The sequence below is a fragment of the Danio rerio genome, chromosome 2 (assembly GCF_052040795.2).
Source record: "Danio rerio strain M-AB ecotype USA chromosome 2, GRCz13ab, whole genome shotgun sequence".
NCBI lineage: Eukaryota > Metazoa > Chordata > Actinopteri > Cypriniformes > Danionidae > Danio > Danio rerio.
The window spans coordinates 12605511-12893868 of record NC_141022.1 but is presented as its reverse complement, the minus strand read 5'-3'; the positions used below and the strand labels follow the sequence as shown (position 1 = coordinate 12893868).

The 288358-nt window shown below is 37.6% G+C and overlaps 5 protein-coding genes and 3 long non-coding RNA genes across 22 annotated transcripts in view; 5 read left to right on the top strand and 3 right to left on the bottom strand.

Annotated features, from left to right (window-relative positions):
- gpr158b (G protein-coupled receptor 158b) overlaps window positions 1–71977 on the top strand; it is a 118318-nt gene extending 46341 nt beyond the window's left edge. Inside the window, exons 3-11 of the mRNA XM_087240504.1 lie at window positions 17276–17378; window positions 23165–23376; window positions 23603–23671; window positions 42235–42344; window positions 43354–43592; window positions 48932–49070; window positions 62794–62899; window positions 63007–63153; window positions 69454–71977. Of these exons, the coding sequence (XP_087096630.1) occupies window positions 17276–17378; window positions 23165–23376; window positions 23603–23671; window positions 42235–42344; window positions 43354–43592; window positions 48932–49070; window positions 62794–62899; window positions 63007–63153; window positions 69454–71193 (2865 nt within the window). The 3' untranslated portion in view covers window positions 71194–71977. The remainder of the gene's footprint in view (window positions 1–17275; window positions 17379–23164; window positions 23377–23602; window positions 23672–42234; window positions 42345–43353; window positions 43593–48931; window positions 49071–62793; window positions 62900–63006; window positions 63154–69453) is intronic.
- A 15625-nt stretch (window positions 71978–87602) lies between these two features.
- Window positions 87603–156861, top strand: kcnt2a (potassium channel, subfamily T, member 2a). The gene is given in 30 exon segments (XM_087240467.1): window positions 87603–88140; window positions 95046–95125; window positions 95398–95494; window positions 96784–96825; window positions 96915–96963; window positions 97131–97190; window positions 97353–97427; window positions 108166–108249; window positions 109498–109592; window positions 118958–119138; window positions 121072–121236; window positions 121429–121565; window positions 123845–123908; window positions 124165–124273; window positions 124377–124485; window positions 127867–128016; window positions 128127–128329; window positions 131979–132180; window positions 132798–132903; window positions 134949–135133; window positions 135235–135306; window positions 138794–138928; window positions 144505–144616; window positions 144724–144825; window positions 147319–147402; window positions 147821–147949; window positions 148034–148328; window positions 154200–154284; window positions 156543–156585; window positions 156587–156861. Coding segments are annotated over 30 exon segments (3396 nt in total). The 5' UTR covers window positions 87603–88060; the 3' UTR covers window positions 156653–156861.
- An 11270-nt stretch (window positions 156862–168131) lies between these two features.
- Window positions 168132–174103, top strand: LOC147846227 (uncharacterized). Its single transcript, XR_015478258.1, has 3 exons — window positions 168132–171171; window positions 172327–173419; window positions 173459–174103. It is a non-coding gene; the product is annotated as an uncharacterized LOC147846227 (long non-coding RNA).
- Window positions 173959–231660, bottom strand: cdc73 (cell division cycle 73, Paf1/RNA polymerase II complex component, homolog (S. cerevisiae)). Of its 6 annotated transcripts, NM_001291396.1 has the most exon segments (17): window positions 173959–174896; window positions 179040–179181; window positions 179262–179362; window positions 183612–183773; window positions 185876–185963; window positions 186167–186202; window positions 190718–190775; window positions 203276–203340; window positions 204821–204899; window positions 205603–205701; window positions 208522–208735; window positions 217392–217480; window positions 217581–217633; window positions 217795–217857; window positions 217953–218022; window positions 222378–222483; window positions 231507–231648. In NM_001291396.1, coding segments are annotated over 17 exon segments (1593 nt in total). In that variant the 5' UTR covers window positions 231638–231648; the 3' UTR covers window positions 173959–174859.
- Window positions 194170–198989, top strand: LOC101882239 (beta-1,3-galactosyltransferase 2). The gene is made up of 2 exons (XM_087240487.1): window positions 194170–194644; window positions 196621–198989. The coding sequence occupies exon 2, from the start codon at window positions 196679–196681 to the stop codon at window positions 197843–197845; it is 1167 nt and encodes a 388-aa protein (XP_087096613.1). The 5' UTR covers window positions 194170–194644; window positions 196621–196678; the 3' UTR covers window positions 197846–198989.
- Window positions 231661–232254: 594 nt separating the features above from the next.
- ro60 (Ro60, Y RNA binding protein) lies at window positions 232255–258466 on the bottom strand. Of its 3 annotated transcripts, XR_015477895.1 has the most exons (10): window positions 258143–258188; window positions 252223–252801; window positions 248599–248819; window positions 248189–248335; window positions 245021–245070; window positions 242447–242584; window positions 242222–242338; window positions 239277–239393; window positions 238733–238876; window positions 232255–233475 (listed from the first exon to the last, which is right to left on the bottom strand). XR_015477895.1 is itself a non-coding variant. In NM_001037397.2 (9 exon segments), coding segments are annotated over 8 exon segments (1605 nt in total). In that variant the 5' UTR covers window positions 252791–252801; window positions 258143–258466; the 3' UTR covers window positions 232255–233322.
- LOC141377818 (uncharacterized) lies at window positions 242184–260617 on the top strand. Of its 2 annotated transcripts, none has more exons than XR_015478264.1 (2): window positions 242184–242358; window positions 260136–260617. It is a non-coding gene; the product is annotated as an uncharacterized LOC141377818 (long non-coding RNA). The 2 variants fall into 2 exon arrangements; XR_015478263.1 differs by lacking the exon at window positions 242184–242358 and adding an exon at window positions 258213–258484.
- Window positions 260618–266955: 6338 nt separating this feature from the next.
- On the bottom strand, window positions 266956–272140 carry LOC147846226 (uncharacterized). Of its 7 annotated transcripts, XR_015477993.1 has the most exons (6): window positions 272077–272140; window positions 271133–271229; window positions 270433–270609; window positions 269351–270039; window positions 268741–268833; window positions 266956–267783 (listed from the first exon to the last, which is right to left on the bottom strand). It is a non-coding gene; the product is annotated as an uncharacterized LOC147846226 (long non-coding RNA). The 7 variants fall into 7 exon arrangements; XR_015477994.1 differs by having other exon boundaries at window positions 269351–270609; window positions 272031–272140; XR_015477995.1 differs by having other exon boundaries at window positions 268558–268833; window positions 269351–270609.
- Window positions 272141–288358: the final 16218 nt, after the last annotated feature.

Sequence of the window (288358 nt, the reverse complement as noted above, 5' to 3'; positions counted from 1 at the left end):
TTAAACACCGTACCAGAAATACCAATCCACTTATTGAGTCTATCCAGCAGTATCTTGTGACAGATGGTATCGAAAGGTGCAGTCAGATCTGAGAGAACAAAGATGCCACATGCCCCAGAGTCCGCAGCTAAAAGAAGCTTATAACTAGGCCCTCACGGAATCTGCACGCGCAGAATTCCGCAGATTTTTCACCCTGTTTATAACCCAGCATTTCCACTTACTTAGTGTCCGGCCTTGTCGATTGACAGAAAGAAAAATGTTCATGGTCAGTGCTATCCAGCTATTCCAGAGTATTTCTTACCCATCCTGTTTTCTCCAGTTTTCCATGTCTCTCTCATTTTTTAGTTTGATTCACAAAGTTTAAAGCAGATTGGTTAGTTCTACTTACATGAATTGCTGGTGGATTCGTGAAAACAAAAACTGCAAAAAAAACGTACCTCCTAGGATGTGTTTCGCGATCTCCAGAAATATATATAGTGGGATGTTTTTAGAATGAGCCTGGGTTGGGGAAAATGCACACTTTGTGTGTGTCTCTCCCATGTGCACATGCTTCTACTGGAAATTAAAACTTACAGCGCATTCGGAAAGTATTCATAGCTCTTCACTTTTTCCACATTTTTTTATGTTACAGCCTTATTCCAAAATGGATTAAATTCATTTATTTCCTCAAAATTCTACACACAATACCCCATAATGACAATGTGAACAAAATATTTTTTGAAATAGTTGCAAATTTGTTACAAATAAAAAACCTGAAAAATCACATGTATATGAGGATTCAAAGCCTTTGCTGTGAAGCTCTAAATTGAGCCACAGTTGACAGTGCATGTCAAAGCACAAACCAAGCATCAAGACAAAGGAATTGTATGTAGACCTCCGAGATAGGATTGTCTCGAGGCACAAGGCTGGGGAAGGTTACAGAAATTTTTTTGCTGGAAGTTCCAATGAGCACAGTGGCCTCCATCATCTGTAAGTGGAAGATGTTTGGGACCACTATGACTCTTCCTTGAGCTGGCCGGCCATCTAGACTGAATGATCAGGGGAGAAGGGCCTTAGTCAGGGAGGTGATCCATGGTGATGGTCAATTTGTCAGAGCTCCAGCGTTCTTCTGTGGAGAGAGAAACTTACAGAAGGACAATCATCTGTGCAGCAATCCACCAATCAGGCCTGTATGGTAGAGTGGCAAGACAGAAGCCACTCCCCACCTGGAATTTGCTAAAAGGCATCTGAAGGACTCTCAGACCATAAGAAACAAAATTCTCTGGTCTGATGAGGCTAAAATAGAACTCTTTAGAGTAAATGCCAGGTGTTTCTTAAGTTTGGGAAAAACCAGGCACCGATCATCACCAGGCTTATACCATCCCTACAGTGATGCATGGTGGTGGCAGCATCATGCTTTGGGGGTGTTTTTCAGCTGCAAGAACTGGAAGACTAGTCAGCATAGAGGAAAATATAAATGCAGCAATGTACAGACACATCCTGAATGAAAATCTGCTTCAGAGTGCTCTTGACCTTGACTGGGGCGACGGTTCATCTGGAGAGATCTGAAAATGGCTGTATACCATTGCTTCCCATCCAGCCTGATAGAGTACTGCAAAGAGGAATGGGTAAAAATTTCCAAAGACAGGTGTGCCAAGTCTGTGGCATCATATTCTTATTCATATATTGAATACGTATGTAAATGGGATTTTGACTTTTTTTTTTTTTTTATAAATTTGCAACAATTTTAAAAACACATTGTCATTATGGGATATTATGTGTAGAATTTTGAAAAAATAAATGAATTCAATCAATTTTGGAATAAGGCCGTAACATATAAAATGTGGAAAAAGTAAAGCACTATGAATACTTTTACGGATGTACTGTACATCGTAAACATATTGGTATTGCTTCCAAGGTGCGCGCTCAGCAGCCACATTTTAACAAACAATAGTGCTTCATACTGAAACTTCATACCGAATGTTTTTGACAATGGTGTCCGTTTAATAAATACAGATAATGATTTTATCACCCAGCCCTATTCTTAACATTCATTCTTGACTTAAAAACACTGTTGGTTGGGTTTAGGAAAGGAGGAGGGTGGATTCACAAAACCTCTCCAGAAATATATATGGGGTACGTTTTTATAAAGAGTCTCGAATAGAAAAACATAGTGTATACAAAGCAAGCAAATATTAACTCAACTTGAACATAAAAACTTTGAGCTAGGTAGAGGGACTTACCGACTACTGATTCTTCTCTTCTGACTCTTGGCTGCTTTACAGACCTGTATACTCCACATCCTTCTGTGTTTTACTGCATTCTTGAGGTCACTTATTCTCTGTCTGGATGATGTCTAGCCAACCTGTCCTTGAGCAGCTTATGTGTCCCTCTGACCAGTCCAGGCATGATAAATTTTCTCCATCGTTAATCAGCTTGCTTGACATGTCTAAAGAATGTTAATCACTAGTTGTAATTTTGGCATCAATCAACAAATCTTGATTATATCGGTTTAGGAGTTGCACATCTCATCAAAGGAGTATGCAGCAGCTTTCTAGAGGACCAAAGCTTGAATTATTTTATCAGAGATTTTTCATCGTCTAGCTTTCAGAGTGGAAATGGGGAACACATTTTGGGAATGGGGAGCATTTTGTGGAGATGTTAATAGCTTTGTTTGGTTAAACTGTATTTTATTGTATAATTCACGCTATTAACAATCCAACAATTAACAGTCGCTGGTTCGATCCTCGGCTCAGTTGGCTGTGTGGAGTTTGCATGATCTCCCTGCGTTCGAATGGGTTTCCTCCGGGTGCTCCGGTTTCCCCCACAGTCCAAAGACGTGGTACAGGTGAATTGGGTAGGCTAAATTGTTCGTAGTGTATGTATGTGTGTGTGTGAATGTGTGTGGAGGTTTCTCAGAGATGGGTTGCGGCTGGAAGGGCATCCGCTGCGTAAAAATGTGCTGGATAAAGTGGCGGTTCATTCCGCTGTGATACCCCAGATTAATAAATTATTCCACATTATATAAACTTGTGCAGTATTTGTGGGTATTTTAACATAGTTAATAATGTGTGTATTTGACAGTTCATCTGATCTTGTAAAGAGAGCTTTGTCTATACTCATTCAACACAACAGCAAACATTGGCTTTTTGTGTGCATGCTTTGTGTGTGTTTGAAATCTGTATATCAGGAGCTTTAACTTACAAAGCTTTAAAATAGGAATGAATTTTTGTTTTTTAGCTGAAAGAGAAAACTGAAAATAAAAGCTTAAAGATTTAAAGCACTACAGTCAGAGAAAATAGACTCCAGAGCAGGAGAGGAGCAGAGCAGGAAAGTGCAGAGATGGAGAACGAGACAGAACAAAGTTTACCAGCTATTTTGTCTCTTTCTTGACCATGTGACCAAAGCCCAAATGCTGAGACATTCAAACTGACCAATCAACCAGTGACCACATCGTAAAACCCCCCAAGTTTTTTTGGGGCTTCTCCACACAGTAACTTTCCTGGATGTTGGAAAGACAGCGAAGAAAGAGAACAAAACATTTTGTATATTGTCCACAGTCCAAAATTTTTGCTGCTGGTTACATCAAAATTGACATTTGGCATTGGCATGTGTGACAAAAGGTTTTTGCTAAAGCAGCCCAACCATGTATATTGATCCTGTGGAGCTCCCAGCGAATAGTTTTGGTTGAAACCTAAGAGTTGAGGTTTAACTTCTGCGGTGAGTTGGACTACTGTGATATTCTGCTTTCTGGATACAATCCAGGTAAGCACCTGGACATCCCTTTCAGACAGCTTCTTCGTGTGTCCACAGTTCCTCCTGTTGGATGGGGTTTGTCTTGGTTGTATGCTGACATAGCCTGGTGTGCATTGCATTATTTAAAGCAAAACTGCTCATTAAACCTTCACACTCTTCTGTTGGAATGCGCAATCAATAAAGACTGGCCACCAGCCTGGTCAAATTTAGCCATGAGCCATCCAACAATAAATTGGCCAGGGTTTCAGTTTTATTGTCTAACTCCTAAATATGTGTATGTATGAACTGCACATGCTCACCAGAAAAACATAGTCTAATTAAATGATCTACTTACCGAAAATTTCATTGTTGTATCTTTGTTCTTGCTGCTTGCAATAGCACTATGGTGCTGTCATGGCAACACTGGCAAATTAATGCCAGTTCACTTGATTTGTTCACTATCAATTAAATGTGGGTTTTAATTTAAGTAGTTTAATTACATTGAAATCAAAATGAAAAAAGTTTTTTAAAAGTTGAAATTGAAAAAGTCTTAAACCCGGCTCATCCTGTCATTTTTTTTTTAAATAATTCTATACACTAGTAGCTTGCCATACTGTACAAAAAAGATCTCAATGTCAGACTGTAAGATCTCAGTTGTTATGATTTCAGACTGAAAGATAACCAATAGATGCAAAACACAGACACATGCAAGAAAACTCTATTTGACATCATTTATCTGTGACATTTTCAATTACTCGCATTCTGAAATGATACAGCAAACATAAACAATTTGCACACTGCAGGAAAGTGGAAAACTTCATCAGTGGAAAACTGTAATAACAACAGCCAATCTGTTGGTAAATAGACCAACAATCACAGATTTGAGCATAGGAGGGATAATTTAGGATTTCGTGAAATAGTTTTACAAGACCAAATCATGACTGAAATCATACACTGTGAGCAGTGCTTTACAAACTTGCTTTATGATATTTATAAAATAACAAATAATTAAAGCAGTTTTGGTTTCGGTTTTCTGCCAAGTACATCTATTATTTTAAATTTCAGCCAAGTACTTTTATTTCATTCCTACTTTAAAATGCATTCATACGTTTTGTTGTTTTATGCTGAAGTAACTGGGGCATAAGCTGTAAAGACATCACTTTTGGTTTTAAAAAGTCAGTATGTTTTAACTTTCACCAAAAACAGGGACATTACATTTTTGTGTTGTAAAAAGAGTGTTTTTGAAAATCCTGCATTCTGTTTTATAAAGTCTCATCCCTTTCAGTTTTGATCCTGATTTATTGCTTACTATGCTTTATGAGTGTAACTGGCAGAATCATGTACGTGTAAGTTTCTAAGATGAGAATTACTTACAGTACGTGTTGATTAGTTAAATAATTCAAGAAGCTCTGCATGACTGTGCAATCTCAAATAAGACTGGCTGTTAAAAAAAACTGCAAAAGATGTGGCAAATGCCTATAATTTACATTTGTAACATCTCCTGCACCTCTATATTTAAGAAAATAACCCTGGCTAAAATGTTTTTCTTTTTTAAATAAGTTGTGATTTGAATCTAGAGTCAGGTCCATAAATATTAGCACATCGACACAATTGTTGACATTCTCACAATTCACAACATTTTTGGCTCTATACACCAACACAATGGATTTGAAATTAAAATAACTTGATGTGCTTTAACTGCAGAGTGTCAGCTTTAATTTGAGGATATTTACATCCAAATCGGGAACGGCGTAGGAATTACAACAGTTTGCATATGTGCCTCCCACTTGTTAAGGGACCAAAGGTAATTGGACAATTAGCTATTTAGCTGTTCCATGGTGTATGTGTGTTAGAGCCAACAATCAATAGAAGACTTCACCAAAGTGAATACAGAGGGTTTACCAAGATGTAAACCATTGGTGTGCCTCAAAAACAGGAAGGCCAGACTAGAGTTCTAAAAAAGCTTTCAAAGTGCTGGAACAACATCCTGTGGACAGATGAGACTAAGATCGACTTGTATCAGAATGATGGGAAGAGAAGAGTATAAAGAAGGTAAGAAACTGCTCATGATCCTAAGCAATGAAGCATGGTGGAAGTAGTGACCTGCTTGGGCATGTATGGCAGTCAATGGTGCCAGTTCTCTTGGATTTATAGATGACGTGACTGCTAACAAAATAAACAGAATGAATTCTGAAATGAAGATAAAATTCAAGCAATTTTATCTTTACTTCAGAATTCATCCTGCTGCTTTTGTTAGCAGTCACGTCATCAATGAATACAAAAGAACCAGTGACCAGAGCATCTTGCAAAAGCGACCAATGAGTTTTTGAACGGAAAGATGTGGAATGTTATGCAATCCCCTAACCTGAATCCGATTGAGCAATAATTTCTCTTCCTGAAAACAAAACTGAAGGGAAACTGAAGTGAACGCCTGGCAGAGCATCACCAGGGTTAAAACCCTGATGTCTATGCATTCCAGTTCTCAGGATGCAATTGACTGCAAAGGATTTAAAAGTGATAGTTTGATTTTATGATTATTATTCACATAAGCAAACTGTTGTAATTCCTACACCGTTCACCTGATTTTGATGCAACCCTCATATTAAAGCTAACAGTCTGCAGTTAAAGCACATCTTGTTAATTTCATGTCAAATCCATTGTGCTGGTGTATAGAGCCAAAAAAGTTAGAATTGTGTCAATGTCTTAATATTTATGGACTTGACTGTGTTTAATAATTAACAAATGAAGTAATCAGTTAATACTGTGGTCCCCAACCTTTTTATCACCGTTGAATAGTCAATGCTTGACAATTTTACCATGGCCCAGGGGAGTGGAAGGGATTGCTAGGCGACCATTAACTGTTTTGTCAGAGGATGATAAGCTGACAAAACATTGCTGCATCTCTTATAGAAGTTTTATTTATGGAGAAAATTATAAATCACTGGAGTGTTTGGGTGTTCTGTGTTTGTCTGAGTAATTAGTAATTTGTATGTAATTAGTCTGCTGAAAAGTATAAAAAGTTTGAAGCTGATTGGTCAGTTCTTGTCATGTGACTTGCAGTGCGTTCGTGACATTCTGAAAGACGTCTTCAACTGAGTTCGCCAGGAAAACGCTTGCACGTCTCTTCAAATATGTGCACGCAAGCGAACTTGGTATTTATTTATTTTTTGCTTTGATTAAACATAAATAAATCAAAATGAATAAGTAAATCAAGTACAAAACATTCAGCATTAAACCTAGAAGGTTCATATTACTGGTAAAGCAATAAAAAAGAAAAAGAAAGAAAGAAACAAAGAAACAAAGAAAATAAATGTATGAATGTCCAATGATAATGATAATGCACAGTAATAGAGTTTAAGTTCCTTTTGGAAATGTTCAAATGATGGGGGCTTTCCACTTACATCAGTGTATGTGATATTTAGCTAGTAGGAAAACAATATTCACAATATCTGTTATTGACTTGTCTAATCCATCAACATAACAATCTAACATTACTTCAGAATTTGCATGAAATAGGGCAGAAAATAATGAAGATGTGCGGTAAAGATGCATAATGTGAACAAGACTCCTGTCAGTTTCAGCAAAGTCTAAAGAATACACAAAACATTTCACTTGCATAGTTTTGAATGGGGAAAAGTGTAACGGTCAATAAGGCGAATTAAGCCCTGCCTACTAGTACAGGTGCAAAACATTGAACGCTATACTGAAGTTTCTTCGCAGGACCAGATGTGTGCTTTTGGTGGTCAACAAACACATTGGAATCTCAGCGAATGCTTGCTTCACAGACATAAAAAGTTTATCCAAAATAAAGCTTAAAATATGGATTGTTAAATGAACCAAGTGCACTTAAAAACAAAAGTTTTTTTGGTTTTGTCTGGTTTCATCTGTATGAAAAGAACGTGGGGTTCAGTCTGTCCTGTTAAACGCACATGACATGACAGCAGCAACTACTCAAATGTCCACAAACGTGTAAACAAAGAGAGGCTGTGATTTCTGGACGAGATTTGCCATCAAGGCCAAGTTGTGGATTAATTCAGAAGAGCAGCACAATCAGACGATTATTATCCAAAGGATGATAATGTGCAGAGCTGCCATAAATTAGGTTGGTGTCGTGATCCCCTTCCTTTCGAGTGCGCATGCGCATCAGCTTGCATGGGCAACCTGAAAAAATGTCAATAATGTTTGATTCGGACATTTTGAAATAAAACTTATGAGACGGCTGTTGTTTAATTATATTGGTGATTCCAAATATGTAATGTAATCGTAAGCTTGGCAAACAGTTTTGGAGAATTTGATGTTTTCTCATTCAGACAGAATGCCTAAGCATACAGCCCAAGAGGTGTTTTAAAAAATGGCCGCCGAGTGAAATGACTTGCCTTAAAGGGACTTTGGTTTTAGTGTACAGAAGTTGATCTTTTTCTCGTACAGACATGCTGGATTTACCTGATTTGTCAACAAATGGGTTGCGGATCCATTCCTTGGCAGTTCATGGGTCTTTCTTACTTATTTTGCTAACTTGTGGGTAAATTTTGGCACTGAATGACATGTAACTGAGAGAATAGGTCCCTTTTTTTCATGGGGATTTGGGTGGTTGTAGTGTCTTCGGTGAAAGGTATCTGAATAAAACAGCTGATGGGGTGGGAGACGGGTTGGAGTAATATAGGAATGTGGAATAAATATGGTTATGTGATTTCCTTCATGTTGTTATTAATCACTGAATGTTATTTAATGCTAAATTTCTTTTTTTTTTTTTTACAAAACTTTCTGTTCAGCACTATTATGTGGGTGTCTGTTGTTAATTGCTCATGCCAAAGCATCTTATGAGGTCAAGCTTATCCAGAAGGCCTATATTTTCCTGTGTTAAGGCCATTGTGTTCTTGATTCATTTCTGTGCTTTGGATCACTGTCCTTTTTCATCACCCAACTTCTGTTGAGCTACAGATGGCCTTCAATTCTCCAGCAAAACCGTAATAACAATTTATGCAGAAATAAAAATCCTATATTCAAATTGCGTCAGACCAAACAGCCTGAAGCCAATGGCATGTTTATAAAATGTTAATAATAGTAATCTTTCGAAACAAGTAGGCAATAGGTAGCTCCATCCAAAGCTGGGAATTTAAACTAAATAAAAAATGTAAATATCATAAATAATTTGTGAATAAAACCATTTACATTCCATGTTTAAGAGGACAAAACTGTAAATTCCTACGAAAAACTTGATTACCTGATCAATTAACAAATGAAAGTTACTACTTTTGTTACTGTTCTATCCTACATTTGTCTATAAATTTGTCTCAAAGCAAAATAATATGGTATTATAACAAACACTTATGTTATGTTTTAAAAAAAATAATAATAATAATTATAACTTAAAAAGTTCTGGGGTCATTAAATGAAAAAAAAGGTATGACATGCCAAAACTATATCCAATTAAAAAAAAAGACTGGATAGAAAATATCTACTAAAACTCTGAATGCCAGTGCTGGATAAACTGAAGGTACACAAACACACACACGCACACACATCCAAATATATCCTGACGCAGGCGTGTTTTGTTGACAGCGTACAGCAGGGAGGTTGAGCAACGCGTGTGACAGACTGATCTTTTAACTCTGCTGACACTTACACTCCTCACTCCTGAAATTTTTCAAGGATGTGTTCATGTTTTCAGATCGCCCACATTTGTCTGCGCTGCAATGTGGCAAGGCTTGTATTATTAAATCATATTCATAAACACTCTCAGTAAGCAAGTAACTAAAATAAAATTATATATCACCTTTCACAAACATGAAGTCACAAAATACTTTACAGTAAAAGAAAACATAGATCAAAACAGATACAAATACAAATATCACAAAAATGTATTACCAGCTCACCATACTGTTAATTAAAAGCTTGCCCAATTAGATGTGTCTTTAAACAATTTTTAATAAGTTTAGCAGCGCTCAAAGTTCTCAATGCTAGAAGGTGAGAGAGTTCCAGAGCCTTGGAGCCACAACACAGAAGGCATGGTCATCTTTTGTCTTGAGACGTGTTCTGGGAAAAGTTTAAAAGGTCTTAACCAGAAGACCTCAGAGACTGGCAGCAGTTGTATGTAATAGGTGCATATAATAGTTCTTTGATATATGAAATAACTAGAATTTTATAACAAACTCTAAAACTAATAGGAAATAACAAAGAACCTCAAGAATTGGAGAGGGTGCTCGCTGCAGAGTTGAATAAGCCCTCCTGTAAGCTGTTTTAATGCGTACACCAACCCCACCCCTAATCCTACCCCCAGTGACATCACTCGTAGAAGAAGTGCAAAAAAGGTGGAGCTCAAGCTTAAGCTCCCCCTCGCTGGAGCTCAGCTCTCCTCAAAGGGCTCTGCAGCGAGCACCACTTGAAGAATTGGGGGAAATATGTGTCCTTCTACTTGGAAAAATGGTTTTAAACAGCAGCAACAGACCGGTACTGTACATCAACCTCAATACTTTGCATCGTTGCACCGATCCGCCTGTCAATCTCACGTTTCATCCTTCCCTCACTCATGGAGAAAGCCTCAAGATACTTGAAAGCCTCGACCTGGCGACCTGGACTTTCCTTCAACCTGACAAATCACCTTTTTTCGGTGGAACACCATGGCCTCGGACTTGGAGTTGCTGATTCTCACACTCGGCAGCAAACCACCCTAGTGCATGTTGAAGGTTTACGAAGCCAACAGAACAATATCGTCTGCAAATTACACAGATGAAAACCTGTGGTCCCTGAACTGGACTGCTTTTGATCCATGGCTGCGCATAGAAATTCTGTTCTGACTTATTGCCAGCAATGCGAACCAACAGCCCTTAACAGAGCACCTCTGACCCCATACTCCTAGAGCACCTTCCACAGAATGCCACAAGTAACATGGTCGAATGCCTTTTCCAAGTCCTTGAAACACATGTGGACTGGTTGGGCATACTCCCATGAACCCTGGAGCACCTTGATGAGGGAATAGAGCTGGTTCAGTGTACCATGGCCTGGACGAAAACCGCATTGTTCCTCCGGAATCCTAGCTAGATCCTCCTCTCCAGTACCTTGGCATACACTTTCCCTGGAAGGCTGAGGAGTGTGATCCCCCTATAGCTGGAACACACCCTCCGGTCCCCTTTCTTAAAAATGGGAACCACCACTCCAGTTTCCTGGTCTAGATGTACTGTCCCTGACCTCTGTGTGATTTTATAGAGACAGAGAGTCAGCCAAGACCCCCGCTGCTTTGCCACTGCAATACTTATGGCAAACTACCTCAGTAACCTCAGCTTGGGTGATAGGGTCCACCCCTGCATCCCCAATCTCTGCTTCATCAATGAAAGACATGTAAGTGGGTTAAGGAGCTCCTCAAAGTATTCCTTCCACCATCCGACAACATCCCCAGTAGAGGTCAACAGTTCCTCACTTCTGCTGTAAACAGAAGTGTTTAAGTGTGGAACTGCTTTCCCCTCCAGAGGCACCAGACGGTTTGCCAGAATCTTTTTGGGGCTGACCGGTAGTCTTCCTCAATGGTCTCCCTGAACTCTTCCCAGGCCCAAGTTTTTGGTTCCGCAACTGCCCGGGCTGCAGCAAGATGGCCTTTCGGTACCCAATCAGTCCTACTAGCCAACCAAGCCCTGTAGAACTCCTTCTTCAGCTTGACGGGATTCCTTTCTTCAGGTGTCCACCACCAGGTTTGTGGATTGCCACCTCTACAGGCACCATAGACCTTATGGCCACAGCTCTTCATGGCCAAGTCAATATTAGTAATGAGAGTATTTACTTTTTATTAAAATAACGATTATTAATATTGTTTTTGACATTAGCAAAATGGACAGTATGTGACGGGAAGATGCAGACACTTTCCCAAGTTTGAAAAAAGGTATGCTTCATATTTATAAATGTATTTATTTTTAATAAACAAGTGAAATGATTGTTCATCCAAAAATGTATCATATACTCACCCTTAGGTTGTACAAACCATTCTGTACCACAGAAACTAAAACAGATTTGGAGCAAGAACAGCAAGAAGGTCGCTGGGTCGCTGGTTCAAGCCTCGGCTCAGTTGTTGTTTCTAGGTGGAGTTTGCATGTTCTCCCTGGGTTTGCGTAGGTTTCCTCCGGGAGCTTTGGTTTTCTCCACAGTCCAAAGAGAAGCAGTACAAGTGAATTGAGTAGGCTAAATTGTCCATAGTGTATGAGTTTGTATGTGAATGAGTGTGTGTGGATGTTTCCCAGAGATGGGTTGCGGCTGGAAGGGCATCCGCTGCGTAAAAACGTGCTGGATAACTTAGCGGTTCATTCCGCTGTGGTGACCCCAGATTAATAAAGGGACTAAGCCAACAAGAAAATGAATGAATGAATGATGAAAAATTACAGCAGTTGGCAATCCACATCCTCACTAAACATGTTGCTCAAGAACTGCTAGCAAATTTTAAAACGTCTGGAGATAATTATCTTTCAGAGAATCATTCCTCCATTAAGGCTTGTTCACTTGAATCCCATTTGCTAATCCAAAGGTGACAAAACAGTGACTAATTTACCAGAAATCAGCATCTGAGATCAGCATCCAGCTTGTGCTGAAAGCTTCACTTCATTATATTTCCTCAGGGGTTCATGGCACTTCCAGATTATTTATAGAGCCTTGTGAACTTGGCGTGACTTTTTCAGACCTAGTTCAAAGAAAAACTCTTTTGAGTACATCAGACTAGAATGTTCACATGAATGAGCACAAAATATTTGTTTTTGCAAAAGCTGTGTGAAATCTGCATGTGTTCTCACATTGTATTTGCATTTAACTTATACATATAAATATGATTATATGATTTCTTGTGTTATATAAAGATTCAGCAAAAGCATAATACTTGTAATTAGGGGTGTAATGGATCACGGTTGTTTAATGATCCATTTGGAGAGAGAGATCAATAGTATCTGGATGCAGCCTATATGATGCAAGCTGAGATTGCATCACTCTCGATGCGGTGGGGCAGTGAGTAGCACGGGGAAAAAAGAGCAAAATGCTCTTGCCAACACTGTACAACAGTTCATCAAACTAGGTTTGGCTCAGTCGGAAACACTGCTGAAAGCTTCTATCATCCAGGTATAGTTTCTGGAGGAGTTGATGAACTCAGAGCAGGTGCACCTCTAATGGGATCTAGTGGACTCAGACACGAGGCCAAACAATTATATCCGCTGTTTTTAGCCTTCCTAAAGTACATAAACACAGCTATTCTCTCTATGAAATCCATGTTAGCCATTTTAGCAATGAAGCTAGAGTCACCGAGCAGACAGAAACCTCCCCATGATGCAAATTCGTGTCAATTGTAAGGTGAATTTGACGCATGAATGAAGGAAATTTGATGCGCGAATGAAGCCAGTGAACTCATAATGTTCACGCATCTATTGTTCGCGTGTTCCACATCTGGTGTGAACAGAGCATAAAGTTTCAGCTCAAAAACCCATCAGATTATTTATTATATAATGTAGAATCTGCCCATTTTGGTGTGTGACTACAATGTAGCTCTTTTTGTAGCCTGTGGCTTTACATGCAAATGAGCTGGTTCTTCCCATCCACCTTTCCCATTTGCGTGTCTTATGGTGGCAAATCAATGCCAATATTAATCGAGCGCAGCGGTGATGTTTACGTGCGAGGAGAAGGGAACCGCGAGCAGATTACAGACCTACACACGAGGAAACTACAGCTCGCGCGCACACAGGGGATCTTTATGCGCGCATCATCTGTGCGCACGATGTACGCTTTTGCCAGCGAGGTCATGCCTACAGCGCGCGCGTGTGATCAGCTCTCTCCGCTTGCTTGCTGGTTCTTCTCTCTGCTCGCGTGAAACATTTTGGATTTTTGTCAGTCCTGGGGCGGGACTTGTTTTACTTGTTATCTCTAACGCTATAGACTACTCTACCTTTCCGGAAGTAAGCAAGCCGGGATTGGACACAGGTTATGATGATCTACATTTGATTTGTATGGTGTGGAAAGCTAGTTTCCCCGTTAAATAAAAAAATATATAGGATTTATATCTTATTATAATGTAAAAATGTGAAAATAATAGACTTACTTTCTCAGTAATAACAGGTGACGACTTACTTTCAATAATGAAATATTTCTTGTAATAATTAATCTCATAATAATGCCTATTCTTACCATCATGACCAAGTCATATAATGACATATCAAAATAGTGAGATATATTCTTGCTTTATTACTAGGGAGAGAAAGAGAGAGTGAGTTATACCATGTGGTAAAAGATCTCTCCATAAACAGAAATTGGGGAAAATATACATGGCTAATAATTCAGGACAAATAATTCAGACTTTAAATGTGTGTGTTTTTGAACCATTTGATGAAGTTTAGCACCTACATTTAAACTGAGCTCAAGCCAAACATGTTAAAATGTATACATTTTTTTTCTTTTTCTTAGACTCATCGGCCTTGGCTCATTTTCTATGAAGAACAAGTCAGAATAAATTGGATGGACAGTAGTATACAAAATAGGCTATACATGCATGAAGTGCATAAAGTAGAAAGGTTTATAGTAAATATATTGCCATTAGTCTGTTATTCCACTATAGTTGAAGTCAGAATTATTAGCCCGCCTGAATTATTAGCCCCCTGTTTATTTTATCCTAATTTATATTCAACAGAAAGAAGATTTTTTTTCAGCACATGTCTAAACATAATAGTTTTAATAACTCATTTCTAATAACTGATCTATTTTATCTTTGCCATGATGACAGTACATTATATGTTACTAGATATTATTCAAGACACTTTTATACAGCTTAAAGGAACATTTGAAGGCTTAACTTGGTTAATTAGGTTAACTGGTCAGGTTAGGATAATTAGGTTATTATTAGGTTAGTTATTGTATAATGCATGTCCTTCCAGTCGCAACCCATCTCTGGGAAACATCCACACACACATTCACACGCACACTCATACACTACGGACAATTTAGCCAACCCAATTCACATGTAGCGCATGTCTTTGGACTGTGGGGGAAATCGGAGCACCCGGAGGAAACCCACGTGAACAGAGGGAGAACATGCAAACTTCACACAGAAACGCCAACTGAGCCGAGGCGGCGACCCAGCGACCTTCTTGCTGTGAGGCAACAGCACTACCTACTGCACCACTGCTTCGCCCATTTTCTTGCTCTGTTAAACATAATTTGGGAAATTTTTAAAAACGAAAAAAAATTCAAAAGGGGGCTAATAATTCTGACTTCAACCGCATATGTGACCCTAAAGATGTGGGCATGTTGTATAGAAACTGGTATTTGTATGCCTCTGAAATGGAATGATGTAATGGATACATGCAGTGAGTAAAGCTAAACGAAGATTGTAGAAATTAAATTGTTGCTCCAATAGGTGGCGATAAACACCCATGTGAATGTCTGTGATTGTATTCTTCATGTTTGATTAGATTAATCATTTTTGATTGAAGTCTTTATTTGCAGGTTATTCAATTATTAACTGTAAATGAGATTGAAAAATATCAACCTAAAGTATTTATATATATAAACATCACCGCTGCGCTCGATTAATATTGGCATTGATTTGCTGCCATAGTGTCTGCTTTGCATGCGTTACGTCAGATAAACAGCACAGTGACAGAATCGGATGAAGCTGAAATACTGCTCATTAGTCAAAAATACCACGTAAGTTTATTTGATATATTTGTGGTGGAGTTTATTCGAGCCCTTCTGAAACAATGAGTCGTGGGTGATTATAGCGGCTAAGAATTACTTAACGTTTTACTGTTTTTATTACAAACATGCTCTGTTTAAAAAAAAAATAATAATCTTGTGAAAACTAATTCTTCAGACTCAGCTGATCACAGAGAGTAATTTTAATCTCAGTTCCTTTGCAAAAAAAAAAAAAAAAGTCTGTGGACATGTATACTGTACATTTTATTATGTAGACTTAGTGCCTGTCTATCAACTCGGTGGGCAGGGAAAACCGCAATCCTGCATCAAGTTGCGGAGAGCCACAAAATCCCTGGGGTTTGGAACATATTTAAAAGTCAGAACAATTTTAAAAAGACTTGCTGTGTTTCTATCACTCCAATATGACAGTATAGATCTGTCCAGACAAAATCGATTTCGCATCATAGGTGCCATTTAATGTTTGCAAGAGTTGATCCAATCTGTCTAAACATCATCTACTTTGTGCTGATTTGTCAGTTGGGCCAGTATTTTGCCCTCAAAGTAATTGTGTGCTTTAAAGCTGTCTAATAGTCATCCAAACATAGACATCCTGGCTAAATCAAGGCTGAATTTGGGCTGTCTTATGTGGAAGTCTAATAGATGTCTAACAATAGTTCAGAAATAAACTAGTCATCAAATATACAGATTAGACAGCCTTCACTTCTACTATAGTCCTCTATTCCCATCTTTTGATGTTTAGTGTTTTCTTAGACTATTGTTTAGACAGTAGATTTTCACTGACAGCCCAAATTTAGCCTTGCTTTTTAGCCAAAACGACCATATTTGAATGATTAGATGCCTTTTAAACAAAGAAATAATATTAATAAAATGCTTGCTGGGTTGTGACTTCTTGTGAATTTCTGTGTGACAGTAACCAAATGCTCATTAAATTTTTAGATCCAGACACTTTTTCAGCACTTTGTAAACACAGTTATACTAGCAATGATGTCAGTCTTACTGTATCAATTTGAGCTTGAATCTTCATTCTTCAAAAGTTCTTCAGATGTAGATTTGCTTTTACTGTGCAAACAAACAGCATAGTCTTGACATGTCGACAGCACAAACTAAACTCATCCAGCAGGCCTCAGATACAGCTACTGTATTTGAGGGTCAAAGACCTTTTTACCACAGGCTGGCATATGCAGATTTCTAACAAAAGGTTTGTGCAGGATGTAAAGCCTGAATTACTTATGACTCATTTCAGGCAGTTCAGATTTGGCTCTTTGTATTGAGAGAGATGTAATTGTGCACTTTGATCTTTGAAACTTTGCAGACTTTTTACATTTTTAAACAGCTTCATTGCACACTGCATGAAAGAATATATCTGACAATGCACAACAGCAGGGGTGCCCAAACTTTATCATATGAAGGGCCAAAAACCAAACTCACCAGTAGTGGGCTGAAGGAAAATATGCCAAACTTTATTAATGTTACCATTGGTGATTTCCTAATTGATTTAATATTTACAAAACAAATAGACAATATTGCTTTATATTAACTAATGCAGTACATGTTGAATTCATGTTTAAATTTTATAATGTACTTACTACAGCAAAATAAATAAATAAATAACAGAATGGAGTTACACTAGTCAAGCTGCACCTGTTTTATTGCCTTGATTTGCTTAAATTACAATCCCTGTTAAAGGAATTTGCCCCAACCCTCCCCATTATTCTCACTCTCTTCTCATGTGGGATAGTGGGCCAAATCAAAGGTTAACATGGGCCAACTTTGGCCCACAGGCCCTAGTTTGGACATCTCTGCTCAATAGTTTTTTTTTTTTTTTTTTTTTTGTATGTGTATGCTTACTTATGAAGCACAGTTCTTAAAGCTAAACCATTTTTTTTCTCAGTGTAATCCAATTGTGGGCCATGGATTTGTGCTGGACAAATACAAGTGCCAATGCAAGAGAGGTTTCTACCACCCAAGCCGGGTAGCACTCAACGGCTTCTCAAGTAAGTACAAATCTGACCTGAAAAAACTTTGGATTTATTACAGGATGTTTACAGGGTCTTAAGTCTGAGGGTGCTTTCACACCTGTGAATCGATTCAGTTGTTCCGAAACAGAGATTACATTTGTTACATTGTTGCTCCTTGCTCTTGGAGCGGTTCGCTTTCACACTGCAAAGTTTCTAATTGGACCAAAAGAGCTAAAACAAGTCACGTATGAGTAAACTCTCCTTACATTGGTCAGAGTGTCAGGGTTTATTTTGCAGCGTCCCGCTAAGCTGTCAGGAGAGGTGGTGGTTTGGTGGTGATTGACAGAGTGCACGCGTGGGACTTGTCTGAGGAGAGATGCGGTGGGGAGGGGTGAGAAGGGTGCGCGACGATACCTATTTGAGGACCAGGAGGGAGACGCAAGATTACTGGGAGATCATGACTCATTTGCGGGCATCCGGAGACTTGTGAAACTTCCCGCCCTACTCATAATTCTCTCTTCATATAGCCACCTCATTCAAGCGATCTCGGAGCGATTACTTTGGCGCGGATCAGAGCGCGATTGCCCTGTTCACATGCCAAACGAACCGTGCTAACTGGGCAAACGAGACACGTTCCGAAACAAAAGTGTAGGTGTGAAAGCAGCCTTAAAATATCTTCAAAACCCTTATAAAGTCTTAAATCTATTAAAATGTTGTGCTTTACATGTAGGTCCTAAATCATTTTAAACTGGTATTTATTTTCCTATGTCCATGTAAAGCTAACTAAAGCAGTTGTACAAAAACTTCATACTGTATATTGCAATTATATAAGGGATAATGTACACTCACTGGCCACTATATCTGGTGACTGTGGAGGCCATTTGATTACAGTGAGCTCATTGTCATATTTAAGAAACCAGTGTGAGATGTCATGGCTTGTTAACTTGATAGAAGTAGCCATCAGCAGATGGGTACACTGTGGTCATAAAGGGATGGACATAGTCAGCAACAATACTCAGGTAGGCTGAGACACGATGGGTATTGACACTATGCTCAATTGGTACTGATGGACCCAAAGTGTGCCTAGAAAATATCCCCTACACGAGGGGTCCCCAATCTCGGTCCTGGAGGGCCGGTGTCCCTGCAGGGTTTAGCCCCAACTTGCCTCAATTCACCTGCCTGGATGTTTTAATTATACCTAGTAAGACCTTGATTAGCTTGTTCGGGTGTGCTTAATTAGGGTTGGAGCTAAAATCTGCAGGACACCGGCCCTCCAGGAACAAGTTTGGTGACCTCTCTACACCATTACAACACCAGCAGCCTGATCCATTGATGCAAGGCAGGATAGATCCAAGCTTTCAAGTTGTTGATGCCAAATTCTGACCCGACCATCCAAATATCACAGTAGAAATCGAGATTCATCTGACCAGGCAACGTTTTTCCAGCCTGTACGAATTGTAGCCTCAGTTTCCTGAGTGGCACCCGGTGTGGTCTTGCCCATCCGCCTCAAGGTTCAACGTGTTGTGAATTCTGAGATGCTCTTCTCAATACCTTGGTTATAACGAGTGGTTATTTGAGTTACTGTTGCCCTTCTATCAACTGGAACTAGTTTGGCCATTCTCCTCTGACCTCTGGCATCAACAAGGCATTTGCGCTCACAGAACTGCCGCTCACTGAATATTTACTTTTTTTTTCAGATCATTCTCTGCAGCCTAGAGATGGTTGTGCATGAAAATCCCAGTAGATCAGCAGTTTCTGAAATACTCAGACCAGCCCGTCTGCCCCCAACAACCATGTTTAAAGTCACTTAAATCACCTTTTTTTTCTCCATCCTGAGGCTCGGTTTTTACTGCAGCAGATTGTCCTGATCACGTCTACATGCCTAAATGCATTGAGTTGCTGCCATGTAATTGGCTGATAAGAGATTTGCGTTAACAAGTAGTTGCACATGTGTACCTAATAAAGTGGCTGGTGAGAGTACATCCAGTTGATTATTATCACAGAATAAATCCTGACATCAATTGGAGGGATCTTGAATTCATTTTTTAATGGTTTATTTAGTTATAAAAATGTATGCTATCTCATATATTGCAAGTCTACTTCCCACATAATGAAATAGTGAGACTCAAAACTCATAGTTTAAATATGCTACTATCTTATTGAACACAAAGCATCTATGAAGAAAGCAGTTGAAGGAGCAGTTTCAAACACATAAAGATGTGGAGAGTTGTTGGGAACAATATTACTTTGTTGTTACACCATTTGCAAATAATCTATATAAAACTGAGCCATTGAAATGATGGTGAAACTCATGCTTTAAAATAAAGCAACATAAGCGAAAAGACAGGCAAATGTTGATTACATACACATTTAACTTATTTCATGTTTGATAATGCTTCCGTTATCAAATATTAATATTTTAAAACTGTTTTAAAATATTCTAACTGTTTGTAAATACAATCAGCGATTAGTGATTCTGTTGTGATGTCTTGCAGGGGCTACTAAATTGGTTCTGGCTGTTATAGCCTGTTATCTGCTCTTTATCATTGTCTTTGTTCTGTGCGTTATTAGATTACTATTGCGCTTTAATGTCTGTTTTTACTCATCTTTACTGCCTTAGGAGAGATCACTTCGGACGGAGCCAGATTAAAATGGTTCCTCCACTTTAATAGAAGCTAGTACAGGTCAGACATAGGGTTTTTCAACATGCAGAATCTACAAGTTATGGACCAACAAACCCCCCGAAAAAGATCTTGACGGTTCATCTAAATCAGGGATTCCCAAACTAGGGCCAGCGGATTTGGCTCACCATCCCATCTGAGAACAGAGGAATAATGATGCCATGATTTAGAGCTTGTCATTTCAAATCTAATGTAACCTTCTTTGTTTGTTTGTTTTATTGTTAAAGCTAAATGAAATAAGATGTTTCAATTAAATTATGTAAATTAATCAGATGTAGTTAAAATGTACATACCGTCACCTGACGCATAAAGGACAATTCAAGGCAAGGCAGATTCTGCTTGACTAGTGTATTCGTCATTGAACTCCAGTGTGTTATAAATATAATTGTTTGTGTTTTTATTACATTACGTTATCATTTTAAATGTTATACTGCATTAGTTAATATGACTTAAAGTAATGTTTTCTATTTACTTTTAAGTCTTATGAAATAAATTAGGAAATTACACATGGCAATTTTGATGTAATATACAGTAGCTTGGCATATTTACCTACCGTCCGCGGCTCTCAATGATACTTTGCTTTTGGCTCTTTATACGAAAAAGTTGGGCAACTCTGATCTAAACTGAAATACTTTTATAGGAAGTATTTTCTGTTTAAAGAAAAAATCCCAAAAGCATTAGAAAAGATACTCTCAAAAAATCTCAAAATAAGCTTAGATTTGCCAAGGTTTCAAGTAAGCAAGAATAAATCAATAAACACTTACAAAATATACTGTAAAAACATTTATTTAAATATGTTGTAATAACCAGTGTTGGGCACATTCCTTTAAGAGAGTAATATTTATAGATACTAGTTACTTCTCACAAATTGTAACTGAGTTAATAACTAAGTTACATAATTAAAAAGTAACTAATTACCAGGGAAAGGAAAAATCTAATTTGTCAAATAACTATAAAATAAATATGAAACATTATACACTAATCTACACTATTTAGTGTTGTTGTGGGACAATGTGAGAGACAACCTTTAAATCAACATATCATTGTAAATATTATCATTACTAATTACTATAGTTGCACAATAAAACACAGATGGTTTAGAACTTTAAGGGAAAAGTAGTGCTTATATTTTAACATAGGCTCAATCTAAAAAACGTAGCCTTATATACATTTCTGGAGATCATGATTTATGTAGCCAGAAGTACGCATGGCTGCATTTAGTCTTTAAATTGAACGCTACGGGGCGGTATGACACCAATTTTCGCACTTAACAGCTGACCGCTTACCTCAGTGTAAACGGCTTTCCCGCTGTTACCAGTTTGTCTAGTAGCTTGCCATGTACATTGGCAGATTTGAGGCGCAGAGAGGAGTTGACCACAAGGATGGGGTTCGAGTCTGGCAAAGAACGGTTCCAGAAAGCTGGTAAGCCAAAAATAGAAGCCAGAAAATAAAATAAACAAGTAAATAACAGGGTGAGACTGTGGTAAAATCTAAAAATGTGGTAAAGCGAACCAAAAAAAAAAAAGAAAAGCCCTCACTGGCACAGTGAGGGCTTTTGTTTTTTTTGGTTTGCTTTTATAAAACTCGGTTTAGGCTAGTGGGTGGGCATGTCAATCGGTGCTTTTGAAAACACTATTGGCTGGGTTTAGTTAGTCCAGTGGTTTCCAAAGTGGGGGTCGGGACCCCTCGGGGGGTTGCGGGACAATGACAGAGGGGTCGCTTGGTAATTTCCAAAACTCAAATTTATTTTATTAAACTATTACCATGTTTTAATACTTTAGCCATCACCTACAACATATTTGTTTTGTTGATCATTAAATTAAAAAAACAACATGCAAATAAAAAGCTATCAGTCTTTCGATTGTTTTGCAACCTCTGAGGTGATTATGTTTCATCAAAGAGACAGCACATTGATGTTATGGCACCAGGTTAAATTTTCTGATGGCACTTACCTACATTAAAAATAAATACAACCAATAACTGAACATGGAGGATGGTCTCTGAGTGGCGTTCTTCAAAATTAAATGATGAATAGACTTGGGCCTATTGGTATGTGTGCGCCATTGTGTGCAAGGTTTGTATATTTATAACCACCACCACAAACGGGATGTATTTTACACTCTCCAAAAATGTATATAGGGGTACTTTTTCAGAACTAACCTGGGTTGTTATATTTCCACTTTACAAAAGCTACCTTTGAACTTGTTGGAATTGCCATCGTTCTGACTCCTGGTCATTGGTCTGTGCAACTGTGAACACCCACACTACTCTGCCTCTGACTGGCAAACGATGAAAATGTATCTAAGCCAATCATCATGTTCTCAGTTACACCAAGTTCACAAACACTGCCCCAGCCCGAACAAACACGTACGCACGCACACGCACACACACACACACACACACACACCAGAAAAAGATTGCATGAAAACCACATCTACTATAGTGTTCTATAGTATCACTCATTTAATAGTCAGTAACGGCAATAAAGGTTGTAACAGGGGAACCAGTTATTCATTTGATTACTACTGAATAAAGTATTGCCGTAAGCAATGCCATTTTTAGCGCTGATATTCCCATCACTGATGGTAACCAATTAACATAACATTTTCTTGTACCATTGACAAAGCAATTATTTTAAAGCATGAATAAGGTTCATTTTTGAAAATATAATATAATATAATATTATAATATATATATATATATATATATATATATATATATATATATATATATATATATATATATATATATATATATATATATATATATATATATATATATATATATATATATATATATATATATATATATATATATATATATATATATATATATATATATATATATATTTATATATATATATATATATATATATATATATTTATATATATATATATATATATTTATATATATATATATATATACTGGGAACGTTTATCATTATTATTATTATTATTATTATTATTATTATTATTATTAGTGATTAATAAAAGTAAAGCATTATTGATATTAAGTACATAATGGTTTTAACTTATAATCAACTATTGTAATAATACTACAGATATCATCACAGCACTGTTTAAAATGTTAACACACAGCTGATATGATATGATAGTATTCATGTGATTCACCTGCTGTTAGAAACAGACCTTGGAACGTACACTGATGAATCATGGGAATTGTCTGGGAGGTGTTTGCCCTGTCGAGAAGGCTGTGAGTTCTGCCGGGACGACACACCATGTCTGGCTCATGAAGACACGGCTCTGCGTCTGGCCATGGTCTCCTTCCAGGGGTTCTGCATGCTCTTGGACTTTATCAGCATGGTGGTCGTCTACCATTTTCGACACAACAAGGTAGGAATGTTTACTGCCAGTTGTCTTGCCTGGAAAGACTCTTTACTCTGTTTTGCTTTTATTCTGCTAGAGTTACCTGAACCAAAGAACAACAAGAGCTTTGGTTCTGCTTGAGTGCATTTATTGACCTGAAGGGCAAATACTGCTTTAAAAAAATAAAAAAGTTTATATTTCAGCTTTTTTTCTTTTATTCCCACTCCCCCACCCTTTTCTCTCTCTCTTTTAGAGAATCAAAGCATCTGGTCTTATACTTCTTGAAGCAATTCTTTCAGGATCTGTACTTCTTTACTTCCCTGTAAGTTCCAACAAATGTTCTACTCCTCTATCTAAATGAACGAGTAAAATATGTCTGTCGTGAAATATGTCTGTCATGCTTGAAACCTATTTACTTGACCATTTTTGAATGCACATTATATACTAAATAATCTGATTGGTATTTTAAGCTGAAATCTTACAGACACATTCTGGAGTATATGAGATGAACTCAGAGCTTCCTTGTCCTCATAGACAGGAATGGTCTAAAGAGATGTTCAAAATTCAGAAAAGGAACCAAAACATCGTCAAAACATTGCATGTGAATTCAGTAATTCATACAAATTTCCAAGAATATTTTTGAGTAAAAAAAAATTTAAAAACTAATTTGTTTGCCTATTACAAAATGACAGATTTTTTTTTCTTTTGAATAGAAGTTTCCAAAGTGGAAATGCCAGCCATTATTTAAAAACTAAAGTATCATCCAGAAAAACAAGTTCTTAATACTTTGCAGAGCGAAATTCAGGTTAGGAAAAAAATATTTAGAATGAACACAAATTCAGCTTTTTTTCTTAGTTTAGAGAACTTAATTTACTAATAACTTTTCTTTAAACCCCTTATATTTTATTGTTAGTTCATGTTTAAAAACGGAAGGTCTTTTATTGGCATTAAAGGCAAATATGTCAGATTTGTTTTCTAAAAATATCCAAAAACCACTAGATCAGTGTTAGATTTTAATTTATACACTTACATTGTTCAAAAAGTTTGGAAGATTGTTTAAATCTAGAGAATAAGCAATTTTAACTGTGAAACAAACTGTGTTGTCATGCTAATGACAAGATGCACCCTTTATTTTGTAGAAAACAAGGAAACAAAGTCTTTTTTAATATGTTGTAGATTGCACGGAGCTGCATTATAACATAAGCCTAAAATGTATTTAGTATGATAATACAGTATTGCTTCTTCTCTACGTGATCGTGACCGGAAAAGTGGTGGTGGGCTGTGACATAATAAAAGCTTTGCTGCATTCTGGCTAAGTTACTCTCGTCTCTCATAAACAATTGTTTTAACAATCTTATAGCAACACAGAATTAATTTTAACAAAGAAATGCAGCCATATGTACTGTACCTCTAGGTACATAATTTGCACTCTCCAGAAATGTATACAGTAGTAAGTATCCATAGTGATGCTGGGTTGAGAATCCAAAGCAGATCAGCAATTCCACTTCTAAATGGCTAAAGAAAGACAAAGAAGACGTTGGAGTGGTCAAGTCAAAGTCCTTACCGGAATCCAAATGAGATGCTGTGGCATGACTTTAAAAAGGCAATTAATGCAAGAAAACCCTCCAATGTGCCTCAATTCAACAATTCTGCAAAGATGAGTGGGCCAAAATTCCTCGACAGTGCTATAACAGACTCAGTTGTTGCAGTTGTTGCCGCAAAGGGTGGCCCGACCAGTTATTAGTTTTAGGGGGCTTTTCTTTTTCACACAGGGCTGTCTAGTTTTGTATTTTGTTTTCTCTTAATAATAAAAGCATTAATTTCAAAACTGCATAATGTGTTTACTTGTGTTATCTTTGAATAATATTTAAATTAGTTTAATGATCTGAAACATTAAAGTATGACAAACATGCAAAAAAAAAAAAATTTTTCATACTTTTTCAACTATTTTTTTCTGATCGGACTTTGGAACAATTTTATTCATGAAACGTGTTTCTAAAATGTAACTCACTGTATGGAATCAATATCACATTAGCGATCACACTCACAGGCTTGTTCGGAAAAACGCTCTTGCTGTGTGATATTGTGTAACTACATTATGTCTTATGAGTAAAAAAATACAAATGGCTCACACAGGGTTATGTTTTACTTTTTATATTTTGAATAGGGTCGTTCTATCTAGCTATCACCAGTGATGGAAAGAGTACTGAAAAATCATACTTAAGTAAAACTATTACTTGCTTAAAAATATAGTGCAAGTAGAGTTAAAGTATCTGTTGTAAATATTACTCAAAGTATGTGTAAAAAGTAGACCTTTCAAAAGTACTTAAGAGTAGTGAGTATTATGCTGTAAAAAGCAGATGCATTTACATGTAATTTATGGATGTGTGTAAACGTAACATTCTGTAGTGCATTTAGTTATTGCCCAGCAGGCACACAACATCATAAGAGAAGTTTATTCATAAACTAATTTCAAGAGGAGCACGTGAATATGATTGAACACGGCTGGTTCTGAATTAACGTGCATGATCCACCAATTAGGACATTCCTAACCCATTATAAAGAGCCAGGGTTTTTTCACTACAGTCATCTTCGATTTGAAGAATCCCCCTTCCACCCCTACCTTTTCACCTTTCCCTCCATAGGGCAGCACGGTGGCCCAGTGACTAGCACTGTCGCCTCACAGCAAGAACGTCACCGGTTCTAGTCCTTTAACAGGCCGGTGGTTGTTTCTGTGTGTAGTTTGCATGTTCTTCCCGTGCTTGCGTGGGTTTTCCCCGGGTCCTCCGGTTTCCTCCCACATTCCAAAAACATGCACAACAAGTAAATTGATAAATCTAAATTTTGCAATACAGGTAACCTCATAATGTAGCATATCTTGTAATAGCATTCAATTTTTAGTCATCAGCTCTTATCAAGGTGGAGTTGTCGAGATCTACCTGAGCTCGAGGCTCCCCTCTCTTCCTCCAAACGGGAGGGAGCCCAGGGCTCAAGAACCTTCGAGCTCAGGGCTCTCTCCTGGGACAGCACGCCAAACTTGCTTATATTCAATCATCAGCCAAGTGTGAACTCTTGAAGTTAATATTAGGTTAGATTTAGGTTGTGATGTTGGGCGACCAAAATTCAATATCTAGCCAGCGTCTAAAGATATTACTTTGATGAGTAATAACGACGTCAAATGAAGCTGATATTTAGTTGATTTTAGGTTGTGTAGGAAAATTACCAAAATCCAACGTCGAGTCATCTTAAACCAACGTCATATTGACGTCAAATACTGACATTTATTTGCCAGGCATGGCAATCAAAATCCAACGTCTGATAGACGTCATAGTGGTAGTGGCACACAACGTCAATCTGTAACATCATTAGATCTTTATATTTGGTTGATTTTAGGTTGGACGTTGGAGATTGAGGTCGGCCTGACGTTGAGTTCAGACATCAACCTGATTTTCATTTTTTAAACAAAACGCAATGTCTCCACGACATTGAGGTACAACGTCAATCCAACATCATGTTGACGTCTTGTGCCTGCTGGGTGTTTAAGGCCATTTCGGTCATCATACAGTAAACATCTGTCATCTTCTCTTTAGTGACATGCATCTAAACAGTCTTGGCATCAATGCAAGATTTTAGACATCTTCTTGAACACTTTTAATGCTTCCAAACAGTTTGCTGTATTTATTAATCACCCATGTCTTGAGGTAGTTTAGTATGATGCAATTTATCTTCTATTTGATTAGACAGGAATCACAGGACGGATTTTTCTAATCCCAATAGAAGGAAAAAATAAAGTAGTGACTGCAGGTTAAATGAAAGTAGTTGAGTAAAAATACCGATACAGCACTAAAAATGTATTCAAGGGAAGGTTAAAGAACAATTTCTGAGAAAAACTACTCAATTACAGTAGTCTGAGAATTGTTTATTTGTTTCTTTACACTACTGGCTATCACACAGCCAGTGCATGTTTTTTCCTCACTTTTTTTATTATTATTATTTTTTTTTAAATAATGTCATTTCAGACGTCAATAAAACAAAAATTAACATATGGATGTAGATAAATACTGCTTGTCCACCACTGTAATTTTCAGGTTTCCCATTTCAGATCAGACCAAAATAAAGTTATGGTGAAACAGGACTGATAAGACCAGAGACAGATTTCATTTCATGCTAACTTTAAAGCATCAGATATCCAGAAGATGCTGTGAAGGTCCATTATATTTTGTTTTTGTTATTTTTTTGTTTTATCTTCAGTTGACTGTACATTTTGCTCCCAAGGCTTTTTATAATGCAATGGACTGCTTTTTTATTTGGTCCTGTGCCATGGCTGGTCTTATGCATTGCATAAGCCTGTTCAATGTTGAAAAAGCGACACTATTTTTATATCAGTATGAGTTCAATCTAGATTTTCCATTTAAAATGCAAATGATGGGCTTTTATTTTGTCACATTTCCATGTTCTGCTGTACCTTAACAGCCAAGTGAAACCCCATCAGAACATCTTTGCACTGTAGTAACTAGATTAATAGATACAGTTTTTGCAGAGAATAAAACTTTGATCAAAAGCTCTATATTTTATCACTCTTCATCTGAGAAATCTTGCATACATAAAACCTGAATCTTCCAAAACTGACTTCTGCTGCAATGAAGAATTCTGTGTTGTTATTTGATTAAAAGCAGGCACATTATGTGTTGTGCTTCTATATCTGGTATCGCTTTTCTCTGTTTTAAGCTAAGTGCACCTCCCAGACCATCTGTGATATTCAGCAGCCCCTGCATTTTTATGAGAGATAGAGGAAGGATGAACAGAATAAAATGGGAGGTTCTAAAAGAGGTTCCTAATAATTTTGCTGAATGCATTTTGCATGTTGTTGAGGATGCAGCAGATACCCTCAACCAAGGACTGGTTTACACCAAGTATTGAGATGCATTTTAGTCTATCTGAATTAAAGTGAAAAATATTTAAAGCAGGTGTACACAGGGTCTGTGTACAAATGTTTTGATCTTGTCCACTTTTGAGCACCTCCAGAGATAGTAGAATGCACTTTTAGTCTTTCACACTGTAGATATCATGTGCAGGACCGAATTACTCAATTGACATTAAGACCTAATCACAGTGTCTAATTACAATGAAAATAATGCAACTTGTTGGCAGATACTATTTACACTATCATTGCCCATTAGTTTTTGACAAACACCATTACCAAAGAGGCTCGTCGCTGTAACATGTTTTTAGTTTTTTTTTTTTTTGTGATTCATTATCAATCCAGTTCGAGTCCACCATTTACCTTAATTTAACTTTGTTTAATTCTGGGGAGTGACCAGATATCTGACCATTTTAATATCAAAGATAGAAAAGGAATTAGAGGTAACAAAATCTAAAAATAAGGACCTGACTTTATGATTGAATTTTTTTATCGGAGAAGCATGGATCCAATGACTCAATTCAGGCGTAGAAACTCAAGACTCTTAAAGGGGAAACATAACAAGAACATCAGGCGATTGTGAACACTGTCATGTCTATAAATGTATATTGCCACATACGTGCTCGTGGGTGTTTAAAAAAATAATATTTATCTAGCATGTATAAACAGCATCTATTTCAAAAAGCCTATATTGCTATTTTCCACCTGGTGTAAAAGCATAGTTTCCCTTCGGTTGGGGAACTTCAGTGCTATTAAGTGGATTTGCTCTTTGTGAAAATCCACGAAATGAGAGGATTCGGTTCAGAAGCCGCTTGTCTGAAAGAGTATTGAACGGGCCAATGAATGCAATGAATTGGCAGCGTAAGCTTGCACATGTGTGCTTCATTGCCAATTATCCCAGCATATAATCACACCTGGAGCGAGCAAACGCCATCCTTTTCGCTTCAGAGACTTTCTGATCGAGTCGATGAGGGTTCCTCCTGCTGTGACTAGCGATTCTGAGCGAACGAGAGCATTCTCCCGGTCCAGAGTGTGTACACGCATCGACAGACGGTCGAGCTGGGTTTCTCCCTTGCCTGGCGTTCTTTGGGTCCGGTCCTCCAGAGCGGTGCGTATAAAGTTGCAACTTCACAGAAAGAGTAACACAGTCGTGCAGCACGTCCTTTTCAGGACGGCGCTCCGACTGTGCTTTTCTGGATGCGGTGGTTTCCTGTCCTCGGATGATAGGCACGGGCACTGCGTTGCATCCCTGGGGGGTCCAGCATGTTAATGCGCTGCTCGCGGGCGGTTCATGTCGTCATTGCGATGCCATGACTGTTGTGCAGTAAAGATCGCGGCTAGCCTTTGCAGAAGGGCGAACCACCCCAGTTGTCCCCTGCTCTGCAGCAGGCACTCGGGCAGATCTGAGGGTTTCAGCGAGAGATAATCTGTCGCCCACGGGCCCGCAGACCTCCCGCTCCTCTAAGCGCTCCATCCAAGCTTCGGGCGGGGGAAGCGATCCGTCTAACAGATGGTAGCCCTTACGCCCGATGACACCGGAGACCAGACGTCCCCCGCGGCATCGGAGGGTGGGCTTTCATTGTCCGATGATGATCCAGACCCGCTCGCCCCCTCCGGGCAAGTGAGCGCTGTCACTACGGATCCTGAAACGGACATGTTATCCGTGCTTTCCCGGGCTGCTCCCGGGACCGACTAGAGGGGAGTTCCCTTCTTCCCGGAGGTGCACAGTAGGCTCACGCGATCTTGAACACTTTTTTTTGCTCGTGCTGCGTGTCCCTCCACCCTCACCACTCTTGACGGTGGAACAGCCAGGGGGTATGTGAAGATTCCTCAGGTTGAGTTCGCGATGGCGGTCAATCCGGCGGGGTCCGCCTCGTCTCCCATCCAAAGCCTGTAAGTTATCTGCCTCCCTCGGAGCTAGAGCTTACATCGCTGCGGGCCAGGCTGCTTCTGCCTTGCATGCGATAGCCACCTACCAGCGCTACCAAGCGCAGGAGCTGGCTGAGCTGCACGAGGGTGGGTCCAACCCAGGCTTACGAGCTGCGCACCGCCGCTGACTTAGCTATTTGGACTACTGAGTCCGCTGCGTGCGCATTGGGGACGACGATGTCCACATTAGTGATCCAGGAGCGCCACCCCTGGCTGATAAGTCGACAAAGTCCGCTTTCTTGACTTCCCCATATCCCAAGCCATGTTCGGCGACACCGTCTGTGAATTCACCCAGGAATTCAAGGCGGTGAGAGAGCAGTCCGTAGCCGGCTCCGCCCGCCGTGCCATTTATACCTGCTCCACGCCGAAGGCGCCCGCCTACGAGAGCTGCTCCACCCCCGCACACGCCTCTGGCGAAGCGAGCGTGTCGGGCATCTCGGAAGCAGGCAGCCCCCCTGCCCAGAACGCCGCTAAGTCCGGCAACGGACCACGAAGCGTCCCTGGGACAGGCCATCTGGAGAAGAGGGAACTTGCTCTTTCCCCTCTGGAGGGCGGGGCCTCATTTCCAACGGCACTTTTTACTGCCATGAAAACATCATGAAAGAGCACTTTTCCACTTCCCCGGATGTGACAGCCCGAAATCTGCCAGTCTGGGACGCTATGCTTTCTAGCTTGCAGATTCGGTGCGTTTCACCAGTGGCTCACGAGCGCTGGGAGGACGGTCTCCTTTCTCCCACCCCTTGAGCCTTCCCTCCGGAGCTCGGGTGCGGAGTGAGAGAAAATATCTCACCTCCAGCTTTTCCGTGGGACCCGCCCACTTCCCGGATCAGCACACCCACTCCGCGCTGCCCCACTGCTGGTACGTCAGCGATTGTAGCGATGAGTCCATTAGCGAGAGTTCTGCCTGCCTGATTAGCGCGGGCCAGCTCTTCGCGGTGGCTCATACGCACAATCAGACTCGGCTATGCGATTCAGTTCGCGAAACGGCCCCCCAAGTCACGGGTGTGTATTCCCCAGGGTCAGCCCCCTGTCCGCCCCTGTCTTGCGAGAGGAGATTGCTGTCCTCTTGGCGAAGGATGCAATCGAGCCGCTCCCTCCAGCCGAGATGGAGAGCGGGTTTTACATCCCACACTTCATCGTGCCCAAAAAGAGTGGTGGGTCACGACCAATCCTAGATCTGCGCGTTTTGAACCGCTGTCTGCACAAGTTGCCGTTTAGAATGCTCACGTAGAAGCGCATCCTCCGGTGCGTTCGTCCTCTGGGTTGGTCTGCAGCATTAGACCTGATGGACGCGTATTTCCATGTCTCCACTCTTCCTCGCCACCTACAGTTTCTGTGGTTTGCGTTTGAAGGTCGAGCTTGGCAACACAAAGCCCTCGCCTTCGGGCTCTCTCTGTCTCCGCGGGTCCTCACCAAGCCCGCGGAGGGTGCCTTAGTGCCCCTTCGGCTCACGGGCTTCTGCGTACTCAATTTTCTTGAGGACTGGCTGATTTTTGCCCTCTCTCGGAGCAATTGATTATGCACAGAGACAAAGTGCTCCGGCACTTCCACCTGTTGGGGTTTCAGGTCAACCGAGAAAAGAGCAAACTCGCCCCCGTGCAGAGGATCTCTTCTTTCAGGCTGGAGCTGGACTCGGTCACCATGGCAGCGCACCTCTCCGGAGAGCGTGCTCAGCTGATGCTGTACTGTCTGAGAGAGCTCGACAGTAAAATAGTGGTCCCACTGAAACTATTTTAGAGGCTCCTGGGGCAGAATAATCCGCAGCCGCTTCACGCCGCTCGGATTATTCTATATGAGACCACTTCAGCACTGGCTTCACGATCGAGTCCCCAGATGCGCATGGCACGCGCGTGCACACCGAGTCTCTGTTACTGCGCTGTGTCGCCGCACCCTCAGCCCTTGGAGCGACCCCTCATTCCTACAGGGCTGGGTGTCTCTAGGACAGGCGTCCAGTCTTGTTGTCGTTTCAACAGACGCTTCCAACATGGGCTGGGGGGCTGTGCGTTGCGGGCATGCGGCTGCGGACCTATGGAAAGGTACCCAGTTGCATTGGCATATCGCCTGGAGCTGTTGGCAGTGTTCCTCGCTCTCATCATTTTTTTCCGGTGCTGGAGCAGCAACACATGCTGGTCAGGACGGACAGTACGGCGGCGGCGTATATCAGCCGTATGGGGGCTTTCCCTGACCGAGTGCTCTCGGCACGGATGCACTGGCTTACAGCTGGCCTCGGGGCATGCGCAAATACGCGTTTCCCCCAGTGAGCCTGCTCACGCAGTTACTGTGCAAGGTCAGGGAGGACAAGGAACAGGTTGCTGGTTGCGCCCCTCTGGCTTAACCGGACCTGGATATCAGAGCTCTCCCTCGCGATAGCCCTCCCCTGGCAGTTCCCTTCGACAGAGCACCTACTCTCTCAGGGACAGGGCACCATCTGGCACCCTCGCCGATCTTTGAAGGTCCTTAGACGCGAGGAAGACTTAGGTAACCTCAGATTGCGGTGGCTATTACCGTCACTCGGGCTAGAGCCCCCTCCCCGAGCGCGCCTATGCCCTGAAGTGGAGTCTATTCACTGAATGGTGCGTCTCTCGCAGAGAAGACCCCCGTAATTTGCCAGATCAGCGTTGTGCTTTTTTTACGCCGAGAGAAGCTGGAGAGCAGGCTGTCGCCCTCCACACTCAAGGTTACGTGGCTGCCATCTCCGCTCTCATGACACGGTGGCTGGCAGCACCGTGGGAACGCATAACCTCATCATCTGGTTCCTCAGGGGCGCTAAGCGAATTAATCCACACCGCCCCCTCTCATGCCCTCTTAGGATCTCGCCCTCGCTACACAAGCCGCGTCAGATCCCTTCGATCCTCGACTCAGTATCTTTCTGTCCCTAAAGACAGCTCTGCTGGTCGCGTTGATATCGATTAGAGGGTCGGGGACCCGGAGGCATTTTTCGGTCAGTGACTCATGCCTGTAAACGCTTACTAGAATTTACCATCAGACATTAAAAAAATGTCTATGTTCCTTTTTCTCGAGTGTATGTAAACTTATAGTTTCAACTATATATATATATATATATATATATATATATATATATATATATATATATATATATATATATATATATATATATATATATGCAGCACAGTTTGGCTATTGAAATCAATGGGTTGGGCACCACGTGTAGAAAACCCCACAGTTACTCAAATAGTTTCATAAATAAAATAAAAAATAAATAAAAAAAGAATAACAGAATGTATGATTTGATCAAGTAAACCAAAATCAATATATTAATAAATGGGAAAATCAATGCATATTATGGCACCTGCCAAATTTGACCATGTGATTTCAGGGATATGAATTAAACTGAATTAAACCTAATTAATTAAAACTAAAACCATGAATGTAAAGGGATCAAATTAACATTACGCACTTGATAAATCACACCACTTTCAAACTACACATCCTGAGAATGTTTTGATTTAGTAAGAGTTTGATGCTGGACACACAACTCGACTGTGAGTGTCATACGCTGACTAAATATTGTAGCTTTAACATGCTCAAAAGCCCTATTATATAAACAAAACACAACAAAGGAGATGAGCTGCCATATATGCCCTGCCCTGTCTTACTGTTTTATTGAAAATCACATCAGCACACCTAATAATCTTCTTAATTGCATAGTCAACAAATGAAAACCTTTTGAAAGTCTTGAATTTTTTTTCAATCTCTCCTTTTCAGCCACCTGCCCTTGTTTTGTTATTTGATTGCCATGTTTCACAATACCATATTGTTCCTTTTTTGTTGAATGTGTTAAATCCTGTTTGGTTTCATGGCATATTTACTGTAAAAAAATGCTGGGTTCTACGTAATTCCTTAATGTTGTCCTAACACAAACCAATTAAGTTAACCTAATTGTTTTTTTTTTTTTTTTTTTTTTTTACAAATTTAAATGGATTAAACAAAAAACAATTCAGTTGTCCCAAAAAAAAATCTCAAGAATTGTGTTAATTTAGCTCATGGGTTGTTTGAACAAGTTGAAAAATCTTTTTTTGTGTGTGTGGTAAAGTTAAATACGTATCAAAATATCTTTCGTTTTCACTTTTAGTTTCAGCTAGAAGCAATGACAGGCGTTGGTGATCAAATATGTGGATGCACTCAGATGCTCCGTGGCTGCGTACAGTATATGGGTGACGTGCTCTGCCTTATGCTGCTGTTCTGCGCAGCACTATGCATTATTAATGAGTCCATCAAGTTCTAGCGCAACTTGTTAAAAATAAATCTTCTGATTAATTAATGGCAGAGTGTTGGTGGGAAAAGGGGCCACCTATTTGTCTCTGCTCTGATGTTACAAACACGTCGTTTCATTTCAGTTGCTGTCCTTGACTTCCTGCCCTACAATGCTATTGGAACCAATTTTACAGTAAAAATATACAATACACAAAAAACTATTTTTGAATACATTGATTTGTTCTGTAAAATATTTGTTCTGTAAAAACATTCAAGGTACAAAATTATTAAGTATTTCCCAGAGAGGGGTTTGCAGCTGGGAGGGCATCTACTGCGTAAAACATGTGCTGGATAAGTTGGCGGTTCATTCTGCTGTGGCGACCCTGGATTAATAAAGGGACTAAGCCGACAAGAAAATGAATAAATGAAATTATTAAGTACTTGAGTTATTTATTTTTTTAATAAAGGGTAATCAAAATACAGTTACATCTGAACAGTATTTTAGATTGCCAAAGTGATTACATTGAATTTTAACCTTAATTTATTTAATTAATATTTACTGCAATTTTCAATTAATGTAAGCAGCATTTTATGATTCTTAGACTCTGCAAAAACATCCCAAAGTACAGTTCTCCATAATGTAGTTTACAAACCACTTGAAGAAAATAGAATAAAGTTATCTTTGCTGCAGGTGTGCAGAGTTAGAGTAAATTGATATGCGTATTATTCATGAAATATTTATTAAATCCAAGGTTAAATCCTGGCCCAAACTCCACGCCTAAACCCAACCATCATTGGAGGATGAGCAAATCATGCAAAATTTTACGAATGAGATATCACATATTCATTCATATAATGCTGCAGTCACACTAGAGTTTAAGTATGTTAAAATTTGACGCAGCAAAAAGGAGCGGGATTAAACAAAGTGATTAGCGAGAGAGAATGGTCCATGTTTTAAATGTCATGTTTTAATCTTCGATCAGTCTCACTCAGTCACATGATGCGATTTCACTGGTCAGTTTACCAAGCGTGTGCATATGAATGGAAGTCTATGGGCGAAAAGTGCCGTGTGACCCCGGCTTTAGCCATTAAATCAAAAAGTTACAAAATGTCATGAGATAGCTTTGAGGGTTCCCACTCTTAAAGCTACTGTTTGAAAATTCTTTCTATTCCATGCGTGTTCAATAGAAAGGTCAGGAGAAGGTTTTCTTCAATGCCAAAAATAGTAACAATTTAATCGATACAAATGAATTGTTCGATTCACAGAATTCTGTTATCCTTAATGCAATGCAAAAGTTACATTCAGGAGGTGCGCAACAATTTTCATTTGCTGACTTCAACTTATGTAGGCAGCTGATATTAACAAGTGGAGTTTAATGAAATTCGTCACTTGTCAATTATTATCCAGTTCTCCATTGGCCACACCACAGACTAAGGGCCCTATCATACACCTGGCGCAGTGTGGCGCAAGGCGTGGCGCAATAGTCTTTTGGTAGTTTCAGCTTGGCGCAAGAGTCGTTTTGAGGCGTTGCGCTACACTGTTTAAATAGCAAATGCATTAGCGCTTATTTGTGCGCCCATAGGCGTTCTGGTCTAAAAAGGAAGGCGTTCTGAGGCGGACCGCTGGCGCGTTGCTATTTCGAGAAACTATAATAGATTTTTTATTAGACTAAAACTTACCCGGTCTAAACTCCGGCGCAGAGTTGCGCCTCGTTTACGCACTGCTTAATACGCACAAGAGAGCAATAGACAAATATCTTTACATATGAAAAAATGTAAATATTAAGGATATATATATAGGGTATAATAAGAATAGATATAGAATATAAATATAAAGGATTAAAATATTACAAAACATATTATTTTCTAGCCTACATAAATATGAAAAACCACTGCTTTTATGTCTTCTTCATCTCGGGAGGCTTTTTCAGTTCATTCATTACAATTTGCTTTTATATAATATTATTATTATTAGCAGTATTATTTATTATATCCATATTTATATTTGTTTTAATAAAAACAAGCTTAGATTTGCCCACCTGTCAGGTTTTAGACCATATGGGGCACAGCATGTGTTTTAGGATATAACTCAGGTTTTTGTGCACATTTTGTTATTATTATTCATCTATTTGTTTGCTGGAAATTAGAACTGAATTTAGAAATAGTTTTGAAACGAATATTTGCGCTTAACAAACAAAAGTATTTATTTATAGGCTAATTGATGTCTGTGCGTAAAGGTTTCCTTATCCAAGAGCGAAAGTGAAAGGGATCCATTATCTCTCATTCTCACACAGTAGATGCTCTGTTTAACAGTTTTCTGTTAAAAAAACTGTTAACTGTTAACTGTTTGCTTGTGAAATGCTCATTTTTTTCCTCTTAGACTTACTTTGCGTCCTGTAAATAGCGAATGTGCTCATGGCGCGATGCAGCTGACTCTTAAAGTGAATGGGAGATGAGACTCTAATTGGTTTATTCTCAAAACACACCTGTAACTCATTAAGAAAATAAACTCAACCCTTTTAGACCATGCGCCGCGGCGCAAGGCAGATTTCCCGTCCTTAAATTAGCAAAAACGCATCCTGACACGCCCTGAAAGCATTTGCGCCCTGCGTTTTGCGCTCTGCGCATGGGCCGTCAAAATAGAGCCCATAATGTCACCGACTCAGTCCCAGTCATTCCCCTTGCTGGCCAGCAGAGGTTATCATCACCGGACTATTAACTTTACATCATCCTCCCAGACACTGATTGCAACACACCTGCTGCACATTACACTGATCACCCGCACACACACATATAAGCAGCCCAAACACTCACACCAGTGCGAAGTCTTGTTCTGCCTTGCTGACATTTCTGAGCGTATCTTATCCTTGCCTGATCTCCTTGTTACAACCCGGACTGTCCCTTGACCATGCCTTGCCTGCCACTTGCCTCGAACCCTGTATTGTATATCCACCTTGATCCACGCCGCCTGCCTCTGACCCATGCCTGCTATTACGATCCTTGAATGCCAGCCGCCAGCCTATCGACCTTCTACTATACTGTGTTTGATGCGAGTTCGCACACTAGTGCATACTGTGTGCTTGTTATTAAACTGTGTTTTATAAATATACTGCAAATGGATCCCTCTGTTTCAGACTCTCCGTTACACATAAGTCCTCTTTTTTTAGAATACAATCTACAATAAAAGCATAGAACTTCATGTGTTCTGTGTTCAGTTTTAACACCTTTCTTCAGACAGGAAGTTTCTGCAGTGCTGAATTTACTTTTAGACCAGCATTTATCTACTAATTAGCAAAAATGCTAATTAGCACAGCATACCACACACAACAGTAGACGTTCAGTTAATATATGACCCTTGAAATGACCAATAAGTAATTGTTTGATGAAAAGAAAAAAAGACAAAAATAATTAAACATGTTCCTAACATTACAGTCAACCATACTTTTTCCCCCATAGACTTCCATACATAAGAACGCAAACGCGGCAGACCGGAAACCAAGCTCAAGCGGCAAGTGTCGCTGTTCTCTACGTTGCAAAGTTCAAGTTTAATAAACTCTGACCTGTCAAATTGCATCATGTGACTGAGACCAACTGAAGATCAAAATGATTCCTCTGAACACAAATGTTAAATATATACCATTCGCTTGTTTTTTTTTTTTTTTTATGTCTGATGATTTTGATTAATCCAGCCCCTTTTCACAGTGTCATGTGATGAAATTTAGCAATAAAAGGAGAGTTTCATTACGTGCAGCAACCCAAATAGAGATGCAGGGAAGATGGATGGCGATTTGGAGAGCAGCGATTCAGAGAGCAGCGTATACAGCTGATCTGAGACGTGTAAAAAAGTGCAGGATTTCTCTCCACCAGATTTTCCTCAGTCACATTATTTAGTTGATGATAGTCCACTGCCTTATCATTTTTAACCTTTCAACACAAACATGCCCTGAATGCAGGAGAAAGTAAAGATATTCCTGACAAGGCGAATATTAAAGTCTCGCAATAGTAGTTATTATTCCAACTGTATTTGTTGAAATAATCAAATAACTAATAAATAAACCATTGTGCCTGCCACAAATACTGCACTGCTCTGAAAAATTGGACTGTTGTAATCTTAGTTAACTCTGTTGTAATATTAGCATGCTACATCTGTTGTGAAAACATCGGTCTGGCACCCCACTTCAACACTTTGGGTTCAGACGACGGATGTAACTAATGTTTAAAAAAAACACCAATAAAAGCATTTTCAGTAATAGTGTAGTGATACTACTGTAAACTATACTTACTTCAGTCATTTCACTAAGTAATGTCTTTAAAAACTGAAAGAGTACTGCTGACGATACTAACTAACTTTGCCGTCTGGAGAAACATAAACAAAGTACACTACACTGATCACACACTTACCAAATCCGTAGAGACAGGACAATCAACACAAATTGTAACTGCATCTTTTTTAAAAGAAGATGAGTTGTGAATCCGGTTTTTACCATTTCCAGTTGCGAAAAGCTCTCGGGTAAAAAAGCTTCGTTAAAAATATATTTTTGTTGCATGTTAGCAGACCACTGTAATCCACACGTGTGGGTCCACACGCCAGCTGTGTTTTCATTGCAGGGAATTGGAAACATAACCTTTGTTGTGGCATATTTATACTGTAAATGCAACACTGACGTCTACAACAATTATTCTTCTACTTGTTTGAATTACAGTTGGCAACACAAAATGCCATCTCTTTAAACACTGTAACAAGTAAAAAAAAAAAAAAAAAAGAGCCTTTGAAGCTATATTATGAAAATTAATGAAGTTGCATCTCATTCACAATAGAATGTGCCAATTGGTTCGAACCAAGTCTTTTTCGTGAATTAATGCTGAATACTCAATAACGTCACTTTGTACCGACCGGTACAGACAACCAGTTTCCACGCTGGAATTTACACAGAGATCTCATTGTTGTGAAGTAGCTTCAACATTTATTTTCAAACCAGGAGAATGAATTTTCTCAAAACAACGCAAAAATCCTAGCACCAAACTCCAACCCTAAACCTATCTTTGAATAGAAGTCTATGAAGCGAAAAGTTACAAATTGTCATGACAGCGTTGAAGGTTTCCACTCTTAAAGCCGCGGCCACACTGCACTTTTTGCCCCATAGACTTCCATTCATACTCACCAAAATGCTACAGATCTGAAACACAAGCCCTTTTCACAGTGCCAAGCGACAGAATTTTGCATGCTCAAACTCTAGTGTGACTGCGACATTAGCCAACTAACAAATCTGCTGATTTATGTCTGACTTTGACTATTGAAAAAGCTGAATACATTACAGTTCATTTAATAAATCGTCCAGCAAGTATTGATAGTGTGCGGAATAGCTTTCTTTTCACACACTTTGACATGAATAATAAATCCAAAATAGCATTTTAACTGGTAAATATTTCTGTACATCTTAAACAAGCATTTAAAGCAGAGCTAGAACATCCGACAGCAAAGATGTTTTTCCTACTTTTTTTTCAGCGTTGGAGTCGTTTCTTGTGTGGACATTTCGCTAAATGTAAGAGTAATGCGAACTGACTTATTTCTATCCAGCTTTTAACCGCCCTAATGAGCGTGAAAGGCATGTGTTGGTGTATTTTTCAGAGAGGAGAAGTTCTGCTAATTGAGTCTTCTTCCTCATGGTGAGAAGCTCTTTGATTATACTGAAGGGGCCGCTTTGCTGTTTGCATATTTAAAAGGACGACTGTGGATTGGAAAGCTGCACTGGTGAATCTCCTAGGGGAGACGAGAACAGATGCATCTTTCCATCAGTCGGCGGCGATATTTATTTAATTCTGCTGCTTTACATAAGACAGGCACTGAACAAAAGGGACACCAGGCTTAGCAGATAATGAGGAATTCAGGGAGCACTTCACAGGCTCTGAAGGATAAAGAACAAGCATTAAACCATGACAATCTGGAGGGCTCGTATTTATGCTTCATTCACAAGATATTATAACATGAATATATTTGTGAGGTAAAGAGGGGTTTTAAGAATTAGAATTGAGGTTTGCCAGCAATTAACTAATAGTGGGAAAACACATCAAAGTTTGAGATATTTTACACTATTGTAACGACGGGGAATGACACACACAACTGGAGGTTTGGGTCCAATATGCAGGTTTATTCGTTGTCATGCAAGCAGTGGTCAATACAGGTACAAACAGGTATGTGTAGGTAATCCAGAATCATAAACAGTAAACAGGCGATAGGTCTAGAGGCAGGCGGCAGGCAGGGAGAACTGGATAAACAAGACTGGGTCAAAACACGGGAAAAGAAGACAAGGTAAACGGGTTGTAATGTCATAACAGGATAAACAAGACTCGGCAGAGTGAAAGGGTGATTGTGTGGCTTAAGTAGTGTCTGCAATCAGTCTTTGACAATCCTCAGGTGGTGCGAGTAATCAGTCTAGATGAGAAGACATGTGTGAGTGTGACCGGAGTGCATGTCTGAATATGTAGTCCATAAAAGGCAGAAGTGTAGTCCATGGTTGTGGTTAGTGAGAACCAGCAATCAATAGAGTAAGATCGCTGGTTCTCGTGACAACTATATCTGTGTAAAACTCATGAAAACATGTCCAGCTTGTTCAGAATTTGGAAATAATAGTACTGTATGAAATATTTGTATTTTTTTATTGTAATGGCAGTATAACAGGTAGTATCTTGATGCAAGGTGTTATAATTGAAAGAACACCTTTTGTTAATTGTTCATTTAAAGAGCCCATATTAACGAGTCTTAAGTCGTGCCACCCTGACGTTGGTACAAAACTCAAGCCTCACCCATTTGTTGCGCGCACAAACTCTGGAAAATTTAAACTCCCGGCCCGCCACAAACACTGTAGCAAAAAAAAAACTGTAGCAGACCCTAATCGAATTAAGTCGTATAGACGATGTGCTCTGTAGTGTGTGTAAAAGTTACTGTAGTGTTATTTTCCCTACCCAAAGATAAGGCTGTGAAGAGAGCAAAAATACCTCAGCATTACAGCCCAAGCGCTGTCCTGTGTTTTCATTATTTTTCTGATGAGTGCTTTAGCAAGCTTACAGCGAGCTTGTGACCTTAGTTGGCTAATGAGGGTTTTGGAAAATGCACCCCAGTGCTGTATTTTCCCTTCTGTATTACAATGACATGATCTGGCAACAAATTACAGTACAAACAGCAGCAACAACAACAAAAAAAAAATAGTTTACATTAGAACAGCCCTCTAGAGTACATTGTTATATTGACAACAAAACAGCAAGTCATTTGACTGTCTTTTTTGTACACAATAACACAAGGACTTGTCATTCTGACAGCAGTGACACATTCATTGACACAGAAATGTCGTTTTAAGAGATAAACTATAGGGATTTTGAGCAAGATACTGGCTTTTGCAGGTAATCCATGGAATTTAGCTATTTGTACGTGTCGTTTTGAGAAATGCGCTTACTGTTTTGCAAATTTCAATTCTGATCTGAGAAATGTACCAAAGAGTCTGAGAGGAACTTTAAATGTTTTTGAATTGAAATAACACCTTTTGTACACATTATGTTATAAAAATGAGAATTTGAAATGGAATTATGCATTTACAAATAATAATCTTAATATTTCTAAAATATGTTACTTTTTTCTGTTTTTACTCCTTAATTTTGAATGAAATGTGTTATTATTTTAACATGTATCATGAGATGAACTATTGATGAGCCACCAACCCTGTTTTATGAAAAGCATCAGTGATATTCTAATGTGTTTCTGTGTACTTAATAATATATAAAGAAGAAATTATAACTTCATTTTTATGTTTATATTGTCTTATCAGGTAATGATACAGTATTTGAATCCAAGTGTATTCCGGTGTATTCTCCTGAGATGGGTCCGTTTGCTTGGATTTGCCATTGTCTATGGAACAGTGATTCTCAAACTTTACAGGTAAGAATATTGCTGCTTTCACTGTAAAAAAGAAAAGAATGATCACAGATACTGGTTGGAACTATTTTATATAAAAATTAAAAGTCAGCTTACGCTGACAAATTAAGTATTTGGATTAAATATAAAGTTAACAAGTACATATGACTTTTAAGAAAAATGTGGCTGTAAATAATGTAGCACCAAAATTGGTTCATTGGCTTGTAATTATAAGGGAACCACTTTAAGTGTTTCATCCCGGCAGGCACATGACGTTAACATGACGTCATATTGACGTTGTACCCCAATGTCATGGGGACATTGGATTTTGTTCAGAAATGGTTAGACGCTGGCTAGACATTGACTTTTGGTCACCTGACGTCATGACCTATATCTAACCTAATATTAACATTTTATGCTGATGTGTGCCTGCTGGGATAGCACCTAAATGCGTTGAACAGTGAAACTGAAATACCTGGTTTTAGACCACAGTAATTCATTAGTATGCAGGACCTCGTTTTGTGGCCAATACAGCATCAATTTGTCTTGGGAATGAAAGATACAAGTCCTGAACAGTGGCTAGAGGGATGTTGAGCCACTATTTTTGCAGAAACACCAAAAACACCCAAAGTGCCTCAATAATATTTAGTTCTAGTGACTGTGCAGGCCATGGAAGATGTTCAACTTCACTTTCACATTCATTAAACCACTCTGTCAGCAGTCTTGCTGTATGTATTGCTGCATTATCATCCTAATACACAGCACCGCATTCAGGATATAATGTTTAAACCATTGGGTGCACAAGGTCCTCCAGAATGGTTCAGTAGTCCTTAGCAGTAAACTACTTATGGACATCTAATATAAACTGTGGCTGAGAAATTATCGTAATGACAATAATACAGTTACTGTATTTTGGATGAACAAATACATTAGCAATAGATTTCTTTCAATACATTTACAAAACAATTTCTTTGTATATGGTCATATATCTGACTTCTATATTTGTGTCTTGTCTTTCCATCACACACCAAAGGGTTTTAAAGGTGTTTCTGTCACGGACGGCCCAGCGAATCCCCTACATGACCAGCTGGAGGGTTCTGCGTCTGCTTGCTGTGATTTTGCTGGTGGTCATGTGGTTCCTGGCGGCGTGGACCTCTGCCGTATGTCAGAACCACAACACACGTCATGCCCTCATTGACATCGGTGTCACTCCAGAGGGCCTGCAGTTCAGCATGTGCCTACTGGACAGCTGGGACTACATGATGGCTGCGGGTCAGTTCTTATTATTGGTTTTATTCTGCTTGAACCAGCATCAGAGAGCAAAATACATCTACAGTAGAAGGTCAAAATGTATAAATGGATCAGTGTCACTACATGAGTAGTCTAATGTTTTGTCTATACAGTCCAACTACTGTTTAAATTACATTGTTAGTCAGCTACTTCAATATATTTAAAATAGTCTCTTTTTACTCACTGAGGATGATTAAAGTGTAGTGAAAACAGAAATATTGTAAAATAGTTTAATAGTATTAATTTAACTCAATGTGTTGCATTTTAAAATGAAATCTAAATTTGTAGCCTGATTTCAACCAGAAATAATTATTATTTTTAAGAAATTGTTCTTAAATGCTGATTTTCTAATCAATAATTTTTTATTTTTTATTTCACATGTTAAGTTTTTAGTTACTATACTCTTAAAATCATTCCACATAAATCCTCGAATTTTGTACATAATTATGCGCAGAAATAAAACTGTTTGCAGATTCTGTCTGGCCCTGGCAATGAGTTATAATTGGTTATTAATTATTGATATTAGTTCTTGTTATTGTCAATGATAAGAACAATTTCTTCAACTAATTTTTTTCGCTATAATATTAAGCGGACAGTTTTACGAACAGTTTTTTTTTTCTTGATCAGAAATGTAACTGTGAACAGGGGTAATGATGATAAAAATGTTGCTTTGTGTCACATTATAAAGTATATTTTTAAAATTTAAAAAGAATAAATTGTTTTATTTAAGGAGCAATTTAAAAACAGAGATTCTAAATAGTGGTGCAAGTGTAGGACAGCAATGTTTATTGTGCTCTGTTATTTCATTACTCTAGAATGAGAGTGTAGTTTCCAGCCATAGTGGCCTATAAAAGCAACTTTTTACTTCCTGTAGCTTAATGTCATAATGCACAATATAACTACAGAATAGACAAGCTTTAAATATGAAAATTATTGAAACTCTTAAGATGCTGATATGTTAATGGTGTAATCTGATTCAGTGATCTATGCTAAGCTAAGCTCAGGGGCGAACTTAACCAACAAGCAAGGTAAGCAGCCGCTTAGAGCCCTGGGAAATAAGGGGGCCCCAACCTTTGTCAAGGAGCCTATATTAATCATATACTGTATATTTTTTATAAATTTACCATCATTTGTTGTAAATCGGTATAGTGTGCAAATTATACATTGACTAATGGGGGGTCAACTTATTTTCAGTAGTAGTTACGTAATGCATGCTTGTAGTCTCATTGTACAGAAAATATGCATTTAACTGCTAATACACATAAATAATAGATCAATAATGAAAAGAAAATGATCATTATACTGTATTTTTCTCACAAAGCATGCTTGGTCTTTATCTTCAAAGACTTGCTTTCTAGCAGCCTGAAACAAAAGGGAAAATGAGGCAAGAATATAGGACTCTCAGGGTTATGGAAGCAACTTTGACAGAAGAGATGTGGGAAAAATAATCTGATCATCTGAGTGTGTCCAGACAGCCTTTAAGGCATGAGGGTGTGAGACGTGGCCAGTGATGCAGAGACAGTTCTCTCTGACAGCTCCACTACCTTCTGCTTACAACAGGAAGCACAGAGGGAACCAGAGACGGCCATTAAAACTCTCTCACACTAAGACATTCTCTCTTTTATCATCATCAGTGTGCTAAATTTGAGTAGAAGAATGACAAAGGGAGAGGATATTTTGGCGAAACAGACATGGAAAACTTGTGGCTAATTTGTTCCTTCAGCACACAGCTAGGGCAGTTAAGGGATCTGTTTAGAAATTTAAGAAAAGAAATGTAAAAGAAATAAAATTAATATAATAATAAAAATAAGTTCATTCACCCTCTTTTTTCAAACCCTTTGTTTACATTGTGTGGATTGGCAACATGTTTGTAGTGAAACCAAAGAAGATGTTTTCTTAATTTGAGTGGTGTTAGTGAGACCAGCAGGGGGCGCTCAACCTGTAGTCTGTGTGGGTACTAATGCCCCAGTAGATGGGGACTCTGTACTATTCAGTGATCGCCGCTAACTGATGACACGTTAAACCGAGGTCCTGACTCTCTGTGGTCTTTAAAAACCCCTGGAGGGGTTTAACCCCAGGCATCCTGGCCAAATTTGCCCACTGGCCTCCATCATGGCATCCTAACCATCCCCATATCATAATTGGCTTCATCTCTCTGGACCAATCCCTATTCTACCACTAGCATTTTCCCTTACCCTTGTCCCAATTCTCTTTAGCTTGAAGGCGTAGGGTTAAGGGGATGGGCTAGATCTTGAAACTGAGGTTTTTCAGCACCACACTTGACACCAGTGGTTAAGAAAATTTCCCAGAACACACTAGCTACAACGGCAGCATTGGCTGCACACAGAAGTCAGGAGATGCAAAAATTAGTATTTTATGTTATTATTAAACAACAACAAACCAGCATATGTTTTAATACATCCATATAACGTTGGTGTTTTACCATCATGCTTAAAAAAAACCCCGCTAAAATAAAAACCGCTAAATTTAGCTACCTATAACCCACAATAGTAACTCCTGTATAGCAGTCCCACAACATTCTGTAACTAGATGACACTCAAATCCCCTGTCAGAAAAGTCTAGTGCAGGGGTCTCAAACTCGCGGCCCACGGGCCATTTGCGGCCCTCAGTGCAATATTTTGTGGCCCGCGTCGACCGCTTTACACTGACAGAATCAGCGGAGCGGGGAGATTCTATCCGTACACAGCGCGCTTGTCACTCAATGCGCGTTGTCGCGCGCGTTCTGATCAGCTGTGTTGTCGCGCGCGTACTCAAGAGCGGTGTTATCGCGCGCCTACTGAAGGGCGGGACCGAGGGTGTGTCGCGTCGCGGGCGCACTTTTGATCATTTTGGAAGGGCACTTTCTATGCAAGACTAAAAAGGGCATGTGCTCTACACAGGTCGAGCCCTATGTGTGCACGTGCCTGCTATGCATCTTATATATATTATCAGCCTGATCTCACGAGAAAACGTAAGTATTTTACGTTTTGCCAGTTTAGTGGCTAATTCGTACGAATTCGTACGAGTTCAGTCGTACGAAATGGTACGATTTTAAAAAGGAGGCGTGGCACCTGACCACACCCCTAACCCCAACCGTCATTGGGGGATAAGCAAATCGTACTAAATTGTACGAATTAGATCGTACGAATTCATACGAATTAGCCACTAAATGAAAAAGTTAAGAATTGCCGTGAGATTGTGTTGATATTATAGGTAGATACAGACTGGTACAGACTGATGTGACTGGAGTGGGGTGGGGGTGTTTTATTTATACATATATATGCCTTTTTTTTAGGTGAGGGAATGGAAGTTTTGAGTGAGTTCCCCCACTTTTTTCCCTAGGACTTCAATAAGTCAAAGTACAGGTCTAGACTTCATGATGATCATCTTCAAGCCATACTGAGGGTCTCAACTGCTTCCGCTCTAAAGCCAAATGTGGTTCAGATTTGTGAGAAGAAGCGCTGTCAAGTCTCTGGCAGCAAGGAGTAGGCAAAAGATGCCATGTTCAGAAGAACTGTTCATAATCTTCACTCAATGTTCTATTAATGTTCAGGACACTTCATGTTCAGAAGAAATAACTAAAACTGTTAATAATGACATTTGAGGACTTTTTTTTGTGAAATCCCTTATGCGGCCCAGCCTCACCCAGACTTTGCCTCCTGCCGCCCCCAGGTAAATTGAGTTTGAGACCCCTGGTCTAGTGGCTTGGAATGAGCTTTTTTACAGTGTCTGCTATAATGGTAATGCTGTTTTTGTGTGTTTACATAGATGAATACGGCCACGGTGTAAATACACAACAGTTACGATCTTATTGCCACATTATATCAATATGATAACATGATATAAGCCTTCAGTGACTTAGAAAACTGGAAAAACTACAGCAGTTGCCGCAGTTGATCTCATATGTAGCAAGAAATCGCAATGACATATGATGATGTGTGCAGGTAGTGCTGTCCCATTTCTTAAGGGTAATTTTTTTTTTCTTACGGAGAAAGCCCTTCCCCTTTACACTGTATTCAAGAGCCAAGGGAAAAGAGAGGGGAAAGGGGTAGGGGTACAAAAATAGAATTAAGATTGGGCCTCTGTCTCCTCCTCTGGCGCAATATGGCTGCTGTCAAGTCATCCAGCAGGATGCTGCACACTGGTGGTGGATGAGGAGATTCCCTCCAAAATTGTGTAAAGCACTTTGAGTATCCTGAAAATCGCTGTACAAATGCAAAGAATTATAATTATTATAATTATTATTATTAATTTGCTGATGTTTTTTCAATTTGCATGTGTTTAGCATGTTAAGCTCTTTTGTTTATATGTCTGTTAGATGTCTATTAGATTTACTTTGATAATACTTTTGATAATAATTTAGGGCTGCACAGTGGCACAGTAGATAGCACCATCACCTCACAGCAAGAAGGTCGCTGCTTCGAGCCTCAGCTGGGCCAGTAGGCATTTTTGTGTGAAGTTTGCATGTTCGCGTGTGTTAACTCCGGGTGTTCTGGTTTCCCCCACAAGTTCAAAAGCATGTGGTATAGGTGAATTGGGTAAGCTAAATTGTCCTTAGTGTATGAGTGTGAATGAGTGTGTATGGATGCTGGATGCTAGATAAGTTGGCGGTTCATTCCACTGTAGCGACAGCAGATTAATAAAGGGACTAAGCCGAAAAAGAAAATGAATGAATGAGTGAATGAATACTTTAAGGTAAATTAATTAATACTTTAATTTTGTAATTACAATAAATTACTATGTAACTGTCCCCAAACATAATCCACATTTAAACCCCAACCATATAGTAAACAATATAGTGTATAATGATTTGATATTACTCAGTGAACAGTAATATATAACATATAACAAGAATGAGACACTTAACAGAATAAACACCAACACTTTGTGTACTTAATGTTAAGTATAATGTCTTAAGTGTGTCATTCCTGTTATATGTGAAGTGCCACCATGTCAGAATGGATTACCCCAAGGGAATTGATAAATCTTTAACCTAAACTAACTAATCTAAATTTATAGTTAGACTGTAACTGAATCACCTTAAAGTGTAAACGACTTTTTTTAAACACACAAAAAATGCTTGCCGGGTGGGGACTTTGCAGTCGGAAATGTAATGTTATTGCTACCTCAAACATTGCTTTGGAGATGTTCATGCACCGTCGACTCTGTGTTACTTTGAGTGATGCGGCAGAGAGGAGAGGGAGGGAAAACAGCCTTTCAGGCCGTGTGAAATCACATCTTTTCAGCTGGCATTCCCAGACTTGACACACTAAATAATTAGTGACAGCACTGTTCTGTGTCTCCTTGTGTTCCTGCTCTAGCGGAGTTCCTGTTCCTGCTGTGGGGTGTCTATTTGTGCTACGCTGTAAGGACTGTGCCCTCCGCTTTCCACGAGCCTCGCTACTTGGCAGTGGCCATTTATAACGAACTCCTCATCTCTGCGATATTTCACATCATTAGGTGAGCATTAGCTGCATTAGTTATCAGTAGCAACAGCAGGAATATGATTAAGATGATTTATATATGTGCTTTATATGTTTATTCATGAGATGGCTGCTTTTTAAGTGGAGTGCAATACCATACTTGGGGAATAACATGAGATTTGAAATGCAAATGTAAGACAAACTGCTTTTTTTTTTTTAGTTTAGACTTGTGCAAGAAGGTATGTAATACCTGGAGAAAACTACACAACCTGTATCCATAGTTTTAAGATTACATCTAACAATTCTGACTTTTAGTTCTATTAATTCTGTTTTCCCACCCTGGATTAAAAGTTTAATATTTTTATTTACTTTTTTTTTGTTGTTTTTCCAATTGAAAGGTAATATCTTGTCAGAAGAATAAAAAAGTAAAAAACTTACAGCTCCCATAAAAATAGTAAGTCCATTTAAAAAAAGAAAGACATCATGTTGCTTGGAGATACTAATAAAACGAATGTGGATTACAAAATTAGAAAAATCTAGCATGTTTGAAAAAAATGTTTACTTGTTCAAAATTCTTATTTAAAATAAGCTGAAACAACACAATTCATAAGATTTGATTCGGACAACTTTTTTGTGTTCAATCCACATACATTTGTAAAAAGTGTTAAATTAACTTCGTTGATTTATGTTGGGATGACATGAATGAATTGTTTGGAACCCTGCATTTTTTACAGTGAATATAGATATATACAAATATGCCTAATTAGCAGCTGTGGGGTGGTTTATGAACACCTGAGAGAAATTTGACTGTATTTCTGAGCTCTCTGGAACTACAGGTATATGCATGTGTGATCTGCATCATATTGTACATGCATATGTAATAATTTTTTTGTGTGTGTGCAAAAACATGTCAGAAATGTATATTAAGTAATTAGATATAATCCATTATTCATGTTATTTAAATCCTGACCCCTACCTGAAAAATTATAATAAAATTATTTATAATAAACACAATTCAATTGTAAATAAAAAAACAAGCAAATAAAAAATAAAATGAAAATAAGGACATAAGAAAATTATTTGCAAAAAGGCAGATTATATTTCTTTTGTTCTTTTGTGAGTCGAACAGACAAGCTTTTAGTCTTTGGCTGCGTCTGAAACTGCATGCCTCCATACTATACAGTAGGCTAAAATCAGTATGCGAGCTGAGAAGTATGTCCGAATTCATAGAATTCGAAAATCAGTATGCGAGAAGTACCCGGATGACTTACTACTTCCGGCGAGATTCTGGAGTGCACATCCAATCCATGCTGCGCTATCCCATGATTATCCACAAGCAAATTCATGAATGGGGGTGAAGCAACGCAACTGATGCAGTTAGGTCACGTGACCATGACAAAATGGCGGATGTAGTACGTCCGAATTCCATTCTGCTCACATTCATAGTGTATAGAACATACTTTTCTAATGGCCGAGTAGTACGTTTTAATTCAAATGCAGCACCCACTGAGTTGTAGGCAGTTTCAGACGCAGCCTTAGAGACTGTCCTGGTTACGTACTGTATGTAACTCATGTTCTTCGAATAGGGAATGCGGAGACGTGTGTCTTGTAAAGACTTTTGGGAGTTCGCCAGATGACCAATCACTCTGAAGAGTAAGAAAACCAAAGCCAAATGAATCGGCAGAGCTCAGCTCTACAGGTGTCAGCAATTAGTCATTAACAGAGTATATCAGCTGGCAGCTGAGAAGCAAGCATTTAGATTTTTGCCAGCTGAAGAGCCAATCATTAAGCTAACAGCTGGACACACGTTTCCATTCCCTATTCAGGAAACGTGGGTTATGTGCGTAACCAGGACATTCCACTTCATGGGAACTTTAACATTCATTCATCATTTTCTTATCGGCTTAGTCCCTTTATTAATCCGGGGTCGCCACAGCGGAATGAACCATTAACTTATCCAGCAAGTTTTTACGCAGCGAATGCCCTTCCAGCCGCAACCCATCTCTGGGAGACATCCACACACACTCAAACACTATGGACCATTTAGCCAACTCAATTCACCTGTACCGCATGTCTTTGGACTGTGGGGGAAACCGGAGCACCGGGAGGAAACCAACGCGAAAGCAGGGAGAACATGCAAACTCCACACAGAAATGCCAACTGAGCCGAGGCTCGAACCAGCGACTCAGCAACCTTCTTGCTTTGAGGCGACCTAAACTACCTACTGCGGAACTTTAACATGTGTCTTGTAAAGACATACAGTATGGGAGTGTATATGCAAAACGCAACAGCAGCTAAGCCCGACATGGCCTTGTTGTGAAGTTTGCCAAGCATAGTGTGAGCCCACAAGCATCACCAACAGCGCAACCTTCCAACACACCCTAGGCCCTTTAATTACCATTACATGGGAATAATTAGAAGAAATTAGTTCAGGGGTCATAAATGCGCTTTTACTTAGGTAATATAGTCTAGAATATTTCGAAATACAACAGTACATTGGGAAAGTGTGCCAGTTCTGGAAGGGGTAGGGTGCTAGGGAGGCCACCTGCTACCCAAGAGGGAAGACTTGATGGCAGAACAGAAAAAGTGCACGTATCTCTGGGTCAGGGAACATGGCGCAGTAAGGGTTTTTGACACTGAGCTTAGTTTTTTTTTCCTGGTTGACCTGGATTACCCAGTAATCAGGAGGAAACAGCTGCACTCGAAGATTATAACCTGGTGACTGGTGTTGCCCAGTCTGCTGCTGTACAGAATCGGTTAAGAGGCGCCTTGTACGCATGCTGAAAAAGAGGCACCGCTCTTTTAAGTGTGCTCTCTCTCCTGGGGGACACGACTTGCCCTGGCACAGTGAAGCGAGGGCAATGGCATAAACTATTAAGAGCACCATCCTCCACTTTGATACGGCACTTCCCTTTTGCCGATCATGACAGAAAAGAGCTGCTTACAGATGTATGCTCTGCGCGTGGACACATTAAGCACAGCAATGAAAGGCTTGGTCTGCCTCCCTCGCTACCTGTTAATTAAATGAGCAGTAGGACCCTCCTGATCATACCAACAACCTTCATGGACAGAAAACTTATAGATACTGAATCGAGTGGCTTAACGGACCTCACCATAGTCCCTGGGGCTAGAGGGATCCCAAAAGGGCAAGAGAGAGTTACTCATCTCGAGTCTTGCACCTCTGAGGAACCGGCTGATCAGATTTTGCTTTCCTAGTGTGCTACCATCCTCTGCCTCACAGAGAGTGGGGATGGCAGCACACCAAGCACACCTTCAGTGTGAGGGGTCACAGCTGGCCCTCCAGATATCCTGAAGGAAAAAAACACAACACTAATCTTTGATGTCCACTTTGTGGCCATCATGCTCCCTAGAGCACGGGTGGCCTTGAAGATCATGAGAGCCTAGTTGACCACTGCAGGAATACTGCTTTCTTGACGAAATCAGCTTGGCAGAGGTACTCTTCTGTCTCTAGTATGAGGCTCTGAAGCAAAAATTTAAATGCTTGCTTTTCAGCCATTGGCTGATATACTTTGCTAATGACTGATTGCTGACACCTGTGGAGCTGAGTAATTGGTCGTCTGGCGAACTCCAATATGTTTTTACTGGACACACGTCGAACTTCACATAAAGGAGAATTAGAGGTTCCTATAGTTAAATCAAGGACCCAGGTCCGATAAAATAGATAAGATCTGTTCTTTATAACGGCAACGCAGTGGCGCAGTAGGTAGTGCTGTCGTCTCACAGCAAGAAGGTTGGTGGTTCGAACATTGGCTCAGTTGCTGTTTCTGTGTGGAGTTTCTCCCTGCGTTCGCGTGGGTTTCCTCTGGGTGCTCTGGTTTCCCCCACAGTCCAAAGATATGTGGTATAGGTAAATTGAGTAGGCTAAATTGTCTGTAGTGTATGAGTGTGTGTGTGTGTGTGTGTGTGTGTGTGTGTGTGTGTGTGTGTGTGTGTGTGTGTGTTTGTGTGGATGATTCCCAGAGATGGGTTGCGGCAGGAAGGGCATCCACTGCGTAAAAAAAACATGCTGGATAAGTTGGTGGTTCAATCTGCAGTGGTGACCCCGGATTAATAAAGGGACTAAGCCAACCAGAAAACGAATGAATGAATGAATGAATGTTCTTCATAACTGTGGAGAAAGCCTCAAGTGGGCTTATGACATTCTGACCTTTAAAACATTATGTTGGGAGAAGATTTAAATCCCAGATTTTTACAAACATAGGCTGCACGATGTTGCATGTTAATCCTTTCAAGATGGTGGATGCATCAATATATCTGAAGCAGTTAAATGGGCATCTACAGGTACTTATACACATCTGTCAGTATCCATTATACAATAGAAGCACTGAAAAAAATGACATAAAAATATCTCAGTTACAAATGTATACCCTTGTTCCCTGAAGGAGAAAGCAGAGATGTTATGCTATGCGATGAATCAGGGTTCCACTTAGAATAAGCAGTAATTTTATGTCATTTTTATAAAAAAGGACATTGAAAATTGATGAGTTGAATCTGAATAGTCACTCCTCCATATAAAGGCATTTATGTGGCTTCACATGGAGGAACCAAGCCGCAGCCCAGCAATCAGCTGGCAGTTTAGAGTTGTGGTTGTAGGGATGTTATTTTAGTTCATTTAGATTAAGGTTCATCTTATTATGACATATGATAAACTCTGTCAATTTAAGGAATTTTCATTTCAACAATCTTTAATTTCTATTAATTATCACAGCACCAATCTGTGGTCACTTGTTTCAAAAAGGAGGTAGGATTCATTTGAATCTCACTCTTCCCTTAAATGAGACAGGGCCAAAAACATTGATATTAATGCAAATATTTGAGACTGAAAAAGATCACTGCAGTTTTGGTGATACAATCAAATCTCACTACTAAACCAGCAATATCTTGGAATTGGTGTCTCATTTTTTTCCACGGTTGTATGTGATTTTCCTAATCCTAATAATCCTTTAAATCTGACTGCTGAAAATATACAGACTGGCTCTGAATTTCAGGCAGCTAGCACTGACTCATCCAAAATGAAATGCAAGGAAAAAATCCATTAGCCTACTACTGCAGCATAGTACTAACTGTTATGGAAAGCTGTTTTTCAGAATAATACGGTTGCATTTGATCAAAAAATGACTACCACACAACTAATCAAACATACAAATGAACAGATAAATCAGAAAAGTGGGATAAGGTTCTGCGAGTGTACTGGATCTTACACAACTCAGCCATCTAAAATCAGAAGCAAACTATATAATCAGCCTAATCTTGCAGCAAATCATCCTAGTAATTCAATAAGCAATTGTATGTCTATAATGAGGTTAAAAAATAACTAAGCTTGTGTTGATTAATTTAACAGGAATTTTATCTTTTGTTTAAATGCTGGTGATCCCTGTCCTTTCCTACTTCTGTTATTTCAGTTAAGGTGCTGAAGTGATTCAATACAGCGTGTCATCTCGTTCCTTCAAGAGTGTCCAAATGTCAGTTACTACACCCACAAGAAGCAGACTAGCTGAATGACAGTATAATACCCACATCTTATGAAACTCCAACCCACATCCACTTATATTTACCACAGCAGTCTAAAGAAAGTTCTTATAAGAATGTTCTGGGCATTTAAAACATTGACCACAAACTCTACAGTGAGTATTCATCACATAATGTAATGATTTCTCGAAAACTAGAAGTTCATAATTTAAACTCTTCTCTATCTTTAGAATAAAATTAATCAGGCCAGCAAACCAGACATTTTAAAAGCAGAAATGTGGAGATTTCATTTTTGTTAAAGCACTTGCATTAATTATTCAGTTATAAACCTGTTCAGTATTAGAACTGTGAACTTAAGTCTGTCTTTTTTGGGGTGGAAATATTTTTCTAGGTGAAAAAAACTGGTTGTGCTATTGCTAATAGGACTGTCACAATAACATTAACCAACTTATGCTCATTGGGAATACATGCCCTGGGCTATGTTTTTGTGAACCGCATTGTTTCTGCAATGCCTGCAAATCTCAAATACTTGAATGGGCTACATTTTCTTAAACATGCAATTTACATATAGGTTCTTCTCGAGCATGTCCACAAGAACCCAGCTGACTTGTTATGCATAATATATAATCTTGCGATTGACTGATCCACACACCCCCTTCCCTAAACCCAAACAATTGTGTTTTTCAAATGCGAAAGAGAAGAGAAAAGAACATTGTGGCTGCATACTTTTATCAAAATTTCGCATTGCTGTTTTTTTAAAAAAAAATTTTTTACCTGTTTTCTATACTGTCCTCCACTAAACTCAAATCTGCTTTGCTCCAAGTACTAAGTGCAATACTGTACGAGGTAAGCTACCAAGCACACTGACCACTCTGGAAAAGACTTCCATACATAAGCGGGCAAGGCGAATACATTCGATTATGGATCACAGATGCGTTTAAGTAGTTTTTGTGGCATTTATTTAGTGGCGAACGAACAACTACATGAATCCCTTGTCCATCAATAAAATGTCCCTGTAAAAGTTTCACAAAGTAGTTCAGAGGCCAAGGGGGCCACAATTTAACCACATAAAATAAGATGGGCTACAAATTTGAGTTTGCATAATAAACCTTTATTTAACATAATTTCAACAGTTTTACTGACTTTATTTGTATACAGTATATATGTTGAAAGTGTGATTTTTGAGCTGCTATTTAAAAAAAAAAAGATAAAATCCGTTGTAAAATTAACATCAATCAGGCATAAATTTTACACATAATATGCTACAAATTGTGTGTGTGTGTGTTAAAAGAGCACTTATTATACATTAAAAAGGGTCCTATTTCGATTATATGGGTCTCCAACAACATACATACATACATGATATGCAATGCAAGTTCAAAAAACACTTTCATGGTCTTATACTATGAATACATTTGTACCAAATATCCCAGCGACTCCTATATGAATCTCTTCCCAAACCCCCTCCTTAGCGCAAAGCTAATCTGCGCTGATTGGACCTATGACAGCCTGTTGTGATTGGTCGACAGCGTTCAGCGCGAGACACTAAAATGCCCAGCGTGGTTTGTCAAGTCCCCAACATTGGTATAGGATCCAATTGCAGTGGACGCCCGAAACACGCTTCATAGAAAACTTACTCAACAGTGTTATTCAGACACCTTACCACCAAAAGCAGTGTAGTTAAACACCAGTATATTGCTCCATTCTTAAATATGATACTCATTCAGTATTAATTTACACAGCAGCAAAAGCTAAACTATTCTTAACCTTGACCGCCGCACATGTGTTGGAACAACTGACGGTGGCCATAGCAACGACAAACGGCAGTGTAATGCGAGCACACAAATGCATTTAAATCCGTTAACTAATCAGCACGTGCCAGGTTTTCAATGTGGCATTTGACGTGATAAGAGAATATAAAGAGTTAACCTGATACAGTACAAGTGGTTACAAGTAACAAAACACAATTAAGTACATCATTTGCAAGCTAAAGAAAACAAGGATACAGCCATTTACTTTCACCTATGAAATGTGTCACGGGCCAGGTCTGATTTCATTAATTATCTTTCATTTTGGAGCTTTTCTCCCTTCTTAGTTGTAGATCACTTTTATTTGCAATCATTGCTGTGACACCTCTTGCATGAAGTGTTATATGTTCTCAGGGCTTATGTGTACTCTACTTTGCCCAACAATCACATCCCCAGTCAGGGGGTTGTAGCGCTCACCAGTGCTCCTCCTCAGTGTGCAGCGGACTACTTTGTGCCTAATAAACTGGCCTTATTTTGCATGCACCCCTGGTGTATTGTCTGTCCATTCGTTCCACAAGTCTCATACATCAGTAGTCTTTTCTGATCCTTCCTTTAACAAATGAATGAATCGCCCATTATAAGAATGTAGATTGCTTTCCCTCACACTTGCAATAATATCCAGGTAAGCACAGCGTGTTTATGACTCATGATGACTTCAGGATCTGTTTGTATTTGCTGTTGTGTTAGTGCGCGGGGCCGCAGGTTTAAATTTTTCGGGGTTTATGTGCGCAACAATTGGGCGGGGCTTATTTTCTGTAGCCATGTCACGTCAAAACGGCTAAAGACTCATTATGAAGACAATTCATTTAAACCACTATGAGTCGACTCTTTTATAGATAAATCAATAGTTTTAAAAACTGTCCACTTTCAGGTTTAAGCCTTAGCTGGATATTTCACTTTACTTAGAGCTGTGTTACACACTACATAGGAGGTCATTTTCAAAAATCCACATTAGGGGCTCTTTAATACATTTTTAATGAATTAACATTCTGAGTTTTATCTTGAAGAAGGGAACCTATTTTAGCCCCTTTTCAGGATTTAAGATAAGTCTTTTGTGTCTCCAGAAGTTTCAGCTCAAAATACCCATCATATTATTTATTATACCTTATTAAATCTGGAAAAAATTGAGCTGTTAGAACAATGTAGCTGTTTTTGTAGCCTGTGCCTTTAATGCAAATGAGCTGGTTCTCCGCGCTCACCGTTAAAGTGTCTTCTTTTATAATTGTACTGACACTATGTGGCTGTGGTGCTGAATTACGTAGCGATTTTACTGTGACAAACATGTGGACACATGTTGTTTTTATGACAAACATGCATTTAAAAACGTTTTAAACTTGGATATGATTATATGCGTTACTACAAACACATGTTAATATGCATCTGTCAATCAATTCAGTGGGCGGGGAAATTGCACTCCTATAGCAGGTTGCTTTGGGCCTCAAAATAGAAAGTTTTTCAATCCTATTTTAGTAAGAGGAAATTAAAAAAAGAGATATGTTATGTCTCTATAACTTCAATATGACTGTGGACACGTTATACCTAAACACAGTTCTGCTAAAACAGCTTATAAAAGGTGATTTTCATCATAGGCGCCCTTTGAGACTACTTTTACAAAAGATATCACATCTGTTTTTGGTATTTTTGTGCAAGTTGTCTGCTTTCATCATTTCAGTCTCTGACACTGAATTAAAAATTTGACAGGGTTTGTTTAACCTGAATTATGTAACCATGCCCTCCTAAAAACGACTTCAACTTGTCTGGGCCCCAATTAAAATGTAAAACTCAGGTCATCAGCAGAACTTTGCACTGAAGTTGTAAGAAGAAGGTGAAGACAGCTGGCCTAAGCTAAACGACAAGCATCATGAAGACGCCACTGATAAGCCACTTGAGAGAAGGTTCATGAAATATGCCTGCTGCAGACAGCTCATGCAGAAAACTAAGGCTTAAAATAAACCCATTCCCCCTGTTCATGCCTCACTTACAGTCTGCCTTCTTTCAGACCACTCTGTAGCTGCCTAATTTCACTCTCTTTGGCCACAGAATTCTTACCATTAATTTTTGTAGTGAACTAAAAAGAGGAGCCATTAATATATGAACACTGTAAAAAAAATCTGTAGAATTTACGGTAAAAAAACAGCAGCTGTGGTTATTATTATTTTACCATAAAAAAATAACCATAAAACAAATGTAACATTTTCAAGATATTTACTTAATTTAGAGTGTTAATACACCAATGTTTTGAAGTACAAACATTCACAAGTCATATCATTTGTTACACAGACCATAATCATATGGTTATGAGAATGTCAGAATCACACACAGCTTTTCCCACAAGCAGAGAAAGATATTAATATAGAAGACACAGTGTCATTTACACAACTACAAAACACCAGCATGGTAACAGACATACAATTTACTGTAAGTAATAAAATAAACATTATTTAGCAACAATAGATGTAATGAAACTCCAATGTACTTGTATATAAACAATAATCTTTTCGAAAAGCATAAAAAGAGAAGAGTCATGCAGGGAATTCTGGGACAGTCAATTTATGGTTATTCATCATATACCCTGACACAAGTATTGTCACCCATCCAAGTTTTAGAAATATCAAACAATAACTTGACTTCTAGTTGATCATTTGGTATCAGAGGTGGCTTATAAGAAAAGCAAAAGCCTCTTGATTGTACTTATTTTGCCAAAATAAAATATGATTATGTCTTGATTTTGAATTATTTCATTAGGACAGTAAGGTCTGACTTTGCTTAGACAAAAGTCTTGTCACTTAACAAAAGTAATTTATAGTATAGAATATAAAGTCATGGTGCAGTGGAAAAATAATTAATATTGTGAATGACTCCCTTGAGCTTGGAGGACTGCATCCATACATCTTTCCATTGACTCGAATAACTTATTAATAAAGTCATCTGGAATGGCAAAGAAAGCAATTTTGCAGGACTCCCGGAGTTCATAAGACTCTTTGGATTCATCTTCAATGCCTCCTCCTTCATCTTACCCCAGACATGCTCAATAATCTTCATGTCTGGTGAGTGGGCTGACCAACCCTGGAGCACCTTGACCTTCTTTGCTTTCAGGAACTTTGATGTGGAGAGTGGAGCTTGAGAGAAGCTCTATCCTGCCGCAGAATTTGCCCTCTTCTGTGGTTTGTAATGTAATGAGCAGCACAAATGTCTTGATACCTCAGTATGTTGATGCTGCCATCCACTCTGCAGATCTCTTGCACACCCCCATACTGAATGTAAGCCCAAATCATGATTTTTCCTTCACCAAACTTCACTGATTTCTGTGAGAATCTTGGGTACATGTGGGTTCCAATAGGTATTTTGCAGTATTTGTGATGATTAGGATGCAGTTCAACAGATGATTCATTGGAAAAATCTACCTTCTTTTACAAATGATATACTTGAAGTCAAGTTATTATTTGCTGCTCTTACAATTGGGATCAACGACAGGACTTTTGTCAGGTAGTGCATAAAAAGGAAACTTACTGTTAACCCCTTTAGACCCTGTGTCCATTGGAATGGACATCACATGACATCCCATGTTTTTTTCACTTTCGAAGCATTTCACCAAATTTTAATTCCACAGTCCCTGAGAGTGGACAATTTTCATCCAATCAAATGGCAGTAAGGCTCTGCATGACATAATTTGAAATAAAAATAAAAATCCACTAAACTAAAAAGCAGCATGGCAGCACTTCATTCCAAACACAGAAGTAAGCCCCATTTACATGGTTTTATTCAGATGTATTGATAAAGTTACAAATCGATTGTAGAATTGCAAGCTTTAGATCAGAATTTTTTTAAAGTGAGGTTACAGTTTCGTTTTGTGCTTAAATCATGGGAAATTCATTTGGAAATTTATAATGCTAAGCATAATTTCTAATAAATAGCCCTCCATTGAGTTCTTAACTGATAGGTCTTGACCAAAAACAATTGTTCATATGCTGTGATCAAAGTGTCAGAATCAATCTATTTATGGCATAACCCTCATATATCCAATTAATTAGCATCAAGCATTTACAGTAGCACTTTCATTGTATATTACAATAGTTGCAATAACAAATGTCTGACTTGAAGTTTCCCAGGTACACTTGATTTCCAATGGTGGAAAGAGCACTAAAAATCATGCTTAGGTTAAATTACATTACTTGCTAAAAAGTGTTACTAAATAGAGTAAAATGATCTGTTCTTTATTCTACTCATAGTATGAGTAAAAAGTAGCCCTTCTAAAAGTGATTTAGAGTAGTATTATCTCCTGCAACTTAAAAATGCAAAATACATTAGAGCCATTTTGTTTTAAGGGTGTTGCTAAGTGTAAATTAAAATATATAAACCTCGTAGTGTATACATTTAAAATGTGATATTAGAAGACGAGTTTACATTGGATTAAAATCTGTGTAATTTAAAAAGCAAAAATCTAACTGTGATAATATGTTATTGTGTTTGAACCCTGACTAACAAGCTACAAGTGTCCAGCAACTGGTGTTGCAAACCAAGCTTGTTCAGTATAGAAATAGAATGCATACTATTTGTGCTGACGTAACGTTCGGTAGCACATTTAGCTTAGGGGTGCTTTTACACCTAGACTTTCATTTCGGAATCTGTCTCATTTACCCAGTTAGCGCGGTTCGTTTGGCATATGTGAATCCACCAATCGCACTCAGATCCTCGCCAAAACAATCGCTCCGAGATTGCTTGAATGAGGTGGTCTGGGCTCGATTGAAACGACCTCCGGAGCGAATCAATTGTAGTGATAAAGCGATACGATCCGAGCCCGGTTATATCACAGTGTTTAATGGATATGTAATAGGCATACGGCTATATGAAGAGAGAATTATGAGTAGGGCGAGAGGTCATACCAGACATCCCAAGTCTCCCAGAAGTTTCGGGAGTCTCCCGCAAATGCACGGAGACACCAGGATGCCCGCAAACGAGTGATAATTTCCCAGAAATTGCGCGTCTACCTCCCGGTCCTCAAATACGTTGTGTACCTTTCTCACCTCTTCCCACCACATCCCTCCTCACCCCTTCCCACCGCATCCCTCCTCGCTCTTCAGACACGTTGCGTGCACCTTGTCAAACACCACCAAACCACCCCCACCCCCACCCCCGGACTCAAATAAACGAAGCAAAATAAACCATGAAACTCTGACCAATGTGAGGAGAGTTTACTCACAAGTGACTTGTTTTAGCTCTTTTGGTTCTTTTAGAAACTTTCCAGTGTGAAAGCGAATCGCACAAAGAGCAAAGAAAAACAATGTAACTATTTTAATCCCTGTTTCGGAACAACTGAATCGATTAACAGGTGTGAAAGCACCCTAAGTCAAGTTGGTGATTTCAGTCATTAAAATAAAATCTCTAAAATTCACAGTAAAACAAAACAGCAGCTGTAAAGGCTAGCATTTAGCACTTAAATATGTGATAGGATCATAAAATGAATTTTTATATGTTCCGGTAAATTACTGTATATTTGTCCTACACCAATGGTTTGAAGTACATAACCAATAATCCCTAATGGCAGCTGTGGTTCCTGCTATTTTACCATAAATATCATGGTACAAACCTTAAAAGAACTTTCTAATACTTATGTTAAACTACTGTACCAAAATAGTAACTACAACTGTTTACATTTTACCGACCCCTCTTCTTAACCGCTCTCCCTTCCTGTCCATTGTTCAAGTTAACTTTTTCTTCCGCGACTTCTCAACCCTCTTTACTTTCGCAGTACACCACCAAAAGCCCTAATCCCTCTCCACCCCACCCACTTTTAATGCTTCTACAGTTTGTTTATTTGCTGCATTCATAAAGCCTCTGTTTTGAGGTTGGTCTGTGATGCCATGTTTCTATGTGCGATTGACTGAATGGGAACTAAAGGACTAATTATTTTACTAGCCAATCACTGCAGACAAAAAATAAAGTTGTGAATGCAGGCTGAAAATTATTAACACAGTAAAAATATGGAGACATAACTAAAATGAATGAAAGTTAAAGTAAAAGTACACATTTTTAAAACTACTTAATCATAACAGGAAATACTATGATGGGATTTTTGTGGTATTTACTATAATATGAAATACTGTGAGGTGTTCCCTTGCTCTGTTAAACAGCATTTTTAACAGGGCAAGGACTGTTGGCAATTTGTCAATATATCATTTTCTTCATTTTGTTTATTTTATTTACTCATTTTCATATCACTTTTTTGACTGCACATTATTCTGTCATGTTTCATTATTTAGAGACAAACCAAATTGTTGTTTGTTGTGTTTTTATATTCAAGAATTTATAATCTAGATTAAACTTTTTGGGATCACATTGACTGTTCTTCTACTTTTATACCTAAGAGAGTGTTTATACATTTGAATGGCTTTATGGGCATTAAAACAGTAAACATTTAGTAAAGCTTTTGATATATTTAATTAGCTCTGGTCTCATCTACAGGTTCTCTCTTGGCACTGGGCTTCATCCAGACTGGATGCTAATGTTATTTTTCGTCCATACACACCTGACAGTGACCGTTACTCTGGGATTGCTTCTCATTCCAAAGGTTATTATCATTGTTCTTACATCTATAGTTGTCTACAAACAGCTTATATTGCTGCTTTGTTTACTTTTTTGAGAAATGTTCACATTTTGCTTCATCCTTCACTGCAGTTCTTGTTCACTGGGACTCATGCACGGGAGGATATAGCCACAGAGGCTTATGAAGATGAGCTGGATATGGGTCACTCGGGTTCCTGTCTGAACAGCAGCATAACGTCGGCCTGGAGTGAGCACAGTCTGGATCCTGAGGACATAAGGGTAAGCTCAAAGAATAAGTATCATTATTGTAATAATATTTTTCTCCATGAAACTATTGTGGCACAAAGTGGTCCAGTGAGTAGCGCTGTCACCTCACAGCAAAAAAATTTCAGGTTTGAGTCCCGGCTGGGTCAGTTGGCATTTCTGTGTGGAGTTTGCATGTTCTCCCCATGTTCGTGTGGGTTCCCTCCCAAAGACATGCACCATAAGTGAATTGGGTAGGCTAAATTGTTTCGTAGTCTATGTGCATATATCCTGGTCTTCCAGGTTAGGGGTTGAGCATTGGGCTAACGCCCCACCTCATAAAAATTTGAGGTTACAAAACACCAACATGGTGCGGCTAAATTTCAACTTCGATATAAGCAGGCCTGGGACTAAGTAAGTATGAAACTATTGTGGAGTTTTAGTAAAATTCAAGATAACGCTTCTTTATTATGCATACAAGAGTATGGCAAACACACCAAAAGCAGTGCTTATTTGAACTTTGAGCCTTATCAACTATTGAACTGTAACCTATTTCAACTCTGACCAAAATAAAAGAAATGCAGCCAACAGTCTTAAACGTATATGGATGTAAATGTGAACCAGAAACAATGGAATACATTTTTAACAATGGTAGTGAGAATGCAATTGGTTTTATGTGTGGTTAACATGATTTAAATACTATGCAAGGACAATTAAAATGGTTTATTTTCATTGTAATTCTAACTCCAAGTCCTAATACACTTTAAATATTGAATCTGTTTGCTTAAGATTTTTTTTTTTTTTTTCAGATATTACTTTTTTAGTTAATGAACATGAATCTGCATTCTAAAACTCCAGCTACTTTTAAATGAGCATAATTGAAATATAAAATATATTGGCAAATGTGCACTCCTCACAATTACATCTTTTAAACTCATATTTTTAGTAGGACGCTTTACAATATTATATTTGTTCACATAAAGTGTGTTGTAAGCCTGCTTTTGAGTGAAGATCTCGGCCGTTAGATCGCGCACTGGGGGCGGGCTGCAGTACAAGTCATAAAGCCCGCCACCATTGTGTTAATGAAGGAGACTTGAGCCCAAATAAAAAAAATTATCACACTTGCAATAAAATGTCCAGAAAAAGGGTTTTGGTCAATTAAAGCACAGGTTATCGTGCTGATTTCAGTGCAGATCTTCATTTTTGTAAACAGTATGGGCTCTATTTTGACGGTCCATGCGCAGAGCGCAAAATGCAGGGCGCAAACGCTTTCAGGGTGTGTCAGAACGCATTTTTGCTACCTTAAGGACAGGAAAATCCGCTTTTGGTCTAAAAGGGTTGAGTTTATTTTCTTAATGTGTTATAGGTGTGTTTTGAGAATAAACCAATCAGAGTCTCATCTTCCATTACCTATAAGAGACAGCTGCGTCGCGCCATAAGCGCATTTGCTATTAACATTACGTAAAGTAAGTTCACTTTCACTTTTGCTCTCGTGGATAGGGAAACCTTACCGCACAGACATCAATTAGCCTCTAAATAATTAATTTCGTTTGTTAAGCGCAAAGATTTGTTTCAAAACTATTTCTAAATTCAGTTCTAATTTCCAGCAAACGAATAAATGATTAATTATAACAAAGTTTGGTCAAAATACTGAGTTATTTCCAAATACACCTGCTATGCCCCATATGGTCTAAAACCTGACAAGTGGACAAATCTAAGCTTGTTTTTAATAAAAACAAATATAAATATGGATATAATAAATAATACTGCTAATAATAATAACATTATACAAAAGCAAATTGAATGAACTGAAAAAGCCTCCCGAGATGAAGAAAGTATGAAGGCAGTGGTTTTTGAATTCATCTAGGCTAGAAATTAATATGTTTTGTAATATTTGAATCATTTATATTTATTTCCTATATATATATCCTTAATATATTATATCTTTTTCATATGTAAAGATATTTGCGTATTGCATCTTGTTTTTAGTGTGTAAGCCAGGCGCACTTTGCGCCAGACAATAGACCGACTTTGTTCTGGTCTAAAGAACAGACTATTTACAGTTTCTCAAAATAGCAACACACCAAAACACGCCTGCTTTTTTAGACCAGAACGCCTATGGGCGCACATTTGAGCTATTTAAACAGCGTGGCGCAATGCCTCAAAATGACCCTTGCGCCAAGTTTAAAGTAGTAAAAGACTATTGCGCTGCGCCTTGCGCTACATTGCGCCGGGTGTATGATAGGGCCCTATGTTTTTAGCCAGTAATTTATTGCTTGGAGTGTCATCGTGCTTGACAGTTATGATTGACAGATTCTCAAAGCAGACGTCGAAAGCTTCGGGAGGAGATTGAAGTGGTATTATTCAATTTCTGTGTTATTTTACCATAATAAAATGAGTTCAGCAGTAAACTATACTTTCTGACATTCAGGATCTGGTGGAACACTGTTTATTTGGTAAGGACAGGGCTTTAACGGTCTTTGTTAGTTTGCTGATACATATATTCAGTTTTATATTCGCACATCTGTTCATTTAGCAGTCTCTATATTGTTTACCATGTTACTTTGATTAATCGATCAGAATTAACATGCAAGTATGACTTCTAAATAACATTAACACAATCTAATTCACTGTGAACAATGTCATACTTTGATAGTCATGTGCAGCTAATATGATTTCCCTATTTAGAATTTGCAAAGAATACTTTTCTGAAAATATATTATTAAGGAGAACGTCTGAATATTCAAATATAAAACCAACTACCTCTATTGTATATTTTGGGTCCTGTTGATTGCTAATTTAAAATGAAAACCTTTCTAAAAATGTATGTGCTGTTTACTTGTTATTGTTCATATTTTACACGTGTTATTTCTACGCCTTTTAATATAACAACCAACAACCCTGTTATAAGAGAAATATTTTATTTTTTTGGGCTCATATTAGTCTAACTCAGGCTGGAGTGTATGAATGATTGTTTATTTCTGCAGTCTAACATGCTTTTATTATATTATAACAGCTTACATCACACAGTTTTTAAATCATATATCATTACGTGTTTTAAATGTAAGTGCTTATATTTATATTAGCAGGCCTTCGCGGTCAAGTGGGAAGTTCAGGGGGTCTGGTTGATTTGATGTACAAGGGTTGGTTTGAAAGCAACTCCTTCTCTGGCTCCATCAGGCAGTTTTTCTGCGCATGCCCAGCCTCCAATTTCAGCAGTCTTTTGCAACAGTTTGTGCCTGTCACGAGGCATTTAATGGGAAAAGTAGCTTTCGCGTCATCCATATCTTATACAGTTATCATTATATTAGTCAGTACTGAAGCCAAATCTAGAGCTTAACTAACAAAATAACTTGATTACATTCCAAAAACTATTACACCTAAATTTATATGTTATAATAAAATATTAAATACTAATTTAAAAATCAGGAGAATTTTTTTTTTTGAAAATTTAGTTGGAATATTGTTTGAATAGGTTGTAATTTGTTTTTGGAATATTTTGCTTGAATTTAATTGTATTATCTTTCAATTTCTAAAAATGTTTGGTGACTAAAATATTAATTTTAATAAATATATCGGTTTATTATCTGTTTTGTTTGAATGCACCAAAATACATTGCCTATATTTACTATGAAATGGATACAAATATTCATTTTCAAAATGGGTTGTATTTAATTATGCTGAGCACTGTAACTACAGATGTAATGGTATGACATTTTCATATTACAATTATAGTGACCAAAATTATCACTGTTATGAATATTATCACACTTTTGTTACAATTATCTAGAAAAAAAAAAAGTATCGCACACTCTTAAGGCCATCGACAAAATATTGTATCTAAAAATGAACAAGCAACAAATTAAATTTGCAGATTTATGCAGTTTTATGACAAACAAAATGAATAGATCTCTGCATTTTATATGAGATTTTTTATGCTTTTTATTATTTCAATGCCATTGTTAGTTGTGTGTTTTATTGGTAGATTTGTCTTATTTATTGTATTGTTTGTTTATGCTGCACTTGTAAAGCTAACTCAAAAGTGATTCACATTTACATTGTTTTTCACTAAACTGCACGAGGTCTGTTTTTTAAAGCCTACAACGTTGTGCGATTTAACAAAAAAAAAAATAGATTGCCAATTTTTTTTAGACTGATACTACAAATTTCACTAAATACTCTTAATAGTGTGCACATATTTTAAATAAAAGAATATCAATGATTTTAAGTGTATGTACAAATAAATATTCATTAACTGTTAACATGCATTAACTGTAAACAGCCTTTCTCAATTAGATCATTGCTTTGTTAAAGGAGTTACCATGAGTTTTCAAAATCACAATGATCATTAACAGTTTTAATATTGAAAATGGAAACAGTCCGAAAATGTACCATGGTTTCCTTTTAAACTGGTAATTGTGAAAAGAAAACTTGTAACCTATTAGGTTCCCATTAGGTTCTTTCTTTCTTATAAAGCAATGCAAAAAAGAACCAATGAGGTTGTGGCGAAGGGGCGAAGCCGAGATCTGCAGGAACAAGACGAGGCTGGCGCTTGAGTGAGAACAAAAAGTACCTAGGCGCACACTGGCCTCGAGTCCCGCAAATGAGCTCTGGATTATAAGATGAGGAATGACGACAGGAGGAGGATGAGAGAGGTCCAAGCCTGCACATGTGTGCGAATATAATAATTTTAAACTGCCTCCTGGTCGTCGGGAAGGAGGAGGAAGAGATCTGATGAAATTTAAATAATTTATTAAAGACAAAAACAAACAAAAAGACGAACTGAAAACAAATACAACATAAATGTAAAAAAATATGTTTAATAATATAAATAATTAAACATAATCCAGAGCTCCTCCGCTGGACTCGTTTCGTGCCTATGCCACTTGGCTCCACCCCCTCACTATCCTCTATTCCCAGATTTAGAGTTGCGGAAGAGTTTTGAGTGAATAGGCCTCAGTGAAAACACAAACAATTATCAGATTTCATAATATTTCTAAATATCTTTATTTGTATTATAGGGATTAATGAAAGTCTTATGTTTTTAGAAAGACATAATGTTGAGTGCCAAAATGATGATGATTTGCATTAAACTAATCATTTAGTAACCTTTGTCCTGGAGTAGGGTCTGTCTGTGGACTGCAAGACAGGGGGATAACATGAAAAGACCTTAGGGGGATAACTTGTAGTACATTAGAGGTGTAACTTGAACTTATGGAGACATGTCAAAACTATGTTGTCGGCAAGATCAATCATTAGTGTCCACAATTACTCCACACCTGAACTCAACCATTACAGTTATTAATGTCTACACCAACCTCAACACTAAAGCCAACCATCATTGTTATTAAGGTCTACACCATCCCCAGACCTAAACTCAACCATCATTCTGTAGTTATTGTCTACACCTTCTCCAACCCTAAACCCAACCATCGCAGTTATTAACGTCTTAACCTATCACAGCCCTAAATCCAACCATCTTAGTTATTAATGTCTACACCTAGCTCAACCCTAAACATAACCATCACAGTTAATAACGTCTACACCTATCACAGCCCTAAATCCAATCATCATAGTTATTAATGTCTACACCCATCTCAACCCTAAACCCAGCCATCACAGTTATTAATGTCTACACTTATCACAGCCCTAAATCCAACCATCATAATTAACAATTTCTACGCCTACCTCAACCCAATCATCACAGTTATTGACGTCTACACCTACTCCACACCTAAACCCAACTATCAAAGCTATTAACGTCTATACCCACCACCAATGTCTACACCTTCCCCAAACCTAAACCCAACCATCACAGTTATTAACGGACAGGCGCAAGTTGCGGAGACTTTCATACTTGACACGCTCGCCATTGTACTGTTATTTGCAACCACAGGGATCAACGAAGAGGAGGCAAACTGTAATGACAAAAGGGATGAAGAAGTCAGCGAGTGGAGGTGCATGGTTGAGTCACTAAATGAATGAATATAATAATATATCAATTGAATTGGTTGTGAATAAATTTGGGGAAAATCCATGAAAACATTTGATGAAAATATTCTCCCAAGTATTTCTGCCATCTTGCCAACAATATCTCGCATGGTTTAATGGAATCTCGATAACTGCAAGTTCCACCTCTAACTTACTACAAGTTACCTCCTTTCATCTTGCACCTCTGTCTTGCAGTCCACAGACAGATACACTTGTGGTTATGGGAATCCCCATGCTTTACATTTTGAATATCTCTTTATTATTATTATTATTATTATTACATCAGCAAAGAATAGGATGAAAACCATGACTGTGTAATCTGTGTGTGCTATTTGCCTTTGTCAGGAGGAGCTGAAGAAGCTCTATTCCCAACTGGAGATCTATAAAAGAAAGAAGATGCTGGCCAATAATCCTCACTTACAGAAAAAACGCAGTTCCAAGAGGGGGCTTGGCCGGACACTTATGCGGCGTATCACAGAAATACCTGAAACTGTGAGTCGCCAGTATAGCCGGGAAGATAGAGATGGCAGTGACCATGGGAGTAACAGAAGCACACTAAGGAGAAACCCCTTTGATCCATCTCACTCTGGGAAGTCAAGGGAAGAATCTCTGAAGAGCAAGATGTTCTCACTCAAGAGATCTCACAGCTACGATCATACACACGACCAAGGTGGACAAACCAATGGGGTGCCTGGAGACAAAATGGAGAATTCCACAACTGAGGCATCTCTGCTTGACACCTTGATGGGGCGGAGGTCCAACAAGAAGAACCCTGAGGTACCAAAGGTGGAGTTAGCTGAATCTACGGAGTCAGTGCCGTTAGTATGCAAATCTGCCAGTGCGCATAACCTAGCGGCAGAAAAAAAGCCTGTACATCTTCGTACCTCAATGTTGCAGAAGTCACTGTCTGTCATTGCTAGTGCCAGAGAAAAGACGTTAGGCATTGCAGGGAAGACTCACAGTGTGGAGGATGCCAATAAGAAGGGCCTCAAAGCAAGGGAAGGCACAGCGCTTTCAGAGGTTGATGAATCCCCTGAGTGTTTACCAAAAATGATCATCAGCCAATCGGTTGAGTACACCAAAACACCTAGTAAGATGGGCATCATGAAGCAGCAGGTGAGCGGCAGTCAGCCCTCCATTTGTTCAGAACCAGGGAAGAGCAAGGAGCTGTACGACCTCTCTGAGGTCTGCCCTTGGGAAGTGGAGGATTTACCAACTCCATCAGAAGGCAAGTCTCAGAAACATGTTTCCATTGCCCCCAACGAAACCACTACAATCCACGGCAGCAGTGCAAAAAGTGGACATAAGTCTCAACACAAACAAAAAGGCTTGGGCCAATCTCCGTCAAACCGCCGTCGCTCCAGAGATAAGACTGGGGAAAGGGATGAAGGGAGGAAACCCAAATCCCCTCTCAATCTCACTACTCACAAAGATGCAAGTGCATGGAACTTTGAAGATTCATCACTCCAAGCTATGGACAATGCGGGACTGTCCCCTGAGAGAATCAGTCGCAAGAAAAGTGTCACCCCAACAGACGGAAAGCCCAAGATTTTCCTCTCAGATATCTCCAAGTCCACAGGAAGCCTTTTGCAGCCTCCAGCTCTTATGGTGGATATCTGCCCTTGGGATTTTGATCCCCCCCTGTCCCCCAACCAAGACAAAACATCCAGCCCCATACATCATTCAAAGAGAAGAGATTCTTCCTCCAAAAGAAAAGGATTGTCTTCTAAAGAGAAAGCGATGAAGGATAAAGATGATGAAAAACGAAGCTCTAAAATTAAGGAGCGGAGAAGCTCCTCAAGCAGAACCTCCGAGAAACGACGTACAAGCCAATCATCAGAGGGTGATCAAGCTGCCATGGTGGCATCCAGCAGAAGGAGGAGCTCGACTAGAGACACCGCTTTCAGCAGCAGTAAGCGTACTGAAGTTTGCCCCTGGGAGACAGAGGCACTATCAAGTGTTACCTCACATGATAAAGATACTCCATCAACTGAAAACCACACAACCCAAACACCACCCACTTACCTCAACATGGCTGACGTTTGTCCATGGGACTATGATGAGAAGTCAGGAAAAAGTGCATGACACTACACTCACGATGTTAGACCTTTTTAGCAAGGTTTATGAGATGGCAGATTCCATATTTAAAAGTTAAGACCCGTTCACACCAAGAACGTTAACTCTAATGATAATCAAATTAAGTGCACACTACGGTTATATTGTCTGCTGCTTAAATACTCAAAGTCCTTAAAAGTGAAATCTGATTGGCTGTCAATGTTTTCATCATTCTGCAGCTGAAATGTTTTTTTCTGAAAGTGATTGCAGTTATATAAATCCTCTGTGTCAATATTGTTCAGACTGTGGTGTGACTTTGTTATTCTCATAGAACTAGATCAGTCTGTTGTTATAGTTATTCTACTTGGTGTAAGCGGGCCTTTATCCCTATGTTTATGCCTGTTAACTTCTTTTATGTGTCATCTTTCATTTTATTTGTTCATTGCTTTTTGATAATTCAGTGGCTCTCCTAATGGCACATTTTTATTAGGATGTTGAAACAACAGTTCCATAGTGAATTAGAATACCAACAATCTTTTTGATGATTGTTTTTGTCACTAAGAACCAGAAACTTCAAAAGGAAAATAAATAAATACATTTATTAGAAAAAAATAATAATGAAGTAATTAAAATACCACAGTGGGATTTCAGTTTAATCAATTTTAAAAATAGTTTTTAGGGTTATGCTCAATTGGAGAAAGTGGGGTAAGATGAGACACATCCTGTTTCTACGGAACTGCATCAGTTTTTATGCAGTGTGTATTTTAAAGACACAGTTTTGCTGTTTGTAATGGATTAAAGCCTGTGATCCTATAATCAATTTTGTGAATAATTCTCAGGGCAGGTTTATCACAAACATTTTGAAAATAGAAGCCAACATTTAAAAAGAATAGAAGTGGTTCTGTAACTGATTTATGAACAACTTTGATATCTTCTGGGCCTAGTTTAAAAATAATAATAATAATAATAATAATCTGGATCAAATTGGTCCAGGTTTGGAAATCACATGTTTTGCTATCCAGGATTAACTGATTAATACTTTTTATGACCGTTTTAAAAGAAAATTAGGTGGGATAACTGTGATCCAATTACCAAATTTCAGGATTAGTAAATACTGTTTATCAGAGCCAGTCCCATGCAGAGACTATCCAAGGGGCATGTGTAGGATAAAACTTTTTATTAACTGGGGTTGGGGGTTAAGGATGGGTGGTTGGGGGGTATCGTGAACTGAAGAGCAGAGGTGGGTTTTGCCACACGCTAACTGAAGAGCGGAGGGGGGATTGTCACGTACTGAAGAGCGGGTTGGGGGGAAGGGGCTCTCGGGGTTGTCGCGGGGGCAATTCAGATCATTTTTGAAGGGCACTTGCTATTCAAGACTAAAAAGGCCATGTGCACTGCACAGGTTGAGCCCTATGTGTGCACGTGCCTGATCTGAGCTTTGAATGGAACCAACAGTGTAGCCTGCTGGCTTAACAAAGAACAATAGGTAGGCAAAATACCAGTGGCCACAAACAGCCATTGTTTGTTTTAATGTCAAGAAGCAGAAACACTGCAATTAATAAATTTTTGACATGTTTTAGTTTGTTTTAATACAATACTGCTTCGATATCTCAATACTGATTGTTTACCATATCTCATTAGATCTGATATGCTTCATATAGACTTCAAATATAAAGGACTGTATATAACATACGTAACCATAACGTTTGTGATCATTCACTTAAAGAGCCCCTATTATGGGTTTTTGAAAATGACCTTCCATGCAGTGTGTAACACCGCTCTTAGTGAAGTGAAATATCCAGCTAAGGCTTAAATCTGAAAGTGCACCATGTTTAAAACTATTGATTCATCTATAAAATAGTTGACTCAAAGTGAATGAATCGCCACGGAAACAAGGTTTTAGCCGTGCCGGCGTGACGTCAATATGGAACTCAAGCCCCGTCTATCTACTGTGCGCGCAGACCTGGAAAAACTGGAACCCCCGGCCCACGCTCACAAACACTGTAGAAAGAAAAAGAGGAAGACAAAAACTATAGCAGATTCTGGTTGAATAATATCACGAAGACGCTGTGCTCTGAGGTGTGAGGGAAAGTTAATGTTATTTTCCCTACCGGTCAGTGGTAGAAGTTTATTTTTGCAAACATACCTCAGCATTATAGCCTCAGCCTTGTTTTTACAGCCTTGAAATTACAGGTGTTTTCTGGTAGAAATAACAAAACAGGAGGATGGCGGGAGATGGCTTTGAAATATGGGTGACTTACCTGCGAACAGGAGTGTTCGTAAGTATGCTCACACATATACTCTGCAATCTGACAACTTCAGAATTGTTGCTAAGCCGTGGTGGGCATTTCACTCTGTCTCACGCTGAACGCAGTCAACCAGTCACAACAGACTGGGTCATCGGACCAATCAGCACAGATTAACATCGCGCAAAAGAAAGATTTGGGAACTAATAAATCTTTGAACAAATTATATGGGAGTCTTTGGGAAAATTAGGTAAAATTAAATGCATCTTATAAGACCATGAAAGTGTTTTTTAACCTTTCATGCATACCAGCCTGTTCTTGGAGACCCCTAAAACCAAAATATGACCCTTTTAAATGCATAATAGGGTCTCTTAAAAAAAATAATATATATATATATATATATATATATATATATATATATATATATATATATATATATATATATATATATATATATATATATATATATATAATTGGATTATTTATTTTATTTTTTTTAAATCACAACTGAATCAACCCTTCTGATGAGTGTTTTTTTTTTTTTTTTTATCAAATTGATTCCAATCTGAGTTCAAAGTTTTTGAATAAAAGGCAGGTTTGATCCAAATCAAATGTAAGATTGGATTACATGGCAAGACCTCTGTTACTTTTGAAACTTTTGATCCAATTTGTGATGCAAAATCTCACTGCATTACTTTTGAAAAACTAGGCCCTGTACATTGTACATTTTAGTAAATTAGATGAAAACTATCTAATTAAATCGTTTATTTATTTATTTTAATTTAATTTGTTTTTGTAATTTGTTTTTTTTCAAGAGTGGTCATGGGAAAAAACTGGGGCAAGCTCAACATGAAAAATACAATTCAAAAACTGAATGGTATAAAGGTTTTCCTACAACAGCATTAAAATTGGCTCATCTTACCTCATGCCTTGGTTTTCTGTCTTAAACTAATAAAATACAAAAAAACTTTAATAAATTACATGTATTCACCTAGTGCCCAATTGAAATGAGAATGGTCAACAGTATTAAGAAATTATTTTTAAAAACATACAGTATATACCATATCGCTCATAAAATAGCAGTTTACTATATTATATACCAAACATGTTTCATTCAACATATTCACATTTTTTTTTTTTTATTTATGTATGTATTTATTCAATTGTTTATTTATATATTTATTTTGGGGGGGTTGGGAGTGGTATATTATGGGCTATTTTTCACATGCATGGGTTTAGACATGGTCTAAAACAGAGGTGTCCAAACTCGTTCCTAGAGGGCCGGTGTCCTGCTAAGATTAGCTCCAACTTTCTTCAACACAAGACCAAGACCAAGTTTGGACACCCCTGGTCTGAAATGTTTCAAACATTCCTTTTTGTCAAAAATATACAATGAATGGCAAAGACCAGACAACTGTACACCAGCAGAATGCAGTTTTATTCAGTTGTTTCCTTATTTTCTGTGAAACATTGCCATCTGTAATTGCATGAATGCAAGTACAACCAAGCTACTGTTTTAATCTATGTTGAATATTGACAGAACTGCTTTTTAAAGCATTCGTTTGATCACTGCATGGACACACTTATCTGTTGCATTGTTGTTGGTACAGGATTGTTTCCCCCATTTTTACAGAATCCTTCTTGACTGCTGTTCTGTTGTGATTCGTATCAGTATCTTCTGTCTTCTGCCACCCTATTGGTGATTGTTGCATCAATGTATACAAAGTCACATTGGCTCTTGCATGACAGTAAGTAAATCTGTCCTTCTACTGCACATTACAATCTTTATCAGCAGGAGTGTTGTGAATCTATTGAATATCTAAATGCAAAAAAATAAATAAATACATTCCTAACTTCAGTTTTATGCGGTTGTTCTTTTCAATGACAATCCACTCCAGGAACATTTCTATTGTAAATATATATTGTGTGTTTATTTGTGATAGCATGTACATACAATACTTCCTGCAATAAATATACCGTGTTCTCATTTTACTGGTCTGCTTTATGACTCTAATCATATGCTCATATGATGAATGTTTGTCTTCTAAATCCATCTAAAACATTTGTGGGGTTTTCTCCACTCAATATTCACTAATAAAGTCAACATTAAAGGCGAGGAAAGGCAAGGAAAGTTTACTTATGTAGCATATTTCATACACAATAGTAATTTGATGTGCTTTACATAAACAACAATATAAGAAACAAGAAAACAATATGATCAAAATAATTAAAAACAGATTAAAATGTGTTAAAAACGGGTTTTAAAGGAATGAATAAGAAAAGAAAGACATAATACCGCAATCTTTTAGACGTAGCACAGTGCTCATTCAAAAGGCACAGCTAACCAGATGTGTTTTAAATCTTGTTTTGAATGTGCCTAATGTTGGAGCTGCAGCAAATTAAGCTAATAAAATTATTAATATTAGTAATTAATAAAAACAAGTTATTATTTAATTATGAATATTTGGGTTGACTTCATTGTTAATGCTAGCTAAACTAAAATTACATTAAATTGAACTGCTCGCTTGTTGTAGCTTACAGAAATCATCAAAGAAAACTAAGTTACCTTGTTTTTAAAGGGGTGGTCCATTAGGACATTCTATTTTAAAGGGCACATAGGTTACCCCTTTTTTCATATTTATTAAAAATCTTTTGTGTACCCAGAATGTGTCTGTAAAGTTTCAGCTCAAAACACCCATCAGAGTATTTATTATAGCTGTTTGAAATGTCTGCATTATAGCTGGGAAAAGGTTGTTGCTGTTTTTTTGCACTGGGCCTTTAAGGTGAGTCATCCCCGCCCAGCGATCCCACGTGCCTGTCAGCAGCATGCCTCAACACGCCTTCGGCTGCCTCAGGAAGCAGATCTCACGTAACGTTTGTGAGAAATACTACAGTAAGAACTTTACCAAACAGTATTTGATGCATTTTTTGTGGAGTTGCAACTATGAGTTCACGCAGACACACACACATAGCACAGACACATAGCAAGACACACACGCACATACATAGCGTAGACACGCAGGCAGACACACACACAAACACACACACATAGCACAGACAAGTAGCGCAGACACACATGCACATACATAGCGTAGACACGCAGGCAGACACACACACACAAACACACACATATAGCACAGACAAGTAGCGCAGACACACACGCACATACATAGCGTAGACACGCAGGCAGACACACACACACACACACAAACACACACTCATAGCACAGACAAGTAGCGCAGACACACACGCACATACATATCGTAGACACGCAGACAGACACACACACATAGCGCAAACACACACACACAGAGACAGTGAGAGAGACACGAGGCTGTGCTGATGAAGTGAATCTGAAGTGAATGGCCACCATTTTTATGTTGTTAAATTTGAAAAAAAAAGGATTGTGTGTTTATTTCACCCCAATATGACAGTATATACACTATACTTACACACGTCTGTCCAAACAGCTTGAAAAGTAGATTTTTCACCATAGGTGCCCTTTAAAGTTTAGTTGATGTGTAATGTAGCTGTGTGAACATAAACAACATCTCTGAATTTAAAAAGTTCTAAGTTCAATGCAAAGGGAGACCTTGGTTTTTACAGAGTTAGCTTAGCAAAGCCTACAATGAACAAATGTTGGGGTCTATAAAAAATACTTCCGCCCCCTGTGAGATCACAAAGGTTTGTTTACTGCGCACACAAACTGCGCAGCTAAGGGCCGTGGCCAGAGGCGCTGTAACGTTATAGCAGAGATGGAGCTAAAAATGCGTCCAAACACTGCTGTTTCCACAGAGATTCGTTTGTTTATGTATTTGGGCTTCCAAAGGACACGACACAAAGACAGAAGTGCTTACAGTTCAATATTAATTAAATTCCAGAGAATTATAAAATACATAGCAAGCATGATTTGACAAAACAGCTTCCAGAATCTCTCCCAGTTCAGTGCTGGATTTGGCTAAAATCTCCTCAAAGCAGAAGCTGTGAACTACAACCTGTAAGTGTTTTTATTTGTTAAAATTGATCATGACGTGTTCAGTGTCTAGCGTTAACGGTATGCTGTAGCAACGATGTAAACTATGGGAAATGCTGCTTTGCGGGCAAATGATTTAGCTACAAATTTATATTCTTCAGTCAAACTGCTGTAAACACATACACACACACACACACACACACTCCACCAGCATGTTTGTGTCTCTTATGTGTTCTCTATAGGTAGCTTTTCCATGTGTTTCACATCTCAGATAATGAAGTCGCAAAAGATATGTGGATGATTCATATTACTTACACCTGCATATTCCGGATAAATGTGAAAGGCGTTGTGTAAAAATCAAAAATCAAAATCAAATCTTAAAAATCAAAAACAAATCTTAATGGTAAAAGACTAGTTTCCAACAAATGACACCAATAGTACAATGAAGTAGATCCACCTAGTATGTTTATTTGGATTAAAACATTTGAATCAAAACAATCTGCAGTTGCTTACCTATAATTTAATTATAATAAAAACACACACATTATTATGTTTTTATTAACACCACAAATAGGTTGTAAATGAAAATGATAAAAAAGTTAATGTCTTCTTATGTTCAATTTATGAGAACACATTAGTGATTAGTTGCTTACCAGTTCACAAAAACTGCTGAAGTCCCAATACACTCAATATTTCATGAAATCTGCAGAAGAAGGCTATGCAAAACCTACATGAAATCCTCGTTTACAACAGTAGGGTGTTAAAAAAACAGCTGAGTCTATTTTTTTCTTCTTCAGATAAATAGCAATGCTGTCTCCCTGTGGCCGAACACTTACACTACGTGTCATCACTGAGAAAGAAAAACGCAGTTAGAACACTAGTAACCTACCTTAACATAAATACTTTTTAAATACAAGATATAATGTACTGTATAACTAAATTATTTTATGGCAGATGAAGTGAACAAATAATAATTTGAGACTTACAAACGAAAAACTTGCAATAAAAATAAAATAATTGTGAAGAACTGATAGGTAGTCATTGATTTATCCTTTTTCTTTTCTTATCTTATCTTTTAAATAAAAATCTGAATCCATTTGAGGAGGTATCATGAACAATTATCAGATTTGTGATCAGCTTCATGATAACAAAATCATAATATGAATTGATTTTAGAATAATTAGAAAAAACAAACAAAGTCATGAGCCTCTATTTTATAATGACTTAATTTCAAAAGTTAATTATACAACTCCAAGTGATTTCTCAATTGACTTTCACTTGTATTTCATTGTAGACAATATAGCAAACATTATTTTATGTGTTTCTTGTTATTATTTTCATAAATAAACACAAATCATGAATTTGGTTCTAGTTACACTAGAACCAAAAACAAATCTGGAACAGTAAAATATATGTATCACTTTGTAATGTTGCAATTCCTTTTCACAACACTTAAAAGACGTTTAGGGACTGAAGACACCAAGTGATAAAGTGTTTTATCTGCAATTTTGTCCCATTCTTCCTGCAAACAAGTCTTAAAGTGGGCAACAATATGGTAGTCATTGTTGTCATATTTTGCAGTTCAAAATGCTCCACACATTCTCTATTGGAGACAGGTCGGGACTGCAGGCAGGTCAGTCAAGTACCTGTATCCTCTTCCTCCATAGCCAGGACTTTGTAATATGTGTAGAATATGTTTTGCATTGTCTTGTTGAATTCTGCATGGTTGTCCCTGGAAAAGAAGGCAGCATAATTTGCCTTATAATACCTATGTACTATTCAGCATTAATGCAAGTTACTTTTGAAAGGGCACTGGAACAACACCATACCATGACAGACCCTGGTTTTTGTACATGTTGCTGGTAACAGAAAATCTTTTCATCTTTGGTCCGGAAGACACAGTGTCCATTTCTCCCAAAAAAATACCTAATATACTAATTTAACTGACCACAGTACATACAGTTCCATTATGTGATGGCCCATCCCAGATGCCTCCGAGCCCAGAGAAGATGACTGCACTTCTGGACACTGTTAACATAGGGCTTCCTTTTGGCACAGAACAGTTTTAATTGGCATTTGTGGATGTAACTACGTATTGTGGTACTTGACAAAGGTTTGCCAAAGTAGACTTAAGCCCCTGTGGTGATATTGCTTTTAGATGAATTATGATTCTTGATGCAGTGCTGTCTGAGGTATCGAAGGTCATGGTAGTTCAGCATAGCCCTGCGCCCTTGTTCTTTACACACTTAACTTCCTCCTGATTCCTTGAATCTTTTAACTATGTTGTGCAGTTGAGGGAGCTCCTTGTTCATCACAGCCCTCCTTGTACACTGTGCTTAATTAATTCTGGACAATTGATTATTTCTAGAATATAAAAACCAAATGTAGGCAGTAAATCCATCTCATACCTGGCACCAAATCTCTGGAACAGCCTTCCAAGCACAGTTTGGGAAAAAGAGAGAGACACTCAGTTTAAAACTAGACTAAAGACACATTCTTCATACACTGCTTAAATAATTTACAATCCAAGCTCATTCTGCAAACGTAGCCCTGTGGACGTTTCTGGAGACCACAAAATACATCCCGGGAGGTACTTACGTGTGCGGTTTTTATTTTCGCGAATCCGCGAGAGGCTGATGTGCATGCTTTTTTGTATTTCTGCTCCGCCAATGAAAACGACGAGCTAACCAGACAAACTGGTTGCGGCGGGAAAACCCTCCACACGGAGGTGAGCTGTCAGCCGGCGAGCACGAAGAGGAGTGGTGTCACACCGCCCTGTAGAGTTCGCTTGAAAAAATGAAATGCAGCCATACGTACCTCCGGCCACGTAAATCGCAGTCTCCAGAAACATCCGCGGCGCGACGTTTTTAGAATGAGGTTGGGTTGATAACTTAAGTTAGTTTGTCAGATTTTGGATCCTGCATCATCTGTTATTGATACACCAGGCTCTCCCCATCACCAGCAATCCCAATCACCTGAATTCTAACACACACACACACACACACATACACACACCTGATCATTATTCCCCAACCAGCACATCATGTACAAGGACACCACACTTCCACTCTCTCTTTGTCTGGTCTCCAATACTAATAAGGATCTTGTGTGTGATACACTCTTACTTTGCTCTCTACTCTAGCAATCCCCAACTTCCTTTGTCTGTTCCTGTGTGTGTTCTACATACCTGTCTCCCCATCTGCAAACCAGCTCCTAAAAATCTTTTATACTGTATCTATTCTACCCTGTTAACCTCTATACTGGTAATCAAGAGACTTTATGTTATCCTACTGTAACAAAGGTTCTTTGGGTGGGAAGAAGAAGACAGGGTCGGCGTTGAGGTAAGTAACAGATTTTTTATTTTGAGTCATAACTGTAAAGGACAGCTCCCACTATGTGGCCGTCGTTCAGCTCTCTCTCCCGACTGTTCCTCCCGTTCTCCTTAAGACGGGTGTCTCTCCGGTCCAATCACTAGAATAAACAGGTGTTGCTTATTATTTCGGATTGGCCTGCTGATTAGCCGCCAGGCTCTGAGCATGCTCTCCCCCTTTATTGGGTATTCGATCATGCTTACCTCTCCACACCTACCTTCAAGAAATCATCTATATCAGGGGTGTCAAAATCAGTTCCTAAAGGATCACAGCCCTGAGTTATGCTCCAGTCCCACTTCAACACACTTATCTGTGGTTATCAAACAAGACTAAAGGACTGAATTAGTTTGATCAGGTGTGTTTAATGAAGGTTGGAACTAAACTGTGCAGAGTTTGACAACCCTGCTCTATATCTATCCCAGGCTCATTCTGAAAACGTAGTTCCATGGTCGTTTCCGTGCAATGCATCCTGGGAGGTATCTATTTTTGCAGTTTTAGGTTTGCACATCTGCTAGAGGCCGCTGTGTGCACTTTTTCGTATCTCAAATGCCTCTCACGAGTTCTGTTTGCACCCGCTCTGTTCTTGCGTAAACCCACCAGAGGCTGATGTCGACCGACTGAATGACTGAATGATTGACTGGGCGACCGGCCTATCGACTGACCCTGTCTCCTCCTTCCCTAAACTTAACCAATTTTACTAATTAACCCACCCACTCACTTACTTCCCCTAAGCCCAATAGACGGTTTACAAATGTCGTCTGGGAAAAAAAAGCCCTTGTCTGTTTTTTTAACACGTTTTCGGATTTTACCACCTTCTTGCCCTGTTGGTCACTCGTTAATTTTATTTTTTGGATTCTGTTTTTGTCGAACCTGGTCATTGTCACCTTTGTCAACTCCTCTCTGCAAGCTAACTGGACAAGCTGGTTGCGGAGGGAAAGCCCTCCACACGGAGGTAAGCGCTCAGCCGGTAAGCTCCAAAAGGAGCGGAGTCATACCACCCGTAGCGTTTGCTTGAAAAACATGAAATGCAGCCCTAGGTACCTCCAGTTACATAATTCGCGGTCTCCAGAAATGTCTTCTCTGCGAGCTAACTGGACAAGCTGGTTGCAGCGGGAAAGCTCTCCACACGGAGGTAAGCGGTCAGCCGGTAAGCGCCAAAAAGAGCGGAGACATACCGCCACGTAGCGTTCACGTGAAAAAAATGAAATGCAGCCCTAAGTACCTCCAGCTATATAATTTGCAGTCTCCAGAAATGTCCGCGGGACTACATTTTCAGAATGAGCCTGTGTTGTCTATATCATCTCGCTTTATTTGCCTTTTTACAAATTTGCAATAAACCTGCTTGTTTGACACTTATCCCTGTCTGAGTCTTTTTCCTGCCTAGCACCATGTCTATTATCATCAACTCTTAGAAATTGTACTAAATCTGGGTCATACTTTTAAAGAGCAGAGTGCTGCAAGCTGAGGGAGGAGTGAGCATGGCTGGCAAAGCAGGGGGAAAAGAGGGAAGCGAACAATTGTTGTCAGTTGGCTCACAAAATGAGACACAAAATCTTAGGAGACATGATTTTATAATTTACAAAGATGCAGAAGGTGATCTGCCACAAAGCTAACCACTTAGCATAGTATCTTTGGATGGTGGGGAGGGACTGTGTTTCAAAGCCACACCTCCTGAAATTGTGAACGCGCACAGCGACACGACAGACAACCCACTAGTTCATGTAATTTACCAGTTAGAAATGTAGTTAGTGTTTGGCCGGCGGCATGCAGGAATTTCACTTTTTACTAAGCCACACTTACGTGCTATTTTTGAGCGAATATTCAGAGTAGCATGGTTAACAGTATAGGAAGGCTGTCATTGTTCAAAAATGAATCAATGTGAATATAAAAGCAACTTCTGCTCAGTAAAGCAGGCTAGAGGAATAGCGCTATTTACTAATGTTTTGTTGTTAAACATTATTGATGCTGTAAAAAGACCTTGACACTGACACTGAAAATAGTTTCATCAATCTTTCGCTGGGAGATTTCAGTGGCTGAACAACACGCCTGTGCATATAACCCATTCATAACAACACAATTAGCTTTGCATGACTAAAATATTACATTACCTGTTTAACAAAAATACTTCAGCCATGGTGTCATCCTTCCTCTAGCATGCAAAAGTAACTACAAATATTGATTCAGGATTTGAAAAAGTTTCAGTTCAGCATTTGATTTTACAGCAACTGTGACTGTCTCGTGTGCACATCGCACAGTGCTCATGCAGACAGGAATGCTCTAATGGCAGATATGCGTAAACAGAGATGCGCATAAACAATTTGTTGACAGACAGTTTGGGCTACTTATCAGAATTATTGTAGATGTCGGTCCAACTGCATTTAATTGGATGAACACTTTTTAGTTTTATGCCTTACTCAGAATATAAAAATGCATACAAACACATTTAGATCATTTACTTTAATTATTACTATTGGAATGTGAAGAGACTTTTAACCAGCACAACAAAACATGTTTCTGAAGACAATCACCTACTGCAGCTTTAAAATGCAAAGAAATAAACAGTAATTCAATGCCCTGCTACATTTGTTATTCGTAATTTAATATACACATAACCACAATTTGTTATATCATCATAGATATAATTGTGTTTATATAAACACTATACGAGTAGGACTTCTCTCCTCGTAAATCCCCAGTTCTGAATGCAGAAACGGTGGATAGCACTGCAGTAAGTCTCTTGCCGTGTCTATTTCGACCATTTGTCCTGCTGGTATTCTGGAGAATTTTAAACATATGGTGAACACATCAGCATGGGTAAAGGCAATGTGTCTTAATGGTAACAAACTCAACTAATAAAAGACAAAGTCCGCCATTCTCCAATTCTTATACAGTTCTCTCGACAAAAATGTTTGCTGCAAACCAACAACTTTGCTGTATCAGCCCTGACAGACATTTAACTCACTATAAGAAACTTTTCAAATACATGTCAATCACCAATCAGAATTAGTTAGCATTTAGGTGGAATGTAACTTAGGGTGCTTTCACAACTGTGAATTGATTCATTTATTCCGAAACAGGGATTCAAATTGTTACACAGTTGTACTTTGTTGGTGATGCGGTTCACTTTCACACGGCAAAGTTTCAAAAGTTTCTTAACCAAAATAGTTAAAACAAGTCACATGAGAGTAAACTCTCCTCATATTGGTTAGTTTCCGAATTTATTTTACAGAGTCCTGCTCAGCTGTCATGCTTCCTTATTTTAATTTATGACGATGAGCAATAAGACATTTCAAGCCAAAATCTGCTCTCTAATTTTGAATGGTGACACTCTCAGATGTCGTCCCTAAATATAGAGCAGAGGTAAGACTTTCTCATACACAGCAGTTGGCTCATGCATAATATGCTTTACATTATAGAGAGAAATAACAGATAAACTACTGCAGTTCGGTCAATTTTCCTAAAAGATAAACAGCTCTTGTTAATAGTTCAGCATATTTTTACTGGTAGGAATGACATCCCACCCTACTCATCATTCTCTCTTCATATAGCCGTATATTTCAATTACATATCAATAATACACTGTGATATAGGCAAGCTTGGATTGTATTGCTTTCTCACTACAATCGATCTGCTCTAGAGTTTGTTTCAATCAAGCCGAGACCACCTTATTCAGGCGACCTCGGAGCGATTGTTTTGGCATGGATCCAAGAGTGATTGCTGAATTCACATATGCATAAAGCACAACTGCATTAACTGGGCAAACGAGACAGGTTCCTGAACAAAAGTCTAGATGTGAAAGCACCCTTAAATTAAACAAATGGACCATCAAAATAAACTGTGACCAAAACATGCAACAAACCGACACGACACGTGCCATGCATGAACACGGTCTCACCCAGTTATTGGGTCTCATAGCTTGGCAGGCCTGCCTTCCCTTTGGAAAGCACGTGCTCTTATGAATAATTAAGAAGCAGGGTCTTCTCATAGGATAAGAAAACTCTGCTATGAATAATAATAAGAAACTGACGCATCATCACTCCACTAGCAGATTTGCACTACGTCACCAATTTTGATTCCACCCAAAAATTTATTTTAAACCCTAAAGTCGAAATTAGTAGTCAAAAACCTAAAATTATATTGGTTTCCCCACAGTTAAAGCTGACAGGTGCTAACATTGTCTTAACTGATGTTCAACACACACAAATCTGTTAAAATTATTTTAAAAAGTACTCCAGGGTGTCCTGAACCTTTAAAAGTGCCTGTAAAAAATGACATGAGTCCATATTTGTATCTTAAAATTAGATTTGTTTATTAATTGTTTATTTTAGAGTGTAGATCCCATATGTTATTTTATATTTTGTTGTTGTTGTTTTTTTACTATTTTCCCCAATGCAATACTGTATATATAACCTATAGATTATTCTTTCATTCATTCATTTTCTTTTCAGCTTTGTTCCTTCATTATTCAGAGGTCACCACAGCGGAAACAAACCACCATTTTATCCAGCACATGTTCTACACAGCAGATGCCTTTCCAGCCGCAACCCCAAATTGGGAAACACCCACACACTCTTGCACACTCACATACACTACGGCCAATTTAGTTTATTAAATTCACCTTTAGAGCATGTCTTTGGATTGTAGGGAGGAAAGGTTTTCCCGGAGGAATTGCCAACTGACCCAGCTGGGGCTTGAACCAGCGACCTTCTTGCTGTGAGGCGATTGTGCTATACCCACTGCACCACCGTGCTACCCCACATAGATTAATTGAATGAAAATATTAGCAATTGATACTTTCAGTATCATCTTTGGTTGAAATGACACAAACCTGTTTATATTAAATAAGCCTGCTCCCAAAAAGGTTTCAGCTATCAGACCTGTTACTATGACAACAACACTTGAATTGATTTTCAACGAATCCTGGATTGTCAAATCATTAATGTTAAAAAATTTGAAACTGCTTCAGTCCAGTTGATGTTCCGTTTAGTTCATGTAAATGTTACTGCTGAAAGCCAAAATACTAAACACTGAACAGCAACTCCACCAATGCACAGCTCCACAAGTCCCAAACCAAGCAAGCCAGTGGCGACAGTGACAAGGAACAAAGTAACAATTTTATAGTCTACGTTAAAGAGCTACTTGTTCCTACCCTTTAATTATAGTTTAAATTATGTAATCTGATTTAAACTCATCGGCCACTTTATGTCCAACTTGCTCATTAATGCAAATTTCTAATCAGCAAATTACTTGGCAGCACACCTCAATGCATTTAGGCATTTAGACATAGTCAAGATGATTCGCTGCAGTTGAAACTGAGCGTTAGAATAGGAAACAAAAGTTTTAAGTGACTTTGAAAATGGCATGGTTGTTGGTACCAGACGGGCTGGTCTGAGTATTTCAGAAACTGCTGATCTACTGGGATTTTTACGCAAAACCATCTCTAGGATACAGAGAATGGCCTGAAAAAGAGAAAATATCTAGTGAGGTGGTGGTGTATGGGATATTTTCTTGGCACACTTTTGACCCATTAGCCTACCTGAGTATTGTTGCTGACCATGTTCATCCATTTATGATCAGTGTACCCATCATCTGATGACTACTTTCAGCAGGTTAAGGCACCATGTCATAAAGCGTAAATCATCTCAGACTGGTTTCTTGAACATGACAATGAGTTCAATGATGTCTGAGAAAGTTCTGGAGAAAAAAAAAAGGGGTCCAACCCGGTACTTGTAAGGTGTACCTAATAAAGTGGCCGGTGAGTGTATGTATAGTTAAATAACATTATTCATACTTTTCTTTCTTTTTTTTTTTTTAAACCTGATTATATTAATGTTACCATGAATAACATTTTTATTATCAATAAACTATTGGTAGCCTGTGCATTACCACTTTAAAAGACCAATTCATTTATCAAAATATGCTGGAAAGCAGATAGTCCTATTATCCTAATTTAGACAGATTTACAAAAGCTAATTTGTTCACTTATTTACTAATATAAAATAAGGTACATTTTATTAGTAAATTGGCAAGGGGATTAGCTTTTTCAGAAACACTAGTTGACACAAAAAAAATGTTGCCACAGATCCTTGCATCTCTTTTACAGCATCATCTCTGGTGTAGCAGGTGTATAGAACTTCTTCAAAAAGTTACTACAGCTGTCATCTATGTCCTGCCATGCACAACGTTTTGAGTAATTTCTTTTACATATAGCCTAATTGTAACACCCTGTTACAACCAACTCTGTTTCGAGTTTTCCTCAATCAGGCTAGAAGTCACTGTGTTTTTTACATCATTTAAAATGGTTTCATATTTTAGCCTAGAAGAGGGTAATCACAACAATATAAGATTTTACATACATACAAGATTTACATACATGTTTTTTTTTTTATTTAAAAAATATAGACTGTTATAAAAAATCATTTTAGGCTGCAAAAATGGTTTCTCCTGTGTTTCTCATCTTGCTTGATTATTTCACTTGTGCTTAATTAAGATACATTAATAGATACAAGATAAATAATATTTTAAAGTGTTATTTTATTGTTGAAGTGTAAAACTCTGGTGAAAACAGGTGATTTTGACACCTAAAAGGAGGTTGAAAAATATGAAAAAAATATAATAGAAAGGTAGTACATTTTTTAAAAGTAGGCTTTATTGTTAGTTTGACAAAGAAAGAGGATATTGACCAAAAGTATATATGTATTTGGATATATGATCAAAGGACATAAAAGTGCCCGTAGTTAAAGAATTACCCAGCTACTTTTTAAAATAAATTGGATTTAAATGAATTGTGTGAAATCTGCCTTTAAAGCACGTATTACAACTAACCCTCTGTCTGTTACAACTTGCCCCGCAATAGTTAAGCCGTCAATAGGTAGGCTAGGTATATTTAGTTTTTTTATACAGTACATATTTCATTTCCCGCAAAGAAAAAAACTAAAAACAAGTGCTTGTCTTGTTGTATTTCACAGAGAATCATATTTTCGTTTGTACAAATTTAAATGAATTTTTTTTAAGTAAAACATAAAGAAAAGCAATTGGTTGATACTTCAATATCTGTAACTGTTGAAGTTAAAGGCGAAATGTGCACGTGTGAGAAGGCGCTGATGAGGCAAACCGCTGACATTCAACTCATTACCGTCTGTCACTCAATCACCAGTAATGGGAGGGATTCAGGGAAACCATTGTCATATTTATATGCTACCGAACGCTGAAATATAGGGGACTTCTGCAATAAAAGTAAGATACAGAAACCGTAGCCTGTATCGGAGTTGTAAGAAGTAGATTTTTTTGCGCTTTAGAGGAACACCATGGATGATAATGAAGCGACACGCTTCCCTCTTAAACACAGATTCAAAGATTTATTACTTCGTGAACAAAACGACCCCAAGTAAGTGCTGAAATTCATATCTGTTTAGCTCAAAAAATAAATGTTCACAGTTTCTGATGTTTTGGTATCTTTATCAAGTTGTTGACTAAATAAATATTGCACGTTTAGTGTCAGTTAATATTTTAGTCATGCTGCAAAATGATTAAATCGATCTTTTTTTGTTTGTTTGTTTGTTTGTTTGTTTCAAGCTTAATTAGCCTACTAGTAGACTCTCGTTTGAATTTAACAGAATTTGTTATATTTATATATTAGTATATTTATATATTATATATTAGTTATTATTAATAAATAATTATTGCACATGTATTATATTCTTTCTTTTTAAAAGTCGAAGATTGTTTGTTTCTAAAATTATGTTCATTATAATAAAAAGTGAATTATAATAAAAAATATTTACTAGCACATTGTCGTTCGAATTTTAACAGCAGAATTATTGCACATGTATTACATTCTCTTTAAAAGTCGTAGCTTACATCATGTAGTTTGTTTCTGAAAATATGTTTAATAAAACATATAAAGGTAAGAAAAAAACACTTTCTGCATTATCAGAAAAAGCTAAAACATTCCTAACAATAATTTATAATGACTTTAATTTAGAAAAATAATCAATAAAATGTTTCAGTTTAATAATAAATTAAAAAAATAATTCATAGTCACTTCTGCCATGATCTCTTTGTTCTGTTTCCTCATATTAGTCTTGCACTAATTTTTCGTTTCCTCAGTTTTTTTGACTGATTTTGTTTAAGTTGGTGTGTGTTTCTCAGTGTTTTGATTGTTTTTTTTTTTTATACTTACTAAGGTCTTTATATTGCATTCATTAATGATCATCTCCCAGTGTTCTTGGCAATGTACCAAGACAATTACAGTCAAGCCTTTAAAATTAAAGCAGCAGTCCAGTAATAAAAAAAGACAACATTCAAAAACTTTCAATCGAGTTTTCAATTCACTTAGATTTGTTTTAAGATGTCCTCACAAAACTCATCATTGCATGGTGTATGGTGACTATTTTGGTACATTGTCAAGAACACACCACAATTATTATTAATAATGAATGCAATATAAAGCCCTTAGTAAAGTATAAAAAGCAGTTAAACACTATCAGGGAAAACTATAAGAGAATATCAGTGATATCTCTTTCATTTTAAATGTGTTTATTTTAATAGTCTTTCTTTGGTTTTTGTTCTATTTATGTCCTCTTATTCTCTTTGACATATGCAGCAGCAATATTTATAGAATAATAACAGAAATTGAAAAATAACCACATGTCATTTCAATATAAATCTCCATTTGACTTGAATAACCTCCCCTCTTCACTTAGATCAATTAAGTCCTACTAAGTCCACTTTAAGATTAATGGATGTCCTTTTTGCTTACAATTTATTTACCTACTTGCATTTCAATGTTTTGTGTGTTAATGATTCTGTTTTTCTATTAAGCCGTAGACTGTGGGGGGTGATTCAAGCGAGCTGCTTGTTTGTCTATTGTGTAGTTTTATTGTGGTTTTTATGTGTTGTGCTTTGTTTTTATTTACGTATGGCTTATTACTAGAAAATGAGATGGTTCATCTTAAGAGGCTGTCCTATTTAATAATAAATTCAAATCCAGCGGTTACAACAAATAGATAATAAGAAGAAATGCAGGTTATTTGGCATAATTTACAAACATTTACAGTTGATCATTGTCTAGCATTAATGGCATTGTATGCACAACAATTAAGACCATGCTAAGCAACAAAGACTGGCTGTTTAAGATGTTTATGTGAGCAGAATACCATTGTAGAAATCAGCAAACTCTAACTAATCTCCACACTAAAGAAGCTCCTCAGCTCTGCTACAGGGCTCAGATCCATGAATTTCAATGAAGCTAAGAGGCTGAGCAAATTGGTTTGAGTGAGGTCACAGTCACTCAGATCTCATGAGCCTCTCCCTACAGCAAGATGAATCCCCAGTGAGAACCAGCATTTATTGTCTGTTGTGAGTGGGTTGGTCTTCTTCTGGGGCTAGTGGAGGAGGAGCTTCCCGATGATATTATTGTTGGCTTCCATTTAGAGATGCCCACTGAAAGGATTAGGACAGGGGTGCTCAACCCTGCTACTGGAGATCTACCTTCCTGCAGATTTCAGTTGCAACTCATATCGATCACACATGTCTGTATTATCAAATGCTGTTCAGGTCCTAATTAATTAGTTTAAGTGTGTTTGATTAGGGCCGGATCTGAACTTTGTAGGAAGGTAGATCTCCAGAAGCAGGGTTGGGCACCCTTCATTAGGGCATTGTTGGGTTGTCAAAACTATTGAGTTTGGCACCAGTAGCTACTTATATTTTAATAAATGTCCATTTCCCGCTAACATTTGAGTGCTGTTGAGTGTACTGAAACACTGCTGATTGGCCATTGTGTTCACATGCTCAACAGAAATTACTGTGATTGGAAATGATGGTCATCGGTTCACCACTCTAAACCAAGTGCAAACACAAATGCATGGATACTGGATTGTTTCAAAGCCAAGACAGATTAGCTGATCTATATCTTTGAAATGCTTCAGAGTCCATTTATGTATTTATGTTTGTACTTTTGAAGAAAGGTGAAGAGTGCTGAACCCTTGACCATCATGGCCAATCACTTCTGTGGAGCATGTGAACACAATGGCCAATTAGTGGTGTTCAACAGTGAGTAGCTCAACAGTGCTCTAATGTTAGAAGCAAATGTTCCAAAATTCATTAGAATTCAGTAAAATTCCAGAACCGATTGGTCAACCCAGGCTCATTCTGAAAACGTACCCCTATATACATTTCTGGAGAGAGCAAAATACGTCCCAGGAAAAATTTCTCTCGCGAGTTTTATTCACCCATGCTGTTCTCATCTATATCCACCAGAGGCCGCTGTTGACTAACTACTTGACCAACCGACTGATCCCCCACCCTCCCTCTTCCCTAAACCCAACCAATATAATTTTGAAAAGCACCTATTGACCCGCCGACCACTTTGCCTATACCCAACCGTCTTTTGAAATACAATCCAGAAAAACAAAAGCCCCCTGATTTTTACCACATTTTCAGATTTTACCACATTCACACCCTGTTATTTACTTGTTTATTTTATTTTTTGGCCTTTGTCTTTTTCTTACCTGCTTTCTAAGCCGTTCTTCACCGCACTCGAATCCCATCGTCGCGGTCAACTCCGCTCTGCATCATAAATCTGCCAACATATGCGTCAAGCTACTGGACAAACATAACAGCAGGAAAGCCGTCCATATGGATGTAAGTGGTCAGCTGGTAACGGTGTCATACCGCCCTGTAGCATTCATTTTCTGGCTACATACTGTAATTGGCAGTCTCCAAAAATGTATATAGGGCTATGTCTTCAGAATGAGCCTATGCTGCAATTGGTACTGAACTCGATACTTTTGACAACCTAGTGTGTCTCATCCTGGACTTGATCTTTAAACAGTGCCCTAATCAGTGGCTATTCACAAATGTTTTTTATCAGTGTGTCTGAAAGATGTTTATTTTTGTATCCACGGCATGACATGACTGTTTATTATCAACATCACAGACACTTGGCTGGTTCTGGTCCAATCGAAGCACATGTCCCTGCTTCTCAGTTATTTAGAACAGTTGTGATTAAAGGTCAATCTCCTTAAAAGTTCACTTTTGGCGATGAATCTCATTTTGGGGCGCATTCATCAATAAAATCCCAAGGCTTGGTCCTGAGGCTGCTTGCCAAAGTGGTGCTCCTCTGCCTCTCAAATTTCCAGGACTTGGTACCTGTGATAGGTCAACCGTAGTCTGCGCTACATCAAGCTTTTGGCCCCTTGAATGTCAACAGATCTCAACCAGTCAGGAGTGAGCCTGAAGATAGTTTCCTGAAATAATTAATTATGACAAATGTTTTTGATTATTGCTGAGGCACTGCATTTGATAGCAGCTCAGTGTTAGCTTCCTGGACAGATTAGGAATTATACTGACACATAAACTGCCTGAAGATGATGGTAGTTTTTTGGAATTCAGAACCTTCTTGCTTTACTTAATGTGATGGGTCACCATGTCCTGGTTGGAATAGACATCAGGATAGTAGTATTGGTAGCCTATTAGGAAGTTGGACCCCCTGGTAATCGAAAAGTTGCAGGTTTGATTTCCAGTCCCAACAGGAATTGAAGATGGATGGAGTGAATGAGCAACACTCTCTCCATCTTCGATGTATCGATCTAACCCCTAATTGCTTCTTGGATGCTGGAAACAATAGCCGCGTTTCCTCTATTGCGCCTAAAGAGAGTGAGCCAATGCCAGTCTTGTTTCCACTGTCACTTTTGGAGCCTGATCAGGTCAAAGGGCTTCCTCGGGGCCAGCGACCGGCCTTTTTCGGCCCGCCAAATACGTTGGGTCAAAGAGGGCCAGCTGGGGCTACAGGGCAGAGTGAAAGGAGTGCGACTTTGCCCGAGTCTGGGAAAGATGGCATGCCATCATTACACTAGTTTTCCAAATGCACAGGAATACATGCGGCTTACAAATAAAGAAATAAGAAAAGAAAACATATAGCTAGTCAGTTTAAGATAGGATGTTAAATAAAAGACCTTTTAGGCTAGGGGTCTTTTGCTAATGATTGCCCTTATGTTTCCCTTTTAAATGTAAGGCTGTTGCATAAAATAATAAAGTTTTAATTTATAAGTGACATTTCTTTATTGCATACTCCTTGATGTTTCAATAACACATAATAATCTTTACACCAAAAAGACACAGCAGCCAGTAAAAGTTGTCGAGAGTTTTCGTCAAGTTTAAAAGGTATGTTTGTGCATGATACACGATTAGATGCCTGTGTGAGAGTGTGTGAAACCGATTATCCTAACCTATAAAATAGCCTAACCTATAATGAAATCATTTAAAGAATTACAAATATCGGATATAATAAAAACACATTAAATGAATAAACCAATATAAAACAAACAAAAGCTAGTTATAAAAATTTATACAATACATAAATTATCCCATTTAAAGTCATAATAAACTTTCATTTTACAAAGGCTCTATGTCCTTACACAAATGTTTATGTTTTTATATGCAAAACATGTACGATTTAAAAATGAAATTTTAAATGTAGAACTTTATTAGTGAATAGCTGCTGAGCACAACGAGATATAGGCTATATTTTATTACTTGCACTTATGTGCTGAAACACTTAACAGCACTTTCCTTTACTTAAAATCACAGAATAATATCCAACATCCTTAAATTATTCTCTTAAATAAAAGGGAATTACCTATTAAGTGTCATATGTTTTAGGTCTCTCCGCAGCATTTGGGTTAAATGTTTGATGACGTCTATCAAAATACATTGGTTCGCTTCCTCTGCTGGGTTCCTCTGTTAGTGGTGACCAGATGCACAATGCCAAATGTTGGTGGCGAGTAAGCAAATATAATGAATGGAAATACATACGCCTGTGCATATAGACATATAATGTAATGCAGTACAGTAACGTGTCATTTGTTTGTTTCGGTTGTCTTCATTTTAATCGTTATGTGATGGTGTGCTTTATCTGCCTGATTCCCGCTGAACTGGGTGCGTTGTGTGTGTGAGACGTTTGATTCGGGGGACATTTTGTGGGCGATGTTTGCCTGACCGACAGTAAAAACGCAAAATAATTTTGGCCTTACTACTCAACCTCCCAGGCGATTGGCCTGGCCTGGCCTGATGAAAGCCCTGGCTCGCACTGGGCCGACAGTGGAAATGCGGCTAATAGCTGCCCACTGCTCTGGGTGTATGCTCACTGTGTCCTCAAAAAAAAAAAAAAAAGTGTGGGTACACTTGGATGGGTTAATGAAGTATGGGTAAAACCATACTTGACAAGGCTCACTTCACTTTTATTACTGTAGTGAGGCATCTTCTAGTATAGGCATAGCCCAACCTTCCCTATTGTGAGAGCTGAACTTATGACTGGACATGTTGACCTGGAGCAGAGTGTCTCTAAGAGAGTGGAAACTAGACCCCAAGACTAAATGATTTTTGGTATATTCATTGGCATTTTCCAGTGTTTTTTCCAGGAAAAATGCTACAGTGGCCCAAGTCCACCGTATGCCATTTCTATTGTAACCACACTCCTTCAGGATATGAGACAAATCAGAAAGTACAGATGCTCAGTTGTTTTACTTGTCCTGCTCTGTCAGAACCAATCCAGATTCCTAGAGTTGGTACAACTTATGTTAGCATCTCCATAACAGATTCCTCCTAGGAAGTACTCTCCTTCTAAATCCGAGTACTGAGACCACTCAATGTGAATCTGCATGCATTCCACAATATAAACAACATTGCAGAGGCCAGACTATCTTATTCTGTATTTGACTGCTTTACATATTTTATTTATTATTGTACAATCATTTCAGTTACTAAATATACAGTATATTTTACAAATAAAATCATTTTCTAACAAAAAGAAACAGTTGACACGGTGACACAGTGGGTAGCACGATTGCCTCACAGCAACTGGTTTGAGCCCTGGCTGGATCAGTTGGAATTTCTGTGTGAAATTTGCATGTTCTCCATGTTCACATGGGTTTTCTCTGGGTGCTCTGGTGTCCCCCACATTCCAAAGATATGTGGTATATAGGTGAATTTAATAAGCTAAATTGGCTGTAGTGTATGTGTCTGAATGAGTGTATGGATGTCTCCCAGTGTTGGGTTGCGGCTGAAAGGGCATCCGCAGCATAAAACATATGCTGGATAAGTTGGTGGTTCATTTCGCTGTGGCAACCCCTAATTAATAAAGGGACTAAGCCGAAAATAAAATGAATGAACAAATAGAACATGTGCATCAGGTTTTAATCACCTTTTAACCACCTTAAGGTTTTAACAAGAGTAATAGTAGTTTAATAATTATTCAATAGCTAATTGTCATCCATTTGCGTTGCTGCATAGGTTTCAGGTTGAATTCCTTGTCAAAGAAAGTAGTTTCAAAGAACGTCTCCAGTGGTACTTGATCAAAAACCAACGATCAAGTAAGTTTTTATTAATATTACATTTCTTTTCCTGAAAACTTCTCAAATGTTGAATCAATAAATTTTATGAAAATGACTTTTAAGGACATTGTCTGGTTCCAAAAACATTCTACACTAGTTTAACATTTAAGTTATTTGAAGTATTTTTAGTTCATAATAGAAAATGTGTTTTGTTGAAATATTTATTCATAATAAAATTTCAAAATGTCTTGGAAAGTTATGTCTGATAAAACTGTCTTAAATGATTCCTAAACACTATTTGTACTCCTCAGGTCTCAGTGTGAGAGTGTTTTATCTGTCACTCAAGGTGTTGAGCTGTATTTTGTATGTATCCAGAGTGCTGACCGACTGTAAACATCAGACACAATGGTAGATATATTTTGAATTGTTTGATGGACAGACATTTTCTTAGGAAGGGTCATAAGCACATGTGATTGTTCCCATCAGATTTTTTTTGTCGTCAGTTAATACATTCACTTTGGGTATTTAATAAGCTTTAAAGAAAGAAAATGGAAAAAGTTGAGAATCTTCACTAAATAATGAATTCACTGTTCTTTCTCTAATTTCTTATCTTCCATTTTCTACAACTACCTACAGTATAACATACTTTTATGGTGGCTTGAGAAAGCCAACATACTGTTAGACTACATAAACATATTATTCTTTCGTCTTCTTCTTCTTCTGAGACTAATGTCTAAAAGCATCTCCTCCTAGACCGTTCATACTACAACCCCTAAACTAACACTAAACCTCCTAACTGCTCTGACTCGGGTTGCTATATCTTTTCCAACTAATCCAACTTACGGTTTTCCGAAAACTGACTGTCATACTGATCACTGATTACCTTTTAACTTACTAGCCACACCCTAGCAACCACTTACGGAACCTTAGCAATTGTCTTATAGACTTCCATTGTAAAAAACTGTCATTGACTTTACATTGGACATACTAATAACATACCAATTCATACTAGTAATATACTAATCAACACTAGAAACATACTAACATACCAGTCCATACTAGAATATTAATCCATACTAGCGACATACTAATTCATACTATAAACATACTGGTAGCATACTAATTCATACTAAATTCATGCTAATTTATTCTAGAAACATGTTAGCGACATGCTAATTCATATTAGAACCATGCTAACAACATGCCAATTTATCCTATAAACATGCTAGCAACATGCTAATTCATACCAGAACTATTGTAATTTATGTTAGCAACTGCCTAGCAACCACTCAGAACACCTTAGCAACCGCCTAGCAACCCCTTAGCAACCCCTCAGAACACCTTACCAAACATGCCAATCCATTCCAGAAACCTACAAACCTTATATGTAGTTATCGATCTATGCTGTTTCAAACCTCTTAAAAATGACGTTAATTATTTAATTTTTAAAGCTACTTCAAAGATTCAGACTAGGATTTCTCAAGCCACTATAAAGTTTGTCTACTAACTTTACTCTTCTAGTTTATATATATTGTTTTGTGTGGTATAAAACTAGAAACAACAGTATTGTTTCATTATGGACAAGTAACTTTTGATTCATGTTTACAAAGTTTTTCCTTTCAGTTTACATAATGCTATGGAAATTACTGCTCCATAATGAAATTTGCTTCAAAATAAAACATGTTCTCTTCTCTTAGCTCAAGCCATCACGGTAACTATACCCTGCTTGAAATCGACTGGTGTGTATTCCAAGAAATTCATTGTGAAATTGCTTTTATTTACTTATTTATTTATTTGCAGCTTTTTAATAATCCTTTATTGTTACCAGGGCTCCGGTTATTTGGGTTGATCGAAATGAAATACTTTGGGCTGTACAGGTATTCTTATAAATCTTGCTTAACATCCAAAATCTTTTTGGTTTGTCTGTCACTGCAGTGTTTTTAAATGATTTTGTGAAAAGTTTGCATCATAAAACTGATGTAAGGATATTTAATATTATTTGTATTAATGAATGAATGTATTATGACAGAGCTATTTGTTTTAGGTGTCTGTTGCTGTCATTTGTTTATTCATGAGAATCCTACTGACATATCTACGATACAGGGTATGAATTGTATTATTGCTGTGTCTATAATGTCAGCCTCTAATGTCAGAAGCATTATCTAAGCAATGACCCTGAAAAAGACAATCTAATTGTAGATTTTATATGGAACCATTTATAATATTTGTGCTAATTTGTTTGTTTGTGGTTTCTTTGGTGATCTAGGGTAACATATTGCAGCAGGTACTTCAAATGGCATTTATCTTGGAATTGATTGACACCGTGCCTTTTGTAATTGGAGTAAGTATACTGTATATAATCAGAAAACAAACACTAATAAAGCTAACAATAATATTCTAGTCATGTTGACATTGCCACATCTGAGCAAAATTGTTAAATACATAAGAATGCAGGGATAAGATTTTACAATAAGGTACCATTAGTTCAGTTAGCGATTAACTACATCCTGGAGGTTGTTATCCCAGAATAAAGCCCAACAGGATTACTGACAATCTGATGCTAATCATTCTAATAATTGGATGCAAGTATATAGATTTAAATGTATTCAATGACAGTCAATATGTTTCAAAGTTTTTGGTTGAGCCTGTGTCATTTAGTGGTTGCTATCGCAGAATAACATACCTTGGAATGTCCAGACTCACCAATCAGAATCGAGTAATCCAGACAGCATGTAATAATGATAGTTAATGTATTTACTAACCTGAACAAATAATGAAAAATCCATCTATTACAGTATTTATGCATCTTTTTTTAACATCAATCAATGAAAATAAAGTTGTTTGTTGTTAGTTCTTGTGGAAACACTTGAAGGATGTGTTCATAACACTGTCATGACACCAAAATGAAGATTTCATGCATGCTTATGATAACGTTCGAGGTTACTAAAGTAACCCTTCGTTCCCCGAGGAGGGGAACGGAAGCACTATAAGTGGATTTGATTGTAAAATCCACGCATTGGGAGGTTCGGTTCAGAAGCTACTCGTCTGAAAGAGTATAGAACGGGCCAATTAAGAATGAATTGGCAGCGCAAGCCTGCGCAGGTGAGCGGCATAAGCAATCAACTGAGTATATAAGCTCACCTGGCGCCAGCAGACGCTATCCTTTTTAAGCTGAAGAGACTTTCAACAGCTAAGGGACAGTCATTATGGCGACGGAGTATAGTGCTTCCGTTCCCCTCCTCGGGGAACGAAGGGTTACTTTAGTAACCTCGAACGTTCCCCTTCGGGGGGAACTTCAGCACTATAAGTGGATTTGATTGTAAAATCCACGCATTGGGAGCCCATTGAAAGCGCCATAATGACTGCACCTTACCAACACCCCCGATGAGGAGATAGTCAAGCAAGCGTGACGCACCCACATCATGGGGGGCGCGGTCCTCCAACGTGTCCCTGGCCCTAATTTATCCTACTTCAACAGAAGTTTTACGGATTTATATATATTTTTTTTGGGAGTCGTGAGCATCTAGATAATTCTAGGAAAATACGACAGTACGTTGGGAAGCGTGCAATCCCGATAGGGAGGACGCTGCGGAGGCCATCCGTTACCCAAGGGGGGATAGATGGCAGAATTTACATATGGACTAGCCCTAAAAAGGGGGAGTACGCATATCAAAAGAGTGGTTAGCGGGGAGGGAAGACACGGGTCCGCCCAGGGGGGGACTTAACCGTGGCTGAATAAGCATATGGGATCGCCTAGTGGGGACCACGCATAGCAGGCACCTTTACCCAAAACGCGGGCTGACCAGCGGGCAGACCTACAACGTAGTGGGCCAGCAAGTGACTCCTCCGCTGAGTCAGTGCTGGGGGCCACGGAGGAATCTGCAGGGCTCACCTGACGGGGAACTTTACTGACAGATAAAAAGGCGCACGTATCTCCGTGTTAGGGAAAATGGCGCAGCAAGCGTGTTTCAACACCCTACCGAATTGTTTCCTCAATCACCAAGGGTTACCTAATACCCTTGAGGAAACCGGCTCCACTCGCAGATTGTAAAACCTTGCAAATGTGTTGGGTGTCACCCAGCCCGCAGCTCTACAGATGTCTGTTAGAGGGGCGCCGCGTGCGTGCGCTCAAGAGGATGCGAAGCTCCGAGTGGAGTGCGCACGCGCTCTCGGGGGACGCGGCTCATCTCGGCTCTGATAGTGAAAGAAGGCATCCACAATCTAGTGGGAACTTATTTCGGTACGGCACTTCCCTGCTGCCGACCGCTATAACAGACGAAGAGCTGCTCAGATGATCTAAACTCTGAGTGCGGTCCGGATAATACGCAAAACGCGAACTGGACAATAAATAAGGGCTGGGTCTGCCTCCTCCGAGGGCAGCGCTTGCAGGCTCACTACCTCGTATTAAAACGGAGTGGTAGGAACCTTGGGCACATATCGCGGGCGGGGTCTCATACGTGAGAGAAGCCAGCCCAATTACAGGCACGAGTCACTGACCGAAAAATGCCTCCGGGTCCCCGACCCTCTGATCGATATCAACGCGACCAGCAGAGCTGTCTTCAGGGACAGAATATACTGAGTCGAGGATCGAAGGGATCTGACGCGGCTTGTGTAGCGAGGGCGAGATCCTAAGAGGGCATGAGAGGGGGCGGGGTGGATTAATTCGCTTAACGCCCCTGAGGAACCGGATGATGAGGTTATGCGTTCCCACGGTGCTGCCAGCCACCGCGTTATGAGAGCGGAGATGGCAGCCACGTAACCTTGAGTGTGGAGGGCGACAGCCTGCTCTCCAGCTTCTCTCGGCGTAAAGAAAGCACAACGCTGATCTGGCAAATTACGGGGGTCTTCTCAGCGAGAGACACACCATTCAGTGAATAGACTTCACGTCAGGGCATAGGCGCGCTCGGGGAGGGGGCTCTAGCCCGAGTGACGGTATTAGCCACCGCAATCGGAGGTTACCTAAGTCTTCCTCGCGTCTAAAAATCTCCAAAGATCGGCGAGGGTGCCAGGTGGTGCCCTGTCCCTGAGAGAGTAGGTGCTCTCTCGAAGGGACTGCCAGGGGAGGGCTATCGCGAGGGAGAGCTCTGACATCCAGGTCCGGTTGAGCCAGAGGGGCGCAACCAGCAACCTGTTCCTCGTCCTCCCTGACCATGCACAGTAACTGCGCGAGCAGGCTCACTGGGGGAAACGCGTATTGCGCGTGCCCCGAGGCCAGCTGTAAGCCAGTGCATCCGTGCCGAGAGCGCTCGGTCAGGGAAAGAACAACTGGCAATGAGCGATCTCGGGGGAAGCAACAGATCGATCTGGGCTTCCCCGAATCGCGCCCATATCAGCTGAACAGACTCGGGGTGGAGTCTCCATGCTCCAGGACGCAAGGCTGCCGTGAGAGCGCATCGGCTGCACGGTTGAGCTTGCCTGAATATGAATGGCGTGCAGCGATTTCAGCCGCGGATGACTCCAGAGGAGCAGACGGCGGGCGAGCTGAGACATGCGGCGAGAGCGCATACCCCCTATACGGCTGATATACGCCACCGCCGCCGTACTGTCCGTCCTGACCAGCACGTGTTGCCGCTCCAGCACCGGAAAAAAACGGTGGAGAGCGAGGAACACTGCCAACAGCTCCAGGCGATATGCCAATGCAACTGGGTACCTTTCCACAGGTCCGCAGCCGCATGCCCGCAACGCACAGCCCCCCAGCCCGTGTTGGAAGCGTCTGCTGAAACGACAACAAGACTGGACGCCTGTTCTAGAGACACCCAGGCCTGTAGGAACGAGGGGTCGCTCCAAGGGCTGAGGGCGCGGCGACACAGCGCAGTAACAGAGACTCGGTGTGCGCGCGCGTGCCATGCGCGTCTGGGGACTCGATCGTGAAGCCAGTGCTGAAGTGGTCTCATATAGAATAATCCGAGCGGCATGAAGCGGCTGCGGATGCCATATGCCCCAGGAGCCTCTGAAATAGTTTCAGTGGGACCACTATTTTACTGTCGAGCTCTCTCAGACAGTACAGCATCAGCTGAGCGCACTCTCCGGAGAGGCGCGCTGCCATGGTGACCGAGTCCAGCTCCAGCCCGAGAGAAGAGATCCTCTGCACGGGGGCGAGTTTGCTCTTTTCTCGGTTGACCTGAAACCCCCACAGGTGGAAGTGCCAGAGCACTTTGTCTCTGTGCATAATCAACTCTGTGCATAATCAAAGAGAGGGCAAATTCAGCCAGTCGTAAAGAAATTGAGTATGCAGATGCCCGCGAGCCGAAGGGGCGCTGAGGCACCCTCCGCGGGCTTGGTGAGGACCCGCGGAGACAGAGAGAGCCCGAAGGGGAGGGCTTTGTATTGCCAAGCTCGACCTTCAAACGCAAACCGCAGAAACTGTCGGTGGCGAGGAAGAGTGGAGACATGGAAATACGCGTCCATCAGGTCTAATGCTGCAGACCAACCCAGAGGACGAACGCACCGGAGGATGCGCTTCTGCGTTAGCATTCTGAACGGCAGCTTGTGCAGGCAGCGGTTCAAAACGCGCAGATCTAGGATTGGCCGTAACCCACCGCTCTTTTTGGGCACGATGAAGCGTGGGCTGTAAAACCCGCTCTCCATCTCGGCTGGAGGGAGCGGCTCGATTGCATCCTTCGCCAGGAGGACAGCAATCTCCTCTCGCAAGACAGGGGCGGACAGGGGGCTGACCCTGGTGAATACACACCCGTGACTTGGGGGGCCGTTTCGCGAACTGAATCGCATAGCCGAGTCTGATTGTGCGTATGAGCCACCGCGAAGAGCTGGCCCGCGCTAACCAGGCAGGCAGAGCTCTCGCTAATGGACTCATCGCTACAATCGCTGACGTACCAGCAGTGGGGCAGCGCGGAGTGGGTGTGCTGATCCGGGAAGCTCGCGGGTCCCACGGAAAAGCTGGAGGTGAGATATTTGCTCTCACTCCAAACCCGAGCTCCGGAGGGGAGGCTCGAGGGGTGGGAGAAAGGAGACCGTCCTCCCAGCGCTCGTGAGCCACTGGCGAAATGCACCGAATCTGCAAGCTAGAAAGCATAGCGTCCCAGACTGGCAGATTTCGGGCTGTCACATCTGGGGAAGTGAAAAGTGCCCTTTCATAATGTTTTCATGGCAGTAAAAAGTGCCGTTGGAAATGGGGCCCCGCCCTCCAGCGGGGAAAGAGCAAGTTCCCTCTTCTCCAGATGGCCTGTCCCAGGGGCGCTTCGCGGTCCGTTGCCAGACTTAGCGGCGTTCTGGGCAGGGGGGCTGCCTGCTTCCGAGGTGCCCGACGCGCTCGCTTCGCCGAAGGCGTGTGCGGGGGCGGAGCAGCTCTCGTAGGCGGGCGCCTTCGGCGAGGAGCAGGTATGAATGGCACGGCGGGCGGAGCGGGCTACGGACCGCCGATAAGACATCACCCACCAACTGCTCTCTCACCGCCTTGAATTCCTGGGTGAATTCACAGACAGTGTCGCCGAACCTGGCTGGGGATATGGGGAAGTCAAGAAAGCAGACTTTGTCGACTTTGCGCATATCAGCCAGGGGTGGCGCTCCTGGACCACTAATGTGGACATCGTCCTCCCCAACGCACACGCAGCGGATTCAGTAGTCCGAAGAGCTAAGTCGGCGGCGGTGCGAAGCTCGTAAGCCTGGGTTGGACCCACCCTCGTGCAGCTCGGCCAGCGCCTGCGCTTGGTAGCGCTGGTAGGTGGCTATCGCATGCAAGGCGGAAGCAGCCTGGCCCGCAGCTATATAAGCTCTAGCTCCGAGGGAGGTAGATAACTTACAGGCTTTGGATGGGAGACGAGGCGAACCCGCCAAGAAGAGGCGCCGCGCGGATTTACCGCCATCGCGCACTCAACCTGAGGAATCGCCACATACCCCCTGGCTGTTTCACCGTCAAGAGTGGTTAGGGTGGAGGAACACGCAGCACGAGCAGAAAAAAGTGCTTTACAAGACCGCGTGAGCCTACTGTGCACCTCCGGGAAGAAGGGAACGCCCCTCTAGTCGGTCCGGCCGCGGAGCTGGGGGATAAACCATCTCCAACCCACGGCCGAAGCAGCCCGGGAAAGCACGGCTAACATGTCCGTTTCAGGATCCGTAGTGACAGCGCTCACCAGCCCGAAGGGGGCGAGCGGGTCTGGATCATTATCGGACAATGAAAGCCCACCCTCCAATGCCGCGGTGGACATCTGGTCTCCGGTGTCATCGGGCGTAAGGGCTACCATCTGTTAGACGGATCGCTTCCCCCGCCCGAAGCTTGGATGGAGCGCTTAGAGGAGCGGGAGGTCCGCGGGCCCGTGGGCGACGGATTATCTCTCGCTGAAACCCTCAGATCTGCCCGAGTGCCCGCTGCAGAGCAGGGGACAACTGGGGTGGTTCGCCCTTTTGCAAAGGCTAACCGCGATCTTGCGCAACAGTCATGGCATCGCAATGACGACATGAACTGCCCGCGAGCAGCGCATTAACATGCTGGACCCCCAGACATGTAACGCAGTGCCCGCGCCCATCATCCGAGGACAGGAAACCACCGCATCCAGAAACGCACAGTCGGAGCGCCGTCCTGATAAGGACGTGCTGCACGACTGTGTTGCTCTTTCTGTGAAGTTTGCAACTTTATACGCACCGCTCTGGAGGACCGGACCCAAAGAACGCCAGGCAAGGGAGAAACCCAGCTCGACCGTCTGCCACTGCGTGTACACACTCTGGACCGGGAGAATGCTCTCGTTCGCTCAGAATCGCTGGTCACAGCAGGAGGAACCCTCATCGACTCGATCAGAAAGTCTCTGAAGCGAAAAGGATAGCGTCTGCTGGCGCCAGGTGAGCTTATATACTCAGTTGATTGCTTATGCCGCTCACCTGCGCAGGCTTGCGCTGCCAATTCATTCTTAATTGGCCCGTTCTATACTCTTTCAGACGAGTAGCTTCTGAACCGAACCTCCCAATGCGTGGATTTTACAATCAAATCCACTTATAGTGCTGAAGTTCCCCCCGAAGGGGAACTTAAGTTGCCATAAGTCTAGAAGTGTCATTAGCTCAGGTTTGTCATTTTAAATGCAAAGATCGCATTGTTTGAGAAATTTAAATTGTCATTGTAGTGGATATTAAGAATATTAATAAAATTTATGACATAATTATAATAAGCTCATGATAGTCCTATTTATGACAAATTCATGACAAGTTATGTTGTATTGATAATGTCAGTGTCATGACAAAGACAAAGACAAGTTATGGTGTATTTGTTTATGTCAAGTTGTCATGATAAAGACTTCTTAACCAATATCATCTTTGCATTTAAAGTGACGTAAAAAGCATGCCTAGACTGCAAAAGATATGGACGTAGTATTTGTGACATCACCCATATATTTCTGAAGAGGACAAATGAAGCAACAAGTAGGCGTGGCCAACCGTCACTATTTGGTTCACGTGTCATCGCACCGAACAGAGGTTATCAAAAAAGGGCAAAGAGGCAGAACATCAGTGGAGCTACAGATACCTGCTAGCATTTTGCTTAGACAGGCTTTTCTTTGGGAGAAACGCCTAATACTTCATTACCTATGACTTATAGACTTAATATAACTTAATACAAACAAAACGTATGAGTTTCAAAAATTCACCCTCCTCTAAGTTGTCATGAAGGATACACTAAAACCATCTTTTGTACCAGGCTGTAAACATGTTTTTATCAGCTGTAAAATTGGCAAATTTAGCATTGCAGTCGATGAACATCTGGGGCCCTATCATACACCCGGTGCAATGTGGCGCTATGCACGACACAATAGTTGTGTGCTAGTTCCAGCTTGGCGCATGATTCTTTTTGACATTTTGTTGACGTTGTGTTTAAATAGCATATGCATTTGCGCTCATATGTGTGCCCATAGGCATTCTGATTCAAAAAGGAAGAAGCATTGCTGGCGCGTTGCTATTTTGAGAAACTAAAATAGATGTTTCAATAGACTAGAACAAAGCGGTCTAAAGTCTAGTGCAGAGCACATTAGTTGTGCGCCTTGCTTACACACTGCTTAACACACACAAAATGTACAGCAATACATCTTTACATATGAAAAAGAATTAAAATATTATGGATATAATAAGGATATAACAAGGATATAAATATAAAAGATTAAAATATTGCAAAACATATTATTTTCTAGCCTACATAAATATAAAAACCATACTTTATGCCTTTTTCATCTCGGGTTTTTTTTTTTAGTTTATCCGTGACAATTTGCTTTTGTATAATGTTATTCTTATTAGCAGTATTATTTATTACATGCATATTCATATTTGTTTTATTAAAAACAAGAATAGATTTGCCCAACTGTTAGGTTTCAGACCATATGGGGCACAGCATGTTTTAGGATATAACTCAGTTTTTTGAACACACTTCATTATTATTGTTTATTTATTCGTTTGCTGGAAATTAGAAATGAATTTAGAAATAGCTTTGAAACAAATTTTTGCACTTAACAAGCTAAATTAATTATTTAAAGGCTAACTGATGTCTGTGCTTTCAAGGTTTCCCTATCCATGAGAGTGAAAGTGAAAGTAGATAATGATGAGGCCTTATCTCTCATTCTCGCGCTGCAGATGCTCTGTTTAGCTGTTTTCTTGCTAGTGAAACGCTCAGTTTGTCCACTTACAAAGTCTGTTATGTAAATAGCAAATGCGCTTATGGCGTGACGCAACTGACTCTTATAAGGAATGAGAGATGAGACTCTGATTGGTTTATTCTCAAAACACACCTATAACTCATTAAGAAAATAAGCTCAACCCTTTTAGACCATGCGCCACGGCGCAAAGCGGATTTTTTTTGTCCTTGTTTTAGCAAAAGTGGATTCTGACAAGCCCTTAATGCATTTGAGCCCAGCGCTTTGCACTTTGCGCATGGATCGTCAAAATAGAGACCCTGGAGTTCCTGGAGCCAGCCCTCAAAGGCGAGTCGATGAATTGCAGTTTCAGTTACTTCCGTAATGGCTTGTTGCCACTTGGTGTCATATCATGATTATAAAAGTTTCATGGCAGTCTAATGAGCAGCCCCTTTAAGTAAAGTGTTATTCTTCTGCACTTGAAGTGCATTAACTAATGTTGTTGCTCTCTGCAATACTTACTTGTCTTTGATTGGTCAATCATGACTTTGCAAAGTATGTAATCCCCGGAAAATAACCACCAAAACTAATAATGCAGCTCAACTGGGTAATAAAAATAATCTTCACTGTTTGTGAGTATATTCATATACAGTACATTTTTATGTATACACATATACATGTGCTTTGCATAGGGCTGCTGGTAACCCTGTCTGGCTTTATTCTGCAAGAACAATATCTAAATGTACATCCTCTCTTACTTAACAAGGATTTTAATAATGCATTAGTAAATGTTGAAGTATGATTAATAAATGATGGACAAATTATTAATTAGTAGACACAATAACAAGTTCATTATTATCTTAATCTGCTCATGTTAAAGAGATAGTTACCCAACATGTTGTCTCAATATACTCACTCTATGGTAGTCATACAGGTTTTCAGTTTTCTTCAAAATGTCTTTTGTGTTCAACAGACCAAAAAAACTTCTACATTTATTAAATATTTTGGTAATTTTTGTGTAAACTGTCCGGTTAATTACATATGTAGGTTGCATTACTTGTACTACACCTTACACCTAGGGATTTTTCAGTGCTTTAACAAATAACTTACTACCCTCTACTCAAAAAAGGTCTTAATTATTTGACTTTAAAAGGTGTGGTTTTCAAAAGTATATCATTTTTGCAGTATACAATCAAACAAATCTCAAGACTAACTCTGATGAAGGGACTTGAGCCATCTAGACACCACCAAAATATCATTCATATTTGTTTTGACTTGGGTCAATAACTAATCACCAGTAATACAGCATAGAAATGACTTAGCAACCAGCCAGAATACCATACTTGGTTACCACTATGAACACCTACAAAGAACAACCTCATAGCACCACCCTGAACACCCTAGCAACAGAAATACTCCTTGCGGTTGCTATTCTGTTGCAGAATAATGTGTTTGCCATGTAAACATTTGTAGTCAAGACAGATTTCTCTTTATTATTCTGTGAGCTTGTCACAAATCAAAGGGTAATCATGCGCCTTTGGATGTCATTGGATGTTAAATGGTCCTTGAGGCATGTTTTTAAGGATTGCTTAAAATTATATCGCTGGACTTTTAAGGACATCTGGTAAATTTAAGTTTTTTGGAAATTATTGTTCTATTATACAGTACATTGGAGCTAGTGTATTGATGGTAGGATGCTAAACAAAGAAATAAAGATCAGCAAAAAAAAAAAATACTGGATTTTTTTACAGTGATGAAAAAACAGTATCACTCGATTGAATGGGCGTTATCAGTGGTTTTCAGCTGATATATATGGGCCAGTAGTGGACTATTGCGTCTACTGTTAGGCTCAGAAGGTTGTTATCATCTATCCACATGGTAAATCAGCTATACTAATAGAGAAGGCTCCAGATCCAGATCTGTTTTGCAATTAAAAATGCAATTAATAATTATTATTAACTTCCGACTATAGATCAGATGATCTATAGCTGATTAACCATGTTGATGGATGATAGCAGCCTTCTGAGTCTACCAGTAGGCGCAGATGGCCCCTACTGGTCCCTATATCAGCTGATAACTATTGATTACAGCCTTTCAATCGAGTGACAACATTTAAATCATCTGCCTAGCAATCATATAGTATTTCCTGTGCATTCACTCTCTGAAATTACATGTTGTAATACCAGTTTAATAAAATATTCAAGCTAAAACAGTCATCTTATGCGTTGGCCTTTAAAACATTTTGCACTTTAGAAAGTGTTGAGTTGCAGTATGAAATGTACAGTGTGTTTTTATAGCAAACTTATTTCTAAAATAATGGAACATTTGATTTGAATGTATGGTAATTACTTGTGTTCTCTGCATTTATACAATTAGTTTAGCATTTTTAGTAGCAATAATAATAAATAAGCAGAATTTGTGAATTGTGTAACATTTTCCTACATATGAAATATCTACATGGGTGGAATATTTTGGTTTTTCATGAGGGAATAATATATGTCTTCTTTGTTGTAACAGATTTTTTATCAATCCTTCCGGAAGCTCTTCGTTCCTGTTTTTCTGAACTGCTGGCTGGCAAAACGTGCTTTGGAAAGCACGGTTGTGAGTATATTTTGGAAAAAGTATATACATCACAGTTTCCTCTAGGATTTTTTCGCGCTGTGGCGGCAGGCCATTTACACAGATCTTCTAACTTTGTATGGCGTTATTTCAATGACAAATGGAGTGGGGCAGTATTACAATTTGAGATCGCATTTATGTAATATGAGCATGCAAATCTCTTTGCTTGCGTGCCGATTTCCTCTGTTGGTCTGTTGGGGCTCTTCCAATATACACTGCTCAAGCGCAGATTTTCTTGTGCGCTCTCAAATAAATGCTGCTGAAGTGCAATTTCGTGCATTTATGTAGCGAGTCTGTCTCCAATATTTATTAGATTTGCTAGGAATATTAATGAATGCCTCCAATAGACCTAAAGATCGGCATTAATGCATCCTGAAGTAAAGTGAAACGACTATAAACTCCAGCAAGATAAAGTCATTACATGCAGAACCACAGACCTTTATCTATAAATGAAGTATAATTAAGGGAACTGTGTTCTTAACTGAAAGCTAGTTGTGTTTGCTGGCCTCATCCATCATGCACCTGTCAGTCAGACAGCATGTCACCTTAAGGGGTTAAACAAATAACGCACAGCACTGCTATGATTACAGAAATGTTTGCGCTGTTATAATTAAATTATCTATTAATACGTTTTGGTTTGATTATAACCCGCTATAAAACAAAACAACACAACTAAATGTTTTGAATGAGAAGCTGTAATGTAGCCGTGGTGGGATGAATTTTGGTGTGGCGCCCCACCATAGAAGAATAAATGTTGTGGAAACCATGCATCATTTATAATGTACTGTAAGTATACTCAGTTGGCATTTCAGTGTGAAGTTTGCATGTTCTCCCCTTGTTCATGTGGGTTTCCTCTGGGTGCTTCAATTCCCCCCTCAGTTCAAAGACATGCGCTATAAATAAATTAAGTAAAACGAAAATTGTCTGTAGTGTAGGATTGTGTGTGTGAATGTGAGAGTGTATGGGTGTATCTCAGTACTGGGTTGTGACTGGAAGGACATCTGCTGCGTAAAACATATGCTGGAATATTCGACAGTTCATTCCACTGTGGCAACCTCTGATAAATAAGGGACTAAGCCGAAAACAAACTGAATGAATAAATTAACATTTTTAAGGTTATTTGTTAAAGTTTTAAGGTTACACCTGTTCATCTCACAGCCATAACATTTACACCATGTAATGATATCATAATGTAATGTAATGACATCATCTTTTTTCTATGGCTCCCAGAATGATCTTCATCGAGCTATTCACCGGACACAGTCAGCCATGTTCAATCAGGTCCTCATGCTCATCTCCACCATTGTCTGCCTCATTTTCACTTTGTGAGTCGGAAAAGAAACACTCTCTTACACACACAAACACACACACATTGGTATTGGTGGTTTGCAGGAAATCTACTTAGGCATAACGTATTTATACTGTAAAAAAACATTTATTACAGTCAAGTCTAAAATTTTTCATGCGCCTGGCAAATTCTGACTTAAAATTACTTGTATTCATCCAGCAAGTTGACAGTCTTCTCCCAAAAGATAATAAGACAATGTACAAAAGGCATCAGTGTGGATTAAATAAAGTAAAACAAACAAAGTCAGAATTGGCTAGAGGTATAAATCATTTGAGGCTTGACTATAAATGGCCCTATACCCAACCCATTTCCCTAACGTCAACCCGCACAGAAGTTTTAAATGTCAATTACCCCCTTTAAGTATAATTTTGGGCATTTTGGGGCGGGGGGGGAGGTTGGGGGGATGGGTAAAAATAAGACAAACGATGAAATGCATCTATCTGCTTTCTGGCTGAAACACCGCCAGATGATGTGGGCTGAGGGCCTGTTCAATTAAAATAACATTTCCTACTGAAAAGTAAAGTAATGGCCGCCAATTCACAAACAGCAATTTTATTCACTTCATATGAAAAATGGTGAAAAGTTTGTTTAATTGTGAATTCAATTTTTTAAAACTTTTTTTTCATTTATATTAAAATGGAATCACAAAAATGGCTAATTAACTGTACATCAGGGTGCCTAAGCTCGGTCCTGGAGGGCCAGTGTCCTGCAAAGTTTAGTTCCAACAACAATCAAACACACCTGGGCTAGCTAATCAAGCTCTTACTAGGCTTTCTTTCTTTCTTTCTACATGGAAACAACCATGTAGGTGTGTTAAGGCATACTGTTGCTAAAATCTGCAGAACACCGGCCCTTCAGGACCGAGTTTGGACACCCCTGCTGTACAGTTCATACAGTAGTTAGTTTAGTAAATAGTTTTTTTTTTTTTTTTGCTAAATATAAAAGTTCTTTTAAATGTTAAATATATAAAATATGCTTTAAATATTTTATATACTTTTTATATATGATTATTTAAATAGCCTTCTTTTTAAAATGCAGTTTATTTTCCAAGAATGCTAGGACCCCATAACTGAAATTGCTTAGGGCCCACAAATCACTAAGTTCACCCCTGTTCTGGAGAGAGCGAAATATGTTGCCAGAGGCACGTATGGCTGCATTTTGTCTTTAAAGGAGAAATTAAGCACTCAGTCAAGTTTACATTAGTTTGTAAATCGATTTCCACTTTAATGGAAATATATATAACAAGCTCAATTAATATAACCATGTAAAAAAATGGCATGTTTTAGTATAAGTTTTAGAACTAGGGTGCCGCCATCTTGGAATGTCACTGTGTCTGACGTCATGGGCTTGGTTTCATTCCCTCAGCTGAACAGATACAGTGGAAGTAAAGGACTGAACACAGGGACTGTAAAGCCTAATTTAACCCAATGCGTGAAGTTGTGGACATGGAGCTGGTGCAAATACAAGCATTATATGTGTGTCTAATATAAAAATGTATATATTTCTTCTATTTTTCTTTTACCCTTTTAAATTACACATAATTTGATGCACTTTGGTCCACTTTTTATATTATGCTGCCTTACTGCCTGTATGGGTTTCGACTGGTACTGTCGTAATGTGGGTGGGTACTTTCACTTTTCACTACTACAGATGCTCACCTCTTTCTGTGTTCAAACAAAACTAAGATCAGCATGGTTTTTCAAATGGCAGGTTTATACGTCCTTCATAAATGTTGAGAGATCGAATTGATCAACTTGATAAGAGAATGTTTTGACATAATCCACAAAGTTATGACTTAAAGCGTGAAGTCTAATCATTTTAATCATTGCATTAGTCTGAATGTAAATCACTTGGCAGCTTTGGAGCAGAGTGAGAGATTGGACCAAAGAACATCAAATGAAAGATATTAACAAAAAAATATATATATATATACAACTTAAGACATAACCTGAATGCTTGTATTTGGTGTATTTACACCAGCTCTGTGATGCACATCCACAACTTCATGCATTGGGTTAAATTAGGCTGTCCAGTCTCTGTGTTCAGTCCGTTACTACCATGGTTAACACTCATACAGGCAGTCAGACAGTGTAATGTGGACCAAAGCACATCAAATGATCTGTAGTTAAAAGGGAAAAAGATAAAATAATTAAATATAACAATTTTTATATTAGACACACATCTGATACTTCACGTCCACAACTTCACGTATTGGATTAAATTAGGCTTTACAGTCTCCGTGTTCAGTCCTTTACAACCACTGTATCTGTTCAGCTAAGGAACAGAGCCAACCCCATGATATCAGACACATTGACATTCCAAGATTGTCACGGTTGGCAAGGAGGACCCAAACGCAGAATTGAAAGGAGAACACAAAGGTTTATTTACAGGAGGTAAACAGGGCAATGCAGAAAGACAATTGTGCAGGGTGATGGCAGGAGAACAGGCTTGTGAGGGGAGGAGACTCAGGACTTTAGGATAATACAGAGGGGAGTGTCTTAAAGGGGTAATAAAGGCTGGTTAGGAAAGGGGAATTCCAAACTTCAGGCCAAGCAGTCAATCGGTAGCTAGCCGAACCTCTGGTTTGGGACAGAGGTGGCCAACAGATGGATCATCAAGGAAAGGGGATCCACAACCAGTGAAGAACTAACAAAAGACTAGGGCTAGACTGGGGCTAAGGACTGGGGCTAGACTGGGGCTAAGAATCACAAAAATGGCAAAATGAAAACTTGAAATTAGTCTTGAGCTGCAAACAGAAATAAAATTGAAAATGACAGCAACCTTGCTGAAAGAGGAAAAAATAAATTAATAAACCGAATCAAAAGGATAAATTAATTCAAGATAAAGATCAAAAAGACTTGTACTAGACTAGGACTAGACAAAAGAAACAAAACTAGACCTAAACTAAACCTTTATCATGCACTAAACAAGATAAGCTAGACATGCACACGAAAGATAGTATGACAAACCGGCAAAGACAAGTGGAAAATGAACTCAATATAAAGGGAGTAGAGAGCAGGAGGAACAGGTGAACATAATTAGACAAACAAGGACTAAACAAGGGGGCGAGGCATAGAAAAACATGGCCAACACAACAAAAGAGCAACCATGTGCTGATACACAAAACAAACGAAAAGACTTTAAACACAGGCAGGAGTGACAGGGCTGTAAGGACTGGATCCTGACAAAGATGGCGGCACCCTAGATCTAAAATCTGTAATAAAACATGCCGTTTTCTTCATAATGGTTACATTAATCGAGTTTATTGTATATATTTTCATAACTTGACTGAGTGCTTCATTTCCCCTTTAGCCAAATACTACGGGGCGGTATGATACCACTTAAGGCTTCTGTATCTTTTCGCACTCCCGGTGACCACTTACCTCCATGTGGATGACTTTTCTGCTGTCACCAGTTTGCCCAATTGCTTGCCACATTAGTCGGGGGGCTAAAGACGCAGTGCGAAGTTGACGGTGGCAATCGAGGGTGAGAATATAGTAAGATCTTAAAATCTAGTAAAAATCAAGAAAATCTACTCTTTTTTTTTTTTTTGGATTGCTAATGAAAACACTGTCGCTTGGGTTTAGGGAAGGGCTGGGGGCTCGTTAATTTGAGCTTTCGAAAATACTGTTGGTTGTTTTGGGGGAAGGCAGTGAGCGTGTTAATCTGTGCTTTTGAAAACACTATTAGTTGGGTTTGGGAAAGGGGGTCTGTCAGACAGTCGATCAGTCAGTCAGTCAGTCAGTCTACATCGGCCTCAGGTGAATTTATGCTAGAATACCAGGGGCGAATGACACTTGTGAGAAATTTGAGATCTGAAAAAGACTATATAGCTGCCTGTGGCGGATTCACAAAAAGAAAACTGCAAACAAACATACGTCCTGGAACGCATTTTGATCTCTCCAGAAATGTACACGCGATGCATATCTAAAATGGTTGCAACATACACTTATGTGTTACATAAACAAGTGCACACACATAAACAGACACAATAGACAGTCTACATTCAACCACAAACTGCCTTTCTAAGAGGATTTCTCAAGATAAATGTGCTGTGGTCTTCATCATGTTTTGTCTGTTTGCTTTCATTTGACTGAGACCAAGCCATTAGCTGTGCAGCCCGTCAAGGGTCAAAAACAGATTGAATTGCAGCTCATTTTTTTGTGGTTTCTGCTTTTACATGGAGAAGCACTTAGTTGCCACAGGCAGGCTTGTCTTTCTGTGTCCACATCCTTATTAATCCCTGGTGAATTGCAAAGCTAATTGTACAAAACCCTAGCAAATTGCACACCGCGGAGTGGACCTAATTTTCTGAACAATAAAGGCTAAAATGCACCACATCTAAACATATTTTAGATTTCAAACAGATTTCATAATTCTTGATTGGTGTGATAAAATTTAGTTATTAATAAATACTAAGAAAACAGAAGAGATTGTATTTGGCCCAAATTGTAGAGGTGACCAATGTCAAGTGGTTGTACATGACCATCTTACGCCTGTTTCACACCGCAAGCGTCAGCGGCGCGTGAGCAGAGCGTGAGCAGCGCGTATGTCGAGCAGTAGCAGCACGCAGGCGTTTGCCTTTCACACCAGCTGCGTCTGCAGCGCGCAGCTCTTCGGCAGCTGCTGCTGAGATCAACCTATCTCTGTCTATTCTATCTAGTTACCCCTCTATATACAAATACACTTTTTAAACTTTTCATCTGTACCAAGGCCCCTCCTATGCTGTTTCATTAACCTGCAAATGTTTATTTAACAAATTTTATAGATCAAATAGTACTGTATGCTTCTAAAGCTAACTTATATGAGAATTGTCTACAGTCAGAAGACAATCGCCTGTGATATCATGTCATTTGTTTTTTGATTATCAGGTTGCTGTAGACCTAGTTATAATCATATTTATACAATATAGTTATAATGATATTTATACATGATCAAACTAGTGTTAATTTCACCGCTTCAGTGATGTCCAGCGGCAGAATAACAGCTCGTTAATTCATGCTCGTGCAGATGATGAGACGGACAAAAGTAATTAATGCATGTCATTCTTTTACTTATTTTCGTGTTGTCAGATTCACAGTGCAAACAGCTCCCGGTAGGAATAACTCGAGTGAACATAAAACAAAGCCGATTAAAACTTTCTTCCTCTGCTTAGCTGCACAGAACACAGCGAGCTCACATCATCCAGCATGCGTGTCGCACTACACTACCCACAATACACTTCGCTATGGACTACAAATCCCGTAAATATTCTATTTCCCCTCTCCTGCAACACTAGTGTGCAACTTAAGCAAAACTGATAGTAAAATTGTTTTACATTCGGTTTTGTAGTTTGGGCCTAAATAAATGTTTGTTGCCGTTTTTAATCGTTTTAAGTTCATTTGAATGACTATATATAAACCATTTGACATTATTAACGCATTTATTGGGTAAAATTGCTACTTTTTACTGTCATTCAATGTGTTTTGGTCATTATCAATGCACTGTCACTTTAATTGAGCGTGAGCAGCGCGTCAAAAATAGACCCAGCGCCGAAACTATCGCTGCACTGCTGCTTCGGCGACGCTCACGCCTCGCTCTGACGCGCTGCTGCTGCGTGCGGTATGAAAGCTCTAATCTGTTAACATGGACGCCGAAAACACACGCGCTGCTCACGCTCTGCTCACGCGCCGCTGACGCTTGCGGTGTGAAACAGGCGTTAGTATTTATTTACCCCCTTTTTTGTAAGATTTATTTTTGGATTGTTTTGCCTTCGTTATGACAGAATACAAACTCCGGAAACCAGAAGTTTATTGGTGCTACATGTTGGCTTACTACCCATGATGCTATTGGCACCCATAGCACATTGTTGTTAAAGCAAAAAGCAAATTAAACTTGCTTAGAACATAGAATAGCATTCTAGCTACTGTGATAAAAAGTCTATAAATTATTCACCATCTGCAGCCTTCTCTCATACGATATACACTCACTTTATTAGGTACAGCAAATTTTCAATCACATGGCAGCAACCTTATGCATTTAGGCATGTACACATGGACAAGACGATCTGCTGCCATTCAATCCGAGCATCAGAATGGGGAAAAAAGGTGACTTAAATGACTTTAACCGTGGCATGGTTGTTGGTGCCAGACGAGCTGGTCTGAGTATTTCAGAAACTGCTGATCTACTGGGATTTTCATGCACATCCATCTCTAGGGTTTACAAAGAATGGTCCAAAAAAGAGAAAATATCCAGAGAGCGGCAGTTCTGTGGGCACAAATGCTTTGTTGAGACCAGAGGTCAGAGGAGAATGGCCAGACTGGTTCAAGCTGATTGAAAGGCAACTGTAACTCAAACAACCACTCTTTACAATCGATGTATGTAGAAGAGCATTTCTGAAATCACAACACGTCAAACCTTGAGGCAGGTGGGCAGCAGAAGACCACACCAGGTGCCACTCCTGTCAGCTAAGAACAGGAAAACTGAGGCTACACAGGCTTTTAATTCACAAGCTTGCCAAAATTGAACAGTAGAAGATTGTAAAAATGTTGCCTGTCCTGATGAGTCTCGATTTCTGCTGCAACATTCTGATGGAGGGTCAGAATTTGGCATCATCAACATGAAAGCCTGGATCCATTCTGCCTAGTATCAATGGTTCAGGCTGTTTGTGGTAGTGTAATGGTGTGGGGGATATTTTCTTGGCTACTTCCAACAGGACAACGCTCCATGTCATAAAGCGCAAATCATCCCAGACTGGTTTCTTGAACATGACAAGGAGTTCACTGTACTCAAATGGCCTCCATAGTTACCACATCCTAATCCAATAGAGCACATTTTGGGATGTGGTGGAACAGGAGATTTGCATCATGGATGTGCAGCCGACAAATCTGCTGCAACCGTGTGATGCTAACATGGGGCAAAATCTTTGAGGAATATTTCCAGTACTTTGTTGAATCAATGCCATGAAGGATTAAGGCAGTTCTGAAGACAAAAGGGAGTCCAACTTGGTATTAGTAAGGTGTACCTAGTAAAGTGACCGGTGAGTGCAGCTGTATATAGTATGTTAACAGATGTAACGTAATGACAGAACGACAAATGGCGGCCTGCCCATATTTCTCATGAAAACCTACCAATACCACTCCAATAATAAAACTTTATTACAAGCTTAGCATTGTGAATTGGTAAGGAGGTAGTTTTGAACAATGGATAGTTATGTAGTTGCTCAATATTTCATTTTGGGTCATTTTTAACCAAAAAATTACAGACTGCAGCTTTAATATGCCTTCATAATGTCTAATGATAAGTTCCCAGTGATGGGTTGCAGCTGGAAGAGCATCCACTGTGTAAAATATGTGCTGGATAAGTTAATGGTTCACTCCGCTGTGGCGACCCATGATTAATAAAGGGACTAATATGAAAATGAATGAATGACTGTCTGATAAAACATTTTCCTTGCCCTCTGTTTTCTGATTATGTGCTTGCTGACATGAATGTGGGACAATAACCTTTCACTCACATGAGTTTGACTAATGGCTTACCATCCAATTACATTTTAACAAATAAAATTAAGTCCACCCCATATTTTTACTTGAAAACTACAGCAGTGAATACTTAATTTCATACTGAAATAAGCAGCAACATAGTTAAATGTTCTAATTGAAAACATTAAAGTAAAGATCCATAGTGGTTCATGTTCAATGTTAATGTAATGATTTGTTTGTGTTTCAGGTATGTATAAAATTAGGGAGAATTACAGTAGCCACTTAAAATCACCAAAATGCACCATATGGTTTAACAGTCATTTGGAAATAAAGCAAAGTAAATATGACATGATAACTGTATGTTATCTACCGTAGACCTCAGCAACATTATCTTTCTTTTGTTGGCAACATATTGAGGTTTGATTCTCTTTTATCGCTGGACTAAAGTTGTATAGTAATTGCAATATGGTTAAGTGTTCAGTCATTAGAAATCTTCAGACAGCCCTATATGACGCCTTACACTCCCTGTAAGTGCATCTCAAAGCTTTTAGAGAAGAAACTGTTTCACAAACTGTCTGCTTATAGTATATGTGTCATTTGGAGGGTTAATGCAGACAGAGTGATTAGGTCTTTTCTGTCATTTCCCGATCCTATCAATTCATGACCACATGAGTCAATGTGTGATGTTTTACTTGAAAATGGAGATTGCATATTGTAAATCTCTTCATAAGGTAGCTGCTCAAAAATATATGTTCATCATATGTATCATATTTAACTCACTCAAACAATTGTTTTCATGATAAAACAAACTAAGTTGCCAAAACAAGTGACAACAGGTGAAAAATGTTACATTTGTTGTAAACTATATACATTTTTTACAATATTCATATGGAATTGTGAATAAACATTTACTTTAGTGACCCTTCTATATACTATACTATATACTATATATTTTACTATATACTACATGACACAGACTCATTCTGAAAATGTAGCCTTATATACATTTCTATAGATCACAAATTATGTGGCCAGAAGTACATATGGCTGCATTTGGTCTTTAAAACATACGCTATGGGGTGGTATGACGCCGTTCCTTTTCCTGCTTGCCAACTGACCGCAAACCTCCGCAAGGACAGCTTTCCCACTTTTACGTTTGTGCAGTAGCTCGCCATGAACATCGGCGGACTTGAGATGCAGAGAGGAATTGACTGTAATGACAGGGTTTGAGTCCGGTGAAAAAGGGGTCCAGAAGGCAGGTTTAACAAAAACAGAAGCCAAAAAGTAAAATAAACAAGTAAATAACAGAGTGAAAATGTGGTAAAATCTAAAAAAAAATAAATCTGGGCTTTTCTTTTTCTGGATCGTTTTTTAAAACTGTAGGTTGGGTTTAGGGAAGTGTGTGGGCGGGTCATTTGGTGTTTTTGAAAACAGTATAGCCTATAGGTTGGGTTTAGAGAAGGCGGAGGATGGGTCAGTCAGTCGACAGCAGCCCTTTGGAGGTTTTACATGAGAACAGTACGCCTGAATGGCACTTACAAGAGAAATTTGAGATCTCAAAAAGCATACACACGGGCCTCTGGTGGATTTGTGAAAACAAAAACTTGAAAATAAAACATATTTTACGCTCTCCAGAAATGTATATAGTGGTACATTTTCAGAATGAGCATGGGTTGACAATAATATATAAAAAATAATTTTAAAATGAAATAAAAAATACACAAACGTTTAGCAATGAAAATGAAATAAATAGAGCCCAATTTCTGCATAGGAGAAGCATTTTAAGTCTTTTGCATATTGTATATGGCATCACTGTTCTGCAAAACTACCATGGACTTCTTTGTGATGTTTGCTTTTGTTGCATTTGTTTCTAACTCTCCAGCATTTGTGGTGTTGAGCACTTGCAGCGAGCCGGAACAAAACTCACAGTTTTTGACTCTTTCTACTTCTGCATCGTGACCTTTTCTACAGTGGGGTTTGGAGATGTTGTTCCTGATATTTGGCCATCCAAGTTGCTGGTGGTTATTATGATACTTGTCACTTTAATGGTCCTGCCAATCCAGGTAAGCCTGCTTTTGAGAATACCGAGTATGCAGTTAATAATGCAAGGTCCCACTTTATATTAATGATGCTATATAGTGCATTGATTTTTGATATCTACATAGTAGGTATGTGGCTTGGGTAGGTTAAAAAATGTATATGGTCATTCATAAATAGAGGAGTTACCCCTTGAATTATCTTCATAAAGACCATATTTGGAATGGTTATGATTAATAATGAGCTCAGCTCTGTCACTCCTGCAGCTCAGTCCCTGCTCTCTATCTCACTCAAAAGCAAACATAATGATGTATTTTTAAATAAACTGTGAAAAAAAATCATTACGTTTGTCAAAATCTTTAAACAAACTGAGCAAAATATATACTGTCAACAAAAGGGACAGACTAACAAATATTTTACAATGTAATTGATATCAATCTCTGAATAAACAGGTGATGTTGAATAGAGTGCATCGCTGTTCTTTGACTCAATCAAATTCACATTAAGTGATATGACCTGATGCATAAACATGCATTGAACATATTCAGCAGTCAATATGTGGTTGTTGCCTCACTGAAAACATGTTGCACATTTCACAATAAAAGAGCAAAAGGTTCAACTTAACAGACCATATGCCTCTTCGAGGTGTTGCTGAATAAATTTTTAATCTGTAAATCCTGCATTTTGCATTATGACGAGCTATAATCAGATGGCTGGCGGAGAACTACATGTCTGTACATGTCTGTCACGTCTGAGTCACTTAGCAATGCATAGAAAACAATTGGCAAACACAAGGTGTGGTTGAATCACAAGGTGTGGGTTAATTTATTGGCCTCCCTGCATCTTCGGTTTTTCCAAAATAAGAGTATGACATATATGGTAAGTTTAATAATAGCTAAACTTAAAAATAAGGTAACAGGTCTTTGTTTTAGGTTTAGGTAGGTAGTGCTGTCGCCTCACAGCAAGAAGGTAGCTGGTCGAACCTCGGCTCGGCTCAGTTGGCGTTTCTGTGTGGAGTTTGCATGTTCTCCCTGCATTCGCGTGGGTTTCCTCCGAGTGCTTTGGTTTCCCCCACAGTCCAAAGACATGCGGTACAGGTGAATTGGGTAGGCTAAATTGTCCGTAGTGTATGAGTGTGTGTATGAATGAGTGTGTGGATGTTTCCCAGAGATGGGTTGCGACTGGAAGGGCATCCGCTGTTTAAAAACGTACTGGATAAGTTGGCGGTTCATTCCGCTGTGGCGATCCCGAATTAATAAAGCCGACAAGACAATGAATGTAGACCTAACAGTCTGTGTTTTGTTCGGACAGGTCTGATTTTTTTAAAGGGGTTTTACATTAAATCTTATACTATATATACTATACGCCTTAGAGTATCCATATTATTATTATATGCCACCATTAAGTGAAGTTTAATTAATTTTAAATTAATGATTTGGTTTAATGTACTTTACACACATGTACATGTTTTTACATTGTACTTTTAAAATTATTTAAAAAATGATTTGCATGAAATTGCATATATTAATCATTTTTTTCATTGTATTTATAATTATACTACTGACCCATCCCTTACACCTTATCCCACATTTATACCACCAAACCTGTCCCTAACCTTACCTGTATCCCAACTTAATAGCACAATACAATATGAACACAATAACACATTGTATCTATGTTTTTATTTAAGAACCTGGTAGTTAAGGCCACTTAGTAGAGAGTAGGACTCTAATCAGAGCTACCTACTTTAAAAGTTTTTAAAACATATTGAAATGGTGGTTTCAAATTGCACCATAATTTTTACATAAATTGTACCACCAATGTTGCAATAATACAATTAAAAATTCCCATGGTCCAATTAGGGAGAGTAATGTACAGTAGCGGCTGTGGCAATATCATAAAAAATATTAGTTAATTTTGTGTAATGCATTGATGTGTCTTTGTGGTTTAATGCACTAGTTTGAGGAGTTGGCTTATCTGTGGATGGAGCGGCAGAAGTCTGGAGGATATTACAGCAGACAGAGAGCAGAAACAGAGAAACACGTGGTGTTGTGTGTCAGTTCAATCAAAATTGACCTGCTGATGGATTTCCTAAATGAGTTTTATGCCCACCCTAAACTTGAGGTAATTAACACATACGTTTATATTCAATGCATTCTTATTTTACTTCGCTGTTACTGTGACTTCATTTACCATTATTATAGGACTTTATTTGCATATGCACTTTAATGACAGCTGTATTTATTCACCTCAGCAGCAGTTAGCTCTGCAGTGTATTTAGATTATTTATTTCCACTTGATGTTGGTGTCTTTTAGGAGCACTATGTCATCATCCTTTGCCCAACTGAGCTGGATGCAGCAGTCAGAAGTGTGCTGCGGATCCCAATGTGGTCACATAGAGTCATATATCTGCAGGGCTCTGCCCTCAAAGACCAAGACTTGGTCAGAGCAAAGTGAGTTCAAAGAGACTTAAGACACTATCTTCTGCTAAGATTACTGCATTGTGGTTTCTCCCATGTATAGTAAATATAGTTATTTTTGGGTTAGCATACAGTAAAGCTCATGAGGCCTGGTCATAACTCCTTTAATTCCAAAAAATGTCCACTGTTTTCTCTGACCAAATACATTTGAAAAAGCCCACAGTAAGCAGGAAAACTGGTAACACATATGAGGGATTCACGCTTAAGTATTATAGGAGAATCTCAGTCTGTGCAAGCATAGTTAGATAATTGCTTATCATTTTGTTGCAAAAGTATTTAAAGAGTTGTCAAAGAAAAAAAATCACATTTTACAATGCATAATAACAAGAATCGAAGTCTTTCATCAACTACAATTATAAAATGATTAAGGAAATCCAGAGAAATCTTTGTCAGGCAAGAAGTTAAAGCAGGAACCTCAACTGTATGTTCAACCTTTGAGCTCTTACTTGACTTCTAATCAAAATAAACAGCCTGCTGCTGCATCAAGAAATCAACTTAAAATTTTGTTACTCAAGGAGAAAGCTAAACGTCAGCTCTTTCCACAGGGTAGAGCCAATCTCAAAAGACATTGCAAATGAGTAGAGAAGTTGGACTGAGAATGTAATGTCTAAAAAGATCTTTTATACATTCATGAGCAACAGATACAAAAAAAACAAACATGTTTCATGGTTCAGGGATCAGCAAAGTGGTTTGAGTGACTAGAAGAAGTCACTCAATATATTGGAAGAGTATACAGACAATTACTGCCATAAATATGACATTGTTCATGGGAAATGTACAGTTCTTAGATCAAGTCCCATTCTACTTGTGCCACAAACAACACAGACTAATTTGGAAATATAAAAAAAAAAATTAATTGTTTGGGAATTAAAGGTACTAGTTGTTAAAGATTGTAATGAAAACAAAAGTTCATTTGACACTGTGTTAAACATGCTTCTGTTCCAACACATTTAGGGAGTGTTGCAGCAGTCAAATAAAACAAATGTTTATACAATTACCAAAATATATTTTATTTGGTCTGTGAAAACAATGATTTTTTTATTTTTATTTTTTTGGAATTTAGAAAATTAAACAAAGTTGTCATTGATTGTTTTGCATTTTATAAGAAATGCTAACTCTCTTGTAATAGGAGATGTACAAATGGTCATATCTCGAAAGGATAGTTCACCCAAAATTGAAATGGTCATCTGAAATATAGGTGATATATATAAATATAGTTTTTTTTTACAACATTCCAGCTGACACTGTGGTCCTTGGTGATTCATATAATGAAAGTCAATAGCTACTGGCACTTCAAGAGTCAAACTGAATGAATAAATAAATTTAAACCACATTTAAAGAAGTTTTAAACAAGTAATGCAAATGGGATAAGGAAATTGCAAGAAAACAAATATACACACGTACGTACATACATACAGGAGTTGGACAATAAAACTGAAATGCCTCATTTTAGATCCCAATAATTAATCAGTATGGTGTAGGGACTCTTTTTACAGCCAATGCAGCATCATTTTGTCGTGGGAATGACAGATAAAAAGTTTGGGTTGTACACTTGTTTGGGGCTTCACACTGTAACTCACTCGAATGTGGGAAAGACAGTGAAGGAGGACTCAATAGAAAATGAAACATGTTTCACATTGTCCACAGCCCAAGATTTTTGCTGCTGGCAACTTTGACACTGATGTTTGGCATTGGCACAAATGACCAAAGGATTGGCTGGACATCTGTTTCAGACCGCTGCCTCTTGCATCCACAGTTACTTCTGTTAGATGTGGTTCGTCGATCTTGGTAGTAGGCTGACATTACCCTAGATACCGTGGCTCTTGATCCATCAAATAGACTTGCTTTCTTGGTCACAGATGCGTCAGCAAGATGCGCACCAACAATTTGTTCCCTTTTGAACTGTGATATGTCACCCATAATGTTATGTGCATTGCAATATTACTCTGCTAATTAAACCTTCACTCTCTGCTCTTACTGGTGGAATGTGTATTCAGTGAAGATTGGCCACCAGGCTGGTCAGATTTAGCCATCATACTTTTAACACTAAATTGACCAATGTTTTAGTTTTATTGTCCAACCCCTGTACATACATACATACATACATACATACATACATACATACATACATACATAACATACATAACATACATACATACATACATATATACATACATACATACATACATACATGCACACACAAACATACTTAATTTAAGATATATTGTCTAAAATAATATGTTTCTTTACAGACTGGATTATGCTGAGGCTTGTTTCATTCTGACTTGTCGCTGTGTGGCTGACCGCAATGCAGCAGTATGTATTCTTGAGATTTGTAATCAATTTTAAATCATTAAAGGTGCAACTCAGCTCCTGGGGACCTACTGTGCTGCCTTGTTTACTTACAATTTGCTTCAGCACATCTGCATATTTTCAAGATTTTTAGGTGTTCCTGAAAAACTTGATTAACTGTAAAGATCTGTTAAGCTGTTGGGTTCTCTTAGAAAAAAATTTCCTGAGTTATGTTTGTGTAATGTTCATTAATATTCCAGCTTTATTTATTTATTTTCAGGATTATCAGACCATCCTGCGTGCTTGGGCAGTGAAGGATTTTGCTCCAGGCTGTACTCTTTTTGTTCAGATTCTCAAACCAGAAAACAAATTTCATGTGAAATTTGCAGGTACTGTTAAATCTGTCTTTAATTCCATACTGTCTCAAATAGTGTATACATTCATAGAAACAACTTTGTTAATACAAAGTTATACTGTGATGTCTACTTTCAGATCATATTGTTTGTGAGGAAGAGTTTAAATTTGCCATGCTGGCCATGAACTGCATCTGTCCTGCAACATCTACATTCATCACCCTTCTGGTGCACACCTCACAAGGCCTGTGGGTACACCAGCCTGATCACATATCGTCTTGCTTACATATGCAATTTAGAAGGAAACAAAATTAAAGTAGAAATTTAGAAGGAGATTATGTCATAATATGGCCTGCATTTGTGGATTATGTTCCTTTATTTGCATGCATGCAGGGTCACTTGCACAATACGATATATATGAGCAGCTATTGCCCAAATTTCATCTGGTGATTTTGCGTTGTCGGCATAGAGGCATAACAACACAATGTCCCTTTCAGTCAGTCACTGCAAGTTACGTTATAACATGACTAACACTTGGCATCCCTATGGAAAGCATCACAACTACCACATAACACATTTGGTGTGATATTGCCAAGCTACTATAAGCAGCACCAAAGGCATAACCATCAATTTTTCTCAGTGTCCCTGGAATTTTAAAGGTAGTTGTGATGAGATCACCTAGCTAAGCTAAGGCTAGTTATTTTGAATATGACAGTGCATTGGGAAATCAGTCCAGTTCAGTTCTAAAGGAGAAGAATGCTGTTGAGCCACATACTACCCATAAAGGAGATACAGCATAGCCCATACTGTAAGGGCCCTAATGACAAGCATTACATATGGATAAGATGGTTAGCTATGATGGTTAGTTATGTGTAGTAATTAGTAAATGTTGGTGGACTTAGTGGGCATACAGTTTAATTTAAAGGTAATCCAACACCTAACTTCTTCGTTAGGTGCTGGGGTCTTGGAGGAACTCTCTAGAGTTCACTGGCTGGGGAACTTAATAGCAGAGTGCAATAAGTGCAAGCATGGCACAGCAAGAGGTGACACTGAAGGAATTTTCTTTCGATAACCTGGTGTTACCCAGCAAGCAGGAAGGATCCAGTTTCACTTTGAGATTGTCATATCTTACTAATCTTTTAGGTGTTGCCTAGCCTATGACTGTTAGAAAGGTACCTCAAACTAATGTATAAAAAGAGGCAACTCTCGTTGGTGAATGAGCTCTCATCCTCAGGCACAGCTCACTTTGCGACTGGTATGCAGAGGTGATGGGATCCACTATCCAGTATGGGCCAACCTCTGTTTAGAGACAGCATTCCCTTCCTCCGCTCCAAATCAGACCGAGAGCCCAGAAATGTAAAGTTCTGTGTATGCGGTCAACATTAATGCAAAAAAAGTGAACAGGACACAGCAGTGCTAAGGCTGGGCCTTCCTTCTTCCAATTCAGCCTCCCCTCCAACACACTCTGAAGAAGAAATAGCGCAACAGGAATCTGGCAAGTTTGAGGGTCTTCTCTAAGATAAGAGCACCACTTAACAAACTGATTGCACTTCAGGGTGTACTGTAGGGGCCTGCAGAGAGAGATCTTGCTTGAGTTATAGCATCAACTTAACCCGGGTTCATTGTGGAAATGTAGTCCCGCGGACGATTCTGGAGACCGCGGAATACGTCCCGGCGGGTACATACGGCTGCAGTTTTTGTTTTTGCGAATCTGTAAGAGGTCGCTGTTGTGCGCTTTTTCCCGTCTCAGGGTGCTTTCACATCTGTAGTTCGCTTCATTTGGTCCGGACCAAGGGTAATAAATTATACATTGTTGCATCTTCTGCCGTCTTTGGGTCATTTTCACACCATACTAATTGCTTTGGTCCGAACCAGTTATAACGAACCAAAATGCAGTCATCTTACAAAATCCACATCTCTCATTGGCCAGATGTTGTTGAACATATTTCCTAAACTGCTTATTGATTGGTCAGAGTACATGTGAGGGAAAATGCCAGTGAACTCCTGCAGGTAAACAAAACCTTTTACTCTGGAGGGACGACTGCGCTGGCTGATTGTATCTCTGCTTTAGATAAACTATACATTACGAAAATGAAGCGCGACCGCGGCTGGAAAACAATGTTTAATGCATCGCTCGTCACTTCAGGAGGAGACGTGAATTAATTTTGCTAAACTGCGACATGGTCATCTTGCGGAAATATTACCAACGATCCATCAGGTAATGTTTTCCCCTCTCTCTCTCTGTTGGTAAAGCGCTGTCAACAAATATTTTCCTCCGTATCCCATAATGCACAGCGTATCGGCCTACGGCAACTGAACTAGTCCAAAACGTGCAGTACTTTTTGCGGTTGGACCTGTTTTAGTACGAATCATATTCTCATCACAAACGAACCACTCCAGGGTTCGTTTGAAAGCGTACCGAGACCACCTCTTCAAGCAGGTCTCGGTACGTTTATTTGGTCTGCTTTTGGTGCGTACTCGAGTACGATTGCTGCATTCTCGCCTGCCCAAACGAACCTCACCAAAAGGGGAAACGAACTCTAGTGCGATTCAATCGAACTTAATAAGGCAGGTGTGAAAGCCCCCTCAGACGCCTCTCGTGAGTGTGGTTCGCGCCCGCGCTGTTCTCGTGTGAACCTGCCGGAGGCCGCTGTCCGACTGACCGGATGATTGACTGCGCGACCGGCCAATTGGCCGACCCGCCCTCCTCCTTCCCTGAACCCAACCAATGTTACCGATCGTCCCGCCCGCCCGCCCTGCAGCGGCGAAGCCTTACACAAGGAGGTAAGCGGTTGGTCGGCCGGCCGGCAAGCGCGAAAGGAAACAGCGTCACACCGCCCCTCAGCGTTCGCTTGAAAAAAATAAGTGCGGCCGTACGTACCTCCCGGGACGTATTCCGCTGTCTCCAGAAACGTCCGTGGGACTACGTTTTCAGAATGAGCTTGGGTTGCATCAACTACTACTGAAATAGATCACTTAATTTTTCTGTATCCAGTTGAAACACAGGTGCCAGATAGTACCTGTCCCTGAAATGGTCTTAGTTAAATTTGTAATGAGAAGGTCTGGGTGAGCTTAGTGGCACAACCAGCAAGCCATGTTCTTTGTCCTGCCTGACTTGCACAGTGTCTGTTGCTTCATTTGTGTTCTTGTTTGTCAACCTGCAGGATTCCCTGTTGGTAAACCTGTCTCCTTTTATTGATAGATGCTCTTTGTTTGTCTATATCAGAGGTCACCAAGCTCGCTCCTGGAGGTCCGGTGCCCTGCAGGGTTTAGCTCCAACTTTCCTCAACACACTTGTCTGGGTGTATTAAGTATACCTAGTACGAACTTGATTAGCTTGTTCTGGTGTGTTTGATTATGGTTGGGGCGAAATCTGCAGGACACCGGCCCTCCAGGAACAAGTTTGGTGACCCCTGGTCTACATGTTCAGATAGAGCCAGTGGTCTTCACAGCACCCTTTCAGATTAGTCTAGGAATGCTGTAAGTAATCTAGTGGATTCCCAATGCGGTCACAATAGAACAGCTTCTTTCTTTTCTTCATACGTACATATGTAACTGAAACCTTCACCTAAAACAGAAAATCATAATTAAATTGGATGTTATAAATGATGTACGTGTATCTTTTGCAGAGAGGGCCAGCACTCTCCTGAGGACTGGCACAGAATTTATGGCAAATGCTCAGGAAATGAAGTGTACAGTATAGTTCTGAACAAAAGCATCTTCTTTTCTGAGTATGAAGGAAACAACTTTGCTTATGCATCATTTAATGCATATAATAAGTGAGTATCTATATTTATTAAGAAATACTTTTGATATCATAGGATAGTAAAAATTACAAAGGACACTTCTCAGATGTATAAGTTGTGTAATTTTGTATCTATTATTTTAGGTATGGCATCTGTCTCATTGGAGTCTGTCCTGAGGACACTAAGAGCATTCTGCTGAATCCTGGTGCTCAGTATACCATGAATGCCATGGACACGTGCTTCTATATCAGTCTCACCAAGGAGGAAAACTCCTATGTTAAGCAGAGAGAGTGTAGAAACGACAGCAAGACTCAACCGCCAATGAGGAGTGCCATTACAAGACCAGGTCAGACAAATGTTTTGCATTAGAAAGAAAAAAAACTGTACATTTCTTCAAGTTCAAGTTTATTTATTCATAGAGCACATTTAAAAGCAGTCACAAGACTGACCAAAGTGCTGTACATAAGACAAGGTAAAAATAAAAAGATTTCTTCACATGGCAATATTAAAAAATATAAATCATTTTGAAAGTCTCTTCTACTCACTAAGGCTGTAATTATTTGATCAAAAATAACATAAAACAGTAATATTGTCCAATGTGACAATATTTTTATAGTTTTGTTGTATAGTTTTGTGGAAGGTGGGACCATAAAACTAATGACTACCCAATAAACACATTGTACACATACACGTTGTAGCGATGTCTGTACAAGGTTGCATTTTTTTCAAAGCCGACGTTGCCACTTATGTACTCGCTACATTGTCACAACGTAGAAATGTAAGACGTGAGAAGGCTGTAGCAATGTTGTTGTGTAACATTTAGCAACCGTGAGACGACGTTCTAACTACATGTATTAATGTTTTTGTTTTTTTTTCTTGGCAGTTTATTAATACTGCCTACAATACAAGATAAGCAGTAATAATTTCCCATTATTGCTAAATATTAAATATTGTTCATTCATTTTTCTTTTTTTAATTTAACAACTGCACGTGTAAGCTTTGAAGTGTAAAAATCGCCACACAAATTATTATAATTAAACTTTTTTAATATATATTTCACAACATTTAATACATACAGTATACATCTAATTATAAGCAAACAATATAAATTTAGATAGTTTAGATTATATTAAATAATTAACTATATATAATTAAACTTAAAGGGTAGGCTATATTAAAATTTCAATTGAGAGGGTAAACATACAAGAAAAGTAAACAAGAAAGCATTAAAACATAAATATATAAATAAATAAAATGCAGACATTACATTGAAGAGAGCGCAGCTGAAGACCAGGGGTAGTTGTTAGTACAGAGAAAGCAGTCAGAGAAAGAAATGCAACAGAGAATCCAGTTCAGAGATGGATCCACAGCAGCCACAAGTGAAAATAGGCAGTGAACAAAAAGGACTACACAAATGACCACTGATGGCTTATTTAGCAAGAAGAAATAAAGCAATGCTAATGTCTCCTCCGTTGTTGTTATGTGAAACATTGAACGATCTGTTAAAATTTAAACTGATTCATTGATGAGGAGTAAATGTTGTACAGTGGTCATCCATGCCACCTATAAGCACAACCTAAAGCAATGGGTTGACGCAGTTAAAATAGCAACATTATGACACTGTTGTGACAACCTTCAGCAAAAACGTAGATCCTCAACCTTTTTACAAGGTTGGTACAATGTTGTAGGAAGGTCGTTACATTGAGGCAACGTTGTGTGTTTGTTGGGTACCTAATAACTAACTAAAGTCTTTATTTTATTTTAGTTTCTAATTTTATTCATTAAAATATTAAGTGAAGATCATGTTCCATGAAGATTCTTTGTAAATTGTCTTTTGTAAATACATTAAAACTCATTTTTTGTATTAGTAATGTTTTGCTAAGCAATTAATTTAGACAAATCTAAAGGTAATTTTCTCAGTATTCAGATTTTTAGGAACCCTCAGATTCCAAATTTCTAAAAATTGTATCTCAGCCAAAAATGGTCCCATCCAAACAAATTATTCACCAATGCAAAGCTTCAGCTTTCGTGCGATAAATAAATCTCAATTTAGAAACACTGACACTGGTATTGTGGTCCAAGGTATCAATTATCAAAGCCATTTAAAATGGCTATTTTCAGTTTTGTTGTATTTTAAAATGAAATACTTTTTTCTGTGCTGGCAAAGCTAATTTTGTGGCTTTCGGGTGTAAAGAAAATCCTATTATGTATCATTGTTGTTTTTATTTTATTTTATTATTTGACTTATGATACATTTATATGCTATCTAACAAAGTGATGTCATCTGTCGCAGTTGTTAGAGCAACAAATAATAATTTGTGGCTAATACAAGTGGCAGAAGGTAGATTTTCTGATAAATCATCAAGATTCTAACGGATATCAGCCAAGTTTGGTAAAGTAAAAATCACGATATGGGGTTACATTCAGTATGACGCTGTCTGAAAAATCAGCAGAGTGAATAGCAACATCAACTGCCTGACGTATCAAGTCATTTGTGCTGGCCATTACATTACAAACCACAGGAGAGGGAAAATTCTTCAGAAGGATAACGCTGCTGAAAGTAAATAAGAGGTCAAGGTGCTCCAGGATTGGCCATCCCAGTCACCAGACATAAACTTTATTGAGCATGTCTGGGGTAAGATGGAGGAGGCATTGAAGATTAATACAAAGAATCATGATGAACTCTGGGAGTCCTGCAAAAATGCTTTCTTTGCCATTCCAGATGACTTCATAAATTAGTTATTTGAATCATTGCAGAGATGTATGAATTCAGTTGTCCAAGCTCATGAGAGTCATTAACTATATTAATTATTTTTTCACTGCACCATGACTTTATATTCAATACTGTACATTGTTTCTGTTGAGTGACAAGATGTTTGTCTAAGCAAAGTCAGACCTTACTGTCCTAATGAAATAATTAAAAATTAAGGCATGATCATATTTTATTTTGGTAAAATAAGCGTAATCTAGAGGCCTTTGCCCTGTATATAAACCACTTCCGATACCAAATGATCAACTAGAAGTCAAGTTATTTTTTGTTATTCCTAAAACTTGGATAGGCAACAAGACTGTTGTCAGGTAGTGTATACAGTGAATATTTAATTACACTCCTCATCCAAATATCAAGTATTCACATATTGCAATAGTCGATATTAACAGAGGGGTCAACCAGTGACTTGCTATGTGGACATGTTTGAGTGGACATCATTCTTGAAATTATGTCCTCATTTACTGGCTCATTCAACAGGACAGGACAATGTTGCAGTTCACAATACTTTCCGACAAAGACTTTACAGGAGAATAATGTTGCTTTTTTGGACTGTCTGGTTGCATCAAGTATGTTGAAAGAAATGTTTGAAGTGATAAACAAGGGCAGTGGGGCTACTCACTAGTGAGTCTATGTTTTGATTCTCAGGTCTGTTGAATTTTTCTCAGAAGCTTATGGTTGAGCGGCGTGGTGGCTCACAACAATAAGGTCTCTGGTTTAAGTCCCAGCTGGACCAGGAGGCATTTCTATGTTTGCATGTTTTTCTTTCCTATACATAGGGTGCCTTCTCTTTTTTGACACTTGCTCCAGAATCTTCTTTTGTCATTTTAAAGCAGTACTTACAACCTAGTTTTGATGCACCAGTGCAAAATATGAATACAAGAGTTCCCCTGGACTTTTGATCCGGAGTGTAATTTAAAAGTGTTTACTTTTACTTATAATACAGTATATGTATATGTATTCTTGCTGTAAAAAGGGTGTATGTTTTATTAAAAACAAAAATATAAAATATTCTGAAGGTATGAAAAAGGCTGGTTCCCTTTTTAATTGTTTTTTTTTTTAATCGAAAACACTTTGTTTTAAAAGATATGTTATAAAGAAAGTAAATGACATTTACAAAATGACAAACATCAACCTAATATTTGCATCTGCAAATGTATACATGATTAAGATACAATGTAATGTAATATTTTCTGTGATTTTCATCCATTTTTTGTATTTCTTAAAGGGACCATGGCCATAGATATACAGGAAATAAGCATTCCATCCACTTTAGGCCCATCGCTCTCAACTGGAGCTAATACATCTGAGAGAAGACAACCAATCATTATTCCTGTTCTAGAACTGCCTGATTCACCTTCTTTTCAGGCTAGCAAGCTACTGAGTGGTCAGTCAAAGAGTCACATAAATGGAGAAGAAAGCAATGATGGGTAATATAACCTCTCAGATATCTTTTAGATATCTGCTCCTGAAAGATGTTTAATTCACTGCAATATGTGTGTGTGTGTGTGTGTGTGTGTGTGTGTGTGTGTGTGTGTGTGTGTGTGTGTGTGTGTGTGTGTGTGTGCGTGCGTGCGTGCGTGCGTGCGTGTGTGTATGTATACATTCATATATTCTAACATAGATTTTTTTTGTCTGTCTTGTTTCTGGTACAAATATAATACAATTTGTAAATGAAGAAGCTTTTTTAGACAAGCAAAACACTCAGTCTTGTTTTAAGAAATACTATGTAAAAAATAAGTGAGGTTTCCTTAAAACAAGATAGCTAATCTGCAATGCCTGGGGTAAGCCAAATTATCCTGTCAAAAGGAAAAAATCAATTAATTTTACTACCCCATTGGAAAGTAATTTTGGCATATTATTTCTTAAAATAAGGCAATATTTTCTGCTTGTAAAATAATCCTTCTTGATTTAATATTTGGACTAGAAAAAATACAAGAAATACCTTTTTTTTTGCACTGTAGAAGTTATTAGTCAAGAACTGAATTACATCAAGCAAGATTAGGAATATGATTTCCTGAACTCTTCTTTTTTTGCTTGTTTTCAGCTACTTTATAGGATATCCTCCAAATTTACCCTACATTGGAAGCTCGACAATCCTTTGCCATTTACGAAAAAAGAAAATGCCCACATGTTGTATGCATCTGGAAAAGGTAACAGATAATATATACAGTTGAAGTCAGAATTATTAGCCCAATTTCTGTTTAACAGAGAGAAGATTTTTATTCAACACATTTCTAACCATAGTAGTCGCAAACTTAAGATTGATGTCCCTACTCTGTACTACCAAGCTTGGCGATACAGTGACTGTACTAAAAAGCTGAGGACCGGGGGGTATTTGGTTCTAATCAAATCTAAAATGATCTAAAATTATGTTTTTTTATACATAGAGCACATTACCTTCGAAAAATCGGTTTACTAAATAAACTTCTGCTTTTATTAAACAAGAACATATTAAAATATAAATACATTTTAACAATGAAAATATTTCTCTTAAGAGTTTTTTTTTAATTAAAGTCTTTCTTTTGAACTCACAGCAGCACTCCTATTTACAATGATTATAATAAATCTTGAGCACAACATCAGCATTTTAGAATGTTTTCTTTTTAAAATATAATAAAATAGAAATAAGTATAAAACAAAACTAAGACAGTGGGCCCTATCATACACCCGGCACAAGGCATTATGCAATTGTTGTTTGCTAGTTTCAGCTCATTTTCAAGAGCCATTTTGATGTTTTCCACCACTCTGTTTAAATAGCAAATGCATTTATGCTCATATGTGCGCTTATAGACGTTGTGATTTATAAAAGAGGTGTGGTAAGGCGCATTGCTGGCGCGTTGATATTTTGAGGAACTAACATAGGCTGCACAATAGATAAGCTAAGAGAAGGTCTACAGTCCAGCCCAGAGCGCGTTAGTTGTGCACCTCTCTTAAACTTTGCTTAATACACACAGGATGTACAGCAACACGCAAATATCTTTACAAATGAAAAAGAATTGAAAGATTAAAATATTACAAAAATTATTATTTTTTAGCCTACATAAATAGAAAAATCATGCTTTTATGCCTTCTCCATCTCGGGGGGCTCTTCAGTTTATTCATGACAATTAGTTTTTGTATAATATTATTATCATTAGTAGTAGTATTTATTATTTGCATGTTTATATTTGTATTATTGAAAACAAGCTTAGATTTGTCCACCAGTCAGGTTTTAGACCATATGGGGCATTGCATGTGTATTTGGATATAACTCAGTTTTTTAAATCTTTGAGCTTAGCAATCTAAATTAATTATGTAGGCTAACGGATGTCTGTGTGTACAACTCTGTTTCCTTATCCACAAGAGTGAAAGTAAAAGTAAAGAATGAGGAGGCTCATTCTCGGTTTAACTGTTTTCTTGCTGGTGAAGCGCTCAGTTTTTACACTTACAAAGTCCACCATGTAAATAGCAAATGCGTCATGGCGTGACGCAACTGACTCTCACAAGGGATTGGGATATGCAACTTTGATTGGTTTATTCTCAAAAAACACCTATAACTCATTAAAAGAATAAGCTCAACCCTATTTTTAAATAGTAAAAGTGGATTCTGACATGGCCTTAATGCTTTTTCACCCTGCACTTTGGACATTGTGCCTGGATCGTCAAAATAGAGCCCATAGTGTGCTGTGTTTCGTTAAAACAGGTTTTTAAGAATCTTCAATTTTATGTTTCATTTACATTTAGTCATTTGGCAGATGCTTTTGCTCAAAACAACTTAGAGAATGAGGAGACATTCAGCGATTCAAGAAGAAGCAATACATGCGAGAGGCGCTTATTATACAAAGAAACTGTTAGTGCTCAGATAATTAGGTGCAAAAGTAAGGGGGAGGTTTTTTTTTAATGAAGATAAGAGTAAAGAGTCTTTCTACAGGTGGTTTGTCAAGCCCACTCACCTGTGTGAAGCACACTTTATAAATATTGAGGATTTTTGTCTGTTGCAAATGTGCAAAACCAGTGCATGTGTCAGTTAAATTATTAGAGAGATGAAAAAGTGTGTTTTATACAGGTGGTTTGTCAAGCCCACTCACCTGTGTGAGCCACACTCACTTTGAGGTTTTACAGGTTTTCAGGTGATAGAGGAAGAGATTTTTAGTTTTTAGTTGTTTTAGTAATTGTTTGAATGTTAATGAGACTAATCTTCTTCTTGTAATGTCAGTTTTTGTCCAAGACCTGCAACCACAAAGACGATGAAGATGCAAAAGTGTATAGTTTGAAGAGTAAGCTGGTCATTGTCTCTGTTGAGACAGCAGGAAACAGCCTGTACAACTTCATCCTCCCATTACGAGCCTCGTACAGACCACAGAATGAACTGTGGCCCATTGTGCTGCTCTTGGAGCATGTGTAAACATCATTTTTACACAACTCTTCTTCACTTTCTACTGTTTTGTAGTCATGAAGTGTGCTACAATGTCATGTTTCTGTGTGGTTTCTTTGTCTTTTAGACCGGATGAAGAATTTCTTGAGACGATCAGTTGGTTTCCAATGATTTACTACTTGCTTGGATCAATCGACAGGCAAGAGACGTTATTATGAAACATTATCATGTTTGCTTGTATCCTGGCCTCGAATAATCAATTTGCAGTTGGTCCTCCGGAAGGAGATAAGCCTGCTGCTGTGCACCGAGAGTCACCTTACTGAGATCAAAGCTCAAAGAACGAGTCTTACTGTAAAATCAGGGAACAAATAAGCAACTTTGATTAAAACAAGAATAAGAACACACTGCAAATAAATACTTTTCTTGATTCTAGTTATCTAAAAAATCTTAAATCAAAAAGAATTTTCGTGACAAGCAAAAAAAAATAATATTAATAATAATATAATAATAGTCAGAATTAACATAAATATAACATTTGAGTTTTTCCATAAAATGAGCAAAGTACTGTAGTCTGTCAATAAATAAAGCATAAATAATCATATTTCAAAGTGAAAACTGTAACATCTGTTGTAGTGCCCTCATGTGGATACTTGAGGGGTCAGTATATCCTTTGGTCATTGGATTTTCATTGTAGAAACCGATATTGAAATATATATATATATATATATATATATATATATATATATATATATATATATATATATATATATATATATATATATATATATATATTGTATTTGGGGTGAAGACGCAGTCTTAAAGCTCATTATCAACCATGGCAAAATTTTTGTAATGCTGAAGATTTTGGAAGGCATTGGGATGCTTATGATGGTATTTTAGAAGCATGCTAAATGCCTTTTGGATTAAATGAATAATGTTTATTTGGATATTAAACCATAACACGGAGAGATGACTTGTTGAAATGTGTGCAGTGATTGCAAACTATTGTCCAATGTTACTGCCACTCCAGAATTCTATTCAATTCCATTCAGCTTTATTTGTATAGCGCTTTTACAATGTAGATTGTGTCAAAGCAGCTTCACATAAATGGTCATAGTAACTGGAACAGTGTAGTTCAGTTTTTAGTGTTTAAGTTCAGTTCAGTTCAGTTTAGCTCAGTTCAGTGTGATTTAATCATTACTGAGAGTTCAAACACTGAAGAGCAAATTCATCGATGCGTTGCTCTACCAATCCTGAACCATGCGAGCCAGTGGCGACAGCGGAGAGGGAAAAAAAACTTCACCTGATGGGAGTGAAGAAAAAAAACCTTCAGAGAACCAGACTCAGTTGGGCACGACCATTTTAATTTCTCTGCTGGCCAAAAGTCTTGTGCAGAGCTTCAGTCGCCGTGGTGGAGGCTGGAAGATGGCCTCAGCGAAGACTCGTCTGTCCCTGGAGCGTCGCTGGAATCAGACACATGTTCTCCACTCTCCACGTCCATCAGCGCAGCAGCAGCTCAGGATATGGCCTGGTCCCGGATATGGAGTCCTTGGGATCATGTCGTCACTGTTCTTGGATCCAATCAGTGACTCTGCATAATCTGAAGACCTCGGGATGAGGATCCCTAGGTGAAAATAGAGAATAAAGAGAATAATTAGCGTAGCTGCTGTTCATAGTGTAAATAAGCAAGATGCAAAAGCCTGTGTGGAACCCGCTAGGTGATGCATTGAGTGTATGCTTTACTAAACAGAAAGGTCTTTAATCTAGTTTTGAACTGGGAGAGTGTGTCTGAGCCTCGGACGTTATCAGGAAGGCTATTCCAGAGTGTAGGAGCCATGAAAGAGAAGGCTCAACCTCCTTTACTTGATTTTGTTATTTTAGGTACTACCAGAAGCCCTAAATTTTGAGATCTTAAAGAGCAAGTTGGATTGTAGCGAGACAGAAGGTTGGTTAGATAAACAGGAGCTCGATTATTTAGAGCTTTATAGGTGAGAAGTAATATTTTAAATTCAATACGAAACTTAACAGGCAGCCAGTGTAAGGAGGATAAAATTGGGGTGATATGATCATATTTTCTAGACCTGGTCAGAACTCTGGCTGCTGCATTTTGTACTAATTGAAGTTTGTTAATAGAGGATGCTGGGCAGCCAGCAAATAGAGCATTACAGTAATCCAGCCTCGAAGTCATAAAAGCATGGACTAGCTTTTCTGCATCTGAGATGGATAGCATATTTTGTATTTTAGCAATATTTCTCAGATGAAAGAAGGCAGTTTTTGTGACATGGGATATATGGTTTTCAAAAGTTAGATTGCTGTCTAATATGACACGCAGATCTTTTATAGTAGAGCTAACGCTAACTTTGTATCCCTCTAATTGTAGATTGAGTTGCGAGATCTGCTGTGTGCAAGATTTAGGCCCAGTAAGTAATAATTCTGTTTTGTCGGAGTTTAAGAGAAGAAAATTGTCGGTCATCCAGTCTTTAATGTCTTTGATACACTCAGTTAGTTTAGACAGTTCAGACGTCTCGTCAGGTTTTAGAAGTGGAAGTGATTTTAACAATCAATGTTTTTTTTTTCTTCAGAAAACTTCAGTAAAGCAAACCAAATATATTTTGGTTTGCGATTGATCTGAGCATATTTTGTCAAATATGTTGTTCCATTTAAAATGCTGCTATGTAAAAAAAAAAAAATTATAAAAAAAAATGATTATTTATATATAAATACACAGTTGAAGTCAGATTTATTAGCCCCTCCTGTTTATTTTTTTCCCCAATTTGTGCTTAACGGAGAGAAGATTTTCTAAAAACATTTCTAAACATAGTAGTTTTAAAAAACAATTTCTAATAACTGATTTGTTTTATCTCTCATGATGACAGTAAATAATATTTTGCTAGATATTTTTCAAGACACTTTTATACAGCTTAAAGTGACATTTAAAAGCTTATCTAGTTTAATTAGGTTAACCAGGCAGGATAGGGTAATTAGGCAAGCTATTGTATAACGATGGTTTGTTCTGTAGGCTATCGAAAAAAATATATAGCTTAAAGTGGCTAATAATATTGACCTTAAAATGGTGTTTAAAAATTTTTAAAATGCTTTTATTTTAGCCGAAATAAAACAAATAAGACTTTCTCCAGATTAAAAAATATCATCAGACATACTGTGAAAATTGACTTGCTCTGTTAAACATTATTTGGGAAATATTTCTAAAAGGAAAAAAAAATTAAAAGGGGGCTAATAATTCTGACTTAAACTGTATACATGTATATATACTGTATAAAGTAGGCTAGCCTGTATGTGGCAGTATTATCATTGTGAATGAGTCGTCCTACCAGGTGTTGGAATATGTAAAAAAAAAAAACAAGCCTTTATTTTAGAATTTCACCATGAAAAAGAAAAACGCCTCGTATTTCAATATTCATCTTTTAATTTGAAAACAAAAATCCAAAATGTATTTTTCAATGTTTCTGTAATGAAAATCCAATGACCAAAAGATACACCAACCCTGATCAGTACAATAATTCAGAAGATAATTAAGTATCTTAATCAAGAGTTTATGCACTCAGCACCTCATAGCATCAGTATTATCTCACTAGGGATTGGTAACAGAGCTTATATCTATAAAAACACACCATCACTGTAGTGCTTAATTATGCATCCAACATATTCTCTGCCTTTCCTTACAGCCTGGATGACCTGTTGCGTTGTGGCGTTTCTTTTGCTGCCAGCATGGTGGTTGTGGATAAGGAAAGCACCATGACTGCTAAGGAGGACTACATGGCGGATGCAAAAACCATAGTTAATGTTCAGACTCTGTTCAGGTGAGAGATCTTGAGATTCTCAAGGAGGTTCATTACTTACATCAGGCCTTTTATTGTTACTCAGACACTTTATGCCATGTTCAGACTGTGCGATATTGTAGTTGCAAGGGTGGTTGTACGGTGAACTCCTTTGAACTCCTAAATTCTTGTCGGCTCAAAAACCTGTTAGAGTATTTGTTGCTTACACACGGAGGTATCAAGACATTTGTGCTGCCCATTACATTACAAACCACAGGAGAGGGCAAATTCCTCAGCAGGAGAGCGCTCCTCCTCATACTTTAGTCTGTACATCAAAGTTCCTGAAAGCAAAAATGGGTTAAGGTGCTTTAGTTTTAGATTGGCCAACCCTGTCACCAGATATGAGCATTATTAAGTCTTGTGTAAGATGAAGAAGAAGGCATTAAAGATTCAATTCACCTTTATTTTTATAGCTTTTTTACAATGTAGATTGTGTCAAAGCAGCTTCACATAGAAGATTATAGTGAATTGAAAATGTCTGTTCAGTTTTCAGAGTTTAAGTTCAGTTCAATTTAGCTCAGTTCAGTGTGGTTTAACATTCCCTGCTGAGAGTCCAAACACTGAAGAGCAAATCCATCGATGCGCAGCAAATCCACCGAACCATGCAAGCCAGTGGGACAGCGCCGAGGAAAAAACTTCACCAATTGACGAATATGAAGGAAAAAAAACCTAGAGAGAAACCAGGCTTGATTGGGCACAACTATTTGTCCTCTGGCCAAATGTCTTGTGCAGGAGGCTGGAAAACGCTGGACATCAATGAATGTGCGTCAAGCACATTTATGCGTCATACCATTATGTGTATGCTTTACTAAAAACATAGGTCTTTAATCTAGTTTTGAACTGTGAGAGTGTGTCTGAGCCTCAGACATTATCAGGAAGGCTATTCCAGAGTTTAGGAGCCATAAATGAGAAGGCTCAATGCCCTTTACTCGACTTTGCTGTTTGAGGAGATGAATCCAAAGAATAAACTCTGGGGGTCCTGCAGAAACATTTTCTTTGTCATTCCAGATGACTTTACTAAGTTATTTGAGTCGTTGCAGAGATATGGGGATGCAGTCGTCCAAGCTCATGGGAGTCATACACAATATTCATTCTTTTTCCACTGCACCATGACTTTATATTCTATACTGTACATTATTTCTGTTAATTAACAAGACTTTTGTCTAAGCAAAGTCAGACCTTACTGTCCTAATTAAATGATTAAAAATCAAGGCATGATCATATTTTATTTTGGTAAAATAAGCGTAATCTAGAGGCCTTTATCTTTCATCTAAGCCACATTTGATACCAAATGATCAATGTTATAATTGTTCAAGTTTTTATTTGTTGTTCCTAAAACTTGACAACAAGACTTTTGTCAAGTATATACGTACAGGTGCATCTCAAATTAGAATGTCATTGAAAATGTCATTAATTCAAATCAAAAAGTGAAACTCATTTATTATATAGAGATTTATTACACACAGATTGATACATTTCATGTCATTATTCATTCATTCATTCATTTATTTTCTTGTCGGCTTAGTCCTTTTATTAATCCGGGGTCGCCACAGTGGAACGAACCACCAACTTATCCAGCAAGTTTTTCCGCAGCGGATGCCCTTCCAGCCGCAACCCATCTCTGGGAAATCATGTCATTATTTTCAATTTCTTCTTCAGCTAACGAAACCTTAAAATCCAGTATTTCTGAAAATTTAAATATTACTTATGGCTAGGGCCAGACAACATCTGCAGATGTATTTTGCTATTTTATTTTTGAAACATCTGCAGATTTATGCCGAATGATTTTACGAATACTATAACCTAAAAAATAAAATAAAATAAATAAATAAATAAATAATATTTTCATATTAGTCAATAATTTCACTTAAATTAATTTGAAAACTGAATAAATATTAATTTTAACACATTTACACAATTAAATAAATAAACTCAGTGGTTGGCTAAAAATCTGTGGAACTGCTGAGGTGTTATAAAGCCAGGTTGCTCTGAGAGTGGCCTTCAATGAGTGTTGCCAGATTAGGGGGTTTTGAATTTGAGTGTGCTGGTGAAAATTGGCATAAATTGGTTTTGAAACGTAAATTATATATGTAACTAATTTAACAAAACATAACTCTGTGCTCCTACTTCATTCAGTTAGTAGTGACCAGTGCATGGTGAAAACCGCTTGGGCCCATCCCCAAGAGGAGGTGAAGGAAAGTTGTATCAAAATCTGATGCTCCGTACAAATCTGACTCCCCTTCGCGTGCACGAGCATCAAGCAGCAACTGTAGTTAAACTCACAACGATTAATCACTTATCGATCATCTTTTCTAACAACTGACAGCAAGAACAAGCAAAGAAGCGCTGTCTGATTGACAAGCAGCACCTAATTATGTTCAAAAGAATTTTAAACATCAAATGGTACGAATTCATATCCCATTTCAAAGCAAAACATACACTTATAGGTATTCAAAAATCTATACAGCAAGTGTGTGGGTAAAGGGGGGGGGGGTAGTGTTTCAATGTGATCGGGTTAAGTTGTAGTTTTGTGACTGCTGGTGTTGGTTACAAAAATATGTGACTGTTAAAATAACTAGGTTAATTTCGATTTAAATAAATATTTTGGGTGTTTTTTGAGAGTTTGGGCGGGTTTTGGACAGTTTTTGGGCTGGAAAAAGTCATCTGGCAACACGGCCTTCATCCCTTCTGCATCATTGTGTCCTGCTGGAAAAATGTCCTGGTAGATGGCTGCAATGGACCAACGCCAGCAGATAAAATGCCTCCCCAAACCACCCCTGACTGGAAACTTTACAATGGAGCAACTTGGATTCTGAGCCTCTCCTCTCTTCCTCAAGACTCTTAGACCTTGATTTCAATATGAATTTCTAAATATACTTTCATCTGAAAAGAGGACTTTGGCCCACTGAGAACAGTCCAGTCCTTTTTGTCCTCAGCCCAGATAAGACATCTGACATTGACTCATGTCTCCCTCTGCTGACCAGCTTTATTGAGATCCTGATTTGATTTTTCAGTAGGAATTGGTACCGGCCAACACTGCCAATTGTACTAATACCTGGTTTAAGGCCCATGGTATGCCTGTGCTTAATTGGCCAGCAAACTTGCCCGACCTAAAACTCATAGAGAATCTATAGGGTATTAAGGGAATGATGTAAGATGTACCCAACACTGCAGAAGAACTATATGCCATTCTCAGATCAATCAGGGCTTCGTAAAACCTAAATAAATACCTAATCACAATATGCCATGTCACATTGCTAAGGTATTTAATGCAAAAGCATAGCCTAGACCAAATATTGAGTGCTTTACATGTTCATAGTGTTCAGTACTCTTACATTTCTGTTAAAAACCATTTTTATTGGCCATAAGTAGCCCCACACGAAATGTGTGGGAGCACAGAAATCAGCAGATTTTAGCCCATAGCGGTGCCGGAGTGGGACTCTTTTTTTCAGCCCTGGAGTTTCAAGCCTTAGACCGGCCCACCTCAGTTCACCACTGACTATATTAAAATAAGGTCATTTCCAAATTACACTATCAAGTCTTTTTTTGAGAAAACAGCTGTTTTAGAACTTCAAATGTTCAACAACCCTTACAGTATTATATGTCTTAACAATAAAAATGAAAAAAAATAATACTACTCAAACGAGGACCGAACCTGGGTTGGCGGCATCATAAACAATCGTGCTAACCACTGTACCACAACAACTGAAAATTGAAAGGTGACTTGTCTAGTTATATTATTAACCTGCAGGCTGCATCTTGCTCACGAGGCTAAAAAGAGATAAAAAAAGAGCAGAGCTGTGGTAAAATAATGAATAAGAAGGCTGTGGTCAAGTAAATAAATAAATAATTTTTAAAAAGTGTGACTGCTAAGAGCAACAGATTCTGGAGCTAGGTACACCGGCCCTCGCGACCAAAAAACGGACCAGCCCACCGGGAATTCTCCCGGTCCTCCCGATTAGCCAATCCGGGCCTGGCCCATAGAATATATTTATTTACTTGTGAAAATTTATAGTTATTCATTCATTCATTCATTTTCTTTTCAACTTAGTCCCTTTATTAATCTGGGGTCACCACAGCAGAATGAACTGCCAACTTAAGCTGCGATCACACTGGGCTTTTCTCCCCATAGACTTCTATTCATATGCACGCAAATGGGTCAGACCGGAAACGCAGGGTCCATAAGTCAAGCAAGGCAAAATCGCATCACTTGACTGCGTGAGACCAACCGAGGTTAAAAACATGACCTCTCTGCACAGAAATTTAAAACATGGAGCAATCGCTCGCTTTTTAAATGCCTACTAATCTTGTTTATTCCCGCTACTTTTCACAGCGCCACATGACAGAATTTCACATTATCAAACTCTACTGTGACCGCAGCATTATCCAGCATATGTTTTATGCAGCAGATGCCCTCACTGGGCCCTCATTTACCCATTGTAACACCTGAGTTCACTACAGGGAGGCACAGGATCACAGGATTATCAAAACACATAGATATATTGATAATAATTACATGGATGAACACGGGAAGAACATAGTGTAAAAGCAGACATCAACAGAGAGAATACCAGACAAGGACTGAATAAAACTAAGGGGTATAAATACACAGGATGGTCACATGTCAAAAACAAACACTGAAGGAGGACAGGATGTGACAACCATCACTGGGAAAAAATATATTTAATCAGTTTTTAAATTAATTTCAGTAATAGTGTTGACTAATATGAAAGTTTTTATTTAATTTATTCACAATACAGTTTGTAAAGTAACATTTTCTGTCTTTTAGTAGATATATTACATGAGACTTGCTTTGTTCAGAAGGTCATTCGCAGTCATTGAATAATTGCTTAGTATAATTTTTATTTTACATTCTTCAGGTGATACAAATCACAGATGTTTCAGCACAATGCCTGGATTTTGAAGATGTATTGATATAAATTATGAGATAATTTTATTATAAATTATTTTTTTTATGTTTCGGACTGTCGTAATTTCATTGCATTGATGTAGACATGAATAAGTGAATGATGATAACTGATATGTTATTTTCATGTGAAATAATGTTTTTGAAGGTGAAGGTAAATATTTCTTGTGTGGTTAATTATGGTATATGGAAATGAAAATGAGATGTTGCGATACTTACAAAATAAGTCCACATAAATCTGCAGAGTTTTTACAGAATTCTGCACAGAAATAGCAAAAAATCTCCACAGATTCTGTCTGGCCCTAGCCATAAGTAATATTCACATTTAAGATACTGAATTGTAGAGTCTTATCTACTGTAATCCAAAATCATCAAAATGAAAGCAATTAAACACTTGAAATATATCATTCTGTGTGCAGTAAGTCTGTATATGAGTTTCACTTTTAGAATTGAATTAATGAAATTTAATTAACTTTTCGATGACATTCTAATTGATTAAAATAATTTTTCCTTAAATTCTTGTCATTTGAGCAACTTTCCTAGCACCAAGCTCTGGAAGGGCATGACCATTTATATTTGATTTTATGGTGAACTTATTGAAAAAGTTGTTTGTCTGTCTTTGTGATTGCAGGTTGTTCTCTGGTCTGAACATCATCACTGAGTTAACTCACTCTGCTAACATGAGATTCATGCAGTTCAGCACAAAGGACTGTCATTCCCTGGCATTCTCCAAACTAGCAAAGGTGAGAAAACATTCATTTTTCCCTTCTCTTTTTTTAGTGATCCTATATTTAGAGTCTTTTTTTTTTTTCAAATCTTTGTCTTCTTTTTCTTCTTCTTCATGGAACAGAAAGAAAGAGAAAAAGGCTCAAACCTGTCCTTCATATTTCACCTTCCGTTTGCTGCTGGTAGGGTTTTCAGCATCAGCATGCTAGACACACTCCTCTACCAGGTAACACACTGCATATACACACATTAAGGCCCCGTTTACACTAATGCGTTTTTGTTTTAAAACGCATACGTTTTGCTACGGTTACGCCATCTGTCCACACTACACCGGAGTTTTCGAGCGCCGAAAACGGAGAGTTTTGAAAACACTGGAGAGGCTGTTTTCATTCTGAAATGCTGCAGCTCCGTCTCAGTATGGATGAGGAAAAACGGAGACATCTGAAAACGGAGGCGGGACTGCTGAGATTCACTACCTGATTGGGGCTTTTGTGTCATTGCGTATCCTTCCCTTATTTGTCAAGCCCCGATCACAAGACTATAACACATGGCTTTAACGCTACCGGACGCTACACTACAGTACTGTAAACAACGACATGGACACAGAAATGGGATCATTGTTTGCACTATTGTCTGTTTTAGGCGCCATTGTGCAGTTATTCATTTGTTGCGTTTAGTAACAACTCGACCTCGTTGTCTGTTCACAAAAATACCTCTCTTGCTTTTTTGCAATCGCGTTCATTGCTCAACTGACGTTTGTTGACTAACAATAACCAAATGCCGAGCGAGACGCATGCTTTCTGTTTATACTAGAACGTGCATGCCCAGAGTGCGCGAATGGTCATGTGATATACGTTTTTGGTGGCGTAGTGTGGACAGAGAGATATGTTCAGCGACGCTAGGTGAAACGCTAGTGTGGACGCGGATCGTTTTTGATCTAAAACGCAGTTTAAAACTAAAACGCACTGGTGTAAACGGGGCCTAAATGTGCTGCCTGTCAATCTCAGGTCATTTCCAAATGAGAGGCTTCTAATGTCCACTAGATGGCAACATAAAAAAGGATAGTATCTTATTTAGTAAACTGTACAACAGGGATGCTTAACCCTGTTCCTGGAGATCTATCTTCCTGCATAGTTTAGCTCCAGCCCTGATCCAACACACCTGAAACTAATTAATTAGGACCTGAACAGTACTTAATAATTACAGGCAGGTGGGTTTGATATGGGTTGCAACCAGTAGTGTAAATTACCAAATTACAAACAATCAATGTACTGTAATTGAGTAGTTTTTTTTCTCAGAAATTGTACTTTATTGTACATTTTTAGTGCTGTATCAGGGTGTCTGCGGGGTCTTAAAAAGTATTAAGTGAAGTTTTTAAACTAATTTCAAGAGGAGCACGTGATATAATTGACTGCAGCTGGCCACCTATCTACACTCATTAGTTAGCCAATCAGATCTGTCCTAACTCACTATAAGTGGCCTAGCTAGATAAACCCCCCATCCACCCCCTTTTCTCCTATACAAAAAAGGGGAGCTCTCGAGAACCACCTGATCTCGTACTCCCCTCACATGCTCTATGGACCTGGCGGGAGCCCTGGGCTCAACTATCTTCGAGCTCAGGGTTCTCTCCCGGGACAGCATGCCAAACCTGCTTACAGTTGTCAAGCAATATCTAAGTGTGAACTCTTGAAAAGTTGATAAATCAATGTAGAGAAATTTAAAGGTTTATAAAGTATTTAAAAGTCTTATATGCAATGTATTTTTGTATGCTAAAGTTTGCCTGAATTAAATCTGTGAACATCAGGATGCTGTGTAGTTTATGAAATCAATGAATCCTACTAGATTTGACATCATACTGCTTTGTTTACGGCAGTAACCGAGGCAACACCGTTATTTCTGCAGTTCTACCCTGCTGAATAATCCAGCTTAAACCAGCCTAGGCTGGTTGGCTGGTTTTGGATGGTCGACCAGGCTGGTTTTAGAGGGGTTTTGGCCACTTCCAGGCTGGTTTCCAGCCATTTCCAGCCTGGTCTTAGCTGGTCAGGCTGGGAGATGACCAGCTAAAACCAGCTTGATCAGCCTAGCCAAGCTGGGAGTCCAGCCAAAACCAGCTATATCCAGCTTAAACCAGGCTGGTCAAGCTGGTTTTAGCTGGATTTGGCTGGTCATTTTCCAGCCTGACCAGCTAAGACCAGGCTGGGAATGGCTGGAAACCAGCCTGGAAGTGGCCAAAACCCCTCTAAAACAAGCCTGGTCGACCAGCTAAAACTAGCCAACCAGCCTAGGCTGGTTTAAGCTGGATTTTTCAGCAGGGATAGGCGCCAACCTACTGAATTAGCTTAATTTAATAGATTTTTATTCAATCTATGAATAATGTTTTAGTTTTGGATTTGTTTCTTACATTAATAATTAGTGAATAAGTTTAAATCTCGCCAGTGTTTCTGTTGAAACCTAAAGTGGTTTTAAGGCCTTAAAATGTATGGAAAGATTTTTTTTTTAAAGTATTGAATTTCATGCTCTGTATTCATTGCAATGCACTTGTGATTAAATTAACAAAAACACATCTTAATACCAGGGGTAAATAAGGCCTCATTAGTTGCCTGACATTGGTATAAAAAGGTCTAACTAACTCTGAGTGTGTGTTTGTTTGTGACTTCATATTCCTCCTTCCAAATTTGCTCATAATTGTTCTAAAAAACTTGGTTTTCTGTTGTTGCAGTCTTTTGTTAAAGATTATATGATAACAATCACCAGGCTCCTGCTGGGGTTGGAAACTACACCACAGTCTGGTTTCCTGTGTGCTGTAAGACTTTTAGAACATTACTCTTTAATAATACCCAGCAAACTATTTTCTTTAATAGACTTCTAATAAACATCTAAATGTAGACAGCTTGGCTAAAACAAGGTTAAACTTGGGCAGTCAGTGAAAATCTAATAGACATCTAAGAGTAGTCCCAAAATAGTTGTCAAATTGATAGATTAAAGAGACTTTATATGTGTAGTCATTCATTTCTGGTTATCTGAAGACTACTGTAGTCTAGTTTTGGCCTATTTTTAGACGTTTTTCAGCCTAAGTTTGGCCCTTGTTTTAGCATAGATAACTATGTTTAGATGTCTATTAGACATCTTTTAAAAACAAAAAATGCTTGCTGGGTAGCTTTATGTTAATGATTTTATTTTATGTTTTTTCAGTGGTCTTAAAATCTGAAATTACGTTTCAGATGAGCATCACCGAGGAGGACCTATGCATTGAGACATATGGCAGGCTGTACCAAAGGCTTTCCTCCACTGTAGGAGATATTCCCATCGGCATCTACAGGACCAAGTCTCAAACAGTTGAATCCCCTGAGGTAGCATTGTCCATCTGAGATTGCTTTAACAACAGTTTTGTAAGTGTTCTGTGGATAAAGAGGCTATGTTTTTCTTTCATCAAGACTCCACAATTCCAAATGTCAGACAAGGCATCTGTGTTTGATGAGGGCGGAGACCTAGATGAGCAACATCAGAATCTTCAATGCGAAATACCAGACAGTCAATTGCAGACACAGTCTCTGCGTCGGAGAAGCATGCAGTGGGCTTCCAGTCTCCTTGGGCCATGGCACACTGAGCGTGAGGCAGACAGATTGAGTCAGCATCGGGGTGTCCTGCTTTCATGCTCTGAGAGACTGGAGGTCACAGAGCTGGTCAAGAAACGCATGAAAAACCTGGGCCTATCCACTCTGGGATTTGGTAAGATTCAAGTCAAATCATGTTCAGTACGAACTAGGAAGACTCTAAGAATTGTCTGAAATTAATTTATTTATCAATTATTTTATTTGATTTTAAGAACTCTAGAACCAGGCTTGACTGTTAATATTTGTTATATTAATATTTGTTATATTGTATTAGTTTGGGGACTTCAAAAAACATATTTAAGTTAATGAGATAATTATGCACCTTCACCACGCACACACCCTGTGCAGCAACAGGGCATGGCCAGAGGCGCTGTAATTTTATAGCAGAGAAAGCTAAAATGTAGTTAAATGCTGCTAATTCCACAGAGCTTCTTCTGTTTCTGTATGTGGGCTTCCAAAGCACCTGACACAGTGAGAGAAGTGCTTAAAATTTAATTTAATTATGTTCCAGAGAATTATAAAAAAATATAGATAGCTAGCATTTAACAAAGGACAGCTTGAAGAATCTCTCCCAATTCAGCGCTGGATTTGGCTAAAAACTCCTCTAACCAACGAAGCTGTGGATTGTGAGCCACAACCAGCAAGTGCTTTTATTTGTTAAAATTGACCCTTTGCTATGCCCCGCCCTCCTTAGTTACTGTTGCCATGCCTGTCAAGCTTTCGTGCCTGGCACGGCTTTTGCAATGTGTTAGCGCTGGTGTCAGACATTGACAGGAATATAATATCATTTTCGGCAAACAAGTGAGATATCCGAGAAAGACAGATGAAAAAGGACTGCAGTATGCATTACAGGGGTATATTCACAACATAATAGGCAACCGATTAGAGAATAATTTTACCAAAATTGAAGCTAGCTTAACCTCATACGCTGATCATTCAACAGCTTAGCGCATAAACAACAGGAAAGGTGACATTTACAAATAATCTAATAACAAATTAAACCGTGATTTCTCCATTTTTAACCAATTTGCTTGATAGACTAATTGTTGTGCAATGAAATATAGCGTTACTAACTGACAAGAAAACACAAATGGACAGTGCTTCTACATCATTCATTCATAGAAAGAGCAGTCAGAAAGGGGAAATTGATGGATTTGTGTCGAATAGCATCATTGACCATAACAATGTACAGTAAGTTACCTGTTACTGTCAGTATGTTTCTGTGCTCTTTATACATGACTAAAAAACAGCTGCGGGTAAAGTATATTGATCGCAAGTGCTCAGTTTGTGATCACATATCTGTTTTGTTCTCTTGATTTGTAATTTCAAATATTCGTAGCTTGAAATAAAATGGAAATATGAAGTTCAGTAAAGTTTGCTACAGATTTGCAGATTCGTATTTGCCCGATCAATAACTCATGTCATTATGACCTATTCGCTAATAGTATGACTAACGTTAGTCATGGCAAAGGCTTAAACAGAGCAGTGCTCATAATATCAAGCAAAAAAAAAAAAAAAAGAAACAGACAGCTTTCAAAACATAACCTGCATTGTATTATTGAAGCACAGTTTACATCTGTTTAGGGTTAGAGGTGTGTGAGTTATTGCCGTCAGTCACTGAATTTGTCAGGAATATCAAAACAAAACCAACTTAACTCCGCTCCTTTAGCGCCCCTTACAGAGCTTGATCCACGCTGGCATTTCTCCTCTTGGGTTTTTGGTTTTAAAAAAGAAAAAAAAATTCCACCATCCCATCCAAACTTTTAGGATACCAGGTGTCAGATTTGCACAATCCATAAGCACAATGCTATGGCCTGTTTCCCTCACTCGAAAGCTTGACAGAGCCCTTCTGCGTAGCTACGGTTGCTAAGCCTCGATTGGTGGGTGGCTGTTTTTGGGTGTGGCTTAGCGAAGGGTCAATTGGTCAACTACATCCACAGTTTCTAGCGATAATGGTATGTTGTAGTGAAGACATAAACACAGAATGCTGTGTAAACAATGTAAACAATGGGAAATGCTGTTTGGCACCTCTAACAATTTGGCTACAAATTCATGTTTATTAGTAATGTAATGTTTAGTAATGTTTATTTATTAGTCATGTTTATTAGTTTATTAGAAACACCTTTAAGCGCACACAATCTTCCGCAATACTGCAGTGTCTCTCTATGAGGCTGCTTTCCCTGTGTTTTACATATCAAATAATAAACTCGCAAAAGATATGAGAATGTTTCATATTACTTACACATGCTCATTCGGAATATGTGTGAAAGACACGTCAGATTTTTTTAGAGAGAGCAGGAGTGAGGTTCAGCTGTTTTTCCTCTACTAAAAAGTTCATTTTGAAAGTTCATGGATAACAAAAATAGCCCAACTAGTATTAAAATTAACTTTGTTATGGGCTGGTTTTGCTTTTAACTTTTTATTGGTATTATTTTCTTTCAAGAAGGATTAAGATTCAAAATAAAAGTTACTTGTAGTGAAACATGACTTTACGTTAGATTGTACGTTTTTTCACACAGCGAATTGTTTGCATTCATTGAAAGCCTTCTTTGATGGATTGTTTTCACAATTTATGATGGCACAGCAGTCAAAATGGGACGAATAAGCTCATGTATGGAACAAATTCTGGACTTTTTAACAGGTCTTTCGAACCACCCGAACCACCCGAACCCTTCTTGGCTACAGACCTGTCTAACGATGTTATTCTGTTAAAGTGGTGGTCCACAGTGTATTTTTAAGGCTTGGTTGTGTTTATAAGATTCAGAGCAGTGTGTGCTCATGCTTCATTTATAGAAAATCATGTTATTTTTTGATATATCTTACTTTGATTATAAACAGCTACTCAGCTATCATGAAAAGGCCTGTCATATTTCCTAGATCCGCTGAAAGGTCTGCCCTCAAGAGGCTCTGATTTTTCAGCTAATATAATGTGCTGTGATTTGTGGATTGGCTCCATGTCACCACATCATGCCACTACAAGCTTGCCTGTTTTAGTAAAGAGGTTCAACAAACTCAGAGTTTAAACTTGAACTATGAGTTGACTTACTGATAGATTAAAAACTCAGCGTTTTAGGTTTCAGAATAGCTTTGAGTTGGCTCAATCAACTTTGAGTAGACCAACTCAGAATTAAGTGCACACACTGTGACTATAAAAAGGCATTATCAATGGAGCGCAGGTATTTAGAGTGACCATGGCAACATCTGAAAAAAGAGATCATCATTTCTTTTTCCAGCTAAACTTGATGTGCTCATGCAAAGTTATAGCAAATATGATCATATATTTAAAAAACCAACACCACTGCATTAGTGAAACAGAGACAGCGTGGGAAAACATAGCTGCTCAAGTTGTGTAATTTTACATTTAAAGTATTTAAATATTTAAGTGTAGTAAAAAAGTAATATACTGTTTAACATTATACATTTTTTACACACGTTCCCACTTTTATACACGTTGATCATTTTTAATAGATTTAAAAGTGCACTTGTCTGTCTCTATTTTTGATCAAGTGATAGGTTATGACATTTAAAATGTACGCAGTATTAAAAAATTGTTTTAGGACGAATAATAATCCCATTAATCGAGTAACAGGACATGTCCCTGTCGAAGGTCAGTACATTTAAGCTAATTTATTTATTAAAAAAAGGACAAGCTATTCTGGTACGTGACTTGGTTCTTTGTGTGACAGACATGTAGGCAATAGCTATGTTTCCAGCCAAAAATATTATTTACATTCATGTTTAAAACTGGAATAAAGCATAAATGATGTGCGAATAAAGCAGCGTTTCCATCCAACGAGTCAAAGAGAACAAAATCGTCACTTCCTAATTAACTGGCACCAAATATCTAAAGCAAAAACAGAATTTACTGCGGTAGAAGAAGCTACGTCAATCTTTTCTTTATTTAATAAATGTACTTGACAATGTTAACACACAATGAACACGTGGGGGCATTTGAAGCCAAGAGACACGGAGGAATTAATAATAGACAATAATACTGAAACGGCTAAGGCATTTTAGAATGACCGAAACAACATTTCCGATGTTCTGCAGTGTGCTCAGCCTGCTGGTTTGTTTATTCACACACATTTTCATCATCCTCTCTTATAACAAACCTTTTTTTAATGCACATACTGTAATTTGTTCAGCAAAAGTGTTTACATCATAGTTTATGCGCATCTTTTCTTATCGAATATAAAGTTTATCCTACTCATTTATGCGCATGTTTTTTATGCTAATTTTCAAAAGTTATGTGCATCATGACGTTTCAATCAATCGTTTTTATGCGCATTTCCAAAATGAGCATTAAAATAGGTGGGTGGAAACGTAAGGCTATGGCGCGAAATTGTAACGAAGAGACTGACACGGAGGGATCCATTTTGCAGTAATTGATAGACAGTTCAATCACAAACATACAACACGCACTAAAGTGCGAACTTACATCAACAGCATTCAATATTGGTCGTGGGGCTGGCGGCTGACAGACACAGGGTGATATAACAAGCATGGATCAGTGGCAGGCGGCGTGGTTCAGAGTCCGTATAACAAGCGTGGGTCGTGGGCAGGCAGAAGGCAACTCAGAGTCAGAAACAGTCCGGGGTTATGCACAGGAGATCAGGCAGGGAATAACGCTCAGAAATGTTGGCCGTGGCTGAACAAGACAAGCAATGAACTGGTGTTTAAGTGTGGCTTATATAGGGAGAGTGGGTCATTAACAGGATTCAGTTCAGGTGTGTGCACAATCAGTTTAGGTGGATGATGTAATGCTTAGAAGTCCGGGGATAGCGGCCTCTGCTGCTCTGCTGGCTAGCGAGGGGAATGACTGGGACCGAGTCGGTGACAGAAATACCACTTCGTCTTTAAAAAAAGAGGAAGAGACTGGCAGAAACTGAGTTTAGAGAATGAAAGCTGCTATTGACGATAACTGACTCAGAGTTAAATTTACCTCTTTTTCAGAAACAGGCTTGACTTACCTGCTATCTCCAGTTTGACAAACCTGCCGTTTTGAAACGGAAAACCCAGAGTTTCTCTCATTTTAGGGTTACAGTAATGTGAGTTTTCACTTAACCTCCTTACTAAAACGGACCCACTGTCAGTCAGCGCAGCTGTTTGCAGCGTTAGCTGCTTGTATCATACAAAAATAATAATAAACTACAAGCCGGCTCTCTAAAATAAAATCTGACAACTGCCTTTTACTTATATTCAGAATAAGCATGTGTAAGTAATATGAAATGTTCACATTTCTTTTGCGAGTTTGTGGAACGTAGGGAAAAAAGCTACATAGAGAGACACTGGACACACTGCAGAAGATTGTGTGTGTTTACAGGGGTTTGAATGAAAAATATGAATTCGTAGCTAAATTGTTAGCAAGACCAAACAGCATTTCCCATTGTTTACATGCTTTTTTATGTCCTCGCTAGAACATACTGTTAACACTTGAAACTATGCATGTAATAGATCAATTTTAACAAATAAAATACTTGCAGGTTGTGTCTCAATCCACAGCTTTGTCAGTTGGAGAAGTTTTTTAGCCGAATCCAGCACTGAACTGGGAGAAATTCTGGAATCTATCCTTTGACAAATGGGAGCAATATTTTTTTTTATTTTTTTTATTTTCTGGAACCAAATTAAAATTAAACTGTAAACACTTCTCTCTTCGTGTTGTGTCCTTTGGAAGTCAAAATACAGAAACAGAAGATGCTCTGTGGAAAGCAGCGTTTGGATGCCATTTTAGCTTTCTCTGCTATAACATTACAGCACCTCTGGCCACGCACCCTTGTGATCTCACTAGCCCTGATGTATTTTTTTGTAGTCCCCAAGCTTCGTTTGCTGCAGGCTTTGCTAAGCCAACTCAAAAGCAGATGTCTCCCTTTGCATTGAACTTTGAGCGCATTACATCCAGAGATGCTGTTTATGTTCAAACAGCTGCTTTACACATCAACTAAAGTGTAAAATATGACACCGCTTTAACATTTGTCTGTCAATCTAGATGAACAGACCAATATCAAGAACAGCCACGCTTACATCTTAATCAACCCATCTTCTGATACAAAACTGGAGCTCAATGACATTGTGTAAGTAAAGCTCAGTTTATTTTACCTCATTGGGAAGTTACATCAAAATCTACCTATGTGTAATGGTTACTCTTAACACTATACAGTGTATGCAGAAAGTATTTACAGTGCTTCACTCCACATTTTATGTCACAGCCTTATTCCAAAATAGGGGATACGCAGAAGGTTTTAATTTTCAGTGATTCAGTTTAAGTGTTTCCGTTGAACTCAATTTTAAAATTTACTGTGCGCAATATAAAATGTTGTTCTTCATTTAAAAAAAGAAACAACCTTGCCTGTACTTTTTGATATGTATTTGTTTACTATTAATTTACACTTTTTAACTGCGTAATAGGAGCTTGATCTCTGCTCTGACAAATTATGATGTTGAAAATGTAACTAAAGTTTAACAAAGGGCTTTTATCGATATTTGTAGTAGTTTGATATGATGTTTTGTCAAAGTGAAAATATACAGTCTATACTCAAGAATCTACAAAAACAGAAGTAGTACAGTCAGCTTAATAAGTTTCTGTACTGTATTGTATTTGACCAACCTAGAAAATATTTTAATGCTTTACCCAGTGGCATTGCGAGGGGGGGGGGGGGGGGGGCTTTGGGGGCTTAAGGCCCTGATATATTATCAAAAGCCCAAGATCTTTTGGAATATGTTGCACTTAAATAAAAATAAGTTGTAGAACATTTTTTTGTTATCTAAGTACTTAAAATTACCACATACATCACAGGCATTCCATCTAACGCAGTGTTTGTGTCGGGTAATTAAGTTAAATTAGTCACCTGTTCAGCAGTACCTGTTTCTACCAGCAGGTGGGAGTGGCACTGTTGTCACATGATGTTAGAAAATTCCACCACTGCACTGCCATTTATTTATTCATTCATTATTTTAAGGGGCTGGAGCTGATGAGGTAATAATGCAACTGTTTCGGGAAACTAAATAGTTCTAACTACTGATGAAACTTAAGATTTGTTTTCACAGTATAAAATGTGTGTAGTTTTGGTGAATTAAAATAAATGTAATCCATAAAATGTGCATCATATGAATGTAAATACATGCGAATTAGTCAGAAAAACGTCAATTGTACTAGCTTTCTAGATATGATATAGATTGACACATTTATCTAGATATGATAAAGCCAGTCACATCTGTTTCTGTAATAGGTAAATCACAGTGAGTTCATGCATCTAGCATATTATTTTATAGCTATTCTACTGTAACATGCTGTCAGTTAGCATCAGATTAAAAATTGACTTTCTTAAGAAAATACCTAAGATGGCTGGAAGAACACATACAAACCATTTATTGTCACAGTCGTGTAAATCGGTTAATGCCTTTTTATGTTTATTCAGATCTTATTTTTATTCAACTACAGCAATTGCTGGATGCCTTTAGCCATATTAGAGATTTCCTGAAATGTTCAACTACTTTTGTGAGGCGTATAACAGACATTACATGCATTTAAAGTGCTACAATGCCAATATCACCCTGTTTTGAGGAAAACTGAAAAAAAAATCCCTCTAGAGAAATTTGAAGTAAACATATTTCTAGCATATAGATCTTTATTATTATTATTATTTTTACTATTTTTGATACAATTTTTATATTATCAAAAATAGTAGCCTATTAAACATCAATATTTTGCAAAGTATTGAATTTAGAAATTCTAGTACCTTGACAACACTACACTTCTTTGGGGCAAAGCCCCTTATCCCTTTTGAACCTAGCAACGCTTCTGGCTTTATCATCATCTTTATAATCAATCAATTCTTAATATCTTTTACTCAATGGTTCCAGGAAAAATCCTTACATCCATAGAATGTAAAAATGTCTTATTTTTTATTATTTATATTATAACTTTTCACTTCATCAATGAACGCCAATTAACAAGTTGACCCTTGGATTTAAAATTAATGTCATGGAAAATCATATCTAACTCTGACAGACTTGTTCGTTGGTGTTTGTGTTTGTGTTTGTCTGTAATGTGAGTTGGCCTTTAAGTTTCTTTGGGAAACCGAAAAAAAAAAAAAAAAAAGAGCGGGTATAATAGTTTCTTCTATGGCATTCAATGTGAAATCCCAGTTCTCCCTGCTAACTATTTTTAAGAGTGTTGTCTTAAACTATTAAAAATGTCGACAAAAGTCACTTTGTTAAACTTTTCAACATCACCTTTTTAGCTAAATAAAACTAAACAAATGCAAAACACTCAGTCAATCACACATTTTGGGAATACATTTTTTTACACCTTCTTTTTTGTTCGTTTCAGGTACATAATCCGTAAAGATACTCTATCTTCCAAGCTGGACAATAACTGACAGCGCTAAGAACAGCAAGAGAAGCAGGTCACAAACGAAAGAGGAACACAAAGCTGGATAGTCATCTCTAAACAAACACCTTGCTCTGCTTACAATAATGCATGTCTCAATCATATACATTTATATCATTATTCATGCCTCATGCTCAACTTGACAAAGACTTTGGCTCAGAGTTCTCTGTCCAATCCTGACTCAGTTTAGCCTCAGAATTTCGGCAAGACTCATGTTAACATTTGGCAGAGAGAACTAAAATAAAGAATAGTGCATGGATCTACATCTTCTCATTTCCCACCACCTTGAATAGATGAAGCATATTGACAATGTAGTCAGCTTATAAAAACACAAAGGACCTTTTTTTGATGAGAATAATTAAAACACTGAGTGTGTCAACAATCATTTCATTAAAATAACATTTCAACCCCAAAATAAAAAAACTGTCATTATTTTCTTGCCTACTCTGAAATAATTTGAAGAGCATTGTAGAATCTAATTTATTTTGTCCATAAACCAGTGTTTGTCCCCTTGATTTTTTTTGCATACTTGTTACACTTGAATGTTTCAGATCATCAAACAAATTTAAAAATGAGTCAAAGATAACAGTAAACACGTTGTGTTGTTTTCAATAAAGTTTTTTTATAATTAAGGAAAAACAAACTTCAAAACTGCATAGCACCATGTGAAAAAGTGTTTGCTTCTAAACCTAAGAACTTGTTGGACCACCCTTTGCAGCAACAAACGCAATCAAGTGATTTTGATATCTTGCAGCGAATCTATTACAGCAATGTAGATGAATTTTGGCCCACTCATCTTTGTAGAATTGTTAGATTTCAGCCACATTGGAGGATTTTTTGAGCATGAACTGCCTTTTTAAGGTCAAGCCTCAATATTTCAATTGGATTTAGGTCAGGACTTTGACTCTTTGGCCACTCTAAAGTCTTTATTTTGTTTTTCTACAACCGATCATATATAGACTTGCTGGCGTGCTTTGGATGATTGTCCTGTTGCTGAACCCAAGTTCACTTCAGCTTGAGGTTACTAACAAATGGCTGGATATTCTTTTCATTTTGATACACATGATATTTTAGTACATCGCAAAATTCATGGTTTCATTTATCACAGCATCTTCTTCAAGATCCAGAAGCACCAAAACAGCCCCAGACCATCACACTACTACCAACACGTTTTACTGTTGGTATGATAATCTTATTTATGATATTTTTTATTATATGGAAAAATTATATCTGGCTGTTTTGGTGCTCAGTGTTCTGTAGCATTCTAGAAGCATAAAAGTTGGCACTAATCCTCTCAGCAGTATTGGCTGTGTGTTGGGAGTCTTCTGATATCTAATTTAATAGTCCAACTAAATCAGACTATAGATAAAAGGAAGACTGAATGATTTTCGCGAAGAACTGACGGAACAGCTCCTGTGTACAAATTGTAAAATACATCATCAGGGAACATTATGTCTTTGAGTCAGGAGAGCAGATTCTTGTATCTTTAGTTTCTCCTCCTTTGAAGCAAAGTTTGAGGTGCTGTTTGTTGCTAAATGTAGACTGTGGAATGAACATATAATAGTGGCAACTTTGCATTAAAAATGATTATTGTGAAACCACATTATAAGCAATTATGAGAGTACACTACCTGACAAAAGTCTTGTCATCGATCCCAGTTGCAAGAGCAACAAATAATAACGTGAATTCTAGTCAAGTGGCAGAAAGTAAATTTTTTCCATGAATATTCCATGAATATATCCCAATCATCACAAATACTGCACAAGACCTACTGGAACCCGCATGAACCCAAGATTCTCATAGAAATCAGTCAATTATGGTGAAGAATAAATCATGGTTTGGGGTTACATTCAGTATTGGGGCGTGTGAGAAATCTGCAGGGTGCATGGCAACATCAACAGCCTGAGGTATCAATAGATTTGGGTTGCCCATTACATTACAAACCACAGGAGAGAGCAAAATATTCAGCAGTATAGGGATCCTTCTCATACTTCAGCCGCCACATCAAAAAAGGTTAAGGTGCTCCATGATTGGCCAGCCCAGTCACCAGACATGAACATTATTGAGCATTTCTGGGGTAAGTTGAAGAAAGAGGCCTTGAAGATGAATCCAAAGAACCTTGATGAACTATGGGAATCCTGCATGAACGCTTTTTTTTTTTGTCATTTCAGATGACTTTATTAATAAGTTATTGAGTCATGTAGACATGTATGGATGCAGTCCTCCTATGAACTCGGAAGACCATGAGAACACATCCTGTGAGAAATAAAATGCTGCAATTGTAACCCCACCGGTCCTACACCACCCAACCCGTCCCGAGCTGGGATCAAACCGGCAACCTTTCGCATGGGAGTCGGTTGCTCTAACGAGGCTAAAGTCCATGGCCTCTAGACTCTGTCGCTAGAGCACCTTTAGAGGTCAGAGGAGTGAGGTTTACCTGCACAGCACACAGTAGCTGGCCTCCGTTACATATTCTTCCTGATGGGCACATGACCTTCTTGTGTTTTTAATAGAAAAATATGTACACATTACAGCATTCATACAGTGATTTATTATTTTCCCCTTTTCACAATATATACTATGCATGCACAGACCTTACAAATATACATTGCACAATATAAACAAAATAGATTTTAATACAAATTTCAACTAATAAACATCCTTAATGTGTTTATGCCTTTGTTTAGATTTTCATGATAGTGTTTACTTTTACAGTCTCATTTAAGGAAACTCCTGGGGTAAATAAGTTTTACCTCTGAACTTTAAAAATAAATCTGTATTAAATGCAACACTTCCCACCTCCAATCTCAATGACTTCTGGGACTTCTAGAGTAAGTACTGTGCTCAAGTCTTCATTGATGTGTCCTCGATACCAAGAACACATCTGTGAACATTCACGCATCCTCCATTCTTGAGTTTTGGAACTGAACTTTGGCAGCTGATGATGACGTTTCACGAGAACACGTGGACACAAGATCGCTGAAGAACACATATTGAGAAACAGCCTAGGTATAAGTGAAACTTCCAGCAAGGCACGTAGAGGCAAGTTAAAGCTAAACTCTGCAGGGACACTGGCCCTCCAGGACTGAGATTGGGGACCGTGATTTGATGATCTTGTAGTGTTCAGTAATAACTGGGACTTATGGATTTGTCCAAAGGACAGGCTGACAGCAAATTTGGATAACCATGACTTTGATTGGGCTGCAATATATTAGTTGGCAAACTGATGTGAAATAGGGGCACCAGCCCAACAGGACTGAGGTTGGTGATCCCCATGATTTAGATCATCTTGTAGCAGACATGGGCCGGTATAAGATTCTGACAGTATGATATCCTTGGATAAAAACATCACGGTTTCACCGTATTGTGATTACTGCTCTAAAATATATTATTTTTAAATGTCTGGGTAAAAAAACTAAAACTTTTTTCCCCTTTGAAAACAATATATTCTTTTTTTTTTTTTTTTTTTTAAGATTTGTGAAACCTTGGAGCAGTAAACACGTCAGGCTATATAATTCAAATATACCATTGACTTCTGCTGTCTTCATTAGTTTTAAAAACACAGATTTCATTACAATTTAAAACATCATCTTTGGATATCTTTTCTGCTAGAGAGATACAAAAAAAAAAAAGTAAATAAAAAATCTTACACATACTTTAGAAGCGGTTTTACAGAAAATTTTGGCGGTTTTAAAACCTTGACTTTTCCAAACTGTGGTATACCTTGAAAACGGTTCTCATCCCATGCCTATCTTGTAGTGTCCAGTAGGAACATGTACTTGCATTTAAAGGGCCATGACACCCCCCACTTTCGGTTAAAGTCTACTTCAGAATTTTTCAAAAGATGCCTGATTAATGGGCGTGGAGCTCCGCGAGCATCGGGCAGGAGTGGGCGTGGCCAGCAGGGGAGAAGGGGAGCAAACAATTGTTGTTGACAGTTAGCTCACAAAATGAGACACAATCCCTGAGGAGACGCATGAGTTTATAGTTTACAACGTTAAAATGCAAAGAAATAAACCGTAATTTAATGCCCTGCTACATTTGTTATTTGTAATTTCCTATACACATAACCACAATTTATATCATTATAAAGATAAGTGTGTTCATGTAAACACTATAAATGAGGATTCTCCCTCGACCCCCGGGTCTATTATAGATCTGAATGGAGACTCAGTGCAGCAGGTCTCCTGACCTGTCTATTTTAACCATTAGCCCTGCTGGTAATACAGAGGATTTGGGCAAACACAGCAGCACGGCGATGTGTCTGAATGTGAACGAACTCCTGATAAAAGTCAACGTCCGCCATTCTTCAATTCTCGGGTTGCTCTCCCGACAAAAATGCTTGCAGCACACACACACAGCTTTGCTGTATGATCGGCCCTGACAAGATCGCGGGGATAAAACATGCAACAAACCCTGTGGATCATGGAAACAAACACATACGAGCCTTCATGAACGGCTACTGCGTTCCGTTGGTCTGTGTCTCACAGCCTTCAGAATGCACGTGGTCTCATGAATAATTAAGCAGCCGGCTGTTCTTATAGGATAAAAAAAAACTCCGCTATGAATAATAATGAGAAACCGACGCGTCATCATTGCACTTGCAGTACTGCGCTACGTCGCCGATTTTGATCCCTCCCCAAAAATCATTTTAAACCCGGAAGCTGAAATTAGCTGAAATTAGCTGACAAAAGCTCAAAATTATCTAGTTTTCCCCACAATTAAAGCTGACAGGTGCTAACATTGTCTTAACTGATGCTCAACACTGTAAGGTCCACCCAGTTTGGTCCAATGACGGTATCCACTGGTGGATGAAGGTTCACTGCATGTTCGGTCTTTCCAGTGCACAATGTTGATTTATATTAAACTTAACTCATATCTGACTCCAATTTTAGTATGAGGTGGTTTAGAATATTAATATATTTATCCTCGTTTTATCTGACTCCAATTATAAAACATTGAGAAGATTATTTTGTTTCCTTTCACATTATTTTAGATTATGATTGAATATTCTTTCGATTTGTTATTATACCTTATTCTCATTTACTCAGATTCCGATAGCATCTCGAGTCTTGCACCGGCCGGGTATACAATCTCTTAATACAAGCTTGTCAGTCTTGGTCATTAAACAGAGGCGATTAACCACTCTCCTAAAAAGGCAGAACCCTACTTACTCAATTTAGGAGATTTTTTATGTGGTCCCCATAGATCTGTTATCTACTAATTCAAGACAAAGTATTTTAATAATAATCGCGCAGGATTATACTATTGTAGATGAAGGCCTAAATATCCACATTTAAAGTAGTTTCAACAATATTTTGTTGTTCTAAATAGTTGGCCTTTTACAGTCCAAGTATACATGAATAAATGCCAATTTGTTAGTCGGATCTCTACCAACATTGTATAGCGTGCCACGCTGCTCCGTCTAACATGTTTTAGTCCGTTACTAACCTGTACAGTGGCTTGTAGTGCTATGGACAACAACATTTATCAGTGATAATAACACGAGGTTTGAATAATTCAAAACATAATTTATTATTAGTCAGGTAAATGTATTATGCCAATTCAATCAGTCAATTCATAAACGATCAACACAAAACATCAAATTATCAAAGATAAATCCAAGATGAAAAAGATGCATTCCTGACTTTGAAATATACATAATGTGTAAATTTTACATAACATGGAGCCTAAGCTCCATGTTATGGGCTGATCTGGGTAGGCAGAATCGCGCTGAGTTTTTCTCAACCCTTACCTTAAATAATCCAAGAATTCCCTCAAGGAAGGGGGTGCGTGTGTAAAAAGTCACACCCCTCACAGTGGTTCAAAAGATGCCTGAGAGAATGAGACCATTGTACCAATCGCACTGAGACATTTCAAATGATATCAAACATGATGGTTAAAGTCAGTTTGGTTAATTCTAGAACAGAGTTTCAGCATAGTCAGATGCAAATGCAGCAGGAACTGGTTTTTCACGCATTCCCCCCTGGTTGGTTGTGAAGTCCATTGGCCCTGTCTTCAGCTCATGTTTTGAATTGTCAAAGACATCAAGAATATTTGTAATATTTCAATTCTTACAACACAAACAAATCTGTTAAAATAAAATAAAAAGTTCTCCAGGGTGTCCTGAACCTTTAATGTGGATACATGGTCCAAAGGACAGAATAGCCGCGTTTCCACTATTGACAGCAAATTTGGCTAAATGCTTTGCTTGGGCTGTAAAATGATTAGGTATAGTGATGCTGGACCAATCAATACTCAATTTTAGGGTTTTCAAGATAGGCCTGCAAAGAAAGAAAAGCTGATGTATTTTTTTAAGCTTGAGTTACCCTTCCTTTATTATATTGGGTTTTTACATGATGATATTTTGAAAGCCAATACAACATTTGCTCTTTTGACAATGTTCTTCTGCTGTTTTTGATGAGAATATTAACACTTGAGGGCGACATGGTGGCTCAGTGGTCTTCACAGCAAAAAGGTTGCTGGTTTGAGCCTCAGCTGGGCGAGTCAGCATTTCTGTGTTCGTGTAGGTTTCCTCCGGTTGCTAACGTTAACTAACATGAATAAATACAGTAGTAAATGTATTGTTCATTGTTTGTTCATGTTAGTAAATGCATTACTTAACATTAACTAATGAACCTTATTGTAAAGTGTGACCCCCACTTGTTTTGGGACATGATGTACTGTACTGCTGATCAATGTTGAGGACATCCTCAACTGCCAATTTTAGACAATGATTTACACTGTAGTTAGCAAACAAGTATGGGAGTCTTGCACAGAGTTGTATAGCGAACCAAATGTTTAACAGAAGCTCATTTTAAAAACGTACCCCTACTACATACATTCCTGGAGTACATCCAATATAAAATACGTCCTAGGAGCTACATTTTTGTTTGTTCAGGCAAATAAGCCAGAGGCCGCTGTGTATGCTTTTTCAGATCTCAAATTTCCCTCACGAATGCCATTGGCGCCTGCTGTTCACACGTAAATCCAATTGACGCCACTGTTAACTGACCAACTGAACGCCACAAAACCAATAGTATTTTAAAAAGCACAAATTGACCCATTCTGGCTACATAATTTGTGATCTCCAGAAACCTATATAGGGTTATGTTTTCAAAATGACCCTATGCTGCCAATGTTCCATCATAAACAAGGAGCAAGACTGTTGTGTACACTATGATTTTATATAAAATTCACTTGAATGTGTGATATGACTAAAAGTGCTCGTAAAAGATTATTTTCTCAATTCAAATAAGTAGTGGCTCGATCCCAGAAACAGTATTTCATGTCAACAATTCATCATAACAAGCGGATAGAATACTCAAGACATGATTTTGAATGGTGAAAAGTCTAATGGTCAATATGATGAATGAAGCCCCGCCTTCTAATAAAGGAGCCATTCATCGATCACTATAGACTGATGATTCTCTGGGGGAGGGGCTTAGACCAGACTTGTGATTCTGCAGATTTTGTGATTCGAACATTTAGAAATGAAACTAAAACTCGTTGTTTAATCTTATTTTGGATTCCCTAATATGAAATTTAATCTTAAGCTTGGCAAGCAATTTTGTAGAATCTGATGTTTCTCCTTTCAAACAGAATGTCTGAGCATACTGCTTGAGAGGCATTTCAAAGATGGCCGCCGAGTGAAATGACTTGCCTTTAACAGACATTGGATATGGTCAATGATATCAGCACGCTTTGTTAAAATCTGAACAGAGCTTTTGGAACACTTGGCAAGATGTTTCAGCTTCAACCCTTTGCATGGCCTGTAGTTACCCATTCGCTTCATAACAGAATGTCACGTTTGTAATCTCTGTTACCTTTAATTGGGAATTTAATCTTTGAGTTTCTTTATTTTCAAGCACAGTGATTGTTGGTGTTTAACCTTACCTTCAACCAGTAGCAATTAAACACTCTCTCCCCTCATTTGGCTGTCTCAGTTCCTTCTCTTTCTGGAAAGCGAGTGATGAAATGTTACAACATCTTTTGCAATCAAGCTTTTGGTCTTTGAGAATCAGTCAGGCGTTCAGGGAGCAAAATTACAAATACTAATCCCTTGATCAACAGTTTGGCCACTCATGGTTACTTAAGGTATTGCAGCATGATCGTCATCACCTGAGGCAATACCGTAGAAATGTTAATATCAGCTGCAGCGGCTGCTACAGCAGAGAGCAGGCATTACTTTATCTGGTTAAATTCTGACAAACCTTTTAATCCCCTTTTGATGGCAGTCACATGCAATCACTTTGTGATCACAGGGTATTCGTAGTAAAAAAGATACTGTAGGTGGCTTGCACTTTATGCATGTGATTTGACAAGATGATATGTAAAGAATACTTAAAGTGGGCACGCATCCCTCATTTCTGACCAAGAATTTAAACAGAACCACTGCTTTCTGATTAGAACATCCAAAAAATAATCTGAATAATCAAAATAAGCTCAAACTCACAAGAGTACATACCTACTTTCACCTATGGCCATGACCGAAAGGACAAGATCTCGGATACAAGTTTCCTTCGAAGGGCAGGGCGCACTCTTAGATAGAGTGAGGAGCTCTGTCACCCAGGTAGGGGTGGGAGTAGAGCTGCTCCTCCTCCACATCGAAAGAAATCAGCTGAGGTAGCTTGGGCATCTTTTTTTGCATGTCTCCTGGACGCCTACCTAGGGAGTTGTTCTAAACATGTCCTATTGGAAGAAGGCCTTGGGGAAGACCAAGGGCATGCTAGAGGTACTGAGGCCCAATACCAATTTTATTTTTGTACCCCTACCCCTTTCCCTTGGCCCTTACAACTGTGTGTTAAGGGGAAAGGTTTCAAAATGTACCCCTAAGAATTGGGACAGCACTACAGCACCTGTACACGTCATCATATGTCATCGTGATCTCTTGCTTCACTGAAATCAGATGATCGCGACAGCTGTAGTTACTCCAGTTGTGTTATTTTTTGGTATTTATCTTCAGGAAATCACTGAAGACATATTATATTATTATAATGATATAATGTGGTAATAAGATCGTAACTGTACCGTGTATTTACACAGTGGCCATATTCATCTGTGTAAACACACCAAAAACAAAGTTAACAATATAGCGGACACTGTAAAAAGCTTGTTCCCAGTCATTAGACATTACTGACAGGGGATTTGAGTGTCTTTGAATGTGAGAATGTTGTGGGATTGCTGTACAGGAGTTATTATTAGGGATTATAGATCGCCAAATTTATCGTTTTTTTTTTTTTTTTTTTTAAGCATGATGGTAAAACATGAACGTGGTTATGAATATATTAAAACATGTTTTTTGTTGTAAAAATTTGTAATAATGACAAAAGGTACTAATTTGTGGATTTCCTTACTTTTGGGTTCAGCAATGCTGCCGTTGTGGCTGGTGAATTCTGTGAAATTTTCTTACCCTTTGAGTGTGGTCCTGAAAAATCTTTGTTCGGATGTTTATTCAACCCTTCCCCTTAGCCCTACACCTTGAAGCAAAAGGGAATTGGGACACCCCTACCCCTTGTCATGCACATGCAAAACCAGGGGTAGGAGTAAGGGGAAGGGCTAATGGGTAGAATTGGGATTGGGCCGAAGTCTCTGACCTGGAAACGTCTCGGGATCCCCCCAGAGGAGCTGGAGTAAGTGTCTGGGGAGAGGGAAGTCTGGAGATCTCTTCTGAGACTGCTGCCCCCGCGACCCAACCCCGGATACGCAGACATAAAGAAGAGCTAAACTTAAATTCAATTTATTGTGTGCTTATGTGCTATTATTCATCACTGGTTAAAGAATGACTTTACAAAACAGCTGGTACCTACATTGAGGTAGCCATTGGCCGCACCATCTTGATCATACAATTGGATGTCTAACTTTTTGACCCACATTTAATAAAGGAAACAGAAGTGTTTAACTTATTGGGACTAAAAACTATTTGTGCAAAAAGAATTCTGCAGATGATCTGTGCTGCATGGATGACTGTTCACAGTTGAGGTGATGCTAAAAAGTTCCAGGTACCATACAGTGTAAACTTTAAAGTGTGTTCTCCATTTTTGTTAAATAATGGAGTTTTGGGTCCTTGTCATTTGACTTGCTTTGTTGGGTTCAGTAAAGCTGCACTACAGTAAATCACATCCTTTAATCATGACATTTGCCTCGACCGAACTGGAGATAAACCTGAATTGAAAGCACCTAATGAACAGAATTTGTTTTATACTGATAAATTTTTATACCAAATTTTCAATTATTTTAACTTTAGAGCTGCTTTTGGCACTGTTACATTGTATTTTTCTTCTGAGTACTTATTTGTAATTTTAAAGAGGAGCAGGGTAATTGACAAGAGAGGTATGCTTCTTGTAAGCTGCTTTTGTGCAGTACCAAGAGTCAACCACTTCAAAAGCATCCTGATAGGGCAAAAGCCAGGGTTGATGCTGGTCAGTAACTGAACACCTGGGAGTTAGAGAACAGATTCATTGACTGTGTAATTGCCATAGACCAGTGGTGAGCAAACCTTTTAGACCAGAGGGCCACATTAAGTTTTGCAAACCAAGTGAAGGGCCACAGGTCAAATTCCTTAAAAAAATACTTATTTATAGTGCAGTATGCATGGAATATGTAATATCGGACAGAAACATGTCACATTAACACAAAACAGATTTTTTTTTTATATTATTAAGTCAAATTTACATTAATTTTAATTTGCATTTATATTTATTTATCAATCATCATAAAACAAAATAATACCTTATAAAATATAATTATAATAATAATGTAACATTTTTTACAGTAGAGAATAGAAAAGATAGTTTGATAGAAAAATTCTCATATTAACACATTAAAAATAATTCTTAAAGTTAACTATTCAGTCAAATTTATAATAATCTAATTTGCACTGCTTTTAGAATATATAGATCAGTCATCATAAAACTTGATAAAAACCACAAATCTTTGACTTTATAAAGCGGATGTATGCACGGAAAATATATCCTATGACAAAAATTAACACATTTAACCAGTAATTATTATATAATTTGAGTCAAATGTACTACAATCTTATTTGAGCTTTTATAAATATGCTCATATCAATCATAAAACTATGAGATAAAACAAAAGAAGAATCTTAGTCTTTGTTATTCCAAGTCATGTTATTATGAATGTGTTAATGTGAACAATGAGCCTGGTCCCCTCTCTTCACTAGAGTGTCAAAGTCAGGAGTCTGCTACGGCAAAAACGCAAGGCGCAGCAGGCAGTTAAAACGCGAGGCACACAGGGCGCATAAGCAGCGCGCAAAACCCTTGCAGCCATTAGTAAACCATTCAAAACAGGTGCCTCTTAACGCATAAAGCACGTTCAGTGTGATCGGCCCCTTAGGTTGTAGTCTTTAAAAACAGCAATACTTTCTTGGGATATTAGACCTACTGCTTTCTGTCAGATATTGGTGAAGAAGTATTTTGTTGTCCATTCTTCCCTCCACACACGACATTCAGAGTCTCTTTTTTTTTTGTTCCTCATTATTTCAGTCATTAATGGTCAAGTGCAGTTTAATATCCGAGAGTGTGTTCTAATTCTACTGTTTGCGCTAACTGTACTGCCATCACATGGCGTTCACTTGTAATTGCATCATTAATTTACTAATTCTGAACCAAACCGTTGAGAAGGGTCTGGGTTTGTTCAAATGCGCATGAGTGGCTAAGATTGCATCTATATAAATGCGCATGCGTGGTCGAGATTGCATTGTTCTGAGACTGCATCATGTCTGCATCCAGCATTTTAAAAACTCCCTCGGGGACTGGATGAAAGTGTTCAGCGGGCCGCATATGGCCTGCGGTCCATAGTTTGCCCACCTCTGCCATAGACCAACAGTAGCTAAGAGGCATTTAGCAGCCAAAATGAGCTCTCCTAAACTGCTGAGGCAAACCCAACATAATATCCTTTTGCCCAAATTAGGTGCAATTCAATTCATGTTTATTTCTGTAGCACTTTCACAATGTAGATTGTGTCAAAGCAGCTTAACATAGAAGTTTTAGTCAATTGAAACTGTCAGTCCAGTTTTCAGAGTTGAAAGTCAGTTTAGTTCAGTTCAGTTCAGTGTGGTTTATTTTTCACTGCTAAAAGTTTAAACACTGAAGAGCAAATCCATCGATGACCACAAGTCTCAAGTAAAGCAAGCCAGTTCACAACATTCCAGTTCCTTATTTGATTTCATTCAAAAGTATATTGGGGTCCAGTATAGTGCCAGAAATAAAAAAGGGTAAAAAGCACTATTCTGCAATGATACAAACTGAGTACTGACAAAGTGCAACCCTGCAGTTTTGGCCAAATTTTCCCCAAAACCTCTACCTATTATTACCCACCTCCAGATAACCATCATAAAATTCTATTTACACAATAATGGACAATTTTTACAAGATTGTTATGACTAATGGTCATCAGCATTTAAACCCTTGAAACACTTTAATATTTTGATTAAAAAAAAACATGTACATATGTAATTATAAAGCTATACTTTGTATTATATCATCTTTGCAGTAAATTACATAAAAAGAGGGGTCTTTCTAACGTATGGGTGGAACAGTAAATTTGACATTGTTTTCTCTTTCGGTTGTCCCACACAATTGTTACTTTTTTATTTTTGTAAAAGTCTTGATAACACTATTGTGGAGTTTTTTTATATTTAAACATAATAATACAACAATTTACATGTTGTACTCTCCTATTCGATGCGTTCAAAGTTTACCCAACTATGACTATGGAGACAGATTAGACTCAATAATAACTCTGAAAACTGAAACTGAAAAAAAAAAATAAGATCCTCTAAATATCTTTTTTTTTCAGTTTCATTCAGTTTCTAATGACACTATCACGTCTTTTTCAAGAAAACAGCTGCTTTAGAACTTCATATGTTCAACAACCATAGTTTTATGTCTTAACAATAAAAATGGAAAAAAATAAAAAATCAATTTAGGTGAGGTTTGAACACGGGTCTAAGGGCATGGTAACCCAACGTGCTGACCACTGGACCACAATAGCGCTGCAATACTGGCAGGGCCGGATTGATACTTATGATTACCCTGCAGGATACATGTTGCTCATGGGGCTGCGAAACAATAAATAAGAAAAGCTGAGCTGTGGCAAAATAATGGATAAAAAGAGTGAGGATATGGTCAAATAAATACATTTTTAAAAAGTGCGACTGCTGCTTTCTCTGTTCGCCATGCTGGAGAGAAACAGTCTGCACAAAAGAAGCGCAGAGTTGGTTTTATTGAATACAGCTCTCATCTGATTGGCTGAAAGGTACGAGTAGTCCTGACTCTGGCAGCAAAGTCTCAAAAATACACACACACGTATCCAGGGAGAGTCGTACATGAAAGAAGATTTGCACATTCTCATTCAGGATGAACTCGCAAGTTTTAAACATTCAAAACTTTTTGTACATTCTTATACATTTGCAAGTGGTGTTTTGCATTTGTGAAACGTATTTAATGAAAATGTATTTTTTTTTGTGCACGTGAAAATTTTGTGAATATAAATAAATATTTTACGCACGTGAATTTGATTTTATGCACGTGAATTTGGCTACGCATGTGTACATCATGTCTTCTGCGTGAATTTCTTTTGAGACTAATCTGATTCCATATGACAACTTCTGCTGCACTGGGACCCATAAAAGAGGAAGGGGAAGGGGTAGATAGCCCTTCGAAATGAGATTTTTTTAGGACCACACTCAAAACCAAGGGGTTAGAAATTTTTCAAGAATACACCAGCCACAAAAGCAGGATAGCTGCACCCGGAAGTAAGGAGATCCACAAATTAGTATTTGTCATTTATATGAATTTTTACAACGAACAAGCACATGTTTTAATATATTCATAACCACACACGTTTTATCATCATGCTTTAGAAACAAAAAAAAAACAACTATAAAAATTACCGCAAAATTGTCATCTATAATCCTTAATAATAACTCATGTATAGCAGTCCCACAACATTCTGAAGCTGGAATCCCTTGTCAGAAAAGTCTAGTGGCTGAGAATGAGCTTTTTACAGTGTCTGCTATAATGTTAATGTTGTTTTTGATGTGTTTACATAGATGAATATGGCCATTGTGTAAATAAACAGTACAGCTACGATGTTATTGCCACATTATATCATTATGATAACATAATATACGCCTTCAGTGACTTCTTGAGGATAAATACCCAAAAATAAAGCAACTGGAATAACTACAGCAGCCGCCATCGTCTGATCTCATAAAAAGCAAGAGATTGCGATGACGTGTGCAGGTGTTGTAGTGCTGTCCCATTTCATAGGGCTAAAGTTTGAAGGCCTTCCCCTTCACACTCCATTTAAAGGGCCAAGGGGAAGGGGTAAAAAAAAATAGAATAAAATAGTTTTTTTTTTGGTTTAAACACTTAAGTGAATAAAACATTGAGAAAGTAAGAACAACTTTACAATTAGGCATGGCTTGAATGCTAAATATTTTATACATTTAAAGTACATGTGTTCTGTGACAAATTTAAGACATTGAACAGTCACTGTATTCTTCTGCTGCTGTAGCTCTTCTACTTCAAGGTTTGACCAAGCGGCAACCTCCCGCTCTCTCAGGAAGCCAATACGGAAGTAACTAAAACTGCAATTCTTCCGAAATTCCGCTAGTCTTAGCCGCTCCTGGCTCCAAAACAGAGCAAATTTCAATTGAGCCCACTGTTAGAATGGCCAACTTTACAGCAGAAAAAAAGGTGTTTACAGCCTGGTACAAAAAAAGATTTTGGTTAATACAGCTAATATTACCCTTCATGACAACTGTGAGGGGGGTGAATTTTTTTATAACTCATCCATTTCCTTTATATTAAGTTTGCATAATTAAGGGCGTGGCCACTTGAGTGACAGCTAGGTCTCGTTGTTCGCCGTCACGTCACCTCAGCTGAATCCGGCAGATTAGCCAGTGAACTTGGCATATTTATCGTATTTCTGTGTTGTTTTATGTGGCTTTACACAGTCGACTGCCTTTTGGACTTGTTTCCTGCAATTATTTGATGGAATGTCATGCTGAATGCACTTAATTGTGCTCACAAACCATTCACGTGGCCTCCGTTTCCCATGTGAGTAAAGTTATAGACTTATATACCATCTCTATACATGTATGTTTTATTTAAGATCATTTATCGTTTATATTTATATTTAGAGCTGTAATGCACTCCAGAATCTGTCAGATTGATTAGCTGTAGGCTCTAGAACAGTCATCTGAAGCGTTGTCATACAGTGTTATGCTGGATTTCATTAATAGTCTTACATTAACTAATACAGACTATATCTGAGCTGTTTGGATGTAATTCGCGTTTTCCTCCTCTTGAGAAACATCATAAGAACAATGTTTAGTGGCTCAATGTATTACAGCAGTGTTTTTAAAAGACTAAACACTTTATTGATATAGTGTACAACCAAGCACAAGTGGTCAGAATACAAACGAGTCACAAGTGATAAAGTATTAAGCGTTCTCCCAAAGTAAACCAGGTGTCTGAACCAGGTCCAAGCAAAATGCAGCATGCGTCTGTAGCTCCGCTCACTCTCCGCCTCTTTGCCCATGTTTGGTATCCCGCCGTGGGTGTGATGACGCGCGAACAAAATGGCGACGGTTGGCCGCGCCTACTTGTGGCTTCTTTTGCGCTCTGTAGAAACCTATGGGTGACGTCACGGATACTACGTCCATATATTTTACAGTCTATGGGTTTGACAGGTTGTGTGTTCAGAGTTTTAATTTATTTAAGTTACTAGCCCCTTACACACAAAAAGACCTTTCCGGAAAATTACCGGCAATTTTCCGCAAAGGTCTGTATGTGTGAACAGGACTTTTTTGAAAATACCGATAAATGTTATGGCAACTTTGCAGAAAGAGAAGTTGTAACCTTACTGGTAATTTGCCGGAATGCTGCCATGTGTGAACGCAGAAGGAAGATTGTTAGAAAGAGCAAGTTCAGGTCTCGAACGCGCTGACGTGAGACGTCTACTTTAGCCAATTAGAACACTCAAGACGCATTCACATCCACGTGGTTCATGAAAATCAAAGCCTTTTAATCTTTTTCCACACACATTTAGCTGCAAGATGTTAGTCAGATAACACTTCTGTTCCTTCTTAATGCCAACTGTGTAATAAAGTTATCGATAAAATGCTAACGAAAAGCCGTTGTTTGTTTACCTTTAAGCTCTGACGTGTGTGCACGTAAAGCAGTGCTAAGCACCAGCATACACACATATTATGTACATCTCGACATGTGAAAGTGTTCCTTCATATGTTTTCATCGAAGTTGCAATAATTGTACATCCACAGAGTTTGTAATGTAGTCAAATGTTTACAATTACAAGCACAGCCGTTTAGAGGTCATTTCTGGTTAATAATGTCAGAATTTACCAGTATTGTAAAATGGATGTGTGAATGTCTTTTCCGGAAAAAATCTGTAACGTCCTTAAATTTAGCGGTAAAGTCGTTCCAGAAATTTTCTGGATATTAACCGGTGTCACTGTGTGAAAGGGGCTACTGTCATCTTTCTATACACCAAAACAAGATTTGGCATTTTCCTCTAAATTCCTATAAATCCTATTGATAATTGTGTGAGTAAAAAAAAAAAAAAAAAAAAAAAAAAAAGTGATAGATCAGCAGTTTGACAATCACATTTCTTCTTCCTTCTTAAGGCTGATTTATACTTTTGCGTCAAACACCGGCGTACGCTACGGCGCTGACGCATAGCCCTTTGCCGTGGCCATCGCCGTCACTGACGTGCACCTCTCAAAAAATGTAACTACACGTCGCAACGACGCGTAGCGTAAGCTCTGTGATTGGTCGGCTTAGTAGCACTGACGAGTCTGGGCAGGACCGAGAGCAGTGCGAATGGTGCGACGCCGCGCGAGCGATTGTTTACAAGTGTGGAGTACCGTGAAGGAGCTCCGGATGGAAAGTTTTGTTTTGTGTTTACCTCATAGTTAAAGTTGTTGCACGTCCGCCGGTTCCTGCCTCAAAATGAGCGAGTTTGAGCCACTTGTACATCCCGGAATTGTTCAGGAAATGCAAAAAAGTAGCGAAGAAACTCGACACAGAGGAATATTTACACCTCACTGCCAACTAGCGTTTCGGAAGTGTTAATGCAGACCAACGGAGACAGCGCGCAGAAGTATAAATGCACAGCCACTCGCGTTGCCTGCGCCGTGGGTTACGCCGGTCACCTGTCGCAGAAGTATAAATCAGGCTTTACTGTGTAAATGTGTACCCAATAAAGTGGTGAGGAGCGCATTTTTGGTAGAGTTCAATTTTTTTGCACATTATATCCATTTTAGATTGCAAGTACTGTATACATCACTATTTATACTTTTTTGTAATTTTTTAATAATCCACATTGAACAGAAATGTTTAAAAACAAACATTACTTTCAAACGCATTTATACAAAAAAACAGCCATTCAAAAAAAAAAAAAATGTAAAAAAGAAAAGAAATTGTACCCTTGTGAATATTTGACTTTGCCTTGTGGATGTAAATGCAGTGTCCATTAAACAAAACAGCAATTAGATGCAAGCGGTACTTGAATTTTTGGGTAAAACTTGAACAAAATTTCCAATACTGCGGAATTACAGAAAATATCCACCATGAACAATCTAAAATACAGATTTATTCGTAACCAAAGCACTGTGGATATTTACGTCTGTGGTCCTGTTTGCTTTTAAATTCACTTTATCCTTAACCCAGAGGCATAATCTGATATATTTATCTTTTGCATTTGTGCAGTAAAGGTTAATGCACTACTCTACACTTCATAGAACAGAAGGCAGAAAAAAAATTATAAAAGAGAAAGAAATAAACAATTTATCATTACAAGAGCTCTTAGCAGTCATTTTATTCAGATCATCGAGTCACCATTTTTAACGGTTCTCAGTTTAACTTTTTTTTTTTTAGCTTGAGCTGGATAACAAAAAAAACAAAAACTTCTGAAACTGCCTTGATTACCAACTGCTTTACAATTGAAAAATACATATCTACTCAGAAAACATGACAAGAACCAACCCAAAGTTCCCCTCTCCCACCCTGACCTGCTCATCTACAGTGGAGGAAGAGACTACAAATCATACTGGTGTCAGCAGAAGGAGAAGCGTACTGAAATCTCAAGTGCTTTCAGGGGGGGTTTGAGAGGAATGGGGGGTCTAGCAGTCCATCGTGACACGTCTTTGGAGGGAGGGAACATCTCGACGGCCTCGATGTGTTGATGGGTGTACGGCCAGCGCTCTCAGAACCTCAGGTGGGACTTGTGTTTGACCATGTATCTGTAGGAGAGATGATTAAGTTGTTTATAAAGATTACAAGTCTCCAGGATTAAAGGGTCACGAAACACTAAAACACATTTTTTGAGATGTTGACAATCATGTCCCACATTGCAAAAAACAGTATTTCGACATCGAAAAAAAAGTTAAAACTGGTCTTTGCGCTATTTTAAGCAAATTCTTTCCTCCGGCTTAAAAAGAGATTTTGAAGCTACATTACGTCGATGAGATCATTGTGCAAATTCCAGCGTGGAGACTGGCTGTCTGTACCGGCCAGTACAATGTGACGTCTTTGTGTTTTCAGCATTAATTCATAAGAAAAACTTCGAACACCATTCAGCGCTCTCTATTATGAATGAGATGCAACTTTATGAATATGCATGATATAGTTTTGAAGGCTCTTTTTACCTGTTACAGAGTTCAGAGAGACGCTACGTTGTGTTGCCAATCGTAATTCAAACAAATGGAAGACGACGAATTGTTTGGAGACATGGGTTATCAGTGTTGTGTTTATACAGGTGCCGCAATAGAGGTTTTTGTTTCTATTAACCCACAATGAGTAAGATTGGGTATTGTTTGGGGTTATTTCAATACCGGTGCTAAATCGATACTTTTAAAATGGTACTGGTGCCAAAAAGGTGCCTGAACCGACACTTTTGAGCCACAAAATTATGGTGGATCACTATAGAAAAATCTTTTATTTGACAAAATCTTTAAAAATAATAATTTTAATAGTACAATATAATTAAAGTTTAAAGTAAACATCAATTCATATTTTATATATTTGAATTACATTAATATATTTTCTTTGATCATTTGTTGATTAGCATGAATTTAAAATTTGCATTATGAAATTACATTAGCTTACTACTAACGTGTGGAAAGGCTGTCATCAAATACTGAACTCCTTTTTTCTATGGTTGGGGATTGTGATGTTTAAGTGGTAATCAATAATCTAATGATTTGGCCTTATCTGAAGACAATAATATGATTAAGGTTTTTACATGAGTTGCTTTTTGAATGTTCCTTTCATCATCCAGTCTTATATGTTATTGTAAATGGATCGATTAATATCATTGTGTCACTACGCTATCCATGTTTCCTCCAGAGTTTCATGTAATTTCAGGTGTTTCATTTTTTAATTTTTCGACTTTAACTGCAGTTTCACTTTCATTCAAGAACATTTCATTCATGCCCCCTTGACAAATTCAGGTGTTTGATGTGATCATTAAGTACGGACTGGTGGAAAAATGCTCTTTTAAAGGAATTTGATACCGCACGTTGAATGGAAAGAAAAAACTTTCGCATTTTGCGACGCATGTGTCTGAGGTCCTTTAAGGTGATAAAAAAATAATAATAATAATAAAATCACTGTTTACATGGTAGTCTAGACTCTTAATCAGAGTATTGTCTTAATCATTATAAAAATCGGAGCACTGGTGTCCATGTACATACTCATTGAAAGTGCCAGATGACAATCCATTCCTCTGCCTTTAAGTAGATTACATGAGCCCTTAAATGTGTCATTAGGTTTGACATCTGCTTCACCTTGCCGTGTCAGAATCCTTGCTTGTAAAAAACACTTTAGAACGCTTAGTTTAAGCAAATTTGATGTACGAGATCATACGTGTTAATCTCAAGAGTCGCTCTAGCTCAGTGAATGCGCTGTACTGCGTGCGTCCATTCCCTTAGCAACAAGAACAAATGCCTGACATCGCCTGTGCGTATTCCTCAGAGTTAAATGTTTAGAGATGGTGTGACAAAACGTACCTTTGTGTGCCTTTGATGCACCCCTTGATGCTTCTTACGTCCTTGTCACAGCACCAGTGGCACCAAAATTAGGCACCAAAATTCATATGCATATTGGGTTCGGTACATACCGGTTACAAAGGTACCAGTGCCTTAATGGCATCGGGTTTCGGTACACAACCCTAACGATGAGAGTACAGTTCTCGTCTGGACCCACATGTGTGAATTACAGTGGTCTGCTAACACGCAAGAGCTTTTCGAATCAGGAAAATGGTGAAATCCGCATTCGTCTCTCGTCTCCTTTAAAAAAAATAAATAAAAAAAAGACGCGGCTCTGGTTTGTGTTGATTGTCCTTGTCTCTACAAGTTTGGCAAGTGTGTGATCAGTGTTCTTTGTTAAAGGCCGGCCAAACACCAAAACACATTATTTGATATGTTAACAATCATATGTGTGTCCCATGCTAATAAAAACACTATTAGGACACACATATTTCACAAAAAAAGTAAAAATGTGTTGTTTTTGTGTTATTTTGAGTAAATTTGTTTTTCCAGTTTGAAACAAATTTTTGAAGCTACGGCACAGCGATTAGATCCTTGCATGTATTCCAGAATGTAGAATGGCTATCTGTTCTGGCCAGTACAACATGACGCGTTTGAGTGTGCAGCATTCATTCATGAGAAAGACTTGATTCAAACCAATCGGCGTGCTCTACGGTGTATGAGGTACAACTTCCCTAAAATGCATGATAGTTTCGAAGACAGTCATGAATACATGTTTTTACTTGTTACAGTGTTCAGATGGCAGAGAGACGCCACAAGTGGAAAAACAGTCGTCAGTGTTGCGTTTATAAATGTGCTGCAACAAAGGTTTTGTTTTCATTTCCCCTCATGAAAGCGCAGCTGGACTCACGTGTGGATTACAATGCATGCGACAGAAATATGTTTGTAAGAAACATTTTTACCCAAGAGCTTTTCGTATCTGAAAATGGTGAAATCCAGAGTTGCCACTCATCTTCGTGTTGATTATCCTGTCTCTACAGATTTGGTAAGTGTATGATCAGTGTTCTTTTTTTACTGTTTGTTTATTCAGAGGCAAAGTTAGTTAGTCTACAGTACTCTTACAGTATTTAAAAAATTACCATTTAGTTATTAAGTTTACAACACATTATTTTCACTACATATTATAGATGAAATATGCACTCCCTGAGTGTAATCATGTAAACACCTTAATCAAACTATTACCGTTGTGTAGAATTTTCGCTGAAATTTGTGACAAAATACACTACACAATAAGCTTTCTGATGCTACCTACCGAGTGCATCTAAGTTACCGAGAAATGAGTTTTTTTTTCTCTCATACAACATGCGGTATCAAATATTACATTAAAACTACACTCTTCCAGCAGTTTCTTTGCATGCAATATCGCGTTTGTCATGGGGCATGCATGATTTGTTCCTGAATGAAAGTGAACATGCCAAACTGCAGTTATGGTCCACAAATTAATAATTTAGCAAATAATTTAATTACTGATGTCCATGTAAATGCGGTCACTATCTTTCTCCCCTGCGCCTGTGTGTTTGTTTTGGCTCTGTGAAAATGGCCCTTTAATAATTAAGGAAACCGTTTAGTAGAGGGAGTAATTCTCATTATAACTAGTAGCTTATTACATGCCTGCCTATAATAAAAGGGGACCTATTATTTAGCTCCTTTTTACAAAATGTAAAAAAAAACAAATAACAAAAAAAAGCCTCTGATATCCCAGTGTGTACATGAAGTTTCAGAATACCCAAACATTTTTTTTATAACTCTTTGCAACTGCCCTTTAAGGATTCGATCCAAATTGTGCTGTTTTGTTGACTGTTGCTTTAAATGCAAATAGGACTGTGCCTTAAGATTATTCTAGATTACACAGAATGACACCCCTAATATAGTTCAACATCCCTAATCCTACGAAATACCTAAACCCAACTACTCCCTAAGTATTAACAAGCAGCCAATTAGAAATTTGAGGTCAAATTCATAGTTAATGGCTTGTTATTAGTGAGAATTGTACATTAAAACAGTGTGACCATGATGAAACAGGTCAGCTACATTCTTTCACATTTCACAACTACTAAATCACTGCAGCTTGACAAACCACATTTTCCAAAGAGACATAACAGGTGGAGTGCATCTGCTTTTATTTGAAATGAATGCCATTCCTTTTCTAAGAATGGGTGTGTGTGTGCGTGTGATATCTATCATCTACGAAAAAATCATTTATTAGTATTAATGATTTGTAAGATATCATTACATTGAGATATCTGTTGGCAGGCAGAAAAATACACCAAAATTTGTTTATTGTTATGGAAGCGCTAAAATTTCAAAACAAAAAAACATTTCACATTTCATCCTGACCTGTCGAGTGTTTCCCAGAAGCGCAGGAAGACGGGCCGGTCCAAGTGTCGTTTGTGGTGGCTCAGCTCCAGCACAGTCACGTCCCACTTCTGCACGTTTGGGTCCATCCGTGCCTCATCGTACTTCAGGTGAAAGGCTCGAACTAAAAACGCATAAACATGGCATGAAGCTCACTATATCCTCTGTATAATCTTTGTTGTGTAAAGTTCAGACCAAACTCACTTTTGGCAAATATGTCCACTGGGGATCCATCGGGCAGTAGCCACGGCCAGCCCTTGAACTGCCAGGCAGGACCCTGAACGAAGACCGCCACAACACGATCCCTGTGTACAAACAACAACAGTCTTAAACTGACTGATTGTGGCCTGTGCTCGTATGTACCATTAACCCTTAAAGACTGAAACAGCCGCCTGTGGCTAAAAATAAGTACTGTTCTTAAATGTTTAATAACTTTTAATCCGCTGATCCGATCAGTACAGTTTAAAGACTGGCATAAAGAAGAGAGCTTTCCATCGCTGTAAAACATTACATTGACAGACCTTCGGAGGCTCCGGAATCAGTGTGGTTACGTCATCACATTTTGACACCTCTGATTTCACAAAGGAACGCTCGGACAAACCAGAAATGATGCATTGATACATTGTCCCTCCTCCATGCCCAGATTGGTTCAAACTCGCTCTCTCTCAACCAATAAGCATAGGTTTCGCTTTGTGGACCAGCAATCAGCTATTAGAACAACCCGGAATGAGAAATAGGCTGTACATTTACGCACGGCTAAATAAAACGCAAAAAAAAAAAAAAAAAAAAGAAAAAGTTTTGCATGAAATAATACTCATACTAAGTACTTTTGCATGCACAACAGCACTAAAACATGACAAAACAGCGACACAGCAAAGACGAAGTGATGGTCTTGCTGTTTTCAAAGGACGCAAATGGCAGTGCGACTGTTTGTCTGCAACGCAAAAGTTGAGAGACAGCAGGGTCAACACCATATTCATGCTGGCACATAAAACCTAAGGATGGTCCATATTGAATCTAGTTTAGTTATGTAACTATTTGTAGTATAGTCAATATTTATATAAATTTTTTTACTGAGGATTTGCACCATGTTTATTTGGACTTTGACTCATTATTTCTTGTTTTCTTATTTTTTATTTGTTCATTGTAAGTGGTGTTGTTTATGGGTACTGAAAATATATTATTTGGAAAAAGTCAAACTTGCTTCAGTGTTCTGTTATTTTGTAACAATCTTTCTGTTTTTAGTTCATTTCCAGAACTTTTGGGCAAATACATTGTCAGTAAATAAATGCACTGAAAAAAGCCTTAGAATAACATTGTAATAAATTGCTATAACTTGCTCAAGGAAAGGTGGATGTAGACAAAATTTATTTTGGAAGTATAAAACATCATAGCGTGTATTTCTAAAAGAAAGAAAAAAAAACTTCACGAGGTTTTGTTTGTAATAACTAGAAAATGCCACTTTTTTAAAAACTATTTAAAAAAAATATTTTCTGTCTGTTCATATGTTTTTGGACCAAAAAATGTTTTAGACTGAACCTTTAAATGATACAGATTGAAGCTTCAGGTTCTCCTGTTTAAAATAATATATAACACTTGAGGCTGACTGCTAAAATAACAATAAAACTGCTTTTAAAAAATAATAATAATATAGGCCCATTAGGTGCCCACAAAATACGTCTAGGTCTTTAAGGGTTAAACAGATTTAAAGAGATAGTTCTCCCATAACTTGTTTCAAACCTGTTTGAGTTTTTTTCTTTTGTTAAACACAAAAGATGATGTTTAGAAAAATTCCAATAACCTGTAACCAACTATTGACTTCCATAGTATTTGTTTTTGCTTTTTGGACCACTTGAGATAGTGAAAACAGCGAGTTATTTTTCATTTGAGTGAACTATCCCTTTAAACTGTCCATTGCACAACAGTCAACTTAAAAAAAAAAAAAAAGACCTATAATTACTGATTTTGAGCATATTTATTTATACATTTTATAAATATCTTTATTTAACTCCTGGAGGGCCACAGCTCTGAAGAGTTTAGCTCCAACCACCTCCAACACCTGCTTAATAGTCTCCAGTAGTTTTGGAGTGTTTCTCAATCACATTCCAAGAGGACCATCAACACTTTTGGATGTCGCCTTTGTCTGTCACACCCATTACAGGTCTTTTTATCTCTGCTGATAAGTTTAGAAAGACCCCCTTAAAGAGAAAACCCTATAATTACTAATTTTGAGCATATTAATTTATTAATTTCAATGCCAAAAAATAACACAACTGAAATCACTCTGGCAGTCGCAATCATCTGATCTCATATTGAAGCAAGAAATCGCGAGGACATATGATGATGTGTGCAGGTGGTGTAGTGCTGTCCCAATACTTATGGGTAAATTTTGAAGCCCTTCCTCTTAAGCCTTGGTTGTAAGGGCCATGGGGATGGAGTAGGGGTAGGGGTACAAAAATAGAATTGGGATTGGGCCTTAAAGTGAACAATATGGACGAGTATAATTTGGCCCTTAAACCTCAGGATCTCATTAGTCTGTACTAATACACAGTTAGTAGTTGTGCCTCTGCACTGTTGTGAAAAAAAAAACAGTTCCTTGGTTCCATACATCAAAGTCAGAAATTCTAGAGCAGTGGGGTGCCCAAACTTTTTATATGAAGGACCAAAAACCAAATATCACTGAGAGCCATGGGCAGAAGGTATTTATACCAAGCTATGTTACATTAAAGTTGCCATGGGTAATTTCCTTATTTATTTCTTAATATTTCAAAATAAATAGAAAACGGTACTAGTTTTTCACAATTTTTTTATGACAACTTGTATTAACTAATGCAGTTTAACATTTAAAATGATAACTTATTGCAATAAAAACAAACAATCACATTTATAACTCAGTGGAGTTCAATGCTGAATACACTGGTCAAGCAGAATCTGCCTTTGACTTGATTTGCACAAGTCTCAGCAAAGCATTGTTGGGTGACGATATATACATTTAGCCAAAATCTGATTAATTTACACCGTTTAATTTAAAAAGATAGCTTTTAACAATAAAGCAAACAAACAAAGGGTTCAATTAAATTTGAATTGACAATCTGGAAAGTAGGTAGTGCTGTCACCTCACAGCAAAAAAGTCACTGGCTTGCGGCCATCCAAGAATCAAATTTGAGACAAATGTTGTAAAGTAAAAACAAACACTGGAGAGCTGACTTACAGTAAAAACTAACATTGTACTCAAAACAAGGCAAAACAGGATTTGTTATGATAAGTGATAAATGCGTGATCTAGAGCTGCACAATTAATCGAAAAAAATTTCGATCTCGATTAGACTCCTAGACAATCTTAATTCAGCATTTCTACGATTTTGTTAATCATATTTTCAAGTTCAGGAGAGAAGCAAAGGAGGCTGCAAAAGTCTTTTCATTGTTTCCCGCACATTGCTCAGCAACATGGACACCTCTAAATGATGTTAAAATAGTCAAAAACAGTATTTATAAAGTATAATTCACCTAAAATTGTCATTTTTGTCTACATATTATGCTGTTTTCGTGGCCGGGAAATCACGTGACGTAGCTGCTGACTGTGCGGACGCGCACCCTACTTAATGATATACGCGGATACCTCTACTTTAGTGAACAGAACCTGCATATGCTGTGCGTAACAGGTAATACAGTTGTAAATAATATACAGTTTGTGGCACAGAGTGATTGTTTGAGAGCCGCGCGTGAAGTATGAACAGCACTTAGCAGTGAAAATGAAACTGAAAGCGTGCACTTCATTTAAATAATCATCTCGCATTTTAGAGTTATGATTGCAACAAGTATTTGATATGTTTTTTTCCTTTCATAGTGAACAGAGTTGTGCATGAAAATAAATGTTTAACAGTGTCAGTGTAACTACTCAAGCCTATATAATGTTGATTTTACCATAGAATAAAATGGTCTAATAATGTTGTCAATGACAAATTGCAAGCATAAATCTCAAACATAATTCAAACATCAGAATTATTATAAGTAGAATAGAATTATTTATAGAAGCCAGTAGGCCTACACATAATATTAATATTGTTGTTTTACCATATGTTTGAGAAAAAACAAATCTCATATTAAGCTTTATTTTACATCTACAAAATGGTGGGAAAATTGTAATCTTTTTTAAGCAAAAAAAAAAAAAAAAAAAAAAAAAAAAAAAAAAAAAATCGCAGTTCCCATTTTAGCCAGAATCGTGCAGTTCTAGAGTGCTGAATTGCAGAGCTTAAGCAAACAGAATCATTGTGATCAGATGCTATCTTAACTGTGGTTCTTTCACTGCGGTCTTATTTTTATTGTGTATTTTTGTTGTTTGGCGCATATTATCATATTCATCTAAGCAGATTAGGCTGTGTGGGGATGTTCAATGACAGGATTCTGCTCTAAAATAAACTTTTTTTACACCCAAACAAAGGACAAAAAAAAAGAACAGTGCCATGAGTACTGATGAACAATGTCTAAAAAAGGATCCATTAAATTAGTTGATACATGTATGTGAAATTAGTAAGTAAAAAAAAGATGGACGCACCAGTCCTGCGGGGCCAGTTTGAGTGGCTGGTCGATCACTCTGTAGGGTACAGTGACGCTGAGCATGGCACCGCCAGGTTGGACCTGATCTTTACGTCTCTGCAGAAGAACTTCGTTGTCCCTCTGAATGCCCTGCTTCTTCTTTTCCTCTGATGTGACAAACCTCCAGAAAAAACACTTTCATGAGTTCTCGAAAACACATTGTAGTAACTGCATGCAAGAATGTCAACAGAACTAACAGTTTTGTGGCAGGTGTAAAATGACCACTCAGCCCTGTGGTCCAGTTCTATTTCTAGTACTGCAACTTTGAAAATATGTACAAAACCCTCTAGTTTACATACCACACAGATACAGTTTGACATCAACACGTTGTATGCAATTTGATGCATTTATACAACATTGTTTCACACTCCACTGCTTACAAATTGTATTTTTTTATTAGATTAATGATGATCCTAGGAAATCTTAAATGATCTACTGATGCTGTAGACACTCCAGCAATTTTGTTACTAAAACCTGGACTAAATGTGGCATTCTAAGCACTTGCATTGACTTGGTTCCAGAGGACTGTAGTTTTCTTTTATTCTTCTTAGTAATCTGCAGTGCCTCTGCTGTAATCTTGTGTTCTGACTATTGGCTCATTTCAACTGACTAGTAAAGTCCAGTATGCATTTATGTCCATTTCCACTGTCAAAGGTACCAAAATAATGAACTGTACTGCACTTACTTGGTACATATTTAGTACTAAAGGCTAGAGGCTAGAGTCGCTGCTGAGAATCGTCATTAGTGTATGCAAACAGAGTTTAGCAGTGAATGGACAGCTCTGTCTTGTTCTACCAAAATAACCCTAAATCCGAGTGCATGGCTGTCATTTAGTAATTCAGTTAGGTCACAAAACAAAACAGCCTATCGCCTTATTTATTGATCACCATTTAATATTAGTATCAATTGTTGGATTTCATCTCTTTTACAAAAAATAAGGCTTTAAACTTTAAATGATGCACACATGACGAATGATATCCGTGATAAATTTTACGTTTTTTCCCCAACCCTGTATCCATTAATCTTTATCATTGTGTAGGACATGCCTTGCATAAATTGTTTACTTTAAACTTCACTACCATCTGATTCTTTGCTGAATTGCCAATCAGAGCACTGTCTTTAGCTGACACCAATTCTACATGCTGAATCGGGCCAATAAGCTCCGGGATTACCCGACAAGAGGCAACGTGTGGAACACACAAACTAGTCTGATCAACCGTGGGAGTCCCAGTCCTAAGATGCATTCTTTCACGTTCAAAAATATATATACATTTTTTCATTTATTTGTTGTGTTTGGCATGATATGTTGCTATTTTAAAACCAGCCGAACTCAAATTTTGTGCCACATTGTTTAAACAGAAAAAAAATTTGCGCCACTTTGTGGACTCATGGGTATGTCTATCTAGAAAGACGGTGTGTTAAGGCTCATTGTAGGCGTGTTGCTATTTTGAGAAACTGAAATAGACCACGCCCTTGATCAACTGAAAGTTGGTCTAAAGTCCAGTGCAGAGCGCGTTAGTTGTGTGCCTAAGCATTCAAATGTTTAAACATTACTTAATACACACAGAATGTACAGTTACACAACACACATCTTTACATCTGTAAAAAACTAAAGGATTAAAATGTTACAAAAATTATCATCTTTTACATAAATATAAAAACCACTACCTCTATGTCTCATCCTGGGGGGAAGTGTGTTTGAATACTTCATCATACCATTATACCTTTGAAATTAGAACTGAATTTAGAAATAGTTCAAATAACAAATCTTTACGCTTAAACAAAATGAAATATGTTGAAATATGTAGGCTAATAATGCACTCAGTGGAGTGCATACAACACTGTTTCAATGAAAGTAAAGGAGTAAAGTAAAGAGAAAAAGTAAAGTAAAGCAAAGAGAAAGTAAAGAGGCTGAATAGAGGAGGCTCGTTCTTTATGGTTATGCAGATGGTCTGTTTAACCGTTTTCTCACTAATGAAGCATTACGTTTTGCCTCTTACAAAGTCTTAACTCAGATTGGTTTAAGGCACGTTATGCTCAAAACACACCCAGATATTTTTTTATCCCTAAACTTGCAAAAGTGGATTCGGACATGCCCTTAATGTGTTTGTGCCATGCTTTTTAGACTTTGCGTCTAAATTGTTAAAATAGAGCTCTTGATGTCCTTTAACAGAATTTTTTGTTATTTCTCGGATAAATCAAGTACTTCTTGCAAGTACTTACTTGAGGTCCTGTAAGAGATCCTTGGCATTGAGCATTGTGATTAAAGATGTTGTAGCTGCAGGGATGATGATAATGGGAGTTCTTGAACCTGAAAACCAACAACAGTACTAGAAACTTAGAATTCCTAATTTGTACATTCACTAGAGAACTTTTAAATATAAAATATATTATTATTTAATATATATTATTTAAAACAGTCACTCTTTAAATTACTTTAACTGTCATTATTTAAAACGGTAAAAACATGGTCAACCATTTGGTAGAGGAGCAGTCAAAGGGTTAAAGACAAACCTTTCTTTTGGTTTGGTGGGGGTCTTGCTTGAGAGACTAAAGAAAAAAAAAGACAAAAAAAAATATTAACATTGTATTCATGGCCAACTCTTACATAAACCTGCAGCAATTATGAACAACAGTAGCAATAACATTAATAGAAATAGGTTTAATAAGCAATGCACAAAGCTGATCTCAAGAATCAGGATATGGACATAATCAAGAAGTTCTATGTACACATTAATAATAATAATAATAATAATAATAATAATAATAATAATAATAATAAAAACTCCTCCTTTTTACTTTTATCTGCCATCACAGTATCTGAGGTGTTGGTTGTATACTGTGCTGCTATGAGTCACATCTTGACTTGAACTAGATTGACAGATTTCCTGATCTCCAATCTTACCTCTATTTTGCTGCAATTATTCTGCTCATTGCACATATAAAATGTACAAATTGTATAGCTATATTGTGTATCTGTATATCTGTAAGAGTTTAATTGTATAAAATATGGTCACATTCAAAATTGTAATCACAAAGCATTTATATGACTACTACATCTTTTCTCATACACAGATATATATGCAGTTAGTTTACTCACAACTCTGTATATATTAAATTGATTTTGAACATCCCGAGGTTTAACAATGAGACTTGTGTGATTTGTAATGAGACATTTTAACAGGTTTTTTTTTTCAACTCTGTATCCATTAACATTTAATCACTGTGTGTAGAATAGTCCTTGCAAAACAGACCGTGGGAACATTGCATCCTGCATGTCAGCAAATTCTTATGTTGGGGGATTGATGTTCAGATTATTTTCTAGTGGTGTATTTAAGCACTAAAAAAAAAAAAAGATTAAGGTCAAATGTGTCATTTCCCGCATCTACACTGAAGAAGATTGACAAACCTTAAAACTGGTTTTGTGCTCAATCACTAACACAAACATCAACAAAGGATGAGAGAAACAAAAGTAATCAACGCGTGCCCTTCTTTTACTTATTTTCGTGTTGTCAGGTTCACAGTGCAAACAGCTCTCGGGTGGAATAACTTGAGTGAACATAAAACAAAGCCGAATAAAACTTTCTTCCTCTGCTACACTACACACAATACACTTTGCTATGGACTACAACTCCAGTAAATAGCAAGTCTTAAAGCGGCTGCTTCTATTTCCCTTCTCCTGCAACACTAATGTGCAACTTAAGCAAAACTGATACTAAAATTGTTTTACATTTGGTTTTGTAATTTGGGCCTATATAAATGCTTGTTGCAGTTATTAATCATTTAAGTTAATTTGATTGACTATAGACCTTTTTCATGGCTGCTGCTTGGAGGGCGCCATAGCGACCAGCGTCTTCCAGTAAAATGCTAAAAACTTCCGTTTACAGCTTGTGCAACTGGTATTTTGCGCTCCGAAAATGGGTTTTAATAACGTTTTTAATGGATAACAGAGTGTTTTTGTGACACACCACTTAGAAATGTGTCTGCTAAAGCCGTTATAATCTGTCACATGTGGTCAAAGCGCGTCAGAAATACGAAAAAAACGTCCCCTAGTTCACGTGTCTGCCGTCAGAAATACAGTGTCTGTTTGCGTTCCCGGCCTGTCAGCTGTTAGCTTAGTGGCTCTTTAACACACACACACAGAGAGACAGAGAGACAGAGAGAGAGAGAGAGAGAGACAGAGACAGAGAGAGAGAGAGAGAGAGAGAGAGAGAGAGAGAGAGAGAGAGAGAGAGAGAGAGAGAGAGAGAGAGAGAGAGAGAGAGAGAGAGAGAGAGGGAGAAAAAAACAGAGTACTGGCATGAAACTTAACAGGTATGAAAGTCGTGCAATTTACAAAAATGACCAATAAAAGTCTGTTATTGATACTCTGCTGGCTGATTTGCTGTTCATTCTAATCGCGAGTCGTTTGTGTTTTCTTTTGTGTGTTGTTTTTACCACTGTTTGTGTTTTTCGGTCATTTTGAAATGACACTAGCCTATATTTTCACTTTGTCACAGTTATTAAATCAGTGTGTCAGTGGCACAGATACAGGCTACGTGTGTGTGTGTCAAACATTTTGGCGATTTACATTTGTTTGGGCTGATTATATATTTGAAATAAAGAGAAAATGTTAACGTTAGCGATGACAAGGCTTCATTTAAACTGCAGAAGATGCCGTCTGACAACGAGGGGAAAAAGCCTCGCAGCAGCTGTTTTCCATCCTATTAGATTGCATTTCTTTAAATGATCAGTCCAGGAGATGGTGCTGATGGACAACAGTATTAGTTCAAAGAGGATAAAAGCAGGTAAAATAGATTAAAACTCGTTTCAAAGCTGTCCAAATGTGACTGTTTACACGCATCAGCTGCCGACCGGAAGTTCTTTGCATTCTCCTTGCGCATACACGCAAAGCATAATGGGTAATTTTGCGTTCCAAAAAAAAGGTCTATATATAAAATCACTTGACATTATTAACGCATTTATTGGGTAAAATTGCTACTTTTTACTTTCATACAATGTGTTTTGGTCATTATCAATGCACGGTCACTTTAATTGAGCGTGAGCAAAGAAAAGAAAGTGAGAAAACGCCAGCGTCTTTCAAATCTGCGGTGTGAGGACATTTTGGTTTTGCCGGTAAGTATAATGCCAATAAAAGAAAAAAACGGTGAACAAAAAATAATTGTGTGCAAGCATTGTTTTACACGTATAAACAATGCCTACACATCTGCAGCGCCATCACCCAGCAATATCACTGTCTGAAGGCAGGATAGCAGAGAAGGTAGAAAAGTCCTCCAAATAGCAACAATCCCTCGCTGAATCTTTCAAGCAAACATACCCAACAGTGCGGGTGTTTATTCCTAAAGGTTTGCAGCCGTTTTCGGTGATGGGAGATGTGGGCATTTGTCCTTTTTGTCAATTAAGATGGTTTATTTATGTTTACTTAAAGATAAATTGGCCATTTCAAATAAACATATTTGTACTTATCAACTTCACATGTATGTCTTTTTTTTTTCAAAGTGTAGGATTGTATGTGTCCCCCAGTTTGTACATGGGCTACCAGCAGCTGTGAGATTTCAGAGTTAATTTTTTTTTTTTATAAAATACACTAGGAACTAGTGTACTTTTCTTGGCTTTTAAGTAAAACAAAATAAGTATTGCAATAAAAATATTCCTATCCCTCAGTTTTTTTTCTCACACCCATTTTTCCCCACTATCGCGTCCCTTACTGGTATCCATGGAAGCGAATTTGTAACATCATATATTGTATTTTAAAATGATCTGCCATACACTTTTGCAAGTTTTCGAACATAAGAATGTTTAAGTTTTTTTTTTTTTTTTTTGCCTCATGGGTTTTTACATCGTCCTAACAAGAACAATAATTTGACATTACATTAAATATAATATTTGGGCAACATCAAATTTTGAGTGAGACTGGACTTCATGGCAATGTGCAACACAAAGGACCTGATGTGGGAAACACTTAATGTAATGTATAAATGTTAATATCTAATGGAAATCAAATAAGCAATTATAAGTGTTGGTAAAATAAAACTGGACCAGAGTGATTAATATGGCAGTACTATTAATATATGGCCCAATCAGGCAAGATTGTAAAGATGGTAAAGATTTTTAAATCAAATCCCAAAATTTCCTTTGGCTTCCACCTGCTGTCCCGAGCATCTTTTATAGACGCCATCCTTTCGCCCAATCCCAGTTCTATTTTTGCAACCCTACCCCATGGCCCTTAAAATGGAGTGTGAAAGGGAAGATTTACCCCAAAGAAATGGGACAGCACTACAGCACCTGCACACGTCATTGCGATTACTTGCTTCATCGAGATCGATGACGGTGACTGCTGTAGTCAAATCACTGAAGGCGTATATTATGTAATCATAACGATCTAATGTAGCAATAAGATTGCAACTGTACTGTGCATTTACACTGTGGCCATATTCATGTAAACTGCATTAACATTATACCAGACACTGTAAAAGACTAGACTTTCTGACAGGGTATTCAAGTGACAGAATGTTGTAGAACTGCTATACAGGAGTTAATATTAGGGATTATAGATAGCAAAATTTATTTATTTATTTTATTTTTTTAAGCATGACGGTAAAAAACAAACAAGGCTATGAATGTATTAAAAGACATGCTTGTTTGTTGTAAAAGTTCGTAATAATGACAGTAAATACTGATTTGTGCATCTCCTGACTTCCGTGTGCAGCCATGCAGTCAGTGTAGATGGTGTATTCTGGAAAATTCTTACCCCTTAGTTGAGTGTGTTCCTGAAAAATGTTCATTTCGAGGGCTATCTAGCCCTTCCCCTTAGCCCTACGCCTTTAAGCTAAAGAGAATTCGGACACCCCTACGGTAAGGGGTAGAATTGGAATTGCACCTTATTGCTAAGCCTTGCACAATAAATTCATACACTTTCTTGGACTTTTATCCATGTTTCTGTATTTTCAAAAACTATCTAGGGTCATTATTTATTTATTTATTTTACTGTTTTACAGACTTAAGGATTTTGTGGAAAAATAATGTTATGGTTGTCAACCAAGTAGAAGATTTATTTTCTTTTACCTGGTCTGGGAACAGGCTGCATAGCTGGTGTTTGGGCTTTTCTAGCAGATGCTCCTTCCTACACACAGAGAGAAAAAGAGAAATACTTTTATTCCGAAATTGACACTTAAAACATAACAGTTATATAATCTTTGCACAAACATTTTCAAATGATAAAACCAACTCTCAATCGCTATCAACAATACTACACTCTTAAAAATTTCCAAAAGCTTGATTGTCAATAAAAAAAGTGTAAATGGATTGTTAATTTATGAAAAATTTAGCTTAAAATGTTTGATCCTTAAATTATGAAATCGGTTTTCCGTGAAATCTGTTAGGAAAATTTTACTATTCCAAAAGCAAAATTTAACAAGAGATTTATTTTTCTTGGACGAGCAAAAAGAAAAATTCTCCCTATTTTAAAACCTATTGTTTTAATAGAGCAAACAGCACCCCCAGTCTTTTACACCCACAGAACAAATGCATCAATGTTTCGGTTTGAGTACAAAATGGACAATTTATTCCTTGATTGGAATTAAAATGGGCAACATGTTTATTAACAGCTATAATGATGGTCTCTTTGCTCGAACCATTGTACATCCAGCATATCTAGTGTCTATATCTTTTATATCTAGGGTCTCATCCGACCCTTAAGACCTCTCCCTGACGCCTCGCAGGTTACTTGCATATTCATAGCAGCTTTGGGTTGCTTAAATTAGATAAAATACATGAGAAACCATGACAATGAGAATAAATGGGCATGAGAACATTGCCAGAGGAACAGTGATGTTCCTAGCATCACAGTTGTCAGGTTAAATTAATAGATCAGTAAAGATATCACGAGAGCAAAACTCCTTCCCTCTCTCTCATTGAGCAATTGAGCTGCTGTGAGGCTGTCCGGAGCTGCCGTCAATAGTTGTAGATCAGAAAAATATTTGAAGGCCTTGCATGTACTTCGAACTTTTAAAATTTTTTGTCGAAGATATAGCAAGTTTAATAAAACCTGGATGGAAATTCTAGATAAAGAAAAAAAAGCTATTTTTCTATTAATAATATACCTTTATGTAATATACTTATTGCAATAAACAGTGGTCTATATGCCTGATTCCTTTAAGTAAAGAACTAATATGTATGTTATTCTAGGGCTGCAAGATTAATTAAAAAAAAGATCACGAGTCGACCCCTCACATGATCTTAATCCAGCATCTTTATGATTCAGCCAAGTATATTATCAAGGTCAGGAAAATCGAAGGCAATCGCACAAGTCTTCACATTGTTTTACATGCATTGCTCACCTCCAAATAGTGTTGGATACTGTATTTATAAAGTAGAATTTACCCCGAAATTTATTTTCTGTGTTAATGTTATTCGTGGCTGACAAGCGAGCGGTTTGTTAACTACTGAGAGGATGAGTGCACAGAACATGCATAGACTGTGAATAACAGGTTATAAAGTTGTAAATAACATTCAGTTTGTTGCAAAACCATTGTTGGAGAGATGCGCAGGAAGTATGATTTGCATGTATGTTTTTTTTTTTAATCCGTGCATGGCAGTCATGACTGGAACCGCACTTGGCAGTAAAAGTAAAACCAAAAGCATCATTCAAATGATCATATCGCATTTTACAGGTACGATTATGACAACCATTGGGTATGTTCTTGCTTTCATAGTAAACGCAAAGTGTTGTGCACGAGAATAAATGTTTAACAGTGTCAGTATAAACTACTCTAGCCTATATAAAGTTGAATATAATGCAAGAGAGAATCTGATAATGACAAAAGTCTTTTTGAGCAAAAAAAAAATTTTAACTGGTCAAATAATGTTGTCAGTGACAGATTGCAAGCATATGTCCCAACCGCAGTAATTCAACTTTAGAATTATCAATAGTTGCATTCTGATGTCATTACGGTGAATTAACAAACAGGACAAATTTAAAGTCTGTTCAAGTCCACCGTTCCAAGTCTATACAAAATTTAGCATTTTACCCAACAGTACACCTACACATAAGCCTAATATCTTTGTTTTTGTTTTACCATAGGTTTGAGAATAACAATAATAATAGCCTACTCACATTAACCTTTATCTACAGAATCGTAAGAAAATCATGATCATGATTTTAAGCAAAATAAATTGTGATTCTTATTTTAGCCAGAATCGTGCTGCCCTAGGATCTTCTTATCATCAAATTTGTGCTCCAAACTTTTTCTTGATTAAAACATGTTGAATTCTTCTTCTGTCATCTGCAACATTTCTAAGTTGCATTGTTGGTAATTTCTCTTACCATTTTTAAAAATCTTTATCATCAACTTTTTTTCTGTAAAGTTGCTTCTGACCAGGACATGTTCACACCAAAATGGTTTGAGGAATTATATGAAACATCTCTAATTCATTCTAGGTAAAGAGAGATCTCCATCTAACACCATACTTGTAGGGAAAATGTGCATTATAAAGCTTGAAGCATCAGAATCTGTGATCAGTATCGGCCGATCACCATGACAAGGAATCAGTACTCCGTATCAGCTGGAAGAATCCTAATCGAAGCATCCCAACCCTTTTAATTTCTTCATATCCTCATAAGCTCTACTAAGGATTACTTTCACACACTGCACTGAGAAGAGTCAAAGGTGTAAGTTGTTGCAGCTACACAGGTCAAACTGCCGAAGTCATCACTGGGCTGCTTTGTCAAGAAGAACAGCAAGATGTTACAAGTGTATATACCTGCCCCAAAATAGGCCCAGTTTGAATATATAGCATTTGAGGCTAGCGAGACAGTATTGTTTGAACATGTGCACAATACAAGCTCTTTTGTCACACCCCCTTCTACTTTGAAATAGGAGATCCTATTCTAATATTGAGCTTCAAACTTGACAGGCGTGTCTAAGAAGAGCTGATATAATCAGCTTTTAATAGATACAACAACTCGCAATGTCATCACACTTCGAAGAAATATTTCCCAAAGTACTTCTCTGAAATAGTTGCACTACATCTTTTGATCTGACACACCAAAACATATTTGGGTCTCGTTTCTCGTCATGCAAGCTCACAGACAAGTCAAAATAGGCCGTTTTGAAGAAAACAACCTAAGCGAAACTGTGCATTTATTTACAATTTTGTACCCACTGGGGGGTGTCCTTGATTTTTGAACACAATTTTACAAATCTGAATCACTCAGCCAGTCAGCAATAGTAAAAAAAAAATAAATAACAATAATAATAATGCAAAGAGACACAAAACAGATAAAATAAACCGGTTTAAAAATTTCCAACGATTTTGCAGGTTTACAATCATTTCAGAAATCTTCTGGGAAATGTGTGCCTGCAGTTCAACATCACAATTAAAAGACATGTTGTGAGCACAGAGCATAAGGGAAGATGCTTGCTGAAACGGGTCACACAGAGGAATGGGTGTGTGATGCAGGATGTCAGCAGAGCAACGTGTTCGCATATCTTCACCTCCCTTCCCCCAGCTTCTTTTCTTCTAACGATCAGAACAGCACGGCAGCAGAAAAGGACAAAGCTCCACACAGAATTAAACCGCTGCATGGCAAGAGGAAAGACATTCTGCAAGAAATAGAGCTGGACCACTCTCTGAACAATAAGTCAGCCCTGAAATGTTTTTGCGTTGTGCATCGTTATCATGTCTGAGTCATTTTTCGACATGGGAGAGGCAGTTAGAGGTCTAAGAAACTGAAATTACGAATACAGAAACACCAAAAGGAATGGCAAATTACTGAATTGCTTAAAACATTACGCGCGACATCTGCAGAAAGGCTAGCTGCTAAGCAGACGGATATAAAGCAGAGGAGTGGCAAATCATTGGAGAAGAAAGATGTTGGAATGGCAGGAGCTAGCTCCAATGGTTTAGTGATAAAGCAGCACAAAGCATGCATCTACAAAGAGACTGCTGGAGCAGACGATGAGCAACAGTTTTATTCAGACCAAGCGAAAGGTACGTCAAATATTACATTTCCATCGAATACTGATCTAATGCAACTGATTCTTACTAGGAAATCCGGAAATTCAACATGCACACACACGAAAGCATTCATATATGAAAGCAGTCGTTCTGACGTGTGTCCAACACAATAGATATTAAAATACAAATTTGACTCTTCAACACTGTTGCTATTTTTACAGCTCTCATTAAAGGGACAGTTCACCAATATGTAAATGATAATTTCATAACATAGTAAATGTAAAAATAAAAAGTAAGACTATTTTCAATGAATGAAATAACCCATTTAACATCTCATGTGATCGAATTACATGTTGTTTGATAAGAAATTATCATTTACTGGTAAAAGAATAAAATAGTATTTATGCTAAATAAAATAGGAATAAAATAGGAATAATAACTATTTCCCAGCCACCAACAGATTTTTCATAATCTGTGTATCCAAAAAACAAACTAAGCAAGTGCTACAATAATGTTTATGCGCATGCAAGTTAACGCAATCGCACATTTAACATCATATAAATATTTCAACAATATTTATAACATCATATTACACATTAAAACAAAAATATATGTATAGAGTCACTTATGACTATATAGAGTCACTTGTATAGAGTCACTTATGACTATATGTAAAAAGTAGGCATATGAATATTGGTATGAAATCAAGTCATCTTTATTTTTATAGTGATTTTACAATGTAGATTATGTCAGAGCAGCTTTACATAAAGTTAACATACAGTACATACAGTTAAAGTGAAAACAATTAGCCCCCCTGAATTATTAGCCCCATGTGTATTTTTCCACTTATTTGTTTAAATGGAGAGATTTATTTCCAACACATTTCTAAACATAAGAATTTTAATAACTCATATCTAATAACGGATTAATTTTATCTTTGCCATGACAGCACATAATTTTTGACCGGATCATTTTCAGGACACTTCTATACAGTTGAAGACTTAACTAGGTTAATTAGTTTAACTAGGGATAGGGTAAGTAGGCAAGTCATTGTGTAATGATTTTTTGTTCTGTAAACAATCAGAAAAATATAGCTTAAAGGGGCTAATAATTTTGTCCTTGAAATGGTGTTTAAAAATTTTTAAAACTGCTTTTATTTTAGCCCAAATAAAACAAATAAGACTTTCTTCAGAAGAAAAATACTATTAGACATACTGTGAAAATTTCCTTGCACTGTGTTCAGAACTTTAGGGTTTCAAAAGTATTCACTACTCCCTACTAACCTGAACACAGGAAATCTTTACTTCACTTAAGAACATTGATTCAAAAATTTGCACAATGCCAACTTGTGTGGCAAATTTGCACAATGCCACAGCTTTTATAATTTTCTGGGTTCACACCAAAAGCAAAATTAAGTATTTGTGCAAGTCGATGCAAATACATAATTACTGGCAAATGTATATTAGGTGGTGCATATACATCTTTTTTAATTTGGTGGAAACTAAAGAGTGTCACATACAGCAAACATTTAAACCCAACTCCTCTTCTGAACCACTGTTTATCTGTGTATTGATATTCAGAGCCAGCAAGCAATGGACTTTTAAAATAATGAGCTTGAGAATGATGAGGATCTATCATGGAAAAGTTTAAAAAAGAAAGTGAACACCAGAAGATGTGGGCAAACACTCATACACCAGTTACCAGATGGGAATTTGATGCCTTGTTCAAGGGTCTCACCTCTGTCGTGGTATTGGGGTAAAAGGGTGGAATAGCAAGCTGATTATTCACTAACTCCACCCACAATCTCTTCCGGGGCCAATGCTAAAACCTGCGAACTTTAGATCACTCTCTAACCGCTATATCAAGACTGCTCCACCAAACATTAGTCACTTGACTAGGCTTTACAGCTGCCAAAAGTGAAGTACACCAAGCTTTGTTTAATAAATCAACGCATTTAAAACACACTAAAAATATTTTGCAGTAAATAAGTTTATTTTCTTTTTTGGCAGGACCTTACATATCTGGACTTCCAAAGAGGTAAACAAATCAAATCAGAAATCCAAAGTAATGAGGCGATGGAAGCGGCGGCACAGATACTGCAGTCTTGCTCTTTTCCTCATGGTCCTAGTATTTGTAGGAGGCCTGATTATGCAGGGTCACTGGTGGTCCGGTCAAACAAACCAAGAAAAGCTTGCATCTCAAGGGCCCCAAACTATGAAAGTCTTCAACTACACCATGATGAACCAAAACAAATTGAGAGAGCCTGAAGAGTCTAGCACACCACTAATATCAAGTGAAAATGTCATTTCAGCTTTGGATAAAAGTTTTATGCAGGACTTTAAAAACTCAAACATCAGTTCAAGTGGAGAGATGAGAGCAGAGAGGATACTTAAAGATGAGCCTTACAAGTACATCCACAATGAGCCAAATGCTTGTCTGCTGCGGGCTCCTTTCTTAGTGCTTTTGATCGCTGTTGAGCCCAAGAAATCAGACGCCAGGGATGCTATCAGGAAAACCTGGGGCAATGAAAGTTTGGCTGGGGAATTAGGTGTAATCCGTCTGTTCCTCATAGGGGTCAACAAAGACACCCAGAGCAATGGAGGAAAACTACAGCTTTCGATAGAAGATGAAAGCCGACAACATCATGACATCATCCAGCAAGATTACAGGGATTCTTACAAAAACCTTACCTTAAAGACTCTAATGGGAATGTACTGGATCACAAAGTATTGTCCAGAGGCCATGTACGTCATGAAGACTGACAGCGATATGTTTGTCAACACTGAATACCTCATACATCAAATCTTGAAACCCAACGGACAAGAACGGAAGTATTTTACAGGATATCTAATGATGGACTTCTCCCCAAACCGCAACATTCGCAGCAAGTGGTATATGCCACCTGAACTGTACCCGGATAGGCGATACCCCAACTTTTGCTCTGGGACAGGGTATGTCTTTTCAGGTGATATGGCTCAGAGAATATATGTGGCCTCCCTGAGCATACCCAGGTTGCATTTAGAAGACGTTTATGTGGGCATCTGTCTGGCTAAATTAGGAATAAAGCCAGTACCTCAAACAAACAAAAAGGTGTTCAATCACTGGCGAGTGTCCTACTCCAGCTGCAAATACAGCAACCTGGTCACCTCGCATGGGTTTCACCCCAATGAGCTAATCCAGTATTGGAAGCATCTCCAGAACAATAAGCACAATCCTTGCCAGAGAAAAGGGTAGAAGGTTCAAACTGATTCAGTCTTCTTTTTGATGACTACTTTTTTGCCTAATAGAAAAAACTAAAGGGGTTCTTTTAGGAGTTGTAGGGTGCTTTCACACTAGCACTTTTGGTCTGCAGCCAGATTCACTTGAAATCCAAGTACGGTACGTTTAGCTAGTGTGAACGTGTCTTCTGAACTTGGGTGCGCACCTGTGAACCGTACCAGAGTCTGCCTGAAAGAGATGGTCTGGGGAACGGTTCGTGCAAACTCTGGTACATTTCACTTTTGATATGAATACAATCGTACTAATTAACGTAACTGAATCGCCAACTGTACAACACACTTTAGTCTTTATATCGTTCAGTTGTTTGTGCATGTTTGTGTACCCCCTACCTTTGTGATAAGCGAGACTGACCCAGTGCAAACAGCAATAATGTCTGCTTGTCACCACCAAAAACGACTTTTGCTGACATAGCTGTGATATTCTGAATGTTTTATAGGTTTTTACAGCAGATAGATGAGAGTAGCTCTCTGTATTTTGGTTCTGGTAACAAAAGCAAAAGAATCAGTAAAAGTAGAATGATATGTGGACCTCTCCATTTTGTTGCTTTGCTTTCGTGGCAGTCACGTAGCAACAGCTGTACACGAAACATCAGCTTAATGACGCAAGCGTACTGGGGACAATCGAACTCAGGCAAGTGCACCAAGTGTGAAAGCACCTTTACACACCAAACTCCAAAGAGCGTAAATCTTTATACCAGTTAGCATGTTTTCTGAACTCACTCAAACACCTTGAATTTTGTCCAGAATTATCTTTCGGGAATGTATGTGTCATAAGATTGTGATCGGTTCCCCAATTGTTTGAACAAAGAAAAAAAAGTAAACTTGTGTTATTTATGTTGGTTTGACATGATCTTGTGTTTTTTTGACAGTTCTTGAGAGAGAACTTAATGTAATACTCAAATGAGAATTAAAGATATGCACATGCTTTGTTTGTCATTGCAAGATTAATCACCAACCTTGTCTGAAAAAGGGGGTGGCAAGAAGCTTTAACTATTTTCATTTTAAAAAGACAGAAACCTTGAGCTTCTGCTTCCAAATGAAATGGTGCATTTGCCACACTGTATAATAAAGTATGAATGGTTTGAAGAGGTTAAACTTTACACACATTAGGGATGCTCAAAATAATCTATTAACTGTGTGTTTGTAACCGATTAATGGTATCAGTTAAACGATTAAAAAAATATTATTTATTTTTAGAGTTCGGCTGCATAAGAGGCCAATCGAATGCGCTTTTTTGTGTTAAGAGGGGAATCGTTTGAATGGTTCACTAAGGGCTGCAAGTGTTTTGCGTGCAGCTCATCCCAGAGCAGCAGTGTTTGTGTTGTCAAGACAACTACAGAGGACTTTTAAGAAACGTGGTTTCTGCTACATCCATTCTCCCATGGTGGGGCGCCACACCAAAATGCATCCTGCCACGGCTACATTACAGCTCCTCATTCAAAACATTCAGTTATTGTTGTTGTTGTTTTTAAAAGCGGGTTATAAGTGCACCAAAAAGTTAATTAAAACACCGCAAACTTTTCTGTAATCGTAGTAGTCCTGTGCACTATTGATTTAACCCTTTCAGGTTACATGCTGACTTACTGACTGAAAAACAAGTGCAAGATGCATGAAGCCAGCAAACACGACGTAGCAGTTAGGATGAACACAGTTTCTATAATTTTAATTTATTTATAGATAAAAGTCTATGGTTCTGCATACAATGACTATTTTGCTTAAGTTTATAGCCGTTTCACTTCAGGACGCATCAACGCTGCTCTGTAGGTCTATTGGAGACTATTGGAGAATATTGGATAAATATGCCTAGCAAATCTAATAAATGTTGGAGACACTCACTACATAAACGCACTAAATTGCACTTCAGCAGTGTTTATTTGAGAGAGCACAAGACCATCTGTGCTTGAGCAGCGTATATTTGAGGGCGTGCAAGAGGTTTTGGCATGAGCAGATTTGCATACTTTGTGCATGAAAAGATTTGCATGCTCGTATAACATAAATGCGATCTGGACTTGTAATACTGGGCTCACAACATTTCTCTATTTGTCATTGAAATAACGCTATAGGTACTTGGTAGATTTGTGCAAAAGGTCTGCCACCATAGCTGGAAAAAAATCCTAGAGGAACCACTGAAGATGGAGGAGAGACTAGTGCTCGCTATTTCAAGTTATTCAGAGCTGTATGACTTTGAAAGTCTTGAACATCACAATATTATACATAACATAGACAGCAACACTCTTGCACAATTAATACCCTGCTTATTCAGTCGTTTCCTAGTGACATAAAAAAAATAAAAAAAAAAAGAGCACCGCGCTTCTTTTTTTCGTCAACAAAAAGGGCATTGTGGTGCACCTAACTTTTTTGGAACGGAAAAGTGTGTTTGCTGTGATCGGCCCCTTAATGTGCAACTGCAACACACATTTGTTAACTCGCGACATGATAACGTATAACCACACATGCCTACAGACATATTTGCCAAAGAAGCAAAATGAAGAATATTGCTGTTTGATCAACTTGACAAGTTGATGCCAAACCAGCGCTGATGCTGATAGCCTCCTGGATCTGCGTCTTAATCAACAAATAGGCTTTACCTTTCATTTTGCATTATATAAAGCATGTATGCAAATTAATGCAATATCATGTTTAAGCAACAAAACTGTTTACAAAGAAGTCAACATATGCGCGCGTTGTCATAGTCTTTTCATCAAGCAGCACGCGCACTTGAACCGCAAGTGAGAGAGGAAACCATATATCGAGACATAATCTCTAAAATAATGATTTCAATTAAAATGTAAAAAGGTTTTGTGATAAAATAATAACAGCGGAGCATTAAATAAATGCATATTTTCCATGGAGAAAGCAAAACTTTGTTAAAACAACAAACTGAAGCGCGAGTCTTCCATGACATGACTGTATCACTTCCTTTCTTTCTCTTTTCTTTTAGCTCTTACTTTTTTTCTCTATGATACCAAGCTTTGCCCTCTAAACAAGGACCAGACGTCATCCATGATAAAAGTATTTACTCAGATTGCTGAACTTAATCAACCACAATTTTACTTATTTAATTTATGACATCGTCGCAACATGAGTACTGTATGTTTTACAAAATCTAAATGTGGCAGAGTGAACGCATCTTTGAAAAAACACTGTTTGCATTAAAGCATCAATGTCGTTTTGATTTAGATTTATCTATAATGCCTGATAAAATACCAATGGAGAGCTCAGCACAGAGCTAGCACTGGACTCATTACAGCCGTTACCAGGGAAACAACTATTTCTGATGTTATATAATTTCCCAGGGGGAAATACCACCGCATAATTCACAGTATAATTCTGTGGGAAACACTGCATACTCAAACCAAACTAACAAACTTGGCAAGTCCTAAAGTATAAAAACAGGTAAAATATTTTTTTTAGTCTAAAAACAAAGCAAACAAAAAAATCTTTTGCGGATTTTAATTGGTTAATATTAGCTTTTCGTCAAAGTATGAATATCAGCAAATTTGCCACCAATATGAACATAAAAAAACGCATTTAACAGAACATAACACAGACAAAATACTTGAAATGGTGTAATTACGTAGTTGCTTAGCAACCAGATAACCTGTTATTCAGTCAGTAAGGAGAGCTTTTTTTTTTTTTGCTAATCATTTTGTTACTGTAAAACTAAACAATGGGTTTCCAGGAGGTTTCTATTCAAAGACTTTTGTGTGATATATTAGCCACCTCCCATCAGCTCCACATTTGTTTATGCACAGAAATTTTTAATTTGAATCCGGCTGCATGGGCGCTTTCAGTGAGCATCATTAGCTAGGTTTTCATTAACCTATTTTACCTTTTACACGCATTAAAAAAAATAAAATAAACAAATAAAATTAAAGAAAAACGGTTGATGGTAACGCCAAGATGTGCGTAAATTTTGAAAATGCGCATAAACAATGTATTTGCATAACGGAGTAAGATAAACCTTATTCAATACGAAAAGATGCGCATAAACTAATGAATGCACATTACAAAAAGGTCATGCGATTTTGTTGTAAGAGATCATGTGATGATGAAAATGTGTGTGAATTGACAAACCAGCCTGCTGAAAAATCCAGCTTAAACCAGCCTAGGCTGGTTGGCTGGTTTTAGCTGAGTTTCCAGCCATTTCCAGCCTGGTCTTAGCTGGTCAGGCTGGGAGATGTCCAGCTAAAACCAGCTTGACCAGCCTAGCCAAGTTTGGAGTCCAGCCAAAACCAGCTATGTCCAGCTTAAACCAGGCTGGTCAAGCTGGTTTTAGCTGGATTTGGCTAGTCAGCTAGGACCAGGCTGGAAATGGCTGGAAACCGGCCTGGAAGTGGCCAAAACCCCTCTAAAACCAGGCTGGTGCAGCTGTCGTGCAGCTGTGGGTTTGCCTATTTATTTAATCAACTATGCCATTTTGTGTTCATCAAAAAGTTTAAAAAAATTTAATAAATGCATATGAAATAGCGCTTTAAAAGTGACATCGCGTCTTCAGTTTCGTACTCAGGTGCACTTTGCACTCAAACTCCAAGGGCGCCATGCCAAAGCCCAACCAAACCACGCTTTGGCACAACCGGGTCAGGGCCAGCCAACGGAACTGCACCTGGGCCTGATTCAGAGCATTCACACTTGTCAAACAAAACAGGAAAAACCCCAGGTCATATTTTGGATAGCCTAGTGTGAGTGCACCCTACAGCCGCCTTTCCACTGCACACGGCATTCAGACATGACTGTCGGAATACGCTTCCTTTTGGCAGTTGCACAGAATTTTCAGTTTTGTTGTGCACCATGGGAGAAAAGCTGATTCTCGCGGTGTTCGAAATAAAAAAAAAAAGTGCAAATGAAAGAGCCTTTATTTTCCGTGAATTCATCCTGGTAGAATGAATGAACAAATGAATGAATACTAGAAACGTATAGACCCTAAAGATTATAGAAGGACTGTGGTGACAATATTAAATAAACAATATTTTTTATTACTCATTTATGAAAAGAAATGTTTCTTTTAATATAGATTTTTTTAATTTAAAAAAATAACAGAAAAAAAAAACAATTTATCATTTCTCGCGCAGGAACCTGCTTGGACAACACTGGAATACATCACATCCAGTTGGCCGGTCACATAAGTCGCAGGAGTTCAAATGTTTCATGGATTGGCAGCTCGAATCGGATCTGAATTTTTCCGCATACAGAGATAATCGGAACTCCAGGCAACTCCCGAACTACTAAATAAATGACTTCCGGTCTGTCGCTTGTCGTGTGCAGTGAAAAGGCAGCTTAAGTTAGTCAATGAGCCAATTAGTTTCTTCCTCAAAAAATGAAATCCCCCTGCTGTCTGCATCTATAGGATGGTTACTTGAAAAACAAATCCAACTCATGAACTTACCGTCACCGACTTCAGCGTCATACCGTGATAGGTTCCCATAGTGTCAATTTTAAAACCCTCCGTTTCTGTAAAATATAAAATAAAATAAAAATTCATAATAAAGAACCACATAATTACTCTAGTAAGCCTCACTTCTGTGTTTTGAGGCCTCAGTGAGGCAAACAGATTATGATACACTTAGAGGTGCATAAGACGATAACCATTTTTAAGATATACCGTGGTTTGGAAAAGTCAAGGTTTTAAAACAGTCAAAAATTTGCTGTACTGTTACTAAGATATCTGTACGTTCTTTAATACTTTTTTTCTAGCAGTAAAGATGCCATTTTAATTGTAAAAAAAATCTGTTTTTTTAAACCAATGAAGTGATCAGAAGTCAATGATTCATTTTAATCATTTAGCCTGACATGTTTGCTGCTCCAAAATATTTAAGTTTCTCAAAATATTTAAAAGTTCAACTAAAATATATTGTGTATTGTGTTCAAAAAGGAAATAAGCTTTTGTTTTTTACACAGAGAATTAAAAAGAAAAAAAAATTAAGAGCAGTAAACACAATGCCATGAAACTGTGATATTTATATTCAAGGTTATTACACCATCAAAATCTTATACCTGCCGATGCCCAAAGGTGCACTACGTAACCTTTTTTGGTTTAAAATTGTTTTTTTGTTTTTTGATTGAGGACATTATAAATCTTCAAAACATTACTTTTTACTTAATACAAATTTATAGATTTCTTTATATTTGATAAAAAAATTAAGCAGATGTTAACTCTAGAGTGCCAGCAATCTGCACTCATAAACCCGCATAGGCATGGGATGATAACCGGTGTTAAGGTTAACCGCGGTTTGGAAAAGTCAAGGTTTTAATACCGCTAAAATGTTCCGTCATATCGTTCCCAAGATATATGTAAGGATTTTAATGTATTTTTTTATGTTTTGTAAAGATGAAGAGAGCATAAAGAATGAAGAGATAAGTCAATAAATTACTTTAACTATTTAGCCTGACATGTTTACTGTAGCAAACTATTTTACTATAAATTTACTATTTATTTACTATAAATGTTTTTTTTTAAATAAATACCCATCAAAACGAATGAACAGAACTAACAAAGAGCTTTAAGCCATAGCCATATCCCAAAATTTATTTGCTTTTGTTGTAATATTTCCGGTCAATAAACTTTTTGGACCGATGGGTGTTGGGGCAATGTCTTTATAGTCCTGTTTGTCATACATGATACGAATGTAAATGCATTTTAATTCATCTGTAGAGTCTCTTTTTTGTGCTACATCACACAAAAGTAAGATAACAGTCAGATTGATGCATTAGCATTTGCCTTGCATAAACTAAATTTATTTGAACCAAATAGATGATGCTAAAATACACAAAACTTTGTACAATTTCTTCAAATTACAATTTGTATGGTTAGAAGTAAGCTAGCATGGTATTCTTTGCCAGTTTTTTTTTTATTGAAAAAAAAAAATATTGTAAAATTTAAAATGGTAAAAAAAAAAATAAAAATACTGGTGAAAAATAAACACCAACTCACCCTCTTTCCCTTTGAATCGCTCCTGGTCATATCTGTTGTAGGCAGCTGGGACTGGCTGTTTATTTCTTATTGCTGGATCCTATTGGAATAAAACAAAATCAAAAAAACACACAATCAATCACCAGACAATTCAAATGCACTTTTTAAACCTGCACAAATTATTGCCTTGCACAGCCAAAAAAAAAATATAATAATATTGCAGGCTCCAAGAAATTTCCACCTACCACTTTCAGAGTAAAGCGTGGTACTGTTTATTTATATGCACAATGCACATGAAACAATATAATACTTCAGCACCTGTGAGGAACTAGCTGTATTTACTGTGAATTGAGCAAATCTGAAATGCCGAGCACTCTGAAACTGGCAGCAAGTATTTGCCAGAAACCTGACAATATGAGAGCAAGAACACAAATCTTTGAAAATAGTCATGTGTATCATTATAATTTTATATATATGCTATGCAATATCACATTTAACATTGATTAAACACAACAAAAATGTTTAAATTAAGAAAAAAAAAAAAGATTTTATATCTTTTAAAAGTCGAAATGCAAACAGAAATTTTCAAACGAATTCAAAAGTGGCATTTGAAAGCTTCGGTTGACTTTTTTTTTTAAATGCATGCATTTATGGTTACTGAAATATGCTTGAGCGGCAAAGCAAACATAAAGTGTGAACACCCACATTTGTTTGCTTTCACCACGGAAGCTAATATTTTAAGAGCTGAAAAAAAAGGAAACTCAAGTTCTCATGCCATTTCAGCAGCTGTGTCATGTACTTACCACCTGAGTTTGATTCTGAGTCTGTCTCTGTTCAGGGGCTCGACCTTCCTCTCGTGCCTTCACTGATTGTAAGATGGCAAATATATTTTTGGAAAAGTTCTACAACAACAACAACAAAAGATTGTCAATCAGCAGGAATATTTACAGTGTAATCCTACAAACAACATAAGAGTTTTCATGAGACTGCAAAGACTTTTTAAATTATACTTTATTTATTAAAAACAACCTAATGTCCATGCTAGGACCAAAACAAAGCATTTATTGTGATTTGTTGCTTCAGATAGATATAAAAGATCTTGACATGATTGAGTTAAATTTGATCAGTGCAACACTGCCTTCTGCAGGACAACATGTTTTTCAAATTATAAACAAAACACTACGGCATATAGAGCTAATATGCCAAAACAATCTGATTTTGAACTGTTGAAAGTTGTAATTTAATGAATCAACAATTGTTTATGCTTTTAAAAATAGTTTTTACATTTGAATTTCTTATTTTGAATTTCTTAATCTAAATTTAAATTTGAAATTTAAGACAACTAAATTTAAGTCAGACATTTATAGATGCATTTTCAATCTTCAATTTTTTTTGTTGTTAGTTAACCTGTTAGTATTGCAGTGGGCACGTCATTTATTATTTTATCTATTATATCACACCAGTTGTAAAATATCTAGTCATAATTTAATGTGTTATGACAACTATGATGTTTAAGTGATCAGAAATTATAATAAATAGTTACTTATTGAGCTATTAATATGTCAAAACAATCTGAACCTTTAACTTAAAATTCTTATTTTGAATCTATATTTCATAACTTGAATATTAAACATCTGAAATCTAGGACAACTGAATATTAAGTCAGATTTTTATAGATGCATTTTCAAACTTGAAATTTTCCAAATTCATAGACGGCACATATTCAGTTTGTAAAAATACAGTTTCAAGTTTTCAAGATGAAGAAAACCAAATTCAATATTCTAAAATTGAAAACCAGAAATTCAGATTGTGAAATGCAGATTCAGCATAGAAAGTACATAAAAGTAAAATTCATACAATTTTTAATTTCATATAATATTCAGTTTTATTGAATTACAAGTGCTAATAATTAAAAATCATATAATTCAGTCTGTTTCTGCATACATTTTAAGCTGCATAGCTACTATGCTTTTACTATTAGATTGGTTTAATAACAATACGCAGATTAGTTTATTTACAAATTAGAAATACCAGCGTGGATCAAGCTGTGTGAGGGGCCGTAAAAGCAACAATTCAGTCATATTTCCATCTATTTGAAGCTACAAAAATTTCGATTGAAGTTACATATTACATAACCGAACAAAACAGAGTTATGATCACAAACTGAGCACTTGTGATCAATATACTTCACCCGTAACTGTTTTTTAGTCATTTATAACCCTCGTGTCCATGTCAGAGCTACAATTCACAGATGTTTTCATCTGGTAGAGAAAATCTATTTGTTCACTTCTGCTATTTATACTTTGATTTGCATTTCAATGTATTTAATTTTTTTTTTTACTGCAAATTAAAATAGAAACTCTTTACAAAGCACGCAAACATGCTGACAGATATAGCTACTGTACATTGTTATGGATCAATGATGCTAACATTTGGCACAAATCCCTCAATTATCCCTTTCTGGCTGTTCTTTCCATGAATGAATTATGTTAGTTCATGGAACACACACTGTCCATGCGCGTTTCCCTAGTCAATTAGTAATGTTACATTTTATTGCACAACAATAATTTATCATGCTTTTTGGTTTAAAAAAATAAAAAATAAATAAATAAATAAATCGCAGTTTAATTAATTATTATTAGATTATTTTAAATTCCACTTATCTTGCTGTGCATGAACTAAGCTGGCCAACTTATGAGGCGGATAGGCTGTAGTTTCAGTTTTGATTAAATTATTTTCTAGTCAGTTGTGTATTATGTCATGAATGCATACTGCAGTCCTTTTTTGTCTGGCTTTCTCAGATATCTCACCTGTTCGACAAAAATGACATACATATTGTGATAGACATGCCAGGCACAAAAGCTTGACAGGCGTAACAGTAACTAAGGAGATTGTGGCTTAGCAAAAGGTCAATTCTCTGCTGGTTTTGACTGCTTATCTGACAAGATTTGATAAGTAAGGTAATAAGATAAGCTGGTTTAGAAGTTGGATCGCTTAAAACCTTCTTTAAAGATTGCTTAAAGTAATCTGAGGGAACAGATATTAGGCCCATGTAAAATCAAAAAAAAATTTTTTTTTTCACTTACAGAAGCAACAGTGACGCATGGTGCTTATGGTTTCAGACATGCTATATAGTTACGATCAATAAAATCCCATTTGTACTTTCTCAAATTTACCATAGATGTTGCAACGAAGTGTGACCAAACTTAAATGCTGCCCAAAAAATAAATAAAAAATTTATCCCACACACAGGTTTAGTGTGAACACACTTTGCCTGTTCCCTGATTCACTATTGTCTACCCATTTGTGTCATCTGCCAGGATATTCATTTTCCCTTTTTAAATTTAAAAGGGTCAGTGAGTTTCTGGGCTTGGTGATGTATGTACATTTTTTTGTTTATTTAAAATCACACAAATAGCATGTTCATTTGAAAATTAAATTTTAACATGAAAGCATTACTACTTTAAACATGTGTTTGGTTTAGCGGGACGTGAGTTAAAAAATAATAATAATAAAAAAAAGAAACGTTTGGAACCACAGTAGTAGGGCCATGAATTTAAAGCACAAAAAATAATTAAAACAAATCCTGTTAACAATAGTAACAAGTATTTACAACAATATAAGATGCAAATGTAAGTTCACGGACTATGTCATTTTTTAGAAAAGTGCTTAATGTATTAGCATGAGAGACCCCCAAATAAAATGAAAGAGATTCATCTAACCTTGCCGCTGCTCTGTAAAATGGTTGTCCTCGTCCGCCAGACTCTCTCTCGACTCACAATGTCTCTGGTCACATCCACTTCTGCATCCACAAAGCTTCTCTGTTTCTGGGTGATGTCATCGTCCAGGTCAGTCTTGATAGTGGAGCGCTTTTTGGCCATGATTTTAGCCTTGATAGCAGCGATCTTCTCCACAGACATAGCTTCAGAAAGAGACCTATAAATACAAATCATGTTATCAGCTGAATGGAGAAAATTGGTGTCAGAAGAACTTAAATTAAGAAAATTAAATAATTAACAGGAAAGAGTCTCAACTGAAGGCTAGGCATATTAATGCTGAGGTAAAATGATAATTAACAAGATAATCAATCGAAAATGTTCTAGATAATAAGCAGTTTAAGGGAGGCTAAATAGTGTGAATGTGCTTGTTTATATGCAGATAAGTCTTGCGATTACGTGACCAGCTCTTAAGAAAATTGTTTTTTCTAAATTTTCTAAAGAACATAAACTGTGCCATGAACAAACCAGTAAGGAGTCCATTGGATATCCAATTGGATTATTGGATATTGATTTACAGTAGCACCAGTAGCTGTATGTAATGTAATGTATTTTTTATTTAGTGCCATGTCAGCAACCAAGGCTATCTTCATGGCAGGAATCTTTCAACAATAAATATACAATTTAAAAATCAACAAACAAAATAAAACATAAATTAAATAAGATTTTTTGTGTTAATACATGATAAAAATTCTAAAATCTTTTCGGGTGTTACTTTGTCAAAAATGTCCTTAAAAGAGTTCATTTCATAAAAAGTCCTTCTGGAATCAGTAAAAGCAGGACAGTCCAGTAAAATATGTTTTACAGTAAGGAGTTTTGCAATACAAACACTGAGTAGGGTTTTCACCTTGGAGCAAAAAACCATGTGTTATTCTCGTATGCCCAATACGACATCTGGTAAAAACTACTTGATCAAATCGATTCTTAAAATGTCTTAAAATTCTGTGTGAAACTTCAGGTTGGATTTCATGTAGTTTATTGTTTTCTAATGCATCCCATTCCTTTTGCCACTTGTTTAAAATGTAAGCGTTGATAAAAGGTTTCATCTCTGACGGAGGAATTTGGCATTTGTTCACTACTTGCTTCAAAGCATCTTTAGCAGCTGCATCAGCTCGCTCATTGCCTAAAAGTCCGACATGTCCTGGAACCCAGCAAAAAATGATGTGATAAAACTGATTTTGTAGTTGGTGAACTTTAGTTAAAATATTATCAATCAAAGGATGATCATTCGTTGAAGATTCCATAACTTGGAGGCATGATTTAGAGTCTGTAAAAATGATGGATTTCTTTTGTTGGGCATTTTCTATATACTCCAATGCTAAAAGTAAAGCGCGGGCTTCAGCTGTGAATATGGAGCATTCTTTAGGCAGACTGATTCCATAATGTTGTTGACCAGTTACCATTGCAGCTGCTACGCTATTTTCCACCTTAGAGCCATCTGTAAAAATAGGTGAATGCTGAGAATATTGGCTTCTAATATCCAAATAATGTTGTCTGTAAACACTGGGATGAGTTACTCCTTTCTTCTGATGTCCTAAATCCATATTGATTATGGGCTTCTTTAGAGTCCAATGAGGCAGGGCACTGAAGTGTATTTGACTTAATATGTCCAGGTTTATGTTTAAATTTTGTAGATGTGGGTTAATGCGCACACCAAATGGTCTGATGGTTTTTGGCTTACTTGCATATAACTGTAAAAACTGTGGGTTAAATACTGCAGAATAAGCTGGGTTGTTCTTATTTGCTTTTAATTTAACAGCATACTGTAATGAGAGTTTCAGCCGTCGGTTTTGGAGAGAAGGTTCATTGGCTTCAGTGTATAAACTCTGTACAGGTGATGTTCTGAATGCTCCTAAAGCAAGCCGTAATCCTTGATGATGTACTGTATTGAGTATCTGTTTATACGAGTTCCTGGCAGAATCATTAATTATACTCCCATAATCCAAACGGGATCGAATGAGAACTCGATAAAGACGCAAAAGTACAGTTAAATCTGCTCCCCATTTAGTTTTTGCCAACACTTTGATTATGTTCATAGCTTTCAAGCACTTGTTTTTTAACAACTTCATATGAGGGATAAAAGTCATTTTGTTGTCAAAAAGAAGACCTAAAAACTTGATTTCTTTAACAACTTTGATCGGATCTCCGTTGATAAAAAGTTCTGGATCATGATGAACAGATCGCTGGATGCAAAAATGTGTACAAACAGTTTTGGTTCTAGAGAACTTAAAACCGTTTTTAACAGACCACTGGTTAATTCTGTGAATACATAATTGTAGCTTCCTTTCAATTGTGCTCATATTATTCCCTCTGTAGCAGATACAAAGATCATCCACATAAAGGCTGCAGAACATGTCTGGTCGAATGATTTCCACAATGCTATTTATCTTGATGCTGAAGAGTGTGACAGAGAGTATACTTCCTTGAGGAACTCCAAGTTCTTGTTTGTGATCATTTGATAGAGAATTTCCCACTTGAACTCTAAAGTTCCTTCTAGTGAGAAAGTTTGAGATAAAGATAGGAAGCCTTCCTCTAAATCCCATTCTGTAAAGATCCTTTAATATTCCATACCGCCATGTTGTATCATATGCTTTTTCCAAAAAGACCGCAACAACATGTTCTTTCCTGATGAATCCGTCTCTGATATAGGTTTCCATTTGAATTAATTGATCCAACGTGCTTTTTCCACGTCTAAATCCACACTGGTAGTCAGTTAATTGTTTATTTGATTCCAGTATCCAGACAAGACGGTTATTAATCATTCTCTCCATAGTTTTACATAAACAACTGGTTAGAGCAATTGGCCTGTAGTTATTTGGATCAGAGGGGTCTTTTCCTGGTTTAGGTATAGGTATTACTGTTGCTTCTTTCCAGGAAGCTGGTATTTTACCAGAAGACCAGACAAGGTTAAAACTATCCAATAAAAGACATAATGAACTATATGGCAAGTGCTTTAAGAACTGGTAATGAATTTTATCTGGACCAATAGCTGTATCATGTGAACATTTTAAGGAGTTTAATAATTCTTCCATCTTAAAAGGTTGGTTGTATACTTCCTTGTTATCAGAACTAAAATTTAGTTCTTTACATTCCTGCTGTGCTCGTATTAACTGAAATTCAGGAAGGCAGTTTTCTATTGATGAGTTTTTTCCAAAGGATTCAGCCAGCGTATTTGCTATATCCATCTCCTTGGTCTGAAGTATCCCTTGTTTTTTAATGTGTTGTATACGAGATCCATTTTCCATTCCCTTCATTTTACGAATCATGTTCCAGATCCTCTTCATGGGAGTATAGCAAGTTAAACTTGAAACAAATTGTTTCCAAATTTGTTTCTTTGCTTCGTTTATGATTCTGCGAGCTTGGGCTCTGCAAATTTTAAAACGAATAAAATTTGCAGTAGATGGATGTTTATTAAAAACACGTTCAGCCTTTTTCCTTGTTTCAATAGCTTTTTTGCATTGTTCATTAAACCATGGATTGGTCTTTCGTTTCGGTTTTGTTGATGTCTTTGGAATGGTCTCATCTGCTATGGCAATTAACTGCTGAGTGAAGGATTCTATAGAGATTGGATTTTCTTGGTTTGCTGAAATAAATTTTTCGCAACACATAGTTTGAAAAGTGAGCCAGTCTGCTTTCTTGAGTTGCCACCTTGAGGGTCTAAGTTGTACATCAATTTGTGGAAATGTGAGTAAAACTGGAAAGTGGTCGCTTCCACACAGGTCATCCCAGACCCTCCATGAACAGTCAAGAAAAAGATCAGCACTACATATTGTCAAATCAATTGCAGTATATGTACCATGGCCTGGATGAAGATATGTTTTTGTTCCATCATTCAGTAGACACAAGTCATTATTTTCTATAAAAACTTTCATTTTTCTTCCTTTGACATCACATCGGTCTTCGCCCCATAAAGGATTGTGGCTGTTAAAATCACCCATAAGTATATATGGAGTGGGTAATTGTGAAACAAGTTTATCCAGTTCTAGGGGTATCACAGCATCATGAGGGGGAATATAGATAGAGCATAATGTAATAGCTCTATGTAGAGTAAGTTGAACTGCTATTGCTTGTAACTGGGTATCCAATGCAATTTGACTCTGAATTATATCATTTTTCACCAAGATAGCTGATCCCCCAGAAGGCCGTTGTAAATTTGGTCCACATATACTAAACATTTTAAAACCTTTAAAATTGAAGGAATCATTTGGAGATAAGTGGGTCTCCTGAATACAAAAAGCAAGTGGGTTAAAAACAGCAGTCAACTGCTGTAACTCTGCAAAGTTAGTTTTCAGTCCCCTACAATTCCACTGTATTATATGACTGTTTATCCTCAAGTGGGAAAGACAGGTGCAGGTCCTTTGTTTTTACACTTGGGTGAGAGACTGCGACTACGACTAGGCATAGTGTCAGTCATTTCAATATCTTTAGGATTGTCATCATTTTTTTTTTAGATCGACATTTATCTTGATTTGACTGTTGAGTTGTTGTGCTTTGAGTTTTCTTTTTCACTTTTGATTCTTTCTGTTCCAGACATGAGTCTTGAATTGGACCGGTTTGAATGTACACATTCTTTGTTTTTTGGGAAGTTGATTTTTTTGTGCTGCTTATCGTTTGAGGTTTGTCTTTGGATAACCAAGTTAGATCTGTTTGACAACTAGTTGTTTGTGTCTTTGGTGTGAGAACGGCAGAATAGGGCTTACTCAAGTTAAAGGCAGGGAGTCCTTCAACTATCTTACGAGCTTCAAGATAGCTCACCTTCCTTGTGTGTTTGATTTTCTGTATTTCTTTCTCCTTGAGCCAGATGGGGCAATTCTTTGATGAAGCTGCATGATCTCCAAGGCAGTTTTTACATTTAGAGGGTTTTGTGCAGTTCATTTCATGATCATCCTCACCACAATTTTGACAAACAGCCTTATTCTTGCATCCTGCAGACCCATGACCAAATTTCTGGCATTTAAAACATCTCAATGGATTTGGTATGAATATGTCCACAGTGACACTTAGATATCCAAGTTTGATTTTCTCTGGTGGTTGCGGTCTGTTAAAAGTCAGAATGTATGTTCCTGTTTTAATCATCCGTCCATCTTTTTTGATGATCATTCTTTTGACATCAATTACACCGAGTTGCTTTAATTCAGACGCAATTTCAGTTTCGTCCATATCTTGGAGTTCTCTGGTACGAATTACACCTTTGCTGTTGTTTAAAGAAGGATGAGGGTAAGCTTTCATAGTAATTCCAGCCAAAGTTGTTGCTCGTAGTAAATTCCCTGAGTTTGCTTTCCTAGCACATTCCACCAAAATTTGTCCAGATCGCAGCTTTTTGATATCTTTTACTGCTCCTGCAATTCCTGTGATTCCTTTGTGAATTGCGAAAGGGGACAGTTTGGTAAGGGGCATATCATCAGTCAGAGATTCCAATAAGATAAATCTTTGCCAGTTTTCATTTTCAGAAGAGAAAATTAAATCAGTTGTAGGTTCAACCTCCAAATCTTGATCCAGTATTCGTTTTTTTGTGTTTTGGATTTTTGCCATGTTAAGTAGAAATTTGTTCATCATCTCTGCTCCTCACCCACCTCGGAGTCCTACAATGGGATGTACAGAGCCACGGACATCCACTGGATGTACATCAAGGATACAGAAATGGTATACTTAAGCATATAAACACAAGGTCTATAATGCTCAATTGACCCTACGCCAGCGCCTTCTGGAAGGAGTGAAAACTTTATGGTTGATTGTAATTCCAAAATTGTTCCAGGGCAAGTCCTGACAAGCCGATTGATTGGAATGGGCCTTTCCAACCTCTCGTCTAAATGAAGTAGGAGCCAAAGTGATGTGTTGGATAAGTGGTAGCCGCAGCAAACCAAAATCCTCAAGCACCAGGATCTCTTCCTCCACTGACACGAGTCGCAACTCACGGCCAACAAGTTGCCCCATTTGTCGCCTCTTACGATCAGCAAGGGGGTGCTAGGGACCTATTCTACCCCGGGTCCCCACGGGGGGCACCAGTAGCTGAACCATGGTATTGTGGCAGGATTGGGAAATATGTTTATTATTAAATGTGGACATTAGAGCTGCACGATTCTGGCTAAAATGAGAATTGCGATTTTTTTGCTTAAAATAAAGATCACGATTTTCTCACGATTCTGTAGATGTAAAATAAAGGTATGGTAAAAACAAACATATGGCACAACATCGATAATAATATTATGTATAGGTCTACTGGTTTCTATAAATAATTCTATTTTAATCATAATAATTTTGATGTTGAATTATAATGTTTGAAACATATGCTTGCAATCTTTTATATTAGACAAATTTATTCACTGGTAAAATCAGACATTTGCCATTATCAGATTATATTCAACAATATATAGGCTAGAGAAGTTATACTAACATTGTAAACATTTGTTTTCACGTACAACTGTGGGTTCGCTATGAAAGAAAAAACATCAAATGCTTGTAATCATAACTCTAAAATGCTATATGATCATTTAAATGAAGTGCACACTTTCGGTTTCATTTTGACTGCTGAGTGCTTGTTCATACTTCGCGTGTTGCTCCCAAATGATCCCTCTGTTCCACAAACTGAATATTATTTACAACTGTATTACCTGTTACTCGCAACATATACAGGTTCTGTTCACTGAAGTAGACGCGTGCGTCTATTATTAAGTAGAGAGCGCACGCCCTTTCTGTGATAACAGCTCACGTCACGTGTGATTTTCCGGCCACGAAAACATCATTATATAAAGACAAAATGACATTTTAAGTTGAATTATACCTTTCAATACAGTATGTGACTCATTCAACATTATTTAGAGGTGTCAATGTCACTGAGCAACGTGTGTGAAACAATGAAAAGACTCGTGCAGCCGCCTTTTCTTCTCTCCTGAACTTGAAAATAGGATTGGCAGAATCATAGAAATGCTGGATTAAGATCATCTAGGGGGTCGAATCGAGATCTTTAAACGATTAATTGTGCAGCTCTAGTGGACATAAATTAAACAGGGCTTGAGATGACCTTTTTGCTTGGTAGCACGGCTGCTCTCGACTTCAAAAATTTAGGAGCACCAGGCAAAATGGTCATGCACAACAAATATTAAGAGCACCACTACAAGTTTTACATTAAGATTTTCATTGGATTTGAAATCAACACAAATCAAAGCTAATAAAAAAAATGAAAAAGTCTGCATGTGCTCAACGGCCTTGCACGCAGAGAGCATCTTGACGATTAAATGGAGGATTAAATAGAACCTCTTGCACTTAAAATGTGTAGATGCAACAAACTCGGTTATCTGCAAACCGACAGACTATTATGGTAAACAGCTTTAGCCATTTTCAAAGTGTAAATGAAGCTGCTTAGTCATTTATCCACTCTCTTTAAAAAAAAGTGTTTAAGGTGAATTAATGATTACTGTCAGAAGCACCATTATTTGTAACTTTAGGTGGTTTCTGAAAGAAATCTGTCAGTGTTCCTTTTATTCTTTCATCTTCAGCCTTTAAAGTAGTAGGTCCCTGTCATCTGAAGCCATTGATTGAATGATTAACAGATAATATTAACCAATCCATTTGTGTATTTCTAATGCAACGCTCTACTTTTCCAATCTTTTCTTACATGAACATGCACTTGACGAACGTTTGTCAACATTTTTTTTTAAGATTTTTAACTTTTATGCAGAGTTCAGACTGCATGATTTTAGCCCTTATTTTGACTCGCCGACAGTTTGAGAAATCACAGACACATGCCTGAAATCACAGGCAAATCAGTTCTCGTTCATGTGAGTGACAATCACACAGTATAAACTATCAAGGACGCAATATGAGAGAATCGCCGATGGTCACAGACACCCGTGAGATATTTGGTATGGTAAATATCTGGGGCTGTCAGCAATTTAAATCATGCTGTGTGAAATGTGTTCTGACTGAAAATAACTTCAGCGATCACCCACAGCCAATGAGAGCAGCATTCACTAGTACAGGTAACTGTAGGCCAGCGGGAGGCTGGGGGAAAAAGTTAAAAGCGCTCTTTCAATTTATTTGGACCTAAGATATCGAGGAAAAACAAGTGGAAATTTGACGGGAGCAATGTGTCTGTTTGACGTGTCATCTGTTCCAGAGCAGTGTGCCAAGCACTGCGGGCTATTGTTTACTATAGCAAGTTGTCATTACAACGGTTTTAAACCATTCCTGAGTGTTGTTGTGTCTTGCATCTTTTAGGTGCAAAGATGCATTCTGCGTGAAGGTTCCCTATATCTGTGCATGCAGTAAACTTTTTGCAGTAAAAACATGTCACACGGCAACAATTTTATGCACTCGCAAAAATTACATATATTTTGAGGTTGCATAAATTTCAGGCCCATGTGACCAAAAAAAGTTGCAATTTCAAGCCTTGTTAAATAAGTAATAGAACATAATTACAATACTTAATTACATTTTATATAAATACAAAATCCAAACTGAAATACAGCTGTTGTTATCATGCTATACCCATGTGTTCATTTATAATTAATGCATTTAGGCAAGTGTTTATCACACAATTTTCTGTTACATTTCAACATGGTAAAGGTGTGCTGCATGCACAGTTCTACCTATGATTATGATGATCTAAATGGATGAAATTAAATGATAACGTTTTACTTATTAAAAATTTATTTAAAAATAGATCTCCAAAAAAAATAAAAAATATATATATAATTTAAATATTTTTTTTCTTCCATATTATTTTTTTACTGAACATAAAAAAACACAAATCCTCAAACTCAGAAAAAAAAAAGATGCCATAAGCCCTTCAAAACAGTTAATGAGTTTGATCATACCTGATCTGATCTGTCTGCACAATGCTTTCCTTATGACCCTCGAGACGAGCAGCCAGACGCTCCTTATCCAGACGCACACGCTCTTCATCCTGTGGGGAAATAGATGCACAAATATGAGTGACAAATACTGTATATGCACACAGACTTCAGATAGAAAGACAAGGCTTTTTTGAAGTTTTAAAATCTTACTTCAACTCGAGGCTTTTTTGCTTCTGACGAAACTTCATCTGCTGCCCTTTTAACTGTTAAAATATTGTAATTATCAGTAAAATGATTCTTAACTTGGTGATTCTACATTGAGGCACTTGTGGCTATTTCATATAGTTTTTTTTGTACTGGAATACAGATCTGCTCTGATTCATGATAATGATTTCCTGTAACAAAAACACACAAATCCACATACCTTGTGTTGGCCTTTGTAGACCTATCTCTATGGGTGCACTTCTGTCGATACTCGTTGATGATGCTGTAAAATAGAGTTGGTAAAAAGACTCACTATAATTGTGTTCCTTTATGATTGAGCTTGAATTCTGTAATGACTGATTTGCTTTTCACACTTACAGCTTTCTCCATTTAGATAAGACAGCAAGTCTTTTCTGTCGGGTCGCCTGACAACAGGGATGTTTTCTGTCTGTATTCAGAGGAAAAAAAAGAAGCACACAATATTCACAAACTACACTATAAATGAAACCTTTTTTTTTTTTTTAACAATCATATTTCCCGTTTATTGACAATAAGAGTTCCCAATTAAAAAAAAAAAAAAGGAATTAGTTTTGAATAAAAAAAGTAGTATATATGTAATTGTTGAACTAGGCCTTGGACAATGCTGACAATGCAATTGTTTACTTGAAAATGAATTGTGGGCAGTGGAAAGTAAAAAGCATGAGACTGCAAAAGACATGAGGACAACAAGTTAATTATATATATTTTTATGAACAAATAGGCCTGTCACCATCTGAATTTTTTGTTGTACGATATATTGCACCACAATTTATTGCGATAAATGATATTATTGTCCTTTTAAAATCTATTTATGCCACTCATTATATAATGCAAGTATGAACATAGTAGCTTTATAATGGAGGTGCACTCTTTCAAAGAAAGATAATATTTTATTCTTAGTCAATATAATTATAGCAATATTATAATTAGGCATTGGAATGAGATTGTGAAAATGTATATATAACCTAAACAAATAGACAATGGTAACAAGAACATGGTACCAACAACTAAGAAAAAGTAAAATGTTCTAAGGTCCCATGAAGTGCTTTGAAACGTGCATTGATTTATTCAATACTTGGCGTAATCTTAACCAAAACATGGAGAGGGTGGGGCATAATGTAGCCCCTCCCCCCTTTAAAAAAACAGCCAATGGCATTTTCCTTTAGCAAATGTAAAGCATCTCAAAGGGAGCGAGACATGTCAGATACTAGAGAGCATTTGATGTACGAGGTGATGTGAATAAAACCGTTGATCCTTTTAGGCGGAAGTGACCAAGTATTCAGTTTTATATCTTCTAAACACGAATTGTCACTGTTTTGGAGCACACTAGATAATAGATATCTTAAAAACTAACAATACTGATAACATCTAAAAAACTTTATTTTAATTCATGGAACCTTTAACAAAGTCAATTTAGACTTTTAAACAGAGAGGCAAAGGACATTGAACAGGCCACATCCTCTACCACAGGGGTGTCAAACTCAATTCCTCGAGGGCCGAAGCCCTGCACAGTTTAGTTCCAACCCTGCTCCAACACACTAACCTGTAGGTTTCAAACAAGCCTGAAGGACTCAATTAGTTTGATCAGGTGTGTTTAATTAGGGTTGGAACTAAACTGTGCAGATCTGCGGCCCTTTTGGAACTGAGTTTGACACCTGTGCTCTACCAGATCTCTTTTCAGTTGCTAGGTACCAATATGAAAATATACTACAGTAATTTATTATAAATACTATAGTTTGCTTTTTACCCAGACTGACCCTGACACCTTCATTATAGATTGGATAAGATGACAAAGGCTGTGCGTACAGCTCTTGCTGACACTGGTTAAGTATGGATGATACTGCAGGTCAAAATATTGAGGTCTTGTCCATGTGTTCCATGATAAATCAATATATTGATTATTGTGACAGGCCTATGTACAAAACTTTAAAAAGCAAACAAGTGCAATCCATATTCCATATTTTGTTAATATATTTCATAGAGATTAAGGTGACAAGTTGAAAGATGTCTTTTTGGCAAAAACAAAAGCCTGCTAGAGTTATAATTTAGAATTCAAACTGTCTAAATGTTTTGAGCTGACCTCTAAAATTCAACGCTTATATTTTTGGTATAATGTATGATAATTACAACAAAGATACTTGTGTGATTTGCTTTATTTTTGCATCATAGTAGAAACTTTTTGCATCATGCACTTAATAGCTTTCAACCAGATGATTAACAAAGAGAATAAAAATATATATTGAAACGAAAAAATGCATTACATATGGAGGAAATAAGTGTCTGATGTTTCATATTATGCTTAATCATTTATTTCAACTGAGAAGCAGCCCAACTGACAAAAAAAGGAAGCAGGTGAAAGTCTCCGATGAAAACAATTCCTGCTGCAGCCAAAATGCTTGTTGTAAAACAAAAAATTCTGTATTTTTGTGGCAGTAGTATCCACGTTTGCTTTGACAAATCATTTGACAGATTATTAATATCCAATCAAAAACTACGCACTCAGCTTACACCAGAGCATCGAAAATGACGGTTTTTAATTTAATGGAATATAAAAATCTCACAGATCTCAGCGAATGTTGGCAGCTAGTCGAATTAAAGATTAATATATATGCAAAATAAGTAATAACACTCTTTTTACTAATATGGTTTAATTATTCTTTAAGACTCTTCATCGATGTATAGTTAACTGCTGACCTGTGAACTTCAACTCGTTGTGCATGCATTTATCTACATAACAAGTGGTTTACTTTTTTATTGTTAAAGTTAGATTAAACAAAAAGTGTATACACACATCTATAATTGTCCTGACAATAGAAAGTTAAAAGAACTTGCATTTATAGAATTTAAATAGGTGGCTAACAATTAACTATTTTAAACTCAGTTTAACTGATTGGATATATAATGATATATCGTTATCAGGAAAGAAGACTTATATTGTGATACAATGTGATATCACCCAGTCCTACCCTAAAGTGAATTGATGTTTAATTAAATAATGTGATGTTTAATTAAATAATGTGACAACTGACGTATACAGAATTGAAATACACTTTAAACTAGTGTTGTAAGTATCGAGTTTGGTACCAATTGGTACTCAAAATGTTTCCATTCCATTTCCATTTTCAAATTCATTTCCCGCTAACATTTGAGCACTGTTGAGCATAGTATCAAACATCGCTGATTGGTTGTGTGTCTTCACAACCAATTACAGTCCATTCTGTTTGGCATGTGACGGTCACCGATTCACCACTGCTCACCAAATGTAAACACAGATACACAGACATAGATCAGTCCATGCATCAGTGGATTGCTCATATTTCAGCTCAAAGACAGATCAGGGGCCTCATGTACGAAGACTTGCGTGGAAATCTTACTAAAACATTGCGTACGCACAAAGCTGTAAATGTGCGTACGCAGAAAAAAATTCAGATGTATGAAACACTGCGTACGCCGAATCTCACGCATATTCTTTTGTACATCTGAATGAACGTGAAACTGAGCGCAACATGCACGAGCACAAAACCCCTCCCTGCCTCCTCCCCCGTATGAATATGCTAATGACTATGCTAATGTCAAAACCCAACGAAAAAGCAATGGCAAAAGCAAGCAAAAAGAGAAACTTTGAACAGAATGTGAAATGGAGGTGCTGCTTTCGGAGGTAGACCGGAGAAAAGCGATGTTATTTGCAAGTTTGTTCGGCGGAATTAACAACAAAAGAAAAAAAATAGAGTCGGAGAGTTTAGCTGATACGGTTAACACAGTTGGGTCTGAACATCGCACTGAGTGCATTTAAAAAAGAAATAGTGTGGTTTATATCTGTAAAATGTTGCAGAACCCTTCGCAGTCTCAGTGGCGCACCTCATAAGAAGCATATGATCATGAACTGACACGTTCGAGCATAAACTCGGCTCGAATCCAGCGTCTGATGAATTCATTCTTCTTTTTTTTCCCCGCTACATATCAGATTTTGCCCACTATTTATCACGAGAAAGACCAGTAGGAATCATCAATAAGTTTGTGCATCATATTTTATTTGCACATTTATTGAATGGAAATGTTTCTGATTCACGCATGCAAATTTATCTTCACATAGTGTCTTTATAGCAATGTGCGTGCAGTAGATAGCTCAGATTACATTGGGAAAACAGGCGACCGCTGCAAATTATGCTTTAATGTTTAGCTGGTCAACTGTATGGTATGGAAATCTTACATACCTACTATATGAACCCGTCTCATACAGCTGCCATTGCAAGGATCAGACACTTTGTAGAGAAGAATTTAACACAACTGCCTCTAGGAGTCGCCAATGGAAATAAAACAGACACGCACAAAAAATGTGCGTACGCCTGCCAGAAAGCTGCCGTGAACCTGCGCAAATTCCCACGTTCAGTTCATTGTTAGTAAATCCAAACGTGAGCGATTCTGAGCGTGAAACCTGGCGTACGCAAAGTTTTTGTGCGTACGCAGCGTTGATACATGAGGCCCCAGCTGATCAACGTGAAACAATTCAGTGTCTGTGTATCTGTGTTTTCACTTGGTGAAAAGTGGTGAACCAATGACCTTCAAGCCCAATCACAGTCATTTCTGTTAAGCACGAGCACAATGGCCAATGAGCAGTATTAGGGAACGCATTCACATATTAGCGGGAAATGGATATTTTTAAAATTCAGTAATGACTGGCAACAAACTTAATACCTCTGACAACCCTACTTTAAACACAAAACTGTGCATTTATATTCAATATATATTGAAAAGTTTACTTACTGCAGCTCTCCGCACATAGGAGGGGTGAGGAAGATGGACATTGTTAAGCAGGAAGAGAATGGAATCAAGAGTGTAGTACTCTTTAGGTTGTCCCTCTTTTCCAGTTCTGTAATGAGATTGAAATGGATGATTATCATTGTTTATGTAAGCATTTTTTTTACCCCCAAAAATATAACCAGCATAAAATTAATGCAAACGCTATTTTAAAAAAATGGTAAAAATATTACTTTTTTTTCTTTCAATTAAACTTTGCACCACACATTTTCAAAATGTAAAAGCTGCACAATATAATCATTTTAACATTGATATCATAATATGCCAATTCAATATGGTCACATCACAGGATCTGCAATGCAAGTCCAGTTTTAGTTTATTTTCATCCCTTTGAGGGAGGTTTCAAGATCATTTAAACCATTTGTGTAAGAAATAATATTTAAAGAGTTCAGATGCAAAACCCTCTAAATCCATCAAACTTTTTTTTCTTGTAAATTAGCATTTTCTATCAGGCTCCACTGATAAGGTTCAGATGTTTCATTTTATATGTAATGATAAGGTTACAAGCTAGTAAAAAAAAAACTTTTTTCTGCAAATGTCACTTTAGACCAGGGGTCACCAACCTTTATGAAACTGAGAGCTACTTCTTGGGTACCGATCAATGTGCAGGACTACCAGTTTGATAAACACTTCTCAAATAACAAATTTCAACAATGATTTAACAGGGTAGGAAATACCCTATATTTAATGTATCAATGTGCAACACTTTATTTTTATATATATATCTGCAAATATTAACATTTTTTAAATGATTACTTCTATATTAGATGGAGCTTACTGGTAAGTGGTGATATGGTGAGCAATTTTTAGAACAGGCCTGCGGGCAACACATGTGATCCTCGCGGGCTACCTGGTGCCCGTGGGCACCATGTTGGTGACCCCTGCTTTAGATAATTCTTTGTTTTTTAACTAGGTAAAATTTCCTATCGTGTCAAAACCAGCTAAATCCACTTCTGCTTTTTATGTAAAAACCCTCTTAATCCACATATTGGAACAAGACTTTACTTGTATTTACTTGAAAATCAATAAGGATGCAAATAGAAATTATTTTACCAAACATAACACATTACACAAACAAACCACCTGAAACTTAAAATATATATAGATCTGTAAAGTAAGTGGTGGTTCATTCCGCTGTGATAAACCAGGGAAAAAGCAGAAGGAAAATGAATGAATGAAATCTGTAAAGTAAATGCATAAATCAACAACATTAAGACTGACATTAATTAAATCTTAACTATCTGTTGTGATTTCTGACATTTGGGGTTTAGTTTATCTTTACTGTCTTTATCTTTTAAAAAATAGCTTAAATTAGCAAATAAAACACAAGGCTACTGGGAAAAAAGGGGATGCCTCTTGGACAATTGTAAAAGCTGTTATTCATTCATTCCCACCATACTCTAGGTCTTAGACTCTTTTTCATCTCTTGTTTATTCTCATAGCATTCACGTGGACAGAACAACATCTTAACTCCGTCTTTCGCGAAATGCAGTTGCCATTTAATGTATAGTAAATCAGACTAAAATCAGACAAAAAAATTGTTATGAATGCATGCTACACTTCCGACAGTACATTTTGTTTTCTTTTTCTTATAATGCAAAGACTTTTGAGGTAAGGGATGTTTTCATTTGCCATTCACTGACAGTCAGTCATCCAGTTCATCAAACTCCATCTTTTAAAATCTAAATCGAAAGGGGAATATGTCTCCTTATAAAAGCTGGCATATCAGCGTGCTGCTTCGTAGAAAACATATGATTAAATTCACGCTTTTTGATTGGTTCTCTGGACATAGCATAGGCTAGCAGTGTTTAGAGGCTTTTGCCAACTGAATGCACTAACACTGGAATTTGGATGATTAGAAGCAAATCTATTTGTTGATGGTGTACTACGTGCCTAAAGCATTCACTTGATGTCATTATCTCATTTTTGATGGAAGTGGCATTTAGCGGCTTTTGCATCTGAACTCTTCATTTGTAGTTTAACAAAACTTAGCTTCATTATGTTTTATACAAGATAAAAAAAAAAAGTGTTATTCCGTTGAAAAAAAAAATTGTACCTGAACGTTATTAGACTGCAGAAAACCACATTTCAATTGGGTCTTTGATTTATTGCATCCATATACATCCTGTATTTTTTAGATTATTTAATGCAGCTGTCTTTAAAAATCATCCCAATAAGTCTAAAATTATAAAAGCTTTTTAAATAGAGCTATTCAAATTATTTGGTAAAAATATAATCATATCCCAATCAAGTCTGCACAATATACTGTTTCAGCATCGATATCGAAATTTACAAATATGCAACAGTCGCATCGCAGGACCAACAAATATCACGATAATTTTTTTAGATCAGTCGATATCGATAATTATCACGATAAAAATGTCAAATCTTTAAATCTATTAAATTTATAGGATTTTCAGCATGCCAATTGCTTTTAACACATTTTGTTAAATTTTTTAGCGGTCTAACAATATAAATAATAAAATAATAAACAAAAGAACAATCTTAATTCAGCATTTACTGTTCAAGTTTTCAACAACCAAAGACATTATCTACAAGTTATTGGATATTATTGTTTAACATCAGAAAAAAATAAATAAAACCGGTTTGAAACAAATAAAAGGTAAGTTAAAGGTTCAGTAGGTAATTGTCTTCAGAAACATTTTTGTTGTGCTGGTTGAAAGTCTCTTCACAGTCCAATAGTAATGATTACAGTAAATGATCTAAATGTGTTTATATGTATTTTTATATTCTGGGTAAAGCATAAAACTAAAAAATGTTTATCCAATTAAATAGAGTCGGACCGTCATCTCCCTTAATTCCGATATGCAGGTCAGACTGTCTGTCAGCAAATGTAGATTCCGACTTCTGCGCATCTGTTCACGCAGATCCGCCATTAGCGCGTGCCCGTCTGCATCACAAACGCATGCGCTCCGAGCGAGCTGCGGGCCGCTCGCAGATGCTGAGTCGGAGCCGGAGGCACCGAAGGACAGCCGAGCTCGGGCCGATTAAAGCCAGGCGTGGGTATAATTCGTCCTTAAAGCAGCCACGCTGTCACGAGACGGACCGGGAGAAATCAAAAGTTGAATTGAAACTTTTAAAAACCTGAATCAATATTGGAGTTACTTTAGCACGCTGGAGGAAGGACGACACCATGGCTGAAGTATTACTGTTAGACAGGTAATGTTCTGTTTTGAAATTATTTTATGTTAGACTGTGTTTTGTTATGAATGACTTATATGCACAGACGTGTTGTTCAGCCACTGAAATCTCCCAGTTAAAGATTGATATTTTCAGTTTCATAAGGTTCTTTGACAGCATCTATAACGTAGATTTATATTTAGTTTAACAACAAAACACCAGTAAATAGCGCTATTCCGCCTAACCTGCTTCACTGAACTGAAGTTGCTTTTATATTCACATTGGGACATTTTTAAACAATGACAGCCTTCCTATACTGTTCACCATGCTACTCTGAATATTCGCTCTGAAATAGCATGTAAGTGTGGCAAAGTATTTCATGTAATTCCTGCACGGCGCTGGCACTAACTAACTGGCGAATGACATGAACTAGTGGGTTGTCTGTCTGCTGCTGTGGCGCGGTGCGCGCGCGCTCGCGATTTCAGGGGGAGTGCCTTTGAATCACAGTCCCTCCCCGCCGTACAAAGATAATATGCTAAGCGATTAGCATTTTGGCAGATCACCTACTGCACCTTTAATGGCCACAGAATTTTTAGTTTTGAATGAACTCTCCTTTTAATGGTGAGTATGGTAAATTTAGGGTGAAATATGCTTTAATATACTTTTATTTAGGGATGCTAATGATTACTTAATGATCTATTGATTGTCGATAATGCTTTAATCGATAGACCTTATAGTTTAGTTATGCTTTGCGCAATGAGACATGTCCATGCATTACATCAAGTGAGTGCAGTTTACCTTCTTCACCCTCTTGACATTACATATTGCGGGACACATAAAATCCTGTTATGCACAGATCTCCATGATGTCCGCGGGTGTTTAACCCAATTTGTCTGACAGACTGGTACGAATAGCCCTATGCATACTCTCATTTTACAAATCGCACATCACGGCGAAACATGCAGGGAGCCTCTCCATTTACACAGTGAGCTTCTATCACTCATCCTTCAGTCTAGCTAATAGCTTATAAAGACTGTCCAGCTCATGCTGCTCAGACCTCGCTTCGTTAATTAATTAAAATGAAACCGTGAAAATAGTTTAATGGATTGTTTTGCCGCTGAAGCATATAATCTATAGCGGGCTTTTTAAAGAGCTTCACCTCAGATGTTATTCGTTCTTCTTGTTTATGCTGTTGATAACTAACAAAATATAAAAATTAAGTTATTAATTTATATATTTTAGTTCGTGCCCGCCTTAAACAACTGCGGGTGGATGATGCTTCGCTCCGTAAAAAATAAGGATTTAAATAATATTCCACTGCTGGATGCACCACGACATGCCATGACCGAATTGAGGCTTGTACGATGAGCGCTACGTCGCCATTCAGTGCCTTGCATTGATTAGTAGCCTATACAAAACAATGTAAAGATTGTTTTGCGTCAAAGCTTGACGTGAAGTAAATAATCCAGAAACGTTAACGATAGCGTCAGCATGTGCTACCGTCAAAATAGATTTCTATCGTAAAACACCATAGCGTAGAGTGAAGAGCATGTTAAATGTTAAAGAGACTTTGCCAGCAAGCAGTGTTGTGATCACGTGGGCTCTGGACGCTGCTGGATATAATAGCTGTAACGGAGTTTAGAGTGAATCAGACTGCTTGTTTCGGAGATTTTTAAAGCAGTCCAATATAGTTTTTTTGGACTGATATCGGACCTATCTCCAATATCAATGTCAGATCAGGACAAGAACGACCCATCACTGACGCAACATGGAGGAACATTCAGCGCCGGTGTGGTGAGAAATCTATCTGACTCGCGTGCACACACGTCACAGTGCTTGAAGCTGTCATTTAGCTGTACATTTAATGTTGTTCTTCACAATCCTACAATATTATTTGTTGTGTTACTAGTGTTGCTTTTTTGCTGACAATGTAGCTCTGTTTTCTATGGCTCTGTTTACTTTGTTGTTTGCAAAAAAAAAGGGAAAAAAATACAGTACCCTATTTATATATCAAAGATTTTGTTTATAATTAAACATGTGCAACAGCTTTAAGCAGGAGAAAAACCTGTACTGTATTTTATCAAAGATTTTGTGCAGCTGTTATTTTTTTTGTGCAGCTGTTATTTTTTGTGCAGCTGTTTATTTGTAAACAGAGAGGAAAACCCCTTTGTTTGAATCATATTTTGCTCAAAAAATGTTGATGTTAATAATGTTTTAATAAAGGCTTTAACTGTCAATTAACCATTTTTTGGTAAAATACCAGATAGATATTGTATACCGTTATTCCTCCAAAAATACCGAGAAATTATATGATATTTTGCCCATATCGCCTAGGCCTATTCTTGAGCATCTGATTTCTCTTCAGTGACTATTGTCAATGATGGATAATAGTGTTATTACAGGTTTCAAAACAAATATCTTAATATTAAAAAGGAAACAAGCTTGACAACAAAATATCCTATTAATGTCATAACAAATGCCCTTAAATAAGGCACCTTGTAGTTTACAGCAAGCGTTAGGTGTTCATTAAGATGTGTTTGAGATTGTGTTGTCTGTTGAATCTTTCGTCTGTTTTTTCTGGGTTTTTTTCCTCGTAAGGCACAGCTTTTTGAAAATGAAGACATGATACTTTGCTGGGTAGTTGCGCTCGTTTACCAACACTTGTTTAGGTCTGTAATTTCTTAGCACCTTCATAAGTATTGTTTTAAGTATTGTTTTAAATGATGAAACAGGTGCGTGGTGTTGCCTGCTTTTGATAGCATGAGTCGTCTGCGCAGTTTGCTGTTTTTGTGTCGGATTGCAAAAACCCAAGTAGCTCAAGACTACTGAAGTCTAGTGGCGTTTCTTGTCAACAATGTCTGTGACTGACCTTTTTTTTATTTTAATTTTTTCTTACTCCTTAAGTGCAACTAACACTGTGTGGCTGTAAACTTGTATACTGCGTGCAGCATCCGGAAGGACAGACTGCAAAATGTCTGCGCAGCGTTACGCATAGTGCATAAATATTATCAAGCAATTATCGAACTGTAAATATTGTTTTATCAAAAAATTATACATTGTGATAATTATCAATATCGAATTATCACCCAGCTCTAGGTGTAGGGTTGGGGTGGGGGTAGACCCAAATACAATTAATGGGAAATTTAATAGATAATTTAAATCTCTTCTGTTAACTTCCAGCCACAACCATATCAGATCTAGCAACAACCAATGTGTTACCCCAACTAGGCATGGGTCGATTTAAGATGCTTAGTTTCACGGTATTGTCATTACTGCTCTAATATGTGCTCTTTTTAAATGTCTGGGTAAAAAAAAAAAAACAAGTCCCCTTTGACACATTTATTTGGTGCAGTAAACATGTCAGTCTAAATTCTTTAAATGAAGTTAAAATCTTGACTTTTCCAAACCGTTGTATACCTTGAAAACGGTTATCGTGAAATGATTAACCCAAACACTGTTTATCACAAATAACACAACAGACAACTTTACAAAAACATGCAAGGAGGAAGAACAGTTGACCCGACTGTGTACATAAATTATCACTACAACAAACAAACACACACAAAACAAATTTAAGGTGGCAAGTTATCATGATACAGTACATTAGAACAGTGGTTCTCAACCTTCTTTGCCTGAGACCCCCTTTTCTTTCTGAAAATCATGTAAGCCCCCCCAACCCCCTCCACATTATTATCGCTCATATTAATTTGCAGTAAGTGAGACAAAAAATTTATTCAAACAAATAGTATGTTTATTACCATATCTACATATGTTTATGCACAAATAATAGACTAATGTAAAATATAAAAGCTAAACATCAGTAGGCCATTTGTAACAAAAAAAAAAAAACATAAGCTTTGCTCCTTGTGATCAAAAAATGCTTTGGGCTTGTCACGGTATTGGGGATGAATGGTCTCATGCATTTGTTAGCAAGAACTTTGGCTCAGATAATACACTATGGCTGGGGCAGGGACTCTTTGCTTCGAGTAAATGGAATAAACCATAGTTCAAGTAACTTATCTTGGTATTTCCTGCATTTCATGTTTCCAGTATTGCTAGCTCTGCGACCCAAAATGTTTGGAGCTTCCTCACCTCGGTCCAGTATTAGCTGCTGAAGGCAAATTAGTGAGACTTTTTTCCGAGGGACAAATTTGTAATTTTGTAAAAAAAAAAAAAAATTGTTCGGCAAAGGGATGAAAGGCAACATGATCTCTACTAATCATCCACTGCTATTTTATTTTATTTTTAGAAATATGACGTGATGCCCCCAGAGCTCACCAAGGCCCCCTTATTGACCTTATTCTAAAATGCGGAAGTGCGCCTGTTTTCGCGATTGTCTTAGAACTTCCGTTTCAGTCGCCTATGGGAGAAATGACAAGGAATAATAAACGGCAAAAAAGGTCAAACTACTTGCTCTACAAACAAATGTTTGCATGACTATACAGACCAAGTAGAATAATATAACAAGGAGATATCAGTTTACAACATCAAACAGCGAAACGAGCTGTTTTTAATGTCTAAAAATGAATGGAAGTGAATGAGACCGGAAGTCTCGTGCCAAAAAAATTCAAATGGCAGCGCCCACTCGTCTGCGGAGAATAAGGTCAATAGGGGACCTCCCTGTTGGGAACCGCTGCATTAGAATGTCCAGAATTTGTCCCATAGAGGTGCTCATATGTATTATTTAGACTACTATGTCATCAAAAATAGTAAAAATAACCCATTGAAAAGGGCTTTAAGAGCAAGCAAAATCCTGGTGTGATTTAAGTAAATCAGTTTTGACAAATGCAAACAATTATTTTTCATGATTCCAAAACCAGCTGTGCACGAAAACATCTGACATAAAGCAAACTTTCTGCTACTGAATTGTTTTTGAATAGAGAAAACTTTTGACAAGTAACTTTTATTCTAAATATTGGACCTTTTTCATGGAGAAAAAAAAAACATGACCAATAAAAAAAAAAGTGTAAAGCACTTTATAGAGGTAAAGCTATATTCACACATTTGTTCAATGACAACTTGTGACACTCCCTATATTGTTTACCACGACACTTTGAATATTCGGTCTGAAATAACCTACAAGTATGACTTGAAAACAACATTAACACTGTTTATTTAACTGTGTACAATGTTTAACAATGTTGTACTTTGATAGTCATTGGCTGCTAATATGATTTCGCTATTTAGAATTTGCAAATAATACTTTTATGAAATTTTATTATTAAGGGGAAAGTCTGAATGTGTAAATATAAAACCAACTTTACCTCTATAAGCACTTTTACAAGAGAGGCTAATAAATTGTTAAATTTTTTTATTATTCAAATGACCAAGAACTGAGGAAAGTTGAATGTGCTGGCCAGTTTGTTATTTGCCTCATAAATTACAATAGGCTAACGTTACAGTTTTTTCCCTAATGACATATGATGTAATAAGCTTCTATTTAAACAAAATTAACATTTGTTATATTTATTTATAGTAAATATTTTGGGAAAATGTTTGGTACAACAAAAAGTGTGGTTATGAGGATCATCCGACAAGCTAATTCAGCTAAAATAGTGCTTTAAATGTCACCTAAATGCCATCATTTCGTGATTACAAGTAAATGTTTAGGTCAACGTTTTATTAGATTTAAGGATAGATCACTCCAGAAAGCAACGTTGCAACACAAACAAATGAGAAGTTCTTGCGCAGCCTCAGTAAAGACGAACATGTAAACAGCTCAATGTTTTACGGAGCAGCCAAATTCTTAGTTGCATTATTACCATGTGCATATATCCATCGGCACCTTCTTCCACATGAAACATATTTATCTTTACGTAAGCATTTGTACACAACACGAGTTTCTTCACACGAGTCCATCACTAGCGCATTAGCGGCTAAACCAGCTCGGCTCAAAACAACACGAATAAGTCAACAGAACAAACGCGCACATACCCCCAGATGACATAGTTGGTCTTGACATTTTTAGGCCAGGAGAATTCCCCGAAAATAACTTCATCGCCTTTTGCGACAATCTCCTTTTTCTGGATGTTGTACTGGCGAAGAACACTCAACACGTCCGCCATGATCGCGCCTCCTCATTACGAGTGTTTTATTTAAGACCCCACAACTTCTCAGAACGGGGCTGCTTCGAATAGTGCCTATCTAAAAATGATCAACTCAAATGCTCTTTAATCATAATTGTTGTGCCTCAACTGCGATGAAAACGACATGAAAAGAGTCGACAAAAGGGTTATTCACAGGCGAGCAATAGGTATGTATTTTTAAGCTTTTCAAAAACGTATGCACAGTTCAGGCAAATCTCAGACAGCTAAAGCAAAAATCCTCAGGTACCGATGTCAAGCCATCAACTATATTCATATTTTAGTGTACACAAACTTACTATCCCAACGACATAGCATAATGTTATAAAGTAATTAAGCACATCACCTCAATACAAATACATTATTCTGATTATTCTTTAATAATTATCGTAATTTTAAAATTTTTTTAAAGAATAACCTCTTCAGTTTTCTACATTTAAATGTAGTGTAATGTGTTATTAAGCGTTTTACACTCCAACATATAAACGGACAAACTTTGGAGTGGATTGCAATCGAGTTACATACAGGGACAAATTTACTAGCATGGCAATATATTTTATTTTGTATTGACAACGTGTAATAACCATCTGAACACAGAATTTCATTATTTGTCACGTTTATTTACCTCATACTTCAAGGTTTCGATTAAATAATATCTAATGTTACACAAACAGAACAAGGGTACATTCAGTATTGTATCTCAAAACTAACAAGCAGTCATTGTCTACGTTTTAGTGTTTGTTAGTTGTGCCTACAATTCATTACATAGATATTATTATCCTAGCAGCGTTAGCAAACTTACAACCTTGATTTGACCTTAAGAGGCACAAAGAACAATAGAAAATGCTAAATAAAAAAACATAAAAAACGCTGAACAGAAATGAATCTAGAAGCAAGATCCATTATTAACTTCCTCTATTCAAACATATACCTCTTTTTTTCCTCAATTTTGGAATACATACATGTAGCATTATTGACTTCGAAAATGTGCCAGAGTAAGCGGTAAAATATTCAGTGAAGTCTCTCTTGAATTATATAAAAGGTTATTTTCACTCATATATCAAGTTACTGGACCACAAAACACTTGAGGTATATCAACATTAAAACTTTACCGACGAGTTTAGTAGTTTAGGCTACATCAATTTCTGAGAGAATCAGATTGCTTGTTTTCAATTTCACTGACAAACTGCGAATGCATTTCAGCTCTCAGATTTTGTGGAAGACCTATGGTGCACTTTCAGCTCAATATGTAATAATTCATGACATCGTATTACATAAAAATATTACACGCAATGAACAAGGCCTCTAAAATACAGAACATTGCTTCCAATGAAGGTCAGTGACATGCATGAGCTTTTCAAAAAGAAACATGTAAAAGATGATTACACTCTTTTTGGGAAGAAGCAAATATTTCACAGGACCAGGTTAGAAAATATACAGTATACTGAATGAAGTCTTAAATGTGCACCCCTTGATTTTCAATGCAACTTAATCCAGCCTGCTGGATATCGAATTAGACTTGGAGACTTGATTCCAAAATGTAGAAACATACAACATGATTACCTGCTTACAATGTTTTTTTTTTTTTTTGCATGTTGATGGGTGGTGCATTAATGTCTTTTTGTCATTCAGAAAATCTACAACCCATGCTACAAAATCAATAGCTTTTAAAAGATGTCGAGTGCAAAGTTATGGATGACATCCACTGCTTGCGAGTCAAAGCCGCAGATGTCCAACATGCCGCAGTCTTCAGGGTCAGCGATGGATAGGTTGTTGGCAATCAACCCACACACAATAAGTTTTGAAAATACAGAGCTTTTCTGAAAAAAAAGAAAAGAAAATCATAAACATAAAACTGTTCTATATAATGATAATTATTAATATTTTTATAATTATTATTTTGCAATACTTAATAATTTTGATGTTTTTAAAAGGATTTTGTCTGGTATTTTGAGGTTAAGTTGAACATATATTTATGCTGAATGTTAAAGCTGCACAATGTTGAAAAAAAAAACATTTTTAGAAAACAAAGACATGTTTTTTTGTGATAAACAGTGCTGGGGTAACGGATTACAAGAAACTTGAGTTAATAATATTACTTTTTGTAACGAGTAAGGTTACATATTACTAGTAATTATATTACTAAATTACTAAATAAGTAATAATATTTGAGTTCCTTTTTTGAAAATGTAGCACGAGTTGCATTTTAGTTTAATTATTTAGGTTTTAAAAAATAAATTGCTTAATTAAAATTAGAGTAGTCACAATGAATCTCGCAGTGAATAGGGAATGTGTTCATCATCTCAAAAGGAAGTTATTACTCACATGAAAAATAAACTATTATTATTATTATTACTATTAATTAAACAAGTAATACTTTTATTCAGCAGGAAATAAATTTTAAACAAGAAGTTGAAAGTTTTGTAATGGTACAAATAAATAAAATAAAAATGCCATAGAATGAAAATCTGGATATACATAGCTGAATAATAAGAGATCATTACATAGAAATAGAAAACTGTGAGCCTAAATCTCACCATTGTTTCCTCATTCGAGTGTAAACTCTCGGTGATAATCAGAACAATCAAAACAAAACAAAACACAGACTCTTAAGTTGAACATGGGATCATCAATATGTACAAGGCACGGGATGATTTGGAAAAGTCAAGGTTTTGAGACAGTCAAAATTTTCTGCTATACCGCTCCTAAGGTATTTATTATATTTACATTTTTTTAAAGTTTAGGACAAAGTATCTCCAGCAGAAAAGATATCCAAAGATGCAATTTTAAATTGTAAAAAAATCTGTGCAATTTAAACAAATAAAGCAGAAGTCAATGATTTATTTGAATTATTTAGCCTGACATGTTTACTGTTCCACAATATTTTAAATGTTTCCCAAATTAAAATATATTGTGTACAAAGGTTTTTGTTTTTTACCCAGATGTTTAAAAAGAACATATTTTAGAGCAGTAATCTCAATACCGTGATACTGTGAAATGTGATATTTATATCCAAGGTTATCATACAGTCAGAATCTTATATGCCTAATATGCACACTCAATGTTGCGTTTGATTGGCCTGATATCAAGTTGCGTTTGATTGGCATCGCACTTCCAAGTGAGATTACGCAATTTATAATTGTTTCCTTGTTTATAAGTTTATCTAAGCTTAAATTAAATATACTATGTATGTGAGACTCTTATTTTGAAAATGGGAAGGGCAGGGAGACTAAAGCCAAAAGCTATAATAAATAAAGCTATAATAAATAAAGCTATAATAAATAAACAGGCTTTGCTTAAGCCTGCCATGCCTTTAAATTGTTTTCTATATATGTTGTTAAGCAATGCGGTAGAATGTCAAATGGTTCCACAATTGTTGAACGAAACTGAAATTCAATACCTTTAAAGACCTTTTTTAAGACTCTTTGCATACATTTTAGAACCTAATCACCACTTCAGGTTTGAACCAGTAACATTTTAACTTGCGAATCCTAAGCTAAAACTGTATTTATATACTGAATAAAAATGTTAATCCAGCAGGTGGCGCCGTTACAACAGCAGGAATAACAGTTTCCCTGGTTCCTGCAGTAAACAAATGCAGCTTGATGTCAAATCTAGCAGGATTTGTTTAATTTCATAAACTACACAGCCTCCCAATATTCAAATATTAAATGTAAACTTTAGCATACTGATACAAAAATGAATACCTTGTAAAAAAGCATTTAAGACTTTTTTATACTTTAAGGCCCTTAAATTTCTCTAAATTGATTTATCAATTTTTAATTCTTTTTAAGACCCCATGGACACCCTGAAAAGGATCCCAATTAAACATCCAAAACACATCTTTATGTCAGTGGTCTCAAACTCAATTCCTGGAAGGCCGCAGCACTGCACAGTTTAGCTCCTCCAACCACTTCCAACTCACACCTGTTTAATAGTCTGTAGTAGTCTTGAACACCTTGATTAGTTGGATCACCATTGTTTGATTAGAGTTGGAGCAAAACTGTGCAGAGCTGCGGCCTTCCAGGGATAGAATTTGAGACCTATGTCGTATGTAGAGGCCGAAATTATTTCCTGCCTTTGTTTTCATTTACATTAAAGTTTCAAAATAGAACTCTAAATAAATCTATCGGTGCCTTTATCATGTAAAATTATATTATTTAATTAATGTTAATTTATCGAAATAGGTCACCCAGGTAGCTTTCTCTCTCCTAGCTAATCAAACATCTCCACCACTTTAGTAAAACATTTAACAATGCATTAACACAGTTTGTTAAAATATCTTTTTAATAGTGGTGGGTCATTATCGGCGATAACACGAGACTCTCATCAGGCGAATAAAAAAAAATTCTCAAAGTTGGGTTGGGAGCTGGGTTTATTCTACGCTAGCTATGATGACTTTCACTTTGATATTTTAGCACGGATGTATACCTGACTGAATTGCACTGTAGGTGGCGAGAACGAGGCTGCGAACCTGTGTGTAATCCTACTGTGACATTACCACATTAAACGTGATGTGGTAACATAGATGGTTCACTAGAGTGAATCTGATTAATGTTAGCTCCACATCTAACCATCAGGCACCTGTAGAGTTTATGTGTTCGCGTAAAACATATACAAATATAAATGGACTGGGTGCTTTTGAAAATGAACGACGGTGAATGAAAGTCAAACCGGTGAGCGTCTGACAAAAAAAGTGCCCTTCTAAATCATATCAGCAGGATGCCCTTCTGGGTCCTTCACTTACTTAGAAGACACTACTGACTACTCCTTCATGGACATCTGTAGTCTAGTTATTATCCTTAATAGACAATAATATAATTCAGGTGTTTACGTGAAGTGCTTTCATGTAAGAGTTTCCTGTAATTTTAACTGCAGTTCGGCAGATTCACTCATGAACATTTCATTCATGCCCCCGAGACAAACTGGGGTATTAAACGCAAATAAGGAGTAAGGACTGGTGAGTGTTATGGAATTTAATAACGCATGCCAAATGGAAAGAAAAAAACTTCCACATTTCACGATGCGTGTATATGTCTATGTGCGGATATAAATATGGCAAAAAGTCCTACATGACGGTAATAGTTTGATTGCTGTGTTTACTTCAATAATGCGAGGCAGTGGAGCAGTAGGTAGTGCTGTCGCCTCACAGCAAGAAGATCGCTGGGTCGCTGGTTCGAACCTCGGCTCAGTTGGCGTTTCTGTGTGGAGTTTGTATGTTCTCCCTGCCTTCGTGTGGGTTTCCTCCGGGTGCTCCGGTTTCCCCCACAGTCCAAAGACATGCGGTACAGGTGAATTGGGTAGGCTAAATTGTCCGTAGTGTATGAGTGTGGGTGTGAATGTGAGTGTAGATGTTTCCCAGAGATGGGTTGCGGCTGGAAGGGCATCCGCTGCGTAAAAACTTGCTGGATAAGTTGGCGGCACAGCGGAATGAACCGCCGACAAGAAAATGAATGAATGAATATATGCATACTCCACGTGTCTTATTTCCGTTTAAGTTCAGTTATGACTTTAGTCGGATGAAGGTAATAAAAATAGTTGTTTCGAGCTTACATAGGCCTACAGTTCACAATTCATGTTTAACTGAATAAACAGTTTGTGTGTGTGTGTGTGTGTGTGTGTGTGTGTGTGTGTGTGTGTGTGTGTGTGTGTGTGTGTGTGTGTGTGTGTGTGTGTTTATGCGAGTAAGAGAGCTTATTTATTTTCATGACTGGTCCAAATATTGTCCAATCCAAGCGTCTGATTCTAGGGATATATTCTGAGGTAATAAATTAGCAAATTAAACCTTTTTTAAACCTTCCTAAACCTACTAAGTGTTTATCAGAGAACGATATAAATTATTGAATCAATGCACTATATGGCACCTTTGTATTAACAATACCTACTCTCTCTAATAAACTAAATTAAAGTTAATGTACACAGAAACACGTTAAAGGTTTCAGGTTTAAAAAAACTTGTCAAAAAAATATACCAAAATATGGAAGAACAACTCTTCCATTTCATCAACATAAGATTATTTTGTAAAAGTGAAACACTAATATTCAGACCTTTACTTATTCAAACATACAAAAGAATTAGTGCAGTTAATTAATCGTGACTAATCCATTAGATGTAAATATAAACTTTTTATTTACATAATTTACACTACCTGACAAGAGTCTTGTCGTCAATCCCAGTTGTAAGAGCAACAAATAATAACTTGACTTTTAGTTGGTCATTTGGAAAAGTGACAGAATGCAGATTTATTCCGATGAATCATCTGTTGAGCTGCATCCCAATCATCACAAATACTGCAGAAGACCTACTGGAACCCACATGGACCCAAGATTCTCACAGAAATCAGTTAAGTCAGGTGAAGGAAAAATCATTTTTTGGCAGGCCCAGTTATCATAGATGAACATTTTTGAGTATGTCTGGGGTAAGATGAAGGAGGAGGCATTGCAGTTGAATCCAAATAATCTTGATGAACTTTGGGAATCCTGCAAAAATGTTTTTTTTTTTTTTTTTAACCATTCCAGATGACTTAATAAATAAGTTATTCGAGTCATTGCAAAGATGTATGGATGCAGTCCTCCAAGCTCATGGGAGTCATAAACAATATTCTTTTTTCACTGCACCATGACTTTATATTCTATACTGTACATTATTTCTGTTCAGTGACAAGACTTTTGTCTAAGCAAAGTCAGACCTTACTGTCCTAATGAAATAATTCAAAATCAACGCATGATCATATTTTGTTTTGGTAAATTATGCGTAATCGAGGCCTTTGCCTTTTATAAGCCACTTTTAATACCAAATGTTCAACTAGAAGGCTAGGTTTTAATTTTAGTTCCTAAAACTTAGATAGATGACAAGACTTTGGTCAGGTAGTATATGTGCTTGTACTGTGTACATATATAAATGCCCACACATATATTCTTTAAAAACAATTTTATGTAAATGTCATCTTTTATTTTGTATGCAATTAGTCACGCGTAATCACAAGTATTTTTTTTATTTTAAGGACTGCAAAAATAATAAATAACCATTTATTAGGACACAAACACATCTTATGCATTCCTCTTAAGCTTGACTCACCTGTCTATACATCTTCAGAGTGTCAGCTGGATTTTCTCTACCATTGGTTTGATTATTGGTTAAAATGATAAAGACGTCCACAGTTTTCTCATTCTCCGAGGCCCAGGTGATGGGTAAAGAACAGTCTGTACTACCCCCAGGAGTCTAGAGAGAAGCACATATACTGTAGATTATGATTATAGCACAATAAATATATTTAACAATTCCTTAATGTAATTAACTCCAATTGTTTTTTTATTTCTTTAATAAAAGGTATTTGATAAATAATTGTATTGTTTGACTACTTGATGAGGCAATTATTACATGGACATTTAGCAATAAAAAAAAACAAGATTTTTACTACATTTTATACTAGGTAAGTTAAATGTTTTGAATGTTACAGCATGAGCTATAGTAGTCAACATTTGAAGTGAATCAAAATATTATTTTTTTAAATTGACCTAACGCAAGAATAGGTGTTTTTCAATAGCTTTATGGACAACTTTAATGAAAGGTTTTATTAACTTTAAATGTTAACTACTATATGTCATCAGAGTCCTCTTACCTGGATTAGCAGTCCTGCTACCTGCATTAATGTCATATCAGAAGAGACAGTACAGGGAAGAAGGTTTCCTTCAGAGAAAACCACAATCTGCGCGTTTGGCTCTGTTTGAGCAATTATCTGCAATTAAGAAGAAAATTAAATATAAAAAAAAAAACATTAAATATCTTCCTCAGTTCAAATTGGGATTATGTTTTTGTCTGGTTTCAGCCTGTAAAAAATAAATAAATGTGTCACTCAAACTCAAGACATCCACAGCCAGTCCATGTTCAATATTCAGTGACCCAAATTGCTGAAGACTCTCTTCATAAACGGATCATTGATCCAATGTCTCAATCAATTCAAAAACAGATTAATTTGAAATAGAACCAACAACAGTGCCGATATTTGTAGATCTTTCCAAAAAGACGGGGAATGAGATCAAGGATTTATTCCCATTTATGGTCAACAAAAACACAGCTTAACGATGTATCCTGTTTAAAACAATACAATAGAAACAATAGAAAAAAAATTCCTTGCTCTGTTAAACGCCACATGGTAAAACATACATTCTAAAAATGTTATAGAAATATTAGCAACAGCACAAAATTACATGTTTTGCTCAATTTGAATTTTTTTCCTTAAAGCCTGATGCATCATATACAGTTAAAGTCAAAATTATTAGCCCCCCTGAATTATTAGCCTCCTTGTTTATTTTTTTCCAATTTCTGTTAAATGGAGAATTTTTTTTATTTACATTTCTAAACATAATAGTTTTAATAACTCATTTCTAATAACTGATTTATTTTATCTTTGCCATGAAGACAGTAAATAATATTTTACTTGATCTTTTTCAAGACACTTCTATACAGCTTAAAGAGACATTTAAAACCTTAACTAAGGGTGCTTTCACACATGTGAATCGATTCAGTTGTTCCGAAACAAGAGATTAAAATTGTTACATTGTTGCTCTTTGCTCTTGGAGCGGTTCGCTTTCACACTGCAAAGTTTCTAATCGGACTAAAAGAGCTAAAACAAGTCACGTGCGAGTAAACTCTCCTTACATTGGTCAGAGTGTCAGGGTTTATTTTGCAGCGTCCCGCTCAGCTGTCAGGAGAGGTGGTGGTTTGGTTGTGATTGACAGGGTGCGCGCGCGTGACGTGTCTGAGGAGAGACACGGTGGGGAGGGGTGAGAAGGGTGCGCGACGATGCCTATTTGAGGACTGGGAGAGAGACGCGAGATTACTGGGAGATCATCACTCGTTTGCGGGCATCCGGAGACTCGCGAAACTTCCCGCCCTACTCATAATTCTCTCTTCATATAGCCGTAAGCCTATTACATATCCATAAAACACTGTGATATAACCGCGCTCGGATCGGATCGCTTTCTCACTGCAATCGAACCGCTCCAGGGTTCGTTTCAACCGAGCCGAGACCACCTCATTCAAGCGATCTCGGAGCGATTACTTTGGCGCGGAACAGAGCGCGATTGCCCTGTTCACATATGCCAATTGAACAGCGCTAACTGGGCAAACGAGACACGTTCCGAAACAAAAGTGTAGGTGTGAAAGCACCCTAAGTTAATTAGATTAACTAGGCAGGTTAGGGTAATTGGGTAAGTTATTGTATAACAATGGTTTGTCCTGTAGACTATCATAAAATATAGCTTAAAGGGGCTAATAATTTTGACCTTAAAATGTTTTTTTTTTTTAAATATTAAAAACTGATTTTATTCTAACCAACAAATAACAAATAAGACTTTATCCAAAAGAAAAAATTTTATCAGACATGATTTGAAAATTTCCTTGCTCTGTTAACCATCATTTGGGAAATATAAAAAAATAAATAAATAAATAAAAATTAATCAAATGGGGCTAATAATTCTGGTTTCAACTGTATAAAAGAACATATGTAAATAGTTTTTATTTGCTTATGTTATTACTAAATGTTTTTAAAAAACTACTTATTTTCCTAAACATTATTTTCTGCTACATCTACAAGTGAACTAACTACCTTACAGACAGCTTCCGAGCTAACTTAAATGAACTAAATATAGGCCTTTCAGGAACTAGAAGACTAGTCAGGAAAGAGGGAAAGATGAATGCAGCATCCTGAATGAAAACCTGCTTCAGAGTGCTCGTTACCTCAGACTGGGGCAACGATTCATCTTCTAGCAGGACAATGACCCAAAGCACACTGCCAAAATATCAATAGAGGGGCTTCACAACAACTTGGTGAATGCCCTTGAATGGCCCAGCAAGAGCCCAGACCTGAATCCTATTGAACATCTATGGAGAGATCTGAAAATGGCTGTACACAGTCGCTTCCCATCCAACCTGATAGAGCTTGAGAGGTACGGCAAAGAGGAATGGGCAAGAATTCCCAAACATAAGTGTGCCAAGCTTAAGGCATCCTATTCAAAAAATATTTTTATATTGACATTATGGCGTATTGTGAGTATAATTTTGAGGAAATAAAGAATTTAAATAATTTTGGAATAAGGCTTAACATAAAAAAAATGTTGAAAAATTGAAGAGCTATGAATACATTCCAGATGCACTGTATCGCTAAGCCAACATGAAATAACATTATCATTGTTTAATTATTTTCCTTTACATAACTAATTGATATAACTTAAAAAGCAGCAAAGAATTTAGTAAGGTCCTGATCTTGTTGAGTTCATAAAGTTCTCGTTGCTATTTGAACATTTAATTTTCATCTCAAGTATGTAAAATATTTTCACATGACTTGCATAACAGAGTAATGTACTTGAGAGGCGATTCATTGATGTTTACGAGACCAGAGCGTCCCTTCAGTAAAGGAATATGCGAGGAATGTGAAATATGCACGGGGTGGACTCTGACAGCCACACACGCACACTTCCTCCTACAAGACCAAAATAATAGTTTAGAATATGACTCCAGGCTCTTCAGTGTGTCTGAGTGGGATAAACAGGCCTGTGGTCTTACCATACACACTGCCGCCGCTACTGCCACAGTGCTGATGGAGCTGCCGCGACACAAACTGCTCAAAGAGGAACTTATATCAACAGCCACCAAAAACCGCTTGCCTGTGGCCTCCACGGTCTGGGGACATGAAGAGAGTCGTGGGTTAACATCAATTAGATTTTTTTTTTTTGCTTATAGAATGCTGAAAACAAATCTAATCAATGGTCTTTGGATGATGCCACTCACTGAAATGCTTTTACAGAACGCACAGTCCAGTGCTTGAACAAGGTCTCTATCTGGCTCCCATTTCAGCTTGCTACGCTTCCCGTGACCTCTCTTATAGTTTTCAGACGCTGCAAGTATGTTGAATGGCTGTGTTTTGGCCTGAAAAAAGAAAAGAACACAAACACACAAAATGGGTGTGTTTACATGGAGAGAGAGTTTTGAGCCTATTGTCATATCAGCTTCTCTGGCTACTTCATGGCAAAAACAGATCTAATTGAATAGCTTTGTATAAATAACACTGTTCTATAATAAAAATATTTATAACGATAAAAATAAAAATACATAATGAACAAGAACTTGAAAAAATATTGAAAACTTTTTTAATATTAACTTTTGACAAAAACATACAATTTTTGAAGGATTGACGTGAAAAACTCATATAAAATCTCTCCAAATTAAAGCATTGTCTGAGAACAATAACATAGGGCTTTGCAAAAGAATACACAACCTGACAAAAGTCTTGTCTCTTATCCAAATTTTAGGAAAAACAAATGATAACTTCTAGTTGATCATTTGGTATCAGAAATGACTTATGGAAGGCAAATGCCTCTAGATTACACTTATTTTACCAAAATAAAATATGATCATGCCTTGATTTTTAATTATTTAATTCGGACATAAAGGTCTGACTTAGCTTAGACAAAAGTGTAGTCACTTGTCACAGAAAAAATGTACAGTTTAGAATAATAAGTCACAATGCAGTGGAAAAAGCATTGTTATTGTGTATGACTCCCATGAGTTTGGAGGACTGCATCCATACATCTCTCTACAGTGACACAAATAACTTATTAATAAAGTCATCTAGAATGACAAAGGAATCATTCTTACAAGAATCCTAGAGTTCATCAAGATTATTTGAATTCATCTTTAACCTTCATCTTACGCCACACATGCTCAATAATGTTCGTATCAGGTGACTGGGTTGGCCAATCTTGAAGCACCATAACCTTCTTTGCTTTCAGGAACTTTGATGTGGAGGCTGACGTATGAGAGGGAGCTCTACTCTGCTGAAGAATTTGCCCTCTTCCGTGATTTGCAATGTAATGGGCAACACAAATGTCTTGATACCTGCTGTTGATGTTGCCATCCACTCTGCAGATCTCTCAGATGCCTCATACTGAATGTAACCCCAAATCATGATTTTTCCTTCACCAAACTTGACTGATTTCTGTAAGAATCTTTAGTTTCAATAGGTCCTCTGCAGTATGTGTGATGATTAGGATGCAGTTCAACAGATGATTCATCTGAATAAATCTACCTTCTGCCACTTTTCCAAATGACCAACTAGTAATTACTAGTTAGTAAGTCAAGTTATTATTTGTTGCTCTTACAACTGGGATCGAAGACAAGACTTTTGTCAAGTAGTGTATGTTTGACAATAAGGTTGCTATTGTAATACTGGCAATTTGAAGCAATTTCTCTTTTTAGTAGATGCCCATGAGTCAGTCTAGTGTGTCACTATAATTCCAAAACATTTAAAATTTGAGCATGTTTACATGGACCTTACATCAGTAATCTAATTACAGTACTTACCCAATTTTGAATAGGACAATATTATGGATTAAGGTGTGTACTCGTTCAAAGGATTAGGTCACCTAATAATGATAATTCTTGTTATTAATTACTCGCTCACATGTCATTCCAATCCCAAGAGCTATGTTCATCTTCAGAACACAATTTAAGATATTTTCAATGAAAACAGAGAGCTCTCTCATCCTCCATATTCAACAAGGGTAACAACATTTTTAGAAAGGTACCAAAAGTATTATCAAAACATTCCATATGAATTTATTAACTGTAATGAAGCTCCTAGAACAGTTTTGTGTGTCAAAGCGAAAAACTTTTCGGCAATGTTTTGGCTTTTGCTGAGTCGATTGAAGGTGTTAGGTTCCCTTACTGAGCTTTGAAAATGTCACGACCCTTGTTGACTATGGTGGATGATGGAGCTCTCAGATTTCAGCTAAAATATCTTAGTTTGTGTTCTGATGATGACTGATTAATAACAGATTTTGGGTAAGTTTTCTTTCCATGTTCCTGTTTTATATAACGGTGGTTCCCAAGGTGGGGGTCGCGAGACAATTGCTTGCTGATTTCCAAGAATATCATACATGTTATTAAACAATTAGAATTACCATATATAACTCATAACCTACAGAAGATAAAAATAGTATTTAAAAAAAATTGTATTTATAAATAAAACATGCAGATAAAAAGCCATCAGCCTGTCAATTCTAATTCTAGATTAATGACACAGCAATAGTGTTAGTTGCAGCATATATATTTCAACTGGACTGAACATAGATGACAATTTCCAAATGGCAAATTTTCCAAAATCAAAAATAGTCTTGTGCTGTAAACATTGTGCCCATCATTCTCATTAAGTGAGGTTAATATTAAATGAAACAAATGAGTTGTATAAACTATATGGTTGTTAAGACAGTTGCACTTTTTTGTATTGTAAATAAGATTGTATATATAGTTCTTATTGGTGTGTGTGTGCACCATTGTGTGCAATGTTTGTATGTTCAACATCACCTCCGAGTAGAGTGGGGGGTCGCTGGAATTGTTATTTTGGTTGTCACAAGCTGAAAAGTTTAAGAACCCGTTATATGTTACTATACATAGATCAATAAATGGCACACAAATTATTACCATATTCTTTATCTTTGTTATGGCATCACATACAGTTTTTTGGTGTTTAATTTTTCATTGTACGAAAGCTTCAAGTGCAGTTAATTATTTGTCATAATATACAAGAAAACAGATGACGGCATATACAAATTCTTGATGAAAACCAACAAAGTGTTGACTATTTCTTCTATTTCATGCATTACCCTGCACTTCTGAATCACAAGTTTTTAAATATTTCTGTCTTGTTGCATCTGGTGTAATCCTGACATGGTGTAATCCTGACTATACATTTCTGAATAACTGAATTAAGTAGATGTAACTTGAAAGAGTACTAATGAATTTGTGCCCGAGTGCAAACGGCCGTCACCTGTATGCGCTACCTGTCCCGAGTCTCACGAAGGAGCTCTGGATATTAAAAGAGGAAGAGATTTGCTGCGATCACAATAGAGTTTGAGTTTGCGAAATTCTGTGGTACGGTGCTGGGAAAAGGGGTGGGATTAAACAAGATGATTAGACATTAAAAAAGCATGCGATTGGTCCATATTTTAAATTTATGTACAGTGAAGTCAGTTTTTGATTTTCTGTTGGTCTCACGCAATCACATGATGCGATTTCGCAGGTCAGAGTTCACCAAGCTTGAACTTTGCAATGTAGCAAACTGCAAAACTTGTTGCCTGCCACATGTATATGAATGGAAGTCTATGGGAAGAAAAGTGCAGTGTGACCATGGCTATAATAGTGGAAGAAGAGAGAGGACCAGGTCTGGACACTTTGGGTCCTATCTCACACCCGGCACAATACTTGTTTGCTAGTTTCAGCTTGGCGCAAGAGTCGTTTTGAGTCGTTGCGCCACACTCTTTAAATAGCAAATGCATTTGCGCTCATATGTGCGCCCATAGGCGTTCTGGTCTAAAAAGGAAGGCGTTCTGAGGCGCACTGCTGGCACTAAGGGTGTCACGATCCTCCAAATCCTCGATTCGATTACATTTTCGATTCTAAAGGCACGATTCGATTTTCGATTATGAGTAATTAATTAATTAATGACCAATTAATTATTTGTAGCCTACCGTTTAAACTACCTGACCTGCATGGTCTTTGTTTTAACCATAAACAAATCATACAGTAAATGAATAAAGGCAAGATACACACATAATTACCACCGGTCAATCACTTTTTCTGCGGGACTCGGGAATAGGCAGTGATCTGTGTCGTTATAATGGTGTCGGTAAAAAAGACACAACCAACAGGAACCAGCCAACAGTATCTGAGGTGTTCGCTAAAATGACTAAGTACAAGTGAGTGAAAGATTGAAGCAGTCCTCTGACTGCCTGGACCTGCTGTCTCGAGCGCAAGGCTGTATGTGCATCTGTGTCTGTGTGGTCACGTGATGTGCATTTTCAGAGGCAGAGAGGAAGGAGGGCTGAAATGCCATTTAAAAACAAAGACAGTGTAAACAGGGCCTGAGTGTGTACTTTTCGCGAGCGGATTTGCAACGGGGGCGGGCGGAGGATCGCGATGCCGGTGTTGTCTATCAGACGAACCGTATGTAATACGTACATAGCAGAGCTTGCAAAACTGTGTTTTTTTTTGTCGACAACACGAATGTTGTCAACATAACTCACTGAAAATCCAAAATGCTTAAATACCGGCGACTTCATTGAAAGAGGAGAGGGTTTAAGTTCTGTCGACGGGTCTCCTGCTTCTGCAGTTTAATAAGCACTTCAACAAGCCTGTTTTTTCCCGCTTGGCAAGCCAAGCTGACGTGACATGGGGGCGTGGCAGCATCGACGATTCTATTTTTTGATTCAATAATTGAAATTGAGCATAAATTTCGATCGATTTCGATTAAAAATCGTGACACCCCTAGCTGGCACGTTGCTATTTTGAGAAACTATAATAGATTTTTTATTATTAGGCCAAATTAAACCCGGTCTAAACTCCAGCGCAGAGTTGCGCCTCGCTTACACACTGCTTAATAGCCTACACACAAGATGTAGAGCAATACGCAAATATCTTTACATATGAAAAAATTTAAATATTAAGGATAAGCCTATATATATAGGATATAATAAGAATATTTAAAGGTTATAAATATAAAGGATTAAAATATTACAAAACATATTATTTCCTAGCCTACATAAATAAATAAAAAACACTGTTTTTTTGCCTTCTTCATCTCGGGAGGCTTTTTCAGTTCATTCATAACAATTTGCTTTTGTATAATGTTATTATTATTAGCAGTATTATTTAATATATCCACATTTATATTTGATTTATTAAAAACAAGCTTAGATTTTCCCACCTGCAGGTTTTATACCATATGGGGCACAGCATGTGTTTTAGGATATAACTCAGGTTTTTGAGCACACTTCGTTATTATTGTTTATTTATTCGTTTGCTGGAAATTAGAACTGAATTTAGAAATTGTTTTTAAACAAATATTTGTGCTTAACAAACAAAATTAATTATTTATAGGCTAATTGATGTCTGTGCATAAAGGTTTCCACATCCAAGAGAGCGAAAGTGAAAGTAGATCGATTATCTCTCATTCTTGCGCGGTAGATGCTCTGTTTAACTGTTTTCTGTTAAAATAACTGTTAACTGTTTGCTTGTGAAATGCTCATTTTTTCCACTTCCACTTACTTTACGTCCTTTAAATAGCAAATGCGCTTATGGCGCAACGCAGCTGGCTCTTAAAGAGAATGGGAAATGAGACTCTGATTGGTTTATTCTCAAAACACACCTATAACTCATTAAGAAAATAAACTCAACCCTTTTAGACCATGCGCCACGGCGCAAAGCAGATTTTTCCGGCCTTAAATTATCAAATGGATTCTGACACGCCCTGAAAGGGTTTGCGCCCTGCGCTTTCCGTTTTGCGCATTGACCGTCAAAATAGAGCCCTTTATGTTTGTTTTGATTTCAGTTTGGCAGTAGTCTCCGCAAGGAGCTGACACCGGTTTGTTTTGTCAGTATTAAAATCATTTAAAAGTCTGTCGGTTCTCCACCTTCTCCTTCCGGATGACCAAGGAGCCATTCAACTTCATTACATAACTATTGTCTTAAAAATACCTTTTTCAGAACAGTCTCGTCCTGAATCCTCCCACAAACAGCAGCAATGTCAGGACTTCCTGGTATAAGAACTTTGTTTGCTGTCAACTTCCCCAAATGCTTCAATAAAACAGCCACTGGCATTTCTTTGAGCAATGCTTTCCAAACCTAAAAAGGATCAAAAAGAACATTGGCATTAAAAACATACTTAAGAAGTCTTGGACAAAAATGCACCAAAATGTTTATGGTGCCACATAATTACTTTAATTACCATAATTACTTTTTGCCTTTAACAGTGTACCAGTTGCATACATGAGTATTTAAATGGTTTTGTTTTTGAGCAAATAACACTGAAAACACACAAAAAAATCTTTTTTTTTTTTTTTTTTACACTAAATATGTAATAATTAATTAGTCAAGTGTGGCAAAACCTCTTTGGACTTGAGATGGTTGGTGAGAAGCTGCTCTTTCCCCAGTCTCTGCTCCTCAATCAGATGAATGAGCTCCTGTTCATCAGTGGAGTGTTTGGCTTTCTCAACAGCTTCCAGATACGCAAAAACCTTCTGCAGATCCTCAGATTTGTCTTTCTCAGCATATGCTTCCTCAACCCCTTTCCATCCTTTCGTGATGTATTTGCAAACGAGAGCAATGTCTGTGTAGAACAAGAACACATACTTAATTTTAATCTGTGATTTCTGACACAACAATTAAAAATTTTATTTTTATTTTTTTACGTAGAGTATTTGTGCTTTACAAATATAGAAAGTTCTGACTTTAAAACTTTGATATGATTATTTATAAATTGTGATAAGTGCTAGAACAGTTTTAGTTGGCACATTTATTTTATTTATATTGTGACAGTAAAAAGTATTTAATAATAAATGCAACATATATGAAAGTCGCATTGCTTAGTATTACTTAAAAATATATATAATATAATATAATATAATATAATATAATATAATATAATATAATACAAAATTATTCAATTAAATTTTGTACTAAGCAAATTAAAAATAAATTATTACATATAGCATTTTGGCATTTGAATTTAATACAATTTACATAGGAGACTGAATTTATATACATAGAAAGCATAAAGCATAACATAGCATTAATATTTCAAAACTTTTTGTGAAAATGTAAAAATATGTATGAAATAATGTTTTATTATTCAAACATTTATTTTGCCATGTACTTACTAAAATAAAAGTATAATTGAACATTAAATTATCACATATTTTAACAATTTGAGAAAATTATAATTAATAAAAGTAAAAGTAACACCTGACAAAAGGTTTGTCAACATGAACAATTGCTACCATTAATGCTATTTTAGTGGGTATCTTCTGTGAATTATGGTAAAAAAAAAAAGTTAAACATAACGAAACGTTAAACAAAAGAAATTCTGCTTATTTATTTAGACGTTGATGCAAGAAAACGTTTTGTCTTTTAACCATTTATCAAAATAGTACCAGCGTTTACATACATTTGTGATTGTCTCTCTTCTTAAAAAATGTAAAAATGTTATGTATATGTATGTATGTATGTATGTATATATATATAGGGGGCGAGGCAGTGGCACAGTAGGTAGTGCTGTCGCCTTACAGCAAGAAGGTCGCTGGTTCGAACCCCGGCTCAGTTGGTGTTTCTGTGTGGAGTTTGCATGTTCTCCGTGCCTTCGCGTGGGTTTCCTCCGGGTGCTCCGGTTTTCCCCACAGTCTAAAGACATGCGGTACAGGTGAAGTGGGTAGGCTAAATTGTCCGTAGTGTATGAGTGTGTGTGGATGTTTCCCAGAGATGGGTTGTGGATGGAAGGGCATCCGCTGCGTAAAACTTGCTGGATAAGTTGGCGGTGCATTCTGCTGTGGCGACCCCGGATTAATAAAGGGACTAAGCCGACAAGAAAATGAATGAATGTATATATATATATATATATATATATATATATATATATATATATATATATATATATATATATATATATATATATATATACACATACACACACACGCACACACATTATTAGCCCCCCTGAATTATTGGGGGGCTATTTTTTCCCCCAATTTGTGTTGAACAGAGATTTTTTTCAGCACATTTCTTATATATATATATATATATATATATATATATATATATATATATATATATATATATATATATATATATATGTATATATATAAACACGGAGAGTCTAAAAACTCTTTTGTATAAGAAACTACAAGTGATTTTACTCACATTTCAAGATTATGAGGCTGAGCGGCATGACATGCTATCAGTCTACAGAGATTTCCCAGTATTTCTCTGTTGCAATTGGGAGATCAAAATAATTAACCTCAAAAAAGTTAGAACAGTGCAAACACTACCAGATTACTGTTGTTTGCGATAAGGAAAAATGCTAAACACACACGGGCATTTCTTCTTTCTTTCTGTTGACTGAACCAGTCTGCAGTAACTCATAAGAAACAGATGATCAACCAAAAAGTAACTCAGGGTTAGATAAAGAGTGTAACACAGAATACATACATTCCTAATATTTGAGTCCTATCTCACACTCAACACCCTAAGACTACTATGGTATAGACCAGGGGTGGGCAAACTCTGTCCTGGAGGGCCGGTGTCCTGCATAGTTTAGCTCCAACTCTAATCAAAAACACCTGAACATGCCAATCAGTGTCTTCAAGATCACTAGAAATCTATAAGCAGGTGTGTTTGATTAGAGTTGGAGTTGAACTGTGCAGGACACCGGCCCTCCAGGACCGAGTTTGCCCATCCCTGGTATAGACAGCACTGGAACATACAAAATAGAGTGAGATCAACTTAGAAAGTCACTTTTTTAATCAGCTGTAGTTTAAAATTACGCTGGGTTTTCCCTCCTCTAAGGGCTGATTATGTAGTCTGTGTCACCATATTGTAGATGGGGCTGTATCTCCAAAACTATAAATATTTAAAGTGAATAAACTGCATATTTAAACTTTCCTTATGAATAAACTGCATTTTTTCAATCTAAACAACTACATTCTTGCCCTAAAAAGCCTTATGCTGCGTTCACACCAGACGCGGCACCCCGTCAAGCGCGAGTGATTTACATGTTAAGTCAATGCAAATGCACGAATAGACATCCTGCGGCGCGAATGACGCAAATTGCGCGGGGCGAATTGAGCGTTTTGCGCGTTTAACGCGCTTAACGAGCGTTTCACGCGAATCTCTCGATTTCGAAAATCTGAACTTCAGCGTACATTCGAGCCGCGTTAACCAATCAGAAGCTTGCTCTTGTGGGGGCGTGATTGTGACGTAGAACCTGTTGTCGGTGTTCCGAGGGAAATCCGCCAGCCTTCACCGACAACAGTTCATCAAACTCGGCTTGGCTCAGTCAGAAGCACCGCTGAAAGCCTCCATCATCTAGGTTAAGTTTCTGGAGGAGTTAATGAGCTCACAGAGCTGAATGCACCTCTGAAAAAATGTAATGGACTCAGACACAACCCTAAACGTATCGACGCTGTTTTTCAGTCTTCATAAAGCACATAAACACTGTTATTTTCTTCATAAAATCCATGTTAGCCATTTAGCTATGAAGCTAGAGTCTTCGGGCAGACAGAAGCCCTGCCCATCACACGAATCCGCGTCTGTTCTGATGTGAATTTGACACGCGAATGAAGCGGGGTTTGACGCGCGTATGAAGTGAGTAAACTCAAATGTTCACGCGGCTATTTACGCGCAAGTAGCGCGATTTATCCGCGCGTTCCGCATCTGGTGTGAACACAGCATTAAAAGTACATTATGTTGTCCAACAACTGTAATGAGTTCTGAGTAATGATCTGCTGTCAGTCTATTTGGGTGGAGTAATACGGTTGGGTAAGGAGGCTGTAGGAGCTCTGATATTGCAGAATATCTCACTGCTATCAGCCACTCAGATTCGAGAACCAGACAGAACTGTTGTATAAATAAATATTATTTTTAAAAAATTATATTTTTAATTATTATCCAAATTATCACACTTGAAATCATTAAACCATTGCTTCCTCTTCACGTCAAACCATTACTCAAGCACTCACTGTCATTAGCAGGCTTCATGTGGGACAGTCTGAGAAGGTCCTGATGGGACCAGCCTGCCCTGTGCTTGCACTTGGTCACTGCTTGCGCCAGACTTATCCCATCCTGACCATTGTACCAATCAGTCACGACCCTCCGCAGAGCCCGGCCCCACATCCCAGAGCCCTCCTTCAACTCCTTCTTATACTGCACGAATGTAAAGAGCTGCACAGGGGACCGGCAAAGTTCCTTCAGTGCCCGTAAAGCGGCCTGTCTAGTTTTACAGTCTGCATGCTGCGAGCAGACAGCCAGAGTAAAGAGGCCGGGGTTTGGACGGACAGCGCGGCCCTCCAAATTGAAGCGTCTGACCTCGTCTACCACCTCAGACCCACGACCCCCCTCGATGAGCTGCATTAAGGAGAGGGCATTCTCGATGCCCAGAGGACACTCTTTAGTGCTGTATGTGGAGCTTTCAGAGCCGTAGCAGAGGAAGCGGCGCAGACATACAGCTGCAGTCACTGATCTGTCCGCCGAGTTCAGCACCTGTTCGTTAACAACTGACAGCTGCTCTGGATGAGATGCTGGATCCATAATTAGCCGTCCTACAGACAAACATATAAAACATATACAGATATTAGACTCACAGCATAGAACATCAACACTGAGTTGCCCTTATTCTTCGCATACAAGCAGACGCAGCAATTTGAATCTCTTTGGCCTAAGCCTTCCGATCTTATTTACTTCCTTTCAATTTTAGACGTTAAAAACCCCTCGTTACACTGCTTGATGATCCAAACTGATATTTTCTCATTATATCCAGCTATGTCTGTATAGTCATGGACACACTTGTTTGTAGAACAAGTAGTTTGACCGTTTTCTGCCGTTTATCATTCCTAATCATTTCTCCCATAGAGAATCGATTCTAATACAATCACAAAAACGAGCACACTTTCACATTGAAGAATAAGGTCAATAATGTAATTATAAATAATCCAACTAATACATCTATGGTACTTTTTAAATTCCCATATATGCTTATCACCCTGAAATTAATTAATAAGTAATTAAATAAATAATTAAATAAATATATATATTTTTTTACATTTTAAACATTACTCTGTGCACATAAATCTATTGTTCAAATATTAAATATAAACAAAAAACAATATATATCAACCATGGCAACACACATTACATGTTCCAAGAAAGTACCATGGTATTATTTTAGGGGCACCATATAGTGAGTAAAGTAAGTAATTACAAATTACCCAAACCTGCCTAGTTAACCTAATTAACCTAGTTAAGCCTTTAAATGTCACTTTAGGCTGTACAGAAGTGTCTTGAAAAATATCTAGCCAAATATTATTTACTGTCATCATAGCAGAGATAAAAATCAATTAATTAAACTATTATGTTTAGAAATATGTTGAGAACAAATCTTCTCTCCATTAAACAGAAACTGATTGCTATGATTAATAGATATATTATATAGGGCATTTATTTTGATTTATATTTAAACAATAGATTTATATACACATATACACATAGATAGATAGATAGATATATAGATAGATAGACAGACAGACAGACAGACAGACAGACCTTATTTTTTATTTACTAATAACAACACTTGTCAATATTATTTATACACAATAATATTTATACTTTTATAAGTAAAAATAAAAATTTTTAATATATTAGCTTAAATTTTGAATTCATTTTTATATAATTAATTAACCTGTGTCTATAAATCTATTGGTTAAATATTAGAAATAAATAAAATGACATATATTACAATACATCTCACTATCCATCTAAGTTATCTATCTATTTATCTATCTAGATGTAGATTTTTAATAACTAATAACAACATTTAATAGGGTCAGTGACAAAACAGGTTTGGCAAGATGGGAAATTTAAAAATCTTTTACAAAGTTGATTTAAAAGCATCCGTCAGATATTTTAAAATGTACAGATTGTATTCATGTTGATTTTATGTAATTAAAAATAACATTTACACCATTTTTTACAGACATTAAGACTGAATGCAACTGAAAATGTCAAATGGTGTAACTGCCAAAAATTGTGAAATATTAAATAATTTACTCCTCCTAGATGATATGCAAGTGTACACACTGAAATAAATACTTCATTTTAAAATACCACAATAACATTTATTGTATTCGCATTATCTCTAAATGTACATTTTAATGAGTTTTTGCAATATTCGGCCAGACACATGCTAAAAACACTTCTGGTTTCTAAATAATCTTTGACAAATTATGTAAAAAAAGTTAAAAACTATTTTATTACACTAAACTAAGTGTTTTAATTTTAATTTCACATTATTTCCATGTACATAATTATATTTTTATGTAAAATACTGGTTACACCAATTGACAAAAACCAGTTACACCACCTGACAGTGTTGCTTCTACAGCCAAAGATTTTGAAATTGACAATTAAAATCAATTCAAATTAACAATGATAGTCAACAATTTCAGTGGGATTGTCATTGACAAATGTGTTTAGAACAATGAAACCAGGTTGCTGAACTTTAATACACCAAGTAATAACATCCTTTACATTAAATGTGTGGCCCTCATCAATAGAATATTAACAAACTAAAGAAACATGTTTAACATTTAACACCTTTTCCATCACTGTTTCTTTTCAGTTGGCTTAATTAAAATAAAAATAAGTAGATGATATTAGAAAAAAATCCACTATTTTACTTTTAAGCTATTTAGAAACAATTTGCCAAACACTGTACGTAAATCACTAGTACGTAAGAACTGCTGCTTACTCGTTGTTGCCTTGGTGCTGGGATTAAAGGCCAATTTTTGTAAGCATACACGACTGACTGACAACAAATAATTTCATGAGTGTATCCACAACTTATCCACAAACTATTTATTTTATACAGTTAACTTCAGAATTATGCAGAATTATTATTAGTCCCCCTGAGCTATTAGCTCCCCTGTTATTTTTTCCCCAATTTCGGTTTAACAGAGAGAAGATTTTTTCAACACATTTTCAACACATAATAGTTTTAATAACTCATCTCTAATAACTGATTTATTTTCTCTTTGCCATGATGACAGTAAATAATATTAGACTAGATATTCTTCAAGACACTTCTATACAGCTTAAAGTAGCATTTAAAGGCTTAATTAGGTTAATTAGGCAGGTTAGAGTAATTAGATAAGTTATTGTATATCCATGGTTTGTTCTGTAGACTATCGCGGGGAAAAAGCTTAAAAGGGCCAATAATTTTTACCTCAAAATGGCTTTTAAAAATTGCTTTTATTCTAGCCTAAATAAAACAAATAAGACTTTCTCCAGAAGAAAATTTTTTATCAGACATGCTGTAAAAAAACCCAAACAAAACTGATTTCAACTGCAATTCATTTGTTTAGCAACTTCTGACTTGTTCTTCACAACTTTTCATCATTAAAGTTCCTCCGAGTCACCTCCAGTTGTTAATAATAATAGTACAACAGCAAGCGCATCAAGTATGAAAACCTCCAAAACTTAAGGCTGTGTGCACTCAGTCTATAGAGGCTTGTCAACCTTGTTTCATTTCCCATGTTAATTTTTTCTTTTATTTAAAAAAGAAATTCCCAAGTGCTCTTTAACAGAGAGAATATTATTGTCAACACATTTCTAAACAAAATAGTTTAAATGACTAAATTCTAATAACTGATTTCTTCCGTAATCTTTGCCATGATGACAGCACATAATACTTGACTAGATAATTTGTAAGACATTAGTATTCAGCCTAAAGTGACATTTAAAAATGTAATTAGGTTAATTAGGCAAGTAAGATCTATTGGCCAAGTCATTGGGTAACTGTGGTTTGTTCTGTATTTAAGAAGGCTAACAATATTGACCTTAAAAACTGCTTAAACATTTTAAAAACTGCTTTTATTCTATCCAAACTAAAAGAAATAAGACTTTCTCAAGAAGAAAAAAAATACTTACAACATTTCAAAGGAGGGTGATACAGTTGCTAATGTGGTTAGCACAGTTGTCTCACAGCAAGAAGGTTGCTGGTTTGAGTCCAAGATGGACCAGGATGGCTTACTGTGTGGAGTTGACATGGGTTTCCTCTGGGAGCTCCAGTTTCCCCCACAGTCCAAAGACTTGCGGTATAGGTGTATTAGAAAAACTAAATTGACTGTAGTGTATGAATGTGTGTGTGAATGAGAGAGTGTGTACATTATATTGTGTGAATATAAACATGGATTAACATAAACAAAAAAACAAAAAACATTCATGTTGTGCAGTAAAATAATTTTATCCTATGTTTACAGAGCTTTAATAGTAAGGTTGTGGATTAAGCACCTATTTCTCAAACAAAAATAAATAAATAATCTACACTATGAACACAAATAGTAGTTTAATTTATGTCGCATTTTTGATCAGCATCATGAACTAATGATATTTGACTAAATTGACCCCTGACAGAAAGACTCCTGCTATATGAGTCAAATGGTGTAACCAGTTACACCCCTTGACATTTCAACTTAAAATGAAATTTGACAGGCATTATCAATAACATCTATGTAAGCACATGGGCTTGGTGGGAATATTTCAAATTTAACTTTTAAATATAATACTTATTTTTATAATTATGAACAATTATCAGTGCATTTCTGGGGTCTTACCATTTGACATGCATATCTAAGAATAGCTGACCATACCTTAAAAAGGTCAAAGTATCTCACATTTTAAAAAGAGTTACTAACCTTTGCATGCAGCAATTAGTCTTATCAAGAGTTCTTCTCTGTGATTCAATTTCCTGTCTAACTGTCTTGTGCACAATATTAACAAAATGGCTCAATAAATGGTGGTTACACCATCTTGACATTTCAGAAATTTGAGGTGACAGAAAAAATTCCCCAAATGAATTATAATATTTAAAACAATTGTGCTATATTTACCTTTATTTACTATTAAATATGTCTAATGTAAAATTATGCCAGACTAGCCGATACAATGTTTCATTGAGGCTTTCACATTTTTTAAACAAGGTAAACTATTTGGTACCAATTTTTTTTGGTTACACCACATTGACATTCTTGCAATAATCCCCTAAAAATTTTCTTAAAATGGATTAAAACCAAAAAATTAAACTTGGTCCTCAAAATAGAGAATGTATGCAAGTAATTTGCTTATTTATTTTGAAACTGTAACCTACTTGAATTTATTTAAAAGACATGGACACAAAAAAATGAGCGTCACGTCATTGACCCAATAATAACAATGAGTGAATTAATTTATATATATTTATATATATATATATATATATATATATATATATATATATATATATATATATATATATATATATATATATAAAATTCAACAAATGGAGAATAATATATTTTAAAAAGTCTTGTAATATTTATTCTTATCGCGTTTGTTTGTAGCTACTTATTTTTCCAAAAAGCTAAGGAAAAAAGTAAAGATGCTTGACGTTAATAACATTAAATGACTTATGCAGATTTATGTTAATAAATTGTTTATCACCTAAACCATGATATATTTTAAAGTCTCTGCTCTTCAAATCGTGTGAGACTGAGCGCATCATTTTGTTTTGTCAGCTTTATGAGGCTCAGATCACTAGCGCCTTTAATCCTGTTAGCCAGTTAGCAATTGCGAGCAAAGCCTCTTGAAAATACACTCATATGGCCTGTAAAGTTAACACTGAAGTGCTCCATCAAACCGAAACACCATCAACACTGTTCAACAACATCAAGAGCACAACCTTTAAACCAGACTCGCGATAATGAAGAAGGGAGGGGTAGACAGACATCAGTTAGCCTGATGCTAATATACATCACTATCTGGCCGCTCAATAAACTCTCTCGCTCTCTGCAAGAACAGAAATGTCGCAATACGTCTTGAAAACTTTTAATAAGTCCACAAGCTTCCTACCTGTTGTTGTCCTTCTCCAAAAGTCTATGGATGTTCCGAGAGTTACAGCTCCTCCCTTAAAATCAGACTCAAAGAAGAAGAGCAGTGCGAAGATTCCCGACTACACGATGGCTGTAGCTCAAAACCTAGTTCCCTTGCTAGGTAGACATCACTGGCTAGCATTGGAACGTGATCTGCATCTGTTTAGTTAAGACTAAACGTTTGGGTTATAATAATTTGAGGTGTATATAGATAGTTTATTCTCATTTGGAGTCGGAAAACACTGTTCATTCCTTAAAACGCCGTCTATGTAGGCAGCGTACTAGGTTGTGAGACATAGCCCAAGACAACGTCCAGACGTCGGTAAGAAAATAAGCATTTTTTTTTCGCTTTTGTCCTGGGAAAAGGGATCAAGTGATTAAATATCAGTAAACTTAAAATTACTTTGAAAATGTTTTGTAGAGCTTTGCAGGATAATTCTATTAATATGTCAAGTTATAGGGCAGGCTATATTTTGTTTATGAAAACCCATTTTATAGGATCCCATTTATACTGTGAAAATAAACATTAGCCTACGTTTTTCCAATGTAGGCCTATGCATTTATTTATTTAGGTTATGTGTTTATTTCAATCCCATTTTTCTCATTTTAACCCCTTAACTGTCTGTCACCTTAATGAAGTTTTCCATTAAAAATTTAAATCAGTATTAATACTCTTCTAAACTTGTGTTGTTTCCATATTTTGCTAAATATATTTTATTTATTTTTAAATATATGTTGAAAAGGATTTGCAGCAAAAAAAAAATAAATAAATAAATAAAAAATAATAAATTAAAATATATATATATATATATATATATATATATATATATATATATATATATATATATATATATATATATATATATATATATATATATATATATATATATATATATATATATATATATATATATATATATGTTAGGGCTGGGCAATGTGGGGAAAAAAAAAATCCAGATTTTTTTATAAAGTTTATCCGATTAACGATTTTTTTTTTTTTTTATTGTGTAACTAGTCAACTTAAAACATTACAACCTGACTGAAGTAACATTCTCTTTATAAGTAACTTGAAAAATCATCTGGTTAAGGAACACTGTATTTTTAATGGCCATGCCATACATAAATTGGACGACAAGGTGTAAATTAATGTAAAACAAATTCACGAGTTAAATATCGTTGCAGAAGATTTAATGTTGACACACAATAATGATAACTTTATTTTTCATGCTAAATATTTATCACACGTTTTCTAATAGTTTAACCCAGTGGGATATTGTATCATATTCACATTAATATTTCATGCAGTTTACTTCACTATATTGCAATTAAACCCTTATCTTTAAAACTTTTTGGATTGTTTATTTATTTGGATGTAATTTAATCTATTTTAATATAGCTATATATTAATAATATAATTAATTAATTAATTAATAATTAATTAACTCATATAGCTAGTTCATGCAGCTGCTAGAGTGCTTTCTAAAGAAATATGATCATATTATTACTCCAGTTCTTTCATCATTGCATTGGCTCCCTATTAAATATTGTATAAATTTTTACAATTTTATTGACTATCTACAAAGCCATGAACGGCTTAGCTTCCCAGTATTTGAGGGAGCTCCTGGTGTATTATAGCCCCTCACGTCCACTGCGCTCAATTAATTCTGAACAATTGATTATTCCCAGAATATCAAACTCAACTGTAGGCAGTAGATCTTTCTCTGATCTAGCAACTAAACTCTGAAACAGCCTTCCTAGCACAATTCGGGAAGCAGACACACTCTGTCAGTTTAAAACTAGATTAAAGACACATCTCTTTGCATAAGAATACACATAAAACACAAATGCTGTCCTCTAAAGGATTGTTAGTTTGCATTATTTAGGGCAACCTTAGCCGGGAACACTTTCCTAAAGACATTATAATTTGGACGGCATCTGCACTTATGTTAGTCTTTTTTTATTTGATTCCCGAGGTTTCCATAATCATGGACCAGGCTGTATCCTAAGCAGCTGCTGTGGTGGTAATGGAGGAGTGGAGAACATCAGACTGATCCTTGTAAGACCCTAGTGACAGACCAGTCCTCGCATTGATCCTGAAGGGCCAGCCTGTACACCATCCGGTGACCTCTCCCACATGCAGCTTCTCCACGATGGATTCGTGCATTCTCCAGCCTCCAGCGCCTAGATTGCAGTTCTGCACAAGACCTTTGGCCATAGGAGAAATGGTCATGCCCCCAATATACCTGGTTTCTCTTAATGCTCTCATTGAAAATTAAACCACACTAAACTGAACTACAACACAAAACTGGACTTATACTGTTTCAGTTTACTATTATCTTCTATGTAAAGCTGCTTTGACACAATATATATTGTAAGAGCGCTATACAAATAAAGATAAATTGAATTGAATATTTATAGTTATGAATTGAATAATTAAAATTTTGATTTCATTATAGTTTGTTTAATTTTCCTGTTTCTTTGTATATTTTAACCACGTTTTATTATATGTTATTTGTATTACAAATTAAAGAGAAATTTTAATTTGTTTATTTTACACTTCAATGCCTTTTTGAAGCATCTAACATTTCTATAGACCACTATCAGTCCTATATAAAACCTCTTATATATAGCTAGAAAATAATTTTTATAGATATTATAAATATGATTAGGGCGAGGCAGTGTCGCAGTAGGTAGTACTGTCACCTCACAGCAAGAAGGTCGCTGGTTCGAACCTTGGCTCAGTTGGCGTTTCTGTGTGGAGTTTTGCATGTTCTCCTTGCCATCGCGTGGGTTTCCTCTGGGTGCCCTGGTTTCCCCCACAGTCCAAAGACATGCGGCACAGGTGAACTGGGTAGGCTAAATTGTCCGTAGTGTATGAGTGTGTGTGTGTATGTTTCCCAGAGATGGGTTGTGGCTGGAAGGGTTGTGGCCGCTGCGTAAAAAAAAAACTTGCTGGATAAGTTGCCGGTTCATTCCACTGTGGCGACCCTGGATTAATAAGGGACTAAGCCGACAAGAAAATGAATGAATAAATATGATTAACAATTCTATACTATATAGCTATATTATAATTATATTATTTTTTAGCTATACAGCACTTCAAAACAGTACAAAAGGGAAGAGCGAGGACGAAAGTAACATTAAAAACTTATTTTTAAAAGATAATGTTTTTACCCTGTTTAAACGGAGTCAATCCGGCTGGACTGGATGACCTATTAGGGCTTGGAGGCGAGGTCTGCCATGGGATTTCAGTCATTTATAACTCACTGTTATCAAAAAAATTGCCTCTTATGGAAAGCCTAATATCACAATGGGAGCAGGAACTGGGAGATGAGATAAGTCTGGAGCTGTGGGCTGATGCGTTTGAGGAAATCCACTCTTGTTCTGTCAACTCCAGACACTGTCTCATTCAGTATAAAATTATACACCGGCTCCATTATACCAAGACAAAACTACATAAACTTTTTCCTGATACCTCTCCCTTCTGTGATAAATGCAAGACTGACTTAGCCACTCCCTTACATAGTTATGCTCTGTGTTCTAAATTGATCCCATTCTGGGCTAAAATATTTAAAATTCTATCTGAAATTTTACATTGTGAATTAGTTTTTGACCCACTTTTGGTTATATTCGGAATTTCAGACAAAACTAGATCACTTCAGGATTCTCAAAAACAACTGTTGTCTTACAGTCTTATTGTGGCAAAGAAGCTGGTGCTAAGGTTTTGGAAATCAACAGAATCCCCATCATTTAGATCTTGGCTGGAAGAATTAACTAAATTAGCACATTTGGAAAGGATTAGATTTCTTATGGCAAAGAAGTTGAAAAAAATTGACAAGATTTGGTCTCCTCTTCTCCTCTATCTTGAAAGCTTAGACTAAAATCCAGATGGTGAAGGTCACACCAACAGTACTGCATAAGCTTCAGTCCCAGGGGTGGGGTGGGTTTTAGGGGTTAGATATTCTGTTTTTTTATTTTTTATTCTGTCTCTTAACTATTTTATTTTATTCTATTACAGATAATGTTATTGTTTTTAATTTTTACTTATTTTTATGTGTGTGATATTTAATTTGTTTATTTCTTTTTTGCAAAAAAAAACTTGAGATGCTGTAACATCTGCTGTAATGTTGTGCAATGCAATGCAATGCAATGAATATCTCAAAAAAATAAAAATAAAAAAAAAGATAACGTTTTTAACAGAAATATATTGTTGCTGTGGTAACTAACTCACAAAAGGGCTCTATCAAAATCAGGTGTTATTTTGTATCAATGTAGAACAACTTTAATATAATTTCACTTTAAACAAAAGTTGCACATTGTTACTTTTGACCCCATCAGCAGGGACGAAGTACTGTAACACACGGGTTGCTAGATTTACTGGCTTAATCTTGTTTATTTTAAATAAATCTGACTATAACCTTGTTAATGTTGACTGCAAACATATTTTGTCCTTAATTTTTGCAAAAAAATAATATTAAACTGCATTTTTATTTTAAATTTCACTTTCATCTAATGGTTCAAAAGCAATGCAACAATGCAAAATGTTTCAATTTTCTACAATTTTTGAATATTTTTTTATGATTATTGGCAAAATACATTAATTTTATTAAAGATCTGAATCCAAACACTGCAAACTCTAATGTGGAAGTGAAAAATAAGGGTGTCTATTATCAATGCTACATAAATAACAATGTTACTTTCGTCCCCACAGGAACTCTTGCCATTAAACTTGATTTACTTTTGAGTGAAAAACTCAGACATTTCAAATTAAGAATGTGTTACTGTATTAGATAACCTGTAGATTGATCATTACTGTAATGCATGAAAAGAGAAACCCAACTTGTAATAAGGAAAAAAGAAACACTACAATAATTTACTTTTCGCTCTTACAAACAGAAATTCTGAACCACAGGACACGGCTCTGAAATTTGGCAGCTCCATCAAGAGTTGCATGCTGGAAAGTGAATGTTGTCAGGGCATGGAAATAATCGATTTGTTACTTTCATCCCATGTAACTTTTGGTCCCACTGTACCCTACCTAATGACTGGCAGGCATAGAAAAAATAGTTATAATACATAACAATGTATAACACATAATCCATAACAAATATTTATGGATATATGAACTTGTGAAGTTTTATGGAGCCTTTTTTATATATACAGTTGCAATTAGAATTATTAAATCCCCTTAATTATTAACCCCCCCGTAAATTTTCCCCCAATTTCTGTTTAACATTTTTTTAACACATTTCTAAACATAAGAGTTTTAATAACTCATCTCTAATAACTGATTCATCTTTGCTATTATGACAGTCAATAATATTGGATTAGATCTTTTTCACGACACTTCTCTACAGTTTAAAGTGACATTTAAAGGCTTAACTAGGGTAATTAGGTTAACTAGTCAGGTTAGGGTAATTAGGCACATGCCATGTATAAAATGTATAAAAATAGCTTAAAGGGGCTAATAGTTTTGACCCTAAAATGGTTTTGAAAAATTTAAAAACACTTTTTTTTTTTCAAATAAGACTTTCTCCGGAAGAAAAAAAATTATTATCAGACATACTGTGAAAATGTTATTGCTCTGGTAAACATCATTTAGGAAATATAAAAAAAAAAAAGAAAAAAAATCAAAGGGGGTTTAATAATTCTGATAGTAACAGTAAACTATATATATATATATATATATATATATATATATATATATATATATATATATATCCTCCTGAGACCCCGCCCATTGACTTGTGTCCTCTGTAATGGACATTTGGGTTTTTATGAATTTTCTTTGAATTGCTTGAGCTACTCTTGTTAAGTCCTGTTGTACTGTTAAGAGGACATCCTGGGCTTTCTAGTGATAGGTCATTTTATTGGCTGACATGCTAGGAACCACTTCTTACCCTGCATCCAAAATGGCCGACATACAAAAAAAAGCACATTTTATGGGGAGAGTTATGTAAAATTTACCTTTTTAAATGATTTTTTACTTTTATTATTACATATTAATTTGTTTATTAAAGTGTCAGGAACAATACATTTAGTTTTCAAATCTGTTAACTTGTTTGTGCTTCAAAATGTCATCCTTTTTTTAAATGTCCACTATAGTGGACACCAGGACCATCTTAATGTAATTAATGCCTGCATGTTGTAGAGGGCAGAACTGAAGCAAAGTTGAGGGAGACTGATTTAGAGTCTGACAATCAGACAATTCGAGAATGACAATCAGTTTTAAATTGCTTTTATGTTAAATTTGTTTTGGATTAACAGCACTTCTTTTTTTTCGGAATTCGGCTCTCTTTCAGACTAAACTGTTTCAGGAATTTCAATACAAAAGGAAAAAATGCCTTTTTGTTTTGTTTTTGTTACATTAATAATATGTTACTAAAATGGTTCTGTGACCCACTACTGTGGACATGCTGTAAAATTAAAAATAAAAGCAAAATGTAAAAACTCTTTAACTTTTAACCCAACGTATGTAGGAAATGACAGAAAAAAAAAGAAAAGAAAAAAATTATTTGGGTCTCAAAAGGATATATATATATATATATATGTGTGTGTGTGTGTGTGTGTGTGTGTGTTTGTGTGTGTGTGTGTGTGTGTGTGTGTGTGTGTGTGTGTGTGTGTGTGTGTGTGTGTGTGTGTGTGTGTGTGTGTGTGAGACAACATCTGTGTTTGTGTGTGAATTAAAATTTATTTAGGTATTTAATTTAGGTTTTCATGTTTGTAAATGGAAAGTTATTTCTGCAACTGATTGTCCTTAAGTGATAAATAAATAATTTAATCAAATTTAATATTAAAGTAGGCTTTTAATTACATATTAATATTTTGTGAGAGATTCTGTCTTACAAACGCAAAACGCCAGGTAGTTAAATGAGGCCGAAGGTCAACAAAAAGGAAAAGTGAAGAAAAAAGGTTTTGTCACTAGAGGGCGTCATTCTGCAGCTTTAGGTCTGTGTTAAATGAAAACGGGGTTATGCAGGGTAACCAGACACTTTTTATACAGCAAAAAGACTCAATCAAAAATCCGCATGCATTATTTTTATGTCATTATTAAGAAAATCACCTTATTTTATATAACTCTTACCAATGTAGTATAACCCACACAAGAGCACGCAGGTGAAAGCAAAGAAAACCAACAAACCTAGAAGTGCAGTGCCTAATGTTGGTGATAAATAGTCATGGATTAAGGTCGACAGAGCGACACACATGGGACGACACTCTTGAATATTAATTAGGTTAGACTGACGTTGCTTAGTAACATGCTTAAATGTCCACTCACGTACCCTGATTAATATTCAAAGCCAAAACTGCTGCATAGAACCAATATGCGTATAGACCCCTGCAACCAAGGTAAAACATAACTGTTATTAAAAAAGTCAGAGATAATTTTGCGACTGGTGCTGATGACATTTCTCATTTCCGCGACGGCAAACTGTCATATCGAAAGTCATAGATATATACACTAGATTTCGCCTGGCCTATTGTTGTCTATTGGACGGAATGCGTCAATAGTGCCGCCATCTTGCTACAGCCCTGCTGAAAAAACCAGCATAGACCAGCATTGCTGGTCACCAGCAAGACCAGCATATGTTGTGTTTTGGTGCTGGTATGCTGGTGACCAGCATGGGATGCTGGTGCTGGTATGCTGATAACCAGCATGGGATGCTGGTGCTGTGATGCTGGTGTTATGGTGACCAGCATGGGATGCTGGTGCTATGCTGGTGACCAGCATGGGATGCTGGTGTTATGCTGGTGACCAGCATGGGATGCTGGTGTTATGCTGTGGTGACCATGGAATGCTGGTGCTGTGATGCTGGTATTATGCTGGTGACCAGCATGGGATGCTGGTGCTGTGATGCTGGTGACCAGCATAGGATGCTGCTGCTATGCTGGTGGCCAGCATACAAGCACCAGCATCCCATGCTGGTCACCAGCACCAAAACACAACATATGCTGGTCTTGCTGGGATTTGGGTGCTATGCTGGTGACCAGCATGAAATGCTGGTGCTGAGATGCTGGTCACCAGTATGAGATGCTGCTGGGATGCTGGCGCTGGTATGCTAGTGACCAGCAATCCCATGCTGGTCACCAGCACCAAAACACAACATATGCTGGTCTTGCTGGGATTTGGGTGCTATGCTGGTGACCAGCATGAATTGCTGGTGCTGGGATGCTGGTCACCAGTATGAGATGCTGCTGGGATGCTGGTGCTGGTATACTAGTGACCAGCAATCCCATGCTGGTCACCAGCATCCCATGCTGGTCACCAGCACCAAAACACAACATATGCTGGTCTTGCTGGGATTTGGGTGCTATGCTGGTGACCAGCATGGAATGCTGGTGCTGGGATGCTGGTCACCAGCATGAGATGCAGCTGGGATGCTGGCGCTGATAGTGACCAGCAATCCCATGCTGGTCACTGATAGAAAATTACATCTGGCCCAGATATGGCCCACATCCCCCACTTTCTTCTGGCCCACATACAGCGCGGAATGACGGCGATGTCTCAACCTGATTGTGGCTGTCATAAGGATCCAAATATCAGCCACAACTGAACCAGATCTGGGCCATATCTCAGAAAAAGCTTGGTCCATATCTGGGCCAGATGTGGCTCATGCAGTTTCTCAGATCTGGCCCAGATGCGGCCCATGCAGTTTCTCAGATCTGGCCCAGATGCGGCCCATGCAATTTCACAGATCTGGCCCAGATCTTGTTCAGTTGCGGCTGACTTTTGGGTTAGATGTGGCTGACATCTACATTTGGTAGCTATATAAATCACATTAAAAGGAATGCTTAGTTTAAATTGCTTTATTTAAAAAATTGCTTTAAAGGAAGCATATAAATTGATAAATACAAATATATAATTTATATAAATTATATAAATAGATGCATACAAAAAAAACAACAACAGATTGATCAATGCAATACATATAAATATATGAATTAGATAAATAAATGCATACAGAATTATCACAAATTAAATGCAAATAAATATATATAAAAGTTAAAATTAGGTAAGTGGATATACAGAATAAGAAGAACATACAAACACAAATGTATATACAAATTAGATAAATAGATACAGAAAAAAACACAGAAAATATATATATATATTTTTTTTATATAAATTGTATATTAATTAAATTAACAAATATTTTATAACCATATAACTAGAACCAATAATTAAAAAGATATATAAAGGGCAATCCAAAAACAAGATCAGAGGCGAGGCAAGGGTCAAATAAACAAATGATAATTACAGAAACAAGATAAACAAGTACGAATAGACTGAACAAACACAGAAATCGCATATTTAACAAAAACATATTATTTAAAAAATTACAACGAAAAATTATTTGTCTGATGAAGAGCCGGCGGCTCGAAACGTTTCACGCTCTGTGTCAGCCTTTTTAATTTAATAAATTTGTATTTTTGGAGCCTTGGTGTTGCCGCCTTTGATTTACATTAAATAATTACAATTAAATATTTATTAGCATCTACCCAGAACCAAAAAAAATTTTTTTTAATTAAATAAACTGAAAATCCAACAGGGCAGTCCAAGAGTGAGGTCAGGGGCAAGCAAGGGTCAAAGCCAAAAAAAACAGTCCAATGCAAAACATCCTGAAAATCGGAGAAAACAACAATTAAAAGGTGCTGTTTGCAGAGTACATACAGGCACAACTCGATTAAAATTAAGTACTTTTAAGCACTTTTTTAAGCACCTATTTTTATTTTTAAGACTGACAAGCAACGTATTGAACACCTGAAATGTATTCTCAGCAATATATAAAAACATTCCATAGGAACTACCTATCAATTTATAAAAAATAATATTAATATAATATTTCATAGTATTAAACCTATTTTAAATGTGCTTGTGAAATTATTTTTTTTAATGTTTTTGTAGATGGAAAGAGAACTGAAAATTAAATTACATTAAATTAAAGGACTAGAAATACTATTATATTGCTAAAATAAAACAAATTTTAGTAAATAATACTAATACAGAGTAAAAGTACATGGTACTATTTTAGCTAGTTACATTTGGAAAAAAAAATCAGATTTTCATTACGGACCTTTTTTAAGTGTAAACTTGTTTGAATGGTTTAATTACAAGACTACATAAAAAGGAATTTGCACTAACAAAGGAAGTTTATTTCCTTTAAGGAAGTTTAGTATATTTTCAAGGTTAGGAAGGTTTTATACTTCCTTATAATATTATTAATATTATAAAATATTTGAAATATTTTTTTACATTTTCTACATTTTTCAAAGCAGTGTTTTAAGAGCCTTATTGTTTATTTTGATAAATGTAACAACAGATTGCTTTGACCTGTAATGCCTGTACAATTTAGTGACGCTTTAAGACAGACTATGTATAAATCATACAAATACCTCATTCAAAAACGTTTCTAGCATACCAACCCCGTGACGTCAGACACAGCAATATTCCAAGATGGGGGTGCCTTTGTGCTAAAAGCTCTAGTAAAACATGCCCTTTTCATCAAAATTTTTACATTAGTAAAAAGTTTTCTCCATCAATTCATAGTCTGAAATCTTGGTAATTAGTGAAAGTACCTTTGAACTGACCGCAGATCTTGATGTAGTCTTTCTTGATCTGGTCTTCTCCACTTTCGATCCTTCCCTGGGTTAATTTTTACAAGGAACCTGCTGAATGGAAAAAGAAAATACTAAGTGATAAAAACCTGGACTATATCATGCTCTAAAATATTTGAAATAAAAGCAACATAAAAGGACAAGCTTGTGGTGGAGGTTTGATAGAAAAATATGTGGGAGAGGATGTTGTGTGTGAGTCAGACTGAGACAGACTGTTGTATGAATGTGTGTTTTTGAGTGTATGAATGTGAGAATGCATTCACAAGAGTGTGTGTTAGTTTGAGGATTTTGCTATTTTAAATATTAGGGTCCAACAGAGTAATTTGTTTAGTTAAGTTGTTTAAAATTATTTTCATTGATTAAATACTTGCCCATATATAGATGTAAAGAATAACCAAAAGAAATAATGCATTAAAATGTCATTATATTTTATATTCAATCTGCAAATCATTTGTTGTAAAATTTGAATGACTTCAATTCAGTATATGAATAAAATAAAATTAGAATAAGAATAAAACAATAGCACTCTATAAAAAAATACTACCTATCAAAATAAAGCAGGTGCTTTTACCTTAAGGAACTTTATTAGTATGGTTCCCTGCTTCCAGTTAGTTCAACTTCAGATACCTCCATAATCTGTACTCTGGTGCTTCATTTGGTTCTTGACTTAAGGCTGATTTATACTTCTGCGTCAAACGCCAGCGTATGCTATGGCGCTGACGCATAGCCCTTCGCCGTGGCCGTCACCGTCACTGACATGCACTTCTCAAAAAATGTAACTACACGTTGCAACGACGCCTAGCGTAAGCTCTGTAATTGGTCGGCTTGGTAGCGCTGACAAGTCTGGGCGGAACTGATAGCAGCGCGAATGTGAGCGAGCGATTGTTTACAAGTGTGGAGTACCGTGAAGGAGCTCCGGATGGAAAGTTTTGTTTTGTGTTTACCTCATAGTTAAAGTTGTTGTACGTCCGCCGGTTCCTGCCTCAAAATGAGCGAGTTTGAGCCACTTGTACATCCCGGAAGTGTTCAGGAAAAGCAAAAAAGTAGCGAAGCAACTCGACACAGAGGAACATTTAAACCTCACTGCCAACTAGCGTTTCGGAAGTGTTAATGCAGACCAACAGAGACAGCGCGCAGAAGTATAAATGCACAGCCACGCGCGTTGCATGCGCCGTTGGTTACGCCGGTCCCCTGACGCAGAAGTATAAATCAGGCTTTAAGAGTAACTGGTGTCGCATTCCAGGTCCATCACAATCTGAGCTAAAAGGACAATATGACAAAAGACAAGACAAATATGAATACACATAACTTACAGAATAAAACATTTAAAGATATAGTTTACTATTCTGCCACCATTTATTCATCCTCTACTTGTTTCAAAGCAGTTTGAATCTGTTAAACACTAAAGCAGATATTTTGAAGAATGTTAGAAACCTGTAACTATTGATTAACATAGTAGGAAAAACTGGGTTTGTGTTCATTCATTTTTTTTCAGCTTCATCCCTTTATTAATCTGGGGTCACCAAAGTGGAATGAACAGTCAACTTATCCAGCATGTTTTACGCAGCAGATACTCTTCCAGCTGCAACACATCACTGGGAAAAACCCATACACTCTCATTTACACACATTCACTAAGGACAATTTAGCTTACCCAATTCACCTGTACCGCATGTCTTGTGGGGGAAACAGGAGCACCCGGAGGAAACCCACGCCAACACGGGGAGAACATACAAACTTCACACAGAAATGCCAACTGACCCAGCCGAGGCTCGAACCAGAAACATTTTTGCTGGGAGGCAACAGAGCTATCCACTGTGCACGGCACCACCTGAGTTTATGTTCAACAGAACAAAAAAAATATTTTGAAACAAGTGGAGGATAAAAGATGTCATTATTTTTGGGTGAACTATCCCTTTAAAATTTAAGTGTCAAGCATTAGTCTTTAAGACTTATGTATCACTACAGGAAAAATAAATCAAGTACCTCTTGAAATTATAACTTAAACATGCGATCCAAGGTAAATTAATCTACTTTTAACATAAAATAAAAAGTTAAGATAAAAATAAAAGTTACGTCAACAGACTGTGTTTTTCCAGCTCACCAATACTTTCAAATTTTACATTTTCAGAAAACAATTCAATAAATTACCTTGTGGAAACATTTAGACTTTCTTTCAAATTAGATTTTTTTAATAATAGATATTTTAAATAAGCTATGACCTCACACAGTGATAAAATAGCAGCAATAAATCTTGTAATATTTTAATAATAAATAAAACATAAAATATATTATTTCAGTTCCCAACAACCAGTCTGACATATACAAGTTACAAAATATGTACAATATTGTACCTGGTGTGCTTGATGATGAAGTCAAACAATTAGTAATGCACTGATGTGAGAGTTGTCCTTTCCTTCAGCTTGCATCCTTGCATGATTCCTTTCTTTTCTGTAACAAATTAATACAATACAATCAATTTATAAAAATATTATTTTTACTTGCCACAAAACCATTTGTTTGGACTTGATACAAATGTACAAGATTAATGGTGCAATTCAGTTTCCAGGCTGTTTTGAAGTAATATAAAACATAAGATATGGATTTTAAGCTTATTTAACACAATTGATTTTATTTTTTAACAAGGTTTAATATTTCATAACACACTTAGCCTTCTTTTTTAGCTAATTAATTTCCTTCATAAGTCATTTAACACATTATGTTTCAACTGTGGATTTTTTTTTTTTCAAACGTTTTGGCTTTAAAATTTTTTTAATGCAGACCAGTCTCAACAGTGGACAGCATGAACCACATAACGTTACTCTGCAAACGTTTGCTGAAACTCGATAAAACACACATTAACAAGCAAATCAAGATCATTAGGATTAACGTTACCAAAAAGAGACTGTTCGTTCAGTGTTTGAGCTAAAACCAGTAAGTTACAAAAGCAGAATTCGGCACCAATTACAACTGTATAAAACGGACAGCATATGATTCATTCATTCAAGCACCCGGTTCGACGCTGTTCTTCATATAACACGTCTTATTGATCATTTAATTGGGAATGACGAGCGTAAAAGGACAATTGTAACTTAAATGAATTTGTTAAAACCCCGAGCACAATCAACTTAACAGATTACTGAACTGACGGCTGCCATCATTCTTAGCCGTTTTTAGCCATATTACCCACATATAAGTTACAGTTTTATCACTATTCAAACCAGGGGCTTTTCTAACAAATAAAAACATTACCTGACGACAAATATCTCACAAATATGATTTTAAAATAATAACTTACCCGATAAAAAGAAGAAGATGAAATGGCGGACTTGACTTCACTTCCTCGTTTGAAAAAATTAACCGTCATTCACGAGGCTCCGCCCACTCCACCGTAATGCAAGGATGAAGCGAAACACATATTCGCCACCAGGGGGCAGTTTATGATTTTGTTTTTAAATAAATAAATAAATAAATATATAAATATATATATATATATATATATATATATATATATATATATATATATATATATATATATATATATATATATATATATATATATATATATATATATATATTAGGGTAAGGGTAATTAGGCAAGTTATTTGATTTGTTCTGAAACTGTCGAAAAAACATATAGCTTAAAGGGGTTAATAATTTTGACCTTAAAACACTTTAAAAAAAATTAAAAACTGCTTTTATTCTATTCGAAGACTTTCTTCAGAAGATAAAATATTATCAGACATACTGTGAACATGTCCTTGCTCTGTTATGTAACATGCTGTAATTCTAAAATATTTACTGTTATTTTTAATATTCAGTAGCTTGTTATATAAAAACTATAACACTTTAAGATATATTTACAATCAACTAATTGCTAATTAACATGCTTATTGATAGCATATTGTCTATAAAATTTGTTGACGCTGTTACAGGTGCACACACACAGAACCAGGATAGACTTTTGGGCCTTTCTATGTTGAGTTTGCATGTTGTTTCTGTTGGTTTCCAGTTTCTTCCATAGTGCAAAAATTTGCAGTATAAGTGAATTTTGGATAAACTAAATTTGCTGTAGTTTGTGATTAAGATAATGTGTGGTGTTTCCCTGCACTGAGGATTGTACCCTCAGGGCTGTGTTTCAGAAGCATTAGTATCTGATTGCAGACTTGCATATGCAAGCTGAGACACACAGTTTGACATGCAATGTCAGAAACAATGCAATCATATAGAGCTAGTGACATCAAAGTAAGGGGTCGGGTTAGGAGCGGGGTTAGGTGTGCTCATTAAAATTGGTCAGATTTATTTTTATTATTTTTTGTGTTCCGTAGAATAAGTAAATAAAACTTTTTTTTGTTTACAAAGATCAGCTTATTTACGAACACATTCGTGTTATTCACATTCTACTGCTCAGTTCTCTGACATTTTTTCTATATAGTTATTTTATTCATAAACAAAACATTTATGTCTATTTAATATTCAAATTAAATAAAAAAAAGAACAATGTTGTATTTGGCATTTAATCAAACAAAATCATTATAAAAATGTAGAATTGCAAAAAATAACACCAAGAAAACAGCACTTTAATTCAGTATTATTAGATTATGAATTCATTTGTAAAATTGTTCATTAAAAAGTAGTACTAATAGCAAATTAAATCCACCCAGTAGGTGGCGGTAGGACACTGTCTTAATTCATTCAAATGGAACTGAACAAAATATTAATGGATCAAAACATATTAAATGATGAAACTCGTTGCATTTATAGACATTTATAGACATACCAGGTAATATGAAAAAAAAAAGAATTTTACTCATGCTGGAACATTTACATATAACAGATAATATAAATTTATATTCATAGCAGCCTTAAAGTAAAAATAAATCCATTATTGAGGAAATAAACTGAATTAATATGTGATAAGGTTACAAACATATACTTTCCCTGATAAGCAATAGCTTATTCCTATTCTTAATAACCTAAAGAATCATTTTCAATCTCAGAAAGTCTTATTTAGAACATGCAATGTTATTATTTTCAGAGAAGGTGTAGCGCTCTCACTGCCTGATGAGGGACAATAATGTTAATTAAAGCTGCAAGCAGCGATGATAGGGACCTCGCACCCGGGCTCACCGCCGCCCGGTGGCCTCAGGATGACAGAGAACAGCGAACAATATTAATTTAAGCCGATGTATATAAAGAACCCGAGAAAATCACAAATTTATGTCAAACTTCTTCCTGTCACCAGGTGGCGCTATGACTGTGACCCAAGATTGGCATGTAGATGCCTTCAGTAGAGGAATCTTATCCACTATTTGAATTTTCAGCCAGATCAGACATTGTTTGGCTGAGTTATATTTAATTTCCTGTTGCCAGCAGGTGGCGCTATGACTGTGACTCCATATTGGCATGTAGATGTCTTCAGGAGAGGAATTTAATCAACCATGTAAAGTTTCAGGCAGTTCAGACATTGTGTGGCTGAGTTATAAGCCAAACTACCTTCTGCCAGCAGGTGGCGCTATGAGAGACTCAATATAATTTTGTAGATGTGCACGGGAGAGTACTTTGATCAACCATGTGAAGTTTCAGGCTGATTGGATATTGTGTGGTTGAGTTATAATGCAAACTACCTTCTGCCAGCAGGTGGCGCTATAACTGTGACTCAAGATTGGCATGTAGATGCCTTCAGTAGAAGAATTTAATCAACCATGTGAAGTTTCAGGCAGGTCAGACATTTTGTGGCTAAGTTATGAGCCAAACTACCTTCTGCCAGCAGGTGGCGCTATGACTGACTCAATATTGTTATGTGGATGTGTTCAGGAGAGGAATTTTATCAACCATGTGAAGTTTCAGGCAGATCGGACATTGTGTGGTTGAGTTATAAGGACTTCCTGTTCCATGGCGAAGCGTTGAGGTTTGTCATGCCACCACGGACACGCCCCTCTGCGAAAACTCTATAACTGTATCTGGATATTGGCATGTAAACGTGTTCTGGTCTGGACTCTTATTAAACATGTGAATTTTGAGGCAGATCGGATAATGCATGCCTGAGTTATAATGACTTCCGGTTTTGTGGCGAATCGTCAAAGTTTGCGAGGCCGCCACGGACACGCCCATCGATGAAAACTCTAAAGCTTCGCAATTTAACATCACCAAGGCTTTAAAATGACAAAACCCAATTTTGGTGTTTATCAGATAAAATCCCTAGGAGGAGTTCGTTAAAATACAACACCTGAAAATGGCAAAAGCGCCACTTTTTCGCCATAGGAAGTTAAAAATATCCGACTTCCTGTTGGGTTTGAGATATGGCTCCAAGAGACTTTTTCGTATGTTTTGCCATGTTTGAGGTGTGTGCCAATTTTTGTGCATGTGCGTGATTCGTAGATCGAGGGCTCGTCCGTTTAATTTTTCTAGGTGGCGCTGTCGAGTCATTTTGCCACGCCCACTTCAATATTGTTATGTGGATGTGTTCAAGAGATGACGTTTATCAACCATGTGAAGTTTCAGGCAGATCGGACATTGTGTGGTTGAGTTATAAGGACTTCCTGTTCCATGGCGAAGCGTTGAGGTTTGTCATGCCGCCACGGACACGCCCCTCTGCGAAAACTCTAGATCTCTACAATATATCATCGCTAGAGCTTTCAGATGACACCACCCAATTTTGGTGTTGATACGATAAAATTTGTGGGAGGAGTTTGTTACTCCGTAAATCATGTCATTTCCTGTGGCCAGCAGGTGGCGCTGTAACTGTATCTGGATATTGGCATGTAAACGTGTTCGGGTCAGGACGCTTATCAAGCGTGTGGATTTTGAGGCAGATCGGGTAATGCATGTCTGAGTTATAACGACTTCCTCTTTTGTGGCGAATCGTCAAAGTTTGCGAGGCCGCCACGGACACGCCCATCGATGAAAACTCTAAAGCTTCGCAATTTAACATCGCCAAGGCCTTTAGATGACAAACCCCAATTTTGGTGTCGATCGGATAAAATCCCTAGGAGGAGTTCGTTAAAATACAACGCCTGGAAATGGCAAAAACGCCACTTTTTCGCCGCAGGAAGTTAAAAATATCTGACTTCCTGTTGGGTTTGAGATATGGCTCCAAGAGACTTTTTCGTATGTTTTGGCATGTTTGAGGTGTGTGCCAATTTTCGTGCATGTGCGTGATTCGTGGATCGGGGGCTCGTCCGTTTAATTTTTCTAGGTGGCGCTGTCGAGTCATTTTGCCACGCCCACTTCCGAAGCCCATAATAAACGTAAATTTTCGCCACTTCTGAGGCGTGTGCAAAGTTTCGTGAGTTTTCGGGCATGTTTAGCCCCTCAAAACCACGATTCATTCCGCGGAAGAAGAAGAAGAAGAAGAAGAAGAAGAAGAATTAAAGCTGCAAGCAGCGATGAAAGGGACCTCGCACCCGGGCTCACCGCCGCCCGGTGACCTTACGATGACAGAGAACAGCGAACAATAATAATTTAAGCCGATATATAAAAAAAAATCTAAGAAAATCACAGATTTATGCCAAACTTCCTCCTGTCAGCAGGTGGCGCTATAACTGTGACTTAAGATTGGCATGTAGATGTCTTCCGGAGAGGAATCTTATCAACCATGTGAAGTTTCAGGCACATGGGACATTGTGTGGCTGACTTATAAGCCAAACTACCTTCTGCCAGCAGGTGGCGTTATGACTGACTCAATATTGTTATGTGGATGTGTTCAGGAGCGGACTTTTATCAACCATGTGAAGTTTCAGGCAGATCAGAGATTGTGTGGAGATTGTGTTTTAAGACAAACTACATTCTGCCAGCAGGTGGCGCTATGACTGACTCAATATTGTTATGTGGATGTGTTCAGGAGAGGACTTTTATCAATCATGTGAAGTTTCAGGCAGATCAGACATTGTGTGGTTGAGTTATAAGAAATTCCTGTTCCATGGCGAAGCGTTGAGGTTTGTCATGCCACCACAGACATGCCCCTCTGCAAAAACTCTAGATCTTTACAATATATCATCGCTAGAGCTTTCAGATGACACCACTCAATTTTGGTGCTGATACGGGAAAGTTTGTGGGAGGAGTTTGTTACAGTGTCAAACATGTCATTTCCTGTGGCCAGCAGGTGGCGCTATAACTGTAACTGGATATCGGCACGTAAACCTGTTCAGGTCGGGACTGTTATTAAATGTGTGAATTTTGAGGCAGATCGAATATTGCATGCCAGAGTTATAAAGACTTCCTGATTTGTGGCGAATCATCAAAGTTTGCGAGGCCGCCACAAACACGCCCATCGATGAAAACTCTAAAGCTTCGCAATTTAACATCACCATAGCTTTAAGATGACAAAACCCAATTTTGGTGTTTATCAGATAAAATCCCTAGGAGGAGTTTGTTAAAATACAACGTCTGAAAATGGCAAAAGCGCCACTTTTTCGCCACAGGAAGTTAAAAATATCCGACTTCCTGTTGGGTTTGAGATATGGCTCCAAGAGACTTTTTCGTATGTTTTGCCATGTTTGAGGTGTGTGCCAATTTTTGTGCATGTGCGTGATTCGTAGATCGGGGGCTCGTCCAATTAATTTTTCTAGGTGGTGCTGTCGAGTCATTTTGCCACGCCCACTTCAATATTGTTATGTGGATGTGTTCAAGAGATGACATTAATCAACCATGTGAAGTTTCAGGCAGATCGGACATTGTGTTGTTGTGTTATAAGGACTTCCTGTTCCATGGCGAAGCGGTGAGGTTTGTCATACCGCCACCGACACGCCCATCGATGAAAACTCTAAAGCTTCGCAATTTAACATCACCAAGGCTTTAAGATGACAAAACCCAATTTTGGTGTTTATCAGATAAAATCCCTAGGAGGAGTTCGTTAAAATACAACGCCTGAAAATGGCAAAAGCGCCACTTTTTCGCCACAGTAAGTTAAAAATATCCGACTTCCTGTTGGGTTTGAGATATGGCTCCAAGAGACTTTTTCGTATGTTTTGGCATGTTTGAGGTGTGTGCCAATTTTTTTGCATGTGGGTGATTCGTAGATCGGGGGCTCGTCCGTTTAATTTTTCTAGGTGGCGCTGTCGAGTCATTTTGCCACGCCCACTTCAATATTGTTATGTGGATGTGTTCAAGAGATGAAGTTTATCAACCATGTGAAGTTTCAGGCAGATCGGACATTGTGTGGTTGAGTTATAAGGACTTCCTGTTCCATGGCGAAGCGTTGAGGTTTGTCATACCACCACGGACACACCCCTCTGCGAAAACTCTAGATCTTCACAATATAACATCGCTAGAGCTTTCAGATAACACCACTCAATTTTGGTGTTGATACGATAAAATTTGTGGGAGGAGTTTATAACTCCATAAATCATGTCATTTCCTGTGGCCAGCAGGTGGCGCCGTAACTGTATCTGGATAGTGGCATGTAAACGTGTTCAGGTCAGGACGCTTATCAAGCGTGTGAATTTTGAGGCAGATCTGATTATGCATGCCTGAGTTATAACGACTTCCTCTTTTGTGGCGAATCGTCAAAGTTTGCGAGGCCGCCACGGACACGCCCATCGATGAAAACTCTAAAGCTTCGCAATTTAACATCGCCAAGGCCTTTAGATGACAAAACCCAATTTTGGTGTCGATCGGATAAAATTCCTAGGAGGAGTTCGTTAAAATACAACGACTGGAAATGGCAAAAACGCCACTTTTTCGCCGCAGGAAGTTAAAAATATCTGACTTCCTGTTGGGTTTGAGATATGGCTCCAAGAGACTTTTTCGTATGTTTTGGCATGTTTGAGGTGTGTGCCAATTTTCGTGCATGTGTGTGATTCGTGGATCAGGGGCTCGTCCGTTTAATTTTTCTAGGTGGCGCTGTCGAGTCATTTTGCCACGCCCACTTCCGAAGCCCATAATAAACGTAAATTTTCGCCACTTCTGAGTCGTGTGCAAAGTTGCGTGAGTTTTCGGGCATGTTTAGCCCCTCAAAACCGCGATTCATTCCGGAGGAGAATAATAATAATAATAATTAAAGCTGCAAGCAGCGATGATAGGGACCTCGCACCCGGGCTCACCGCCGCCCGGTGGTCTCAGTATGACAGAAAACAGCGAACAACAATATCTTAAGCTGATATATATAAAAAACCTGAGAAAATCACAGATTTATGCCAAACTTCCTCCTGTCAGCAGGTGGCGCTATGACTGTGACTCAATATTCGTATGTAGATGCCTTCAATGCAGGAATCTTATCAACCATGTGAAGTTTCAGACAGATCAGACATTGTGTGGCTGAGTTATAAGCCAAACTACCTTTTGAAAGCAGGTGGCGCTATGACAGACTCAATATTGGCATGTAGATCTGTTCAGGAGAGGAATCTTATCAACCATGTGAATTTTTAGGCAGATCAGACATTGTGTGGCTGAGTTATAAGCCAAAATTCCTTCTGTCAGCAGGTGGCGCTATGACTGTGACTCAATATTGGCATGTAGATGTGTTCAGGAGAGGACTTTATTTAACCATGTGAAGTTTCAGGCAGATCAGACATTGTGTGGCTGAGTTATAAGCCAAACTACCTTCTGCCAGCTGGTGGTGCTATGACTGTGAAATAATTTTCTTATGTAGATGTGTTCAGGAGAGGACTTTTATCAACCATGTGAAGTTTCAGGCAGATCGGACATTGTGTGGTTGAGTTATAATGACTTCCTGTTCCATGGCGAAGCGTTGAGGTTTGTCATGCCGCCACGGACACGCCCCTCTCTGAAAACTTTAGATCTTCACAATATATCATCGCTAGAGCTTTGAAATGACACCCCTCAAATTTGGTGCTGATATGATAAAGTTTGTAGAAGGACTTTGTTACAGTGTAAAACATGTCATTTCCTGTGGCCAGCAGGTGGCGCTTTAACTGTATCTGGATATTGGCATGTAAACCTGTTCAGGTCAGGAATGTTATCAGAGGTGTGAATTTTGAGGTGGATCTGATAATGCATGCCTGAGTTATACCGATTTCCTGTTTTGTGGCGAATCGTCAAAGTTTGCGAGGCCGCCACGGACACGCCCATCGACGAAAACTCTAAAGCTTCGCAATTTAACATCGCCAAGGCCTTTAGATGACAAAACCCAATTTTGGTGTCGATCGGATAAAATCCCTAGGAGGAGTTTGTTAAAATACAACGCCTGGAAATGGCAAAAACGCCACTTTTTCGCCGCAAGAAGTTAATAATATCCGACTTCCTGTTGGGTTTGAGATATGGCTCCAAGAGACTTTTTCGTATGTTTTGGCATGTTTAACGTGTGTGCCAATTTTCGTGCATGTGCGTGATTCGTAGCTCGGGGGCTCGTCCGATTAATTTTTCTAGGTGGCGCTGTTGAGTCATTTTGCCACGCCCACTTCAATATTGTTATGGGGATGTTTTCAGGAGAGGACTTTTATCAACCATGTGAAGTTTCAGGCTGATCAGACATTGTGTGGTTGAGTTATAAGGACTTTCTGTTCCATGGCGAAGCGTTGAGGTTTGTCATGCCGCCACGGACACGCCCCTCCGCGAAAACTCTAGATCTTCACAATATATCATCGGTGGAGCTTTCAGATAACACCAATCAAATTTGGTGCTAATACGAAAAAATTTGTAGGAGGAGTTTGTTACAGTGTAAAACATGCCATTTCCTGTGGCCAGCAGGTGGCGCTATATCTGTATCTGGATATTGGCATGTAAACGTGTTCAGGTCAGGACTCTTATCAAGCGTGTGACTTTTGATGCAGATCAGATGATGCATGCCTGAGTTATAACAACTTCCTGTTTTGTGGCGAATTGTCACAGTTTGTGAGGCCGCCACGGACACGCCCATCGACGAAAACTCTAAAGCTTCGCAATTTAACATCGCCAAGGCCTTTAGATGACAAAACCTAATTTTGGTGTCGATCGGATAAAATCCCTAGGAGGAGTTCGTTAAAATACAACGCCTGGAAATGGCAAAAATGCCACTTTTTCGCCGCAGGAAGTCAAAAATATCCAACTTCCTGTTGGGTTTGAGATATGGCTCCAAGAGACTTTTTCGTATGGTTTGGTGTGTTTGAGGTGTGTGCCAATTTTCGTGCATGTGCGTGATTCGTGTATCGGGGGCTCGTCCATTTAATTTTTCTAGGTGGCGCTGTCGAGTCATTTGGCCACGCCCACTTTCGAGACCCATATCAACCTGCTATTTACACCGGGTTTGGTGTGTGTGCAAATTTTTGTGAGTTTTCGGGCATGTTTAGACCCTCAAAAGTGCCCCGATAGGGGGCGGAATAATAATAATAATAATAATAAAAAACGGAGCAATTCCAATAGGGCCTACGCACCGTTTCGGTGCTCGGTCCCTAATTAAAGCTGCAAGCAGCGATGATAGGGACCTCGCACCCGGGCTCACCGCCGCCCGGTGACCTTACGATGACAGAGAACAGCGAACAATAATAATTTAAGCCAATATATAAAAAAAAATCTAAGAAAATCACAGATTTATGCCAAACTTCCTCCTGTCAGCAGGTGGCGATATAATTGTGACTTAAGATTGGCATGTAGATGTCTTCCGGAGAGGAATCTTATCAACCATGTGAAGTTTCAGGCAGATCAGAGATTGTGTGGAGATTGTGTTTTAAGACAAACTACATTCTGCCAGCAGGTGGCGCTATGAAAGACTCAATATTATCAGCACGTAAACCTGTTCAGGTCAGGACTGTTATTAAAAGTGTGAATTTTGAGGCAGATCGAATAATGCATCCCTGAGTTATAAAGGCTTCCTGTTTTGTGGCGAATCATCAAAGTTTGCGAGGTTGCCACGGACACGCCAATCGATGAAAACTCTAAAGCTTCGCAATTTAACATTACCAAGGCTTTAAGATGACAAAACCCAATTTTGGTGTTTATCAGATAAAATCCCTAGGAGGAGTTCGTTAAAATACAACGCCTGAAAATGGCAAAAGCGCCACTTTTTCGCCACAGGAAGTTAAAAATATCCGACTTCCTGTTGGGTTTGAGATATGGCTCCAAGAGACTTTTTCGTATGTTTTGCCATGTTTGAGGTGTGTGCCAATTTTTGTGCATGTGCGTGATTCGTAGATCAGGGGCTCGTCCGTTTAATTTTTCTAGGTGGCGCTGTCGAGTCATTTTGCCACGCCCACTTCAATATTGTTATGTGGATGTGTTCAAGAGATGACGTTTATCAACCATGTAAAGTTTCAGGCAGATCGGACATTGTGTGGTTGTGTTATAAGGACTTCCTGTTCCATGGCGAAGCGTTGAGGTTTGTCATACCGCCACGGACACACCCCTCTGCGAAAACTCTAGATCTTCTCAATATAACATCGCTAGAGCTTTCAGAGGACACCACTCAATTTTGGTGTTGATACGATAAAATTTGTGGGAGGAGTTTATAACTCCGTAAATCATGTCATTTCCTGTGGCCAGCAGGTGGCACTATAACTGTATCTGGATAGTGGCATGTAAACGTGTTCAGGTCAAGACTCTTATCAAGCGTGTGAATTTTGAGGCTGATCAGATAATGCATGCCTGAGTTATAACGACTTCCTCTTTTGTGGCGAATCGTCAAAGTTTGCGAGGCCGCCACGAACACGCCCATCGATGAAAACTCTAAAGCTTTGCAATTTACCATCGCCAAGGCCTTTAGATGACAAAACCCAATTTTGGTGTCGATCGGATAAAATCCCTAGGAGGAGTTCGTTAAAGTACAACGCCTGGAAATGGCAAAAACGCCACTTTTTCGCCGCAGGAAGTTAAAAATATCCGACTTCCTGTTGGGTTTGAGATATGGCTCCAAGAGACTTTTTCGTATGTTTTGGCATGTTTGAGGTGTGTGCCAATTTTCGTGCATGTGCGTGATTCATGGATCGGGGGCTCGTCCGTTTAATTTTTCTAGGTGGCGCTGTCGAGTCATTTTGCCACGCCCACTTCCGAAGCCCATAATAAACGTAAATTTTCACCACTTCTGAGGCGTGTGCAAAGTTGCGTGAGTTTTCGGGCATGTTTAGCCCCTCAAAACCACGATTCATTCCGCGGAAGAAGAAGAAGAAGAAGAAGAATAATAATTAAAGCTGCAAGCAGCGATGATAGGGACCTCGCACCCGGGCTCACCGCCGCCCGGTGACCTTACGATGACAGAGAACAGCGAACAATAATAATTTGAGCCAATACATAAAAAAAGATCTAAGAAAATCACAGATTTATGCCAAACTTCCTCCTGTCAGCAGGTGGCGCTATAACTGTGACTTAAGATTGGCATGTAGATGTCTTCCGGAGAGGAATGTTATCAACCATGTGAAGTTTCAGGCACATGGGACATTGTGTGGCTGAGTTATAAGCCAAACTTCCTTCTGCCAGCAGGTGGCGCAATGACTGACTCAATATTGTTATGTAGATGTGTTTAGGAGAGGACTTTTATCAATCATGTGAAGTTTCAGGCAGATCAGACATTGTGTGGTAGAGTTATAAGGACTTCCTGTTCCATGGCGAAGCGTTGAGGATTGTCATGCCACCACAGACACGCCCCTCTGCAAAAACTCTAGATCTTCACAATATATCATCGCTAGAGCTTTCAGATGACACCACCCAAATTTGGTGTTGATACGGGAAAGTTTGTGGAAGGAGTTTGTTACAGTGTCAACATGTCATTTCCTGTGGCCAGCAGGTGGCGCTATGACTGTAACTGGATATCGGCACATAAACCTTATCAGGTCAGGACTGTTATTAAATGTGTTAATTTTGAGGCAGATCGAATATTGCATGCCTGAGTTATAACAACTTCCTGTTTTGTGGCGAATCATCAAAGTTTGCAAGGCCGCCACGGACACGCCCATCGATGAAAACTCTAAAGCTTCGCAATTTAACATCACCAAGGCTTCAAGATGACAAAACCCAATTTTGGTGTTGATCGGATAAAATCCCTAGGAGGAGTTCGTTAAAATACAACGCCTAAAAATGGCAAAAACGCCACTTTTTCGCCGCAGAAAGTTAAAAATATCCGACTTCCTGTTGGGTTTGAGATATGGCTCCAAGAGACTTTTTCGTATGTTTTGCCATGTTTGAGGTGTGTGCCAATTTTCGTGCATGTGCGTGATTCGTAGATCGGGGGCTCGTCCGTTTAATTTTTCTAGGTGGCGCTGTCGAGTCATATTGCCACACCCACTTCAATATTGTTATGGGGATGTGTTCAGGGGAGGACTTTTATCAATCATGTGAAGTTTCAGGCAGATCGGACATTGTGTGGTTGAGTTAAAAGGACTTCCTGTTCCATGGCGTAGCGTTGAGGTTTGTCATACCGCCACGGACACGCCCCTCTGCGAAAACTCTAAATCTTCACAATATATCATCGCTAGAGCTTTCAGATAACACCACTCAATTTTGGTGCTGATACGATAAAATTTGTGGGAGGAGTTTATAACTCCGTAAATTATGTCATTTCCTGTGGCCAGCAGGTGGCGCTATAACTGTATCTGGATATCGGCATGTAAATGTGTTCAGGTCAGGACGCTTATCAAGCATGTGAATTTTGAGGCAGATCGGATAATGCATGCCTGAGTTATAACGACTTCCTGTTTTGTGGCGAATCGTCAAAGTTTGCGAGGCCGCCACGGACACGCCCATCGACAAAAACTCTAAAGCTTCGCAATTTAACATCGCCAAGGCCTTTAGATGACAAAACCCAATTTTGGTGTCGATCGGATAAAATCCCTAGGAGGAGTTCGTTAAAATACAACGCCTGGAAATGGCAAAAACGCCACTTTTTCGCCGCAGGAAGTTAAAAATATCCGACTTCCTGTTGGGTTTGAGATATGGCTCCAAGAGACTTTTTCGTATGTTTTGGTGTGTTTGAGGCGTGTGCCAATTTTCGTGCATGTGCGTGATTCGTGGATCGGGGGCTCGTCCGTTTAATTTTTCTAGGTGGCGCTGTCGAGTCATTTTGCCACGCCCACTTCCGAAGCCTATAATAAACGTAAATTTTCGCCACTTCTGAGGCGTGTGCAAAGTTGCGTGAGTTTTCGGGCATGTTTAGCCCCTCAAAACCGCGATTCATTCCGCGGAAGAAGAAGAAGAAGAAGAATAATAATAAACGGAGCAATTCCAATAGGGCCTACGCACCGTTTCGGTGCTCGGTCCCTAATAATAATAATAATAATAATAATAATAAACGGAGCAATTCCAATAGGGCCTTGCACCGTTCGGTGCTCGGTCCCTAATAATAATAAACGGAGCAATTCCAATAGGGCCTACGCACCGTTTCGGTGCTCGGTCCCTAATAAAACACAGAAAACACAGAACTGCTGCTGCTTCACATCAGAGTCTGTGTTTTGTTTGAGCAGCAAGCCCCTCCCACTCATTAGGTATGCAGTCCACAGGCAGAAGTAGCCAATCGGAAAAATGTAAATCCTTGCATCACATTACATTAATTTACAATATTTATTTTCTATTTTCTACTTCATAAAATGAAAGTGTACAGACTTAGAAAGACAAATTAACTTTGATTTTCAATTTCTAATAATTTGTAACCACTTCAAAGGCTCCCATTAATTTAAAGTTAAACCGGAACTAAAAATACACAACACGCACTACACCCGATGTGTCACACACGGGCCACATCTGGCCCACATACAGCAGGCCACAACTCACACTACACCCGGTGTGTCACACACGGGCCATATCTGGCCCACATACGGCAGGCCACAACTCACACTACACCTGGGGCGTCACACACGGGCCACATCTGGCCCACATACAGCAGGCCACAACTCACACTACACCCGGTGTGACACATACGGGCCACATCTGGCCCATATGTCTCCTGCCATTGCCAGAAGTGAGCCATTTGTGCCTTAGTTGGCCCAGATGTGGCCCAGAACTGTATGCTATCTGGGTGGTAGTTTTGTCTTGCTTGTCCACCAAACATAGACCAGCATCACCAGCAATACTAAGCTGGTAGACAAGCATGACCAGCAAGCCGAAGCTGGTCTACCAGCATAACCAGCAAGACCAAGCTGGTAGACCAGCATGACCAGCAAGACCAAGCTGGTAGACTAGCCTGACCAGCAAGCCGAAGCTGGTCTACCAGCAAGACCAAGCTTATCTACCAGCTTCACCAGCAAGACCAAGCTGGTCTACCAGCATCACCAGCAAGACCAATCTGGTCCACCAGCATCACCAGCAAGACCAAGCTGGTCTACCAGCAAGACCAAGCTGGTCAACCAGCAAAACCAAGCTGGTCTACCAGCATCACCAGCAAGACCAAGCTGGTAAACCAGCTAAACCAGCATTGACCAGCATAGACCAGCATGAAAATCATGCTGGTCTTTGCTGGTTTTTTCAGCAGGGAGGGTAGCGCTCCTTTGAAATGAATGCGGGACCAAGGTACAGTGGAGGTCTGTGGCCATCCAAAGCCAGAGATATACACATATACACATATATCTATGATCGGGAGTTTTCCTGGATGTTAGTGTGTAATTTTTTTTTCTAATTGAATATTATAATTTTACATCACTTTTTCTACATTGACAGTGACCGCACGGGCATTCCTGACAAAAAGCTTGTGTTTGTGTGTACAGAAATGTACTATTCACCCTCCCTGTTAAATTTAATATAATCCATTCCGTGTCCTGAAACACATCTCCTGCTTTCACTTATACTGACTGAGGGAGCGATTGTGAATGAATCCCCCGAACGACTCTTTCACTAACGTTAGCCGACAATAATACAAGTTTCTGGCAGCGCAGCATCTCGTTGTCATATTTCTTTTGCATTGTTTGCTGATTTTATTCAACAAAACTAGCATAATCCGAGTGATTAGTGCGAGTTGGAACTGCTTTGCCGTATGGTAAATGCAGTAAGTGACTGTCATCATCAATAACGTTACCTGTTTAGCACAAAAGTTCAGAACATTCAAAAACAGAAAAAAAACGTAATATTACCTATGAAATGTTCTGCCTTTGTGCTTTGTTTTCTTTGTTTGCTCGTTACTACACCCGTAGACAGCGCTAAAGTCCCGCATCTTCACGTAATAACACTGTCTTGACTAGTGCGGTTGAATGACATTTGTCCTGGAAGCACTGTACCAATGTGGCGGCGCTATTGACGCATGCTGAGGGTCCCTATGCGATATCTAGTGTGTATATCTATGATCGAAAGTCAGTGGACATCAATAATGGGATGTGATTGGTTGGTAAAGGCACACGTGATTTAAGGCAGCAGTTATCACTGGTAGATAGATGGCATGACAGAGCCGCGGAAACCTTCCATCTCCTAACTTCTGTTGATATATTTATTCATACATTCCCTCAATCACAGCTCTGGGCATTTTAGCTGCTCGCAGAAAAATTCGAGTTTCTCCAAATTCAGATGTACCAGTAAAATGGCATAAAATTTTGTCCAATCGTGCCAGTGCCACCACATACCATTCTGATTGGTTAGTTTGCTTGTTACGTTGAGTAAAGGGACACATCTTTTTCGCATTTGCACTGATTTTGTAATTTGTTGGTAATAATCGTAGGGCAGATGGGTGCATTACAGTGGTCATACTTAATATAAAGAAAAAAAATACGAAATACCAATCTCCTGTTCATGCTAAATCTTTTGATATTATTAGGCAAGTTTTATAAGTGTAAATGGTCGGAGAAGTAGCCTAATATCTCCAATTTCAAGGCTGTTTTAAACATTTAGTTTGAAACCTTTTTAGGACTCTCAAGTCGTGAAGCAACCAGAAATGTAGCTAAATATGCTTCAAAAACTAAACTCATTTTCCCTATTGGTAAATGTTATGTATACCTGCTCTTGCTTTTTGTTTTTTTTCTTCTTTCTTTCTTTTTGTTATTTTACTTACATATTCTATGCTAAAATGTAAATATCCTATTGTAAGATTTGTTATGAATTTGATTGGAAATGTTCAGCAAATATATATAATAATATAATAATAAATATATACATAATAATAATAATAATAATAATAACAATAACAATAATAATAGCAATAATATATATATATATATATATATATATATATATATATATATATATATATATATATATATATATATATATATATATATATATATATATATATATATATATATATATATATATATATATATATATACATAGACAGATAGGTGCATTACATACAAATGGTTCTTCATTTACGGTAAGAGGAAGCCATAATTAAACCATGGGTCAGTAAATTAAAACAGGGATTAAAAAAGATTATAAACATGATGATTATAAAAAGATGAACTAGTATTTTTTTCAGCGTTATATAATTGCATTTACTGTGTTTTTCTTGCTAATAATATTATAGAATTTGTTTACAAATATTTTAATATTTCACCCAGTATTAAAACATGACAAAATGATCAGCAAAATGTATTTACAGTATTCAATTTTCTTTATGGAGCCTATAATATAATATTATAATATAATATATTAATATTATGTTAACAAAAAGATATTTTAATATGCATGTCAAAAGAGTTTAATCATATGGTTTCTTCAGGAATAGTATAAATATGTAATGTGCATGTGCCCGTGTGTGACTATTTGGAATGTTATCTTGTTTGTATTTGCAGAATTGTTGC

Coding starts and splice junctions, on each gene's coding strand:
- cdc73 (XM_087238952.1), bottom strand. CDS start 208,752: ATGATTTGTATTTATAGGTCTCTTTCTGAAGCTATGTCTGTGGAGAAG. Junction 205,702..208,521: donor TTTTACAGAGCAGCGGCAAG/GTTAGATGAATC, acceptor TTGTTGTTGTAG/AACTTTTCCAAAAATATATT. Junction 204,900..205,602: donor CTCAGAATCAAACTCAGGTG/GTAAGTACATGA, acceptor TTATTCCAATAG/GATCCAGCAATAAGAAATAA.
- LOC101882239 (XM_087240487.1), top strand. CDS start 196,679: ATGAGGCGATGGAAGCGGCGGCACAGATACTGCAGTCTTGCTCTTTTC.
- ro60 (XM_087239877.1), bottom strand. CDS start 252,790: ATGGATCCAGCATCTCATCCAGAGCAGCTGTCAGTTGTTAACGAACAG. Junction 242,339..242,446: donor CGTTCTGTAAAAGCATTTCA/GTGAGTGGCATC, acceptor TCATGTCCCCAG/ACCGTGGAGGCCACAGGCAA. Junction 238,877..239,276: donor TAGCAGGACTGCTAATCCAG/GTAAGAGGACTC, acceptor GCTTCTCTCTAG/ACTCCTGGGGGTAGTACAGA.